The sequence below is a fragment of the Neovison vison genome, chromosome 2, assembly GCF_020171115.1.
Source record: "Neovison vison isolate M4711 chromosome 2, ASM_NN_V1, whole genome shotgun sequence".
In the NCBI taxonomy this organism is placed as follows: Eukaryota; Metazoa; Chordata; class Mammalia; order Carnivora; family Mustelidae; genus Neogale; species Neogale vison.
The window spans coordinates 208,055,837-208,299,629 of record NC_058092.1 but is presented as its reverse complement, the minus strand read 5'-3'; the positions used below and the strand labels follow the sequence as shown (position 1 = coordinate 208,299,629).

The following is a 243,793-nucleotide window of genomic DNA, read 5'->3' as shown; positions in this document are numbered from 1 at the left end:
GACTGCTCTACCTTCAGGGATGTTGGGAGCTAGGTGTTCCTGCTTACTGGCCCTGAGACCTTGGGTAAGCAGCTTCCCCTCTCTGATTCCTCTCCTATAACACTGAGGGGGTACTGGAGGAGGTCTGGATGGTATGCCCAGTAGCAGTTAGCTCTGAACTCAAAAAAGTACCCTTCTCTTCACTTGTATATTGCCCTGTTTTATTCTCATTATTCTGTTTCACTTTGCAGATGATTTTTTCACTTGCCTGTCTCCCTCACTAAAATGGAAGCCTAATGAAGGGACGCGTCCCTGTTTTTTGTTGTAACCCCAGGGACAAGCATTTGCCTCCCTGAATGTGTGCTGCATGCATGAATGAAATCTCAGAGCCCGAGTTCAAATCCTGGTTGCATTGTTTTCTGTGTGACCTTGAGCAAGCCACTTAAACCTCAACAGTTTTCCCACTTGAAAAATAGGGATTAGTGACAGTGCCTTCCTTATAAGGCTCTGAGGATAAAATGAGAAAATATCCAGGAAGCATTAAGCACATTGGTTGGTACAGAGAGTATAATTATGATAGTAGCAAACATTTATGTAGCAAAAAGGCCAGGCACTGATCTAAATGCTTTACATAGCTTAACTATGTTAATCTTCACTACATCCTACTACTTTTTAAAACAGATTTTATTTATTTGAGAGAGAGAGAGTGAGAGAACACAAGCACAGGGAGAGGGAGAGGGAGAAGCAGACTCTCCAGGGAGGTGGAGCGGAACTGGATCGCAGAACTCTGGGATCATGACCTGAGCCGAAGGCTGCCGCTTAACCGCCTAAACTACCCAGGTGCCCACTACAACCTACTATTGTACCATTTTACAGATGAGCAAACTGGGCACAGGGGTAAGTAATATATGCACTCCAGACACGTTAGCTGTTATTTTTGTGCCCTAGGTTCCTTCCCAGCTCCCCACGGGGGAGCCTTCTCAAGGACCAGAGGGCGCGCGGGGCCAGCCTAGGGCCCAGCCAGTGGCCTGCCAGGACAGAAAGGGTTACTGAAACCGCGCGCGCCTCGTCGCGGATCGGGCCCGCGCTCTCCGCTCACAATGCCGCGGGGCGGGGCGGCAGGGCGGTTCTTCGCCTCCCATTGGCGCACACGCCCCTTCCTGTCACGGCCGGACCGAGCACCGCCCCCTGGCACCGCCCACCTCCCGGGCGCTGCCGGAGTGGACGGTTCCAGACGCATGCTAATGAGGGGGCGGCCGCCGCAGCCCATTGGCCGGCAGCGGAGTGTCGGTGAAGTCAGCGCCGAGTCCCAGAAAAACAGAGCGGGGCCAACTGCAGCGTGTAGTGCGAGTGGGGCAGGACGCGCGCCGCCCGCCCGCCCGGAGACCCGCAAGGTAAGCCCGCGCCAGCCTCCACCTCGCTCGCCCGCGCTCTCCAGACCCGCGGCCGCGGCGCCGGGGGCGTGTGGCTGCCCGGCCCCCGCGGGCGGCGCCTTTGTTCCGCGCTCGGAGGAGGCGCGTTTAAAGGGCCAGCTGTTGGAGGGACTTGGGGGACGCCCTCCCCCAGAGCATCCCCGTGGTCACGGAGAAAGCCGTGGTCCCCCTCGGCCGGACCTTCCTTCCTGCTGGGTGGATCCCCGGTCTCTCTAGGAAAGTTCCCCAGGGTGCGGGGGTCCCCGGGATTCAGGTTTTATTTTATTTTTTGTGGGTGGGGGTACGTGCGATCATGGCCACTGCTAGGAGAGAATGTCCGCCTGCTTCAGGCTGGCTGCAATATGGGTGGGTGGAGGAGACATCAAAGCCCGGGTGGGTTGGTGCTGTAAAGTGAAACTACCGCGGAGGGGCTCCTCTGCAGCAGCCAGAGAAGAAGGAGGGAGCGAGCGGCAGGATGGAGGCATCGCAGGTGTGTTCATTCATCAGCATCCCCCGGGAGGAGAGGGCGGCGGGAGGGGCGCTAGGACGATCGGTCTGGCCTAGGACCCGCCTGAATGAGCGGGTACGTGTGTGGGTCCGGGAACACCGTGCGTGCCCATCCGCCCATGCTGCTTCATCCCCCCGGAGTGACTGGCAGCATCTTGCTGGGCAGCTCATCACCGACATGGACGGAAAGCAACTCCTTTCTCCGAATTCCCCGGGCATCCCTAGCTCCCACCTGGTTGCTTTCCGATGTGGCTTCCTTAATAAGCGATAGCGCCGTTCAAGGTAGAGGGGGAGAGAGGCCTGAAATCATTATGTACCTTTCATGGGGGGATGTGCTGTCGAATTCTGCATCCCCCCTGCATCCGCTGTCGTAAGATGGCTTTGAAATTCACCAGTGCATGCTTTCTTCGGGCAGGCAGAATTTATTACGCTGCTACATTGCTACATAAAAGCAGAAGGGATCCCACTGAGCCTGGCTCCTTTTATCCAGACCCTGTGTTTTCCCAGCATGTTCTGGCTGAACCTTTGGATTTTTATTTTAAACTGAGCGCTGGGATGCTCCTGTTGTCACAGGGCCGACCTGCTGAAATTGCCAGAATTGATTTCACTGTCAATAGGAGGGAGGTTCATTTAGAGACATCATGGAACCTATCTGGCAGTCAGGCCTCTGACATCACCCCCCCAACACACAACACGCCCCTTTTTCTTTCATAAGTGAAGGCCAGGGATGGCTTGTCTGTCTCCACTCTTCTTGGTTTTTGAGCTCCTCTTTTTAGATTCAGTTTTAGTTTTTGATGGAAGGGAAGCTTGGTGGTGGTTGAAGAGAAGGGGGTGGATTGAAAGTGGGGTGGGGAGCAGATGGGGGCAGCACCCTCAATGACAGAAAGCACATGCTGGACGTTTGGAGACTTCAGATCTACAGCCGTTAGAGACACAGGTGAGATAGATGGCTGTCTATCCACTGGGAGGGTGTGTGTGTGTGTGTGTGTGTGTGTGTGTGTGTTGGCTTGAGGGAGGGGTGGAGGAAGAGGATGCTGCCAGCAATTTTTCTGCCCCACCCTCTTGATGCTGCCTTAAATAGCTCCTTGCCAGCCAAGCTCTGCTGTCTCAGGCTCTTGGCCTGAGGGGATGGCAGAGAAGGGTGGGTCTATTGGCACCTTTGCCCTGCGCATTTACAGTGGACGGTTAGCAAAGGGGTAGCTCTCCTGGGGTTGCGGAGAGCTCATTTCTCAGCTGGAGGGCCCTGAGTTTAGCTGTTTTTGGTGATTTCCCTGCAGGGAATTAGCAACTGAAAAGAAATGCTTTCTACCCTGCAGGACCAAGAGGTGGGATTGTCATCTTCCCTTCAAGCCCATCCCCTGTTGGCCCGATCCTCCTCTTACCTGCTCTCTTTCCTGCTAGTTGGACAGTTTCTGTGAACTTTTCTGAAGGGATTGGGAATAATGGGGGGTGAGGTTGGAGTCCTGGGAGGGGACGAGCAGATGCTTCTTACTCGCAGAACAAAGAACTGTTCAGCGTTTTTCCTATTTTCCCTTTCCTAAAATAGAGTTCCATATAGATAGCAGACTCTGGGGTTTTCTTCATCGAGTATGAATGGGCAGGGTTCAGGAAAGAAGGCTTTTTATCAGGCAGCATTGGTAATCATCTGGTCATTCAAATTTAGGTCTGGACCCTTCCCTGGACGTGGAAATAGATTTGCTGTAGAGGGCACTCAGTGGTCATTTAGGATTTAATCCATCTCTGTAAAAGGAGATGGATGGTCCCAAAAAACTTTGGTGAAGGAGCTTGGGACCAGAGGCAGGACAGCTGGCTTTGATCCTGGCCAACGACCTGCTTTGGGCTTTGGGTTTGTGGCTTCCACGCTCTGGGCCTGTGTCCTTGTTGGAATAAAGAGCAGAAGACTTTGGAGCAGACTATTTTCCCGGATTCCTGACAGCATCACTGTTCTTAGATTCACAAGTCCAGTTTGTGAGGGCATTTTAGCATTTCTTTTTGTTTGCTAAACGATGTTAAAGTCATACTATTGCTCAATGGCATGAAAGAAGTATTCCAGGACTCAGGCCTCTGATGGCTTCAGATTCAACCTTTCCTCGATTAGTGTGATTGATGAGGATTTACTCTGTGTAAATAGTTCAGAGCTAGAATGGCCTGGAATGAGGGGCACAGACTCTCTGGAGGTTGAGTGGGTGACTTGAATTGGCAGAAAGCTCAGGAAAAGGAGTTTTTAGAATTCATTCCTCCTTCCTGTGTATGTTTAACTCTCTGCTTTATTTACAGTTATACAGGTGAATATTCAGGTGTTTAGAGCATGAGTGTTGGAAGAAAACTGACTGCCAGGTTTTGCCCCCCTCACCGAAGAATTTGAGGGATTGGGAAGGTTTGGTGATTTGTCCAAAGTCACACAGGTAGCAAGATGCAAAGCTGGGACAGGAACCCAGGTTTGGTGATTCGAGATCCCGTGTTCTATATGTAGCTCTTACTCCCTCCTTCTCTGAGATTCTAAAATGGGATGAAGAAAGTGAGGAGGAAACACGGTTGAAGAAGAGAGAGGTTGGAGGCAGGTCAGGTGGGGAAGGGGAAAACACCGGCCTCCAAGCTTGGAGGAGGGAGGGATGGAGCTGAAAGGGGGCCTCTACCAGCTGGGAGAGAGCAGATTTCTGCAGCCCTGGAGTGAGGGAACCAAGAAGAGGCTTGGTTTAGACAGGGGTGGGAGTGGGTGGACCTGCCTGGGCTTGGAGTGGCCGTGGAGTATCCTTGGGATCTCTCCTGTTGACCCTCAGCCTGCAGAGTGTGGTAGAGGCTGCTTTGCTGTAGGGTCAGCTGAGGCCTTTGGAGCCACTGGGCCACATGGAACTTGAACATGTGGGAAGTCAGGTGTGCTGGCTGTGAGGCCAGAGAGTGCTGAGGTGGGACCCAGTTCTGCTGAAGTCCCAGGTTTTTTTTACAATTCAAAACGAAAGAAAGTTCTCCAAAGAATCTCTTTTCAACTCAAGCAGCGTTTTCTCCTCAAACTTTCACCAGGGTTTTGTATGTTTTATGAGATAGTGTTTCACATACTCCCTTTTCAGAGGGCACGCTTGGAGCTGGCTGATTGACTGAACTGTAGCCCATGTGCAGGGAGCTTCTGGCCTGGGACCTGAGCTAAGCCTCCGAATGTTTCAATGAGCAATTAAAGAGCTGTGAATAGTGGTTAACCGGATCAGTAGTCGTTCAAAGGCAAGGATGAAAGGTGATAATACTTTGAAGTCTATAGCCCAAGCCAACAGCTGGCCTGTGTGGTGTAGTTTACTTTGGCTCCCTGGTCAGGCCTCGGAAGTGTCTCTAGATTCCTTGAGTTGTTCCCTCTTTTTGTGCAGGGATAGGCCTGTGTGTCTGTGTGTCTCACTGTCCTCTCTTGCTTTCCCACGTTTCCCTCCTCTATACATTTTTTTCTCTCTCCTCCTGCTGAATCTTTCTCTTTCTTCTTACCCTCTTCCCCATTCTTTCTTGACTGTCAATAATACAGCTTTGTAGTATATTTTAATACATTTACTGCTATTAAAATTTAATCTTCTCTGTTCTTAATTTACAGTCAGTTTAGTTCACTCTCTTTCCATGTGTGGGTATGTGTTTTATACACAAAACAAACAAACAAACCAAACCCAATTCAATTGCTTTTTACTTCTTTCTGTGTGGCCTTCCATTGATTTCCACCTCCCCTCCCGTCCCCCCTTTTCTTCTGTGGTCAGTAGTGGCTCTTTATAGAAAAAAAATTTCCGGGCTCACTGTCATGTGGATATTATTGTTTTTATAACAAAAACAGTTACAACAATAGAAAAAGTTTCCACCCCTGTATTGTGGACACAAGGGACACCCTCTCCCAAGAGATGTGCCCTATTTCTTGACTTCCTTCCATGGAAAGAGTGCAGTGTGTTCTCTGACAGAGGCCTATACTGTAAAGGCTGTGGGTGTTGATGTTGAAGCTGGGGCTCTTGTTTGTGATTCTCTTAATGCTTAGAGTCGGGGATGTGGGGGGACTTATGGCCAAGAGAATACATATAAGAATTCAGTGTGATGGTTTTTCTTTGTTTCCCTAAGCTGGGTTAACCCAACAGTCAGTGGCAAGACCCAGGCCCCTTTGGAAAAGAATGAGATGTTGCTCAGCTTTCTGATTCATGTTGATTAGGACCCAAAGGAAGCTAGGCACAAGGAGGATAGGCACCCACTGACAGGTTGCAGGTATGAAGGTCCTGGTGCTTTGATGGATGCTTGGTGTAGTGCTTTAAAATTTTCTTCTGACTCAGACCAATTACAAAGATTGAGTCTTGGTTCTCAGTGGTCAGCAGATAGTTTAGTGTCTAAAGCTGGCCTTGCAAGCAAGCAGTTGCCTTGAAATCTCTAGTTAATATGTTAAAAATTCACATGACTTTTGTACTCTATAATATGTCTGTGCTGGTTTTAGTATAAAGGTATTTAAAATGCTTTACTGTTGGGGTGCCTGGGTGGCTCAGTCAGTTAGGCATCTGACTTTGGCTCAGGTTGTGATCTTGGGGTTCTGGGATCGAACCCCACGCCCAGCTACCCACTTGGTGGGGAGACTGCTTCTCCTCTCCCTCTACCCCTTCCTCTGCTCCTTGTTCTCTCTTTCTTTTTCTCTCTCTCTTAAATGAATAAATAAAGTCTTTAAAAAAATATATGCTCTGCTATTGAGTACAACTAATGGTCCAGGAAAATATTGTGTGTATACGGGCCTTCACTTACCCATGTCCACTTGAATCATGCACAGCAGGTCCTGTGCCCAGCGGGAAAAGCCAGCAGTGCGGCAGCGCCAAGCCTGGTTGTGTGGAGAGCTGCCCCACGCCCCCGGCCTTCCCGCTGGCTCTGCCAGACCCACTGGATGTCCCAGTCACAAACACTTACACATGTCTCCAGAAACCAGGTTCTCCCTCCCTCCAGAGCTTGTCCCTCACGGAGGGCCTTTTCTCTTTGGCCTGGGTAACTCCTCCTCCTCCTTTCAGGCTCTCCTCACATCTGAAAGGTGCTTTTCTTCCTGTGTTCAGCAGTAGCTGGTTCCCCGTCTGTCTTTTCAACCAGATTGTGAGATCTGGCAAGACAGCATCTATGTTTCATCCCTTTTTACATGCAATTTTAATTTACATCAAAGTCATATTTTATTTATGTATATATGTGTATATGTGTGTGTATGTAATATACACACATGCTTTTTAAAAGTATGTGTTTGTGGGTGTGTATACTTTTTAAAGTCAAGTAACACTGCAAGGCTTATAAAGAAACGCTGTGTCACCCCTTCTCATTCCAGCAATTACTCCCCGGAGTCCGTCACTGAATGTGATTTTCTATTGCTGCAGTAACAAATTACCACCAACATAGTGGCTTGAAGCAACATAAATTCATATTATGGTTATGTAGGTTAGAAGTCTGAAAAGGTTCTCACTGGGCTAAAATAAAGGTGGTAGCAGGGCTGTATTCCCTTTTGGGAAGAATCTGTGTCTTTAGTTGCAGTCTTCTGGCTTCTGGAGGCTGCCTGCCTTCCCTGGCCCCTGGCCCCCTTCCTTTGCTGGAGCTGGCTGGCTGAGGCCCCTCCCACTGCATCACTCTGACTTCTCACAGAATCCCATCTTCCTCTGACTCCCTACACTTGGAGTACTTTGGGCTCGCCTGCGTAATCTAGCAATCTTATTTTAAGTGCCCTTGATCAGCAACCTTTATTCTGTTTGCAACCGTAATTCCCCTATGCCAGATAACATGTTTATAGGCTCGGGGATTCGGATATGGACACCATCTTTGAGGGGCCATTATTCTGCCTACTACAGTCACTTCCAACTCTATTAGCTATTTTTCCTGATAGTACTGTTATATTTGTGAATTGCCTGCTAACAGTTCTGTTTCCTGATTATTCAGTTTGGATATTATTCCTTGATGTCCTACCATGGATTAGAGGAGCCCTTAGTCCCCTCTTCTCCCCACATCCTCTGTTCACACTGTCTTCCCCATATGGTTATATCACAGTTTTGGGTTATATTAATATTCAATGCTTACATTAGCTTGGCTGTGTAAATAGTGTTCATGGCTGAACCTTATAGTTGTGCTATATTTCCTTTCTTGTACATCTTTTTTTTTAGTTGATCATTGATCATTCTTTTTTCTATTTTGTTTTCTATGTACTTATTACTAATTCTCAAAGTCTCTGAAAGAATTTTAAAACATCTATGTTTTATAACACATGTTCCTCTTTATTTTATTACCATTTTTCCCTTGGAGACCTCCCTTCCAGAGGCCTCCAACCCTTTCCTCTTTTCTGAGTTGATTGACCTATAGGCCTGTGACTTGACTCATCCTGGGAATTCCTTTACCTTGTCCTGGGCTGGATACTTTGTTTCCTCTTTCTTGGTTTATTTTCCTAGGAGGTTCTAAGAAAGGGTCTGTGGCGGTTCACTTCAAACTTGCACATCTGAAATATCCTTATTCAACATTTACACTTGATTGGTGGGTTTTTTTTTCTTTTTCAGGATTTTATTTATTTATTTGACAGAGAGAGAGAGCACAAGTAGGCAGAGCAGCAGGCAGAGGGAGAGGGAGAAGCAGGCTATCCGCGGAGCAGGGAGCTTGATGGTGGGATTCGATCCCAAGACCCTGGGATCATGACCTGAGGCGAAGGCAACAGCTTAACCAACTGAGCCACCCTGGTGTCCCTGATTGGTGGTTTAATTTGTCTAGAATTTTAGGTTGAAAGCCAAGGTCCCTTGGAATTTTGAAGGCATTGCTCCACTGTCTTCTAGGTTCCAATAATAATGGCAAAAATTCAGATGCCATTTGGATTCTTGATCACCTATGGGTAACCTGCTTTTTTCTCACTGCAAGTTTTAGGATCATCTCTCTTTCTCTGTAGTGGAAATTTTCTTGCTTTTAAAATTATTGTGCGAGGTCTTTTAGTGTACTGTTTTGATCTGAAGACTCAAGTTCTTCAGTTTTGGGAAATTTTCTTATATTTTTCCTTGGTAAGTTCCTTTTTTTCTTTTGTCTTTGGAACTCCTCTATTAGTTGGATGTTGGACTTTCTGGGTTGAGTTTATAATTTTTATTTTTATTTTATGTTTTTAAACATTTTATTATTTTTTTAAAGTAGTCTCTGAACCCAGTGTGGGGCTTGAGCTTACAACCCTGAGATCAAGAGTCACATCCTGTACCAACTGAGCCAACCAGACACCCCGAGTTTATAATTAAAAAATTTTTTATTTCTTGTTTTTCATTTTATTTTTGTTTTATTTGTGAGAGACCTCTTCAGGTTTATTCTTAACCCTTTTGAATTTTCAAATTTATGTTTTCATGGTTTTGCATGAAACATGCTTGCATGTTTACTTTCTGGAATACCTCATTCTCTGATGCTCACATTTTTTTTTTTTTTAAATAGTATTTTGTTCTTGTTTCATGGGTGCAATAAATTCACTTAGGTTAGGTTTTTGTTTTTGTTTCTGTTTTTGTTTTTCTGCTCTTTTCTGCTTTGTCTTTGTTTCCTCCAAGCCCCCTTTCCTGCTTGTTTCAGTTACTGGATTTCCCATTGGAACTGTTCTTCCACTGATCCTTGACTGTCCATTTATATTTTAAGATTGCTGATTGGGCATTTGTGTGACAAGGAAGGGGGCTTAACGTCATCATGGGCTCCAGAAGAGAGCCGGCTTTCGATGTCTGTGCCTATAGATCTTTTCTCAGGGGGATGTTGGGTTTTCCTGGAGAGAAATGTTGCCTGGGGTGAAATAGCCTGGATGTCTTGCATTGTGGGAACCCGGATGGGAAAGGAGGCTGCATACCCTGTTTGGTGTGCAGACTTTCCCTTACTCTGTTCTTTTTTGAAGGTTGCCCCCTTCTTTCCTTTCTTCTCTCAGCTGTGTACCTCAGCTATGTCTCTGGTGTAGTTTGCCTAAACAGTCAGTCTCTGCCTTCTTCTGCCTGAGAGACCAGACTGAGTAGATGGGAGAAGAGAAATCTCTGGGCTGGAGGTGCTCCTTTAACAAACTTTTAGCACACTCTCTTTTTTAGCCCCTTTCCCCTCCCCTTTTAATCCTTGGTGCCTCCAATTCCAGAGGACTCTTCTGTTTTTGTGGCGTAAGTCCCCACTTGCTTAGTGTTTCCCTTCCCTGCTTGCACTTAGCAGGGCAGAAACCTGAGCCCGCTACTGCATGGCGGTCAGCTCCCTGTCTTCCAGAATTCTGTTGCTATATCTTGTCTGTCATCGTCTTCTTTCCATCAAAAATCAGAATTTTCTACTGTCCTTTTAGTGGAGTTCTAGGAGAGAGTAGGGAAGAATATGGGTATTTCACCCTCCAGTTTAACCAGAAGTTTCATCTCTTTGTCCAAGCCCTTAAACTGGTACCTGCTAAAGGTAGCGTATAGTCTCAAGAAATGATTGAATGCGGATTGAATGCACTTTTTTTTTTTAAAAGATTTTATTTATTTGACAGAGATTGCAAGTAGGCAGAGAGGCAGGCAGAGAGAGAGAGGAAGGGAAGCAGGCTCCCCGCTGAGCAGAGAGCCCGACGCGGGGCTTGATCCCAGGACCCTGAGATCATGACCTGAGCCGAAGACAGAGGCTTTAACCCACTGAGCCACCCAGGCGCCCCTGAATGCACATTTCTAAGGTGGTGTGCATACAGTTAGTTATGAGATTTCAAGAGCGTCCCAAGCATGCTGTCTTACAAAAATAAATCCGTTGTTTATTCTGAGATAGACCTAGTAACAGGCAGCAGATCTGGCTTTCTCCCCGTGCCAGGTAGCTGAAGAAGCACAGTGAGCGGGCATTGTGGGCTGGTGGACTGGAGAGTGACAAGGTTCAGGTGTTATGTCCAGTCCCATCACTAACGACCTGGGGCACCTTGAAAAGTTACTTAGCTTGTCCGGGTCTTGGTTTCCCCCACGTTAAAATGAGCTGTTCATCAAGATTTGATTGAGTTCATGGCCGTAAATACCTGCTGTGTCAAGGCACAGTGCTAGCATCCTTCCGGGTATCTCTTCCAAGGCAGCCCAGTCAATATTTTGTAGATATGTCTGTGAGGACCTTGGTCACACTGAGTGACTGTGGCACATATGTCTTGTTCCTGATTGAAGTTCCATGCCTGAAACAGTCGGTCCACTGCAGGTTTGACCTACCCCTCGACGGCGGGCTCCTCGTGGAGGCTGCATCACAGTCATCTTTGTGTCTGACGTAGCCCTGGGTGCGTGGCCCTTGGTGCATGTTAGGCTTTTCCATTTAGAGTACATCAAGGAAATAGGAAAACAGGAGCTAATCTGCCAGAATGCCCAGACCCTGCTCAGAGAACAAGGCCTTGCTCCTTGTAAGTCCAGCTGCACGCTCCTTGGCACAGTTATGGAGCTTGGGACCCAAATCTCAAATGCATTGATGGGAAAGTCAGCAGTAATAGCTGTTCTGTACCGTAGCCCTGACACTGGGGGACCGTTTCCCCCAAACAGGTCACCGTCATGTATTTGTTTAATGGGCCTCACACTGTTACAAGGTAAGATCAGATTCATCTTAACTAAGAAAGTAAATTATAGCTATAATCCTGCGTTTATAGTGTTTACAGATGTTTAAGTGCTTTTTCATAATTTAGTTTGGTTTTCCTAAACCTATGAGTTAATGTGCCAGGACTAGTAAGTAGGAATTTCGGGGAGATAAATTTGGCTTCACAGAGGCACTTTTTATCCTGAGAGCTAGTCCCTGCTGTATTGCATTTGGGAGGCCCTGAGCTCCTTGCCAAGCCAAGGTTAGATGTCGATTAGCCAGAGAGCCTGGAAATCAATGCTGGGGTGGGAGAGGAAGCCTTATTAGAGCACCTGAAAAGTCCTTTGCTTTTGATTTGTTCAACAAATAATTACTGAGCACCAGCCGCACACCAGGGTCTGGGCTGGGCTCTGGCAATGTAGCGGTGACCAAAGAGAAGTGGCCTCTGCCCTCCTAGAATTCTAGACTAGAGCTGAGCTTTCCAGTGTGGTGGACACCAGCCATATTCATTTTAAGTTAATTAAAATAAAATACAGTTTGCCATTCAGTCCCTCGTTCCCACCAGTGCTCCTAGACACAAGTTCCTGTCATCTCAGGAAGTTCTCTCGGGCAGCCTGCACGGGGCTACAGAGAGAGCTCAGCTTCTGTTTCTAGAGCAGGCATCTGTGATCAGCCTTGTTTCACAGCAGAGGCAGCCGATACAGAGAGAAGCCATTTGTTCTAGGCCATGTCGCTGGATGGGCCTGAGCTGGGAACAGATCTCCTGGAGCTTGGCTCTTCTTGCTTGGAAGTGAGGGGCAAGCAGATGACGAACGAGGAGCGTGGTCGCTGTGCTGGTGCTGCCCAAGCCTGCTGCCTCCCGGAGCGAATGGCTCCTCTCTGCCTCAGGCTTTCCCCTGTCCAGTGGAGAAAATAAAGGTGCCTCCCTCCCAGGGTTATGGCTGACTCAGTGATGCAAGTCTAGCCTGTGCCTGACGCATGGTAGTGGTGGCTGCTATGCTGAGGAGAAGGAGACAAGTTATTGGTGGAGTCAAGGAAGCATTTTCAAACAGACCGCAGAGCAGAGAAAGAACGCTGGCAGGCGAGGCTGTGTTTGCAGAGCCGACTGACTGACTGGAGAAGGACCCAGAACTGAATGTGTCTAAGCTGGGGGCTGCTTTGGGCCTGAGACCTGATGTAAAAATGCCAGCAGTGAAGCTTGTCACTGACACTTGAACAAGGAACCCCTTTGGTGTCCCTTTCCTTCTGGTCTGCCTCTACCCATGGCCCTTTGTCTTGTCCCCAGACATTTCTCTCCCCATACTGTATTTCTGCCTTGGTGAGGGGTGGTTCTCAGACATTGGCCGTCAGCCCCGTGGAGCAGAGGGATGTGCCAGAGGTGTGTGGAGGAGAGATCCTGGGTGATCTGGCAGCTGGAGCCTAAGCTTCTCTTTGGGATTTTCGTCGCTTGGTGATTTGCTCAGTCTTGCAAGCAGGTCCACCTGGTGTGGCCTGGTGTGCTCAGGGTGCCCTGTTTTGGGGAGAAAGGGAGCTCTGATGTTCCAGGGCTGGGAGGGCGCCCCATCTGCTGGGCGAATCCCTGCTTGCACGCGGAACTTCAGTCAGAGAAGTGCTTTCATAGCCACAGGCTCATCTCATCCCTCGAACAGGCGTTGGTGAACGTGTAGAACAGGTGTCCATGAACATGTAGAACAGGTGTCGGTGAACAAGAGCATGGGGCTCTTGGCTTCCCTGCAGGCGTCCAGCAGTTTATTTCAGGTTTTGAGGCGGGAAGGTTTGGGTAGGACAGTGTGTGTGGGGCCGGGGGTGGTGGTGGCGCCCGGGACACCCCTGACCTATCCGGCATCTCGCCTCAGCCAGGTGGGGCATGCAGGGCAGGGGGCAGAACACGGCCAGGGACAGACCGTCAGACAGACAGACAGCCTCGGCCAGTTGAGGCACGCAGAGCAGGGGGCAGAACATGGCCAGGGATGGACGGTCAGACAGATGGACAGACAGTCAGGTGTCTGGTGATGGTGGACTCAGGACTGACCTGGGGGGAGACTGCTCCTGGCTACCTGGCTTCTCATGGGGCCACGCACGTGCTGCCTGGGGAGCTGTGGTCAGGATTGTTGAGTACTTGTGACCTCTACCTGGCTTTGCCAGGCTTGTTCTCCTTGCGGCCGTGACTTTCCAACATTCATGGATGATGTTCTAGCCCGGGGCAGCTGTGACAGGAATGGGTGCTTAGAAGATCCCGGAACTACCCACGTGTCAATGCGCAAACTCATTATTCATTTATAGAATGCCTGGTGCATCGATTATGAACATCAACCCACAGGCCGGCCTTTGAATTTGGTTTCCCAGTACGAAAGGTCACTGGGACATAACTGTTGAAATCCAAACAGTTTCCCTTGTTGCCGGAATTTGTGGGGGACCTGGCAGCGGTGCATTTTCCTAGTGTGAGCGGTTTCCTAGTGTGACCCGTAAGGAGCTCGCTCACATGCAGATTGCTCGTCTCCATATAGAGTTTGTCTGGCATCTGTCGGGGCAGCACCAGGGTCGAGTGACTGTTTCCTGTGAGCCCAGAATGATGGTCAGGGGGCGTAGCTGTTGATGCTGCGTGGAGGGGGACAACGGAAACATTCTCATGTCGTGTTGCTGTGTGGGCGTCTGTCCCACGCTGCTGCAACACACACACCGCTGACTCTTGTGTGTGCCTCTCCTCCTAGACCACACGCGCAGCAGGCCGGCGAGAGGAGAGGATCCCTCGGCCCGTGGGGCGAGGTGGGACGGGCCGGAGCTGCCGCTGGGAGATCTGTCACTGCCCCAGTGGCCTGGGCCGTGGGCTTGAGAGCAGGCCAGGGATCTGGATGGAAAAGCCAAGGCAACAGGAGGGACTGGGCTGCTTTAAGCAGGACAAAATGAATAGAGTCTCCAGAGAAAGAGAAACCCCAACAGGGATGGAAGATCGAGTAGCTAGAGAAAGCTGGACTCCGGAGGCCCGAGGGCCTAAGCAGGGGCGGGTGCCGGCTGCTGACAGATGGGTTGCCCGGCCCGTGAGCCTGGCCCAAGACAGTCGCAGGCCTTGGAGGACGGTTTTTGTGCTTGCTTTGTGGGGCCTTTCTTTGGGCATGGTGCGTTAGCGAGCCAGGCCTGGCAGGTGTGAGGGGGCGAGGCCCCCCAGGAGCTGGGAAATGTTAGTCATGCCTGAGCGCGGAGAGAAGCGAGGCTGCTCTTCAGAACAGCTGCTGCGGGAGGAGGCGCCCAGCCTGCCAGCCTACGGTACCGTCCACGGTCTCCGTCTGATCTTGAATGATGAAGGTCGTGGGCTGTTTCACTCACCTGAAGTGGGCTGTTTTCACTCACCTTTCACTCACCTGAAGCATCGTGGTGAATAATTTTCCCTTCCTGGGGTCACAGGGGCTCCAGTAGAGAAGGGGTTTTTGTGGCCGCAGTTCTGGATTCCCAGGTTGCTCTTGCGAGGAACGTCCCCCTGGGCAAGCAGGGAATCCAGAGGTTACCCTCCATGGCAGGGTGCACACCTCCTTGGGCTGCCTTGCTGGGTATTTGCACCGGGGGTTCCTTTCCATTGTAGTAGGGAAGAAACCGTGCTGTTAGAAGATGTAAAATATTTAATACTCTCTTTAAAAAATTAAACTGCCTAGGAGCCTTGGGTTGGTGGTGCCCATAGCAACAGGCCTGGTTTCCAGGAGTGTCTTCCTAGGAGTGTCTTCCTAAGCTTTTGAACTTCTCAGGAGGGGTGCAGGACCCCACTCCCGGCCGGCTGGGAAGCCTGGAGGAAACCCACCTGCCTGCTTGGCCCAGAGACCGGGCGGTATTGGGACTGAGCGACCCCTTCAGAGGTTGGAAGCTGGGTCTGTTTTGATAAGTTGGGGAGAGTAAAGGGAAGGGGAACTCACTATCCTTTTGGGGCTTGTTCATTCATTTTGTTTTATTGGCCTGTTAGTCCCTGACACTTACGCTTCTCTGTTCCAGCCTCTGGATTTTGCCTGTTTAGTTTCCTTAGCTGGGAGTGTTCTTTCTTCCCTTTACCTAGCCAACTCTGCTCGTCCTTCACATGGCACCTGCAGCAGCGTGTTCCTGGGGAAGCCTTCTCTGATCCCCTGGAGCAGTTTAAAACGCCTGTTTGAGACTCCATGATTCAGTGGTTCTGGACAGAACATTCATCCCAGCATCTGTCTCAGCTGCTTTGTTACATTTGTTGGGGAAATCATTGTTTGTCTGCCCACCCCAGCCATCTGTAGCTGGATCCATGATGGTCGTGGCCAGAGCTGGTTCTTAGCCATATTCTGTCCCCAGGGCCCAGCGTGTGCCTGGCCTACAGAAGGGGCTCACTAGCCATGAGCAAATTAATTCATTTACTAAATTTTGGGTTCTGTTGCAGATTCTGGGAATATAAAGAGAACAAAACACCCCAGCTGTCCTCACGCTGTTCCTAATCTAGAGCAGTGGGTGAGCTCTCAAGAGATCGATTGAGTGGCAGGAAGAAAACATCAGTGAAAGTTCTATTTATTCTTTAACTCAAACATAAGAAAGATGTATCTTTCCTATTTATAGTAGTACAGATTTTATAATTAACTTATAAGTAAATATGCTCAAAGCTATTTTACTAGCAGGAAGGTGTGATCAGAAAGTTGGGTGACCTGGTCTGAAGGGAGAAATAGGCACATGAAAAGGTTTTTGTGCCCAGGTGTTATAAACACTAAGGTAGGGCAAGTACCAGCTGCAGTGGGGGCTGCCATGGAGGTGGGAGGGGGCTAGAAAAGGACCAGAGGAGGGCATTCCTGATAAAAGTTGGGGGCACCAGCATGAACAAAGGTAGCGTGGCATGAGAAGGCTTAGTGGATTGGGATAGGTCAATACTTTTTTTTTTTTTTTAAGATTTTATTCATTTATTTGACAGACAGAGATCACAAGTAGGCAGAGAGGCAGGCAGAGAGAGAGGAGGAAGCAGGCTCCCTGCTGAGCAGAGAGCCCCATGCGGGGCTTGATCCCAGGACCCTGAGACCATGACCTGAGCCAAAGGCAGAGGCTTTAACCCACTGAGCCACCCAGGCGCCCCGGGAGGTCAATACTTTAATAAGGCCGGGAGTATAAGGATGGGGAAGGGCCTGCTAGATGCCCCTACTGGTCGGGGGGGAGGATTGAGAATTGGGAATACCAAGATGGCTGAAATAGGGCCCCTGCCTGCAGGATGAACATAGTCTGATTGGGGAGAGAATGGTGCATGCGTGCCCTAAGGGGAGAAGAGTGCAGTGAGTGCCTGGATTCAGAACAAAGCGGGTATTTGGGTTAGAGGGGGATCAGGCTGGTCATGTTTTCAGAATATACCATGCCCAGTCTCACAGCTTCATTGCATGAGGGGAAGAGGGAGGGCTGGTTACTGACTTCAAACTTCTTTCGAAGCCCATCTCAGGGTTAGGCTCTCCTAGAAGTTCTCCTTCATCTACTTCTACCCAGTAAGACTTTTTCACCTTAATGTGATTTAGACACCTCCATGGATTATATTTTCTGAGTTACAAAATGGTATATGAAGAGAAAAATGGCATCTGGCATGTAGAAATATGCATATTTGATGTGTTTACTTACCTGTGTAATCATACACACTCCTTTCTTTCTTTCTTTTTTTCCCTTAAGTCCCAAGGCTTGAAGTAATTATGTAATTAGAATCCACATAGAATGTGGTTAGATAAGGTGTAATTAAAGAGGAAAGCCTAATTTTGGAAGAACGATAAGAGGTCATTTGATTCAGTCTGGGCCCAAATCCAATCTTGGAAGAACAGTAAGAGGTCACTTGGATGTACGGGGAGCTTGGGGCCACCCAGGAGCCCAGGCTGGCCTGAGAACTGGGCAGATTCTGTTTCTTTCAGTTCACTGTGAAGCCTATTCATTGAACATCTTCTTGGTAAAGGGTATTGTAGGAGGCTCAGCTGTGGGTGAGGAGGAGAAGGTCTGCATCTAGGGAGGACATGGTGGTGGTGGAGAGATTGACTGGAGAACAACCGGGAGGTCCTAAGGTGGAGAGGTGAAGACTCCTTTGTGGGGGGGGTGTGGGAGTTGGGGAACAGGGAGGAGGTTCACAGAGCATGTGGCATTTAAGATTGCTTGAAGAGTAAGAAGGTTTCAAGAGCAAGGGCAGGGACTCTCTAGCCCATCGGACGCACTCAGATAATATTTATGGAATGAATGCCGGGCTGAGGTTGGAGGTGGGAAGAACATGGTCAAGTTGGTGGTTGGCCATTTGCAGTTTGGTGATGAGGTAACGTTCATATAGCTCAGGCAGTAGAGGGACAACATGAGGCCAGGAGAACACCAGGCTTAGGCCCTTAACTGCTAGTGGTGACTGCGTGCAGAAGAGTAGGAGACTACTGTGGGCTGTGGAGGTCTGGGAAGGTCCTCATGGGGGGACCAACAGGATAGGAGGAAGGGGAGGATGGAAGACCTGCCAGGGAGGGGAGTAATGTGGCCAGAGGTCTGAGAGGGAGCCAGGAGGTCATCCAGGAGAGAGAGGAGGGGGCACATAGGGAAGCAGGGCAAACCCAGGTGGGCTGGAGTGGGTGAGTGAGCTTCCTGGGTGTGTTGGGCAGGAGAGCTTTGATCCCGTGGGACAGACGAGCCATGGCAGGTTGTTGGACAGGAGAGTGGCATGGCAAAGGTATGTTGAAGGAAGAAGAATCTGGCCCTGTTGTGTAGAATGGGCTTCTGGGGAGCTCAGCCTGGGCTCCTTGTCATGAGATGATTGGAATGAGGCAGTGGGTTTGGGAGGGTGGGATTGGTGGTCTGCAGGCCGCTACTGGTCTTGGTGACAAGAGGATGAGAGAAACAGGGCAGGGGAAGAAGCCGCGGTGATTGCAAGCTTCGGAGCCTGGGAGAAGCCAATGGTACCAGAGACAGGAAGGGGGTGCAGCTGGTGAGAAAGAGGGAGTGGGCAGAGGCATGGCGAGTCTAGAGCCCAGAGACCCACGTTCTAACTCAGCCTTGGAACTGGCTGAGACCTTGGGCCTATTCCTTCCTCTCCTGTGGTCCAGTTTTTGGTTAGGAGGTGGTTTTATTGTAGGATTCAAGCCGACCGGAGGCCATGGAGTCCTTACAGTCCTAGGGTTTGGATAAAAGGAAGGGTCTGGCCTGGAGACTTGTGAGCCCTCCCATGGAGGGGAAAGAAACCACGTGGTCTTCTTCTTTGTCTTCCTGGAGTGATTGGGCAATGAGCTATGGGAGGGACTCTGGGGGACCGAGTTGCAGGGGAGGGGGTGCTATCCCAGCTCATCCTGCCCATCTCAGGGTGGTTATGGGATTCTGACCTAATGAGTGTACAAACTCAAAGTCTACACAGATGTTGTGGTCAGTGCTCCATTCCGGGGTGGAGCAGGGGAGGGGTTAATCTTCCGGAATTCACAGGAAGGAAATTCTCAGGGCAGGGAACTTCTTCCCCTCCTCCCTTTCCCTCCCCAAGCCAATCTTTGGGAAACTTCTGGCCTTGGACCTTTAGAAACAGAGTCCATGCAGAGAAGGCTTCCTGGCAGAGGAGGGCTTGGACAAGCCCTGGGAAAGGAGAGAAGGAAGGATTTTCCAGAGGAGGAGGATGACACAGAGTTATATTACCCCATATAAACTAGAGTCCAGGGGCGCCTGGGTGGCTCAGTGGGTTAAGCCGCTGCCTTCGGCTCAGGTCATGATCCCAGGGTCCTGGGATCGAGTCCCGCATCGAGCTCTCTGCTGAGCGGAGAGCCTGCTTTCCTCTCTCTCTCTCTCTCTCTCTCTCTGCCTACTTGTGATCTCTGTCTGTCAAATAAATAAATAAATAATCTTTAAAAAAAAAACAAAAAAAAAAAAACTAGAGTCCAGAAAGAAGGGATGTGTGTTCTGAATACCTAGTGTGTGCTTTCTTGATGTTTGTCTAATAATCTGTACATCATTTCTGCCTTTATTATTATCCCATTTTACAAATATAGTGACATTATTAATTTGCACGAGGTCTCAATGGTCTGGCAGGATTTCATTTTATTCAGATCTGACTCCCATGGCAAAAAATACCCACTTCTATATTTTGTAAATACTATATTTTGCTGGCTCTTGGGGAACGTAGGGAAAAAGAGGCGCATTTGTCTTTGTGACCCTTGTTCCCAGGTAAGCACTTACTTAAAATGGGGATCCAGCTGCTGTCCACACGTGGCATTCTGACGCAGTGTGGTGTCTTGGAGAGTAGTAATGCGGGGGGCACTCATTCACAGATTAGGAAACCGAGGCCCAGCAAGGAGAAGGGATATTGCCAGGGTCTGGGCAGAGTGGGGATGAGAACTAGAAGAGTCTGGAGGCTTGGAGACTTGTGGCTCTTTTAAGGCCTCCCTGTGGAAAAGTTTGTTTTTAGACAACAATGGAAACCTTTGTCTGGAGAGTTGGTCTGGGCAGGGTTGGATCTGAAAGGTTCTCTGTGTGTGTGCGCGCGCGCGTGTGTGTGTGTGTGTGTGTGTGTTTTCTTTCCTTCACTTTAACCTCAGATGCCTTTGAACCAGCAGGAAGGATTCCTTAAGACCAAAGGTTAAGACCAAAGGCATTTAACAGGTGGAAGGAGCATAGGAAGAAGGGGGAAGATCAGAAGCCACAGAAATAGAAGACTAAACGCTAGGCTTGACTAAAAGGAATTTTCCAGGCCCATAAATAATCCCTAAAGTTTATTGAATGTTAAATTCATTCACAGTGCCAGGCAATCATTACGTGCCATTTTATGTAACTGCCAGGGCCTCCCTATCAGGTGGGTGCTATTCATTGCTCCCATTTTAAAGACGAAGGAATGGGGCGCCTGGGTGGCTCAGTGGGTTAAGCCGCTGCCTTCAGCTCAGGTCATGATCTCAGGGTCCTGGGATCGAGTCCCGCATTGGGCTCTCTGCTCAGCAGGGAGCCTGCTTCCCTCTCTCTCTCTGCCTGCCTCTCCATCTACTTGTGATTTCTCTCTGTCAAATAAATAAATAAAATCTTTAAAAAAAAAAAAATAAAGACGAAGGAACTGAGGCTCAGCAAGGCTAAGTGACCTACCCATAGTCTTGGAGTTGATAAGACAGAGAGGAGGATTCTGACCCAGGTCCACCCAATCCAAAGTGCTATCTTCAAGGCCCAAGCTATTTTGTAGGACTAGGAGTTCTGGGTGCCTGAGTCTTTGGAGCTGTATGGAGTCGCTCATTTAGGGAGCTCACCCCTTGGCGGTGGTGCTCAGCTGAGGGCAGTTTTATCCCTACAGGACATTTGGCAATGTCTGGAGGAGACATTTTCAGTTGTGGTGACCTGTGGGGGTGCTGTGGCCTCTGATGGGTGGATGCTGTTGTGCGCCTAAAAGTCTGTGGCGCACAGGGCAGCCCACCACAGAGGGGTATTGTGTGCCCCGTGTTGGTGTGCTGAGATCGAGGGACCTGGGGGACCTGGCTCTGTTTTCACGTCAGAGCACAAGACTAGTGGAAGGCCGTTTGGAGAGCCCACCTGAAGAACTCAGGGTGTTCCCTTACCTGCAGGGACTTATGTTGTTTTACCTCGGTGGATGTTTGCAGATTGTGCCCCCCACAACCCTGACTGAACCCTGAGAGGCTGGCATGGTGGTCGTGGTGGGTAGAGGCCAGGAAGGAAAATTCCAACAAGGCCTGACAGGCCAGGGTGGCCCAGGGCCTCAGGTGAGAGGCAGGTGGGGCCCAGTCCGGCTGCTAAGAATGGGTTCAGCTATTTCTCTGTGGGACTGAATCACTCAGGTGCAGGGAGTTGTGTAATTCTGATGCCTTTATTAAATTACTGTGACTACTCACCAAGGGAAGGGTCTGAGAAAGGGGCATATGTGTTGTGCTTATAACTTGGATAGTGCTCTGCTGCCTGTCAGACTTCTTTGTTACTGGTTACTCTTTAACTCTGGTCAGCCCCTGTCACATAGGGCAGAATAGCAAACAAATTTGGGGAAGCCCCAGGACCCTTGGCCTTTATGTGAGCTTCTCTGAGCAGCTTCCGCTGAGCGTTTCTGGTGCCCGACAGGTCTAAGAGAACAGCCCCCTCTCCTGAGAGGGCACCGCTTTGGCAGTCCTGAGGAAAGGCTCCCTGCTTCACCCCTAGCTGCTCTGACTTCAGGCCCCTCTTCCAGGTCAACCATGGAAAAGGTGAGTCTGTGGCCTGGTCTCAGATGGTCACATCACCAGGTAAAATTTTCGCCTGACCCTGGTTTTAAGTGAGCCCGCCCTGGTCAAGCTTTCTACTACAGTGCCTTTCCCCCTGCCGGCCTTGCTAACAGGAATGATCCCCCACTACTTTCCATCCCCGGGGCCCTACCCCAAAGCTCTCTGGCCACTCCAGCCAGCAGGGTCACCTCTGTCGTCCAGATTTCCTCTGCTCCAGTGAGTCCTTTAGTCTTTATCCAGTCAGTAAATTCTAGGCTCCCTGTGTCACCTTTTAGTCGCTAACCAGCTGTGTGATCTCAATGAGTCACTTAACCTCTAGAGAAGCAGCATAGGATTGAACCAAGTCAGATGACTTCAGCTCACTTCCAGCATTAGTGTTGAGAGTCACAGCCCTAGGACCTGGGGTGTTTCTCTAAGGTCTTTGGCAAGTTGGGTTCCCCTTTGATCCCGTTACAGATTCATGGAGGACTCAGAACTGGTTGTTAAGGAACCATCTTTGGACCAACTAAGCAAGCTTTTTAAATTCTTTACTCAGCAAATGTTTGTTGAGTGCCAGCTATAATCAAGAGGGTGTGGTAGGTTCAGTAGGGCTGTAAGACGGGGTGTCTTGGGCTTTGTCCTCAAGGAGCTCATAGCCTTGTAGGGGCCAAATATGTCCACACCATAACATAATAGATTATCCAACATATCACCTTGTGTCCATCCTTAGTATCAGTTATCACAATTGAGATAACGACCCCCTGCCTATGAATTTAAAGTTCTGTAAGAGGTGGAATTTTTTTCAGTCTTATTCACTATGCACCTAACACAGAGTGAGCAGTCAGATGTTTGTTGAATGAGTGCAGTAAAAAATGATACCAGTTGACTTGGGTTTTGAAGGAAGGGTAGGAGTTAGACCTGCCTAGATGGGGGAGAGGGACATTATGGACTGACAGGGGATGAGGGTGGGGTGGAGACAGGAGGAGGAAATGTGTGAGCAAATGCACAGATGTAGGAAGGCCCAAGGCATGCTGGTTAACTTGCAAGTCCATTGTGACTGGACCCTGTGATAAGATCAGTATCAGAGCGGCACCTGGGTGGCTCAGTGGATTAAGCCTCTGCCTTTTTTTTTTTTAAAGATTTTTTTTAAAAATTTATTTATTTGACAGAGAGAGATCACAAGTAGGCAGAGAGGCAGGCAGAGAGAGAGAGAGGAGGAAGCAGGCCACCCAGGCGCCCAAGCCTCTGCCTTTGACTCGGGTCATGATCTCAGGGTCCTGGGATTGAGCCCCACATCAGGCTCTCTGCTCGGCAGGGAGCCTGCTTCTCCCCCCGCCCCCCTCTGCCTAGTTGTGATTTCTCTCTGTCAAATAAATAAATAAAATCTTAAAAAAAAAAAAAAAAAGATCAGTATCAGATAGACTAGAAAGGTAAAGTGGGGCCAGATGTGGAGAGTCCTGAATTCAAGCTGTGTTCAAGGGATTGGATTTATCCTACGGTAAGATGACCTTACATTCCAGTTTCCCAACAGCCTTTGGCTGTTGTCCCCTTGTGATTATTATTAGTGCCCTGACCCCTGTGGTCCCCCTCCCCCCCAGTACACAGGTGTCCCTGTTTGGGTGATAAATTGTATGACCCTGTAATCCTAAAGACTATGGGGTGCCCTAAAAGGATTCACGGTTGGACATGGTCACGCTGGCGAGGAGAAGGTCAGTGCCTAGTGGCTCCTGGAGACAGAAGACAAGACCTTCTCTGGTCCAGGTAGAGAAGGTCTGATCCCAAGAAGTAGTAGCGGCATCTGAAAGGATAGAGTCAAAAAGAGACTGAGGCCAAAGTGACACCACACATAGTCTCTAAGATGGCCCCAAAGTGGCTCTTCCCATGACAGATTTGTTGTAAGGTTCAGACCCACCGGGTATACGTTTCTCTAACTTGAAGTTATGACCGATAAGAAAGCATCTACATTGTGTCTGTTTCCTGAGCAATTAAAAGTCAAAGAAGCTTCTCCCCAGCCTCTAAAACGTTCTGGTGAAACACACTGGTATTCGCTCTCCTAAACCCCAGCATTGTTCCTTGGAATTTAAAATAGGTTATGAATGTGCTTGATGTCAGGAAAGATAAATCTGTGAGGAGGACTGTAGTCAATACATTTCCTTTTTAAGTAGAAACAATATAAAGAGCTTCATTCAGTCCTGAATCAATCTCACTTTGTTGCCATGATTGTGTAAAACCTGACCTGCTTTATGTCCGTCTCACACTGTTTATATTCCCCGCTGTTCCCCATCTTAGCTGGCCCTGCACAGAGTCAAAGCCTTTTTAGGCCATGTACCACGTACCGCTCCCTTCTCCTGGGGCTGGTTTATTGCCTGCTGCAAAAAGACTATGCTCTGAGCAGTCAGTTCATTCTTGTATCTGGGCTGCTCTTCTGGGCAGCTCTTCCGTGGGGCCCCTAAATGACCCTCCTTTGTCTTGGAGGTAGAAGCCCAAATTCCTTGGCTTTTGAGATTCCCGTTAAAAAGAGGACCACATTTTAAGATTTTATTTTTAAGTTATCCCTGTGCTCAATGTGGCTCTTGAACTTACAATCCTGAGAGCAAGTTACACGCTCCGCCGACTGAGTCAGCCAGGCGCTCCACAAAATGATAGCATTAAAAATAGTTGATACATACACATGGTTCAGACATCAAGATACTAAATGTATGCATTGAGAATTTTCTTTTTTTTTTTAAAAGACATTATTTATTTATTAGAGTGTGCATGAGGGAGGGGCACGGAGGGGGGCAGAGGGAGAGGGAGAAGCAGACTCCCCACTAAACAGGGAGCCTGATGTGGGGCTCCATCCCAGGACCCCAGGATCATGACCTTAGCTGAAGGCAAATGCTTAATTGACTGAGCCGCCCACGCTTAACTGACTGAACCCACCTGCATCGAGAATTTTCATTCTTACCCCTGTAAGGTATACATCACTCCCTCCTCCAACCTGGCCCCTATTAGGTGGGCTAAATGTAATGTTCCAGTTTACCTATCACAATCCTAGTTTGTGTTTTTCATCCCAGCGAATGTCCAGTAACACCTGCTTTCAACCTCAAAAATGTCCTAGTTTAGGTACTAAATGATATATACCTCTATAGACGGGTAATCATTTTTATTAGTTTCTTAGATTTCCTTCCAGAATTTCTATATTCAGATACATATGTAAGGGGAGGGAGTGACATACTCCCTTTGTTACTGAGTATACCTTGGAAAACTATCTATCTGTAGAACTAGGGTTCTTCATTCTGCTGAAGTATCTTTGTGTTTGTAGAGACTAGTAAGCAGTTAACTTTCCCTTGGTTTATCAGTTTAATTACTGTGTAGGAGTTGCTTCTGTTTACCTAGAGAGAAACAAAAGACTGTGGGAAATGAAGCCAGCTTCCTTCCCGTAGGAAAGCCAGTTCAGTAGTAAACTCATCCAGGAAGCTTTAAGGCACCAGCTTTCTGCCCAAGATGGTACTGGGCACTTTGGATGAAGTGGGTCCTGCCTTTATCTCCACTTGTCTAAGTGCTTCAAAATCTGGTTCAGATGCCTCAGCCCTGCAGGAAGCCTTCCCTGATTCCCTGGCTAGAATTCTTTGGCATTCCCATCCATCCACTCATCCTTCCCTTCACTCATCCATCCATCTACTCATCCATCCACTTATCCATTCATCTACTCTCCCTTCCTTCCTTCCACTCATCCATCCATCTACTCATCCATTCATCCGTCCATGCATCCACCCATTCATCCATCCACCCATCCATCCACTCATCCATCCATCTACTGATTCATCATCCACTCATCCATCCATCCACTCATTCATTCATCTATCCCGTCCATCTGTCACTTCAGGAACCAGCTTTGACTGAGCACATCCTTGTGCTAGGATCTGTGCTAGAGATGAACAGGTGAGGGGCCCCTTTCTGTAGGAGACAGAAAGATGGGTGTGTGAGTGGACAGTTACAATGCAGCACTCAGACTGCTTGAGGAAGCACAGAGTGAAGGGTGCCCGAATGCTGTTGAACAGGGGGAGAGCTAGGGAGGCTTTCTGAAGATGCTTCCCCTAATGGGACTTGCTTTTTCCTTTTTCTCTAAGTACTTGCCTTATCTTCACTGTTACACGGAGGTTCTTCATATTACCCTCAGCTCTGGCCCCTTCCCCTGTCACTGCATGTCTGGTGTGGTGCTCTGCATTTCATAGTCATTCAAATATTTGTTGAGTAAAAAAGTTCAGATTAGTTAAGTAGACCTAGCCTCAAGGATCTTCATATCAGAAAGAGCAGGTGAGATGTTCTTTGCTGCTTTTGGCCTTCATGGTTTATCTAGGCAACTGGTATCCTGCAAAAGCCCCTCTAAATTAGTGCCTGCCCTCCCTCCAGTCTCCTTCTCTCCATGTTAAGTGTTCCCCCTCCATCTGTGACCACCGTTGTGGTCAGGAGCCTCCTGACTCTGACGGATGCTGACAAGAAACAGCTGCATGAATGGGAACTTAAGTCCCACCCCCTGTTGGTTTGGTTTTTCCCCTGGAATGAAGAGGATAGGACCCCCAAGGACATTGCACATCTGCCATTTCAGAAACAATGATTTCAGGAGTCAGCTATGGCACAGCCAGCTCCTTTTTTTATCTCCTTCTCATAAATACAGCTTCCCCTGCACTTTCCTGGTGCCACAGTGGGTGATCGGTCCAGGATAAGAAATCTCCAGGCCAGGAAAATGGCCTTTTAATAAAATGGAAAGGGCTGCTGGGAAAGTGGGGCTGGCCACCGGACTGTGTGCTGTGTGCCATAGTCTGCATGGAGAGTCCCAGGTAATGACTCCAGCTGCAGCTGCTGGAGGAGGGAACAGAGTCAGGTTGTTCTGGAAGAGGGTTTTGGCCAAACATTAGCGGATGTTTTTCTGAAAGTGTGCAGAGCAGCCTTTTTTGGGACGAGGTGAGATTTGTTTGACAGCCCACACTCCCTTGCCTTCATCTGTTCTTTCTGCAGTAGCTTTACGCAGGGAATAGGACGGTGGGATGGTGTTTCTTTGGTCAGTCCGCTTTGGACCAATGGTTCGTGTTCACCGTGTGCCCGGCGCTGCCCTGGGTGTCTTCACATGCTATTGAAGAGCTGGTAAATGTTGGGGAGCATCAGAATTCACCTAGGATACTTGCTACAAATGCCTAGCACTCCCTGGTGGGGTCCAAGGATTTGAATTTTTAATGTGGTCCCTCTGTTAGGCAAGTTATATCCGGGGAGTGTCAGCTGCACAAAACAGACTCCAGCTCAGCTTGGCTAATAATAGCAAAACTCGTTTCTCAGACAGGAGGGGTATGTTGTGTAACTCCAAGACCCACCAGTCCTGTGGGGCTGTCTTGTCAATGGTGCCTCTTGGAGTTAGCAATGGGACATTCTGAATCTAGAGGTAGCGAGGACTCTGGGGTTGATGGTTTCAGGGTCTCACTGATGTCAGCAAGGCCCCAGGTTCTTCCCATCTCTGCCATCTTGGGTGTAAGCATCATCTGCAGAGAATAAGATGGCTGCAGCATTTCCAGACATCTTAGTGAGACAACCACAGCCAGGGGAAGAAGAGGGATCTAGGAAGCCAGGAGCCAGGAAGCTCCCTGAGGCCCCTCCAGCTCTCTCCCATGATGCCTCCTTGGCTGGAGCTTGGTCGCCCTGCTGTCCCTGAGGCAGTCACTGTTGACCGGAAGGTGATCACACTTCTGGAGCCATCTGGAAGAGAGGCAGGTATCTGGTGAAACGGAGGCTCTGTTAGGAAGGAAGGAGTAGGGACTAGCACGCTGTTGGGAAGGCCGTTTCCAGGGCACAGTGTGCAGGTGGTCCCAGCGGCCGGGCTGTTGGTAAGGTTATCTCTGTTGTGCAGATGAGGAAATGAGACTCCCTGAGCTTCAGTGACTTGTAGATAACACACTCGTAGGTTGTGGGGGTTGGGAGCTGAGGTGTTTGTGAGTCCTTTTTTAGCCCCAGGAGAGTAATCCTACTTTTGTTTTTTGTTTTTAGCCTTTCTGACGTGTCAGAGCGGCCTCCTCCTTTCTGATTTCTCTCCCATATCTGCAATCACTCATGGCAGGGGGCCTTCCTCTGTTTTTCCTGTGGAGGATTTCTCAAGGTGCGAGGAAAAGTCTACACTGTGCTTCCCCACCTCCACTTTGGTTGTACCTGAAAGCAGTTGAGATCAGGATGTCCACTCCAGTTTAGGGGGCAGGGGGCTGGCTAGCACATGAGCCTCTGTGCTATTGTAGTGCTCACGCTATCTTAAATCCTGGCAACAACCTATTAGGCTTTATTCTCCGTGTTTAATGGGTGGGGAAACTGAGTCGCAGGAAGGCGAAGCTGAGGGTGACAGGTCGCACAGCTGTGGGCGGTGGAGCCAAGCCTGGCGGCTTCAACTGCAGAGCCTCTCCCTGCTCTGTGCTGAGGCTTATCAGTGGCTGCCAGCCTTGTTTATGCCCCTGAGGGAAGGTTCTCCGGGAAAGGGGTTTTAGTGTCAAAAGAGCTCGTAAGGGGCCGAATGGTTCCCCTGGGAAAAATTCTCAGGGCACCAGGAAAAATATCCTGAGCATAAGACACACAAGAAAGAAACAGGAAATCTGGTGGGCTATAGAGCAGCTAAAATGCCACTAGGAAGACCCTCAGAAAGGCCTAACGGTTTGTTGGGTTTGAAAACAGCAGGCCCTGCTGGAGAGGGTAGGAAACGCCCCACGGGCGCAGGAGACGACTTGATGAAGGTGGGCGGTGTGGCAGCCCGCAGGAGTGCGGTGGAGCGTGAACACCCCACTTTCCCCCAGCTCTGCTGTGGGCCGTCTGCTCCCCCAAGTCACCCAGCCCCGCAGCACAGTGGTGACACGTGGGTCCTGCGGTCGAGGCTGGCGGGGCAGAGGGAGCCTCACCTGCCCTGCTGGGCCTCGCAAGGTGGAGGGGGCAGAGGGGGCGCCAGGGTGTAGGCCACACGGGCAAAGCTCCACGCAGCTCTACCTGCTTGTGAGCTGTGAGCTGCCCAGGGGTGCCTGTCACGTGTTGGAACAGGCGGGGGGCAGCCGTCTGGCTTTGGGCTCAATTCAAGGAGAAACCCACTTTGCCTGAAAAAGCCCCTTTTTAGCTCTGTCCACTCGGGTCCCTCCTTGGGCGCATTGCCCGGCCTACGTCTTGGGGAATGTTGCCCACGGATGACCATGGGGAGAGAACAGTAGCGCAGAGTGGGCTGAGATGAGTGTCCCATGCTCAGTGCAGAAGGTAGGGACCCTGGCTGCAGGGGAAGGGCCCCAGGGGCTCAGGAGGCGGGGGGACAAGCTGAGAGGAGGGATCGTGTGTGTGTGTGTGTGTGTGTGTGTGTGTGTGTGTGAGAGAGAGAGAGAGAGAGAGAGAGAGACAGACAGATGAGGCCCTTTCCAAGTGCCGCCACATGCTTCTCTGATTTATGGTGCTGCCGGAGGCACAGCAACCTGACTTCGCAGATATGAACAGAAGAAATAACAGGGAGTTCTCCCCCACTCCACCCAATGAAGCACGTCTGCAGCTTCGTCAGGTTTTCGCTCTGTAGTGGGAGATTTAGGAGCAGTTTCTCTCTCCCAGCCTTCCTACCCTTCCCACTGACATTGGGCAACTTCCGCATGGCAAGCCAAACCTGCTGCCGAGGTTTCAAAGACCAAAATCATGGCCCTTGAGGAGGAGTCTTGTCGATAAACGAGATCATTACAAAACCGTGTTAAGTGTTGACAGGTATGTACAGGTCCTCTGGGAGAAGCAGGAGGGAGCGCCAGGTTGGGTCAGGTGGGGGCAGGGACAGTTATTTCTCCGGGGAGGTGACACTGGAGCCGGGGCATGAACGCTGGGAGGGAAGTGTGCCAGGGGGACCAGCCTCTTGGAAGGGAATCTAGGTGGAGGGCGGTAATAGCTTTCACCTGACAATAAAAATAGTTCCTGAAAGCCTGCTGTGTGGCAGTGGTGAGGCCGAGGTGGGTGGGACCCAGACCTGGCCCTGCCGGCGCTCGCAGTCAGGGCTGAAGAGAAAATGACAGTGCAGGTGACAGTGGGTTTGGGCGTGTGGACAGAGTCTGTGGGGCCCTGCATAAGTCAGTTGTGCTAGTGGCTTATCAGCCTTCGTCCTACGGGGCCGCTTTGTAGGTCTTTTTGTTGGTGAGAGGCTCTGTTCAGGGAGCTCGCTCTCTGCTGTCCTGTGGTGGACTGTGGCCTTCTACAATTTGGGTTATTCTATCAAACATCTGTTCATACTTACGGGTTTCTTCCTTGTGGGGTCTGCACTGGGTTTAGGAAGTTGGACTTAGGCAAAACCCTTCCCTAGTCTGGGCTCCCCCATCATCTCGCCACTTATGGAAGAAAGGTTCTTGTTGGATCAGGTCAGTGTTTCTCAAATAGCAGTCTAGGGGCCAGCTACTTTATTTACTTATTTTTGTTTTTTTAAAGATTTTATGTATGTGTGCTTGTGTGTTTGTGTGTGTGTGTGTGTGTGTGTGAGAGAGAGAGAGAGAGAGAGAGAGAGCATGAGCGTGAGTGGGGTGAGAGGCAGAGGGAGAAGCAGATTCCCCACTGAGCAGGGAGCCTGACTTGGGATATGATCCTGGGACTCCAGGACCATGACCTGAGCTGAAGGCACACTTAACTGACTGAGCCACCCAGGGGCCTCAACCAGCTCCTTTAGAGTGTCAGGGGCGCTTGTGGAAATGCAGAGTTCTCGTGGGGTGGTACCTCCTCCGTGTTCATAAGACCTATGGGAGCGGGGACTGGGGTGTGGCATTTAATAGGCACTCCAGGTTATTCTTACACATCTTAGAGTTTGGGGACACCTAGGCCACATGATTGCAACCTCTAATCCTTTCAGGCCCTATCTCCTCAGCCTCCTATCTCCCAGTTTACAGGAACTGGGAAAAAAAAAAAACATTATCCTTCCTTGACATTTTATCCTTGCAGTGGATGCCTTCAGCAGACTCTCCGTAGTTGAGGTGTCCTATCTGGACCTAATCCAAAGGCTGGTTTTGCTCTTGTCTGAGGAAGAAAAGTCTTGTTAACACGCACCCGAATGCGACTGTCAGAATCTGTTTATGAATCATTACAATAAACAACTATCTTGGCTTTTCATCTTGGCTCTGGATGTCTGACCCATTTCCCTCTTCTGGGTCCTTTCCCCTCGGCCTCCTGCCTCCTGACGAGGTCATCTCCATTTTGATTCCCTTCCAGTCATCTTTGCGAGGTTATTAACAGAGGCTCACAATATTTTAATAGTGGCTGCATGTGTTCTCCTTTTTTGATATTGTGTCTGAAAACACAGTTGTTACTGTTCAAAGTAGATAAGGGCTATATATAGCTGCCTGGGAATCCTTCCCAGCTTCTTATCTGCTGCCTCACCGCACCAGGGTGACTTTGAGAAGCTGTTGCCTAAGACCACTCTCAGCCTGACGCCCTCCTTGTATTCAGGTGTGAATGAACCAGTCTTCAGTGAGAACCAGGCACAGCGTTGTAGGACACCTGGTATTCCAAACCTTACAAATTAAGAGCTTTCCTCGGTATCTTGGTTCAATTCTGGTTCTCTTATTCTGTGTTGTGGATTTCCTTGTCAAAGTCAATCCGTAAATGCAATTCTATGCTAGTCAATTCTGACGAATGTTTCAATGTTACCCAGGTGGGAGGAATCCAAAGCAGCCTTTAAACCATGAAAGTGGCAGATGTAGGGATGTGCGCAAGCAGACAGGGCTGGCGTGACGCTCCTCTGCCTTCCCTAAGGAGCCTGCCCAGTTCTCTGCCCACGGTGTGTGCCCAGTGTATAGCTGCTGGAAGGATGGATTTTTAAAGAATGATAGACCGGGGCGCCTGGGTGGCTCAGTGGGTTAAGCCGCTGCCTTCGGCTCAGGTCATGATCTCAGGGTCCTGGGATCGAGTCCCGCATCGGGCTCTCTGCTCAGCGGGGAGCCTGCTTCCCTTCCTCTCTCTCTGCCTGCCTCTCTGCCTACTTGTGATCTCTCTCTGTCAAATAAATAAATAAAATCTTAAAAAAAAAAAAAAAGAATGATAGACCGGTGATTAAATAGGTGAGGATAGGGTGTTCAGAGTATGACTTTGAATTTGCTCTTGGTTCTTAAGTTTAACTTTCATGGAAATATGTTAGATGCTAGATTAGTTGCCCTGTGGAATGGCAATGAAGGGACAGGGTAGATGTGGTATGCATGTTAAGTACTTTGGTGCATCTGTTAGTTGTTTCTTATTTGGTAGTCATTAGATAATCCCCAGAGACTGATCGACAAACATTTTCATGTTGTGTCCTGGGAAACTGAGGCACAGGATTGAAGTAATTAATGTAAAGATCCATAGCGAAGCTGTTGGCAGGCTCCTTGACCAATCAAGGAGGATTTGAAGTCCCTCCTCTCTACTGGGATCCACAAGAATTAAAATTTAGCTTTGTAAAGGCCGTTAGAGGGCAGGAGGTCACCTTGGGGTATGTGGTTGCTTTGTGACATTTCTGTCACCTAGCTGTTTAGCTTTTGCTGGTGTGTCTCCAAGGACAAGGAGCTCACTATTCACTGAGAGCATTCCTTTTATTTTTTAATGCTTGTCATTATTAGAATTGTTTAATATGAGCTATCATCAACTTGTCTGTTAATTTTGTACTTTAGGACACGTTTCTCACCATATTTTCACGCCATGATTCATTCATTCAAGTGTATGCGTTGCGCACCCGTTAGTTTTAGATTCAGGAGAAAAAGAGTAAACAAGATAGACAGAGTTCTTGCCTCCTGGAACTCGTGGTAGTGTAGTGGAAGGAGCATTGAACTAGATGTCAGAATATGAGGAAATTTAAAAAGAAGAAAGAAAGAAGCGAAGGTTTTGTACCACTTGCCACCTGTATGGACTTGGCTAAGACACTTCAGTTTCACTTCATTTTACAGAGGACGTGATCCCCTCGGACCTTCTAAGGCAGTGAGAACTCATTGGGTTGATGTATCTTAGAGTATTAATTGCGGATTATTACTAGGAGTAGTAGTAGCTGTTATTCTAGAGCAGTAGTTCTCAGATCGGGGGCAGGGGGTGCGTGCTCAAGGCCCGCAGCATCAGTGGCACCTGGGAGCCAGCTAGAAATGCAAATTCTGTAGCAGCACCCCAGACCTGCTGGCTCAGAGACTCACGGTGGGGATGGGGCCTACAGATTGTGTTTGCACGGGCTCCAGGTGATTCTGATGCTTGCCTAGTTGGAGGATCACTAGAGTGAACTTGGATTCACCTAGGAGCCGGGCTTTTCCGCCTCTGCCTGCTGTGCTCTGAGGAGTTAGTTCTGAAGGTGGAGCTGTGTAGATACCACCCAGGCTCTTCTCCTGCACAGCCAGGGCTGGAGGAAGCTGGAGGTTACGGGGTAAGGAGTGCAGACTGTGGAATTCCTTTGCTTTGGTTTGAATCCTGGTTCTGCTCATTATTAGCTCCATGGTTTTTGGCAAGAAGACTCTGACCTCAGTTTTCTTATCTGCATTACGAGGGTAAAAATGCCCACCCTTCAGGGTTGTCTTAAGAGAGTTGAGTGGGGCGATGTCTACGGGTCTCCCAGGATGTGTCCGGCATGCTGGTAAGGGAATGAGGACTGATGCTGCAGGTGGTAGCATGGGTCTTTGAAGTTGATGATGCTCGTCTTTTCTCCGCACTAAGCCTCTACTCTTCCTTCTGGGGCATAATTTCCTGCCCCCTCTTTTAGGAAACTTTGTTTTGTCCATGACTCTCTTTAAAGAGCAGTGTCCCATTTGACCATATCCATTACAATGACAAATGCACCTGCTTTTTATACTTGTAGTTCTAGTGCTCAGAACTGGTCCTATAGTTCTACCTGCAGAGGCCAGAAATGATGCTGTATGTTGATTTCTTACACAGTGGAGGCACAAAAGATTGGGATAACCTCAGTGTTCATCAGTCTAGAATCTCCATGCAGTTGAATCCTGCACAGCCCTGGGAAGAATGAGTCTGCTTGTCGGGTCCTGGCAGAGAACACTATAGGATCTATATTTTAGGTGAAAAAAGCAGAACGGCACATCTAGTGTGCTACCATTTGTGCAATAAAAGGGGTGGACAATACGTGTTTATTTCCTTGTATATGTATATAGTACCGGAAGGGAACAGAGAAACAGGTAACATTGTTTGTCTTCTGTGGAGGAGACTGGGTGGCCACGGCACAGGGTAGCATGGGGACTTTCCACTCTGACTGTGGGGTGCCTTTTAAATTGGGATTGTAACCCATTGTAAAGATCATTTAAAAAAGTGTACTGTCCCGAGCAAAATCCTCCACCTGTGGTCTGACTGCTATGCGGTACAGTAGGAGTGTCACCGTTCTCGTGATTTGAACAGTGTCCTGCTTTTGATGCCATTTAAGATTGCATTACTCTTGGCGCCGCGGGCTCCGATGGACCTTGTGGTCAGTGGCAGGACCCAGCTCTGTTTCACTGGAGTGCTTGCCAGGGCAGGTCTCTGGGACTGGAGGAAGTTTGGAACTGCCCCCAGCCTGTCCTTGCACACCCAGCTCCGTTTTGGGCTCAGGATGCAAGGCTGTTGGGATCATTTGAATCTCGATTCAGTCACCTGTCGCGTTAGCTCTTCCTCTCAGCTTTGGGCCCTCGAGGGGTTTGGGGAGCCTACCACCTGTGTCCGTCTTTAGTCAGGTTGTTGTCCAGAAGGGGTGTAGCCCAGGATTGAATACTGCTGTCAGCAACCTTTCTCTGGCTTGTCATCGAGCCATCAAAGAGGGCAGAGTGCCTGTTTACTCCCCAGATGTTAATGCATGCCCCTCTTATGGCAGGCACTGTGCTGGTGCTTGGGTACACAGGAAAAAGACCACTTCTTGCCTGAGAAGAGAGAATCATTTGGTACAGAGGCTAGAGAACTTTTCTTCTAAAGGGCCAGACTGTAAATATTTTTGGTTTGTGGGCCATAACAGTCTGTCATAAACACTTAACTGTCCTTGGAGCACCAGTATAGCTGTAGACAACATGGGAACCAACAGCATGGTTGTTCCAGTAAAATGTTCCAAAAACGGGGGCACCTGGGTGGCTCAGTGGGTCAAAGCCTCTGCCTTCAGCTCAGGTCGTGATCCCAGGGTCCTGGGACTGAGTCCCACATCGGGCTCTCTGCTGGGGAGCCAGCTTCCTCCTCTCTCTCTGCCTGCCTCTCTGCCTACTTGTGATCTCTGTCTGTCAAATAAATAAATAAAATATTTTTTAAAAAATGTTCCAAAAACTGTTGACTGGCTGGGGTTGGCCTGCGTGCTATGGTGCACTGACCCCTGGTCTAGTGGGAAGACAGACCTACAGCTCAGTCAAGTTTAGTAAGTGCTGTGAGAGGAGTCTGCACAAAGTCCAGTGGGACCCAAGACAGGAGGGAGTGATGTGTATTTTGTGGGGGTGGTTGTTTGATAGGCTCCATCGTCCTACACAACTATAAGCTGCTTAACTCTGTTTCCCTAACTTAAGTGACTCATGGGAGCTGGAGATGCTTTGTTGCCATCATGACCCATCATATCTCACATTTCACCTGCTCCACCAATTTGGTTATCACAACGAGAAAACACTGACTGCTTTTTGGCATGACTTGCTCATCTTGTACTCATATTCTTTTCTAAACGTCCTCAAATCATTCGTTGTGTACTTTTGCCAGGAAGCATTATTGGCTTGTCACTATGAGGGCTTAATTATTTGTGGGTGTTGAGGGATCACCCACTTTCCTACTAAAATGGGAACATTTGGCCATGTCTCCTGCCATCAGACCCGTTTCTCCTTTGTGTGATTTTTGAAGCCGATCAATTGCAGTTCTAAGAAACTTTTAGAGTCAGTTAAATATGCATGAAAGAAATTATGTATTGTGTAGAGAAAATTTGGAACCACATCAAAAAAGTAGAAGGAATGCTGAAATAAATCAGTCATGGCACACCACTCCGGCTTGGCCCCTGGTAACCTTTTGGTTCATTTCTGCCAACTATTTGAAAAATAAAGCTTACAACCAGACAGCTTCGGAAGGGTTTGGTTTGTAGGGGAGCCTGATATTTAAGCTGATTATTAAAACTGTAGAGTAGGATTAAGTGTGTTCAGAGGGGAGTGGAAGCACAGAGGAGAAAAAGGTCCGCTTCACCTGGTTGGGGAGATGGCTCCGGAAGGCTCCACTTGATAAGCAGAAGCCGTAGTCAGAGGAAGAGGAAACCGAATCGTATCTAAGCTGCAGTCACAACCATGTACTAGATATATAGTACTAGATATATAGGAAAAAAAAACCCAAAAACAAAACGACGGCAAAGAGATGTCGCAAAATAATACTGTGTTAGGAATGTTGGCGAATGTGGTTTTGTTTTCTCTGGTTTTCCAAATGGTGGTCTATTGCCTCTTGTTAGTATTTTTGTCAACACCGCACACATGTGCCCCAGTCCTCAGTGCGTCAGCATGGCTGACGGGCCAGGTAAGTAGGCTTCGTGTGGCCTTGTCGTTTTCTTTGGTGGCACCTGAGGATGCAGTCCAAACCCTGATCATGCCCTGGTAGCCCAGATCCCTTGGAGTCGTTCAGTATTAGCTTTGACATTTGCAAGTTCTAGGCAATTCTTGGATGTGGCTTGAGGAGAACGGTATCGGTTGTTCTTTGCAACCCAGCCCGACTGGGTCCGACCTTGCTTCTCTGAGCCGAAGCCGTTGACATACCAAGAGTTACTGTCGAAATGTTCAAGTGCAAAAGCTTGAGACAATGGTTTGGGAGGCAAGTGACGTTACTAGGACATAAGATGTTTACATGCAGATTTCGCTCTCCCTCCTTTATCCCCCACCTGGTGGTTGTCATGAAAACAACCCGCCAGGCCCCATGATACCTCTGGCACCTGGACTTCCGGTCTTCAGCCTTCATTCCGCCAGCCATGTCCGAAGGGCACCTGGAGCAGGCGCGGGCCTTGCATGAGTGCTGTACACACTGAGGCCCGTCTCCTCCCTCCCTTCCCCCACCGAGGAGGAGGAGGAGGGCTGTCAGGTTGCCCTGGGTGTGTATTCGGCTTTGCCCTCTCCTTGCTCTGTGACTCTAGGCAAGGTGTTTGCGTTCAGCCTTTTCTGTCCATTAAACTGGGGTGAGAAAATGGTCCTCACAGTTGGAAGGAGTGTAGGTGAGCCCTGGCCTATTGCTCGCTCTAGGAGCAGGTGCTCAGGACCTCCTGACGCTGTTATTCCTTATTACTATTGGGTTGTCAGCGCTGGCCTTGTAAAGCAGCTCGTGTGTGTCCCGGAGCTGGTTGTGCCGAAGGAGCTCTGGCCCTGAGTTCGTGATCCGCACTTTGCTCCAGTGATTCCAGATACTGACTGGAATATGCTGGGTGTGGGGTGCTGACCGGAGCTGTGGTCCACCTGTCTAAAACAGCGTTTGGCAGAGTCTCACTTGGAGAGATCGCGTTTCACGAAAGACTTCTTACAAGAGCCCCAAAGGGTGGGTGTCAGAAATGACCAGGTGCAAAGTCCAGGTGCATCATGTTGCGATAAAGTGGGAAACACGTGAATGTGAAGGCCTCAGGTATGTGTTGATGGACTAGAAAAACAAAGGGGGGAATAATCAGCAACAGGAGAGAAGGGAGAAAAAGGCCCTTCTGGGGTGGGTCTTGGGACCGTGTCAAACCTTCCTCACTCTTCCTGCCCTTCTCTGACCTGTAGCCACATGGGGAGCTGGCTCTGAGCTTTCTGAAGGCCTGGAAAATTTGTGTTCTTGAGGTTGGTGATGTGACCTCATACTCTGTCCAGGAAAGCCCCAGTTTTTACCTTTTTTTTGTTTCATTTTGTTTTGTTTTGTTTTACTGCTCAAAAGTCCAACCGAATCCCAGATTCAGTCTTGTGTGTGACCAGAAACAAGATGAAATTAGGAGAGAAAGTTCTGCCCTCGATCAGGAGGTCCCAAGGGTGGGAAGATTGTTTCGGAAGCCACCAGAGAAAGGATGCTGAAGAGGTCAATCAGTCCACGTGTGTCAGCTTTTTCAGATGGAAAAGTCGTCTCTCAGTAGGGCTGACCTGTTCCTCAGTTATGTGGCGCACTTCTGCCTTCTGATAAGTGCCAGCTGTATCTGAAGACATGGGACGACCTTCCATCCTTTTTCCTTAATGTGGCACGGTTGTTTGGGGACAGAGAGGACAAGGAGTCAGGCAAAGTGGGACCTTAGCTCTGAGGGCTGGCGCACAAGAGGGGTTTAATAAAGACTCTTCTGTTTCGGCATCAGGTGCAGGACCCATGTGTGGTAATTATGTTGAATTCAGGGCACGGTTAGAACTGGAACCATCCTGTGTGTCTTTTTTAAATATCTGCACAGTCAAGGAGATGTATTCAGAGGACTCAGGTCACTATATAAAGACCACTTTAAATATCTTCGTGGGAATGTCCACGTTCACACATTTTGTAGAAGGTAAAAATCTGTTGCTCCTAGTGTAATGACTCGTGACCCTTCTTGCTGGTGTGCGCACCCGTCACTTGGGACCTGACTGCTGAGCTCGGTTCCCGGTCTCGCTGCGGGTCTCCGCTGCCTCCCAGCATCTAATGCGCAATCCTGGCAGTTCTTTCCCCTTACGTTCTTTCAAATGTGCAAGCGAGGACACTTCATTTTTATATACCTTAACATTTTTACTTCATAAATGTTTATCATTCGGAGGGGGTGCCTAAGTATATTTAGGCGGTCAGAGCTTATTTCAGGAGCTAGAAAATGGCTTCACATTCTGTGTCCCATATCTGGGTGGCGGATCCACTCCCCATTCGTCCGTTTGCGGGAGATTGGGTGCTCACGCGGTGCAGTTGGTGTCAGGCCTGTTCTGTCTTTGATGTTTGATGTTTGGGGGGAATCGCACACCTCCCTCTGAGATGCAGTCTGGGTAAATAGGGCCAGGCAGCTCGGGGGGCTGGGGGTGGCACTGACTGGGTGCTGGGCTGCCCTTTATCCCTGTTCCCTGATTTTCCTTCTCTTCTCATTTGATTTCCCTTGTTTCTCGTGACTCGTGTGCCACTGAAGTATTTTGTGTATGTTACTAGATTTAATTTAGTACACTGAGGCTTGGCAAGAAGGGGGATGTTCTCCCCCCAACTCTGCCTTCGGCTGCTCCTCCAAGCTCAGGCTTTGTTTATATATTTTAAGGTATGTTTATTTTTTAGTAATCTCCCCACCCAAAACAGGGCTCGAACTTAATGACCCCGAGGTCAAGAGTGGCCTGCTCTTCCGACGGAGCCAGCCAGGTGCCCTGCTCCAGCTTTATTTTGATGACCATTTTACAAAATGGCTTTGGTCATTTCCCCATGTCTTGTTGTACATGTAAAAAAAAAAAAAAAAATGTCTGTATGGGTTTTGCAAAGGATGCGATGGCTCGGGGGTCAGCAACCTTCCCAAAAATGGATGTCTGTTCTTTGTGCCTCCTATTTTGGTGCTGGGGGTGACGGTGCTCCCCCTTGGCAGGGACTGGAAGGAGGTGGTGACTTGCGCAGGGGTTGGTGGCCAATGCCAGGCTCCTTGGCTCCCGCTGCGCCCATTGCTGACTGTGCTTTTCGGCTATTGTGTTCTGGCTTGTGCAGTGTCGTTTGTGTTGGCCATCAAGTCTGTGCGTTCCGCAGACTTTTCACCCTAGGAATTACACAACTTGAGCAATTTTGACCTTGTAAGGCTTGGTAGAGAGACTGTAAATCCCAGATCACTCTGCACAGCCATGCAGGGGCTGACACTGGAGAGAGATCCTTGCTTGAATGGATGGCCTCAGCCCCTGAAGGCTGCTCCTGCAGACGCCCTGGCTTTTATGTTGAACACGTCCCAGAGGGAGCTGGTGCTGTGTAGACAAGCCTTGGCTGGTAGGCAAGAGCCTGAGGGAAACTTGGGGATGGACACCTGCTTCTTTCCCAGTGAAGGATATTTTTTTCATTTTCCTGCTGCAGAAGTGAGGTTTGTTTTTCACAGAACATATGGTAAACTGAGCCTTTTCCCTTCCTGCGTATCCTTGGTTCATTCCAAGCCAGTTTTAGGGGGCCTACTGGAAAAGGCAGTGGCCTCTGTCCTTCCTTCCCTACCAGAAAGCACAGGGTGTTGGGCTTTGGCTGACCTCTACTTTGGGTGAGGGAGAGCTGAGCAGCGGCATGGTGGGATCTGGCCGGGAGCCTGACAGATGTGATTGGTTTTGACCGGCAGGCGCTTGTGTGTGCCCAGCAATATGGGGTCCCCTCTCGAGAGGGTTCATCTGGTTCTTTCTTTTGCGCTACTGGGGAGGAAGCCTCCCTGAGCTCCAGGGAGGTAAAATGACTTTCTCTGCGTCACATGATACCAGAGGACCCCAGACTAGAACTGCCTGCTCTCCACAGAGTGTTTCCACCATGACATTAGTTCACCAAGGCCTGTATGTCCTTCACGGGCTGGAAAACTTAGATGGCATCAGTGTGGGGCTAGGAGCTGAATATGGCCAAGAGGAAACATTTTACCATCTAATTTGGACTCCAGTTCTGGCTTTGCTCCTTCTGAATTTAGGATTGTGAGTGTGCTCCTAACCTCCCTGATTCTGTTTCCTCATCCCTAGGATGGCAGCCATCCCCCCACCTCACTGGGTCTGTGGGTCACCCCGGACTGATCCCTGGGACATGTAGATGATCATCACGTTGCCACTGGCAATAGCATTTTCCACGCCTTGCTTCAGAGTTCGGGCTGGGATGAGCGCAGAGTCTTTCCTCCTCTTTAACGGATATCGAGGTGGGGAGAACTGCAACAGATCCCAGCCCTGCCTGGCCTCTGCACCGTCTTTGTGCAGGGCGTGCCCTGTGGGCGGACGGGGGGACCTGCACCCATTGGAAGAAGACACCTGTGGGTTTCATAAACCTCCTCTCCTGGTTGAGTGATATGGCAGAAGCAGACTGATTTTCGAGGGGCAGGAAGAAGAGAGCTGCCTGCTTCTCTAGGTAATCCTGCGTCTCAGACTTCCGACTGCTGAGTTACCTGCACATGCATACAGCCAGCTGCCCGAAGCTGCCTGTCCTTGACCTGGCCCTACCCCGCTGGCCTGGTATGGTTCAGTCTCTGACTATCTGAGTCCCTGCTGTGTTCCAGGCGCGGGGCAGGACACACTGGCAAGCGCTGACCTCGGCCTTGATTCCATGGAGCTTATGGGGTTGTGGGGAAGACAGACATTAAGCCCATAAGAATAAAATTATTATAATTGTAAGGTTGTGAAGACGTACTTTGGGGCCCACACAAGAGAAATCTGACACAGTCTGGGAGGCCAAGGAAGGTTCCCAAAGAAGTCACAATTGAACTAAAGCTGGAGGAATACCAGAGGGGGGCGTTGGGGCTGACCAGCCGCACTCCTTCCTTTCCCTTGGTCTTTTCCGAAGCAGTCTGTCCTCCTCCGGTCAATCCTTTTGTAAGTTCAAATGTTGGCTCTGTGTGTGTGTGTGTGTGTGTGTGAACTGAATAGTTTTCAGGGCGAAAGTATAGTATGGCCGCTACTTTAGGAGTTCAACAAATGGCTATAGTTTACATTTTGTAATGTCTACTGTGTTGCAAGCACTGTACCTACAATGTAATTTTCCCAGCCACGCTGCGAAGTGAGGATTCTGATTTCTAGGTGAGAAAACCGAGGCTCAGGAAGGCGAAGGCACTTGCACTTGGTCTCATGTTGGTTCCTGATGGGAAAGTTGGGCTCTGATCCCTTTGGGCCACTGCCAAACCTACCTGTGCCTTCCGCCTCTCCCTCTTGCAGATGGAATTCTGTGGCTTGATCTGGGGATCCAACCACTATCACCCTGTTATGTCCATGGGGAACATGTCATCTGAGCTCCAGCCCTTCAACTTAGAAATGAACTTTTGGACCATGGCCCACTTGTCCATTGAGGATTGTTGTCTGTGTCAGGTCAGCATTGAGACTAAGTGGATCTGTCTCACAGTGGTTTTAAAATTGCATTAATGGAAGATGGTCTTAGAAATGGTCACTGCCAGCATTAATGGAAGATGGTCTTAGGAATGGTCACTTGAGGGGAGTAACAGTGGGCCAAATAGAAGGGCTGCCTCTTGGATGCCTGCTGCCCGCAGTCTCCCTGTGGGCTATGGGCAAAGAACTTGGTGTGGGCTGGTAATTTTTAATTACTTAGAGTTAGGTCTCTACCACTCTTCTGTGGCTTGTCAGTGAGTGGGCTCTGGATGGGGGTGACATGTATCAATCACTTCATCTCTCTGAGCCTCAGTCTCTTTACCTGTAAAATGGGATGGTGGGACGCCTGGGTGGCTCTGTTAGTTAAGCAGCTGCCTACAGCTCAGGTTATGATCCCAGGGTCCTGGGATCGAATCCCATGTCAGGCTCCTTGTTCCTCCTTTTCCTTCTGCTGTTCCCCCTGCTTGTGCTCTCTTTCTGGCAAATGAATAAGCAAAATCTTAAAAAAATAAGATAAAATGGGATGGTAATGCTGCTTTATCTCCTCAGCATTGCTGTGAGATTCAAATGAATTATAGGACCTTAGGACTAGAAGAGGGTATCCATGAGATAAGGTTTAAAAAATGTTTTGTAGGCCCATGTGAACGGATGCCACTCTTGCTGATTTACCGTTGTGGTTTGTATTACTAGCATAGCATGCCCCTTCTTAAACTTCAGCTGTATCAGAATCACCTGGAAGGCTCACTAAGCCACACATTGCTGGGTGACTCCTCCAGAATTTCTGATGTCGTAGCCCTAGAGTGGGGCCAGAGGATTTGTATTTCTCCCTTTTTTAAAAAAATTAAAACAATGTATTATTATTTGATAATAATTATAATTTAATAAAAATAAAGATTTATTTATTAGAGAGTGTGAGCGCGAGAGTGAGCAGGGGGAGGCGCAGAGAGAGACGGAGAGAATTCTCCAGTAGACTCCCCGCTGAGCACGGAGCCTGACACAGGGCTTGATTTCATGACCCTGAGATCACCACCTGAGCCGAAACCACAACTCGGAACTTTAATTGATTGCGCAACCCAGGCATCCCAGGATTTGTATTTCTAATACATTCTGTGTGATGCTGATGCTGTTGGGCTGGTGTGGCCACACTTTGAGAACCACTGACACACACCACTTAGATCTGGAGCCCCTTGGGCCTGCTGCTGCCTCAGGCCTAGAGAGTGCTAGGTGAAACCCATTGACTGTTGGAGGATAGTGCTTGTGGTGGTCCGTACAGGCCCATGTTGTAGCCACGTAGAGCCGAGTGGGCATTGGTGACCCTAGGTCAGTGGCCATGATGTCTGGAGTTGGGTGGGAGCAGCTCACTGTTTCTTTGAATCCCTTAGGACTTAGGATGGCTTTTGGTAGTCCCCACTATTCGGGGACAGAAGGTATCTCTTGCAGGTTGCTTTGGGCCAAACTTGGACAGTCCCCACTGCACTGGTGAACTCTTTCATTCTCTAGACCGGCCTAGACCCACCCAAACTGAAGCCCTCTTTGGTTCCAGTAAAGGAACCTTTTCTTATGATCTTCTGAGATTGTCGTGGAGAGAGAGTCTCCCTTTTGGGCTGGGGGACTCATCTTCATATTCCGTCTCTTACCTTAAGAGATGCCTCACTAATTGCTCAACCACTTTTCCTCCATCTCTCCATGACATGTGTGGTTTCTACTTGGATCTCTTTCCCAATTGAGATACCCAACCTTTCCTTTATGAGACGGACACGCTACCTACTGCGCTAACGAGGCACCTCCCAACCTTTCCTTTAATTAGTCCCATTTCAGCAGAAAGGCTGGAACAGGCTAGCAGCAGTTTTCACACTTCTGGGATCATATTGAGTGCCTTGCTTAAAAACACAAATTCCCTGGCTACTCCCTGAAGGACTTTGATTCCTCAGGGCTGGAGAGATTTTAGGGATCTGAGACCTAGACTTTGGGAGACAGTTAAAGAGAATTTGACTTGCTTCTCAGTCCTGCCAATGTGTGCAAGGCCTTTTACTCCAGTCATCCAGGAGACTGTCCTCCAAGTCTGTATTCCATACCTGAGAGAGACAAAGCTCTGGGGTTGAGGGGAGAGGTTTTGCTTAATGTTGGCTTTCTTATTTGGCCAACAGATGAATTGGCCATCAGTCTTCTGAGGGGAAGCAAGCTTCAGGGTTTCTGTTTTGGCCTTTAAAGAGATTGTTTACCTTCCGTCATATTCTCTTTACACAGACTATGCTTACCCCAAGGCCCTGTGCAAAGTCTGGATGACCTCTGTAGCCAACACTCGATCCATTCCTTCAACTTCTTGTGGCTGATAATGGTTTTTTAAAACATCTTTTCTTTTGCTTTATATGGCTGGCTGACTAGCTTTCACGGGGCAGATTTTTATCTCTGAATTTCTGTTGTAAGCATCATGGAATTTCTATTGTAAGCATCATGTCTACATGGTACCGGGCATATAGATAATTGAATCAGTGGTGGGATAGGTAGGTTTACTATGACCTTTCTGGGCTGGAATGACCACCACTTGATGCCTGACAGATCTCAAAACCATGGGAATAAGGGCTAGAACTGACTTGATTTCCAGTGTCTTAGATGGAAAGTCTTTTATGTGTATGCGTGTGTGTGCTTTTTAGTCTAGGCCCTTGAGGATTACTGTGAAATAGTACTTCCAAGGAGGGAGCTCCCGGCAAGTCTCGGCCCCAACTGAAGCTTGAGTTTTTAACCAAAAATAGACCAGCATCAGGAAGGGAGCTGGTCAGATAACTATTGCACTGCATCAGTGGTTGGCAGAGGCTGCTGGCTAGGACAGTTAGCTGGGCATCATCTGGGGCAGCGGATTACTCAGAAGGCTAGTTGAGTGTGTGTGTGTATGAGGAAGAAAGAGAAAGGAAAGGTCCTTACTTCAAATAGCATTCTTCCTGTGTCTCCCAAGGATATATTTTGTCCCTTTTAAATGTTTTTTTTCTTCTTCTTCTCTTTTTTCTACATAATAGTCAATGTTCAAGATTGTGGGGGAAAAAATTCAGGAAACAACCCAAAAACCCAATTTTCAAAAGAGCCTGGGCAAACCCTCAGCATTTTGTAAAAGGCCCTTTCTAGCCTGGATGCTTTCTGTGGTGGCCTGCCAGGTCCCTCTGGCAAGATTGCCGGCTGTTTTGCCCATTCTATGCTCTTGGTCTAAAGTAACTTCTCAGTTCATTCTAGTTCTTTTTAGTTTTCGTGGCTTCCTGCATTTGGGTAACAAAATTTAAAGGTAGAGCATGGAATCCATATAACACAACCACAGACCCCAAGACTGTTGGAGGGGCCAGAGTTCTCCCCGAATGGGCCTAGCTGGCCCGCAGAGATCCTGCAACTGCCTGGGGCCACAGCCCTCAGCCCAGGGGCCCCGCATCGGAATCGAATGCTCTCCTCCTGCTCAGGCTGCCATTGCAGAGATCCTGGTTCCCGCGACCCTGCCACTTGGCCCAACTCATGTGTGGCCTTGGAGAGCAGAGGGCTTCCAGGGCCAGTGGCCGATGGAACCACTTAAGTTCAAGGAGACTAATGAGGAAAGGAGTGTTGTTCAGATCGCATTTTAACATGGGTTGGGAATAACACTGGCTGTAAAAACACGATCAAAATCTGCAAAATCCACACTCTTTCTTCCTGGTAAACATGAAAGCCTGGCAGCTGCACCTCCCTCACACGTGTTTGGCCAACTGTCGTTCAGGACATTAGGCCTCCCGCGGTGGCGTCTGGGAGCCGACTGAAGCCAGAATTGGCATTCCGGCTCTTTGCTGGGTGGAACAAGGCGTTTCAGGGCTCTCCAGAGCTGTACCCATTTGGTTTGTCATTGAACTTAAACGGGAGCATGTACGATCCCATTTGGGGTCACATGGAAGCTTGGATACCGCTCCACATCCTGGGTCTGGCTTTGCCGAGTCAAGACCCAGTGCAGGTGGAGGAATGGATCTCAATTAGTCAGAGGTGATCGGTGGGTGATTTCTTTTCTGCCAGAATCCTCACCCTCTTAGTCACCCCTAACCTCTGTTATACAAGAGAATTTTGTTTATTTCGGAGAATCAGCCCACACACAGGTTTGAAGCGAGTCCAAAAGGAACACTTGCCACTGTATGAAAACGCGTCTCATCTTGCTGCTCTTTGATGAGAACTGGACCATCCCTTCTTCTCTCCCCTCCACACCCCTTCCCCCAGTGGCCTAAATCCTAGGTAGAAAACTAGCTATATGGGAATTTACTGGTTTCTTTCTTGAAATGGAAGGTGATGCCTGACTTTCTTAAGGAAAGCAGAATTGCTTTCTTTGCGCTCTCATTTTTCTTTTTCTTTTTCTTTTTTTTTTTTTTTCCCCCGGGAGTGCTCATGTATCTTCATAAAGAGATGGCTTAGGGACTGTTATGGAGAAGAATGCAGCAGTCATTAAGAACCAATATTAATTCCTGGAGTACAAGCCTGTCAAATAGATCCTATTCCTTTTTAGGCTCTGGGATGTGCAGGACACAGCACCGTGCGTGCTGGTCTCCAGGAGGCAGCTAACGGGCTGGAAGCCCATGAGGAGCCTGTAGCTAAGGTGGGAGGTGAGGGCTGGGTGATAAGGCTGTGGGAGAACTCCTGGCTGGCCAGTTACCCGAACAGGCGCGCACTCTCCATGTGGGAGACCACTGGCTGCAGACCTAGGACCATGCCTGGTTTCTATCCCGGTCCATATTTTTTTTCAGACACTTGGAACTGTGGAGGACGGCTATATGAAATGCACACATCTCTTAGGGCCCGGAGAGAGAGCTTACATTGCAAAAAGTAATCAGACCCCAAAAAAGCTCTTTTAAGATATGTCCAGCATCTGGGTTATAAAAAAAAGTCTCATATGTGTAGGATGGGGGTGACCTGATTTTAAGAGAACTCTTGTGGGGGAAAAAAGACTCATTTTGGAAGATCAGAAAAAGAGGCAGGTCCCTCTTAGAAGGATGGCAAGAGGAGTGGGTGGTTCTTTAGCTGGAGGCCCTGATAGGTTTAGGTTTCCTTCTGGAGTTGCTGCTCCCACCCCCCGGAGGTAAAGCTGGGCTGGGTACGTGCCCCTTCTGCCTGTAGGTGCCCCAGGTTCAGGGGGCGTTGGCTTTGATGTTAGTCCTCCTCTCCGGTCTCCCTGAGGAACCACCACCTTGCCCACACAGAGCCTTTGGCATGCCTGCACTGGCTTTTCCAGGCAGGGGTCTGAGCTCTTCTTATTTCTGAGGGTTTCCTCATCAGGCTCTAGGCCCTGGAGCTAACAGCTGCCTTTGTCTGTTAAAAAAAATCTGCAACATAGTCTGTGGAAAATGGATAAATGGAACGCTTTGTGTTCCTGTTTTAAACGTAAAGACAAATCTGTTCTGCCAGTGCAAAGAATAATTAGAGTATGAGTTCAGTTCCACGGTGCGTCAGGTTAAGTAAGGGTGGCAGGAGGAAGGTACAGGGGTGAGAGGGGAATAAAACAGGAAGGGGGGAAGCAGGGAGGGCAGCTAGTGGCAGGTGGGAGGGGAGAGAGAGCGGCAAAGAGACTTGCACAGGAACAAACAAGACACAGAGTCAGAAAACAGTACAGTATCAGGTGAAACCAATTTGTAGTCAGGCCTCTGTCCCATTGCTGCAATTTTATGTCTAGAAATTCTGGGGAGATCCCAACCACTATCAAAAAAGGGTTTGTTTTTTCTTTGTCATTGTACCAGGTAGCTAAAATAGGACAACGTGACCTGCCTGTCCTTACAGGAAGAAATTTTTATTGATGGTTTAAGAAGCTAAGGCCCAATTTAATTCTTTGGAAAATATTCCTTCTCCCTCTGAATAAAAGCCTTATGATCATTGGATGAATCCAAAGAGTTAATGAAAATTCTGTTTTTATTGATATACGCATATACATCTGAACAGATGTCAGAAGAAACTACCTCCAAACCATCCCGTGATTCTCTCTGGTTGGTGATAGTGATTTTTCCTTTTTTTCCTCCCTTTTTTGGAGGGGTATTATTTTCTTTTCCTTTTTCTTTTTTTCATTGAACAGTATCACTTTAATCAGGGAAAAAGTTATTAAAACATAATGCTCTGGAACATATGGAGAAATGATATCATAGACTTAAAGTGTTATTTCCCCTCCCCAACCTTAAAGTATTGTTTGTTGCCTTTTTTTTTTTTAAATAAAAACTCAAGTTGGAAAATAGATGTATCCAAAGTATCCTAGACCCTCTCCCCCTTCTTCCTTTTAAAATTTGTAGTTTTTACCAAAGTTACATGTGCGCATGGTTTCAAGAATCAAATAGTTCTATAGGACCACACAGTTTCCTGTCTCCTCACCTCCACCCCCATTCCCCAGTGGCACTCATTTAAAAATCTTAACGGATACTTCCAGCACTTACTTCCACATTTTTCAGTAACTTGTGTGTGTTGCTGCTTTTGGGCATTATCTTCTTCTGACTCCTTACCACACAAGATGAGCATTTAGCTCTCTTCTGCCTTCCCGTATACTGCCTCCTTTTGACTCTGGAGGAAGAAAAATCCTGTCCTCTCTAAAAGTCCTTTGTATCCTGCCTTATCCCAGAGGGACATAGATTCCTGATGTGGAGTGACATGCATGTCTTTGGGCTTTTTACGATCTTGCCAACAAGACTTTTAAAGTCTGTCCAAAATTCTAAGCACCTGGTTTGAATTGAGCCATGTATTGTTACTAGCTCCATGAACCAACCAAAACCAAGAGCCTGTTGGAACCTGGATTGAATTAGGGCATCTCCTAGATGTTGTTTTTTTGGACCAAATATCAACTCATTTAGTTATCCTTTGCTTTTCCATAAAAGTAGAGGGTAGAGAAAATCCACCATCCTAATTAATGGTGGGCCATTGTTTGCCAGCCTTGGGGTCATGGACACTCTCAAGGAGACAGCTTCTGTCTCCATTTGACTGGTGATATCCAAAGTTTGTGAGATGGGGGTAGAGATGCTTGTGTCGTGGGAACCCTGAGGAATTTATATGAAGTCCTAAAAGTGCCCTCTTTTCCAGAAAAGCTGTTGTTGTCCAGTCTCCGGGTAGAGCTCGCAGGCTCTACTCTGAGTCTCAAGAGTCTCACTTTGGTCCCAGAGCCACCCACAGACTCCTCTGAATTCTTTGTCTAATTCTAGAGGCCATTCCTCTGGCCTTACGGGGTTTTCTCCAGGCTTGTGAGTGACTCCTACCTCCTGTCCTTTGCCTTGATTTATGGCCCTTCTGAGTTCTGGAGAAGACATTGCTGGGCTCACAGCAGTGATCTTCCGGTCTTTCTCACTCATGAGGAATGAGGGAAGGCAACAAGGTAGGACTTCCATTATAAGAAATGAAGACTGAATCTTAAAGATTTGAGGGACCTTGGAAACCGCATGATTGGTTCAGCTCTTCTTACCTACTTCCCAGCAGTGAGGGGGCCACTCTTTCCAGAGGCCACCTCGTTCAGTGTTGGGTGGCCCATCTCATTGGAAAGTACTTCCCTATTGGACTGATGTCCTTGCCTGGGACTCCACTAAACAGGTAAGGGCAAACTTGAAGGTCCAGTGTGTTGAAACTAGTCAACAAATTATTATCCCCATTACTCTTGCACAAGCAGTATTAAAAGTGGTTTTAAGAGGCAGCTGTAAAAGATGCTGGTAAAAATTGATGTTTTCTAAGCACTGAGTGTGTTGCCAGAGAGGTTCAGTTTTGTTTTTCTTTTTCGTTATGATTTTGATTTATTTGAGTCTGATAGAATGGTATCAGTGACAGGAGGAATAATTACAGTATCTTTTGAAATTCTATCCTGGAACCCCACCAGGAACCGACCCAGATTCATGCCAAGGAACACATCATAGGTTTGGGGTTTTTTTAAAAATGTGTTTTTAAAAATGCTTGTTTGAAATGCTAGACTCTTTGATACTTAAAGTACATTGTTTTAGAGGGTGTAGTTCTTATTTGATCCTCTGAGTTTAAACTTCTTAGTTCGGGGGTGGCCGTAGTGATCAGTCCTGTATTGTAAGAGGCCTCTGAGAAGCAGACCTGCACACGTGTGTGCGTGTGTGTGTGTGCGCGCGCGTGCGTGTGTGCATATGCGCACCTTTCTTCTTTCATCAACGAGGTCTAAATTTTCCTTGATTCTTACTGCTTTTATGGATTCTTCAGAGATGCTTGTTATCTTAGGAAAACTGGGTATAATTACTCCTTAAATAAAGATGACTTGCCTTAAAGAGAGACTGGCAGCGATAAATCAACTATTAACGTTGGTAGTTAGATTATTGGGTTCCTTTGAGACTTCCTGTTTTTCCATTTCTATGATGAACGTATATTAATCTATATTAGAGAACATTCTGGGGAAGGGAGAAAGCATGGTTGCTTTCCAACTCCTAGTCTGCCAATGACGGGACAAGGTGGAGAATGCAGAAGGGAACATTGGGAACCTGCGCTGCCGTGGGAACGGTTGTCCCATCTTTTTATCATCAAAGATGCCTCTCTTTTGTTTTTACTTTAATACTTATTTGTTTTCCAAATGTCCCCGCTTTGAAAACTTTCATCTAACCCAACATTGTGTTTATTAAGAGGTGATTCCCCCAGAGCTGATGTGTCAAAGATAGACTAAGTGCCTGTAAGAGTTGCCTGGTGACTTTGTGGAGTTGACGCTGTTCCAGCCGGGGGTGGGGGGAGTGTAATGTTGGCCCCCCGTTAGGCACTCATCTGTATGCGACACCTTTCTTGCTGCCTGTTTGGGATTTTCCGAGCCGAGGACCCAAAGTAGGAGTTCTGCAGTTAGAGCTCTTCTGTGTTTTGGGCCCACGACGTGCATTCTCTCTAGTACTGCTATCTCCATAAACCTTCCTTGATTTTGTTTCTAATGCAACAACATCGAAACACCCCCAAACCGATAACACAGTAAGACTTCGTGACTACGCTAAACTTTCTCTGCCTGGTCGTTATCGTCATCATGGTAATAACAGTTGGCATCAGTTGAATGAGCACGTACTGAGTGCCAGATCCTGGGTTTGATGTCTACATAGATCTCGTTTGATCTTTACAACTCCTCTGGGAAGCAAAGACTGCTCATTAGCCCCCATTTTATTGATGGGGAAACAGGTTCCGAGAGGTTGAATAATTCGTCCAAGGTCATGAGGCCAAAGAACCGCAAAGCCAGAACTTAAATCGCTTATCTCTCACGCCTTCCATACCCTTTCTCTTTAATACCTTTCATCTTTGGTCGGCTCTTTGCAGACTAGGACCTCAGCTTTGGATCTTCCTCACATCCCCACACATCACCTGTGCGTGGGTCTGGAGTGTGGGGCTCTGTGTTCACGGGTCCTCAGCAGGAGGCACAGGGAAGGTGGCCAGACCCTGACAGTGGAGGCTCGGGGCTGTGGCTGCTGCCCTGCACCCTGATGGGCCAGGCTGGAGGGGGCTTATCCCTGAGTGTATAAAACTGGAGTTGGGGCCCGATCTCTCCTTCGAATTTCCCACTTTTAAGTGGGGCCCTAAAGGGTGCATGGAGGCATTCCCCAGCCACAGAAATGATGACTTCTGGCCTCAGTGCCTTTCATCAGAGTGCTTGTTTTCTAATTCCCTCCAGGAGTAAGGGACAGAGAAAGTCTCAGATCCTTCTGGAAGGGTGAGGAAGCTCGGGGAAGTAACTTCTCTGCTCCGTTCCATTCCATGGGGGGCTTGTGGAACAGGGATTCTTAATTTTTGTTGGGTTATGGACCCCTTTGAGAATCTGATGAAAAGTTTGGACTCCTCCCTAGAAAAATTAGAGTAAGGGGCGCCTGGGTGGCTCAGTGGGTTAAGCCGCTGCCTTCGGCTCAGGTCATGATCTCGGGGTCCCGGGATCGAGTCCCGCATCGGGCTCTCTGCTCGGCAGGGAGCCTGCTTCCCCCTCTCTCTCTCTCTGCCTGCCTCTCTGCCTACTTGTGATCTCTGTCTGTCAAATAAATAAATAAAATCTTAAAAAAAAAAAGAAAAATTAGAGTAAGAATAACTAACATTATGTTGTAAGCACTTAAAAGCACGTATCACCTCTTCCAATCCTCCAACCCAGTGAGGTTTAGATAGGTACTCTTGTTTTCCCTATTCTGCAGACAAGGAAATTGAGGCATTGGGATGTGACAGATGTCACATGTCTCTGCTGTCGACAGAGATCTGGGACATGGCTTGCCCTGCCCATGGACACACATTTGGAAAGTGGTAGGGCCTTTGCACATGCTATCACTTGGACCCCATGAGCTAGAGTACCTCAGTTCTAGAGTACAAGCCACCTCCTGCATTGCTTACAGTTGGGAATGCGTATGTGTAATAAGATAGCAAGTGGATGCCGCCCCCCCCCCCCCGCCCCGCCCCACAGCTGGTGCTCAACCTGCTGTCAAGGTGCTGGAGGAAGGAAAGGCTGCTCTTGGCTCCCCTTTGCAGAATCTTCCCCCATCCTCTTGGACCAGTTAGGTGCAACTGCGTGGGGTTTCTAAGTGTCCCAGCTTTGCGGGGATCCCACACAGTTATCTAATTGGCATTTAATGCTGGGTGGGGAGTCAGACAATCTGGGCTTCTCTCCTGGTTTTGCCCCTCCAAGCTGTGGGGCCTAGGGAGTCATTGAGACTCTTCTGAGCCTGTCTGCTCATCGGCAAATCAGAGCAGATAACTCTGGCCTTCGTTAGGATAAGGAAGGTGTCACCACTGTGGGAGGAAGGCAGTGCCCTTAAGCAAATGGCCTGCACCAAGCAGTGTGCACGTCGTTCTGTTAAGGTTAATGAACCCAGAGACTGAGCTGTAGCTGTTGACCATGCTTGACGATTGCAGCTTTAGAAGATACAGAGAGTATTTTCATGGAGTGGCAAGCAGTGAGCCTAATGGAGATTTTGGAATAGTTTGTACTCCATACTTGTCTACCCTTCTGCCTTTCTGTTCCCTACCTGTTTGTTCATGACCCCCATAGCAGGTTTCCCGCAAATCCTAGATACCTGGAATGTTAGTGCTGGAAAAGGAACTCAGATCACTTACGGTCAGCCTTCTCATTTTGCAAGAGTTGAAGTAGGTTCAGAGAGGTATAGGAACTTGCCCAGGAGCACACAGCTAATCCATGGCAGCGCCAGAACTTAGGTCAGCAATCTTTCAGTTGTGCCATATGGCTGTCCCTGTGTCACCCAGACACAATTCTGTACTAGTTTTTACTTTGTGTGGCCCTTACCGGCTCTGTGTGCTTCCTTGAAAGTAGAGGCTGGGTCATTCTTTTTTTTTTTTTTTTTAAGATTTTATTTATTTATTTGACAGAGAGAGATCACAAGTAGGCAGAGAGGCAGGCAGAGAGAGAGGAAGGGAAGCAGGCTCCCCGCTGAGCAGAGAGCCCGATGCGGGACTCAATCCCAGGACCCTGAGATCATGACCTGAGCCGAAGGCAGCGGCTTAACCCACTGAGCCACCCAGGCGCCCTGAGGCTGGGTCATTCTTTATTTTTTTATTATTATCTTTTTACAAAATTTTATTTGAGAGGGAAGGTGGGTGAAAGACAGAGTGAGAGCACAGGAGCAGGGAGAGGGAGAAGCAGACTCCCTGCCAAGCAGGAGCCTGATGTAGGGCTTGATCCCAGGACCCTGATACCGTGACCTGAGCCAAAGTTAGACACTTAACCAATGGAGCCACCCAGGTGCCCTGAAGCTGGGCCATTCTCCTCATAGTTTCTCCCTATTTCTCACTGCCTCTGTGCCTGGTAAACAAAGGAACCACACCATCTGTGTAGGCAGAGCCATCTCAGGAGACCTTTGTGGCACTAGGCCCACAGGCTCCACACATTCAGATCCGTGTAGCTCCTCCATGCACTGGGATGAATTTCTGCTGTCGACAGAGATCTGGGAGATCCCCACTCCGTATACTGCTTTATCCCCATTCATGTAATGGCGGGCATGCCCAGCGATGTGTTCCCGGAAGCTTTGGGAAGCCAGGCTTGGCTTGTGAATGGCTGTGCTGGCAGTCTCTATCCAGCCGGGGTCTAAGCTGGCTATCACGAGCATCTTTTCTGAAGCAGGGAGGCTGATCTCAGCCGTGACAAAGCACCACGGGGCATTTGCACTGCTGAGCTCACCCGGCTTCTTGCCACAGGCCACCGTGAATGTCCAGGGACTTTCTCTTCTCTTCGCTGAACAGCTCGCCTGGTTACCCTACATTGTTAGAATTTTATCTTGGTCATCTCAGTTCCTGGGCTGTTTTCAGCTAGAGTCCGGGCAACAAATAGCAAAGTTGGAGGACCAGGAGCTGGGGGGGGTAGGGGCGGAGTGCGGGCACACGCATGTGCACGTGCGAATAGGAGCTCTATTTGTGTATGAGAAGGCTCAGCGCCTGTGTGACGGAAGAAGACGTGCGGGAGAAGGGAAAGGACAGGGAGGGAGAAGTGTTTACGGGCCAGGGGTTGGGAAGAGTGGGGAGGAGGAGAGGAGTCAACTTGAAGGAATAGTTTCTGTCTGAGGGATGCAAGCAGTAGAGAGGGGGGAGGGGTTTTAAGGATGGTTCCTGGTGCAGTAAGACTTTCTTTCTCTCCCGTTGGCATTCAATAAGAGATGCAATAACATTTTGAATTTTTGTTATGTTTACACTGCAGTGTTGGCTGTCATGGCCACCAAGTCACCAAGACTGGGCCACATGGAGACCAGGTTATACTGACATCCCTCTGGTGTGTTCTGTCTGGGAACAGAGGCTGACTCTGAGGCAGGAGAGTGGGAGAGGCAGAGTCTAGAGTGTGGGTGATCCCGGGGGAAGTGGCTGGTGGTGGGGTGTAGCGTGCCGGAGTCAGCATTCAAGTTGTGTTCTCTTCTCTGGACAACTTCTAGATCATTTTCCTGCACTAAAAATAAAGAAATAGGCCTGAGTTCTCAGATTCAGTGCTTAATCACTTTGGACCCTGTTTTCAGAAAAAAAAAAAAAAAAAAAGACCATTTGGATGTAGTGGGGAGCGATGTGGCGATTCATGGAGATTGTATTTTTTCCACAGAAAGGAACTATGTCCTAAGAAAAAGCAAAAGGTTGAATTTCTTGGCTATGTTTTACTGACAGAACTCTTCTTGGAGAAGGATATTTAAATTTTTGTCCTCCAAGAAATTGCTCTCTCGAAATGGTTTGAGGTGGAGATGGCTTAGCACACAGGGTTTTTAAATCAAGGGAAGGAGCAGTGCCTAGTGTAGATAAAGAGAGTTCTTTCTTCTGTCAGCAGGCCCCTAGGGGCCCAGTTGATGTGTGTGCTCCGCCGGTCCTGCACGCACATCCGGTCAGAGGACTCCTGACTGCCCCTAAAGGCCCCCGGAGAGAGCGGGCTTTTGGACCCAGCAGGTCTGTGTGTGAAGGGTCTCTCTTTCCCTTTTCTGGGCTCTGAAGCAGGATAAAAGCCTTGGCCTGATGTTGAGAAAGTTCAGGCCTGCAGAGGTGCTTTTGGGAACGAGGCAAGGGCAGAAAGAGGACCTGCTCTGGTTCCTCTCATGGTGCCGGTGGGAGGACTCAGCCGCGTAGTTTTTGTTTTTGTTTTAGCTCAACTGCTGAGCTATTGGCCACCTTAAAATTATCTCTCTACATTTTCTGATCCTCTTAAGGGGGGCATTATGGGAGAGCAGGAAGTGTCACCTGCCTTCTGGTGTTTGAAGCAATGTCCAGGGCAGACGGTCATTTCCTACCTAGCTTTGAAAGCTGTCAGGAAGGTAGCACTCTGCCGGGGAAAGGCCCTACGCGGTTCCTGGCCTGTCCTTGGGCGGCACCTGCTTCGGCCAGCCTGGCCCAGCTCCCTGCGGGAAATCTCCGGGTGGCTCTGATCATGTCGGTCACAGTTCTGCGCTGTGTGTTTCTCAGAGGGACTCCTATCCCGCGGGCATCAGAATGTTCCATGGTTCTTGTAAGTAAGGCACATGCCAAGTGGACTGAGTTGGGGTGTCTGGGGGATGGGACCTTTCAGGTGATTCCTTCGTACCCTCGGGGTGGAGGACCACTGTGCCTTCTGCAGCCATTCTGTAGAAGTGGGCGTTGTGGTTGGTAAATTTGATGCCAAGAGATCCTGGGTTCAGATTTTAGGGCCTTAAGGAAGTCGGAGAAGGGAGGGAAGTGTGCAGGTGTTGAGTACCCGCTGTTGGGAGGTGACATGTTTTTTATTTACACTCAGCCCAGTGTACAGATGCCGGGTACAGGGGAGGAAACAGTGTCAGATTTGTAACTTGCTTAGGATGGCACAGTTGAGTTGGTAGGTGAAGACCAGGGCTGACCAAAGTCTTCATTTATTTTTCCATTATGGCTGGGATCCCCATTCTGGAATGTGGAGTGTCTCCTCGAGCATGGCTATGAAATAGAAGTATGATATGATCCACACATGTTAAGATTTTCTAGACGCCACATTGAAAATGTAAAAAGCAAGTGAAATTAATTTTAACTACATGTTTTCTTTAACCTAGTATAATTACAATATTTCAGTATTTAATCAGTATAAAAAATGTCAATTAGATATTTTACAGTCCTTATTTCCATGCCAAGTCTTCAAAATCCAATGTGTATGTCACCTCTCAAGTCCCACCAGCCACATTTCAAGGGCTTGGTGGCCATGTGTGACTATTGACTACCTTACTGGACAGCATAGCTCTGGCATCTCTGGACTGGAGAGGCGTGTCCTGCCCTGCTGGCCAGGGTAGCCAAGGGTTTCTAACTTACTGGTTTATAAAGGCCACAGGATGAATCAAGGCTGGGTGGTCTGCATGAGTGTCACTGGAAGAGGGGGGTAGTATAGGTCCTCCACTAGGGTCCCAGGTGATTCTTCTGTGTAACCTGATTGGAAACAACTGCACTCAGAGCAGTCACTGGGCAATTTCCCTGGGTTCTGTGGCTTTGCCCCACCCCCTTTTTAGGGACACTAGCATTCCAAGCACGTTCTCTGGGGGTGGGGTGGTGGTGTGATGGGAAAGGTGGGGGAATGTATGCCCCGAGGGCCCTTTTCCTCCCTTACTAAATAGAACTTCAGTTTCAATGGAAAAAAAGGACTGCTTATTTATCTGGATGTGATCTTGCATAAGGGGTGGGACCTTCCCTCTCTTGGTGGCTGAGAGCGGAATCCTGTGTTCTCAGGAAAGGTAAGATGAAAAGAATAAAAATATTTAGGGGAGAATGGGATACTGTGTATACTTAAGCTGTGTTCCTTTCCAGTGGTTTGGTTTTAAAATTTATTTGCTGACTTAGTGGAAGAAATCTGGTCCTGAAGAGTTACAGTCCCGGGGTCCAAACCTCAGATGCCTCCAGGGTCCAGCAGGTGACATGCAACGAAGGGCAGGAGATTCCAGCTCCAGTCCTAGGAATGTTCTTCACTTCCACAAAGATTGTGGTCTCCTTTTTTTCTGGAAATACAGGACCCTCTAGGTCTGTCATTTTCTTACCGTTAAGAGAGAACTATTTCTCTAAGAGAACAAAATCAGTGTAAGTAAGCAGTGTGATAAATGGCAGTGACACTCACTTGGTGTTTAGGGAGCTGGATCTGAGAGCCAGACCCCTCTAAGGGGGAGTAGCTAGCACCCAGCCCCATCCACTGCTGTCCCTGAGGCCAGCGTTACCAGAGCTTGTTATTTTAAGGAGAAGGCACACATCTAGAATATCTAAAATGTAATAGCGTGACCTTTTTTTTTTTTAAACTAAGAAATACAATTGAGGGGTGCCTGGATGGCTCAGTCGGTTAAGCATCTGCTGTTGGCTCAGGTCATGTTCCCAGGGTCCTGGGATCGAGCCCCAGTTCTGGTTTCCTGCTCAGCAGAGAGCCTGCTTCTCCCTCTGCCTGCTGCTCCCCTTGCTTGTGCTCTCTCGCTCTCTCTCTAACAAATAAATAAAATCTTAAAAAAAAAAAGGAATACAATTGAATCTTGAACAACACAGATTTGAACTACATGGGTTCACCTAACCCAGATTATTTACAGTACTATAAATGTATTTTTAATTCCTTAACTATCTTCTTAACATTTTCTTTTCTCTACCTTTACATATAACATAAAATATGTGTTAATTGGTTATGTTATCAGTAAAGCTTCTGGTCAACAAGGAGGCTATTAGTAGTTAAGTTTTGGGGGAGCCAAAAACTACATGTGAATTTTTGACTGAGCGGGAGGTAGGTGCCCCTAACCCCGTGTTAATCAAGGGTCAATTGTAGTTATAGATTCACAGGAAGTTGTTAAAAAAAAAAAAAGTCCAGGGATCCCTATACGTCCTTCTCCCAGCTTTGGCCAGTGGTAACCCCTTACATAATTACAGTACAGAATCAAAGCCAGGAAGCAGATACTGTTGCTGTCCGCACTCCTCACATGATTTCACTAGTTAAGCGTGTATGGGCATGCATTTGTGTGTGGGCACACATGTGTATGCTCTATGGAAGTTTATCAAGGGCAGATTTGTGTAGCCACCTCTACAGAGAAAGTGTCTGGCTTTTCAGCTCTGTAGATGCATCAAAAACTCTTTCAGTCTAAAGCATATGCCAGAGGCCCGGTGTGGCCTTGCCGAGCCTCCAGTTTTCAACCTCTGTTCTAGTCTTGCCCTTTCTCTCTCTTTTAATTCACATACAATTTGTGTAACAGAATTCACTCCTTTAACCCTTTTAAGGTATTTCATTCAGTGTTTTTTAGTATAGTCACCATGTTGTACAACTGTTACCACTACCTAATCCAGAACATTTTCATCACCCCCAAAGAAATCTGTACCCGTTAGCATTCGCTCTGTCCTTCCCTCCCCTTAGTCCCTGGCAACCGCGTATTTCCATTCTGCCTCGTGGATTTCTCTCTTCTGGACATTTCGTATCAATGGAATCCTGGTACTCTGTGTCCTGGTCTTCTGTGTCTGACTAGCCCTTTCATTTTACGTAGAATGAGGTGTGGAGCCAGAGGGGAAAGTGAGGTACCCACTAGTATACTGCTCGTGAGTGGCCAAGACGGAACTTGAACCCAGAACCAATACCTTTCTGCCTCTCACCATTCAGCTGTTTGTTTTGATAATATGAGGATAAAACTACTTGCTTTTAATAAACGTGCTAACAACAGAATGTATTCTGTTACTTGTGGTGAGTGTTAAGGTTCTTTAGGGAGTCACTGTGGAAAAACTGTCAAAGAGAAAATAAGATAATTCAGTTGAGTACGCTTTTGCTGGGTACTTGTTGTGTACTGGGTTCAGGACCAACAGGGCTGAGTTAGATGGGATTCTAACCATCAAGGGATAGTCCATTGAGGGAAACAAAAGAAAGAATTTCAGGATATTAGGGTGAATATCATGACTATGGGGTAGAGGGGAAGGGCACCAGGCCCAAAGCTAGAAGGGCTTTGAGAGATGAGAGGAAGGTGGCTCGTAATGAGGCAGCGGGAGAGGCCGCAGTAAAGGTTTCAACTTTAGGAACTGTAGGTGCACACATCTGAGCTGTGAGCTGATCAGTGGTGATGGGAATGGAAATGGGGGACTGGGGTATTGGCGATACAGCTGGAAGAGTGGGCTTGGGTCAGAGTCCTGCAGGTCAGCTGTGCATCCACCCTTGTGGATGTCCGAATTTCACAAGCTCAGGATGGCTGAATGGAAGCAGAGTAGGAAAAGCCAAACATGGGAATTGAGTCTCCAGGGGGAATACCCAAGTCCGAATAGCTGAAGTAGGGAGTGTGGTAGGCAGTGGTAGAACCAGTATCTAAGGATCAACAAGACTGAGAAGAATCAAGGCAATGGAAGCCAGGAGACTGTTCCAGAAAGCTGTGCCATGAGGAAGTCATGCTGTAAGACATGTTCGGAGGGCTCTCAGCTCTGTTTCCAATGGCCTGCTTCTACCTCCTCAATCTCCTGCTTAGCAGTGACTTACTGAGCCCTTGCTTTGTGCTGGGAACTATTATGGTGCTGGGTTTGCAGCAGTGAACAAGTCAGGCAAGATTCCTGCTGTCTGGAGGGAAGCATGGATAAGTAAGGTAATTACAGATTGTGATAGTCCTACTGAGAAGGTAGCCTTTGCTGGTGGGGCTAAGATTAGGCAGTCAGGGCTGGCCTAAGAGGTGATATTGGATCTGAGCTCCCCATGGTGAGAACAGCCCAGCCATGGCAAGAGACAGGCAAAGAGCTTCACAGGCAGAGAGAACTGCAAATGCCAAGACCCTGGAGAGAAAGAGCCTCTGGCCATCTGCAGGAGAGTACTCTGGGCTTTGTGAGACTTTCTTGGGGTGGGGTGGGAGGGTGTGCCCAAATTCGAACAGGTATTTTGTGGAGGTATGAACAGGTATTTTGTAGAGGTATTCTATCTCAGGAGTGGAGGGGGAGCTGGAAAGAATCTTTGTGAGGAAGAAAACCATATCCCAGTGGAAGAAAAGTATGAAGTCACTCATACTTAAATGATTCATTTAAAGTAGGCGTGCTTTTTTTTTTTTAAAGGGGAGCTAAAAATTATTTTGCTATTTTTCAACTAATTTGATTCTATTTTATGAGCTTTGTGTCGTTGACAGAACTTGGAACTCAGTGCTTCATTCTGCTTCCTACTGAATTTGAAGAAGGTGGGAAGGCTCTAAAAAGTTCCTCCAAACTCACATTCCTCTGCCAATGGGTGTAGAGGGAGGATAGCTGGGCAAGAGGACCAGAGGCGAGACCTGTTTGAGCTACCTTGGCATTGAGCACCTGGGGGTGGTCCCAGTGGGATTTGTTCTGGGAAATAGGGAAATGCTTTCTGGGGGAAAAAAAAAAAAAGGGGGAGTTGATATTAGAAAATCATCTTAAACAAAATAATACACAGTACACAAAAGAAGATAATTACTTTGATTTGATTCCTTCCCAAGTTGGTCAGCCTCAAAGCCAGTTGGGGATTTTCTCCACATCTAGACTAGCTTTCTGAGCAGAGTTCTTCTGAGCCCACTAAATTGGTGGGCTAGTTAGTGGGTGCCTAGATTTCAGAGGCTAGTGACAGGCCCGAGTAGTTGGGGAATGAGTTGGCTTGATCATCCTTCAGCTGGGGGGGATAAGAAATTTTAAGGTATATCTTGAGGGAACCTGGAGGATTGAAGGCTCTGTTTTGGCATACCGTGATCAGCTGGGCACACGACCAAAGACTCCTTAGAAGGTAAACGGTGAAAGAGGTGAGCATGAGTTGGTGCTTCATGCTATGAAGGAGGAGTACATAGTGCTCTGAGGACCTACAACCCTAGAGGTTCCCATCGGACTAGACCCGTTTGGATGGTCTAGATTGGTAGGATTGAAGGTGGCTAATGTGACTTTCACAACGTCTTGCACTGTTCTGTATTCTTGGGGTAGGGTAGAGAGGAGGATGTAAATGAGAGAGGTAATGGTTCCAGGTGTTTGGTGGTTGATTTCTTTTGGAGGGATGAGTCAAAGAAATGTCTTGTTTTACTCAAGGACATAATGGTACAGCAGGAAACAATGCATTGCCTAGAAATTGGTGACCCCCCAAAGGGGCAGATTAGTATCTTGAACTTTTACTACATTTCTTTTCCCATCTACACTCTTCCAAATTTGCATTATGGCTTGGGTGGAGGACCCTTAGGTTGATGGGGTATGTAACAGTGGCCTCCTTCTGGTGAAGGATACTGTGGATTGCTGCTCAGGAAGGCTGACGTTGGTCAGCTGTGAGATTCTGTGGTGCAGGACTATCTGACAGTCACTTGGTGGCATCTGATGATGTCAGGAAAGAGATCTTTTGGCTCATTCATGGAACCAGTTTACTCCTGTCTGTCATCTTTGTGGCACACAGCATTTACTTTGCCATTCTTGGCTGGAAATGGCTCAGGCCGTCAGTTAACCACAGAGTGGTTATATCTTGAGGGAAAGAGACGCGCTCAGCTGCTGTGGCAGATTTCTAGGCATTGCATTGATTTTCAGTGTCTTGCTCTTTGGTGGGCAGGAAGGACTTGGGGCAGAGTACTTTGTGCCTACGAGCTGTTCCTCGAAGGCCACCTTGGTGACTGGATGTTTCCAGACTCTTTGCCCTTCGGGGTGAGGCTGCATAGGTAGGAGGGCTCCGATCTGAGACCGGGCAACTCCAGTAATTCATCTGGAGGCAGTGGTGCTGGGTCACGCTGTACAGGGACTGTGGAAGGAGGGTCTGCTTTCACCGCCCTGTTGGCCTTCTATATTTATGTGATTAGAGTAAAACAAGTTAAGTGATGTTTCTCCTAGTGTGATGTAGGGAGTGGCAAACACTAAGAATGCACAACGGCCCCCAGAGCCCAGAACCTTGCATCCTGCCCGGAGGATGCCGAGTTATTGACCTTAAGGAGATTGTTCTGGAGCTCCTGAAGCCTCTAAAAAAGCTCCTGAAGATGCTTTTTTCCAAGTGGGTTGGAGTTTGGGTGTCAGAATACCCTGAACAATGCCTGGGCCTCCAAATCAGAGATTCTGATTTAATGAGTTGGAGGTCCGGGAATTATTTTTCTAAATCTTGGTGATTCTGTCAGCCAGATTTGGGAGCCTGCCCACCAGTGACAGATCCAGGAACCTCTTCCCACTCCTGAGGTGAATGTTGCCTCCTTGTTTGCTCCTCTTTGCCTCAAACCCCGAGCAACCCTAACTGTGCCCACATAATTGGTCTTCACTCCTCTTTATGTCCCTTTCCAAAATGTGTCTTTCGGGGTGCTGCCCCCTGGCTTTGCTTCAGCCTACATTGGGGCTGGTGGCTCATCCCTATGCCATCCCTGAAGAACAGGAGAACCTCACCTGGGGATTCTGATGGGCAGATATTTGGGGACATTTTTTCATAGAACTTCCTGCTTGAGGCTTGACTACATAGTAGATTCTGGCCATAGAAAATCCAGGCTCTGAGGTAGATCCAGGATGGTCTCATGACTGGCACAGGACAGAAAAACTATCAGCTGTCTTCTTAGAACCATGATGGACGTACTAAAAATACGGGAAGTGTCAGTATTTCTACTTCCACATTTCTTGGGCCCGGCAGACTCTGGGATAGCATTGGTGGCCCTGAGGGAGTTCTGGGCGGGCATCGCCAGGAATCATTGCTGATATGGTGGCACCCTTGATATGGGCACTTGGCAAGATAAATGTCCAAGAGTGTACATGACCTCTCAGCAGATGTTGGGTCAGGTGGCAGGGGCTTTTTTTTTTTTTTTAAGATTTATTTACTTATTTTAGAAAGAGAGTGTGAGCAAGGTGGAGGGTACTGGGAAGGAGGGAGAAGAGAGAGAAGGTCAAGCAGATTCCTCACGGAGCATGGAGCCTGCCGTGGGGCTTGATCTCACAATCTTGAGATTATGAACTGAGCTGAAACCAAGAGTTGAACACTTAACCTGCTGAGTCAGCCCAGTGCCCCCAGGTGGCGTGGTGATTTTTACCACCGGCAAGGTGACACGAAATGTGGATGAGACCAGATTGGAGGGGCTGTTCACTCCTTGCTTTTGCCATTGTTGCCCCATGGCCTGTAATTCCTACCTTCTCCTCTGTTCTCCCCCTGCCTGCTGCTTCACTCCCCTCCCTGCTTTAGGATGTCTTCAGCGTCTGTCCTTGCAGGAAGTGTCCATTCCCCCTCGGCTGCACCAGGAGCCCCTTGCTCTGTGCTCCTGGAACACCAGCACCTTCCCAGGTCTTTAGGGTTACCCGTCATGTTAGAACTCTTTTTGAGTGTCGGATCTTGACGGAGCAGCTTAAGGGCAGGGACTGGATCTGGTTCATTTCTGTGTTTCCATCACCTTGCACACTGTCTGGCATATAACTGGGTTCAGTAAATATCTGCATTCAGTAAATTCTGCATTCTTCAAGGGGCTGATAGAAATAACTCCTACCGAGATCTAGACCTTGTGGTTGAACATTGTTTATTATAGTCTAGTACCTCCATAGAAGCTTATTTGTAGCCTTGCGTATTAAAGAACATTTTTCTAGCATATAAAATGTATTTCAGACACTTTGGGACATTAACTGAGCACTTTTGAAGGAATAGATGCATGGTATTTATGAGATTTTTTTTGTACTTAAAGGAGAAACTTTTTTTTTTTTAAGATTTTATTTATTTGAGAGAGAGCCCTAGAGAGAGAGAGAGAGAGAGCAAGCCCATGTGGGAGGCAGAGGGAGAGGAGAAGCAGGCTCTCCATTGAGCCGGGAGCCCAATGCAGGGCTCGATCCCAGAACCCTGGGATCATGACCTGAGTCTAGGGCAGATGCTTAGCCGACTGAGCCACCCAGGCACCCAAGGATCAACATTCTTGAGAACGTCACATTAGTAAATGAACCCTTAGGGAACCTGTTGGAATTTACCTTCATTTGTCAAAGAATAGAAGAGTATGGCAAGCCTTTCAGTGGAGTGGCTTGTACTTAAACTCGATTTCCTTGATTTTAATATTAGCTTTGTATATATAAAATATTTTTTTGTTTTTTATATATAAAATAATTTTTGGTTTTACAATATAAGATCACCATGTGGTGGGGCAGAGAGGAAGAGTCCTGGATTGGCAGTCAAGAGACCTAGGTTCTAGAATTAGCTCTGCTTCTAACTGTGGGAGTAGGCAAGTCAGTTTCCTGCTTATACTTTTATAACATGGACGTGTTGTACTTGTTCAGAGATTTCACATGCCTGCCAGAGTGGAGGTACTAACTTAAGTTGCTGATGTGCTGTACCATTTTTTTTTTTCCTTTTGGAACTCTGCCCCTTTTTCTTTTATGTTCCCACTTTTGTTAGGTAGAGAGAATTATTTCTATAACACACACACACACACACACACCACCAAAAAACCCAGCAATACAAGGGCAGTGATAACCATAGCTCTCTCTGTGGTCAGACATTAGGGAGTGGTGGGGACTGTGGTATTCTGGAATAGCCAAGCCTGCCTATGAAGGGCAGCTACTTGGCACAGCTGATCACTTTTAGACATATGTGTGGGCCATGTTGACTGATTTTGTTGTTGTTTTAAGAGAACTTACAAGTCTGGGTTTTTATGTGACCTCTCTGATTTTTTTAAGTTTTGGCTCAAATTTTCTAAACCTATCCTGCAGATCGATTGTAAAACTGCTGTAGGCTAGATGTAACCCACTGGGCTTTCAGTCTGTGATCCCTGTTATAGATGATCTCTGAAGCTTCTTTCTGACCAAGGTCCACTGATTCTAATGGGGACCATTTCAACTGGTAAACTAAAGATTCTTGTTCTAGTTGGGGAAGTCAGGGTGAGAAGGGAGTGGGGCTGGAAGAGGAGGATGGGGGCTACAGCCTAAACAGGCTGCCTGCTGATTGGTATTTTGGCTGGCCTCCTTGGGCAGAGGCCGCAGAGTGCCTGATTCACGCCACATGTCTTGTATATTTGTCATTGCAGGAGCTGACATTTGTTGGAAGAGTTTGTGAAACCTTCTCTCTGCCCAGAGCTCAAGACCAATGCATCGCACCACCTTAAACCACTGGTAAATACGTACGTGTTTTGGTTTTTTTTCTTTAGCTTTTCTTTTCTTTCTTTCTTTCCTTTCTTTCTTCCATCCATCCATCCATCCATTCTTCCTTCCTTCCTTTCTTCCTCTATGAGAGAGAGTGAGTGCAAGCATGTGCAGAAGCAGGGGAGGGGCAGAAGGAGAGGGGGTGAAAAATCTTTAGAAGACTCCACGTGTAGTGTGGAGCCTGACACGGGGCTCGGTCCCATGACCCTGAGATCACGACCTGAACGGAAATCAAGAGTTGGATATTTAACTGACTGAGCCCCCCAGGTAACTCTGTTTTATTTCTTCTGCTGTAACAAAAGGAAATATTTTTGGTGGAGCACAGAATGTTATTTTCAGAGAACCACACTGTCCATACTGTTCTGGGAGGAAGAACACTGGGCTGGGCCGAGGCATATCTGGGTTCTGGTACTTACTTGGTTCTGCCACTTTTACTGTAGGAGATCAGGTGAATTGTTTGACCTCTCTGGGCCCCGGACAGAGAAATGAATCGTGCCCTGCCAAAAGCGATTATATACCTGAGAATGCTTCATACGGAATAAAGTGCTGGACAACTATAAAGTAATCCTGTTTAGCTTTCAGATGTAGAGCTGGGTAGTTCTAAGCTCACAAATGAAAATGTGAACACACATATATTGCAAACACGGATCTTAAATGCCCATTTTCTGAGTCTTCCAGAGTGGTCCTTCAAGCCCTTTGCATTTTTCTTTTCTCCCCATTTCTACCACGGCTGCAGCTGTCTTTTTCTTGAAATGTTGAATTAACTACATTTCCCAATTACCTTCATTTTTATTTGAGATCAGATCATTTCTGTTTACAGATGTTCTTTTTTCCAAAAGAAACTTAATTGCTCATCACAGCGGGTAAGCATCTTGCTTCTGCAGCAGTGGAAAGGGCAGAGATCTGTCCTTTACAGCAGTGTGTCAATGCTGAACCCAGGACTCTCTGGGGCACAGTGTCTAGTGATGTTGAAGGTCTCGCGTGAACTCCTTGAGGGGAAGGACCACCATGAGCCAAGGATGCAGTAGGACCTGTGTGTCTGGATTCCCACCACTCTTTGTTGAGAAAAGCCGTTTGTTTGCTGACTGGCTGGTCAGCTGTCACATTAAGGACCAGGTGCTCGTATGACCCAAGGAGACAAGTCCCAGTGGCATGGCCGTGTGGTGAGTGGCTCAGTGCTGGAGGTTGGTGCAGGACAGGCAGTTTGGACAGGCAGGCAGGCCGGCCCAGGGTTAGAGTCCCAACTCAGGTATGGGAGGCTGACCAGACACAGCAGTGTCTAAAGGAACACCATGGACATTCATGGTCCCACAACCAGAATCCCATATGGTGGGCAAGAAGAGCTCCATGGTGGAGGTCCTCAGAGAAGCAGATGGTCTCAGGTGGGTGGGACACTACCCATTCAAATACATATTAATGCTTACTGTGTGCCACGGTGTTGTTGCTTTGAGCAAATTTGTTGGAGCAGTCTCCAACAAACTGGAGATTCTGAGGTCTAAAGGCAGACTGTGTCACGTGTCTGGAGCTTAGAGTTAAGTAGGGTGGCAAATAATGTGAGCTCCACAAGGGCAAAGATCTTTGCTTTCTCGTTCACTGCTATCCCCAGCCCTTAGAATAGCACATGCAAACATAATGGGTGCGCACTAAAAATTATTTTATGAACAAAGTAAATCACTAAATAATAATTTTGGGTAGTAATAAGTGCCATGGGGGAGGGAAAAAATGAGGGGCTGGAAGGACTGTTTTTCAAAGAGTGGCCTGAGAATATTTCTGTGCCTGGTAGAGAGAGGGGGAGAAATTCTGTACAGAGATCAGAATGGAGCGAAGGAATCTTAGGGGAAGTGTGGAGGCAGAGGGAACAGCAAGCAGAAAGAAAAGCCTTTGACGTCAGCTGAGCTCAGCATGATGGAGGAACAGGAGGGCAGCCAGTTTGGCTGGCCTTGAGCTGGGAGGTAGGTATGGGGGCAGTGATATGAAATGAGATCAGTGGCACGTGGGAGCCAGATCTTGGAGGCCATGATAAAAGTGTGATTGGACACCACTGGAGAGTTGGAGCAGAACAGCAATCATCTTTGTGCTTCACAATTATTTTTCTGGGTCTTGAGTAGAGAGTAGATTCTGGGGCAAGAGTAGAATCAGTGTAACCTGAAGGGGTCCAAGCAGGAAATACGGGTGCGACTTGGATTAGGGTGGGGGTTCTAGAATGATGTGAGCTGGTCAAGCTCAGGATATATTTTGAAGGTCATGCCTGCTGGATTGAGTGTGGGCAGAAAGAGTCTAGTGTTTTTGGTTGGGTGAATGATGTTGCTGTTTACTGAGATGAGAACAGAGAGCAGGATGTGTGGTGTGGGACCCTGAGGGTTCAGTCTGAACATGTTAAATTTGAGGTGTGCATTTGGTATTTTCCTGGAGATCTAGAGTTGGCAGGGCCTGGAGGTGGTATCTTTGAGAGTCATCAGCACGTAGATGGTATTTAAAAGCTATGAGACTGAGATTACTTAGGTAGAGAAAGGAGGACTGAGTCGGACTTGGACAGAGAAAGAGGCAAAGGGTGGATTTTCCAGATAAAATCCCTATGAAATGAATAAAGACACGTGTGCTAATGAACATGGTGTGATTTCATGTCACAAGAATATAAATTATTCAAATGAAATGACATAAAAGTAGTAAAACCTCATCTTATATAAAAAAAAAACTTGTAATAACCAAATTAAGAGAATTAGTTTTAGAATTTCATAATTTTAAATCAGGTTGGCTGAGTGAATTATAAACTGCATTTATGCAATTGGCACATGGCTGTGCCTTTGGCTGGCAAGCAGAAGGTTCCAGCATCTTTTGCCATTAATAGTCTGTAAACTACACTGTTCTTTATCTGTATTGGAACTTCTGCAAGCCATTTTGATGACTGAGTGTAATTCACTGTTAATACATTTCAGGTTTTTCATCCTAAAATCGTACCATCCAAAAGTTCATTATTTATTTTATTTTATTTTTTTTAGAGAGGGAGGGCTTGCACAGGAGGGGAGAGAAAGAGTATCTTAAACAGTTTGAGCTCAGTGTGGGGCTTGATCCCACAACCCTGAGATCATGACCTGAGCTGACATCAAGAGTCGGACACTTAACTGACTGAGCCACCCAAGTGCCCCGGAAGAAGTTCATTAAATGAAGGCTCTCTAAAGTGACAAGCAGTGCATAAAAGCCATTAGTTGTGTAATCAAAGTTAGATATCATCACGTTCTATGAAAAAGGCCAAATGCCTTTTTTTTGGTTTGTAGAACCACAATGTAGGAAATATTAATCAAGGATAAATGTTGTAAGATTAAAAAGCAGCAAAAATAGACCATGATGGTTGTTGGAGAGAGATGCATTTCAGGGAGCACCCATATCCATCAACTGCCCTCGACTGACAGGAGGAAATCTGTTCTGAATCCTACACATTTTTATTTGTTTGTGGGCTTTGGGCACAAAATGCAGCCATTCCGTATTGGTTTTGTCCCTTTCTAAGAGAAATCACCCCATTGAGCTACCTGCACATTCTCATTGAGTTCCTCTATTTCCATTTTTGTGCTACCTGGTGAGTTTCTTCAGTCTTGTTATCTCCAGGCTCCATAGACATTTTTGCCACCTTCCTGAAGTCGCCACTCAAAGTCGGCCAGCCACCTCCCTGTCCCCCTAGACTTCATCTCTGACTGCCCTCGAGAGCCTCTCAGCTGAGCCCTCCCCAAAGGTTTTTCAGGATCTTTTCGGAATCCCTTCTTTGAGGACACTGTCACCTCTTCCCTAGGCCTGCTCTTTTCATTCCTTTTGTGGACATGACAAGAGGAAACCTGTGCAGCTGTTGAGGGCACTGTGATATGCAACCTTCTGGAATGTGCTGTTTCAAATCACTTGGGCAGGGACGCCTGGGTGGCTCAGTTGGTTAAGCAGCTGCCTTCGGCTCAGGTCATGATCCCAGCGTCCTGGGATCGAGTCCCGCATCGGGCTGCTTGCTCGGCAGGGAGCCTGCTTCTCCCTCTGCCTCTGCCTGCCTCTCTGTCTGCCTGTGCTCGCTCTCTCTCCCTCTCTCTCTGACAAATAAATAAAGAAAATCTTCAAATCACTTGGGCAATGGGCATCCCTAACTTGCATTTTTGTGTATTTCCAGGCCCTCGTATTTCACTGAAAATATTCTCAGTGGGACTTCTGGGGCATCTACTATGCACTGATTACATAACATTCTCTATCCATAACCAGTGGTTTATGGCAAAGTGGAGGTTTCAATGGAATGGTATTTGTGACGATTGACACCAACCTGGGTTTTAATTTGTCTTTTATCATAGAGTAGAACTTAAATATGCTTAAAAAGGATGAAATTTACTGATAATCAGCGGAGGAGGATTTCTCTTCTCTGATTCCTTCTTAGTAAGTGCTTTTAGGGATTAAAAAAACAAAACAAAATAAAACTAGTACCTTCTTATGTCCCCAGAGACTGAGTAGTCAGGCATTAAAAAAAAGTGGTGGTATTCTCCTTCAGTTGAAAAGCGAAACAGTGCCTCAGTGCTGGTACACATGTAGACCATCTCAGGAAAAGATGCTAGAGGGGAGTAGCATTTTGAGAAGGGCGATGGTACAGGAAGGATGCTTACATTCCATTCTATACCCTTTCATACTTTAGGGGAAAAAAAAAAAGGTCCAAAGTGGAGTGACTTGTGCTAAGGCCCGTGTCTGCAAACCAAGACTTAATACCTAGCCTACCTCTGTAAACTTCAACAGTCAATCTGTGATTGACAACAGCACTAGTGAGGAGGGAATCTGCCTGATAGGACCCGCCCCCACCACCCCTCCTGCCTTCCCCCAAAGGAAGGTGACCTTGCCTGGGACAGTCCCCTTTTTGCTAGAATAACTTCTTTGCCCCACCTCCTTCTGCCTTAAAAACGTCTTCCATTTTGTATAGCTCCTCAGAGCTCCTTTCTACTAGATGGGAGGCCACCCAATTCGTGACTCAGTGGATAAAACCAGTAAGATCTTTGAATATACTCCGTTGTTTTGTTTTTTAACAACTTCTAATTTCTTTTTGTATCACGTTTATGTGCTACCTTTAAAAAGCATGATAAGTATCCCTTTTCGCTCTTAATACATGATCTAGAAATAGAAAGCTTCGAGTTCTTCATTACTTGGTTCTCGGAGTGCTCCTGCTCGATGTACATTTTGAAGGGAGACTTTGCCTTCACTTGTTCCGGGGCTCCACGTTCTTCAGCAGGTTGGGACTAGGCTTCTTTAACTTGAATTTCAAATTTGTGCATATCTTTTGCATATATCAGTTAGTCCAATTGCTTTCTTTCCTCCTTCCTTCCCTTCTTTCAGAAAGGATTTAAGGCTGTTTCTGGCTGATATTTTTTTCTGCAGCTTCAGACAAAATGTGAATTTGAGGTGAGGTGGTGGGCTTGCCACGAGTTGAACCACAAATCGTTGCTGTCTCTACTGGACCTCTCTCTGCCGCCCTTTGAAGCAAAGGATTGTCGCATTGAGGAATAGGAGATAGAATTTGGAACGAAATGGTGGATGGTTTCTAACCCCAGAGCTCAGTCTAATTTAAAAGCAGCCCAAACTCATTTTCTTTAAGGATCTCAGCTACTGGAGGGAAATGCTGAAGGTGCAGTTTGTATGAGTTGTCACCTGTCTTGTAAGCGAAGGCTGGAAGTCAGGGTCTCAGACCAAGGCTGCAGGCTCCGGTACTGCTGTGGGGTGTATGCTGTGCAAGGCTGCCTGCGCAGGGGTCACTGTCTAAAAGTAACTCCCTGGGCTGGCTGTATTGGTTTGTGTCACCAACGTTTCATTCGGCCACTTCCCAGCCCAAGTTATCGCGTCCTGCAAAGACATGCTGTTCCTCTCTGGCAGCAGCAACATTTTTGAGGTGTTGGTATCTCTCCAGGAGATTTACACATTTGATTTTGTACTTTTCAAACAGGAAGTTTTATCACATTTGTCGGCCACGTGTAAAAACAAGATATTTTTCTCCTTTTCCATCCAGTGACCACAAATAGAGAGTGAGGAACCCCTTTAGCTTTTCTTTTTCCTCCCTGGCTTGGAGAAGTAAACATTAGATCGTACTTGTGGCCGTCACTAAAATGGGGAGCTCATCACCCTCTATCTCCCGTGATTACTGAACGTCATGGGAAGAAATCGTTCTCATCGCTCCACTGACTAATTTAGAAAAGGCACCATCTGATACCTACCTCCCAGCGCGGTGCCCTCATCCCGCAGTCTCCCTATCAATATGGAGATGACTCACTCTGTTTTCCTCACTCTGAGAGATTTTTCTCTGGTTTGCTGATCATGGCAGTGATTAAATAAAGAATGGTTCCTGCAGAGGTATGCTGGAAAAAATAACCACTTGTGCTTGAACTTGCACACTTGAACTTTACTATTATAATCAGTGAGGTATTATTTCTTAGAATTTTTGGGAGAGGGTTCAGGAACCCCTCTAAGGTCCATATGCACAAGCCCAGTACGCATATATAACGTGTTCGCATTTTTTGGTGGTGACGCTCCTCCCCCCAGTTGTCATGCCTTCTTGCTTAGTCACAAAAACCATTAGCCTGTCCTTATAAAAATGGCTCTGAGTGACAGGTTACCTGCTCTGCACAGCATTTCTGTTGGAGAAAGATTAGGGGAGCTACCTCTGTTCCAACAGCCTAACCTCAGTGAAATGTACAACTGCCAGAATTGTCCCAACGTGGACTCCAAAGCTGGAAATATTCTTCTATTTTAATTTTTTAAAAAAAGAGGAAAGAGGTGCCTTTACCTTTTTCGCTTTGCGGCAACTAATTTCATGTTTTTCTCAAGTTCCTTTATTCCCTCCTTCTGCCTCCCTGTTCCAGAGAAAAGTTATTGTAGAGGAATACAGGTTTGTTGTGTTTTTTGTTTTTTGTTTTTTTTTTGCTTTGCCTTTGTTGTTGTTGTTGAGAATAACATTTATTATTATTATTATTATTTTTGTAAACATATAATGTATTTTTATCCCCAGGGGTACAGGTCTGTGAATTGCCGGGAATACAGGTTTTCTTAAAAGTATATAGAGATCAGCCTTCATTTTCCAACAAACTTTGTGTTTCTAGGTGTTGCATTTGTTCCCAGAGTTAATTGTGTTTATGGCAGCCTGTCTGTTGTGGCAAGTTGCAAACTAGCTGCCCACAAAACACCAGTTTTAAGTTTTTTGAAGTAAGTGGCCAGAATTTCAAGTCAGGAGATTTCACATAGTTTGATTTCTAACTCCTCTTGACAGTTAGAATATGTTGCAGGATCGAGCCATGTTCTTGCATGGGAGCAGTGTGGACTAGAGTGAGAACCAGCTTTGTCCCCTCCGGGGGTGGCAAGGGGAAGCATTTAGGTCTCAGTTTGCTGTAGTCCCGACACCACCCACTTGTCACTTGCTTGGCCTTCTCAGGGTTTTGGTTTCATAACCCATGACTTAGAGTGTCTGTTTAAAAACCTTATCTGGAAAAATCAGGGGATCTTGAGGTTTAGCAAAACATCATGTTGGTATCCTCCTTTATAAATAATGGAAACCAAATTTAAAATGATAGGGAGAAAAATACTTGAAGCAGTGGAATAGTGGAAACAAATATTTTTTCCTTAAAGAGATCTGTGCATTTTTAAATGAGAGGAAGGAAAGAAAGCAGTAATGTAATTTTTGGAGCATTCTTTACAAATACCAAGTCATTTTATTAGTTTTGAAACATATCATGTACTCTGCATAATATGATTTGCTCATAAAATTACCATATTGGGAGCATTTATACAAATCTAATCATATTTTCTTTTAAATATTTCCCCCTTGTCCCCCCTTCTTTCAAACAGAACTGAACTACTGAACTTGAAGGAGCAGAACACTTTTTATGGTCCTCCCCCCCCATTTTACAATAAGACCAAAAACTAAAACTGAATGACAGAAGTCACCATTTTCATGAGACATGGTTCTTATTCTTCGAGCCCTTCCAAAGTAACTATAGGTTACGGGAAAAGAACTTCACAGGAATACGACCAAGCCAGCAAACCAACCTAAAACTTTAAGAAGCATGTGAATTTAATTGAAACCGTTCCCATTTTATGAGCTTTGTGATGGGCAGTTTGTGTCTTCTAATGATGCCTCTTTTCCTGTTAAAATTACTCTTGTAACCTTCTTGTAAACAAAATGCTAGCCAGAATGCAGACTCTGTCCTTCAGTTTCTGGGTTTAAGGCATAGCCAAACACCGGGGAGCCTGGTCTCCTCACCCTGGCCACCTGCAGGCCCTGACCTACCTTAGAACTGCCTCCCCCACCCTGGGCTTCATCTGTTTCTTGCATTAAATGAGGTCGTATCTGGGTTCTTCTCAAAGGCTAACTGTCTTGAACTCTCTGTCATATGTCACTCTGAGTCCTGGGCAGGAATTTTTGGGATGCCCTGGTGTACTGGCCACATAACCAGTTCCATTGAGTCAGAAGAGCTGAATCTCAGTGGAGAAGGTTCCAACTGTCATCAGGAATTCCTCATGCTTGTGTCTACTATGCAGAGAAGAACTAGGTATAATGAGATTTGTACTTGGTGACCTCGTGGCTCAACCCTGCGCTCCCCACCCTTGGAGAGAACTCCCTAGCTCCGCTTAATGGATGGGGCAAAAGTGAACTAGGAAGAGAGATTTTTACCTTGTTGGCATTCTGTAGACTATTTCTGATGCTGGGTGCTCCCAGGTCTATAAGTGGACTCCTCATCACTGGCCGGACAGTCTTCACACTTGAATTGTACAGTCCTGGTCACACTTCTCCTTTATGTTTCTGTGCCAGGTCTGACACCAGTTACAGACAGTCTTGTGGCAAAACTGTTGACTGTAACAAAAAGTGAATGGCAGACAGAGAGGCTTTCACAGAGTAAACAAGACATGTTCTATAACGTGATCAACACAGGATGGTGTCCTGCTGTGGGTGTTTTGTGCTGGGCCCATGTCCTTGGTTGGCTGAGGGTGCAATGCCCCACTTACTTTCCTTGTCTGACAGCTTATAATGGCACATAGGGCATGGAAAGAGAAATAGATATACATCCATACACATACAGTGTACCACATATACATTAAATGTACTCTGCATAATATGATTTGCTCATAAAATTACCATTTTGGGAACATTTATAATTTATGATTTATAATATAAAACATTTATTTTATATTAAATATATTGGCATACTTCAGGAAATCTATTTCAGAAATAAATGATGCTGCAATGATTCTGAGCTGCTTGGGTTGGCTGTGTGTGTTGGAGCCCAGCAGGCACCAGAGTCTAGGCTTGCAAGGGCCTTGGGATTGTTTTAAACGGCTCTTGGCAGATTCTAGGCTGCATCTTGGTTCACATGCCTGAAGATACTGTGGATTTTGCAACTCTTTAGATTGTCTCTTCAACATCAGATTCATTGATCTGTTGACTTATTTGTTCAGTTGACATCGATGGAGTAGCTAATACTTATGTAATGCCATTGACCTGTGGGGTGTATCCATGCCCCTTATCCCCCTTAGATGTGCTTGTTTCCGAGTCTGGCCAGGTAGTCTGCCTGTCTATAGGCAATAGCCTGCCTTGGTCGAGGCCTATGGTTTTTGTTTCTCAATAACGTCTTTTTACTTTCTTTTGTACTTGAGAACAGATATACCCACGGCGTGGCCTGGGCTATTTGGGAAGGAGCTTGGGATAGGTGGGCAGAAGGGTTGCTACGGGAGCTGGGTTTGCACAGTGATGCCCAGGAACAGAGGAGGTGGGAGTCCTCTCCTGAGCACGAGTGGGTGGGTGGGAGGTGCTTGTGGCTCTGAGGGAGATGGAAACTATTTGGAACAGCTGCCGTGGGCTGGGCAGTAGGGGCTGAGCAAGAGCTGAGAGCAAGGGCTGCCAGGTGCCTGGGCGGAAGTTCTCGTGGACAGCAGGTGTGGCCTGGCTGTGTGACTCGGGGGTGAAGGGAGAGGCTGGGGGGGACGGGCGGGTAGAGATTGGACGGTTGCTTGATGGTTGACCTAGTGTAGGCATACACCGACCCTGAGAGTGTGGCCATACAGGGAGCTGTTGAGATGGACAGTAGGGACATTGAGGGGGCCTGGGGGTGCTGGATGGCAGCTCTTCTTAGCATGGCTTTTAAGGCCCTTTAGCTCTGAACTCCTCCCGCTGTGCATGCCCCGTTGGGCCATTCCTGTGTGCTTTTATACATATTATTCCCTTCTCCAAATTCTTCCCTCTTCCAAGCTGTGGCCCAGACAGCACTGCTGGGAGACTGTTCCTGCTTGTACTCTGCTCCGTTCTCTGCTGGGTCAACTGACCCTGCGCCCCGTCCACATGTGTCTCCCGTGACACCGCAGACACTTATTTACAGGCTGCTGGCATCTGTGGATCATTGGGCGCATTGAGTACACGGCTGTCCTCATCCCTAGGCATACAGAACATGTTCAGTAAATGTTTGCTGAATGGAGGTCAAACTGCTGTGTTGCAATATTAGTTTATAACAGAATATTAGATCTGGAAGAAAACTACGAGATCAGCTGGCCCCAAAAGAACTATTCTATTTTTTTTCTATTTATTTCTATTTTTTTTAAGATTTTATTTATTTATTTGACAGAGAGATTACAAGTAGGCAGAGAGGCAGGCAGAGAGAGAGGAAGGAAAGCAGACTCCCCACTGAGCAGAGAGCCCGATGCAGGGCTCGATCCCAGAACACTGAGATCATGACCTGAGCCAAAGGCAGAGGTTTTAACCCACTGAGCCACCCAGGCACCCCAAAAAGAACTATTCTTTTTGTTGTTCATGGAGAACTGAAACTCAGAGAGGTTGAGGACCTGACCCGATGTCACACAGCATGCTCAAGGCAGAGCTAGGACTCCCATTCACCTTCTCTGAGTCCAGATGCCACGTTCTTTGCACTAGACCACAACAGCCTCCAACTGTGTCTGCGTGTGACTTGTACGTGTGTGAAGAGGGCGAGCGTCTGCCTCTGCCAAGTGCACACTTGCCGCCTCACGTCTCCGTTCGTAGGGGTGTGTTATCTCATTTTTCTCACAGGGAGGGAAACCGTGTCCCAACAACCCGAGGCCCTTTTCCTCTGCATTGTGCCAGGTTTACAACAGCCCTTACCTCACTGCTTCCCTTTCCCTTTCCGGGTTCGTCCCAGTTTATCTTTGGTCAGGGCGAGCATCAGCAACGGTTTCTAAGTAAATAGAGGAACTGCAGATTCAGGGTTGGCGCGTCCAGCGCTCAGTGCTTTGGGTGTCCGCCTGTCCCCCCCTTCTGGCTGCTGTCATTGCTACTCCCATCTCCAAACTGCCCTGATTTAGCATGTGTTCAAGACTGGTGGCGCGCAGTGGAAGTTTCCTTCTTGGAGCAAGCAGAAGAGCTGTCAGAGCCCTGAAAAAGGAAAGCCTTCAGGGAATGAGAGTGGGCACATGCCTGAACCATTCTGTACCAGTAAACAGATCTGTCGGTTTCCAGACCCATCCTTCAAGAACGGCATACATTTGGGGGTGTCTAGAAATGCTGGTTGTGTGTGTTTCCATCTCCAAAACTTGCCTCTGAGCTCTTAGATTGTATCCGATGTGTAGAATGTTCTGTCTAGGGTTAAAGTCTTTGTGTGACAGAGGGTGGGGTGTGGCCAGTTAGTTCCCTGACCGCCTTTTCACAGATGACGCAGTTTCGAGAGGTTGGTTCCACTTCCCTGCGGATCCTCTCAACTCCCTGCCCATCAGCCTTGGTCCGAAGTACCGCTGGGTCAGTTATAGAACTAGAAGGTCCACTTGTTGTGTGCTGGGGTGTGGGGTGACAGGTTTGAACCTTGGGGCTCCTCTGTTAATTGACCAAACAGTATATGGCAAAAAACCAAAACAAAACAAACCCACTTTGGTAAAAATGCTTTAGAGACCAGGATCTTCAGATTTTCTCTTTTATTTTAGGGAGCTCTGCAACACTGCTCTCCCTGAACTCTTCCATATTCCTCTTTTCTTTTTCTTTGCCATAGTTCTCTTTTTGTTTTCTTTTTCTTCTTCTTTTTCTCCTTCTCCTCCTTCTTCTTTCTTCTTTTTCTTTCTGTAAGATGATGTCCACTGCCCCCATTAGCTTAGAAATCCTGTGTCTTGGAACAAGTCCACTTGTCTTTGGTTTTACCGGGCTTCTGAAGCCACTTTGGACCTTCCTGGCTCCCAGCCACTTGGGAGCCTGTTTCTGATTCTCCCTGGACTGGTCTTGAGTTCCAGGTCTTGAGCTGGAAATACATCAGCCAAGGATTTGGATTGTATCAGGAAGTATTTTGATTTTCTATATTTTCTGCTTGGCATCTACTCATTTCCTTCGGGGACATCCCCTTCCTTGGGAAAAATAATTCCAAAGATGCTTGTCTGACCAATGAGCTAATAAGAAGTCACTCTCCAACCAGGCGCTTCCCTTTAGGGATCATGACTTGTCAGGCACAGGTCACTGGGTGAGATGGGGATCACCCAATGTCAAATGTTCCTGACAGCCACTCGTCCTTGACCCACCCTGCAGACAGTGGTCCTTATGTTGGCTAGTTTTGGGACAGAACCAGCTTGGACTATAGCAGATGTTAACCAGAATGTGTTTCTAAGGTGTCAGCTAGCCCACTGCCACTGTCTCCCCAAGTAGTGGCGTCTCCGAGCCCCAACCCTGAGCTGTCATCCAGGTGTGTGTAATCTTTCCTCGTGGTGCCATAACCTCTCTGTAGTCATGAATGGGAGCATTAGAAGGGGCTCTGCTGGGGCCCCAGAGCTGTGCTGGGATCTTAGCTAGAAGCTCCCTGAGGATCATTGTAAGGACTGCTAAACTTCACTGCTCTTTCCAGGAACCTGGTTTCTGTGAAGCAGGTGGTCAACTAGGGTACTGCCCCCTCCCCGGTTCCCCTCTACATAGGTAGACTTCACATGTGTTCGTCTCAGATTTTATCTTGTTAGATTTGATTCATCTTATGACCTGTGAGGAATGTTTGATATCCAGCTTTTGTCATCTCTCAAGGTGATGAGCCCTCCTTCATGTGTGTCATCTCTAGATGGGAGTCGTTGACCCAGATGTATGGGACAGGGCCAAGTCCATGTGTCTGCAGGCTGGTGGCTCATTTGTCTCAGTATAAATCTGCCTCTGTGCACCTGTTCATGTTCATGAGAATAGTCCTGAACTCTTAAAGCTTGGCTCAAGGGAAGTGACGCTCATCTAACTGTCTTATAAATCGAACCAAAAAGGGAATTGGTTAACCTGACTTACAGTGGTTTATGGTGAACCTCTGGTTTGTAGTGAACTGGTTTATAGGGAACTTCTGACAGTTTTTGGCGATTGTCACTTTCTTGGATATTATATTAATTTTAATTTGTTTAATTTTAATTTATTTAATACTCCAGGCTGGGGGCACCTGGGTGGCTCAGTTGGTTAAGCATCTGCCTTGGCTCAGGTTATGATCCCAGGGTCCTGGGATCAAGCCCCTTGCTCAGCAGGGAGTCTGCTTCTAACTCTCCTTCTGCTCCCCCTGCTCCTCCTCCCGCTCATGCTCTTGCTCTCTCTTTCCCAAATAAATAAAAAAAAATCTTTTTTAAAAGAATACTCCAGGCTAGAATATTGCTGGACTTGAATACCAAGCCTCTTGGCATATATTTCTAGAATCTTCCTTTTGTGAATTATTTAGTTCCATATCTTTGAACACCATTCCTTTCTTTGAAGTTTCTGTAGGACTCCTGACAGTGATTCATCTGTGGCACGTGTCTGTACTTTGTCTGTGGATGTGATTCATCTGAGCCTAGGAACCGGACTTAAAGCGGCTGTGGCTCTCCCAGCTGCACACCTGTCTTCCGGTCCAGTCGCTTCTTACCGGAGTTGCCTCTTCCAGCATGAAGAACGTTCCCTCAGCACAGGCGAGGAGCTCTGCTCTGCTCTCTCTACCATGACACTGGCTTTCCCATACAGGCCTGTACTTTGCTTCTCTTGTCACTCTGATCATAACTTTGCAAACAAATCAACAGAGACCTACCCCTGATGGTTATTCACATTTCTCACATGTTTTAACGTATCCCAGACATTAGCCTTTTGGATTTCCTTCTGACTGATAAATGCTACAGTCCTTTGCTTGGCCTCAACTCTGTTCCATCTTCCTGTGGCCCAGACAGGAAAATAGAGCATTCTGTACTAAGAGTCCTTTGCAGCCCTTTAAAGGACTTTCCAGGGCCTTCCTGGCTGTCCTCCCCACCCTTTTCGGACCACAGGAGTTTTTCTCCAAGCTCAACCTCTGCCTCCACTTGCCTTTCCAAAACTTAGTTTCTCACCATCGTGTTCTCTCTAATTTTAAGTAGTGACTGGTCCTCTGGGCTGCCCGGTGTAACCGTGCAGAGCTGAGTTGGTGACTCAGGACCGGATGAGCCATGTTGACCGCCCAGAACTTTTATTCCCACCCTGACTCCCCAGGAGACCAGCTCTGGAGAACTCCCACCCAGGGCAGGGCAGGGCTGGGTCCATAGATACCTCTGCCAGAGTTGAATTCTCAAGGAGCATCTGAGCCTCTCCCTGAGCTGAGGCACAAGACCAAGGCCGCCCAGCCCCTGGGTCAGAGAGCCAAAGGAAGGGAATAGGCCACGGATGAAACAACAGAGCAGACGGGCTGGCTGAGCTGGAAGCAGGACATCTGGGGGAGGCTGGAAGCTTTGCTTTCGATAACTCTAAGGACTGGAATCCAGGGGGCCCAGCCACAGGGTGTTCTGCTCTTTTACAAGAGGAACTCAGTACTGGGAGAGTGCCCTCTGAGTGGCCATCCTATTTTGGGATGAGTAAGTCAAGGAGGAGCTCTGTCCGGGCTCCTGGAAGTGCCTCACATTCCCTCATTTTAGACTTGCCATTCCTGTAGGGAAAAGCCTCTTAACTCCTTTACAGATTCTGGATCATAAGACTCAGGCTGGCTGGAATTTTATCTCTTAACTGTCTGTGGACAAAGATTTACTGAGAAAAATCTCAGTAAGTGATGTTGGTTCAGGGAAAGCTTTATAGAGGACCCACTTTAGGAATGTGCATTTGCATACAAACAATGAGAGTGCTAATTAAAATGATTCTCACATAGTCATTTTAGCAATGCAGGGACTGCTGCTTGGCAACACTTGGATAGTGGAAATGAGTGTACTTGGAAATAATAAAGTATTGCTCCTTTCATCCATCTAACCAACTAAGATGTATTGCGTGTCTTCTGTTTGCAAGGAAGTGGGCTGGAACCGAGGGGGTTGGGCATGAAAGGTCAAGAGTACAGAACCCGAAGTTTGCCCTCGAGGGCGACCGACCGAGGGGTTTCCTGGACGTGACACTACCCGGAAAGTCCAGGGAGAACCCTGGGGTGATTGGTGATCCTACCTCAGGAATTGAAAGAGTAGTAGGAATTAATCTACCTGAAGTGTTCTCCCTGTTAATGGAGACCACACCTGTTCACATTGTTTTAGAAGTTTTCTGTATTCTGCCCTTGGGTTCCCACCCCCGCCCCAAACGGAGTAGTCAGATTCCCTTTCGCAACCATATGCTAACATTGAAAATCTTTCTGTCCTCCTCATCGGCATCAGCTCTCACTGTGCACCTGCTGTGTGTAGGCCTCTGGTCTCTGCCCTGATTGAGCCTGGAGGGGCTATGAAAGCCTTCCCAGCTCCCGGTGGGACACCACCGCCAGCTCCTTGCCTTTTTAAAGAAGTGTTTTAGGGCATAGAAGGGCAGAATAAATATTTGTGGATCAAAGCTTATCAACTTGGCGGTTAAGCGTGCCCCGTCCGGAGTCACATGGACTTGGTTTCACATTCTTGCTGCCGTGGGCTCACTTCGTGATCTTGGCTTGCTTGTAACTTCACCTCTGAGCCTCGTGGTCCTCATTTGTGGAATTGGGATCAACACGAGTACCTGTATCAGAGGATTGTTACGAGGAAGACTTGGACACGAGTCCCAGAGTCTTCCAAGGTGATGAGGGTGAGTTAGTATGACAGCATTCCAGGCAGCTCCTGCCTGTGGTTTTGGCAAAGTAAAGCCATTGTTTGGGTCTCAGCTCTCAGTTAAAATTCTGATGTAATCTCAGGCCCATGTTTAACCCTGCCAGCCCTCATTTCCCCTTTCCTGATCTATATTCAGGTATATCTAAATGCCATGTATGCATGCTTATCTTAAAAAAAAAAAAGTACGGCTCCTACAGCACCTTGTGCCTGGCCTGTCGTGTTCCATAAATATTTGCAAAATTTTAAAAACTATAAAACTTATTTTATTTTGGTTATTCTAGAATTCTTGTGAGATTAGGTAGGGCAGGTCTTCCTCCCTTGTCAGCTGCCTCGTTATGTCTGAGGGGCACCGATGAGAAGCCGATGGGTTAAAATGGTTTGCTGAAGGGAACCTGGCTGGTAAATGTGGAAAGCGGGCCTAGAACCCATGGTATTTGCAAGGAAAGTTATGGGCATGCCTCTAAGCATTTGTCAAGGGCGAGTGGGGGTCACAGAAACATTAAGCATTGTTATGGTAAATCTGGTGACAAGTGAAGAGTGTATTTCCTTCCTCTATACCTACTGCCCTCACCCAAATGGGCCGTGATCCCCTGGCCTGTTGCTAACCGATCTCCTCGGTGAATTCTGGCATCGACCTTGTACCCTGCAGCTGGGTCTCTGAAGCTTATTAAGGTTGCCAGTTTAAACCTCATCCAGACCCTGACTCCCTCCTACCTGGCCGAACTCTGTTTGGAGACCAAAAGTTTCTACTGTGTTTATATATCTTGTATCCGAGCCCCTTCGAAGAGCCAAGGTTAAAGTCCTCTTTAACCCCCTCCCCCTGCCTTTATATTTGGTGTTGAAACACTTCATTTCTTATAAGAAACTTAGCTATGAAAGGGGTGTATCAGGGAACGTGAATATCGGTTTAAACCACTTGTGTTTGCCAGTCTCTCGTTGCTTAAACATCTAACTTAAGATTAAAATATGTTCGTGTTGGTTCATTAACACAGACACTTTTGAAAAACGCTGCAGCGTCAGGGGTTAAAATATAAAATTCTATATGCACAACGAAAGGTGGTTTAGTACTTAAGTCCTATTTTTGAGCTCTGGAATTCAATTCCTTCCTGTTACCAGCTGAACCTGGGACTGATGTATTAGATGAAAATATAGTCCTATCTTCAAACATGGACAACAGGACATTCTGTCCTCCAAATTTCAGCGTTTGAATCGGGTGTTGCAGGAAACTTGGCACCCTCTCTTTCTTTTCAAAATAATAAACAGAGATGATGTCGCCTCAGGTTTCATCTGATGGGGCTTAGATGCTATTGCCTCATAAAGGCTGATTCATAGACAAATGGGAACTAATTATAGTAACTTAAAAATAATGTCCCTGTTTAAATTTGGCAAGGCAAGATGCCTTGCATGTTTTGTAGGACATGAGAGACTCCGTTTCTTCAGTGGCACGGAGGTGACATGCCCATTGCTATTTTAGCCACACAGTGGCTGTGCTGGATTACTACCCTTTTTATTTGATTCTGTTGGGGATTTCTCATGCTTTCTCATGCACACTCCGTGCACAAACACTGAAACAACTCTTAATACCGTCTACACAGGGAATTCTTTCTTGCTAGTTATCCATTGCATTTTTTAAGAGGCAGGTGTCTGAGTGGAAGAAAGTAGATGGCATTTTTAATTTATTTTTTTAGTTTAAGTACTTCAGAATCACTGCTATGAAATATTATTTGGTGAAATGAATAGAGAATCATCACAGGGTGTTCTGGTCACTTCTTACCCTCCCCACTCAGAATTAAGTTGGAAGACATTCCACCATAATTTTCTTCAAATAATTTTTGTCTTTGAATTTTTTTTTAAAGTTTTTATTCATTTATTTATTTATTTGACAGATAGAGGTCACAAGTAGACAGGCAGGCAGAGAGAGAGGGGGAGAAGCAGGCTCCCTGCTGAGCAGAGGACCCTGGGATCATGACCCTAGCTGAAGGCAGAAGCTTTAACCCACTGAGCCACCCAAGTGCCCCTGAATTTGCTTTAAATAAGTAGGTGATACATGACCATGTTCAGAATTCAAAAATTAGAAAAATCTTTGTGATGGAAAGTAAATCTTTCATCTTTCATCTCTCTCTCTCTCTCTCTCCCTGTGAATTCCTGCCCCAGCCCTCTCTTCGGAAGCAGTGCTGGGCACCGGTTTCTTGTAAACTGTGCTCAAGATTTTCTCAGCATCTGTAAATCTGTATGTCTATTTTCTTCACACAAATGACTTCATGCTATCCGTGGTGTTTTGAACTTGGCTTTTCTATTTAACCATAATCTTAGAAATGATTCCTTTTCACATCTTGAGCTACCTCATGGTCTTTAAGAGTTTTGTTGAGTAGCTGCGTCAGAGCATAGAAAAAATAGTCTATGAGTGGTATTTAGGCTCTTTTCCCCTTCTGCTGCTGAAATCATGGCATACTGATAATCCCATACATCTGCTATGGGATGGGCGCTCCCTCTGGGTGGTTATCAGTGTGGGCTCAAGAGCCCAAGGGCCTGGGTTTAAGTCTTAGTTTCTTCGTTTACTACTGAACTCTGGGATCTTGGCCAGTTACTTATTCTTACTGGACCTCAGTTTCATCATTTCTAAGATAGTCTTTATCTTAGAAGCAGGACGTGGTGACTAAAAGCCTTGGTCTGTAGAAAGCTTATGCACAGTGCCAGTCACGTCGACAGGTCTGTACCTGTTCACGAGTGGTATCGTTTTGTGTGATGTGGAAATACCTGAACTTATCTCTGCATGTTTCTGAACCACTACTAGTAACACATAGGTTTTGAGTGTGTGGGTTCCAGCTCCTAAATTTACTGAAATGCCATGTTCCTCCTCCCCTCCCCCCTTTCCTTGCTGCTTCTGTGTACATCCTGGAGGAGGAAAGGGAACATTGGATTTCTGGTCACTCCACTCATGTGTCCAGACCCCTTCAAAGGTATCAAATACATTGCCCATGGTGATACTTTTTAACAAATGGCTCAAAAATTTCCCCCCTCTGTAACTAGCTTAGAACTTTATGATACTTAAATATGTTACGTTTAGGCAAATACGTTGTGTGCGTGTGCGCGTATGACTCAAATTTATTTAATGATTTCACCATGTTTGAAAGTATAAATCTTTGGAAAAGACCAGAGACTGTATTTACCCTGATTTAGTTAACTTCAGTGGAAGGTACAGGGACTTCTGTCACCTATGAATCTCACATCGTCGAAGACCACCACTTTTGGATTCAGACAAACCAAAGGTAAAGTCCCGGTGTTGGCATTTGCCTGGTGTTTGACCATACACTTACAGGGTGTTGTAAATGAAGACATCCACCCACCTTCTAGGACTTCAAGGCTGATGAGAGAGTAGATAAAGGACCAGCAGTGTATGGCACGTAGCAGGTGCTCGCGGACATCCGTTCCTTTACCCTTCCTGTCCTGCATCGCACTTCCTCCTGCCATCAGCACGGCCCTTGGACGTAACCTCTCCCACCCGGATCCCAGTGTTCTTCCTCCCCACCCTCCTCTTGACTTGCCCTACGGCTAACCTGTGTGCTTTTTCTGCTTCCGCTGGGAGAGCAGATGATGTCCGAGTGGTTGTCACTTGCATCTTCCCTGTTGTTAACCAGTTTTCAGTGAAACCGGCAAGTGAGTGAGTGAGAGTCAGACTTGCCCTTTCTCTACCCTAGTGAGGTCATTGCTGTTTCTTTGAAAGCAATAGCAAGTGACAGCCTTGCAAGATCGCACTTAGGGGCCACGGAGCGTTACACCAGCTCCTGAGGTGATCATAGAGAATGGTGTTTTCATTCTTGGCTATTCCTTTGGAGAAAATTTGCTATAGCCAACTTAACACTAATTATTTTCCCAGATAATTCTTTTTGTGGGGGGAGGTGGATGTGCGGGAGAGGTCTTGAAAATGTTGCACTTCATTGAAGCTCCATTAGAAGGCACTTGTAGGAGGCCTGCTCTGACCGTTTTACCCCCACTTCCCAAGAGAAGCATGAGCCAGCTGGCTTCCAGACTCGGTGGCCACCTTTGCTCGGCCCTTGGTTTAATGTCTTAGAGGTGGACCTCTGGGCACCCAGGGAGGGGAAGTGAAGCTACAGCTGGAAAGGGAGCAGGAAGACCTTTGCTAGATCTTCCATATCACTCCTTTGGACAGGAGCTACTCTATTTTGCATGAAGTGTTTTGCTATGAATTTTTGAAATAGCAGTCACACCCATATTCAAATGTAAGAACCAGGGTGCTCTCCAAAGACATGCACAGCCAGGTCCCTTCTATTCCGCAAACAAATATTTGGATAATAGGAACCATTGTTGCCACTTGGAATGCTCTTCCCAGTTATCCTCTTCCCTCCCCCCACTCAGCTTTCATATCCTTTCACATCTAGCGAATTCCCACTGTCTGGTTTTTGTAGTTTTTTTGACTCTGGACTGTTTGGCTATTAGGTAAACCCTTGTGTGTTGAACTGTTAGTTATTAACCCTGTTGTCATGTAGATTCATGTAGGCGTTTTCCTGTGTCAGTGCCTTGGCTTCCCGGTCAGGTCCTCACTCCTTAGGCAGGGACGCTGGGCTCCTGGGCCACTGTAGATGTGTGTAGGGCAGAAAGCGTGCTTCCTTCCCTCAGCAGCAGCAGTGCGCCAGCCCCCCAGGACTGTTGGAAATGCACAGCTGACCTGCTGAATGAGGCTGTCTGGGGCGGGGCTCAGCCGTCCGCGGTTTCAGGAGCACTCCTGGCCATCTGCTGTATGATGGAGTTAGAGACCCTCTGCTATGGTGAGAAGCACGAGGGGCTGGGGGCTGGGGGCGCGCGTGGTCTAGGACTGATGCCACTTCTGCTGTTTGCCAGTTGACCTTAGGGAAGGGAGTTTTTCTGTCTCTTCTCTCCCATTTGAGGGTTAGCTTGTATAAGTTTGTTCTGCAGGATGTTAATGGGTGCCCTAGAGGATCAGGTGGGAAAACCATTATGTGGGCAAATAAATGAAAGGAATGCAGCTGCCTTCGTGAATTTCAATAGGATTTCTTATGGCCAGACTTCTCAGATACCTAAATATGTCACTGAAGGTCACCGAGTGTCGCTGTGGAAAGAGGTAGCAAATTTGTTAGCTTCTAGAATGTCTTTGCTGTTGCCTGTTGGCTTTTCTGGCAACAATATTTTGTGGAACACCTTTTGGGAGATGCTGGACCAGGTGATGTGTGAGGGTCCTGTTAGCCTTCAATTTTTTTTTTTAAGATTTTATTTATTTATTAGAGAGACAGCAAGAAAGCTTAAGCAGGGGGAGCAGCAGAGAGAGAGGGAGAAGGAGGCCCCCCGCTGAGCAGAGGACCCCCCCCAACATGGGCCCAATCCCAGGACCCTGGGTTCATGTACTGAGCTGAAGGCAGACACTTCACGGACTGCGCCACCCAGGTGCCCCCAGCCTTGCGATTTCAAAGCCCTGTAAATGAGTCCAAAACTCTAAAACTTCAAACATAGGGTGAATCAGACATGATGCCAGGATTTATAATTTGGGTAAATCAGACTTACACAACAACTCGAGCATTGGAACAAAACGGAAGTAACTAAACACTGAAGAATAAAAGGTTACATATTTTTAAAGCAGCAAGTTTTTCTTAGGTAGAAAACGATGTACTACTACGGGAGAAGCAGGGAAGGCAAGATAAGGCAAATGTCACTTCCTAAGTGTATTCCTGGCAGGAATCCTATGGCACATTCAAATCAGGTAATTTTAGGAGATTTAAATAAAGGAACTATTTATAAAAGGTGTAGGCAGAGTTTGGGAAAAGCAACAATGGTTGACGCAGGACTTACTCCTCTGTATATGCAAGGTTTTCCATGTATCCTGTTCAGTCCTCATAATCACCCCAAAGATAGGTTTTATTATTTCATGCTTTGCAGAGAAGAAAGTGAAGTTCAAGGAGGCAGAGGAAGTTACCCTTCGATGCTAGCTGGGGAACAGAGGCACAGTCATGGCTCTGTTAGACTCACAACCGGCACTGTTCCCACGTGTTTCTTTAGAGGAACATCCTCTTTCCCCTCTGTCTTTCTCTGTGTGATGAGGCTGAAAACACTGCTCTCCAGAAGCTCATGCTCTGAGCCAGATGTGTTACTCTGAGCAATCTGTAGACAGGAGAAGATAGCACAGTAGGCAAATGCTTAAATTAACAGAAGTATGCAGCTTACATATATGGGGGAGAGAGAAAGGCGGGCAACAGGCAGTTCCCATGCCCAAGTGGGTTGAGGCTGTGGAAATCTGTCATCCATCCTTTTTTGGGGATTTGTCCCATTCTAGAAAATATTTTTGGATGCTATGGGAGCCATCGGAAGGGCGTGAATGAGGCCGCTTAGCTCGTTGGGGCTGGGACGAGGTAGAGCGGAACTTTGGAAACATATGGCGCAGCTCGGGAAGGCTTGCTGTGGGAGTAGCATGCGAGAGTGCCCTATTCCTAGGAGCCTCCGCCAAATGGAGATGGTGCTGGTGGTGGGAGGCGGGCAAGCAAGTGGGAGAAGGAAGAGGTCATGGTGGGACCCCCAGGTGCTTCTGACTCCAGTTTTTATGCTGGGGCTGCACTGGTCCAGTGAAGTCCCCTTAGCCTAAGACCTTTGTTAGAGGATGGTCAAGGTTGAGTTTTCTAAGATCTTCTTGATTTTTACCTCTGTCAGGAAGTTTTGGATATGAATGCTTCATTCCTTTTATACCCTGAGAAAACTGAAACGTCCTGTTTCAGAGGAGGTTACTTTCCCCATGTGATGTTAAGTTTGGGTTGGCTCTTACTGCTCCATTAGAATATATCTTATGGTCAAGTCCTCTTTATTCCAGAAACAAAAACGCCTCTCAAATACTGTGCACAAGCCCTGCCTTTGAAAACATCTGGTAGAAATAACAAGTCGCTTGGAAAACTGTGATTCTCAGATGCGACCCCTGCCTCTCTATTAGCAGGGAGTCACTGGAGTAAACCTTTATTTCCTGTTGCTTCCACACAGCGGTCCTTCACGGAAATATTTTGCGTGTTTCCTTAGGCAGCAGGGAACCTGCAGGGCAAACAGTGAGGAGGCCCCAGTTAGGAACAGAGATGCCGTCTTTGCCTGGTCGCACCTCAGAGGGGCTGGGAGAGCCCGCCTGGGCCCCCAAACTTTGAAGCTATGCCAGGCCTCTGCCCCAGACCGCTGAGCACTTTAGCTCTCCCCCAGGCACCAGCAAGGCCCGACCTGCCACACCTCCAGCTCTTTTTACAAGAGAGGTGTTTTAAAATAGTCTTAAATGTCAGACGTATTTTTTTTCCACAACATTCCTCAGACATCTCATAAATTATTCTGCAGTGAGACTTTAATAGGGACGCTTGGAGGATGAAGAGTTCTCGTCAATGGAGTTTTTGGTAACTTGGACAAGTATTAACCCCAGGCCCTCCTGCTTTCTCCACCTCAGAACTCTTTGAGGACAATCACGAACTAGAAAGAATTTCCCTGAAACCGTGCTTGAGACTGTCTTCGATGACAGAGCTCTTAGCTTCCCTCATAATGTTGTATGTTAATCGAAGTCCTGTGATGTTCCAATATTTGACTCTTTTTGGCTCTCAGGGCATTTGGTGTGGTTCAACCTGATAACAACAGTGAAGAAAGTTGAGGATTTTGAGCTTGGTGTTTTCTGGCTTCAGAATAGTATCATAGGAAAAAAAGGTTTTGTTTTTTTATATTTAAGAAGCCTGTGTTACACACTTTCCTTGCCATTTGGTTCCTAGGAAAATGGGCAAGTAAAGATTCTGGTTGTAGAATTGGCATTGCTGCTCACTCTGTCTGCTGTCCCACTGGCTCTATGCTGGGGGCTTCTACGAGTGTGCATCCCACCTACAGCCGCAGACCTCTTCAGGTCAGTGTGTGCTCCTGAAGGTGAGCACGTAAGCCTTCCTTTTGTGGGTTTTTAGTCTGTTTTGTCTTACAGTTGTATTTTACATACTGCTTACTGACTTGATTTATTTGGGGACGAGTTTCTGGAAACCAGACGAGTTCCAGTTTCTGGAAAACTGGGACTTAGATTATTGGTACGAAGAGTTAGGAAATTTGAATTTGGAGCCATCCTAATAGTGTTCAGTGTGTGGTACAAACGCAGAATCGTGGTCATTGATGCCCAGAGTGATGCTCTCTAGACGCCTTTTGGCTCAAAGATAAAGTGTAGTAAGGACGCTAGGATACTTCATTCCGTGGTATTTCTCTTTCTTCAACAACTGGATGTTGTAGTTAACCGGTGTTTTCGTCTTTTCAGGCCACTCTAATGTACTACCACCGACTGCGTGGTTTTAAAACAATGGAAATTTATGTCTCACAGTTTGGGGACATTCCAGGTCAAGGCACCAGCACAGTTGTGTTGTGCTGAGGCCTTGTCCATGCTGCAGACTTCTCGTCATAGTCTCACGTGGCAGAAGGGACGAGGGGTCACTCCGGGACCTCTTTTGTAAGGACACTAACCCCATTTATGAGGGCTCCACCCTTAAGACCTAATCATGTCCCAAAGACCCCACCTTCTAGTACCATCACCTTGGATATTAGGTTTTCAACATATGAATTTTGGGGGGGACATTGGCTGTTAGGCCAGGGCAACCATTTTGTCATCTGGGACGTTCCACTATTTTCTTTGTATATGGATATGGAATGTTAGTATCTAGAAGAATTTTCATAAAGTGTATTTTATAACATCATTTGCCTTTTTATGTAAAAGCAAATAAAAATATGTACTGCTCCTTTACTACATGTTCAAGGCACTATGTGAAAATTCAGAAAGAATATTTGTAACAAAGAATTTTGTTCCTCTTGAAATATGGTGTTAGCATGACATTCTCCTTACCAATTGGCCTGCAGAAAAAGAAGACAATATCCTTTGGGGGAAACAGTACTGAATTGGGAGTTAAAAGCCCTTGTTTTGTTCCCGTCCAGGTCACAAGCTCACTCCAACCATGTGGGCAGGCCTCTCCTTTCCCACATGGACTGCTTTCTCCTCTATACAGTGAAGATATCAAACTGGATTATTTCTAAGTTCCTTCATAACAAAATAAACCCAACCCTGATTTTTACTGAATACTTTCCACGTAAGTTACTGAGATAGTTCCCAGTAAGTGTAAGAGAGTCTCTTACTTCTGTGGGTTTTTAAAGGTACCTCAGAGCCAGATAAACAGAAACAAAACCCCCAAATACTTATTGACCATCCTCCAAGAGTCTGTCACTGCAAAGAGTAGAGTGAATGTGTAGAGTACTCAGCCACCCTTCAAAGAATTATTCCTGATTTACAGAAGAATGAATAGTATGAGAGCCGAAAAGGGACAAGGTGGGCTAGGCCGCCAGTGCCCCCAAGTTAAAGCTGTCCTTTGTCAAGCACGGCACTGTGCCCAGCTTTGTGCTGTGTTTGACCAGTGTTACCCCAAACCAAACCTTCACACGGGAGGAATGCTGTGATTCCTCCATTGTACCCATGTGGAAATGCACATTCACTTGCCCAAGATCACACAGTTGGTCACTGATGGAGCTGATAATTGATACTGAGCCCACATCCTTAATTGCCACATCTCTGCAGGAAGGTGAGGGCATGGGTGGAGAGAGGCAACAGGCCTCTCTTACTGAAGGAAAGCGTGGGTTTGCCAAGGGTTAGTGAGGGAAGGAGAAGGGGACATTCATGACCATGATCCACTGACACGGACCCATTTCCTTGGGTTCTCTCACCTACATCACCTTCACTGCCTTGCTGGGGCATGGGGAAAACTGCCTGTTTGTGAAGTCCGTGGCCCATGCGTGGCCAAAACCCTGCCTCCCAGCCTCCCCCCAGCACCTGTGCCAGAGCTAAAACGAGCTGCGTGTGTTTACTGGAACTTGGGATATCTTTGCCACTTGATTTGACGAGAGTCAGAGCAAGGGAGTAAACAGCCGGACTCAAACAACTACGTGGAACTGGAGAATGACCCTGACAGTAGAACTATGACAAGTTTTTAAAAAACATTTTCAGATTTTCCAAAACTCTGTCTTACTTCAAACTAACATTTCTCTTTTAACATCTCCGTTTGTAGAACCAAAAAATTCTAATTTTGGAATCTGCAGTGAACGGCTTATAGTCTTTCCCTAGTTCCCAGTTCATTCCATGGACCAAAGGGGTCCCTTGTGTCTGGTCACAGGTCTCCGTGCAAACTCCTGTTCTCTGTCACCCTCTCAGCAGCCAGCCATGGACCATGTCTAGTCATCATGTGGCTTTAACAAAACAAGGAGCACCATTATCTGGTCTTTAAGCACCCTCCACAGCTTGGCTTGTAGTCCTCTCGAGGGCAATGATGGCGTTGATCTCTGTAGCCAGCCTGGAGCAGTGTGTGGTGCTCAGCGGGCACTTGGTAAAGGCTGGGTGTGTCTGTGGAATGAGGTGTCACACTCATTCTCTTAACCACCAGGAAAAACAAATGCTGTTTATAAAATGAGTGGAGGGAATAGAAGGAAGGGAAATGCAATGTGAAGACAGTATGAGGTTGTCTTTACGAGCTTGGGAGTCCCTTCAGGTTTTACGTCATAATTCCACAGCCTGCTGGTCACGTGACCCCAAGGAAGACTTTGAATCATTGCCTCCTTTTTTCTCTTCTCTCTCTTCTGTCTTTTCTCTTTTCCTTTGAGAGAGAGAGTGTGTGAACATGGGGCTGCGGGGGGAGGAGCAGAGGGAGAGGGAAACTCAAGCAGACTCCATGCTGAGTGTAGAGCCTAATGCAGGGCTCAGTCTCATGACCCTGAGATCATGACCTGAGCCGAAACCAAGAGTCAGAGCCTCACCTGACTGAGCCACCCAGGCGCCCCAGTGGCCTCCTTTCTAAACTAGTAGCAGCAGTATACACATAATCTGCTTATTAGGTATATAACATGCTACATATAGTGCCTGTGCTTAAAAGGGGAGCTCTTGATGATAAAAATAATTGTATTTTATTTATTGCTAGGGGGACAAATCAGATTTGTCAACCTTCTGAAAGAAACGGGAAGCAGACTTGGATATATAGCTCCCCAGCTCTCCAAGTTAAAAAAGTTTGCAAACTGCAGAGTGGTATAATCCTGAATATTTTACCGTTACCTGGATTCAGAAACAAGCTCACCAGGGTGTGAGTTGTATTTGTGGAAGCTTGGTCCTGCAGGTGAGGAGGAGGCTGTGTTAGGGTGGCGACAGTATGGATCTTTTTCTTTAATTTTCAAATGTTAAATTTTGTGCTTATATTTCTTTTGCACTTTAAAAAACCTATTAGATGTAAAAAGAACTGCACTCCTGAGATGAAAAAGGGATTCTTCTAAAAAAGCGTTTGATACTTAATCACTTTGGAATTCTTTCAGTTTTAGCTGTTTTCCCTATTGCTCTCTCCCAGAAGCTATTTGCTGTTGCTGAGTAGTGAATGGAACCACCTAGTGGAAACATGTTGAGAAGTTAGGAGTTTGAGTTGGGTCAAATGTCGCCCTTATAATAATATGATAGGACAAAATATTTAATGGACTTTTAGAAAACAATGCCTGTTTAATTAAAAGAAAAGCTCTTTAGATGGCATCAACAGATGTATCAAAATATATCTTTTTTTTTTAAAGGGTATAGTCATTTTATGGGTTATGATATGAAACAGTCCTAAATTTGGAGTGAGTTTGATGTCTTGGCTTTCTCAATTATTCAGTTCAGGAATATTTAAGCTAATAGTTGAGTGCGCTCCTCGGAAGTCTCTCATTTGGAAGGCCCGTGCCAGACAGTGTGCAGATGGGGCAGCAGTCATGCCTGGCAGGCCCCCGAAAGTGGGATTGCATTTGCACATTGTCTTATGTGCTGCGAACATTTTGCAGGGAAAAAAGGAAAAACTCTCTCCCTGCTTAAATGAAATTCTGACACAATCAATGCAAATTATAAATTATATTTAATTTGATGCAACAAATTCATCATCATTTCCAACTTTGTGTCGAGTGCGGTGCTGGAGCTCTGGGCATTTGATACTTGGTGCTGTAGTAACTTGGTCACATGGACCAGTGTTTTTCAAAGTACGGCCTTAGACCCTGTCTGCCAGAAATGCAGATTCTAGGTTCCCCGTGGAACTTCTCCATATTCTCTCTATTCTCCGTATTCGTCCGGGGGCAGAGCCTTGTAATCTACATTTTAAACAAGGGCTTCCCCCATATGACCAAAGTACAGCAGCTTTTGCGACCCTCTGATACAGAGGGAACATTTTTGCAAGGATTATTTCAGTTGTGATCTGAACTGACAATATTTTTGAATCCAGACAACTCAAATTTATAATGAAAATTGAAGTACCAGTTAAAAATTTAGTTGGAGGACACACATACAAATAATTTTTTAAATGCTCCTTTTCAGAATCCTTGGTCATCGGAGTTGACTAAGAACAGCATTACAACTAGTACTTTAAGATAACTTCTTTGATATCCATAAGAAAACTTACATTTGGGGAAATCATTTATGATTAAGTCATTCATGAATTTATAAGAGGAAATTGCTAAGTTTGGAGGAAAAGGAATGAATAGAAAGACCTCCTATCCAGTGTTAAGACCAATATTTAATGTAATACATGTGATTTATTTGGGGGCAGAAGTAAAGCCAGCAGCCAGTTTTCCACAGAAAGACAGTGGCAGTTTCATTAGGCTCTTCCAACCACATAGTGGCATTTGTGGCTTTCAGAATAGTAACTTGGTCAGACTGGGTCTTGCCATGTTCCTTATTACAGATATGGCTTTTAAGGAGAAAAAATAATCAGGACATGAGAGGGGAAAAAAAAATACTTTATCTTGAAATTTCTTTGGCTTAAAAGTGATTTCATATGGGCGCCTGGGTGGCTCAGTGGGTTAAAGCCTCTGCCTTCGGCTCGGGTCATGATCTCAGGGTCCTGGGATCGAGTCCCTCATTGGGCTCTCTGCTCAGCAGGGAGCCTGCTTCCCTCTCTCTCTCTCCCTCTGCCTGCCTCTCTGCCTACTTGTGATCTTTCTCTGTCAAATAACTAAATAAAATCTTTAAAAAAAAAGTGATTTCTCATATGATCTCCCTGATATGAGGAAGTGGTGATGCAACATGGGGGCTTAAGTGGGTAGGAGAAGAATCCATGAAACAAGATGGGATAGGGAGGGAGACAAACCATAAGTGACTCTTAATCTCACAAAACAAACTGTGGGTTGCTGGGGGGAGGGGGGTTGGGAGAAGGGGGGTAGGGTTATGGACATTGGGGAGGGTATGTGCTTTTGGGTAAATTGGAAGGGGAGGTGAACCACGAGAGACTATGGACTCTGAAAAACAATCTGAGGGGTTTGAAGTGGCGGGGGAGGGGGTGGGAGGTTGGGGTACCAGGTGGTGGGTATTATAGAGGGCACGGCTTGCATGGAGCACTGGGTGTGGTGAAAAAATAATGAATACTGTTTTTCTGAAAATAAATAAATTGGAAAAAAAAGTGATTTCATATAACCTCTATATTTAAATATTTCTTAATGTTGGTATAGATTTCAATGATAGAAGAATAAGATTTAAATAAAATTTTCCCCTTCGGTGAAGGATCATATATGTATTTATCCATATAATTTTAATAATTGTTGTAAAGAATCAATAATTTTTGTTGAAATATTGTTTGAGTTGGTCTGCTAGTCATCAGCTCTGTTTTCCTGGTCTTTGGAGAACCCCTGCCCCTCTGTCTGTCTCTTTCTCCATCTGTTCTCTTTCCCTGATGACAATGGACCCAACTCGTTCTAAGAGAAACCACACTTTATTTCCAGCAGGAGCAGAGCAATACTCTAAGAATGATTTCCTTATCTTTCGCAGAAGGCCTGAAGTCGGCCTTCTTGTACTGTGATCTGGGAGCTCCCACGACCCAGGCATTCAATCTGTTTTCTTTGCTAGGAATTCCCAGAGCCATGGCTGGGTCACCCTTTGCCTTTTCTGGCAGCTGGTTTCACTCTGAATTTAATGAGGGAGCCGAGCCGAATGGCCAGAGGAGGGTTTCCCCGTCTGGCCCCTCACTGGAAGGACTGCTGCTTTTCCATGTTCAGTGAGTGAATGCCCAACTGCTGGGCAGTTCCCAGAAAGGGCCCTTCCAGCTGGTTCTTGTCTGGTCAGCGTCTGGGGCACCTTCCTGAGCCCTCCTGCTCCCCCCTCCCTTCTCCTTGGGCTTTGGTGTAACCAGCAGTGAAGCAGGAGCAGTGAGTATCTTAAATCACACCTAGATGTAAATTTTGGCGTCACTGAGATGTTCTGTCCTTATTCACTGGTCGGACATGACAATCTAGCCAGGCCTGTTGGCAGACTTCCTGTAGTCCTCCCGGATTTCTTGCTGCCTAAGCCCTCACCGCACCTGATTCTCTGTATTTATGTCTGCCAGGCCATTTTTAGAGCTGTGATATTAGCAGGTGGGAATTTGAAATGCTTCATCACCATGCTGAGAGTTCAAGCATTTTTCATGTCATTTTTAAGAATTTTAAGCTCATATTTTAGTCCCCTCCCTTATAACCTAGTGTATTTACTTAGGCTTTACATTTTTGCACAAGAAAAACCTTATTTTTGCGCTTTTATTATTAAACAGATAGGAAGAAAGTCTCTAATTATGTGCTTCTTACACTGGATTTTCTCCAAACTCCGCAAATACTGCAGCTCCCTGGAAGAAGATTGGGAACCAACCCAAGAGTTCTAAAGTTACATTTCTATGACAGATTTTTGTTGCATGCTTAAAGGGCAGGAGAGATTTTTGTGTGGGACCTTTATCTTTCCTCCATCTCTGCAGTCTTCTTAAAATGCCCTCTGTTAGAATCCTGGTGGATTGATTTCCAGCTATGCCCAACATACTATAAATTAAAATAGAAGAGCCACTATTCATTCCTCACATATAGTGAAGTTCTGTTGAACGAATTAATGGGCTCAGCAGTACCAAAGGGCATTTGATTGTGGACTTGCCTTAAATTAATGATTTTTTTTTTAAAATAGGAGAAAGACATTTGAACCTACTATAAGTTATGAAACCTTAGATTTTAATTTTCTACTGCTGCTTCCATCCCCCCCCCACCCTTGAGGAAAGAATGCCACAATGAAATTTTTAAAAGCCATTTAGAATCCTTTAGTGCTCTCAGGGCTTACAAATGCCCGTGATCATGGGATGCTTGTCTTCAGGGGCTTCTAGAAAGCACACAGGAACACAAGCCTAAGAGTTGTAACAACTCTTGCTGATGTGCTTGGCCTTCCCCCACTCCCCATCCTGGGGAAAGAGCCCATCAGGGTTGGGGGGGGTCCTTTCTGTTTCAGGGAGGATGTGTGTCTTGATTTGCTTTTTCATGTCAGTGGATTGGTCCGGACTTCATAACATTTGGAAACTGTGGTCCTTTCCAACCCTGATATATTATGATGCTCTCAGTCCTTTGACCACATGAGACCTTCTTAAAGATTGACCACATTGTATTTCTTTTCCTTTTTTTAATTTAATTGAACTCAATTACCGACCTTTTTGCAGACAGCCAAGGGCACTGCTATTCTAGAACCTGCAGAGTTCTGTACTGATGTTGGGTGCTTGTGGAGCTGCCCCAAGTGTGGTGTGTTCTCTGTCCATGGCAGAAAGCCTTCATTCCTGGCAGTGTGCCTGCCTCCTTCCATCAGGGTCCCAGTAAACTGTTGTTCTAGTAAAATAGTGACTAACCAGAGCCTTTTATTAACCAGCATTTCCACCCACATACTACTCTCATTTTTGGAGTCGGAACGAGGCTAATGGGAAATAAACCAATTTTGTCAACACCCGATGGTTTGTTGAGTTCTGACTGTGCAGCCACTGTGCTCCATGGGTACCACTGGGCCCATGAATCCCTACAGCAGCAGGGACCTTAGCGCTGTTTTAATCCCTGTTTTACAAGTGGGGAACTGAGTTTCATAGTGGTGGGATCACTGCCTTAAGACCTGGAACCATTTGCTGCTAGAGTTCAGTTTGAGCCATTTAATATTCTCGCAATCAGGATCTTCCTGTCATCCTCTCCCCCCACCCCCCAAAAATCCCACATTAACTGTAATTGAATACATAGTTCTCTTCTTCCAACATCTTTTGTCATATTTACGCAAGCGGTGAATTGTGAATACACGGTCATTTTGTATGGGAAGCTGTTCTCTTGAATGTTAGTTTGAAACTGATCCCTGACTCTGTCATCTTTTATCCTGTTTTAGTGGTGGTTGATTATAGTGTGTCTAGTTAGGTTCTTTGAGGTATAAAGGATTTTTGACATCTTTTATTTTCTGATAATTTTATGCCAGCCACCAAGGCAATTGGGAAAAAAAAAAAAAAAAAAAATTGGCCGTGGGCAAAAGTGGCAGGATGAGATTGAAGGAGTAAGCTCAAAAAATCAAATTCTCTCTGAGCAGCAGTTTTTGCTGCAAATAAGCAAGACAAGACAAATGTAGAAATTGTCAGCTGCGGTTGCTGTAATCAGCTTCTCTGTGGAGCTTCTCACAGCCAAGTGGGCAAAACAAGTTTGCCGGGAGCTGCTTTCCCGGGCAGAGAGCGTGTATGTGGTTGATGGAAATTGGAAGGGGGAGCTCTGATAAAAAAGATGTTGATGTCAGTGCCCCTGCCCTTTGGCCTGTTCTCAGCTCCCCTACTCTCCCTGTCCCTGTGCCCGCACCTCTGTAGTTCATCCTGCATGCCTTAGTCAGATTGATCTGGAATTAGGACGGGTCTAAAGATCTCATCGTGGGTTCTAGGGCCTGATAGAAGGAAGCACAGATGCTCTCACCTGGCATCTGAGGCCAGCCTGTGGCCTGTGCGCCCCGTCCACCCGATGTTATTTCCGTGTGCTCTTCAGTAGAAGTCCTTTCCATCCACCAGCTGGACTTGGATCTTTTCTGTGTACATTCCATGCTGTGGACCAAACATCACTGGCATAGAACCCACCTCGGAAAGCCCACCTCGGGCACTTCCATGAGAGCGACTCCTGACCCACAAAGGATGCGGAAGATAATAAATTTTATATGGGAGTTGAATGATAGCCAGTACCACCCATGCTGTACATGTGAAAGAGGAGACCAGTCACATGGTCTGTCTTTTCCCAGCCGCACAGTCCCTTCCCTGTTGTTGAGTATCTGCTCAGAGAAACCAGCTGAGGGCAAAGTGGTTTGGAGCCTCGCCATCAGATGCTAGTGAAGATGAGGACAATCAGCGGCAAACAGCGAACATTTATTGAGCACTTTCTAGTCCTGCTCGCTTTCGTCATTAATGCTCACTGTTAACACTGTGAGCCTGATGGCTGCTGGTATTCCCATTTTAGAGATGAGGAAACAGGCTTGCAAGCTTAACGGACGAACCTCAGATCAGGCCTCTAGTAAATGGCAGAGCAGCAACCAAAGTCGTCTATGTGGGTGATGGCGTGTTTGTGGGTGTCACTGATTCCTAAAGGCTGCTAGAAAATTCTGTGTGTCATCATTTTCAGTGTAGCCTCCCCCGTGAACGCTTCCTCTAGAGAAGTTAATAGAAGAGCTACAGGGTATTTTACACATTCACCAAAGGGTGCTTTGGTCAGCTTGGCCGGGTCTTTCCTAGTAAGTCTCGAAGCATCCTTCTCGCTGGCGTCTGCTACCGCAGAGGGTGGTCCCTAAGGGCTCTCCCATGCTGTCTTAAGTGATTCTCCGAGGTTTCAAGGCTCTCTGTCTTCTCTCTCCAAGTGGAATGTAAGGTCTCTGAGGGCAGGAACCATCTCTTGTTTTGGTTGATCAATTTGATTATTGCCACAGCTGGTTAAAAATGTTCCCTGCAAGTGTCATCGCTGTCTTTTAGGTCTGTGTGTTCTCTGAACAGCCTCATGTAGGAGGGTCGTTGTTCAGGCTGGAACTGTGCGGCGCCTCTTTGAGGCCACGTTGTGGACCGGGAGGAGTCTGGACGTGGGAGCCAGCGCCGGGATCTGCATTCCCCTTTCTGAGTGCTTCTGCAAGACTCTTCAGCTTTCGCTGAGGCTGAGTTTCTCCATTCGCCAAGTGTCTTTCATTGCCTGACTTTGCTTCGGAAGGCAGAGCCAGAGATGGATTTCTTGGTTCTTAGATTCACCTTCAGTTTATAAAGCTTAATGTTTTGTACAGGTAGGTGCTGTGAAAGCAGTAAACAAAGGGGGACACAGGGCTTGATCAGCACCTTCTTTGCTAGAACACTTTACCTTTTGCCACACAATTTACAAGGTTTCGTATGTATTTTTAGATTTAATCTTAGAAACACCTTATGAGGCGCTCGAGGGTGGCTCAGTGGGTTAAACCTCTGCCTTCGGCTCAGGTCATGATCTCAGGGTCCTGGGATCAAGGCCCACATCGAGCTCTCTGCTCAGTGGGGAGCCTGCTTCCCCGCCCCCCCGCCGCCCTGCCTGCCTCTCTGCCTACTTGTGATCTCTCCCTCTCCGTCAAATAAATAAATAAAATCTTAAAAAAAAAAAAATCAAAAACACCTTATGAAATTCGGTATTATCCATTTCCTTTTATAAGTGAGTAAACGGAGGCTGAGAAACTCAGGGACTTCCAAATTTGCACAGCCCTGGCAGGGTTTGAATTCAAACCCTGTTCTCACCCTGAATTTTTGTTGTTTTCTTGCAGCCACTAACCACATGTAGCAACTGGTAGCAGGTGTAATTTTCTCCATGCATTTGTTTTTGATCTGTATGTGTCTTTGTAGTCAAAATGGGTTTCTTAGAGATGACATATGGTTGGCTTTCATTTTTGTAATCCACTCTGACAATCTGTCTTTTAATTGGTACATTTAGACCATTTACATTTAAAGTGATGGTTGATATAGTTGGATGTACATAGAACAACTGAATTCAGAAATGTGTGTGTATATGCATATATATACTATTCTTATTTATATAAAAATATAGATGCCAGTCTATTTCCAAGTAGTCTGGTCTGAGAGTTGTGGTGTTTAAAAATATATACTTCTACTGAATGTTTGCCATCTATGAGCTAGCTGCTATATTTTAGTGATTTTAGTTTAGTTTGAAGAAAACCTATTCCAGAAATTTGCATTCTATTCTCAAATGCTTAGATGCAGATTTTGGACCTGATATATTGAAAAATTGCCTAAATAAGTACAAAATAAGATGAGGAGACTAGAGAAAAGTAGCTACAAAATAGTTCACTGATAATTCAGTGATTAATGGAAGTCAGGGTTTCCCGTTCATTACTGGAAGGGACCAGTGATCTGATGAAGTACTCAGCCTCCAAGGCCTGAGTTAAAGGATCATTGATTCTGGGCCTGGTCTATATGTGTTCTACCTCAGTTATTCAACAGATGCCCCAGAGAAGAGAGATTTTCCCAGAAAAGATACTGTTTTCTGTGTTTCGTGTTGGCTCTTTGCTAAGCTAATGTACTTTCAGTAAAATTTCAAAACTCCTTAAGGAAAACAAGCCATTCCTGAATAAGCCAGCATTATGAATTGAAGTATTTAAGTTATGTATTTGCAAAAGATCCGGAGTCTTTTTACTGAAGGGAACTTCTGTTCCCTCATTCCTGAGCATGGTATGGTCCTGGACCGCAGACGTCCATGTGATATACGATGTGAGGCATAGCCTGAGGAGTGTTGTGGCTCAAAAGCCAAGTTCAGAGGGAGCTGTGGATTGTCTCTAAGAGTGGACGCCTCTCCTGCTGTATGAAACCCACCCTTCTTTCCCGTTCTCAGGCTCCAACAGACCCCTTTTCAGCGTTTTAGGATTTTTCTTTCAGTCACACACAGTAACTTCTTAGTCTCCTTTTCCCGTCCTGTAGACTCTGGCCCAGCCTGGGCTCTTCTGAGGACTCAGAATGCCCGTGGCTATGCTTTCCCTACAGGTAGGCATCGTGTAGTGACAGCTGCCCGAGAAAGACCTCGTCTGTATCCCGGACTTGGAGGTTATGTGTTCATGATTGAAACGAGCTAAGATGTTTCCCTTTTATCTCATGAATTTGGGAATCTGCCCTTGTTTGAATTCTCTAGGTTGTCTGAGTGGAGAGTTCCAAATGTGCTGGATGCTGCAATTAGACATCTTTGTTTGGGTTCTGGAGACAGAGCCATATTTGGGAAACACAAATGGGCCAGTTTTCATATTTAAGACTTGTCTTGGTTAACAATGCGTGTTTAAGAAATTTCGTGTGCCCAGAGTTGTACATATAAAGAGTTTGAGAAGGAGCTCAGGGCTCTGGAATGCCATGAAGTCGGGTTAGGGGCTGGGAATTGGCCCCAAGCAGGCCTGGGGAGCAATGGGGTATCGTGTGTGTTGTCACCTGGCAGCCTCTGCTGACTATTTTAAGACTAAATGTTTTGGTGCAACTGCTTCTTAGGAAATCTGGTTGAACATTCTAGTCGTTTTACTGCCCCCCTTGTCCTCATAAGGAACTATGCGGGAGTAGTTTGGCTTCATTAAACAAAAGCAATCACTGGCGATTAATGTTGGAGTCCCACACTTAGGGAATTTGCTGTTAGTCCTGGGGAAGATTGCATCATGTGGGGCTATGTGCTAATGGACAAGATTGTTAGTGGTGTGTTTTTTAGCTTGTCACCTTAATTTTCTCCTGAAAGTTCTAAATATTACACAATTGCATTTCAAGTGCTAGGTATGATCTGAAAAAATGACTTTTCACTAAAAAAAGGGTGCGTGAGTGGCTCAGTTGGTTGGGTGACTGCCTTCAACTTGGGTCATGATCCTAGAGGTCCAGGATCAAGTCCTGCATGGGCCTCTGGGCTCAGCAGGGAGTCTGCTTCTCGCTCTGACCCTCCCCCCTCTCATGCTCACCCTCTCACAAACAAATAAAATCTTTTTTTAAAAATTTTAAATGTTAAATAAAATCTTTTTTTAAAAAGATTAAAAAATAAAAAGAAACATAAGCAATCTAGAAAATAGAAATGAAATTTAGAAGTTGACTATAATTCCATGCTACCAGATTATTTCTAGAATTTGGGCATGTTTCCTTTCAAATATATGGATATGTCTTTTGTTTGTTTTAAAGATTTCTTTATTTTATTTTATTTTTAAAAAATTTTTTAGATTTCTTTATTTTAGAGAGAGTGCGAGCAAGCATGGGAGTGGGGGCAGAGGTAAAGAGAGAGAGAAACTCTAAGCAGAAGCTTTGTGCTGAGCTTGGAGCCTGATGAGGGGCCTGACCTCACAGCTGTGAGATCACGATCTCAGCCAGAACTGAAAGTGTCAGAGGCTCAACCCAGGTGCCCCTGGCTATGTTCTGTTGTTTACATAACTATAAGCACAAATGTCACACAGACCTACACCCTGCTGTCCTCACTTACCCTTATAAGAAGTGTCTTCCCATGTTGTGTGTTCTACGTGGCTGTTATTTTTGTAACTGTTCAATAGTCCACTCGGGTGTGTGTGACCATGTAATTAATGGGTCCCCTGTCCCTGAACACCAGAGAGTGTTCAGGTTTTCACTATTATTAATAAAGCCACAAGAAACATCTCTGTGTAGCTTTGTTGTCATTTGGGGTTCTTTCTTTGGGCTAGATTCCCCAAAGCACAAAGAGATTGAGGTGTATAGCTCTTGATATGTTATGCTTAAAACAGGGATGATGGTTGTGTCACCGACCAGGTAGGAAAATGTCGATGCCTTTGCTTTTGTCCACACTGAGCGTTAGTGTTCTTAAATTTGTGGACTAATTAAGAAGTGGAAAAAATAGTCATTATTTGCGTCTTCTTTTTTTTTTTTTAATCAAGCTAAGTGAACATTTTCTCATGGGTTTGTTTGCAGTTTTCATCAGGGAATTATTTCTTCATGCCTTCTTAATTTTTTCATGACAGTAAGTATGAGCATACTGTAAGATCAGGATATTAACCCTCTCTATTATGTATGCTACAAACCATGCATTTTAATACATAGATAATATAACATATGATTACAAGTTATCATCCAAATTCTCTTATCTGAAGCTCAAATAATACTGCATTTATAAGACTTGAAACTATTTGGGGGCTGTATTTTGCTTATTGGCAATTGACAGAATCAACTTTGTATGTTTATTTAAAAGCTTCATTTAAGTATAAAAGGTAAAAACACAATTGCAGGCGTATTGGTAATGAGCTGTCCGGCTCTGGGTCTGATCTGTCTCTGGCAAGGGTCTGGGATGACAGTGTGATGACTTTAATGGGAGCTTGGACATCAGATTTCTGAATTCTGTGTTTGGAAATTGGTCTTATTAAAATGAGTTCCTTATCCGCATGACCTCTAGTGGGGATTAGAAACAAAACTAAACCCAAATAAAAACCCATAATTTTTGCTGGACCTGCATCTGGCAACTAGGGTTGGCGTGAACGGTTGGGGAGGTGAGGGAAAGGTTATCAGTGGGAAGAAACTGTGAGATGAAGGACTGGGAAAGGGGAACTCTTGTTCAGAGTGCAGCAGGAATGATGGTCTGGTACTGTGAGGTTTAGGGCTCGCTGAGTACATGGAGGAAGCAACATGAAAGGCTCACTGGGGCCTTATCTTACCTTACATGGCCTGCTGGTGTAGTCAGGAATCCGGACCTCAGTTTTTAGATCAGTGTTTCCCAAAGTGCGATATTGCGAAGTAAGCTGAGAAGTAGGTCACTGAACATTTGAAAATGTTAGCGTTCATTTCTTGATTTTCTGTCCCATGCAGAACTTACTCCTTTTCTTCCCGTGGTTCTGTAGCACATAGCTCCGATTGCTCACAGAAGGGCTGCCTATCGTATTGTATTTCAGTGGGACATGTCTGTCACCCTGCGGCTCTGTGGTGGCCTCAAAGACCGCAGCTGTGTGACTCATGCTGGTCTCTGGGCGAAGCGCTGTCCTGGGCGCATAGCAGCAGCGAGAGAAATACTGTTGGGATGGTGTCACCAGGCCTGTATCTTAGTTACCATGATTCTTTCCTAGGAGTTTGGTGCCTTTTTTTCCTTTTGCCCTGTACTTCCCAGCCAGCCCCTCTGAGCTCACATAGGCTCTGTGGATTGTTTTCCCCATGGAATTGGGACCCCCAGGCCCAATGGCTCAAGTCACAGTGTGGCCTTCCATGGCTATCTGGGGGGTTCTGAGACTTCTCCAGCCATGGTCATGGTCTAGGAGTGAGGTAGTAGGATATAGTGTGAGTGTGAGGTTGGGGGCCCAGAGGCGGCTGAAGCTCATGACTCCTGAATAAGAAAGAATTGACTAGACCAAACAGCTTGTCAGGTGCAGGGTGAGGGGAGTGACAAATGGGGGAGGAGAAGGCAGAGCACCCTGACTGGCATGTGCGAGCATCAATGATTCACTCCACCATTAATTGGCACTTGCCAGGCACCATCCCAGACACTGGGACGCAGAGATGAACAAGACCCAGTCTGGCCAGAGAGTGCTTACTGTCTACTGGGCTCAGTGCACGAGGCCTGATTGGAGGGACAGACAGACTGGAAGGCAAGGTGAGGGTGAGATGAGTATCAGACTCAACCATCTCTTGTCGCTGTTTATTGGGACTTGGTGTTCACTGAGTAATAGGATGATATTGGAAGGTCCTAAAAGGGGAAGTGGCACTGGCCAGTCTGTGCGTTGGCTGTGGAGGACTGATTCTGTATCCTTTGCCAAGATTCCCAAAGCTGCAGGTGACCTGAGGAGGAAGAAGAGGGAAAGAGGGCCTTAGTAGAAGGAGTAAAAAGCAAGACAAAGGGAAACTTTCTCTGAATCTAAGTTTTTGCACCTCAGTAAGGGTGTGGATTGGATTGCTGGTTTATGAGCCCCCCCTTTTTTTTTCTTGGTAGCCGCATAATCCAATCATCTAAGGAAAACTAAAGAAATATAAATGAATGAAATTAACAAAAGCACAGCTGTCCTGGTTGAAGTGGAAAGTGGAGAATAGGTGGGTGGATTGCCAGCTCTGTGGCATGAGGGGGCTCGTGGAACATCCTTCCAAAACAGGCAGAAAGCCAAGGAAATGGGCTAGGTAACCTACATGGATCCTTCTGGTTCTTGTATTCCTGATAAAATCCCCAAGGAAGTGAGCTTGAAGATAGAAAGGAATGAGGACCCAGTGTGGGATCCTCGAGGTCTTTAAACTCCTAGAAGAACTATGGGAGCCTTGATCCACGAAGACCATCGTCCTGGCCTGATGTGAACCAACCCACAGTGACACTTAGAAACCAGGACCAAAAAGTGTGGGGGAGGAAGAAGGAGTTAAGTGTTTTAAATTCAGTGGAAAAGGTCAGTGAGGCCCTGACCAGTGCAGAAGCCAGTGTTGGACTTGGCTGTGTCTGCACTGGAAATCTTTCTGAAGGCCATTTCAGATAATTGGTTAGAGCGGAAACCAGTTGGAGAGACTCCAGGAGGCAGTGAGAGGATGTGGGGGATGGCCTTTCCAATGTGTTTTCCTCTGGCTCCCTCTCCAGAAGCATCGGTCTTTTCACAAAACCCTTGTGCTTGTTGTGTTTTGACCCCACCCCCACCCCCGCTATGTCATGGGATTCCACACCTAAGTTAATGTCACGGTTAAGTTGATCCTATCTTCCTCCCTTGAAAGGGCAGTGCCAGCAGCTCAGTGTGTACCCTTTCTGGCTTTGTGGAGAACCTTCTGCACCCTCTTCAACAAGGTGGAGAGTGCATTTGGAGAGAAATGACCATTAATAGAGATTGAGAAGAGGATGAGCTGTTGAAAAATTAGAGAAATTTGACTTTGCCGTGTGGGTCAGCAAAGTATAAAAAGCAATAAGGCCAAGCATTTATTCTGGGCCTTTGTGAGCTGTCACTGTTCTTTTCAAGCCATTGGAAGGAAGTAGCTGCAAATATATCAAATCAAGTCCCAGACTGGATTTCAAAGCCAGAGTATAACCAGGGTTTGGTTGGAATGGGAAGCTAGCTTGTTTTTAGACAGCTATGTTGGATTTAAGGAGGGTCCTGGTTGTCTTGAAGAGAAGACTCCAAAATTAGGTTCTGAAGCCTAAATAGAGACAAGAACAGTGTTCATGACTGAGCACCCACTGAGTGCTTGGTCCTGAGGATGACCCAGTGTTTCTCCTATGGAAACTTAAAATTGTGTGTGTGTTTGTGTGTGTGTGTGTGTGTGTGTGTGTACACGCCCTTAGTATGTATGTGGGGAGAAACAATGGAAGCCAAACACCATAGGGCATAGAAGAAGCTGGACCACCTTTTGTGAAAGGTCAGTCTGAGTCTCCTTCTTTTCCAAGAATCTTTGCTGGACCTTGAGTTCCTTTTTACAGACAAACTTAATTCTTCCCTTGTCCTATCCTACATCCCTGAACTATCCATATAAGGAAGGACCTTCTTTCCTTCCCTAGTAAACAACCCATATTTAGTTATTGGATCCGATTTTGAGCTGGAAGCACGAGTATAACTTTTGCTTTTTAGTAATTATTCACTCTGTGTCATCAAGACTTATCTCAGAATTATAGGGTCGTGGAATTAGGGAGGGACCATGCAGAACCATTAATTATCCAGATGCATTCTTAACAAGTTTGGCTACTTTACATTTTGTTCTTCTGGCGGAATGTCTGTGTTGATGCTGTGGCCCTTTACCCAAGTACGGTAGGTCCTGACTGCCCAGGTTTGACCCTCGCTGGCCCACCCAAGCTGGGACTCTGAGGAGGTCCTGTGATTTACTGAGGGATAGCGGTGCACTTGGAACTGTATGGTTCTGCCACTAGATGGCGCAGTTTATCTTTTTGGCTTTTACCCAAAGGTGCTTGCCTCCTCTGGAGGCGACTTGTGGGAGAAATTCCAAAGACATGGCATCATGTTCTCAACCAAATCAAACCCTTTACAGCTTAGTTTTTAAGTAAATATTAAGTGTCCGGGGGTTTTATGTAAAATAAACTCTCACATTCTACATGTGATTTTAATAGCTTGCATTATCTCTGAATAAACCGCAGGGACTAGATGACGACTTTCAAGGCTTACAGCATGCGGTCAGACTCTCTTTGTGCAGCTTCCCAATCCCAGCCTCGCCGCCCTGACTCTGAGCTCTTGAGGTTGTAGAGAGAAAACCCTTTGCTGAGCCCCCTTGAGATTCAGATCTGGATGGCCTCACTTCAGGAGGAGAGAGGAATGAAGATTCTTCTCTTGGAATGAAACATCTGGGACTCCTTCCTCCCCCAACCTGGTGCCAGTCAAGATTCTTGGGTTGCAAATGACTGGAAACTGCCTCTTGGGAACTCAAATGGAAATGGGGTTTATTGGTAAAAGCTTGGGTAGTTCCGAATTTGTGGGAGGTTGGAGGATTGCCCTCCAAACAGAGGCAGGAAATCAAGGAGCCCGAGTTAGGTGGAATGAGAGCTGAAATCAGGTCCCGCGGGAGTTGGGATAGTCTGTACCTCCACTGGTGAGGACTGGACACCAGACTCCCTCCTTGGCACAGCCACCACTGCCGCTCTTGCTGGAGATCTTATTTTATTCTAAATCGTCCACTCCTCCTTTGTGTTACCCGCTGCTGATTCAGTCACCAAATGAGAGCATGCCACAGAACCCATGACCCAGAAAGTCTGGTTCCAGAGCGGTGCTAGCTTACCGGCGTGGGGTGGGTGTTACTCTTTATTGTCAAGCTAGTCCTTTATTAAAAGAGTGTCCTAGCACTCTGGGTCCAGCCTCCTTCCATCTTACAATCCAGGCACTAACTGGTTAACACCTGGCATGGGGGCCCTCCCAGAGAGTGCTGCAGCTGACCTCTACTGTTGGCTGCTGGGCACTTGTGGCCAAGTGGTGGTATGTGGGATACTCTCCCTGACCAGATGTACATTAGATCACTTTGCAAGCAAGAGTGGGGCTGACACTTAGAAATTACTAGTGTCTACATTGAAAAATACTACATGCACAAAGGGCTACCCAAGTATGATGGTGATATTCATCATGTGTGAGTTGAGGCATCTTTTTTGTTTGGTTCGTAGGACATTTCCATTCATCTCTTTCCTAGCCTAAGAATGTGTTTGGGCTATGTACTTATTTTTTAAATGAAGATGAATTAAACGGAACTGTCCAGAGGGAAGTTGTAAATGAATTATGGAGGGTTAATGCAATAAAATATTATATAGCCATTAAAATAATGGATATGATGACTGGGTAAAAATCCAGAAAGATGTGCATGAAATCTTTAATTTAAAAAGTAAAACACAAAGCTGGCCAGACATTTACGTTTGCAACCATATGTAAATGCTACTTCTGCAGATAGAGGTTAGAAAGAATTGTAAAGAAAGAAAATTCACGTTTTATTAAGATAGATTCATGCTTGAATCAAAAGCCCTTTTTTAATCAGTTTAAAGTTGAAGAAAACCTTAATGAAACTATTAAAATTGTTTTTAAAAATAAAAATGTTTGGATGCTATCGTAACAGCCCTTTTGGTCCTGAAGCCAAATTGGGGTGCCCTAAAACCAGGATTGGAAGCTATGAGGGCATACAGAATACAGCAGATTGTGTTCCTTCACTGAAAGAACAAATGTTTCCACAGGTCAGGGGCTGTTGAAGGTCACGGGTAGTCTCAGGTGTATTTGATGGAGACAAGCTACTGCTGATTTGGGCAGCAGAGGACTTGGAATGATTTCTTTCTTGCCCGTAGCATTCTATTCTGTTCCAAGGACAGTGAGCAAGGCAGCCACCCATGGAGGAAGCCAGTGCCTGGCTTCAGTGTGTTGAAAAGGAAACTAACGCATGTCTCCTTATGTAGATCCTCAGACCATACCTGGGCCTTCTTTTTTTTTTTTTTTTTTAAAGATTTTATTTATTTAATTGACAGATCACAAGTAGGCAGAGAGGCAGGCAGAGAGAGAGGGGGAAGTAGGCTCCCTGCTGAGCAGAGAACCCGATGTGGGGCTCGATCCCAGGACCCTGAGTTCATGACCTGAGCTGAAGGCAGAGGCTTAACCCACTGAGCCACCCAGGTGCCCCAATACCTGGGCCTTCTTATGGCATAATTCATGAACTAGGGAGTTGATTTCCTCTCCCTTATTGCTTCTCACATTTTATTTTATTTTATTTATTTCCCACATTTTTGAGTGCAGAGAAACCAGCTGGAGATCTTGTTAAAATGCAGATTCAGATTCAGTCCCCATAGGTTGAGTCTGAGTTTCTGCTCTCTTAGTAAGCATGCAGATGATGCCAGTGTTGCTGGTCTCTGGACCACACTTTAAATAGCAAGGTTCTACATATCCTGAAATCTTGTTTTTCAGATTGTCTTTCCAGTATGTTCACTTAGGCCTTTCTATTTAAAATATTGCAAGACCAGTGTTTTGGAAACTACAGAATATTGTGGAGAGAAATGAAAGACCTATGTAAGGGGACAGAGGGTCTATTCTTTGAAATTAGAAAATCCAATATTGGTAAAATGTTAATTTCCCTCCAGATTGATGTATAGATTCAACACGATCCCAGTCAAAAGTCCAGCACGCTTTTTGTTTCATTTTTGGTAGAAGTGGGTAGGGTTCTCAACTTTGTGAGAATGCAAAGGATCTAGAAGAGCCAAAAATGATTTTTGAATAAGAACAAAGTTGGGAGACTCACACTACCTGATTTCGAGGCTTAGTCTAAAACTGGAGTAATCAAGACAGTGAGTTAAATGGGTTCAAGTCAGAACCCATGGAGCAGAATAAAGTCCAGAAGTAGACCCCACACAACGGCCAACTGATAGGTGGTGGTGTGCTAAGTGAGAGAAGTCAGGTGTGAGAACGTACAGACGCCGTGCTGCCTGGGGTAACGTTCTAGGGGCAGGGTTAGACTCTGGTGAGAGAAAGCAGATCAGTGGTTCCTGCAGACTTGGGATAAGACCATACTAAATGAGGGGGTGGTCTTTGTGAATCAAGAGAGTGCCTTCCCCCCTCACCCCCTCAGGCCAGTAGGATGCAGAACCTGATGGCCTGGGCCTTCGAGTCTGTCTGTCTGGGTCCCTATACCAAGCTGTGCCTGCCTCTGTACCTCGGTCTGCTTATCCATGTAAATTAATACACAGTGTCAGTGCTTTACTCTGTAGGGCCATTGGGAGGATCAAATGAATGTATTTAAAGCATCTAGAACATTTCCATTTGTATAATTATATGTATATAAACTTATTATCCTCTGATAATCATTTTGTGTTGTGATTTTTACCTCTTTCTCTTACAGTTTGGTTCTCTCTTGCCTTTACCCTCTCCTTGACCTATGTGGACTCATGGAACTTAAGGTTTTTAATAGAATCTTAGAAGTGGAAGAGATCTTGCTTAGTATCTAAACCAAGTACAGGTGTCAAAATTGAGGCCAAGGAGGTTGAGTGCTGTGCCCAAAGTCAGGGTCATGTTTATAGGCAGCCAACCAAGAAGTAGGAGCCTGGCCAGGTGACTCCTGGTTATGTGTGGTGTCTGCATTTTTCATGCACACGGTGGGGGGACTTCCTGTGAAGCTGCCATTCATCAGCTGTGTTGTGTTGTCTGTTTTCCTGCAGAGCATTTCGGAGCCCCAGTAGCAGAAGACTTGTCCTGTTACCACCATGAGCTCTGGTAAGCCATTTAAAATCATGTCTTTCTCTTCTGGACCGGTCTACAAGACTGGGTAGTTTACCCAGATTTCCCACTTTTTCTTAAGGCCCCAGTTGCATTTCATTTTTTATTTTTTAAGACCTGGGCAAGCAAGCGCCAAAGCCCTGTCGTAAGTTGTCATTGCTACTATCGCCTTCATTATGAATGATTTAATGAGTGCCTACTATGTGTTAAGCACTAAGCTTAACATGCACCATATCCTAATCTTTATAATATCTCCCCTTTTCTCTTTTTAAACAACTTTATTGAGATAGAAATGACATACCTTGAACTGCAGATATTTTCAGTATCCTGGGTGATAAATGTTGACATATGTGTACACACACCTCAGTGGCGTTGTTTAATCCTGGTGACGGCTGCAGAAGGAAACAAATTGACCGTAATTGCCCCAGGGTGCGAGCTAATCTAACACTCCTTCCATCGGTGCTGGATGAGCTGTTGTTCATATTCTTGCTATGCCTTTGGTAGTAAAAAATCAAGATAGAAAGAAATGACCAGTTTTGCGTATTTTTAGTTTAGAGCTAGGGTAGAAAGCGTGGGCTAATGAGGTCAGAGAAGTGAATAGGTCCCTACTCATTATGCAGCCAAGAGCTGTCAGCTGTCCAGCCCAGAATTCAAGGCAGAGAAGTTTCCATCTAGAGATTAAGGCCCACCTTGGCTCTGTGTGTGCCCTGGAGCCTCCCGAGGCCTGCAGGCTGTGGGGTATGGGACAGGCGACCAAGTAGCAGCTCATTCAGGGATCTCCTAATTCTGTATTACGTTTGGAGTATCATTAGAGATCTCTGCAGATTAAAAACAATCCTTTCCATGTACAACATACAGTGTCCTCTTAGCCAAATCCTAAATTGTGCAGGACGGTATGTGCTTAGGACTGAGGCGGGCTCCAGGTGGAACAGCGCAGGGCCTCAAGTTGGCTTCCTCCCAGACCAGCTGTGTGGCCTCTGGCCTGCAGGGGCTCCTCCTCTGTGAAACAGCATGAAAACACCAGCTCACTGGGACTCCTTGAGGAATAAGTGACAACTTACCTCCCATGTGCAATGCCCAACGTGTGGCCAGTGTTCCGTCCTAGGTTATCAGCTCACATCTCCTCCTTGCAAGGAGGGGGACTTGGCTTGTTCTGAGCCCTTCCGATGCACGTGAAGAAGAAATACACCTTTTCCTCCCTTCAAGTAGACTTGGGTACTGCCAGGAGCTCCTGCTTTGTAATTCATTTTTCTTTTTGTTTGCTTGGCTTTTTGGTTTTGTGGTCATTTAAAACAGGCTGGGAAGTACCTTTTTTTTTTCTTTTCTTTTTCTTTCTTTCTTTCTTTTTTTTTTTTTTTTAATTTAAAACCTCTGGGGACGCCTGGGTGGCTCAGTTGGTTGGGCAGCTGCCTTCGGCTCAGGTCATGGTCCCAGCGTCCTGGGATCGAGTCCCGCATCGGGCTCCTTGCTCAGCGGGGAGTCTGCTTCTCCCTCTGCCTCTGCCTGCCATTCTGTCTGCCTGTGCTCACTCTCTATCCCTCTCTCTCTCTCTCTGACAAATAAATAAATAAAATTTAAAAAAAAAATTTAAAACCTCTGCCCTACAGCTAAAGTTTCTGGGTCTTCTACCAGGATGAGCCTAAGCAGGCATTGTGGCTCCCGGCCTAAGTGCAGGAGGAAGATGGGAGGGCATGGCAGGAGGGTAGGGTGTGGCCAGGCCTGGGGAACTTCTCCCAGGTTCACTCTCAGGCGGGGTGCTAGGAGGGCATTTTATAGAAAGAGTCCAAAAAATCCAGACCCTCTGACCTGATAATCCAACTCTTGGGAATTCCCCTCTTAATACAGAGGAAACAAAAACATCACCTACATGAAAGTGGGGAATGAGTAGTTCATTATGTGTATTTACTTGGTAGAATATTGTGCTACTATTAAAAGTGATCATTAGGAAGAAAGCAGCTATGTAGAAAACATTTGTGATAACCTTTGGTGGAATGAGAGGTATGAAAATGATGCTTTATTTATTTATTTATGTAATTTTTTAAATTGTGCTAGTCACCATACAGTACATCACTAGTTTTTATGTAGTGTTCTATGATTCATTGTTTGTGTATAATACCCAGTGCTCCATGCGATCTGTGCTTCTTAATACCCATCACTGGGCTCACCCATCCCCCCACCCCCTTCCCCTCTAAAACCCTCCATCCATAGGCTCTTAATGGTTCATTTTCCCCTCTGATTCCCCTGCTCTTTATTTTCCCCTTCCTTCTCCTAATGTCCTGCATGCTATTCCTTATGTTCCACAAGTAAGTGAAACCATGGATCTTTCTCTGTGTGACTTATTTCACTGGGCATAATCTCCTCCAGTCCCATCCATGTTGATGCAAATGGTGGGTATTCATCCTTTCTGATGGCTGAGTAATACCCCATTATTATTATTATGGACCAATCTTCTTCCATTCATCTTTTGAAGGGCATCTTGGTGCCTTCCACAGTTTGGCTATTGTGGACATTGCTGCTATGAACATTGGGGTGCATGTGCCCCTTTTCACTACATCTGTATCTTTGGGGTAAATATCCACACTTCTCCAAAGAAGACATACAAATGGTTAACAGACGCATGAAAAAGTGCTCATCATCATTAGCTATCGGGGAAATCAAATCAAAACCACATTGAGATACCACCTTACATCAGTTAGAATGGCAAAAATGAACAAGGCAGTTGGAGAGGTTGTGGAGAAAGGGGAGCCCTCCTACACTGTTGGTAGGAATGCAAGTTGGTGCAGCCACTTTGGAAAACAGTGTGAAGGTTCCTTAGAAAGTTAAAAATAGAGCTACCCTATGACCCTGCAATTGCACTGCTGGGTATTTACCCCAAAGATCCTGAGCATTCATTTTATTCCAAGTTTGGACTGGACTGCCAGTCACCAGGGAAGGGGCTTTGGTTTGTTCTTTCACTGCATTCTTCTGGCAGACCCGCAAAGGGGAGCATGGTTTACCTCATCCTATTCTGTACATGGGGCATCTGAGGCTCGGAGAGGAGGAGGATTTGCCTGGCATAACCAGCCGGTGTGTGGTAGAGCTTAGGCAAAGCCAGGCTGCACCAGCACACTGGGCTGCAGAGGTCGGAATCGGAGGTGCTGGCACAATTTTGCAAATTTTCTTCCAAGTTTTGCTATGTTTCATGAAAAGAAAGCAAGGAAAGGACAGAAGTGCATGGGGCTGGGCCTGGTAGCAGCTGAGAGGCTGCCCCAGTGCTGGCGTTGGGGGTGCCCAAAGCAAGGCCTGCAGTTCCAGAGAGGAGATAGTGAAGAAGAACTCCAGCAGATGCAGGGAGAAGAGAGAGTGACAGAAAGAGCAGATGGGGTGATGGAACCTGCGATATTTCTTTTACTTGGATTTCTGGCCAACACCCTCCTTCCATCCATCCAAAGAATGTAGGTGCGAGGGAGATATTGACATCTGGGAGAATTAGGCTTCATCTGGAGGTGGATGGGGCAGCAAGCAGGACAGAACCTATGGGGCCAGTGTCGGGAGGTCCAGGATGCTCTTCGGGAGGGGTAGTAGCCCTGCTCGTGTCTGGATCCAGGAGTATCCGGGCGGGCCTGGCAATGTGGGCCATGTCAGAGAGGCTGACAGGAGAGCCTAGGTGGGTAACCTAGTCTCAGCCAGAGGATCTCCAGCATTTGGGGAGATCATATATAAGCTCTTTCATAAAGAAGGTGTTTAGTTTGTATTTATAGACTATACAGGAGCCATTTTGAATTTTAAATATATATATATATATATATATATATATATATATATTTATTTATTTTAAAAGGGTTTTTTTATTAATTTTTTTGACGGAGAGAGACACAGCAAGAGAGGGAACAGAAGCAGGGGGAGTGGGAGAGGGAGAAAGAGGCTTCCCACCGAGCAGGGAGCCCAACACGGGGCTTGATCCAGGACCCCGGGATCATGACCCAAGCCGAAGGCAGACGCTCAATGAGTGAGCCACCCAGGCGTCCCGCAATTTTTTATTTAAAAAATAAAGAAAATCCTTCTTCCTGTTGGAGGCGAGAGGATGCCCTGGGAGATGGAGCAGACCAGAATTCAGACCCCAGCATAGTGATCTTAGGCAGGCCTGGCGTCCTCTCTACGCTGCAAATTTCTTATCTGTGAAATAGGAGTTTCTGTCTCACAGCTCCAGGGGACTGGGTCTGAAGGATAAAAATGAGATGCTACTTATGGAATGTTAGCGTGGATCCTCAGATCCAGGCAAACAGATGTTTGAGAAACCATAGGTGTTGTAATTGTATTTGTGGCTTGGTTGGCTCTTGGCTGGTGGGGATGGGGGTGAGGTCACTCCAAGCCACATAGGAGGGGCGAGGCTGCTCCCAGTGCCTTCAGCTGCACAGACTCAGGAAGGTCTCCGTTGACCTAGAGAAGGTGACATTCCCGGGAAGCAAGGCGCAAGGAGACGCAGGATTTCCCCCAATGTAAGAAAAGGGGAGGAGGCATTCCAGGCGTGGGTCTTGCAGGAACCAAGCCTGAATGTCTGGAAGTATCGGACAAGCTCCAGGGTTGTGAGGAGATGGGTTTGGCAGGCAGGGGAGGAGGGAAACGCAACAGAAAAAGGCTGTAGGACCAATGGTTACAAGAACCCAGAATCCCGTATAAATTGCCCAGACTTTGTCCTTGAGGTAGCTGCTGGCCCCGGGGGGCTTGTTTGTTTGCTTGTTTTTAATTATCAGGGAGATCAGTTCATTTAAATATAGCCAGGTATGCGAAGATATAAGTCATCCAACTTACTAAAAAATTGTATTCCAAACAATCATTTGTACATTTTGGAGAACTCAGAATACATTTTTCCTCATAGAAATGATATGCATGATTGAATTCCCAACTAAACCCCAATATTTTTATTCTCAAAATAGAGGTAAAATACCATCTACTTAAAGTAGAGTTGTTGTAGAAGGTCCTATTGCGTTGTTCTGTTTCATTGTCCTGAGTCCTGCACCCAGGGGCTTTGTAACCCAGGGAGGACCATGGTTGGATCCGGAGCTAGAAAGTGCTGTCTGGAGGCCAACTGACTGGGGGTGGAGAAGGGACAGAACAGAGGCAGGGGGCCTGGTGGGGGAAACCAGGTCATCTCTGGGACAGTAACTGAAGAGCCTCAGTGGAGGCAGTGTGGGTGGGGGGGACGAGGTGCAATGTCCAGAGACATTTCAGGGGACAGATAGCATGCCTCTGATGATGGGGGGTGTGGGTGGGGTGAAGGAGGGTGTCAGAGAGCCTGAGGTCTCTGTCCTCTGACAGCTCCCACTCTGGAAGCTCAGGGATGCACCTGAGCCGGCCTTCCAGGGAGTAGGTAAGCCTTTGTCATTCAGGAGATGCCATTCTGAGGGAATGAAGCAGATTTTTAAAAAATGTCAGCAATGAAGCCATAGCAAGGAGGCAGGAGAATTTACATCACCTACCACATACTTCCCATCCCCAAACAGCTTTTGCGTTCTCTTCTGGTTCAGGCCACACAGCATTCTCAGAATTCTCCCATGGCGCCCAAGGGGGCCCTCTCCAGGCCTGAGAAAGCCAGCCTGTCCCCAGCATGCCACACACACACACACAGGACTCAATAAATGTTGGGGAGAGATGATCACAAGCCTTGTGCTCTTTGTCTCTCTTTCAGAATGTGACGTTGGTGCTTCTAAAGCTGTGGTCAATGGGCTGGCGCCAGGCAGCAATGGGCAGGACAAAGGTAAGCACTTGCAGGAAGCCCGGCTGGCTATTATGAAGCAGTTCTAGACGGCACGGAGTGTGTGGGGCCTGGGCCGCTCCCCGTACAAGCAGTGACTGGCTGCACTGGGCTGTGAACCGGAGACCTGTCTCTCATGCCAACCTTGAGAGTGGGAGCACTTTCTTGCCTCTCATGGGTCCGAGGCCGCTCTTTCCCACTGTGAGGTCACATGGTAAAACCTGTCCCTCATTCACAGGATGTGGATAACAACAGGTGAAGTACACCAAGTGAGGACTTCGCCTGGTGCAAATGGCCTTTATCAGCCTGGAGTCTCCCTTACCTGGCATTTTATCTTCAGTGGCTGTAAATAGTGACCCGATCCCAGCCTTGACCCAGAGGCAAGAACCTCTGAGTGCTGAAATCAGTTACTTCTGTGGCATTAGTTTCATGTGTGTCCTCGGTTTTCAGTTTTTTAAAAATTTTAGGACAAAAGATTTAAGTGGGAAGTGAGTGACAGGTAAGATGACCATTGAGGCCCCATGTGCCTTGTGCTCTCTCCTCCTCAGCCTCTCAGCACGGCTGCCCAAGTAGCCAGGGCTCCCATGTCACTTCTGCAGGGCAGCCTGGGCCGAGTGATGAGGTATGGGCTCGTGTCCCAGTTCTGCTCACGGATGGACATCTCGGGAGGTCCATTGTCTTTATGCATGTGCGTCCCCTTAGCTAGAAAATGAGGACCTGAGATGTTCTGCGATGTTTTATTCCTGCTTCAGATGCCGGGTTTTACTGATTCCATCCTTGCTCGTGCTTCTAAATTTTATGGTCTCAAAGAGAGGGGGCAAAGGTCCTGTTATTGGGCAGTCAGGTCAGAAAGCACCATCTCTCACAGAGTAATTTCAGAATGTGACCTGTTTGGCCTTTGTAACTTCCATCTGGTTCAGCCAAGTATTCCTCTTGAGACAGGGCCAAGTGTGAAGTCGGGGGCAGGGGCAGCTGGGAAGGGAAGGTGCGGAGCCCGGCAGGAGCTGGGGGATGGGGGCCCAGGTAGTTTCGGGGTCGGTTCCTCTGTGGCAGGAGGTGTCCAGCTGCTGCTGTGTGCCCCTTGCCTCCTTGCTTCCCTTCCCGACCCCCCCTTCTCCACTCCTAGTATGGGACACGTCCTCAAGGACTTGGGCGATCTTGGCTAAGTTACACTGAGGGGGTGTTAGAGGGCATCAGCCGCCATCAGCCCCGGCCCTGTGGCTGACGGTCTCCCTGGAGCAGACTTCAGGGCTGTGGGAGAGGGCGGCAGGTGGGCATGGCGTCTACTCTCCACTCAGTAAGATGCAACCCTCATAGGGAAAGGAGGCAGCACATGTCACCTGAAGGTCATCGTGGTGGCCTGGGGAAGTCACTGAGCCATGGGCCAGGACAGCTGAGTTCCAGCCTCTTCCCCGAGGAGCTGGATGACTCTGAGTAGCACCAGCCCTCTTGCTTCTTCCTCTGAGAGAGGTAGCAGAAGTCTCCCACCAGCCAGTCTCCCACGTGGTCATAAGGAGCAGACGGTGGGCTGGCCATGCAAGCGGGTTTGTATCTCCGTATGTGCAGCACGCTTGTTACTGCCTACTTAGTTACCAGTGGCCGTGTGCTGTGTGACTGACTGCCTTACGAGGCAGCAGCGTGAGGGACTGGAAGGTGAGCGCTCTGTGGCTGAGGGGACTGCCTCCCCTCCTGTCCCCTGACTGGCTCACCAGTGTGATACTGACACACTAGTGATGGTCTTGCTTCCCCAGCAGCCCTTATCCCCCAGTTATTACATAGATATGGGGCCAGAAGATGTCTGAGTGGGCTCATTGGGGTGACCCTGGCACCCTAGGGCCAGAGCTCCATCTCTGCTTGCTCCCACTGGAGAGGCGGGGGGAGGGGAGGCTCCCGTGCACGTGGTACGAAGAGGAGTTTGGGGATGTGCCACCTCTGAGGTTCCAGGATCTGGGGGTGGGGGGGCGGGCTGGGGAAGACTTCAGAGGGAGAAGCAGGGGAGCCCAGCACATGAGGACAGCTGCCCTGGCCACGTCCTGGGCTGTTCTGCTAGCTCTCCGATGGCCTGCCTGGGGGTCAGCATCCTGGGCTGCGGATGTGGGTGCTGCCCGGAGTCTTGAGTGTGCAGCCTCCTGTCCAGGACAGCCTGGGTTTAAGCAAGACCCTCTGCTGCCCAACTGATGGAGGTTCTGATTTGTTCAGGGACAGGGGCCCATGGTGGTCAGAACAGGCACAGGAAGGACCCCAGAAGCTGTGACGGCGGGGAGGCAGCTCACCAGCATGTTCCCTTTCCTCCTGCACTCATCAGGGGCCCAAGCAGGAGCTCTCCTCCTCACAGCCCTGCCTCCAGCACAGACACCCCGGCATTCTCCCAGGGGCCCCTCGGACCCTAAGTGCTCTCCCCTTCTGCTGTGTGCTAGGACATTGGCGTGTCGGAAACCTCTTTGTCTGGAGCCTTGGCACGTTCCTGGTGTGGCAGGAGGTGCAGACAAGCACTGACCAACTGTGTATAGGGGACGGGGGGGACGGGGGAGGGGCTCTGCCATCTTGGCAGGGACTCCAGAGAGAGAAGGCAGGCTGTTTGAGAAGACCACATCTACTGCTCTTCCCATTGTTCTTCTCGTGTGGGCGACTTCCTCCTGTTGTCCCTGCCCAGTTCCTCAGCTGCCTGAGTGTTTCCCAAATGTCCTTTCTGGATGCACCATTTACCCTTTTGTGTTTTCAGCAACTGCCGACCCTTTACGTGCGCGCTCTGTTTCTGCTGTTAAAATAATTCCTGTGAAGACAGTGAAAAGCTCTTCAGGCCTGGTATTCCCTCCAGGTATCTCTCCTTGGGTTGGTTTCTTTTTTCTTTTTTTAATTATTAGCAGATCCTGCATGGTTTTCCTTCCTTTCCTTCTAACAAAGACTTGGAGGCTTAACTCTTGCATGTTTAGGGGCTCTTCCCTCTCACGTCCTTAGCTGGTTTCCTTTCTTATTGTGCGTGCATGTGTGTGTGTGTGTGTGTGTGTGTGTGTGTGTGTTTCTCCTGGGAGCTAGTAAGTCTGGAGAAGTACTGGCAGATGCCTTGCTCATCCTCTCTTTAGGAGAAGGGTCAGTCCAGAGGCACGGGGCTCTGGTACATGGGGTACGTGATACGTGGAGGTGCACGTAGTACCTGGCTCTCCCTGGGGGCTTTCAGCTCCCAGTACTTTATTTAAAACTTCAGTCTCCCTGAGAATTAATGTACCTACACAGGGAGCCTGTGAGTTGGGCTGAACTTGAAGCAGGTGCTTTAGATGCCAATCCTAGATGCTCTGCTGTGTTCTCCAGCCCCCGAGTTCATTTCCTGCCATTGCTCTCTGACCAAGGGTGCTGGTCAGGTGCCGGCTTGGACACATGGCTTCCTTCTGTGTGGAATGGCACAAGTGAGGCCCCGGCGGTACTTTGCCCCAATGGCACGCTCTGGCCTTGGGACAATCTGGCTGGGCCTCCAGGAGCCTGGGACAGGCTGGATCTGTCATTTTGCAGCTTCTCCCTTCTGAAAGGACCGTGAATCCGTTTTCCCAGTGCTTTTGTGATATCGGTCACTTGTCCTTTTGGTAGGGTTGGACAAGTCACATGCCCATCAAGTCACCGGCTGCCCTGCCGTACGTTGTCTTATTGTGCTTTGCATTCGATGGGAAGAGGTGCTGATGGGGCAGATGTGTTCTCCTCTGTAACACCAGTGGTCATTCCGTGCAAGTTGCTGGAGAGGCTGCTGGACTGGAAAGGAGGAGAGAGGAGGCCGTACCTCTCGCTGTCCTGGTGTGGGAATGAGGAGGAGGGGACATCTGCGCCTCCATCCTGCCCATCGCCCGCCTGAAGTCTTACCCCATAATCCCAGTCTTGACAATTCTAGGTCAGAGATCCAGGCTGTGCTCTGAGCAATTTGAAAAACTGTACTGTGGCATTCAGTTCAGCTGAGCTGAATGGAAGGAAACCTGTGCCTTCTAGAACTGTGTGATCTACGTCAGTTTCTTGACTCCTCATCCCTGGTTTTTCTAGAGGATGAGCGTCCAGATCTTTGGAGTCCTTTTTTGAAGTCCTTCTCAATGGAATTCAGAAAGATGCCCCCGAGGGTGCTTTTAGGCCATTGTGAACTGTAGGAAAGATCGGGGCCCAGAGAAGACTCAGTGGGGGGCACAGTGAACACTGTTCACTGAAGGATTGGGTGTTTCTTGTCATTTTCTTTGGTGTGAATTTTCTTCATTAAGTTTGGAATGTGAAGCTCTCGCCCATGATCTTTCGCTCCAGGCAGCATATCCCGTCGGCATTTTAAGGGTCTTGCCTTGTGGTTAGAAGATTTTCTTTTCCTTTTTCCACTGGAGAACTGCAGGGAGGGTGATTCTTCCTCAGAACAACTTGATTCTTCCCTGGAACAACTGATGTTTCCAGCTTGCTCTTTCATAAGAAGGATGGTCTGGAAGCTCGAGAAATCTCTCATCAACTCTTTCTTGAATTGTTCCTCACTAATTGGTCAGAAGTCTACTCACCAACCTAAGCCTCGTCTAATGAAAGGAATTAACCTGCTTTCATTTTGAAATGTTTTCAGCTGATCATTATAACTTACACAGAACTTATTGTTGCCTCCATTCTCCCTGAACCTCATGATGCGTGGTAAACCTCCGGAAATGGGATTCGTCTCTCTCCTCCACCCACAAATTAATTCTCATTGACCATCACATTGACCATAAGACTTCGCGTGGCTGTAAGCAGGTTCATCTCATTCCCTGGCTGTCATGAGTTGCTAACTGACTGTTGCTTTAATCCTGCAAGAGCCATGGATTGAGGTTTCTCTTTTGCATCTTTCCTTTTCAGACATGGATCCTACAAAAATCTGCACAGGGAAGGGAGCGGTGACTCTCCGGGCCTCGTCTTCCTACAGGGAAATCCCGAGCAGTGGCCCCACAAGCCCTCAGGAAACCCCGCAGCATGAGAGCAAGCCAGGTGTGTGACCCCGGTGCCTAGGGGAGGGGTTCAGAGTCCCTTTGGGAGGGAGAGAGGCCCTCATGCTTCTGCTCGGGAGGGCGTGCATTCACCAGCTGTCTCCGAGTCTCCCCCAGGTCCCTGGAGCAGTCAGCAGCTTGTTGCGTCTGGGCTGTGCCCTGAGCTAACACGTGATCACTTGTTTCAGGCAGGGGCGAGGCAGTGGGCCCCACTTGGTTAGCTGGTGACCAGGGAGATGAGGAGAAACCTCATTACAGAGCCCGGTGGCCCTGCAGACCACATTCTTGAGGACAGAGGCTGCATGGGAGGGGAGTGCTGAGATGGGCTAGAGGTTAGTTTTCTCAGAGACCATCCCGAGATGGCTGTAAGTGGCCAAGCATGGCTGGGGCGGTGGAGGCAGGGAGAAGCCAGGGGAGCTTGAGAAATGCAGGTGCTTGACTGACCTGGCTCCCAGAAAGAGGGGAGGGGCAGGGCTGAGGTCTGGGGAAGCCACCTGGCAGCTGAAGCAGCAGGATCAGAAGAGCCATCCCAAGGCCACTGCACCCTGGGAGCACCAGGATCCCGACGAAGAAGCCCATCTGCAGCCCATCTCCCATCCGGCTCCACCGTTCGGGGGGTCTAGAGAGTGGCGTTGAGACCTGGGACTTCGGAACCCGGTAGATCTGTGTTCGTATCTGTGGCCGTGTAGCTGTGGACAGGACATTCTCTGTCCCGGCTCTAGTGGTGTCCTCTCGAGAAAGGGCTTGATAGTTGCACCCGCCGCATAGCATTACTGTGAGCGTGGAGTGGGTGAAGGTGTTGCACCTGCCTAGCGGCATGGAATGAGCCGTTAGAGGTCAGCCGCTATTAGTAGGTTATGACTGTGATTACTGTGACCTCTCTAGAGAGGGTTTTCCAGAGCTCCCCAAGTGTTCTGGGAGTTGAGAAACACTGAGGTTTCCCAGGGACAGCTAGCTGAGGGTGGGGCAGCCCCGGCCCCCCATCCCCCATCCACTCCACAGGGCGCTGGTTCTCACACCTGAGCTGCATCAGAATCACCTGGAGTGAAAGGCCAGGATGCTGGGCCCCAGGCTGGGGCTTTAGGATTTATGGTTATTCCCACTGACAGGTCTGAAGTAGAGTCTGAGGGTCTGTATTTCTGACAAATTCCCGGTCATGCTGAGATGCTGCAGGTCCAGGGATCACATCTGAGCTATTGCTAGAGGGAAGGGGACTTTCCTTTCCATCTTAAAGGAAATGGAGGAAGAAAAGAAGTGAGGTGAAGACCACTTCCTTGGGACTGAAGATAAAAGGAGGTGAGGCACACAGACTCCTGGGTGCAGTGGGGAGCATCCCTCCCCCACATTGTGATGAGACGGAAATCTGAAGGAAGGGGCCGGTAAGTGGCCAGGCATCTTGGAAACTGACTTCTGTCCCAGCTGCCTAGAACTAGCGCCAAGGCAGATGCCTGAGGACAAAGCCAGGCTAGGGTTTAAGCACGAGCCTCATTCTGGTAATGTCGTGCCTTGTGGAGAGCTGCTTTCTCCCTGGTCTCAGGGAAGGCATAAGTGGCCTCCAGCACTATAGGCTGAAAGTTGCTTCTTGGCCCTATGTTCCTCAACCCATACCGGCCTTTGCCCCCCTGCAGTCTGCCACTCTAGCCTCCTGGAAAGGTGAGGCCGAGGAGTGAAAGCATAATGCATTTCTTCCTAAGGCTAGCTTCATCCAGCCTCTCCTGGCCTACCTGAGAAGATCCAGCTCCCAAGGATGTTTGGGGAAGAGAGAATCTTCAGGGATAATTGAAAGAAAAAGACCGTACCTACAGCCCATGGCTCAATAAAATGACCTTAATCAAGTGCAGGGCCCTTCCGCTGGGGGAATTAGCAGGGCGAGTGGGAGGAGAGGGTCCTGGAGCTCCCCCTCCTGGTTGTGGGGTGGCATTAACACACAGCACTGACTGTCCCCTTCCCTGGCAATCTGTGGGCTTGGATTTACAGGACCTTACAGTGATTTGAGCACTTTTAGGAAGCTCTCTCTTCTCCAAATAATTCTACATCTTATAAATTCTGACAGCTAATTTGGGTGAGGGAATATCTTGTGTTAAAATGCGAATACACTGAAGAATTAAGGGAGAGCTATTGGTCATCCATACCTCTACAGTAAATCGATCTTAGATTATTTTCCTCCTGGTAAGTGGAGATCCTTGACTCCCAAGTCGGCAAACATTCATTTAGCATCATCTGTGTGCAGGGCACTGAGTAGTCCGTGGGAACTGTGGTGAGAAATAGCGAGAAGGGAAGGAAAAGCAGCATAATTCTGGGTGCTTCAGATGAGGACAGAAGTCTGTTTACTGTAAGAGAAGAGTCAGGCGTGGGCTGCTAGTCCACTGTCGTGCTTTCCGAGGTAAAGTATGAAGGACCTGGGCAAGATGGTATTGAATTCCAACATGCTCTGGGACCTTGGGAACTTTGGGAATTAACCTGACACAAACAGAATCCCATTCACCAAGGACAGATTCAAGATTACATCCCAGGGCGGTTTAGGTGAAAGGCACAAGCTGGGTTTGGGTAGAGGGAAGAGTACCAAAGAGGCTGGAATGAGTTAACGCTGCAGTTAACTTGAAGAAGGATGGGGCTCTAGAGATGGGACCTTCCAGCTGGAGATCCTGTCCTTTTACCGTACTGCTCACTGACCAGCGTCCTGCTGGCGCCTGTCTGTGTCCGCGTGGTTCCCAGCCCTCTTCTCAGCCCTCTCAGCTCCCTGCACCTGAGCCTCGGGATGGCAACTTGCTTCCTCACGCTGCCCCCCCCACCCCGCCCCAGTCTTCAGTTTTGTCCCAGAGCCTGGGAGTCCATGCGCCTCGACAGGCAGCCACGTCCAGCCCAGACCCGGAGCCCAAATATGAGGCAGCAGGTGTCTCCTCCGTGCTTCCTCCTCCCAGACAGCTGATGTCAGGTAGCGTCCAGTTCTCTCCCTTATCACTGGGGCCAGCGTCTGTCCCTGAGCTGCCCTGTCTGCCTCCTCAATGCCTCGCTCCCTGGCTTCACCGCCACCTTCCCTCCCTGCAGGCCCACAGGTTGCTGAGCAGTTGCCCAGACTGGAAGCTCCAGGTTTGTATTACTGCCCAGCACCTTCTTTGCTTACGTGACCCCTTGACACCCCCATTTCAGACGCGTCTCCCGTTCCTTGTCCTTGCTCCACCTCCCTCGTTCTGTGAGACACGATCTAGTTTCGCAGTGACACAGCCCTCTGTCAAGGCCCAGCTTCGCCACTTACCATCTTTGTGATGTGGGCGACTCGTTCAACCTCGGCGAGTGTCAGTTTCCTCATCTGTGACATGGAAGGACCTCGGTAGAGGTGCTGGGGTCCAGTGAGCTCCTTCACCCCAAGATTCAGCACCCGGCCGGGCACACTGCCGGTGTTCTTTGATGGCAGCTCCGATGGCAGTTGTGCATGTCCGGAGGCCTGGGAAAGCCTTCCTGTAATTTCAGCTAGAGGCCGTGAGCGCAGTGGGAACAAGGAACGGGGGCCAGGGTGGACGTGCGTTTGGAAGAGCGAAGGGGCAGGACCCCGTGTGGTATGTGTGAGGAGCACGGAGAGGTGGGATTCCCTGCTGCCTCCCCTGTGTGACCAGGAGAGTGGCTGTGGTGTTTGTGGAGACAGTGGCTTATGAAGGGAGAGAAAGGGATGTTGAATTCCATTGTTTGCCACACTGAGTTTCGGGGCAAGGGCAGGACTTCTAGGGGGAAGTTTTTAACAGATATTTGGAAATTTGGAGTTCGGGGTGTAGATTTGGGAGCCACGTGCATCCAGATGAACGCTCGGAGGATGGAGGTCCTTTCTGAGATGGAGTGAGATCGAGCCTGTTGACAAGCCCTTGGACTTGCCTCCTCCAGACTCCGGCCCTCAAGTGGTAGCTTAACTCTGGATCCCTAGCCACGGCTTCCTGACCAGCCTCCTAAACTCTGAATGTGGACCTTGGTTTTTGGATCAGAAGCATCTGGAAAGAACTGCAGTAATCTTACTGCTGACTCCCATTACCTTATCCCTGCTTCTTGATATCATTTGCCTGGCCAGGTGTGGGTATTGGCTCTTTTGGCTCAGGGTGACATGTCTCCAGGTCAGGTGTTAGTTACTCTGGAAGAGACAGGGAGCCCAGTGCACTGCTGGGTGTGACGTGGAGCTTCCTGTCTAGTATAGCCCGAAGACCATCAATCCCTGTGTTCTGACCCACAAGCCAAAATCCAGTTCACCCCTTCCCTTTGTGTTAATTCTGTGCAGTTTGCTTCAGTGCTTCCTGCCTGGTCCTTGACCACATTGTTAGCTTTGGGACTGTACCAGTACATTTTCCCTGGTTTGACTCTCAGGTTTGCACTCTAGAAATGGCAGTAGCAAAAACTTATCATGAGAAAATTGACATGGGACCAGTTAAAGACTCTCTCTACCCCCAGTAACTCAGAATCCTCCTTACGAATGCCTGTGCAAGAATGACTGCCAAAGTAAGAAGTTGGAAGGAAAAGTCTCCATAAGAAAACACCCTCACTTTTTTTTTTTAAGATTTTTTTTTTTTTAATGAGGGAGGGAAGGGCAGAAGGAGAGGATGAGAGAGAATCCCAAGCAGATTCCTTGCTGAACGTGGAGCCCAACATGGGGCCCAGTCTCACAGCCCTGAGGTCATGACCTGAGCTGAAATCAAGAGTCACATGCTTAACCAACTGAGCCACCCAGGAGCCCTGAGGATACCCTCACTTCCCTTTTTTTGTTTCTTATTTCATATTTTATTGGACTGATATACATTTCACCATTTCTGAGACATAAAGCTAACATAGGACTAAGAATGTAGAATGGGAAAGGGTGGGAAGCCATCCACAAATTTGGCCAAACTAGAAACGTACATAAACTTTTGGGTTGGAATCAAGGGAAAAACCTTTTTGGAGCTGAAGGAAGGTCTTTGGTTTCTATCAAGAGTCTCTTAAGGGCTCTGTTAGTACAAGGGTCAGCTTATGGATAACTCCCAAATTCTACAAAACCCCATTAGGCAGGAGAAATGGGCAGGCCAGAAGGACAGAAGGACTTGGGTTGTGGGGGCAGCTGGTCTGCGGGAGGGACGGCTGGGCTGGCAGCCACAGCTTGGGCCCAGGACTTGGAGGTAGGAGGCTGGAAGTCTAGAGGCAGAGGCAGAGGTTAGTGCCTTCACCTGAAGCCTGGGCTTCCCAGTCGGTCTCTAGGTTGCAGATGCTCCCCTCAGACAAGGAACACCCTCACTTCTGACACCAAATATTAGGTGAGGGGATTCTCAAAACTACCCTTGGGTTTCGTGATTTGCTAGGACTCCAAGAACTCATTGAAAGCTATTATACTCATGGTTGTACTCATGGTTGTGGTTTATTACAGGGAGAGGATACAGATTAGTATCAGCCAAGAGAAGAAGCCCAGCGTGGGCTCTAGGGAAGAACCAAGCATGGGGCCTTTTATTGACCTCTCTAGGGAGTCAGGATGCATTAGTTCCCAGCACTGAGGTATGACAGTATGTTCCAAGTATTGTCAAAATTTTTATCCATTGCTCCCATGGTTGATCCTCACTCTCCAGTCCATTAGGAGGCTGAGGTCTTGATGGCTCAGAGCCCACCCCCCCCCCAAATCACGTTATTGATCTGGCACAAAGACCTCATTGGGATGACATTCCAACGGTTTATAGAGATTAACTACCAGAAGTCAGAAAGCAAAGTCAGACCTCTTTTGGGGCAAGGTTGTTCTTTATCCCACAACTGGAATAAAAGAAATAAACACAAATGAGATTTGGGACACTATTAGGCCCACTTTGAACACATCCTCTAATTCTTGGATACTCTGCTGGACCATGTGGAACCTGACCCAGTTGTCCTGAGATCCCAAAAAGGACTGATCAGCAGCACAACTTTAAAGTTGACCAAAATGAAATTAGCACAGAATAAGATAAAAGAACATATCAGGAGGCTGTGGCCACAGGCCACAAAAGGTTGTGTGTAAAGAAGAGATAGAGGAAAAGATAAAAGAAATTATACTTGTCCTGGAAAGGCTGAGTCTCTTCAGGGCTGCAAAACCTATCTAGAATCCAACTTTCCTAGCCCTTCCTCCCCTTCCAGGAGCGCTGAGGTAACGCTTTGTGAAAGAAGCATTTTTGACAGCCTCCTCAGCCAAGAGTTAATAATTGAAGATTATGTACATCAGGTCTCACCTGCTGCACTCAGGTCCAAATGGCTGTGAGCCACTGCGCACCTTGAAGGTTCAGAAGACGAGGTAATAGGATGATGATGTTGGGAATTCAGGCCTCCTTTGGTAAAGAAGAGAGGAATGCCCAGAGAGGTCCTGGGAATTGCCTTTTCTGCCCAGAAAAGGGGAACAGTTTTAATGACTTGGAATAAGACAAAAAAGAGGGTTGATCCCAAGGATACTATGTTCTCAAAGCTATTTCTCGAATAGCAGCTGTCAACAGCTCTGACTTATTTCTCTGTGTGGGGAACCTTTTCTTCCTTATGCTTTGGAGTCCAAGTTGACTAAAGCACTTGCTTCACGCCACATATTCCCATTTGGTCCTCATGACTCAAAAGAAGCAGACAAGCCCTCCTTTCCTAAGCAAGACTGTCCTTCGCTGCAGGACGTGCAGTTAGCAAGGACTTGGACTGGGCCGTCTGATGCCAGAATGGCAGTCTCTTCACAACCAGTGCTGTGGAGGGACAGACATCTGTTTCTCGGCGCCACCAGAATAGACGGAAACCAACCAAAACCCAAAGAGCACGCAAAACAATGTGCCGCCACATCCACGTAGAACGCCCACATCCTTCACGAGGTAACCCCTCGCTCCGAACCATTGAGGTTCAGTGTGTGTGTCGATGTAACACATTGGATGGAATGACTTGGCAGTGGTGGACAAGAAAGAACTTAGAAAGGAAGACAAAGCAAAAGTTGATGGATACGGGGGGTGGGGACCACTGTCACATTGTGTCACCTAGTGGTTGAGGGCCTGCCATGTGGAAGGCAATCCCTGGGCCAGGAATCTGGATGGATGCTACAGTGAGTGTTAAAAATGGTCATTTTTAGGATCCTCCACATGCCTGATCTCTGGATCTTCAGCAAGCCTGTGAGGTGTCCATGGGTAAAGATCTTACTTCATAGATGAGAAAAAGGAAATGCACAGTGGTTGGCAGCCTGCCTCCAGTCGAAGGAGCCAGTACGTTGCAGTAATGTGCATGGAACTCAAGTCCTGTAGAGTCCCCAGCTATGTGATTGGAAAGAGGAGACAACCTGTGGATTGTGCGTACAGGGGTGGCAGAAATGTGAGCTGCAGCCTGCTGAAGGGGAACACAACCGAAACGTGCTGTAAAAACTGTTTTAGAGTGGAAAGGAAGCGACAATGGATACTTGAGTAGTTAGAAAGTTAATAGAAAACAGTTCTCTAGAAAAAAGATGGTGTTTGTTATTTTTTTAAAGATTTTATTTATTTATCTGACAGAGAGAGACAGCGAGAGAGGGGGAGTGGGAGAGGGAAAAGCAGGCTTCCCTCCAAGCAGGGAGCCGAATGCAGGGCTTGATCCCAGGGATCATGATCTGAGCCAAAGGCAGACGCTTAATGACTGAGCCATCTAGGCATCCCAGATGTTCTTTGGGTATTCCTTTTATCATGGTTTTTTAAAGTGTGGACTACGGACCAGCAGCCTTAGCATCACCGGGGAAACGTGTTAGAAATGTCAAGTCCCAGGCTTTACCTCCCATTTATGGAGTGGGGAATGCCGGCGGCGGCGGCAGGATAATCCGTTCTAGTGGGCACTCCGCGGATTCTGATGCAGCCAGACTGCTTTACCGGGATACGGATCGCCCGAAACCTTGACCTCTGCCCTTGCCTCCTGTTCCACCACCTTTTGGCTCCCAGCACTTCCCTGGAATGTGGCTGATGGTGGCTGGTGGTGGGGTTGGTGGCTGACAGTGGTGGGCAGATGCTGCCCTGGATTCCGGAGACCCAGACTGATTACTTTGTGTTTCCTGGCTGTGTGATTTTGGGCAAGTCCCTTGTCCTCTGTTTCTTCATCCATGAGGTAGAAGGATCATCTCCCCCGCAGACCTGTTGGGTGATGAAATCAAATACGAAATAGGTACAAAAGTGACTAACAGCGTCTGGCACTTAGGTTGGTGGTCCGTGACATTGATCAATCTCAGCTTGACACCTGGAAAGCCCACCTCTTGAGGGAGCCCCATGGAGATGGGGCTGGGGCTGTGAGAGTGGCTGTGTCCATCTCTCTTGGAAGGTAAAAGTAGGTAGGGCACAAAGAAGGAAGTTAAGAGATGGGCTAGTTCAGGAGTTGGCAAACCGGCCTGTGGGCTAAACCCGGCCCATGCCTATCTTTGTACAGCCTATGAACTAAGAATAGTTCTTGGGAAAAAATGGATAAAAGGAAAATCACAAGAGGAATGGTATTAGATGCCTATGTTAATTACATGAAATTCAGAATTCAGGGCCCATAAATAAAAATTCTTTGGAACACGGCCACACTCATTCATGTACCTATGATCTGCGGCTGCTTTTGTGCTAGGACAGCAAGGTTGAATAGTTGCGACTGAGACCACATGGCCCACAGTGCTGAAAATACTCCCTGTCTGGCCTTTTGCAGAAAGAGTGTGCTGACCTCTGGGCTAGATGGAGGAGAGAGCATAGACAGGAGATGGTGCAGAAGATGATAGCAAACACTGAGCTCTGGCAGGCCCCATGCTAAGCATTTCTCATGCATTCTGTCATTAATCCTTAGAACAGCACTCAGGAAGCCGGGGTAACATTAACCCCACTTTTCAGATGGGAAAATAAGCTTGGAATTTGCTCAGGGTCACAGAGCCCATTGGCAGTGCATCCACGATTTGAGCTGAGGTCCAGCTGCTTTCCCGGCCAAGCTGGTAACCCCCGTGCTCTGCTACCTCTTGGTGTGAGGGGGCTCTCAGAGGTGCCTGGCTTGGCTGGGAGGACTGGGTGGTACCTGGCTACAGGGATACAAGGGTGCCTTGTAGCATGATGAAAACTCAGGGTGATTCGATTTTAAATTGTTTATGTGGCTCATTTAAGTGGAAAGAAGAAAAGCAGACAGGGAGGGGGAAAAAAAAGTCCTTATCACAGCGAATACCTCTGGGCTTAAATCATGCTGTCCCCCTAGCCCAGCGCCAGTCACCACCGAAAAACTGCTTATCTTCCTTGACCGTGTCCAGGAGCCCAGCCTGCTAATGAGGAGAGGTCATTCCGAGCCCACAGCAGGACTGGAGAAGGGGAATGGGAGTTACTAGCGACCGGGCAGGAGAGAGTTCTGTTGCCTTTTTGTCCGTAAAATAAGAATGTCAAGGAACAATTGTTTCTTCATTACTGTGAATGTGAGCCTTGTGTTCTCAAAGGTCAGCGCCTGTGAGCACATCATGGGTTAGAGTGGGTTCCTATGGTAATTAGGCTGTCGTGACTGAGGGCATTTTGTGTCTGGCAACGGGGTGCTGGAGTTTCCTGTCTCTCTGCAGTACATGCTTGTTTCCTGCAAGTGTAACCATTTCTGTTTGCCCCCTTTTCTCTTTGTTTTCCTCCTTTCTGCACCACACGTAGTTCTGGACTCAGAGACTCCCTCAGCAGGTAGGACTTCTCTCGCATTCTTTCTGCTCCACCTTCGGCCCGGGACTTTGGTTAGAGGGGAGCAGGGAGTGTTCCTCTGAGTGAGGGGTTTCTTTCTTTCCCCCCCCCCATCTCTCAGATGAGTGGAGGCTTTCTTCCAATGCGGATGCCAATGGAAACGCCCAGCCCTCCTCACTTGCTGCCAAGGGCTACAGAAGTGTGCATCCCAACCTTCCTTCCGACAAGCCCCAGGTAGGCATGTGCCCAAGGGGGGGGCGGGGTTGGGACGGGTGAGTGGCACCTGTGCTTGTGTCTACACTTCGGACTTCCTGTTTGCCCGGCTAAGGAATGGGCTGGGTTCTGAGTCGCACTTTTGGCCAGCTCTGGAAAAGCTCTGTGAGAACCAGAGTGAGTGAAAAGTGGGGGGGTCAGGGGTCACAGACGCATAGGATGAAGATGCTCTTTCTATACCGGGGACAGGAAATGTAAGCCCAGTGTTTTCTAGGTCTGAAAGGCACATGGAGATGTTCTGAAAGAAGGACTCTGTTTAGCCCTGAGTAAGGGAGAGAAGGTCTGGGCCTGTGTGTTAAAAACTCTGGAATAGGATAGTCAAGGAAGAGTATGCTCTTGGGTTTATTCCATTAATTTCCTGTAAGAGTTCCAGCAACTCGAGCCTTTCGGATGATGGTCAGGTAGTTGCGGTCAGCCCCGACCAGCAGCCCCGAGCAGGCAGACAGAAGCCCCAGCCTCCTCCGCTTCACCCGAGCCTGCGGAGGAAAACCCCCTGAGGTTGGACAGCTTGGAGGAGGGATAATTTTGCTCAAGTCTTTCCCTAAGCTGTTTCCCTGATCTTTCTTCCTTCCTCTCCCTGTGGCTACTCTTGCCATTTTGGTGGTAGAATAGACCCTGTTTTAATTCAGGTGATATGTGAAGAGTGTTTTTGGTTTTTGTGGGTTTTGTTTGTTTGTTTGTTTAACATAGGATTGTTACACAATCTTTCCGAATTCAGAAAGATTTGTGGTTTGTTTATGGTCTCATATCAACATGCTCCATGGAACGGAGCAGTCCTTTCTTTTTTTTTTGAAGATTTTATTTATTTATTTGACAGACAGAGATCACAAGTAGGCAGAGAGAGAGGAGGAAGCAGGCTCCCGAGCAGAGAGCCCGATGCGGGGCTCTATCCCAGGACCCTGGGATCATGACCCAAGCCGAAGGCAGAGGCTTTAACCCCCTAAGCCACCCAAGCGCCCCCAGAGCAGTACTTTCTTTTAAAGCAAGCTGTGCTGCTCAAACAAATGTGGTGGGACCATGTTCCTTGTGGGGTCCACTCTCCCCTGGGCCTGTCTCCTGTGAAGGTGTTCCCAGACCTTACAAGGAGCCTGGGAATTCCAAATGCCAGCCTGGTTCCCACCCCGCTCCTCAGTGATCCTCTGGCCCCTGTTCCGGAGGGCATAGAATTGCACCCACTCCTGAAATGTTAACCAGTCAGAGGTGACGTCTTCCTTCCTCTCTGCAGACCCTATCTTTCTAGGCCTTGAGGTGTCTCTGAGCAGCCCCGCTAAGCCTTCCACCCCTGCCTTGCTTGACTCCCCTTGGCATAGCCCTGTGCGTGCCAGGCCAGAGCTGCCAGCATGCCTGGCCTCCTGAGGCCCTCATGGGACACAGCTATCCAGTAAATGACTTGTCATAGTTGTTCCGTTTCCGAGATCTGCCATGGTGTGTAAGTGTGCTGTCCGTGGCAGACGGGCTCCTGTCTCTGCGGTCTCAGGATGGATACAGTTGGCTCCTACCCGGGTTAGGAAATGGTGCTAATTAATTCAAGGCAGATTTGGAAGCACATCCTCCTTCCCAATCAGTGACTTAGCCCAAAGCCTTGTTCACTGGCTCCTTTTAGCTTCTTAGCTCTTCTAAAGAGATAATTTTAAAAGCATGTGAAGTAAATAAAAATTCCCCTTAAATACATTTATTTACTGTAGGTTTATTGAGCATTCATTGTGTTCAGATCAGGATGTTAACCATTGCCTTTAAGGAGTTGGTGAGGGTGAGCCTTATCATAAGGGCAAACCTCCTGTAGTATCACCTATAGATAATTCCTTTTCTTTTTTTTAATTTATTTGAGAGAGAGAGTGGGGGGAGGGGCAGAGGGAGAAGGAGAGAATCCCAAGCAGACTCCCCACTGAGCGTGGAACCCCATGCGGGGCTTGATCTCACGACCCTGAGATCACAACCTGAGCTGAAATCAAGAGTTGGATATGCAATGGCACCCCTACAGATAGTGTATTTTTTTGTCTGTCACTATCCAAAAAAAAAATTTTTTTACTGTTTTTTTATTTTGTTTTGTTTTGTGTTTTTTTTTTGTTTGTTTGTTTTAAATCTGAGAGAGAGTGAGAGAGAGTATGAGAGGGGAGAAGGTCAGAGGGAGAAGCAGACTCCCCGTGGAGTTGGGAGCCTGATGCGGGACTCAATCCCGGGACTCCAGAATCATGACCCAAGCAGAAGGCAGTCGCTTTACCACCTGAGCTACCCAGGCGAACACTGGGGTGTTTTAAAGGGAGCCTGGCAAATTACCGATGCAAAGGTTTTTATTCTGTATATTCCGTGTAAAAATTGGCTCCCCAACTTTCAAGAATTTTAGGTAATACATTATTTCTTGGATTTGTTTTCTGAATATAAACATGGCTTCTTGTCCCAGTAGCCATTGGCAGAGCTGTAAGTAGACACCGGCTTGGACGGGACTGGCTGAGCTGGGATGGTGACTGGCTTGGCTCAGCTTCAGATGAGGACAATTCTCAGAGCCCCAGAGGCCTACTGTCTCCTTATAAGGAATGAGCTGGGGTCCTGGAGACCTGGGGGTCAGAGGGAAGTCCTGTCTCCCAGTGCTCCCATCTGCTCCCTTTCCCCCCGCTAGCCTGGACCTGTTGCCCAGCTCTCCTCCCTTCCAGGAATGGGAAACCAGGGCTTCCTGCTCTCTGACGGCATCATCCTGGGGGTCTCCAGTGAAGGCAGAGTTTCTGGTACTTGGTAGTTTGGTAGTTTCTGGAACTATATCACTAGGAACATACCTGATTCTTTAAGGAGCCCCATTTCTTCTCTTCCCTCACCTTCTACAAAGATAAATGGAATTGTATTGGGAACAAGTCAGGGAGGAGTGGAAACAGCCTATGTAGACCTACAATGTTTACAGTAGATCAGAAAGTAGTTCCTTATAAAATGATGGTGCCTGTCCCGCTTTGGGACATACTTTGGAACAGGATGGCCTTTGGCTCTGAGTGCCTTGTCAACACTCTAGGGAGGCATCCTGTCTACAGGGTCAAAGCCCTGGGAAGCCTTATGCCTGACGTGATGCAACCCCAGGCCCTTATAGGGCCATAACCAAATTAAGTTACAAACTTCCTGAAACTGATTTCTATCTTTGGACAAGAAGGAATCACATGTGGGACACTCGAGCTCAAAGTAAAAGTAAATCTGAGCCAAAGTCAGAATAGTCTTTTGCTTACCTCCCTGACAGCCCTCAGCAGCTCAGCCCAGAAGTCCCTTTGCTGTGTGCTGCTAGTTTGAGTGTTTTGTTTCTGGAGATCATCCTTCAGTCTGAAACATGCCCCAGCCTCCAGTGTTAAGTTCCTGGAAACCTCAAAAGTCCCAGCTGGAAGGTTTTACCCCTGCAACCTACTGGAGAGGGGCCGTTTATTTTGTGTCTTCGGCAAGCACATGTAGCCTTGTTCTGCTGGCACCGACCTGGGTCCCCTGTGGAAAGGGTCGGCATCTAGTTAACCTGGGTCATCCAGATCACTTCTTCTCGATATAGGACAGGTTGCTTATTGTTTCTAAGGCTGATAATCTAATCCAAACTCAAAAACCTTGATTTCTCACCTATTTACCCTTGCCCCTTTCTACCTGCGCTCCACAAAAAGAATAGAATAAACAACCCCCAAACAGACCCATACCCTTGCACTCTCCCAGTTTCGGGTTATAATCCATTCACCAGGTTGTGGCCAAACTCTTACCACACCTCACCCATGCCGTTGAGAGAACGTTCTGGTTTTCCTCTAGCACTGGGCTGTCTTTAAAGACAGGAACCAGTGAGGAACATCTAGGTGCCTTAGCTTAGGCTGCTATAAGCAAATACCATAAACAGATGTCTTAAACAATAGACATTTATTTCTCAGAGTTCTGGAGGCTGGGAAGTCCAAAATCAAGGTTCCTGGTAGGGCACTCTTCCAGGCATGTGGACAGCCACCTTCTCATTGTGTCCTCACCTGGTGGAAAGAGGGAGCCCTGACCTCTCTTTTTATAAAGGCACTAATCACATCATTGGGCCCCACCTTCATAACCCCATTGCACCCTAATTATCACCTACAGGCTCCACCTCTAGACACCATCTTGGGGCCAGGGGTTCAATATATGAACTTTGGGGGACATGCACATTTAATCCGTAGCACTAGGAAAAGAAACTTCTCATTTTATGGTCTCATTTCCAATTGAGCTACTGGCTGACAGATGGTTCTCATTGAAATGAGGATCGTTCTGGAGATTTACCCCATTTCTTCTGCCCCACTGGGACCCAAGGAGGAGCTGGGAGCTGTGGGGTGGGAGAGGGAATGAGATGTGGCCTAATAATTAGTTCCGTCAAGTTGTTTCCTCTGAGAGAAGAGCACATGTGGATTCTAAGTCCTTAGCATTCTTTTCTTGGTGAGCTTCAATTTGTTATGCTTACGGAATTGAGTGCTAAATCTCAGTGATACAATTAAGACATCTGTCTCCTGTGAACACAAATAAGGACGATTCTTCCAATTCTCTATTTCCCAAGGGAAGAGAATGAAAGACATCCAAGCATTTCAGTAAACTTAAACTTTGAGCATGAAGGGCATGGACAGAAATATTTGAGGAAAAGAGTGTGAGAAAACTGGGGGGCTCTGGGTCCCCTTGCTCCAGCGTTGAGTCCTTGGGTACCCATCAGTCTAGAGGGCTAACAAAGGGTGCAGGTCACCAAGGATCGCTGTCAGACTGGCTTCTCCGGGGCTGAGATGTGAGCGGGTCAGGCTGGCCTCTCCAGGTGAGTGTGATTCAGCCCTTGGCTTCACCCAGAGGAGAAGTGTCGGGACCTCAAGGAGTCCAGGATTGGCTTAAAAACATGTCAAGAACTTGTTTTTCTTCAGATCATGTTATGCTGTTATTTCTAATGGTCGTGCTTCTTTCCATTTCCCTCCTCTTTGTTTTTTCTCCCATTTTGATACTGTCTCTTGAAAATAACACTAAAGGTTCTCTCTCCCCCTCGGCCTCCTCTCCCTAAAGAAGACCGCTTTGCATGGCAGCGTCCCACCAGCCACAGTACCCCCAAGGACTCCCTCTACCTGAGCTCACCAAAGCCTTATGTGCCCCCCAGCACCCCCAGCCAGCAGAGGCCCTCACGACCCCAGGCCGGCCCTGAAGGTGTGCGGTGTTCCGGGCCCTCGCTTCCAGGTCCCACGGTCCCTGGTGCTTCCTCCCAACCCCGGCACCGCCGTGTGGCCACAAGAACAGTTTATAGGGAGAATGTGAGCTCTAACCCACGTCACGAGGCAGATGGGAATAAAAAGGTCAGCAGCTTATATGTCCCGTGTTTATCCAAGAACATCTGCCGGGTGGCCGCGGAAAGCGCCTCTCACGTTGCACGTGACCCAGCCACGGGCACGCCCTTGGAAGCTGCAGGCGCTCGCGCACCGGCTCCCAGCATTGTCCCCCGCACAGCCAGCACGGGAAGGCCACCCTCTGCTCCTCCTGACCCTCCCCAGCCATTCTTTGACATCCGTAAAGATGCCGCTAAGGGTGCTCGGCCTCCGTTCCCGGACGCGGCGAGACCACCTGTGCTAGGCCCCCAGCTTTCCTCTGCTCCCGAACACCGGAAGAGAAAAGAACCTTACCTTTTGCAGCCGTGTTATCCAGCCAAGGCAAGGAACTAGGAATGTTTGTGTGTCTTCTACACTGTCTCTCTCGAAGCTCATGCGGGCAGCTCAGTGGTTCTCTGGGCTGCCTCCCCTCCCTCTCCTTGTCAACCTTGCCACAGCTTGAGTCCCAGATTCTGCTCTCTAAACACCTTGGCACGGCCCTCTCTGTCCCCCGCCCTTTCCTGGTAGTATGTAAGTATGCCGGAGTGTGGGATCCGGAGACTAATAATAGGGTGAGTTACGGGGTGTCGATGTTTGATCACAAGGGGCCAGAGAAATTCTATTTGCTCCCAAGCTTTCGGGCTCTGCAAGCTGTTCGGGGGCTAAACGCAGCCTGCCTGCCTGTTCTGTTGTTCTCTCTCTCTCTCTCTCTCAAGTGTTAAAAGGACTCAAAAATAGAAGGATGGCAAGTCGACTTGGACGGGGCTCCCTATGTGTCATGGAGCGTCAGGAGGCCAGCTGGCCAGCACCGACTGTCTCATGTACTCTGAGGAATGGGCACCAATTAAATAGCTCTCAGAGTACATCACTGCATGTCCAGTCTCAACCGTTTAAATAAGGAATTCCTTCTTCCCTGCCGTGCGCCTTTACGTAACAACCCCCTTATTTCCTACAGGGTGCCACTTCCTCCAGTTCAGCCCAGCCTGAGGTAATAGTTGTGCCTCTCTACCTGGTTAATACTGACAGAGGGCAAGAAGGTACAGCCAGACCTCCAGCATCTCTGGGGCCCCTTGGCCCCCCAGGCCCGGCGACCACCCCTGCCGGCTCACCTCTGACCTTCCCGACTCTAGATGATTTCATTCCCCCTCGTCTGCAGAGGCGGCCCCACCACAGCCAGCCAGCCGGCGCTGCTGACCCCCACCCCCCCGTTAGCCAGACACCACCATCCTTCTCACCACCTCCTCCGCTGCTCCCTCCGGCCCCGGAGGGCCTCCTCAGAGCCTCGGAGCCTGACCTCACGGGAGCCGTTTCAAGTACCGTAAGCTTGCTGGAATCCCCTCCTCACAGCTGTCCTGAATGTCTGCTCCTGGCGGTGAAAACCCCTCTCACTGAAGTACTAAGCCGCGAGGGACGTGTCCGCTGCCACTGTGCTCGTGTGGCCACCGGACCCGTGTGTGCTTCCCCAGAGTGCATGCCTCCCGCGCGCGCTCCTGCAGCCGCTCACGAGCCCCTCACGTCCCTCGTCCTGTCTGTCCTGTTCGGAATGCACACCTTCCTGAAAGAACTCCGTTTTCCCTCTGAGAGCCTCCGGGGCCTTGCCTTTGGCTCGTGATGCTCTTGAGAGGCCAAGCAGATGTGGTGGTGAGAGCCAAGGGAAGCCGAAGAGCCGTGAGGGGACGCCAGCGGCCGTCTCTCCGCCAGGGAGCAGTGAGGCGCCAGGGCAGGAAGAGATTGCCTCTTCTGTTGAGTTAGCAAGTAAACGCTGTTACGTACACAGGAGGCAGAGTGTAGGGGGTTTTTTTGAAAAAAAAAAAAAAAAAACGAGAGAGTTGAGTTTAATTGAGTAAATGGATCAAAAAGCCTTGGGCAGATGTTAGGGCTGTTTTCTCCAAAGACAGAAAATTGCCGGGGCCCCTGACTAGTGGCTCCCGGGGCTCTGTGGCAAAATGTTGAATGAAGGTCGAGGCCCATGACACCTCAGGTCCTGTCCCATGACGGCCGAGTCCCCATGGTAGGTGGGAGGGTCCCCAAGTGCTTGAGAGGAAAAGCTGAATCAGGGTACCTAGTCATTTTTCACCTCTTTTTCCACCCTGGGAGTCAGAGGATCTGAGACCGTCAGAGTGAACTGTAAAATGGGAATGGGTGGGTTTACCCATAGGCCTGTGGGTTGCAGTGGGACCGAGTATGTTCGAGTTCCTAGGATAGTGGAGAGAGTGCTCAGTGACCATTAGCTACGTTGTCGAGGACTTGCCCTTGCAAATGGGGGCGAGAGTCCCTCAAAAATAAATCATTGGCTAATTAGCAATTAATGAGCTCCTACCATGTTCCGGGCATTCTACTAGATTCTGTAGGTACAACTATGAACAAGGCACAGCCCTTGCTTTCATAGGGTTTTTGTAGGTACCGTATGGGCCCTCAAGCTTTGGGTACCTGGGATTACCTGAGAGGCATGGAAGCTCATTTAAGTTGTCAACTCCTGGTTATATGCCCGGAGTCCTGATTGGGCGGGTCTGCAGAGGGGCCTGGGGCTCTGATTTGCTAACACACATCCTGGGGATTCTGGTCCTCAGGGGCCTCAGACCACATTTTGAGATACAGTGGGTCATATAATTGGCTGATGCAGCTAAATGTCCATAATGTCCCCTTGTGTAAAGGTGGGTGCCTACAAAACTGGCTCTAGAGGTTTGTTAAACCAAAGCCAATCCTGCACAAAAACAGGTTTTCTCCTACAATTGTAGGAGAATATTTAGCCAGATACCAGGCCCAGCAAAGCTGGGGACAGCTTCATTCTGGTCTAGGTCCTCCTTTCAGATCTCTAGATGTGACACAGTGCAGTTAGGTCAGGCCTCTTTGGTTATCCTTCTAGCTTTAAGCTTTGCAGCTCAACCCTGTTGGAGGAAAATGCTAGATTGTTTCTAATGCCCTCCCCTCCCCCCAGCAGCTTATAGATGAATTGAGAAACTGCTTCTGCTTTGAAGGGTCTCTTCTTCCCTTGGGCACAGAGTATTTCTCTAGAGCAGCACGTAAAGCAAGATATGTTTAGTGCCCTCGTTTATTTTACGATTGTGAGTGGTTTTGTTGTATACTCTATAATGTATCATCTGTAATGATTATCAGATGGAAATCTGATCTAGATTTTCCTACTGAGTTTTGTTACACGTGATCCAGAACAGGTTAGTTAGGACAGTGTCCTCAGTTTCTCAGACCTGACTGATCAGCCTGGTGTAGACTTCTAGGGGTTCCTCAGCTGGCCTGGTAACTTCTGGTTGGGCCCCAGATAACAGTGAGGTGAGGATGGGCACTGCTTGGGGTCTTGCACTCAATGAGAACGCTCAAGAAGAACCCCCAGGGAAGGTGGTCAAGCCACAAGCTGAGATTTGCTCTACCTGCGGCTAGTTGAGAGGAAGAGGGAAAAAGAAAATTCATGTGAATTGAATGGGTTCTTTTAGTCAGTATCCATTTTTGTGATGTTCCAGAAATAAGACTTGTGCCACCGAATGAAATTTTGTGGAATACTTCCTGTTCACATGATCCATCCAGACACCACAGGAGACACTTCTACCTTAAGGAGCCACATGCCCAATTTGTGTGTGTGTGCTTCTTGGGTGCATTCTGGCAGAGTTTTCAGAGATCGATCATTTATCTTTATTAAATCACTTAGGAAGTAAATTAAGACAAGTATAATTTTTTTCTACTTTACAAATGAAAAAGTGGAGATGAATACTTTTGAATAAGATCATATTATGCCTCTCGAGCCTCAGGGAAGGATTTTAGTCACTAAATTGAGCTGTTGCCCGTAACTAGGAGCTGCAACATTAGGACACTTTCAGAATTGGACTGAAGCCCTACTGTGTGTTAGGAACTGTCCCTGGTCCTGATACGTTCTCTCTCTCATGGGCATGTATTTTCTTACTGCAGAGGTTGTTCAGGTACCTTTGCAAATAGACGGCAGCAGTCATTCAGGTGGTGTTTATTTATGAAGCACCTGCTGTTTGCAGGATGTTGTGCTAGGTGCAAGGGTCAAAAGGAGGAAGGGGGCATAGCTTTTGTCCTACAGGTACTTAGAAGCTGATCTCTGGAGCAAACTAATTGCTTTGAGCCATACTTTCATCTGGAGAGTAACGATCAAAGTCTTGCCTTTCAGACTCCTTAAGAATGACATGTCGGCTGGAGGTCTATAAATTCCAAGATAGAAACTTTATAAGATTTATAGGCATGATAGAGGAAACTGTATACCCATCCTTACTACATATTGAGGTCTTATTTTCCTGTCTTCAAAGAAGACTGCCATCATACACATCATGCAAATTATAATTTTGATAGTAATGATTCTATTGGATTTTATAGCCAAAACCTCAGGTTTCTGAAGTCAGGATCTTCATAAGTCTTTACCACTTCAGAGATCTTTGTCACTCCATACTGGAGTGAAAAAAAAAATGTCAGTTAGAACCAGATAACAGAAGCAAGTGCTAGTAAGGCTGAGGAGTGATGCAGATAACAAGAGTGGCTTTCCGGGAGGACCAGTACTTAACTCTTCACTCTTTACATCAATGGCTTCTTGTCCTCACATTGTCTAATGTTTCTTTAGACAAGTGTACTAAACCTTCCTGATTTTTCCTTTAAACCAGCTCTTGTTCTCGGATCACATTTGGAATTGCATGAGTCTTGCATGTTCTACTTTGTTCTGAATTTCCTTTTTTAGTAACCGGAGTGACCCACAGTTGTTACCAGGTGAAAATAATGATGTTGCTGAGACTTCCAGTAACACTCACCCTTGCTCTCTACCCTTACTAACACCAACAAAGAGACTATGCATTCCAGATTAAGCTTCTAACTGGAATTCGTGATGTCTCATTGGTTACATTTCTTTTCATAATTAAGGTTCTTGTAAAACTGTAAATTTCTTCTTTTTAAAAAGCATTAACGTTAGGTTTCATGTAACTTACAGTTGGTCACAGTGTGTGTTCACTTTTCAGGATTCAGGTCCTCTACTAAATGAAGTTTCTTCATCCCACGTGGGAACCGATCCCCAGAGCTCTGCGCCAGCTAGCAAGCCGTCTTCTGCCTACCCCTCTACAACAATTGTCAATCCTACTATTGTACTCTTGCAACACAACCGAGGTAAGGGACCTTCACAGAGCGCCCCCAGTTCATTGGCATTCACTTAGCTGTGCTGCGACTTCCAGGGCAGGACTTCAAACATTCCACAGAAATTTTTACAAACCGGGTCTTTCCCTGAGGTTGTCTGCCCCCGTTTACTCACTCCCATGACCCACAGAGTAGACCACAGCAGGGGGACAGGTTCCTGATTTAGGATGATGTCGGATATCTGTGTAAGGAAGCTGGTGGAGCATGTATTGCACGCCTGGGGCTTTCACAACTCTCTTCAGATGGCAGCACCAAAAAGAAAGAAAGAGAAGACAGAAGGGAAAAAGTCTATGTACCTAAACTCCTCTCATCATGAGCACTCGAAGCAGAGTTTTGGCTGGAAAATCTAGGTACAGTAATACCTCTTTTAATAAGTCAGGTGGTTCTTTGACATCATGAATTTTCTAGAAAGCAAAATTTCGATTACCAAATTTTTTTTTAAAAAGCAAGCATAATAGGTGGAAACCTTTATAAACTGTCAAATGTGTTTTTGTGCCTCTGAAGCAGCCACTGGACTTTTCTCTTGGTAACTCACTGGCCTTGACTCTTGCCAGCAGTTATCACACTGGGCTGTCACTCAGTGCACCCTCTGGGGATATGAGGCTCACATGGTTGTTTGTCCCTTACGCTGTGCGACCCTGTACAGCTCTGCTGAGGGTTTCCATGTTTCTTTTCTGTTGCTTCTCTTACTGCTTCTGGTTGGTTCTTCCCCTTCTCTGAAGGGGCATCTTAGGCAAAGCAGAAGCACTTTGAAGTAATAGTTGTATCTGTTGACCCTTCTGCTTTAAAATTTTAGAAGATGATTCTAAGTCCCAAGTTTTTACTAGTTGGAGTTCAACAGAGAGAGAAACTTTCCCTTCATAAAAATCCTTTTCAATGTGAAGTGTAAAGTTGTCAAGCTGTTTCCTAGAGCAGAAAGAGCTTTTTAGTCAGAGTTTCAAAAAAGCTGGGCACCAAACCTCTCCTTTTCTTGACTTGCTGCTCGCCTACTGCGCAGTTCTCCCAGACTCCCCCCTCCCCTACATTAACTTGGACGAGAATGGAACTGGAGTCTATTTTTAATTGTTTTCCATATTAAATGGAGTTTTCTGTTTCCTGCTTCTAACTTGTAAAACAGATGAATGAAACATTTCCTCTCACTTAAAAATCCTCCCCCTCAAATCTTAAATAGTTATTTTTGTAATTTTATTTTTTTTTTCATTATGTATGGCCTCCATATTAACCGTCCTCCGTGAATCTGTGTTCTTCCAAAGATGGTAGGGGTCCCAACCCCCTCCCTAAACTATAGAAGACCCCATTCTCAGTAAGGGCCGTATCCCTTACTGGCAATAGCTTTCTCTGCCCAGTGTCCACAGTGCAGGACAAAGTGAAATTTTCGTTCTCTATGAACATCTTTATGACTCATCTCTTAAAAAGAAAAAAAAAAGTCCAAAGAGAAGCAAGTTAGTTCCCAGAAGGAAAAGCAGTTTCTCTAAAAATGGGATTTATTCCCAAGGCAACTCAGTTTTTGGGAAATGCCAAGTGTAATGTCAGCGGCTTCCACCAAGTCCCTCAGATGACAGCGAGACATCTTTGGGCACAGAAATGCCTGTAGTTCTTTTTTGTTTCTTCTCTGAGCAAATGGATTCCTCTTATTTGCCCAAAAGCTTTTGGTTCTTGCCTTTCTCTTTTGTGCTGTCCTGCACTTTGGATTTAAAGATCAGAATCACATTGCCTGAATCACACATCCTTCAGTGAAGGATACAAGTACATTCGTTTTTTTGGAATTAAAAGTAGCTTCTCCTAAAGAGCAAACCATATGTTCCCTAAGGGGGCGGAGCAGGAAGAGTGGAGGAAAATGGAGGCGCCCAGCTACCTAGCCTTGGATCACTAATTGTCAGTGGGGTTTAGGTCGTGTGTTTTGGCCTTGCTTTGGAATTGACTCAGCCTGGCAGCAGTGCTCATAGAAAGTACCCATAGAAACAATTTCTTAACTATTGCAAAGTCTCCTGAGGGAGTAATAACTTTACTCTACTTCTGGAATTCTAGTTTAGTCATCCTAAAAAACGTCCCCCCCCCCTTTCTTTTTCCTTGCCTCAGTGGCCCCGGTGCACAGTGTAACAATAACCTTCTCTCTGCAAGCCAGTCCCCACCCTCTGCTGTAGACGCAGGAGGGGGCACCACACGTCTGTCCTGGCCCACACTGCATAGCTCCTCGTCCCTCTCCTTGACATTTATACCACGGGTCTGAGGGCAGGGCACTTATGATCAGTCTGAAAGGAGGATCGGAACCAGGAAACTCAGGTATGACGAGGTGCCTGGGTCCCCTCGCTCAGAGCACCTCAGTCTTTAATGTGCATGGTCTGGGGAGTACAGTCTAACAGATTTGCATGTAGGAGGTCTGGGGCAGGGCTGAGAGCCTGCATTTTTTTCAGCAACTCACAGGATACATTGGTGGTTCCTGTCTCTAGACCACACTGGGGACCAAATGTTCAGTGGCCCCCAGACTCTGGATCTCATGGTCACGGGAAGCAGCCTGGGGACTACCCCAGGGTTGCTCATTTCTAAATATAGTAAATAGCACCCCTGAAAAACAACTGCTCTTATCCATGTCATTCTGTGACATCCATGTCATTCTGTGAAAGAAAGGCCATTTCATATCCCAGAAGGAGGAGCAACCTAGCCTTTGAAGTTGAATAGATTTGCTGTTGTCTGGTGAGGAAGCCCTTGCCTCCAGTTGGCAGACTGGAGTTTGGGACCATAGGTCGGGTGGGCACTTTGATCGGACAGATGAGGAAACCAAGAGCAGAGTTTATGCGATTGGTCAACATCGCTAGCAAGTCGCTGGCAGAGCCAAGCCTAGTGCTCAGCCAGGCTCCTGCCGTCCAGCTGGTGTGAACTGGGTCCGCGTCCAGAGGCAGACAGGCTGTTCCACTGGCTGTAGGTGCCCCTGCTGCTCTGTTTACTTCTCGCCCATGTGGCTTCTGGAGGGAGGGTGGGGCTGCCGCCAAGGGGGTTGGTGACAGCTCCCAGGGGCTGGCAAGTGCTCTATTTTTATTTATGTGGCTGCTTTATATTTAGCAGCTGTGGAAGGTAAAGGTCATTTTTGTGCCTATCCCGAAGCACGTACACACAGAACTCTGAGAGGGAGATCTTGGGCTCTCCTCCGCGAGTGCCCGGGAGGGTGAGCAAGTGAGAGACTGTCTGTTGGGGAGCAGTAGTGGCCTGGTGGTCAGGGCTGGAAGGCAGGCCGCACTCAGAATCTGGAAGCCAGGTTCTAGGCCCTCCTCTGATGTTCAGTGTCACCGTGGGTACTGTGTGCTGCTTATCTGAGGTGTCTCAACCTGCCTGCCCTACCTGCTCGGGTTGTTGCATAGATTCAAAGTGTTAACGTGCAAAAGCTCTTAAAACAATGTCTGGTGTTTGACAGAGCTCTCGGGAGCTGGGAGCTGGCATGGTGACAGTCACAATTCTGTTTCCTTCTGAACATACTGAGACTGGGGTCGTCATAGGGTCCTGGTCCCTTGGAGCCAGGGGAGTTGGGAGGGTCTTCTTCCATGTCAGATCACCTTGAAACCACATGGAAACAACCAGCAAACAGTGACCATTTCCTGAATCTTGGGGCAGATGTGGGGGGCTGGTCCTTAGAGACACCACACCCGGATAACTGAAGCCACAGTAATGCCCCGGCCCTCAGCTGGGTGTGGTGGCCACGCCACAGTCCACCATCTGAGCCCAAGGGGCAGTCAGGATGCCAGCTTGGGGACACTCACAACTTCTGGCAGGACTTCCTGGTCTTACCGTGTCTGTGTAAATCTCACGATGTATATCTTTTTTTTTTTTTTATCACAGAACAGCAAAAACGACTCAGTAGCCTTTCAGGTAGGTGCCAAATATTTCTCTACATGCTAACACCTCAGATGTGTGAGCAGCACAGTCTGATGAGCTCCTCTGATGTGCTGGGGACTCTCTTTGTTGCTGGGCCACATGGATGGTGAAAGCAGGCGCCGTCCCGCCTCCTCCTTGCAGCCTGAGGGGCAGAGGAGGCACCCCACACCAGTGACCCCAGCTCATACACAGGCCCTGGGCAGCCGTGATCAGCTCCTGGATGGGTCGGAATAGGGTCCTGTGTATAAAAAAGAACAAAAGGCTATGCCTCAGGTGGAGTGTTCGTGATAGGCTTCACTGAAGAAGTCCCCTTTCTGTCGCTTCTAATCCCTCTCCTAGGATGTGACGAGTCAGGGTTAGGGAATGTACGCAGCTTCTTTTCTTACCGGGTGGCAAGCCCAGATGCCAGTCAGTGGTGCGTGACGGGCCTGGGTGAGAGCCTCCAGACCAGCAGGGCCTGGAAGTGGGGGTGGGGCGTGAGCAGCTGTCAGAGTCTCCAGGAGAGCTGGTCCAAAACCCAGATACCCAGGCCATAGCTCCAGAGATTTGGATGTCGCATGTATGGGTGAGCACCCGTGTGTCTAACCGGGTCCGCAGGGATGCTGAGGTTGCGCGTGCACTGAGCAGGCTTGGGGGCAAGTCTCGTCAGGAACTGGCAGTGGTGGGCTTGGGTCTGCTAGATCCTCAGGTGTCGGGGCTCCCTCCCTGATGAAGCGCAGCCACGTGTAGGCAGAACCAGGAGGAAGCCCAGGAATGGGCAGCTTTCACCATGTCCTTAGGGCTCTCTGTAGCCATTCTGCCTTGAGTGCTTGAGTGAGTCCCGGTCCTCCTGCTTCCCCGTGGGGCAGCTTAGGCAGGCTGCTAATGCTCTAAACCACAGGTCAGCTTTCTGACCTGCCAAATGGGGAACGTAGTAGTGCCACGTAGGTCCTGCGTATGAGCAGCCCAGCACTGAGCCTTGGCACTCATTAGGTGCTCAGTAGACATGTGTTTCTGTGGTCAGCAGACACCACTGTTAATTCGGTCCTCATTTTATTGAGTGCTTACTTTGGATCTCACCCTGGGCCGGGCTGTGTGGCAGTATCTGGGAACTGTGCTGCCCTCCAGCAGCCCATGGTGTGGTATGATGGTTCATAACTTTTTTTGGTGATGGACTCATTTGGAGAATCTAATAAAGGCGGTAGATTCACCTCTAGAAGAAACCACACGTGTCAGATGGGCACTTGGTGGGTATTATAGATACGTGTAAATCAGGGGCAGGAATCCCTGATCTCGTGGATACACAAAGCCACTGTTTTCTGAGCAGCTGCTTCACGATTTCTGTTACTTCCTGCTACTGCTGCCCTCGGGATTCGTGGAGAGCCCAGTGCGGGGAACACGGGGTTCTCACACCCTCTCCGCTTTATTGGGACTTGGCCCCAGGACCAGGACAGGCTGTGGCTGAGCACAAGGTGCCCTTCGCTGCCCGCTCCTGACTCTGCCACACCAGCCCACTTCAGCGCCTGGCCCCCGCCCAGGTTGGCTGAGAGCTGAGTGGCTCTGAAACGAAGGGAGCTCCTGGGAACACGTTCCTGCCTTTGGGATTTGGGAAGGAGCAGTGGAATGGATGAAACAGCTGCCTAAACACAGGTTAGGAGGCCCAGTGTTTGCTCCTGGCTCTTTTTATTGACATCTTTTTTGCCCGGGTAAGTGACTTTACCTCTCTGCAGCATAGCTTCCTCCAAAGAGGTGCAAGGCTCGTGTGCGACAGGAAGGGGGGGTGTGCTCTGCCCACCAGAAAGCGCTACACAGTGTTAGGGCTTCTCCACCAGGCTGGCAGGCTCGGGCCACTTCCTCGGCTCCAAAATAAGCTTCATGTTTCCATCTTCCTTGAGTTTGAGGGGCAGAACCACTAAAGGTGTTTGATAAAGTGGGGCATAAAGTAAGCGCTCACTTAATGTTAGTTTTTGTTGACGAAGCAGCGGCACGATTTTGTTCTGAAGGAGAGCGGCCCAGCTGGGCTAACTCCAGTCTGCTCCCCAGCATAAGTACCTCGGGTGGTGGCACTTGAAGCCTTAATGGGGCTTCATGTTCAATGGCATTCATTCGGGACAGAAACCTACATGGCGTTTGGCCATCAAGCCCATGGCTCTCTCGGGGAGGTGCGCACAGAAGCAGGTCAGGGCTAGGGCCGAAGGTCGGGCACGTTTTCCTCAGGGAGGTGTCGGCACTGCTGTGGTCCTCGATCACAGAGTTTTGGGTGTGAAGGGAAGGAAAGCTGTCCACAAACACAGAGGCCGTGTCCCAGGTTGTCAGCATTGTCACTTACTGAGTGGCCCTTTCCAGCAACTTCCTTTTAATAACTCTTAATTTTGAAAACTTAATTAAACTTCTTACAAGATAAAAAAAAAAAAAAAAAAAAAAAAAGTTCAGTTTAAAACTGGACGGAGATGCTGCAGGAGGTCTTGCTGAGGGAATCAGTATTTGCCTCCTGAGAAACAGCAGCCGCCCCCTTTGTCCCGTGGATGTCACTGGGTGGTCCTGTCACCTGCCTGGTACAAGAAAGTGTCACGTTAGGTTTTCACTACGTAACAACAACAACAAAATTTTTTTCTTTGAGGCTGCCGTTCGTCTTTCTGTGCCCCAAAATCCACTCAGTCATGAAGCCCGTGATCACAAGCTTCCAAAGTATAATAATTCAGGGCACATTTTTCTAGAGCCAAAGACCTCTGACTGCTTTGGAACGAATCACTGGACTGTCCCCCCAGTTTTGCAGTTAGGTGATTCTTGTTGGGGCCACCTGCCTAACAATGAAAAAAATGTCTCTGGGTCTGGAATCTCTGAGAACGCCGAGTCCGTGCAAAGAGAGGACGTGGGAGTGAGGAATGTGAGCGCCTCCAAGCACTAGGTGAGATCGCTTGGAGTCAGCCCCACTGCTGCTTCCGTGGCACTTAGGAAGGCCTTTCCAGGCAGAAAGAAAATGATCAGCAAAGCCACAGTAAGGGTAGACTTGGGTGACTTGAAATCACCCTGCACTTCCCGGCCTCCTGCCAAATCTGTGGCCTCCTGTTGGCACTGCTGGGGGCATGAGAACTCATCCCATGAGTCCAGTCTGGCCTCACCATCCTGTGAAGCGCATGGCGTGACGCTGGGGGTCGGGTTGTCTGAAGCGTACGCTGAGCTGGGTCTTGGGCAGAATGTTTAGAAACCCTCTATGGTCGCAGAATGAGTACTTGTTTCAGGAGTTGGTTTGAAACCCCAGCCGGGTCACCGCCCCCTCCACTCCGGGTGGGCAGGCTTTGAAGGTCATAGCGTCTGAGCTGTGTGTCCCCACTTCCCCGGCCCCTCCTTCACACGGGGACATCTCTAACTTGGGCAAAACCTCGCATGCACCGTCGGGCCCCTCCTTTCTGCTGGAGTTTACTCTCTAAACAGCCCTCTGCACTCCTGCCTTTCCCAGGGGTGAGAAGTGCTCCCTCAGTCGGTGACCAGATCCTGATTGAGCACCACCGCCTGGATGCCAGGCTGTCCCGAGCTCCCCTTCAGTCTCACTGCCAGGGCGTTGCTGCTAGGACTTAGCCTCCCCCAGCTCAGACCTTTTTGACCCCCAAACTCTTGGCCTCTCTGGTTGCCACCTGCCATAGTCTTCCTTGTGTGCTGACCGCCTCCCTACTTCCTTCCCTGCCTCCTGCTCCCAGGTTCGTCCCTTTCTCTGCAGTCTGGCACCCACCCCACTGCCCTCAGAAACTCGCTCCCTTGCCAGTGATCCCGTGACTCTTGCCTAATTGAATGCCCCATCCTCCTGGTGTTCCTTTTTCGTCCTTCCTTCCTTTCATGGGTTGAATCATCCGCTTCTTGGAATTCTCTTCTCTGGCTTCAGTGATGCCGCACTGTTTCTCTCTGGTTCGCCTCCTTTCCCTCTGATAACTCATGTGTCCTTTGGGGGATCCCTTTTGCTCCACAGCCTGTCCCTGCGACATCCTTTAGCTCATGACAGCCCTTGACTCTGCCCTCATGTACTGCTCCATGACCTCTTCCGTTGCATTACTGCTGATGGCTTGGGAATGGCACTCCCGCCAGGGCCCCTTACCGGGGCTCTGCTCCCCCTTTCTTCGAGGGCATTTCTGATGTCTCACTGTCAAGGTTACTGTGTCTGAATGAAGGCAGCCATCTCTCCCTGCCTTCCCCACCCCAGTCCCTTTACTAATTTCTGTTTGGATCAGGCCAGGCTTGGAGCCTTGGTGCTGTCTTGGAAGGCGGTACGACAGGACATGGTTCAGAGAGACCCGCTGGGGTCAGGTGTCCCTAATCCACATCCTAGCTTGGCCCCGTGGCAGCTGTGTGACCTCGGGCAGGGCATGTTAATGTCTCTGCCTTGGTGCCCCAAATGTTTTTTTTGTTTGTTTTTGTTTTTAGTGAATGGATAATAGTTTCTTCCTCATAGCGTTGTTGGGAGGATGAACTGAGATCATGGATATGAAGAATTGAGCACAGTGCATGGCCCCTGTGTAGCTCAGAGTAGTTCAGAGGCTCCTTGCATTTGCTGCTGCTGTTCCCCCTGCCAGGGGCACCCTTCACTTCGTGTTTGACTCCCTCCAAGATGGCAGCCCTGAACTTAAATTCTTCAGCTAAGTTGGATGCGGGCTCCTTCCGCCCTGGCCATCCTGCACGCTCACCGCCGGCTCTCTCGCCCTTTCTGCCCACTGGCCGTCAGCTCCTTGCAGGCCAGGGAGAGGTCCATGCCCCATGGCTGCAGGACGTGCCGTGCGGAGCCATGACGCCTTCCCGTAGTAAGGGACGTGACTGGGAATACCAGAGTGTACGAGCTAAACACCTGGTCTGTTTATTCACTCTGTAACCTCCAGTCCTGAACCCGATCAACTCTAATGTGCACTCAGCGATGGAAAGGGTGACCTAGGTACTACTCTGCTTGGCCACGATGACTTGAAAGCATCCATAAGTAATATGTAAACAAATGGGTGTGGCTGTGTCCTGAGAAAACTTGACCACGAACACAGGCGAACAGGCCCTCATTGGCCAACCGTGCTCTCGGTGAGACTCATGCCTGTTGGGAATTAGCAAACACACTTGCCCCAGCTGGATTCTTTGGGAAATTTCTGCTTCGGAGCCACAAGGAAAGCTGCTGTAGCTAATGACTGTTCTCACTTCCAGATCCTGTCTCAGAAAGAAGAGTGGGAGAGCAGGACTTGGCACCAACACAGGCGAAGCCCACCTCCCCTGGAAGGGCTACTGAGAAAAAGGCGAAGGATGACAGTAGACGGGTGGCCAGGAGCGCTCAGGACCTGAGCGATGTTTCCATGGATGATGTGGGCATCCCACTCCGGGTACGAATATGGACCCCAAGTCCTACTTAAGCTTCCTCTTACACCGGTGACACATGTACACCTGAGTACCTGACCCTACTTGTGGCTAACAAAGGCCTCACATGGAAATCCTCGCCACTGCCTACTCTCCAGACCCGCGGAGGGCTGCAGAGCTTCCCAGAGCTGTGCTCTGGCCTCCCGTCCTTCCCTGATCCTGAGCTCAGAGGGCAGCAGCTTTCCTTAAAGCATGTTAGATGGTCTAAGTCTCATGAGAAAAGGGTCCGGGGTTCCAGGACTGTGGGGGAAAAGCAGGGTGGAGCACAGAGCCATTTCTCTGCAGTAGAACTTCTGAGAATCTTCAGGCCGGTACCTGTTCTAGGGGAGGATGTCGTGGTCAGCGTCTCCCAGTCTCCCTTTTGTGTCCTGCAGAGCACGCTCAGAAATTGCAGGTTCAGGATTACAGAACCCTGGGGAGAGCGTGGGGCTCAGGGTCCCTGTTGATGTGTTCAGGAAGAAGTTCCTCTGGCTGGGAGAGACCCTGTCACACGTGGTGAGCAAGAAGCTCTAAGGGAGCCACAGAATGGGTTCAGCTGCCCAGTAGTCCCCCTCTGCACAGGCGCGGCAGCCTCCTGCAGGCCCCCTGGAATTCAAGGGGAGCCTGCCTTTGAAAGTGGATTAGGGTGAACCCCCTTTTGTTCCAGTAACTCCTCAGAACACTAGCTACAGTGTATCTCTCTATGGTCTCCATGTAATGAGTGGACCGTTTCTGGTGTCCCTTTGGAGGAGGAGTAGAAACAACCATGGGCTGAGCCTTGGAAGAACTGTTGTCTGGTCCTAAGTAACTAAGCATATAAGAACAGTCATTCGCAGGAAGGGAGTTGTGCTGGACGGTCATTGCCACCGCCGCCCGCGGACTGCGCGATCTCAGCATTCACTCTGCAAGGTGAATGCAGATAGAATTCCCGCTTCATAGATAAGGAAGCAGGGACTCAAGATGATTACAGTCCTTACCCAGAATGGCACAACCTGCCAAACCCACACCACACACTCTGACTCCCAAACCCACACCCCTAACCGTCACGTGAGGTGGCCTTCCCACTTGCCCCCACGCCAGCTCTGTGACCTTGGGCATCATTTTGACTTTGTTCCTCATCTCTAAAGTGAGAGTGAAAATGCATGATCTAATCACCCATCTCTACCCATCCTTGTTTTATTTTGCTCTTAAAACAAAAACAGCTTAGCTTTGGGATGAAGGTGAAACTCTCTGGCCCTCTTCAAGGCGACTGTGCTTCTGCAGAAAAAGCTGATATGGGTGGGGGCATGCAGATATTCTTTGCCTCATGTTTCTAGGAGGCTTTCCTTCTGCTTAGTTGTCTCTCTAAAAAATGAAATCATATGAATGAACACACTTCAAGTGGATCTTCATTTATTTTTTTCAAAATCTGCATCCTTTTTTGGCCAATTATTACTTTGTAGATTCAGGTCTGAATCTCTTGGTCTGGCTATTTTTTTTTTAAGATTTTATTTATTTTATTTTAGAGGGTGTGTTTGAGCGGGGGAAGGGGCAGAGGGAAAAGGAGAGAAGCTGAGTGTGGAGCCCAACACGGGACTCGATCTCATGACCCCGAGATCATGATCTGAGCCAAAATCAAGAGCCGGATGTTCAACCAACTGAGCCACCCAGGCACCCCTTGGTTTGGCCGCTGTTTCTCAGATGTTTTGCATTTTTATTTTTATTTATTTTATTTTTTTATTAATTTTATTTTTCTGTTTTGCATTTTTAATAACGACTTTAATGTGGGGTCACCATGATGTATAGAGTAACGTAAGTTTTGGCTTCAGATATTGTCACTTTCAGAAGCTGTGATTTCATGATCATAGAAGTTCTGAAATGTGCTAACCTTTCCGTTTTATTTTACTCTTTGCCTTTGTTTTTCTCTAGAACACCGAGAGATCCAAAGACTGGTACAAGACCATGTTTAAACAGATCCACAAACTAAACAGAGGTACTGATTTTCATTTGTAGAAGCTATGCTGTGTTCATACGTTGACTGTTGTGGTGAGGATTTAAACTTGCTTTGCTAGGATGTCAGAAGGCTGGGCCCTGTGCTCAAATCACTGAGCACCCTGCCTGAGCCCAGCCATATGCCTGCAGACTTGAGAGCAGGGAGGGACCGCTTGTGCTCTTCCTCACATGTGGGCTTTGAGGTCAGCTCTCAAGTCCTCCCTCCCAGATGTTGTGGGATGTAGCAGGTTGAGCCCAGTACTCCGCCTATGCTCCAGCGTCTGCCTGCCTGGGGATGTGAGCAGCTCTGATTCCCACCTGCTTCCGGCTTTAGGTGCAGCTCCCCCATCCATGACTTGTCAGCCCATGACTGCCTTGTGGGCAGAGCAAGTTGAGAAGGCACTGAACTGGGAGTAGAAAGAACTGGTCTGACCTGGCTTCAGTCCCCTAAGCACTGGGCCAGTCACCTACCTCTCCACATTCAGCCCTCTTCCCTTCCTCCAAGGGATGTCGCAGGGTCCAGATGAGAGCAAATTCTGCCTTAGGAAGTAGCATGCATGGTGCACCTGTAAGGTGGTATTAAAATGAAAAATAATCTTCCCCAGCTGGGAACCAGCACTTGGCAGGTAGCCCTGGGAGCCAGTCAAGAGCTGACACAGCAAAGCCCGCTCAGGCTCGAAGAGAAGCGCTTCGGGATCAGGGTTCCGCTGCGCTTGTCAGCAGGTGATCCCGCATGGTGGGAAAACCCCAGGCCGGTGCTCGGGCAGCTCATGACCCCAGCAGCTCCCATCCGCCTGCGCTGCCCGTCAGCTGGTGGGCAGGGATGCAGCTGCCCCGTGGGAAGGGCACCACTCCTCCCAGGGGCAGTGCATCCTGTTGTTCCCTGGGGCCAAATCCAGTCTGGCCGCCTGGCACAGAGGACACGTGAAGGCAAAAGGAAAGCGTTCTGGTTGGTGTCGGCCTAAGCCGCAAGTAACCGATCTCTCTGATTAGCTGCAGATGTCCGCTAACTTCACTGGTGCTGAGCTCCTACAGTGTTCACAATGAGCCTGGCTGTGCCTCTCTTCCAACTCTTTCAGAATACCGAGATGTTCAGTGGTTAGTGTTTCTAAACCAAGAGCAAATCCACTGTGGTTGGGTGGATGAGCTCAGTCATGGCAGGGACGCCAAAGGCCGGGTCTCTGACTGGGTGATGTCCATTCTCTTGGTCATTTCCTCAAGCCAGTGTCCAGCTCCCCCAGCACTCTGTGTCTCTTTCACCTTGAGTCCTGGCTTTTGCAGCCCAAATGCCAAGCCACAGGAGCATATGTGAACAGTCTGTTACTCTGTCCCACGGGCAACATCACTTCTCTCTTGGGAGGGATTAACTAAACCCAAATTACAGTTTCTAAATGAAACCAGCTGCCCTAATGGTAGGCAGAGATGTGCAAAAATTTAAGAATCCACTTGTTTGGAAACTTGAAGCTTTGTGCTAAATCCTTTTTGCTTACTAGAGCCTGTGTATATGTAATTCTTTGTCCAAGAGGAAAAACGATATTGTCCCTTTAGATGTGTCTCAGTAATTCAGGCAAAAGGACTGGATTTTTTAAAAGCAATTTGAATTTATTTCATATCACTACTGAAGCATAGTATGTTCCAGAATTCAAGGAGCCTTAACTGTGTGCAGATCCCTATTCGTTCATTCTCTCCGTTTGTATCTTCCTCTATTCTCTCTCCCAAACCTGTTCCTCTGCCAGACACTCCTGAAGAAAACCCTTATTTCCCTACGTACCAATTCCCTGAACTTCCTGAAATCCAGCAAAATTCTGAAGGTACCATAAACTTAGACAGTGTATCTGTTGTCCTAGCCTTAAATTAATTCTTATAGTTCCATTCTACGAATAAGATTTGGCTTTTAGATTTTGTTTTTATAGTCCTTTTTGGTTGGTGAAAATTTTATTTCACTTATTTGCATGATGTGCTATATTAAAATGACTAAGGCCTTCCTAATTCATTAATCTTGTGTTCAGTGTGATGCCGTGTGCTTTAATAACACTAAAGTAGGTAATCATTCAAAAGAGTCAGTTGCGGGATTTGTGAGCTCCTCCACTTCATGGTGGGTAGTTTCAAAATCCACTGCTTTTCTCTGCTACAGAGGACAATCCTTACACTCCTACCTACCAGTTTCCAGCATCTACTCCTAGTCCTAAATCAGAAGGTAATTAAAGGAAACTCACGTGCCTCTCTTTGTGCTGGTGCTGTTACTTTCTTCTTCACCTTGGGTTTTTTTCTGGTGGCTAACGGGCTGTCTCCCAATCGTTTGCTTCCCCCAACCTTGTGTTTTGTTGGTTTAGTCTCACTCCTTGCTGCCTATATGACCCGAGTCTGTCTGGATGGATTTTAATCCTGTTCCCTTGGAGTTTCCATGATCAATGGGGTAACCAATGTAGCTTAGTTATAATGCTTTGAACATGTGGGGCTCTGGGGCCAGTATTTGGGGTGGTCACATGGTGCTGGTGGCTTAGCAGTGACATGGGGAGCCAGTCATCATGCTGCCAACAACAGAAGTCACCCAGTTCCCATATGTGCTACAGCCCATCACTGGGCCCCTCTTGTCATAGATTTTCAGGGTGTATCTCCTTGGTAGGGAATTCCCAAAGGGGTGTCCAGGTAAGAGATTCCTTCATGGTGGGAGATGATGTCCCTTGAAAATAAGGGTTTTGGCCACGTTAGAAAATGTTTCATGAAATTGCTGGCTAGGAATTTGGACCTGCTGGGAAGGATTGCCACACACGTATCTAAGAGCAAAAAGTCTAGGTGTCCAAAAAGGTTTTAAAGGTAAGTTAAAGACACCATTCTTAGGGACGCCTGGGTGGCTCAGTTGGTTAAGCAGCTGCCTTCGGCTCAGGTCATGATCCCAGCATCCTGGGATCGAGTCCCACATCGGGCTCCTTGCTCAGCAGGGAGCCTGCTTCTCCCTCTGCCTCTGCCTGCCATTCTGCCTGCCTGTGCTTGCTCTCTCTCTCTCTCTGACAAATAAATAAAATCTTAAAAAAAAAAAAAAAAAAAGACACCATCCTTAGAATTACCCTCATCCCAGGGATTTTCTGACCTTTGGGTGAGTGACGTAGAAAGAGGGATGTGAAAAGGGGCATACAAGAGGAAGTTCCATTAAATGCTCTTCTAGGATGAGATGTTGATCTCTCTTGACTGATTTGATTAATACTGAGCGTTAGTAACAACACATTGTCCTTGGAACTGAAAATAGTGCCGTGGATAAGACATGTCCCGTGTTCTCAAAGGTGCACATCCAGCAGTGAGTTAGACAAGGCCCCTTCCTCGCACCATGTCCAGAGTGGGGGCAGCTGCAAGGGCATGTGTTCAGAAGGCCAGAGGAAAGCTTGCTGGTGCGAAGGAGATCCTCAGTATATACCTGAGAATGTTGATGAGCGAGGCTTTGGACCATGGTACCATAATTCTTTCTTAGAGATGCAGCCCTATCGTGCCCCCTCAGTATTTCTCTGCTCTCATTAGCTCAACAGACTATCCTCCACAGCCCTTTTGGTCATGGGTTAGGTCGTGCGTTCACTCATTCACCAAACTCTCACTGATTACCTCTCACATACAGAAGAATGCCTGTTTTAGTTAAAATACCGGATTCCATTTTTGTTCTCCCTTTGATGTGCTCATCCGTGGTTTCCAACTATTTCATGCCTGATTTGGAAGAAAAAAAAGTCTCCCAAACAAACCCAGGCTTGCAGCTCGATGCTGATGATTTCATCACAACCAGTGACCTCCTCACTTCCAACAAGAATCTATTTGCTGTGCGATAAGCTAGTCTTTTTATCCTGGAGTGCAGATTCTAGCCAGAAGCATTGCTTAAGAAACAATTGACTGAGCCAAGAGAGGGAGACAGTTTTGTTCTGTTTTTAGGGTGATTTTGACTAAATGCGATTTTCAATTGGTGCTTCATTTGGACTTGAGGTCCCAGCACCCTCCTTCTGGGCTCCCTTTTGGGGAAGATGACAAGTGCATGGCAAGCCTGAAGGCGTAGTGTCCCATAGGCAGTGGAAGGCTACCTGGAGGAGTCCTGTGGACAAACACAGAGACTACGTGAGTCCAGAAGAGTGCCATAGGCCTGCCGCAGGCAGTGCCAGCAACTTCCACGGTCAGGCTGGCTGTTGGTCTGAAGACGGGTTTCGTGGCCACACGCACAGCTGCCACGGTCCTCAGCTGCCACACCTAGCACCCTGGCTAACAATGACGTCAGCTTTTTGCTACAGGTCAAGTCAGGCACTAGAGGGAATTGGGGTTATTTGGCCTTGAGGCAGAAACAGTAAGGGATGATATGGTAACTTGTCACCTATAATGTAGGAAGCAGACCTTAATATTTCTTGTTTTGAAAGACCAAAGAGGATGAAATTGTGAAGGATTAAAAAGGGGGGAAAATTAGGTTGAACATAAAAGATTAATAATAACCAAGATGATTAGGCTTTACCACAAGTGTCTAAGAAGTCTTCTTCCCTGGAAAGATTTTAAAAATAGGGTGGATTTCATTGCCCCTGCTCCTGATAAAGATGACTGAGCCAGACATAGACCACACATATATTCAATCACTTGAAGGCTTTTTACAAATGAAGATGTTTGAGCTAGATCACATTAAAGAATTGGGGTTTTTTGTTTCCTTTTTTTTCTTTTTCTTTTTCTTTTTTTTTTTTAAGTAATCAGAGATTCTCTGGCTTGTGGTTGTGACATCTGTAAGCTTTGGTAGGTCGCCTTCAGCTCTGTGTTCCTGACAGGTGGCCCTGGGCTCTGCACACCCTTCTTAATGTGGGAAATATTTACGCCTTTCAAAGAAAGGTGTTGAGGACAAATTAGCACCTAGCCAGGGTTCTACCCATAGGATTTAATGAGCATTAAAAAATAGCCCATTTTACTGAGAAATGTGAGCTGCCATTCCAGGGTCTGTCCTCTGCAAGGAGAACGTCGTTGCTGCAGGTTTTTTGGTTTCGCTTGTCCTCAGAATTTAAAACTAGAATTGTTGGCAATAAACCTATCACAGCCTAGCCTAAGGGCCGCTGCCTCTGTCTCTGTCTGAAATCCTAGTTGTTTATCCAGTATAAAAGAAGATATTTCTAAGTGTCTGAAAGCTGATTCTCCTGACTAGTAAAAGACTCCAGGAAAGTTTGTGTATGCCGGCGTAACAACATTTCCCCCGCTCTCCAACTATAAAGAAAAAGCAAACTTGTCCAGACTTTCAGAAGATAAATAGAGTTATCACACCTTAATCCGTGAAGTTTAAAATGTACTTGAAAAGAAACCTGTAAACTCCCAACAGGGAGCAGTCCCTTCTACTCTACTCCTTTTGTGATCTTTGAGACCAGGCTGTGGGACAGGAGCAGTTTGCTCTTTGTTTCCTGAGGTAGTTGGGAGAGACTGGGGGGCTAGGGACCCGAGCAAGAGCAGAATGAATTCAGGAGATTGACTTCTTGAAACTTCACTATGTACCCCGGTCCCTAGAAAGCTTATCAAAAATAACTTCCCAGAAACCTTTTGGGAATAACTTTAAGTAAGGTTAAGCAAATGAGTTTTACTTTCTTTTTTTTTTCTAACCTTCACTTGACCCACCCTCCCCTCTCCATCATTCCTTCCTCTGTGACCCAGAGCTGCTTGTCTGTGAATTCCATTCCGTTCTCTCTCCTGCAGGCAGAGAGATGTCCTTCTGTAGCCTCTGTGATGTCTGATCAGAAAGATGGGGGTGGGGGCGCCTGGGTGGCTCAGTGGTTTAAGCCTCTGCCTTCAGCTCAGGTCATGATCTCAGGGTCCTGGGATCAAGCCCCACATCGGGCTTTCTGCTCAGTGGGGAGCCTGCTTCCCCCTCTCTCTCTGCCTGCCTCTCTGCCTACTTGTCATCTCTCTCTGTCTATCAAATAAATAAATAAAAATCTTAAAAAAAAAAAAAGAAAGAAAGAAAGAAAGTTGGGGGTGGGGGGCGGGGAGAAGGGGCTGTTGAAGTGACCGGAGCCAGCCCCACCCACTGCCACACCCGGATGTCGAGGGGTTGCTAGGTGGGTCTTCAGACCCCCTGCCCGTGGTTTCCTCCTGGGGAGGAAGCGAGAGGGGGCAGGCTGTGGAGGAAAGGCCTCAGACATGCCGCTGCAGCCTCGCCCCTGCCTCCCACTTTAGGAAACAGCCGTGTGGTGGCTCGGACCTCAGCAGCTCACAGGCGTAATGCTATCAATAATAATAATAACAACAACAACAGCATAACCACAACTGTGCCTGCCGCGACCACCATTTATTGAGCCCTTACTGGATACACAGCCTCACGTGCTAAATGCATGACAGCTATTAGCTTGCTTCATCCCCGTGGGGATGAAATGATAAGTCCTCATTTCATCAGTGAAGGTTGGAAGACTCGGGAAGGCTAAGTAATCTGTGCAAGATCACCCAGCAGTAGCAGGACCAGGTTTTCAATGCGGATCTCTAGGGCCCTTCCTACTCTGTTCTACAGCACTGCTGATTCCTTTCCCTCTCCTGCTGCACTCTGTGTTCTCGGCTGACCCTCTCTGACCCCTAAGCCCAGGCGCCAGCGTCTCCCAGGATGGTGTCTGGGGTGGGGGGGGAGAACGTGTAGTTAAGAAATGTCCCCAAGTGATTTGACGCCAGTACTGAGAGCCACCAGAATGGAGGGGACCGCCCTTTCCACCCTCCAAGGAGAAGCTACTCTCCAGTGCAATCCAGGGAATTCAGATATAGAATTTGAGGGGGGCTGCGGGTTCAAAAGAACCAGCCTTCCTACTCTGAACATGCCCAAATGATGTTGGCTCTCTTGACGGGCTTTGTGTCCACAAAACGGCCAAGCTTTTCAAATGATGCCTCCACATCAGCACAAAACCAAGTCTCTGGTGTGTTACTCCACGGTGCATGGCCTGTTAGAATACTTCAGGCCATGTCAGGGCAGAGGGCTGTCCTATCAGCCAAAGGGGGACGTCCCAGAGACCAGCTTTCCCTCTTGCTTTTGGATGCTGCTTCCTCCACTGTCCGGCTGACAGTGACCACTGCCCCCTCCTGGTGAAGTGTCTCAATGCGTCCCCAGGGTGTGGTGACATACCATGCCACAGTGGTCTGTCTCATGGACCTTTCTCCTCATTCCTAGATGAGGATGCGCCAGGACAAAGATTTAGGAGGCCAGTTTCTCCCAGGCACGTCTGTATTTGAGTTAAAGTAATCCTCCACTGGCCTTACAGAATTTCTAAGAATAGCCTTACCTTGCTGGAGTTCAAGCAAATAGATCTATTGTGAAGCTGCCTGGCTGGGCAATGTGTGCCTCCTGCCCCCCGCTCCAGCTCGCGCTGCCCAGGGGAGGCGGGGCCGAGCTGGCGGGGCCGGTCACCTTTGCTCTCCTGAGGACAGCCAGGCAGGAGGGTTCCGCCCGGCCAGTGCAGCCTTAGACTGGACCGCAGGATAGCCGAGAGCTCCAGTTACTCCCTCTCCACCTCCTCCACGGGCTGGGAATGCCGCTGGAGATGAGGACGGTGAGTCTCGTTCCAGCCCTCGGGTCCTCCGCACGTCTTCCTCTTACTTCTTTCCTTCTCTGTCTCATTCTCTTCTCCTTCAGTTCTTTTTTTTTTTCCCTTTTCCTGTTTGTTTTCTATAGCTACTCTGTACCCTTTGTTGGTCTTTTTTTTCTTCTTCCTAATCCCTTAAAATTTGCCTTTAACTGAACCGAAGCAGCTTTGGGAATTTCTCCCTGGGCTCTTTGGACTAATCCTGACCACCCTTGTCCCATTTCTCCTTTTGCTGATTCTTCTCTCCGATCCCACCCAGACTTTGTCCCCACTTCTGCGTATGTCTTTTTCTTTGGCTATTTTTATTTGTGGGGTGAGTGTATCTATCTTGACCCCTTTGTCTTTTGTCTTCCAAAGTGTATGGAACGAAGCAGAAGGAATTAATTCGAACGGTAGAAAAAGATTGTGTCAAAAATGAGCCCCTGATGTTACAAAAATAATCTTAAGTTTAAATGCCTAAGAAATGTATAAAATTAAAATTTAATTGATAAAGGCAAGTGATTGTGTAAATACTGGTTTTTGTGCATCTCATTTTAGTCACTTTTTTTTTTTTATAAAATAATCATTCTCGACCAGCACTTGTTCCAGTGTTTTTAAGATTGTTATAAATTCTCAAGAAAGAAACCCCCAAGTCCAGGAAAAGCCTTTTTTAGAAGTTCATTTAAAGTTGCTGTGGTTTAAAAAGAAATTAAGTGCTTCCCGGCAGTTTTAGGAGAGTAGCCGTCCCCAAATCGAGCCTCCGAGGATAGACTGCCAAAGCCTAGAGGACAGTCACTTGTGTGTAAAATTCAGAGCCCAGCAGGGGCCTTTGGGTTCCAGAAGTGGATTGTTCACCCTGAGTAAATGCTGCTGAGCCTAAGGGCTTCCTGGAAGTCGCTGGCACCGGAAGTTCTGGGTGTCGCTGCCAAGGCTCAGAGGGGCACTCTCAGCATGTGGCTCCACCAGGAGCGGCAATCACAAGATCCCAGCTCAGCTGAGCCCCCTAAGGCGCCGCTTTAAGAACCCTTGGAGAAACTGTAATGGCAGGATTTCAGACACAGACAATGCCTGTGCTCACAAACGGCTTGAAAAAACATTTCATTTACTGCCTCTTAACTGTGCTTAAAAACGTACACTCCGTTTGGCTAACTCCAGTGTGCAGAAACGCAGAAGGGTGATCCTGGTGCCCAGTTTTCCCATTCATCGGTATTTTTAACTTCATATCCATCTACCCCAGCGTGGGCTTGGCCTGCCAGGAGAAGGGAACTAGAGGAACAGCAAGTAGATGACGTAGCAAGAGTGACTCAGTTTTACCCACTGTCTCTAGAAACCAGCAAAGAACTAGAAGTCGGTAACTCAGAAAACTTGCATAAGGGCCGCCTAGGTGGCGTAGTTGTTAAGCGTCTGCCTTTGACTCAGGTCATGATTGGGATCGAGCTGTGTCTGGGTCCCTGTTGCGTGGGGAGCCTGCTTAACTCTTAACTTTCTCCCTCTGTCTCCTCCCTGCCCCCGCTTGTGCTCTCTCTCTATTGCTCTCTCGCTCTCTTTCTGGCAAATCGATAAATACATACGTACATACATACATACATACAATCTTTACAAGGAAAAGAAAGAAAATTTGCTTAAGCATCAAGAAGGAGGGGGTGATGCAGAAAGATAGCAAAGGCTTCAAGGTCTAGAAGTCAGTCTGGCCAACACCATAGTGCGTGACTGGAATTTCAAAACAACAGCCTCTCCTGCCTCTTCCATAATAAAAATTATACCAGAAGAGCCACAGTTTTTCCCAGGATTGGGTAGATGAGGCCGGGGTGAGGAGCAGAACAAAGCCCTGATTCCTGTCACAGGGAAGTGGAGTCAGAAAGACCTTGAGTCTATTCCTGCTTTGTCTTTCTCTCACTGTGTGGCTAAGGGCAAATTCTCTAAACCTCCCCGGGCCTCCTTTTCTTGTCTGTGAGATGAGAGATGTCCTTACCTCCAGTTTTCGTGATGGTTGAGTGAGATGAGGTTAGTAAATTAGCAGCCACTATTTGGCACTTAATGGGAGCTGCTCTTGTTTTTATTCACAAGCAGAGGTAGAATTTTCTTATGTTAGATTTCTTTTCTTTCTTTCTTTTTTTTTTTTTTTTTTTTAGTATTTATTTGACAGAGAGAGGGATCCCAAGTAGGCAGAGAGGCACCCTGCTGATCAGGGAGCCCGATGTGAGGCTCGATCCCAGGACTGTGAGATCATGACCTGAGCCAAAGACAGGCTTAACCCACTGAGCCACCCAGGTGCCCCTTATGTTAGATTTCTAAGACAAACATCAATTAAAGTAAATTTTATGTCCCCTGGGACCTGCCCGGATTCCTCGTGTTTGGTCGAATCTGTGGAACTTCAGTCTGCTGTCTTCGAAGGTGAGCTGAAATCCACATGTTGGACTCGGTCCCACGGACACAGAGAAACGAAAAGCTTGCTTCCCTAGAGGAGCTCCTGCCCTCCGTTGGCTTAGCCGGGTGACACTGCTTTCTCCACCTCTAACAAATAAGAAATGGCTTTAAGAGTGTTCAGTCATTCTGATGTCTATTGCCTTCTCCCCCATTTTTTTCTCCTCCTACTTTTCAAAATACATAAATTATTTAACTCCCCAAGCTGTTCTATTTTTTTTTCCATCTTATAAGAACTATTTCTCATTTCCTTCTAACGAATCTTCCAGATTTCTATGTAAGGAGGCTCTGGGAAGAAAAAATTGTTTCAAGAACATGGACTTTAAACGTTTTTTGAATATTTAAATGCCATGTGTCCCTCATGAAAACGTTGCTTCTTACCCCAAGAACCAGGTAATAGTTACAAACTAACCCTGATCTTCCTCACCGTCTACTGTTAGGCTGTCAGTCCATGATTCAGAGATACAGGGTTTTGAGCTAAAATGCGAGGCTAGATTTTAAGTGGTACATACATTGGTTCCTAAGTAAGCTAATTTCTCATTTGGCAGCCAGTGTTTTTCAGATCTCTGCAGTCAGAGCTGATTTTTTGCTTTCTTTGACATCATGGCATTTTTAGCAGGGTAATCAGAAGTTCTGTTAAAAAACAAAAACAGGCAAGACAAAATTCTTCAGAACGGTACTCCAAAAATACATTTCTGGATCTCATTTTACCTCTTCCGCCCTATTTTCAAAAGTTAACGTAAATCAGCTTGCACATTTCATGTATAGCAGGGCAAGTCTTGTTCAACTTTGGTAACAACTAGTTCTTATCCTTGAGTGGATGGAGGAAGGGAGGGAAAGATAACTTGGTACCTGATGCCTTTCCTTTATTTGGGCTGGGAGGAGACCTGGGGCAGATGAAAAGAGGAGAGGCTGGAACGAGAAGGGCTCCAGGAGGCACCTGGGTGGCTCAGTCTGTTGAGTGGCTGCCTTCATCTCAGGTCATGATCCCAAGGTCCCGGGATCGAGTCCCACATCAAGTTCCCTGCTCAGCAGGGAGTCTGCTTTTCCTTCTCCCTCTGCCATTCCCCCTGCTTGTGCGCGCCTCTCCGTCAAATAAATAAATAAAATGCTTTTTAAAAGAGGGGCTGCCAGAGAAGTCGTCTTTGAATAATACTGAAAATAATAGCAGTGTTCGTTTTATTTCTACTTCACAAAATACCCCAGCCTTTCCTGCTCTAAGACTTAGATGTGCAGAGAAACAGGACTTGATTAACACTTAGCCAACATGTGACAGTGGGTTCTTTGGCTCGTGTTTGAAAAATCCGTTTCAGTAAATGTCCGTGGGCTCTCGTTTTGAGTTCAGGGCGGCTGCTTCGGCGAGGGGCTCAGCTCTGGTCTTGGTTCTGCAAATGTCCGTGTCCTGGGGTTCTCTGTTGAGGGGCGAGTGTCTCACCCTTGCAGAGCAGTCCTACAAGACCGTGTGAGTTCGGTCCATTCTGGAATCACTGTTCAGACCCTGACCCTCTGAGGACCCTCGCAGGGCAGCCCTGCCAGCATGTGCTGTGTCATGAGGAAAGCAAGCTGCTTGAGGAACTAGGCTGAGGTGGAATCAAAGCAAGGGACCAGAAGGTCCCTCTCAGCCTGTTTCCTTAGCTGCAGCCCCTTTGGTCAATGGTATTGTGCATGGAACTGCCCCAGGTAGAACAGGTCCCAGCCGTGGTGGGCTGCTGAAGCCGTCTCCCGGGCCTCCCTCGGCCCATCCAGTAGTGGGACCGGCAGACTCTGGGGAACTCAGCAGGCTAGACCGGAGACATTCAGGGACCTCTCTCTGCCCCTCTTTCCTGTCCAGGCTGGGGACCCTGTGTTCTCGATTTGCTCGTGGAAGTTGTCTTGAGGAGGCTATTTGTCCCCATGCTTCCTTAGCGTCAGGTGGCAGTCAACCCCCAGGTGTCACGAGTGGACCTTCCGGCCTGCAGGTTGGCCGGCCCTGTTTGGTTGGGTGGGCTCTCAGATGGGGTCTGGGGGTGTGTAGCTTCCGGCCCTGGGCCGTCTCTCTGTTGGGCTTCCGGTGTGGCCGGACACCGGCGCAGAACGGGGCAAGTGGGGGGACATGTCACCTGGTTTTCTTACCTTAGCCGGCTTGCTCCTGATTATGTTTTGTTTTGTTCACTAGATGATGATTCAGATCTGTACTCACCTCGGTACTCCTTTTCTGAAGACAGTAAGTGATGTAGAATTTTCTGCTTGCGGGGGAGGAACAGAGGGTGGTGGGTGAGGAAAGACATCTTCCTGTCTTTGATTTTCCTCAGTTTTTGCAAGTCTTTCGTACCCACTTTTCTTCTCCAGCAAAATCTCCCCTTTCTGTGCCTCGCTCAAAAAGTGAGATGAGCTACATCGACGGCGAGAAGGTGGTTAAGAGGTCGGCCACGCTTCCCCTCCCAGCCCGCTCTTCCTCACTAAAATCAAGCCCAGAGAGGTAAGTGCCTCCCACCCACAATCAGCTCTGAGGGTTAGGGCTTCCATCCCCAAGCTACCAGGGAAGTGTCCTGTCTCTGCTGGGCCAGGCAGCTGTAGAGGCAAGAGTCGTGCAAACCTGATTTTGAATCCCTGTGACTTATTCTGAGTCTCAGTGTCCTCATCTGTTAAATGGGGTTGCATTTTACATTCATAGGGATGCTGCAAGGATAAAACAAGGTAATGCATCTAACGTTTCCAGTAGTTTCTGGCTCCCCATATGGGCTTAATGAACACTGGCTGTAATTATCATGACTAAGAGGAATCTTAACTGTAAAATTTGTCATGTGTTTTCATACTCTTTGTGCATTCTGACAGGTCCATACCAGAGAATATAATTTTAAAATGACGCCACTTATGTTTTTTGAAGACTTTATATATTTGAGAGAGAGAGAGAGAAAGAGAACACACATGTGTGTGTGCAGGCACACTCTCATGAGTGAGTGGGGGAGGGGCAGAGCGGGAGAGAATCTCAGGCCGACTCTACGCTGAGCACAGAGCCCGATATGGGGCTTGAGCTCAAAAACCATCCTCAGATCATGACCCGAGCCGAAATCAAGAGTCCCATGGACGCCTAACTCACTGAGCTGCCCGGGCACCCCAAAGCCACGCCTTTTGATGCTTATCGTGGAAAGATAAGGCTTGAAGTGGTTCTGATGATGGTGTCGATCATCTCCTCGTGGCTGTGCTGAATGACCAGTTTTTCTTCACTGAGTTCTTATTCCCGACGGAGCAACCTTTGTATGCCATCTGGAGGGGTGTCCCACGCATCTCCGGGTTCCCTCTTTCACCACTTCCCAACAAGGCTCTGCGCACACTGCAGAATTTTTTCCCCTCTACGTACACACTCCGTTTCACACCTCCGTAACTTTTCCATCTTCACAGACAAATGAGTGGCTGAGTCCCACACATACATGACAGCATCTGCCTGAGGATTTTGATAATTAATTTGAAAGGAAGGCTGGGTATATACCCTTAAGTCCTTGCGGGTACACACTCAGGTGCATTCATCAAACATCTGCTGGGTTCATTCTGTGCGTGGATTGAACCAGATGCTGTGGGGGGATGGAAGCATATACAAACCACGGTCCCTGCCTTTGAGAAGCTGATAACTTTGCGGGGGAAAAGGGAATTATACTCACAGTGCAAAATGCAATACTGTCCGTGCCTTAAAAAGGTGTCAGCAGGGATGCCTGGGTGGCTCAGTTGGTTAAGCTACTGCCTTCAGCTCAGGTCATGATCCCTGGGTCCTGGGATCGAGTCCCACATAGGGCTCCTTACTCAGTGGGGAGCCTGCTTCTCTCTCTGCCTCTGCCTGCCACTTTGCCTGCTTGTGCTCTCTCTTTCTGACAAATAAATAAATAAAATCTTAAAAAAAAAAAAAAGTGTCAGCAACTTCCAAGGGTTCATGTATCCTCTAGAACCCATTGCTGGCTCAGGTTAGGTATCTGGGGCAGGGTGTGGATTAGGGACGAACGTGGTTATCAGTCGCAAATCACATTTATTCAGTGCTTACACGGTGGGCCTGCTGCTCTGCCAAGTGATTTGCATGCACTGTCTCATTTAATCCCTTCGCTATTCCCATTTTTCAGATGAGGAAACCAAAGTAGCCATGGGTGAGGTGCTTGGCTCAGCTCACCAGCTAGTGAGTGCAGTAGCAGGGACTGGAACCACAGCTGATGAGCTCTGGGACCTTCGTTCTCTCCCACCACACTAGTGGGAGTGGGAAGAACAAGCACGTTCCAGGAATGATGAGCCCGAGAAGAGAGCAGGCTTTGCCGCTGCCGCTTCCCAACCTTCTCCTCATTCTCTGCACGGTTGGTGCCCAGCTTTGAGCCGGGGACGCCTCAAGCCCTCTTGTGAAGCCAACGCAGAGATGTAACTGGTTATTTTGAGAAGGAAACCAGCGCCACTAAATGCTTCGCACAGAGACCGATTTCATGCTTCAGATACAAAAACTCCTTGATTAGACTGTAGTCAGCCAAAGTCAGACCCTGTCGGATGCCAGTTTTCATGAAAATAGCTCTAATAGGATTTTTTTTTCCTCCAGAAACGACTGGGAGCCCCCAGATAAGAAAGTGGATACAAGGAAATACCGCGCAGAGCCCAAAAGCATTTACGACTACCAGCCGGGCAAGTCTTCTGTTCTGACCAACGAAAAGATGGTAATGTGTATATTAAAGTTCTTTTGTCTCCCCTGCTGTGTTCTTTAATCCGGATGCCTTGGGCGCTTGGATTACATTCTCTTCCCCCTGAGACAGACTTTTGCTATGTTTTGAAGACAAATGAAGAAATGAAGTATTTTTACCCTTTTCATTTCTGCAGGTGTTGATAAAATAAGTCCTGAGAGTCTGCTTTGGAAGAAGCCGTATTGTGTTTTGTTGTTCTTTTTGTGCATGATTTGAACTAATTTAAAATGTTCTACTAATGTAAAGATTGATTTTGCTCCTGTCTTTTTAAAAATGTCTAACTGTTAATTTATCAGGCTTATTACTAACCTGGACTAGACTCAGATTATTTTTTAATAGGTGACTCTTATTTGAACATGCATACATTTTGTAGAAGTTATGAGTACATCATAAAAAATTGCTAAATAATTAATATGATATTGTGACTTGGGAAGAAAGACCCAGACCCTGTTAGAATATGTCTTGTAGATCTTCCTTTGCTGACAAGTGCACTATGGAGGACGCATTTCCTATTCAGTCTGGTTTCTAATTCTCTATATGTGTTCACATCACCAAGCAATTTTGAGTGGGGGAAAGGGCCTACCTGAGCATTGAAGACCACCCTGGAAAAGCAGCTTCTTCTGTGAAACAGGAAAGAATTTTTACAAACTGATTAGTTTCTTATCTGCCACCCACGCTCCCTTTTATTCACCCTTCGTTGGGATAGCTGGTTCAGAATTCTGATCATGGTTACAGGGATTCTCCAAAGCTCTATAAATATTGCAGCCCTCCAGCTGTGCCAGCAGGATGGATTGTCACGCTGGGGATCGGTTTTTATTAAAATGCGGTAACCACACTGAGAGAGATTAAGTAGGCCTCTGAAAGTCAGGTTCAAGTTATTTTCCCTCCACCTCTTCTGCTCTACATGTTTTAAGTAATAATTGATTTGACTTTTACTAAAATAAAAATGTGACATCTTTAAAAGCTCAAAGGGAGAAAGTAATTTTAATTAGGAAGAAAGGTCAACAGTTCACAGAAATGCTTTAGAGTTGTCATTCTTTAGCATTTACTGTGCACCACAGTTATTTTAAGCAAAAAGTTGAGAAAGGAGCCAAGAACTTTGTCTCTGTCTGCACCCTGCCCTGGGGGTTCTCTCCCTGTTAGAAGATCACACGCACCGAAGTTACCTTCCACGCGCAGGTGTGCCCAGAGAGACAGTCATGTGCTTTGGGAACATTCCTGATAACAAGTCAGGGACACACTGTCACGGATCCACACACTTCTATGACTTCAGAGACTCCATTGCCCTTTGGGTGCTTTTGTTTGGGCGATAGTGTTATTCCTGGGTGGTCTTTGCTTTAATGAAGGGCTTGCCCCTTTCTTTGATTTCCCCCTCCTTTCCTTGGTTCCCAGTAATTTGACCACTATTCAGCATTTAAAAAAAAAAAGAAAAAGAAAAAAAAGACATAGTTTTGTTTTTCCTGTTGATACCACAATGGTTACAACCCATGGAAAGTGATAGAGGTGCCCATTGGGGGCCTCTGGACAGTTGTGGCAACCGTGCCTATGGTGTTCAGGCCCCTGGGCCAGCCCAGTGACAGGAGGAGAAGGCCCCAAGCGGGCCACGGAGGAGCACTGTGGCCAGCCACGTAATTCAGTGGCCAGCCACGTAATTCAGTGCCTTCGCTCTTCAGCGCTGTTCTTCTTTTTTTTTTTTTAGAAATTTCAGCCAGGTCTGCGTTTCACAGTCTACTCTTCCCAGTAGTTGAATTAGTCCTTTCTTTTTTGATTTTTTTTTTCCCCCTTCTGTTTTGCCACATGAACAGAAAAGTTGGAATGTGTCCGTGTCTCTTGCCTTTTGGCATCCAATATCCGGTTTGCCAGAATTTGAGGACACCTCCCACCCCCGCCCCAACCACCACATGCACACACACACTTTTGCCTTGTTAACTCTGGATAAGTATGCTAACTAGTGACCGATATAGAATCTAAATTTGCTCTTGGAAGTGCACAACTCCTTTCGAGGGGAAAAATGTTTTGTTTTTCCAATTTGTTCCTGTCCACTTCAACCTGCCAACTTCAATGTTGACCTCACAGGCACACGTGCCTGTTGTTTGCAGGAAGGTTGGTAGTAGACTGTAAGGGCTTCTGAAGAGCTTGTCTTATCCCTGGGGCAAACCCAAACCATCGCAAGCAGAGGAAACCCTGTGCAGCCTTCAGAATCCCCCACGACAGGCTTACTGCCTGACGTCTCCAGCCGTGTGGCAGACTCCTGTGATGGTCTTCATAACTCCCGAGCCCCCGGTCATCCTAGTCTGAGCCCATCATCTTGTTCTCCCACCTCGGGATTAGAGATCTAGTGGTCAGGCCCTGCTTTGTCAGAAATGGCCTCTTTCAGGCTTTGTCCCTTTTACTTTCCTCCAAAGTCCCTTCCAGAACTTTAGCTCAATTCAACAGATATATATAGACTCACTTTTAGGTGCCAAGCCTGGGTTAGAGGTTGGGTTCCCTGCTGATCCCACAGGAGCATATTGGGAAGGACAAACATTAAGATAGTAACTACAGATACAGGGTACAGATTCAGGTATATAAAACAAGGGGGTTTCTTCCCAGTACACGGTCACTTTGAGTTCCTTCCTGGCTTTTTAAGTTTGTCACTTCCCCCTATTTTAGCTTTGGGTCCTCTGCCAACACACAGAGGGTCTGCCTTCTTCTCAGGATTATGAGAAGGGGGATGTTATATACTGGACAGAGCACTGGACTGGGAATTGGAAGATCTGAGTTCAAATCCTGACTCTGCCTTCAGCTCTCTTGGGACAAGTCCTTTAACTTTTCAGAGCCTTAGTGTTTTCATCTGTAAAACAGAAGTATTGCTTGGCCTGCCAACATTACCAAAGTCCTGAGTATTGAAGTGAGTCCTGAGGAAGATTGCAGACTCCCCGAAATATCCAATGAGAGGGCCAGGTGCGGTAAAATGTCCAAGAGAACTACATGAACGTCATCGAAGTTTGTGCAAACGAACGTACCACATTCAGATTGTTTAGTTCAAAATTGAAGCCAGTCTCTGGCTCCCATCCAAGAAGCAAGACGATCCTTGAGGAGAATGAGGCATTCTTCTGGCAGGTCACCTGCCTTTTCCCAGGATTTGGCCGAGCTGGGGAAAAGAGCCCACGGTAGCAGAGAACTCAGCCTGGCGTTGTGGAATCTGCCCTCCCTGCCAGGACAAGAGCCCGCTCTGCGTCTGGAAGGACATTTCCTATTTGTCTGTTCCATAATCGGATCTGCCTCCAAGTTATAAATGGCAGAATCACATCCAGGCATTCGTGCCGTGTGCTGCTACCGCTTTCACACACTCTCCAGGCGGCCGCTCTGGGCCTCAGCAGTTGACACGCCTCCCGACTCTGTTCTCCACATGGTGTTAGCCTTCACGGGAAAAGCAATCTGCAAGCAACCTTTGGCAATAAAATGGGCTGATTCTTTCAGGACTGAGTACCAAGACATTCAGGCTATTTCCTGAAAGAGTTGGTACATTTTATTTAAAACAACAACAACAAAAACGTAGCCTATTCCCATGGAGCGGTTATAAATAGTGTTCAAAAATAATCAACATGAAATGGGTTTCACGAAACTCCCATCATATGGGGATCTAGCATCTCCCAGGGTCTGAACTGTCCCTTCGGAATAGTGTCCTAGGGCTTGTGCCTCATTTCACTGAATAAATTAAGATCCCATTTGGAATTCCTTATTGTACACCCTTTCAGAATCTGGTGAGAAGGAGCCCACCTTCTCCTTTGAGATTTAGGCCCCTAGGTCCCTAAAGACAGCTGGGGGAGGTTTTAATCTGGATGCAAGAGAGCAGACTCTGTTTCAGTAGACATCTCCCTCGGAGTCCCGCTCACTTTTATTTAGTGCATTTCAGTTAAATTTCTCTGCCGTATCTTCCTCCTTTTAAAACAAAAGTAGAAATAACAGTGAAGACCCTTTGAAGGATTTTAGAAGAAGGGATGGGTCAGGGTCCCAAAGAAAGTGGAAAGCCATTCCTACAAACGGCAAAAGGTCTGTGAACAGAATGTAGAGAGAAACGTGTCCCCAAGAAGCTGCTCTGTGACGCCGTGGCTTGGAAAACGTGGCCACGGGACTTTGCCGTTTCCTCTCCATGTCGTTGCCCTGAGGAAGTAACATTTCTTAGATACTGTTTTCAGTCTCGGTACAAAATAGACCTTTTCTATTTCATATTGTTGTCCGAAAAATCACCATCTCTCTCTCATGTAGTGACTGCCAAGGTATTTTGAAATATATCTATGTAGACGAATTTCATGATACCATGAGCCCCTCATGCTTTTGCCTGCTCTGAACTTGCATGTCCAGTGTTTGAAGGGGCAACCTGATATGCTTTCCAGGCATTCATTTTCCAGCCAAACCTCTCCAGAAACACATGCTATTCCACAGAGTGAGGTGTTAAGACTGTATAAAGTTCTGGCTCGATATGAAATGGTCAGTCTGTGTGAACTGCCTCTTAGAGTTGTATGAAGTTGAGATATCTGACTTATTTTTGCAACATAACCCAGAAGTTTTCTCCCCCCTGTTCTGTTGTCTGTCTTGTTCCACTTCTCCCTCATTTTATTTTTCCCACTTCTTTAACATTTATTTGTGAAAACACAAAGTATATTCTGTCTGTATTCCTCCCCCATAGATGCTCGTTTAAAATGTTTTTTGCACTTGTGTCCTCTGTTTTTTACTTACACCATCTCTCACTGTACTGTGTATGGGACATGATTTCTCACCTACTCATGTGCCATTAAAGATGCAGTATTAACCATGTGGCTTTTTTAAAGTGTTGGTATTTACATTTATTTTGAAGATCCTTAAGGCAGCTTTGCAAATAAGTACTAAAACCATACTAGCCCATAAAAGTGATTTACTCTACTCATACGGCATAGATGGCTAAGTGTTTGGTGTGCTCACCAGGTTATTTGTTCCTCACTAACAGTTCTTTATAAAGAGGAAGTACGGGCTTTCTCTTACCATCCCCCCCCCCCAGTACGGTTATTGAGGAATATGCCCAAATTCCGATCTGTCGTGGAAGGCTGCAGTGTGGCGCAGAGCTCCCCCTCCGTGGCCCACGTGCCTTCTGCCTCAGGGCTGAGAGTGATTCACTCACTGCTCCTGCCTCCGTTTCTCCATTTTTATGAACCCATCCTCTCTTACCTGTTGTAGCTCCTTGTTTTTGCTGATGTCCGTAAAATGGATGATTGCTGCTGTTGGACACAGTTGCTGTGTATCCCCGGAAACCACTGCATCTCTACTGGCCTGTTCCTATGTAATCTCTGCATAATGTTATCCTTCTCTCTCTTCCATTTCCCTATCACCAACCCCTATAGAGTCGGGATATAAGCCCAGAAGAGATAGATTTAAAGAATGAACCTTGGTATAAATTCTTTTCGGAATTGGAGTTTGGGAAACCGGTAAGTTTAATAGCTTCAGTGGTTCTAGACGCCTTTTTAAATAATGCTGTTGATGCATTGTTGCTGCTAAACAATCAGATATATTTGGAAGGAATGCAGGAGGTGGGGAGCAGCGATTTCAGTGGGCAGTTGTGGGATTGTCTCTTCTCCCTACAACCTGTAAGCTTTCCCTCACTTTACTTCACCAAGAAAGCAGTGAGCCCTGGAATTATTTCTTGCCAGAAAAAATAATAGAGAAACAAGACTAAATCATTGCATTAGAAACAAATATCCCACGCCTTGTAGATGGCATTATTTGGGCCATTGGTTCAATTACTTAACCAGGGTCTTTATGGCAAACTGAAAATAAGCAGGAAAATGCATTACACACAGAGAGGGGCAGCTTGTTACCGCTTTAAAAAGATTTAAGTACATAGGCAATGGCAGTGCCCCAGAGAGCCTCTGTATGTAGATGTGATCCATGAGTGGATCCCTGTTACAGGTGGCTTGGGAGAACGATTTCTAGGAGTTGGTGTAGTATTTCCCAAAACTTGAAATGGGAGTTGGGCTGAACGCTGTATTTGCTAGAATTTCCCTGTGATGTGCCAAGGGTGGCCTTGGCACAAACTGATTTTTGGCACTGACAGGAGGATTTTCTTAGCCCTGCCCCCAAAGGTGTATCACACAGAAGGGAGAGCTGAGTTCATTTTTCCACTGGAGAGGACTAGAAACTGACTTTAAACCTCTCGTTGCATTAAAGTCTTATTACAGCTGTAAAAAAAAAAAAAAAGAATTTACAGGTGGAAGAAGTCAGTGTATAAAGATAAGACATTTTGTTAGATGTTCATGTGAAACTTTAACCATTGAAACCTTGAAACCAGCATGGGAATCACTGCGGTTTGGAATGATAGTTTTATTTGCAGACAGGGGTTTTTATAGTTAAGTGTTAAATTCCACGGTGTATATTTTTCATTAAGATGAAGACAAAGACAAATGAAGCGGGTGCCTTGGAAATGCTAGTTTGATTCAGTGAGGCTGAGCTCTGATAGAAATTTGAGGCGCCTTCTGGTTTAGGAGCCCCTGACCTACAAACTTCCTGCTGGTGGTTGTTTTCCTGCTGCCTCCTCTTCTGCTAGACGTGGGCGGGGAGGGCACGTGTAGCCCCTGAGCTGTTCTAAATGAACAGCGCCACCTAGTGACCAGTGTAGAGGGAAGTGTCTGATGGGCAGTTGGCACTGTCTTCTCTCCCCAGAGCTGTGTGGTGCATACCATTATTTCTCGGTTCTCTCCCTTTTTCCTATTCACCATTCAGACATCAAAGAAGTCTACTTCAGGCAACCTTCTCCACACTCAAATATTGAACAGTATCTTAACCCTTCTCTTTGCCCTAAAACTTGCTCAATTAACTCACACATTGAATTGTGTGGTCCCCTCCCCTCTCTGCCAAACAAACAAAGACCATGATTAGTATATGTAATAATAGTGCTATCCTTTCATCAGGGAAAGCAAAAGCTGTCAGCTTTAAGTTATGTACGATAGTCTGTGCCATTGACTTTGCAAAGCCCTCTCGGAATCCACACATTTCTGGCCATTCCTCCTTTGCCAAATAACTAACATTAGTTTCATCTGAAATATTAACATTTAGAGAAAGATCTGAAACAATCTTATGTGATCCATTTGTTTTACTGAATCTGTTATTGCAAATAATTCCATTTTTGTTAAAAAAGGACAGTATTTAAGTCCCAGCATACATTAGGTTGGCTCTGTGGATAGCCTGGTAGAGGAACACTGTTTCTACTGGAAACCATGGTCTGAGCACCCCACAACCAATGCACACAAATGTCGAGAACACAGTCCGTTTGTATAGTGGGAACTTCCTAGAATGTGTGTCCCTACTCTGTTGTTCTAACTGCTTCTTAATTATTTAAAGACTTAATGATGCTTTTCCAAAATGCCATTTCCTCTGAAGCCATGATGTTCCTTGCAGAGACCTTAGAGTCCTTAAATGGGACTACTTGACTGAGTCTTTTAAAGTACTAAAAGATAATACTGTGGAAGACTTGCCAAAACAACCTAATCAGTGCCCATATCCTGAGGAATAGCGTCCAAGATGAATGGTTCATCGTGGTTGGGAACATCTGAAGGGTGGGATTATCATCCGGTTGAAACAACTGGATGACTGGCTCTTACTCCCCGGGTGGCGGAAGGTGTGATAGGGAGAAATTTTTTCTTCACTTCTGTCCTACCTTCGTCACTCTGGGCTATAATAAAAGTAAGAGAGAGAAATCAAAGTGGCATAAACCACAGAAGTTGTTTTGTAAGGTTTTTCAGTCATTCAGAGGCAGAATGAAATTGAAACTCCTATGAAATCATGTGGATCATCATTTCTACTTGTTTTTTATCCCCTACCAACTCAGGACCAATTTTCCCCAAGTGAAGCCTGCCAGAACTTAAACACTAGACATTTACCCTGAACTCCTTTCTTCCTCAACTATTGTGCTTAAAGCCCACTACCCAGAATGAGCTGAAATTTTAGCAAGATCCTGGCTGGAGTACCTTTTAGCTCTGATACGTTGTTGTAGAATAGCAAATAATTCAAGACTCCCAGGATTTTTTTGGAAGGATTTTAAACCAATTTAATTTGTAAGCACTGCCTTTTTTTTTTTTCCAGTAAAGATGGAAATGAGTATGTACCCTAAGTGACTTTAAAAAGTCTACTTCTCCAGGTGAACAGTGCAAGTGCAGCAAGTGTTTAAAATGAATGGGAATTGTTAATAGCACTTACTTTACAAATTGCAGAGTATACATATACAGAGACGGCATTACTGACCCATCACTGTCAGTGATGAAAGTCCCTTCGATTCAGATTACTTTTCACTTGCAGATTCATTACTAAGAGTCTGGATGTTAGGTTTTTCTTTTTCTTTTTCCCCCCTCTAATTTCTGCAGAAATCCGTGTAATTTCTAGAAGTAAGGTTGAGGCAAAATGTCACAGTGTAAACCAATTTGAATGCTTGCATAGAGGTACAGTGATATTTGCACAAAATTCCAGGAGTTACTAATGATCTCATCTTTTTCAGGGGTCATTGTATAAGACATTTCAGGTCTAAATAGGCAGAACAAGAAGGTCTGGTTGGTGGGGGAGAGGTTGGAGAATTACAGGAGCCTTGTAACTTTCAGATGTCCTACCCTCCCAACCCTTCCCTCATTAAACTCAGTTCTCCTGGCAGTTTTGTTTTGGGAATGCAGCTCTCATTCAAACCTAAAGAGTTAAAAGAGAAAACAAACATAACCCCACAGTCTGCTTTTCAAATTCAAATTATGAACTGTTCTCTAAGGCAGATGGAAGGGATGGCTGTAGCACCAGCAGTATTATCAAAGTCTGGTTAAGCCGCGGAAGGAGATTGTAAGTGTTGCCTAGTGGAATTATCTAGTTAGTGCATTTATTGAATACCCATTTTGTACCTGGATTTCATTTTCACAAACCACAGAAAACATATTTGGTTCAATTTACCTTCCCCTGGCCAAATCTCCACAAAGTCCCACATTTATTAAACATGATGAATTTGGAGACTGCTTCAAAGACGGCTTCAAAAACACAGACTCTCGGTGTCAAGGTTAGTTTGAAAACAACAGTGAGGATGTCTATCAACAATACTTCAATTTAAAAAAAAGAGAACAATGAGAAATTTTAAAGTTTTGATTTTTGTTCAAATTGGTGTTAACGCTTTTTTTGCTTCTGATTTTGCTTTTGTTTTTGTTTTTGTTTAATGTTTTCAATGTTTAGAATCCAACAATGACTTACTCTTGAGATGTAGACATAGAAACTTCCCAGTTAATGTTTCTAGCTCCTAAATTCTGTAGAATCCCTCCCTGGGCAGCCTCCTCAGGAGGCCAGGTGCCTGCCCCCTGTGCTTTGAGTTCACTTTTCTGTGTTGATACGGTTCTCCTAGCGTGCCCCTCTTTGTTTGAGCCAGTCTCCATGTTTGTCTTTATGTCTTTATGCTCATTTCTTCATTTCCTCCTCTGCTTCCCATCAGCCTCCCAAAAAGATATGGGATTATACTCCTGGAGACTGCTCTATCCTTCCTAGAGAGGATAGAAAGGTAATTCTGCTGTGCCTCCTCCGTGGGCTGTGTGCGTGTTCTTTAGCCTGGTTAGTGTGAGTGTGTCGTGGGTTTTTTTCTTTTTTTCTTTTATTTTCTTAAATCATTTTTTTTTAACTCGATAACTTTTTTTTCTTTTGGCTTGGTGATAAAACGATTTAACAAAGTCTCTACGACTTCTACTACTAATGCTGAGAGGTTTTTAAAGCAATGCCTTATTCTCCTGACATATCCTATTTGTCACAGTCACTATACTCTGAAAAGAGAAAAAATAGGTCTCTCGCGAAAGGTAGGTTTCCGCGGTATTTGTAGTTCTCTCTAGCAAGTAGAATAGACTTTTGAAGCTCTGATGACTTCAGGATTTATATTTTCCCTGCCTAATGTTGCATTCTCTGTTTTCACGTCTTCACCTGATTTCTAGTGAGCTCTTGTGTTCGGTCATGCCATCTTTGCCTTATTAAAGCATAGCACTAAACAAATTCATTTTTCAAACTTAACCTTCCATTCTTTCTACCTGTCCTCTAAACTAAAACATTCTTTCCCATCTTTTCTCTCTTCAACCAGACTAATCTAGAAAAAGATCTCAACCTCTGCCCAGCAGAGTTAGAGGCACATTTAGAAAACACGGAGACGCTTAATAAAGCACCCAGTGCAAACCTGTCCCAGGTATTTCCTAGTTTTTCTTCATGCTGTCGGTTCCTCTTCCAGCTTGGTTTTGTTTTCTTCTCTGCTTTCTCGTTTAATGTAGTCAAGGCAATGAATGCTTATGCTGGGTCTTTAGAAACTGCATGGCTTTCAGACCCCTGTTTTTGATTCCTCCTCCCTCCCCCTGCCAACCTAATTTTTGCTTGAATTTCTTTTGAGCTTGGCATCTTCCTTAAAGGGAGTTTTTCAAATATTTTCAGGGTGGCTGGTGATTTAAACGACATCACTTCCTTGTCATTCTCTTTCTCTGCTCTTGGGAGGTGACCCTTATAACTTTCCATCCTTTGCCCCCGTATATCTTCTCCAGATTTTCTGGGAGCCATTTTTGGGGGAGATTCACTTGTCTCTCTCTCTCTCTTTTTTTTTTTTAAATCCCTGGGAGATACCAACCTCAGAGATCATTTTCAGAAACACAGTGGTGTTGATTTGAGTGCCTGTTATGTGCATGGCACTGGCAGAGTAATTGTATTTGTCATTTGGAAGATCAGAAAGTTCTCAATGAAAAAACGCACTCCAGAGACCAGACAGCCTGGCCACAAACAAGCATTTGAAACTCAACCTGTATTGACATTTTTAAAGGGGCCTATGTCAAAATGTGGTTTATTGAGGACTATGTCATAGAGTCCAAAGAAAACAGGTTCCCAATGGGAAGAAAAATACCAAGTATTTGGAGAACTGCCCCCAAGGCTCCCTGACAAAACATAAAAGGCTCTTAGAAGGAAACGGTATCTTTACAGAAAATAAAGAAGGCGGGCAGGCACTGCTGAAGAGGCTAGGAAGGTCCACAGACTGTGGCAGGAGGAGTGGAAAATACTATAGATTGTGTTCTATTTAAGCAGAACAAGACAAGGAGGGTCAAACCGCCAGCATGAGTGACTCAGGTTCTGAAAACTCTTGGATGCTGGACCCTTAAGCCAAGGAAGGAGTGAAGAACCCAGGGGGTTATGGCAGCAGCCAGGGTGGGCTAAGATAAAGTCAGACACTTAGGAACTGCAGGCAGATGAGGAAAGTTGGGGTTTGAGAATCCAGGCCCCTCTTCAGAACTTGGGGGAGGTAAAAAGGTGAGCTACAGTGCCCACAGTCAAGGCAGATAGGTCATGGGGCAGGGAAAAGGGGTGCTCATTTTCAACCAAGGTGGAGACTGGAACCAGCTGTAGCCCCTGTGGGATAGAAGGTCTGAGCTAGTTCAAGAGTGAGAACTAACTGCACCTAAGTCCTAACATGTTCCAGAGCAGGACAGGAGCACTAGGATTACAGGTCACAAAATGAATCAGAGGTTCCTTTTCAAAGTAGTCTAATAGCAGCTTTGTAACACATGCAAAGATGGAAGGCAGCTGGAGAATTACTGAACTCACTGAGGCTTCCCTGAGGTTAGAGACAGTTTCCAGTACCTGGACTTCTGCCCAGGGCAAAGTGAGCACAAAGAAGGGTCTGATGCATGAATGAGTCATTTTCACATTGGTTCAATTACATGTTCCCCATTAGTCGCTAATAGGTATGGGATACGCTGAGAGGGGCTCTAAATCAGCACAAAAAAACAATGAACTTTTCCTTCAGGAACATGACCGTTTAGGCACACTCCTAAATAAAGGATCTGCAGCAATACACAGCAGTGCCTGCAAAGAGCTAAAAGAATGGCATGGGTTCTGAGTGCTAGGCAGAAGAGTGATCTTGTGGAAAAGTAGGGACAATTTCTCAGGGGGTTGGCTGGGACCTTAAAGGATGGGTGCAATGTGGTAGAAATAGTGATAGAGATGGGGACATCCATGTGAGGCATGTAAAGAGCAGAGAAGTGATCGTGTTTAGCATGTATTCAAGGAGTAAAGTAGAATCAGCTATAATAGAAAATTGGGGGTGGTAGTTGGGAAAGAGGGTTGATCCTGGATTATAGAGGCTCAGAACACACAGTTAAGAGATGATTTTGTCCACAGCCTAATGATGTAATTCAAGTGTTGTTTTAGGGAGGTTGGTGTCCTCACTCTAGAGAGGCTGAGTTGAAGGGAGAACCTCCCATTGGAAGTGCAGAGGGCACGGAGCCTACTGTGGTGGTCCAGGCATGGAGTGATGAGAGCCCACACTCCAGTGGCATCAGCATGAAGTGGGGGAGAGGGGTGGCTGTGAGTGCTTACAGAGGAAATTGGAATGGAACATTTTAACTAATTGGTGTGAAGAATAAAGATTTGGGGGATGGAATGGAGACAAAAACAACTCTAGGGTTTGGGCCACGAAGCTGGAAGAATTGGGGACATCAGTCTGTCATGTAAGAAAGATGGGGAGAAAATCCATGCAGAGGTAAGATGGAATTAGTTTTAGGTGATTCATTCTTGAAGTGTTGGCTGGGTATCACCAAGGGCATATCTGGTAGGCAGCTGGAAATACAAGACTAGGTCTCCTAAGAGAGGAAGGGCCTACAATGTCAGTTAGAGTCACTTGTGGAGAAGAGATGGCTGAAGCCCTGGGAGCAGTTGGAAGATTGAAGGACAGGAAGGACGAGAGCAGCAACTACCCTATGGGATGTTGGATGACATGGAACAGAAGAAAGGGAGGATCAGGGGGTGAACAGATCAGAGAGGTAGGAGGTAGGGTGAACAGGTCAGAGTGGTAGAACAAGAAGAGAAAGTATGACAACTACCCTGTGCTCCAGAGAGGTCCCCAAAAGTAGACTCCAAGGAAAGGTCAGTGGGTTTGATAACCAAGAGGTTTCTAAAAACCTTCGAGGTTGCTGGGTGAGGAGTTGCCGGGAGCTAGAGTGGGGAAGCACCTGGGGATCCCCTAGGGGTACAGCACTGTTGAAAACATGTAATTGTGGAAGGAAGGGAGGGAGGGGGGTATTCCCAAAGGACTCTGCAGGGTCACACAAAAGTTTTCCAAGATGAAGACCCAGATGAGGACAGGTCCCTAAGGTAGGAGATGGGCAGGAGACACCAGTGCAGGCAAGAGGCTGCCTTCTCTGAGGAATAATGGTAGGTAACTGGGGGTGGGGGAGGGTAGAGTCCTCATCCTGGGGCAGGGGCACCCTCCAAAGTGAGAGGACCGAGCAGGTTGAGGGTAGGTGGTTCAGCAGGTTGAGGATCAGGTGCGTGAGCCCAGATAAAGATTGCTTCCCCTCCCGTCCTTTCCTCCCTCTTGGACAATCTTCCTTTCTTTCTCCCACTGTTTCTGTCTGTTCCCCCAGTATCTCCTCCACATAGCGTCTTTTCCTTGAAGTGATTATTATTAGTGATAGGAGTATCTTTAAAAGTTAACTTACTCATTGACTGATTCAACTACCACATTATTTTTAAAACAATATATTGAGCACTTCGCCTTTTTTTTTTTTCCTCCAAGACAAAACAGATACTTTAGACTACTTAATTATGTTGCCTTTTCTCGCATGTAGCTCTTGGTGGTTTTCTTTCTTTTGCATAATTGCCTGTCATTTTATAAAGTGCTCCCCTACTGCATTTCCCCATTTCCGCATCCCAAATCTTCAGGGGTGAACAAATGATCTAAATACAGTATGCTCTTTTCAAATGCATTTTTATATTTTCTGTACCTAAAGTGTCGGGTGACCCTCTCTCCTGATGTGGCATCTGGGGTGCATGACGGAGTCTCTGGTGGGCTTACCAGGGGCTCCAAGGACTGGGGATGAGCTGATGAAGGCGGTGTTGTTCATGTCATTAATGCATGTTGGCCAGATGGTGGGCTCTCCACTCATGGATCTATATTTATATGAAAGATAAGTCTAAGCTAGGGGCCATCTTCCACTGCACCCAGAGAGCACCTGCTGGCCCAGAAATCCTCCAGCACAGACCCCTTACCAGCTAAGGGCCCATCTCCCAAAGGTCCTTGGCTACATCAGGAAAGGAAAGGGGCTGCTCTCTTTCCCCCTTGACTAGGAACACCTGATGCAAAATAAATGATCTACATTCTTTTCTTTTCTTTCTTTTTTTTGGCATTTACAGAGCTCGGCAGTCAGCCCCAGCCCGGATATTTCTGCGGAGGCTCCTGGATAGTAAGTTCCTGCCCCATCCGTGGCCTGATGTATTAATGTCAGAGATGGAAAGAGGCTTGTGTTTTGGATCCGAGTGTGTTTTACTTGTGTCAATCTCGTGGCTTCGGTGATAAGTATCAGTTTAATCATCATCTTCAAATTATTTTTCTTCTGTTTTCTCCTCCTCCATATTCATTTTGCCATGATTCCTATTACCTTTGAGAAGATTTTCCGTGTGTTGGCATCTTTCCCTTTAGAATGTGAGTTTGAGTTGGGAGTCCAAACCCACCTCGTGGGCTGGTTCTTGGATGGGATTTGTGACTGACACACGCTGTGCTGGGTGTAAAGGTCGGGGGATGGTGGGGTTGGGTCCTCAGTCAGTACCTGTCCCAGGGGAAGATGAGGCCAGGAGGGGGCTAACTTGACTGATGCTGAAAGGTGTGGATTTATTTCCTCGTAACAATCAGGATTCTGCCTGGGTGATATGTGCACACTCTGCTTACTTCATGGAGTAACCGCCAGCCTCTTTCCCCCTCTCCAGACCATCCAGAGCCCTACGCCAGATGACTTTTCTCAGTATTTTGCCATGCAGCCATTATCCCAGCTGAAATATCTCCATGCGGTCCCCTGCCCCTTACCTACGCAGTACATAGCGAGCACTGAACTCCTATAAGTAGGCCCTGAGCCTCCCTGTACCCAATTTAATATCTTATTCTTAGAAGTACAATGAGGAGGAAAGGCACAAGTGTTTCCTCTTCCATTGGGATTGGGTAAACCCACAACAAGCAATTTTCACCTCTTCAAATAGAAGCCTAGCTTTACTGGAATGCTGAGTTTATGGAATTTTTGGCAAATGTTGTGGTCCTTTGGGAATGTCCTATGTACCTTGCCAAAGAATGCGTTCAGCAGGAGGAGTTTCATTTGAAAGTCAGCTGGGATTAGGATATTTCAGTGGAAAATTGGAAAAATCTTAATTCATTTAGCACAGTGACCAAATCTCTAGCTAGATCCACTCTGTTCATTTTTTTTTTAAGATTTTATTTATTTATTTGACAGAGAGATAGCAGAAGTAAGCAGAGCAGCAGGCAGAGGGAGAGAGAGAAGCAGGCTCTGTGCTGAGCAGGAAGCCCGATGTGGGGCTCGATCCCAGGTCCCTGGAACCATGGCCTGAGCCGAAGGCAACTGCTTAACCAACTGAGCCACGCAGGCACCCCTGTTCATTTTTTTTTTCTATAAATATGTGTGTTAATGATTATGATCAATTTATCCCAGCATAAGAAGAAATTGAGAAGATATATGAGAACAACAGCTAGAAGGGAAATTACCTGCCTGAGAGGACAGTCCATCTTGGGACAAATCCAGGCGTTAAGTCTTGTGACTGCTGTCGGGTCAGTCATCAGGCCAGCAGTGTGACAAACATCAAAGCTCAGATCTAGCATCTGGACCCCTTCCCGATCTCCCTCCACTCTGGGCTCGGAGGCTCACTGTAAGGAGCTAGTTGAACTGTGCCTTCAGCTGCAAGGACGATAAGTCACAGGTCCTCTAGGTCCCCAGAGATGTGCTTTCAGAAGTGAAGTGCAGCAGATGCCCTTAGGCTACCTGCAGACAAAGGCCGCAGCTCCCTGCAAACTCTCCTTGTCCCCCGAGGCCAGCTGTTTGTCACCTGGACAGTTCTGACTGCCCACTGATCGCTCCAGGTCTCTCCCTGCTCCTATAATCCTGTTTTCAGGATGGCCCAATGTTAATCCCTCTGCCTGGTCTCCCCCCCAACCCCCTTTCCTTTCCCCATCTCCCCAGAGTGCGTGGGACAGGAAAGGCAGCTGCTGGTAGCTGGTTGAGTGAATTCCTTAGTCAGTTCCCTTAGTGGGTTCTTACTGGATCCGGGGCACTATGCTCAGTATTATCACACGGTATCATTCCTTACTAGTTTGGGCAGCAAATCACACATCCCCAAAAATGTTGCTAAATAAGAAGGCAAGGTGGTGAATGAAGGACACTAAGGATTGAAAGTATTCCTGGTTTGGGCCCTCGGGGTGTAATTAGTCACTATGATAAGTTAATAAATAAATAAGAAAATCGTAAATGTATTCCAAAGAGAAAGCCGTGTCCACAGGCTGTCAAAGTTAGGAGCGCAGGTCTTGAATGAAATAATCCTAGTGATTTACTGGACGTTTACGATGCGCCAGGCCCTGTGGTTGGCGTCGTAGCTACGTTCCCTCTTTTAGTCCTTCCACCATTCCAGGACGGAGCATTGTGTTTGGTCCCCATCTTACAGGTGAGGAAACGAAACATAAAGGCAGCATGTGATGCCTGTGATTCCCCCAGCTGACGCCTGATAAAGCCGTAATTGAAGGAGGAACAATGAAGTTCTAGGCCAGGGGACGGTGTTAGTGATAAGCTCTCGTTTGCACCATCCTGATTCAGAATGGGGCAGGAAATTCACAGAAAACATGCCACAGTTGACTGGTCTTGAGTGCTTAAAAGAAAAAAACAACGTCAGTAACTGTGTAATACTGTGTTAGCAGGGTCGAAGGACCTGAGGCGAACTGCTTCAAAGAGCAAATTGCTTTCAGAGAATTCTAAGTATTTGTGGACCTGAAGATATTTGCTGGGTTAATTTATCAAGTGCTCTTATTTGTGTCATTGAAATAGGTCTCCAAAGACCTCTGTTTCAGCCATAGCCTGGCTCTCATGAACTACTTGGCAGGAATAAATGAGTTTTATCCTCCTGCTAGTCTTCCACTTGGGGAATTTTCACTAAGGCAGGTGGGGTTTTCTTCCATTTTGTTCAAATGAGGAAGTAAGGTTTTTTTCCTTGTTTAGAATTGGTGGGAAGCCTGACACCCAGGGAGGTGCACAGTAAATGTTTGTGGAATCAATGAATGTGCTTGTGAGTCTTAATTAACTAGCATCCAACGCACTCAGCACTGAAGGCTGCAGTTGCAGCCTGGATTTGGCCCCTCTCGCCGGATGGTTGGGGAGGATGTGTTGAAAGAAACATTGGCCAGACTGGACTTACCCCAAGGACTGAAGGAGAAGGCACAGGATGCCCCACATTCAAAAACATTGGGACTAAAAAAAAAAAAAAAGTGGTCACTGAAGAAGTTGTGTTCATATCTTGGACAGAATTGCAGTTTTGGAATTTTATTAATTAGCATGATTCATTATCACTGTGTTAAAAGAATATGGGTATAGAGAGGAAGAAATCTACCCATAGTCCCCAATATCCCAGTAGAACTACCAGTCCATATTCTCAAAAATTATTTTTTTAATGCTTGCAATAACAGTGTTCAATTTTGTATGTTATTTCCCTAGAGTTATCAGATCTTAAATCAGTCCTGAAGACTACTCATTCTCATCGTTGGCATTTCAGCATGGAGTACCACTCAGATATTTTTTTTCCTAACCAAAGAGCTTTCCTCTATTTGGCCAGCAGGTGGTGCTCAAGAACAAGCTTAAAAAAAACAAAAAAACAAACAAAAAAAACACCCAGAAACAAAAAACCCAAAACCAACCCTTTCTCTTAACCTAAGATCAAAACACAAATCATTACCTGAAGAACTAAATGAAACATTAGAGAGACTCCCTTGGGCCTTGAAAATGTGATTTTCATTTCTCAGAAATCTACATGCGAGCGTTTCACTTTATAGAATCATTTATTCTATTATTTAGTGAAAAGCAGTGGTAGGCACCAGGCGTGCAAAGATTGGTAACGTAAACCGCCTGCCCTCAAGAGGCTCAGAGTGTAATGGGGACACAGACTTGTAAATCACAGATAGAAGCCATTGTGGTAAACGCCGCGACAGGACACAGGAGAGAGGGAACGACAATCACATATATAAATCTAAAAGATCATTTTCTTCCTGCAGTACAAAGGAGAGGAAACTGCCCTCCCCAGATTTCCTAGACTCCTTTCCCCCAAAGCCACAGTTTAAAGCAGTTACTTTTTTTTTTTTTTTCCTTGCTGAAATCAACAAATGGTTTTGGACAGTGAATTCCACGGGGCTGGAATTTTTTGTCTATTGTATTCCCTGTTGAAGCTCTACATAGGAGAGTGATTCACATTTAATAGGTAGCTCAATAAATATTGGAGTGACTAAAATGAGCAGTGGAATGACCCCATGAGATCTTTTGTAGAAATTATCACTGGCAGTGATTTGCAGAGATGACTGGAGGGAGTCAGGGCTGAAGAGGCAGGAGTGAGGGTGTGCTTACTACAGAGGCGTAGGTGAGCAGTGGTGGGGTGGTGGCCAGGGAGGTCGAGGGAAGGGGCTGATGTGCGCTGTGTCAGGACAGGGAGTAAGCCGTACTTGGTGACTGGTTAGGTTTGGGGAGCAAGGAGGGGGAGAAAGGGGTTGATTCCGTGGGCTTTCTGGCTTGGGCCATGGGAGACAGGAACAGAACTGGGTTTGGTTTGGGGCATATGGGGTTTAAGATGCCTGGGGAATATACCCACGGGGAGGTGCCTAGAAGGCAGCTGAATGCACAACTCTGGAGCACAGGAGGAAGGCACAAATGATAACAGATTTGAAGGTGGATTTGTTGGACGGTCTTACCATGCCTGTTGGTTTTACAGATGAAAGAACCTGAGAAACAGACTGTTTCCAAGTTTTCTAACAGAGTGGGTTTTCCTTAGCTGACACTCGTTGCTTGTTGGAGTCAGGCTGGAGTCCCCCTGAGCCTACCTGGTCACAGGCTTGCAAACTGTTGGCCCTAAGAGGATCACTCCATTCTCTCACTTTAATTCTCCAGCAAGTATGTTTTTGCTGAATCCCCTTGAAACTCAGCCCCCTTTGCATCTTAGCCAGAGGATGAGTTGTCCGGCCTGCTGTCTTTGAAGTGGAAACTGGCTCGCCCAGGCTGCTGACAGCTGAACTTGGCTGTTCTGTGATGGGATCGGTAGCTGCCAATGCTGATTGGGCCTTGCTCATCAGCCCCGCTGCTTTTCCCATCTCATTTGATCTATTTGGGCACAGCAGAGACCAGCAACTGTGAGACCTTTGGCACTTGCCTTCAACACTCAGGCCCTCAGTTTCCCCTTGGTACAACAGGACAAATGTTGTATGTCTTTCCAACGCTAGAAGATGTGATGGCGAGGATACATTTGAAAACGTTGTTCCAGAATTTGTAGATGTGTTTTTAACCAAGGAGGGCCCCAGTTGGGAAGTGTTGCCCATCTGGAAAAAGCATATTGGCTTCGGTATCAGAAAGAAAACAATTAGCTATAGCAAATCCATTCTGAGGGGTTTCCTGAGTTGCTGGTTTGTCGTTCTGGTGGGGAAGCAGGACGAATGGTGATAAGGGATGGAATAAAGCCAGAAAGTGGAGTGGCTGAGGGCAGGAGGGGATTTCTGACGAGGGGTGAGGTCGGGGAGGTGTGAAGTCTGGCAGCTGGGTACCACGAGAGTCAGGACCAAATGAAGTTAGGCAGAACCAGAGAAGACCAGCGTGGACATTCTGACCAAGGCTGAAGCAATTCAAAGGACAGCAGGATAGAAGCCTCTGGCAGCCCCTCCCCCATGCTGAGGGAGGTCTGGTGACCACAAACCAAGCCGAGCAGGGCCCAAGAGACTGTCCCCTCACGACAACTGTTGGCAAGGCTAAAGGACACCTGTATGTGGTCTTTTAGAGGTTGAGATTGTATAAAAAGGAGCAATGGAGTTAAATTGAACGACAAAACCAGAAAATGGAACCAAAGCAGGAGAAGGCTCTGAAAGAGAAACTGAGATAAGGAGCAGATTTATTTTTAATTAAAAACTTTGAAGTTAGTCAGTTTAGAGGCGCTTAGATTGATGGAAGTTGGCATATAGTGCCAGAACCTTGCAAGTCACCTTTAAGGGTCTTCCTGCCCTCTGGATGGAGTTGATGCCTTTATCGATCAGATGGTTGGGGGGACACCTTCAAGCACCCCTGTAGGTAGAAGCAGGAGAGCAAAAGCTGTGCAGGTGACAGCCATTGTCCTGAGGCCTCTGTGCCTGGCAAAGCCTCGCCTCTGTCCCCAGGGTGGGAGTGGACACCCCTGGTCAGGAGCCAGGGCCCCAATAAGGCCAACCAGACTAGGCCGGGGCCATGCTAAGTCCTTGCAGTCTCACTGTGTCCACTGTTCTGAGGGTTCTAGAGTCACCGACATGAGGAGCCTAAGTGAATGTGATGAAATTCTTGTGGAAGAATTTCTACCAAAAAAAAAAAAAAAAAAAAGAATTTCTAAACACGTTTCACGAATCAAAGAATTTCCTTAATCAGATCATGTGTGCCCGTTTTACTTTCAGAAAATGTGACCTCCTATTCATTCAACAAATATTTATTGGGTGTACGCGTGGGCCCTCTGGTGGGCCCCTGCAAATGAGGGCACGGCCTGGGGGAAAGAGTCTTGCCCCATCATGCCGCCTCTTCCAGAGGGTTCTCCCCTCTGAGACACACCCTGGAGGCTGCTCTGCAGACTCCCTTCATTCACACGCTTTTGTGGTCTCAGCTTTGAGAGTAGGTTTTCTTTCTCCCTAAGTTTTCAGTCATGTTCTTCTGTCTAGGCTGAGAAGAGGAGAAAAGCATTTGATCCTCTGACATCAGCCAGAGAGAATGAGGAGAAGGGACCTGGGGGAACCCTGAGCCCCCAGGCAGTCAGTCCCCTGAAGTAGAGCATGCAAAGCCCTGGGAGGCCGTGGCAGCTGTGGGAAGGGGTTAGGGAGCAGTGCTGTTACTCGGGGGACGTTCCTATCCTGGGGTGGACCCACTGCCCGTTCTACCACAGGCTCCTCCTCTCCATTCCTGACTCCTGGGCTCTGGGGCCTCTTGTCCCCCAGAGTACGTTCACTGCAGGGGATGCCCGGCAGTGACCTTTGGAGCTCCAGCATCCTCGGGCCTCCTGCGATGTGCAGGCCTGGGCTCTGGGAAGGCACTGCCACCTCATTTGTGGGGAGGTGTTCAGCCAAGGGTGCCTTGCAGGGCCGGGCTCTGCCGCTGCACAGACAGTGCCTGCTTCAGCAAGGGTCTGGATCTCTCGGTGCCTCCTTCCCTCGACCAAAAATGGGGCAAGTAGGATTGTTTGTGAGGATTAAAGACAGAAGGATCGCCCAGCCTCCCTCATAGGATATCTCAGCCGGTTGTGTAAAATTGTTGTTGCCATTGTCTGTGACTGTGGGGACGGAGAGGCTGTGTGAAATGGGGGAATAATCCCATCATTGAAGGATGGGGAGAGGGAGAGAAATGGATAGATGGAGCATGCCGCAAAAGCAGCCCCATGTTCTGTGTCGAAACTGGGGGCCCAGAATATGTGGGGGTTCACTGTTACAATTAAGTTTTTCTGTACACTTGATAAAATACACATCATAAAATATTGGGGTAGAGAAATTCTGTCAAGCTGTTTGCATCTCCAGAGCTAAAAAAAAAAAAAAAAAAAAAAGTCCTCATTGATACCAGTAAACCAAATTCAGTAGGACTGAAAAGCAGAGGCCTGAGTACTTCCGTGGGAAGGAGGTCGGTTGTTGGGAAGGAGGTCGGTTGTTCATGTACCTGAGTGTGTGTCTCCGTGTGCCGGTAGGTGAGGGCCTAGAAAACTGGGATTAGGGAAAGGGAGGGGCTCAGTGAGTAAGTGCTCTTAATTTTTTCTGTGCCCCACCTCATTCCTAAAAGGATTTGTGGTAACTTGCAAAAATACCTAGAATTTCAACAAGATAAAAATAAATGAAAGGTAAAGGAGTCATAGTTTATACTCCAATTCCTATTATCGGGTTCTGACTACAAATTTGAAAGAAGCTGGTGTAACCTGTGGCCGGGATGGTAACAGCGTATAGAATCCCAGGTTCCACTTTCACTTAGGGGCTGATTTTCCTGGAGACCCAGGAAAATGGTTGACTTCCGTGCTCCGTCAGCCAAAGTGCTTGTGAAGAATAACCCAGAAAAATAATCCAGGTGGTGACCTTGAAGTCGCCAACTCTGGCTGGCGACCTGTCGGGCTCCCCTCGTGTCCTCTGCTGCACCATCTCGTGTGCACCCGCCGGGCCCCCAGCAGCAACCCCCCCCCACCCTCCCCAAGAACCCTCCTCCCCACCCCCCACCCCCGGCAGAGTTTCTCAGAGGTCCTCTTTTAAAGCACAAATGCGGTCTTCTCAGCACTTCTGCTGTTGGGGCAGATTCCGGAGCATTTGGGGCCACCCTTGGGCTTGTCTTGTCCAAAGAACTCCAACTAAACAAGAACACCCTTTAGAAAGGACAGTGCTTGTCTAGGATCCCAAAAAGGGTGTTGTTTGTCCTCGGGTGGTAATGTGCTTTCGAGAAAAATGTCAAACGTTCTAAGTCCCATTCTTTCTTGTTCTCTCTTCCCTCTTTTAACATCACATTGTCTTCAGTATCTATTCTTCCAACTTCCACGCAGTGAAGAGGGAATCAGATGGAGCTCCTGGGGATCTCGCTAGCTTGGAGAATGAGAGGCAGATTTATAAGAGCGTCTTGGAAGGTGGAGACATCCCTCTCCAGGGCCTGAGTGGGCTCAAGCGACCCTCCAGCTCAGCCTCCACTAAAGGTAACTGGGTGAAGCCTACGGGACTGTGACCCGGCCACACGGTCATCCAGATGCCTCTCGCCCATCCAGGCCCAGTGTCGGGGTGTCGGCAGCGGGTGACTTCCAGCTCCTGGGATATCCTTTGCCTTGTGCAGGTCTATCTCCAGGCCTCCGAGCCGTCTGAGCCCCCTCCCCCAGTTTTTCACTGGCCATTTTTCTTTCTGGTATTAGTTTCCCTTCCTTCGAACCCTGACCTTGCTCTCCGTAAAGCATCTCTCTCTCTTTTTCGTTCTGATTCCCTCCTCTTAGAACGTAGCTGAGCCTCAGCCTTCCGTAACTCACAGCAGGGTGGCCATTTTTTGTTGCATCTTTGCACCTGCTTTGCAGCACAGATTATTTTGCTTCCGGACATCAACTGGAAATTAAAATACAAAACAAAACAAAACCCTTAAGACAAATGAGCATGTAACCTCTCCCTTTTATTTTTATTTCATTTTTTTTAAAGCAGCTTTCAGCTTTAACCTAATGGGTCTGTTTATTTTATTCTGCATGCTTTCCAGTGGATCGTAAAGGTGGGAATGCTCACATGATTTCTTCATCTTCAGTTCCTAGCCGAACGGTTAGCTCTAGCAATGCATTAGGCCCCATGTGTAAGCACAAGAAACCCCTGTCCGCTGCAAAGGCCTGCATTTCGGAAATCCTTCCCTCCAAATTCAAACCCAGGCTCTCCGCTCCCAGCGCTCTCTTACAGGAACAGAAGAGTGTCTTATTGCCGGCAGAAAAGGCTCAGAGCTGTGAGAACCTTTGTGTTTCACTGTCTCTGAATGATTCCAAAAGAGGTCTCCCCCTCCGAGTTGGGGGGAGCATCGAGAACCTGCTCACGCGCTCCCGGCGAGAGTGGGACAGCAAGTCGAGCAGCACCGTGAGCCTCCAGGAATACGGCACTGGCACCAGGAGGCCCTGCCCTCTCTCCAGAAAGGCCGGGATGCAGTTCACCATGTTATACCGGGACATGCACCACATCAACCGAGCTGGTCTCTTCCTGGGCTCCATCTCCTCCTCAAGCGTGCGAGACCTTGCCTCCCACTTCGAAAGGAATAGCCTGGCGTTGGCCAGGGGCGAGCTGGGCTCTAGCCAGGAGGGCTCAGAACACATCCCCAAGCACACCGTCTCCTCCCGCATCACGGCATTTGAGCAGCTGATTCAGCGGTCGAGGTCCATGCCGTCCCTGGATCTGTCCGGGAGGCTAAGCAAGTCCCCCACGCCTGTGCTGTCCCGGAGTGGCCTGACCTCAGCCCGCTCGGCTGAGTCCCTCCTGGAGTCGACCAAGCTGCGACCCCGGGAGATGGACAGGATGAACCCGGGGGGGCTCTATGCCACCCCAACATGCAGCAACATGGTCGAGCCCCCCTTGGGCTTCAGGGGCCTTGCGCCTTCTGAGCCCCTCTCTGCCTGCTCCGACGAGCTCGACCACTGTTCAAACATCTCCAGCGACAGCAGAGAGGGGAGCAGCAGCAGTGTCCACGGAGACTTTCCCAAGCACCGCCTCACCAAGTGCAAGGGCACTTGCCCTGCCTCCTACACCCGCTTCACCACCATCCGAAAGCACGAGCAGCAGCAGACGTCCAGACAGTCTGACTGGCGCCCAGATCTCAGGGGGGACAGGAGCACACTCCTCAGGAACATCTACCTAATGAGCCCCCTCCCTTTCCGATTGAAAAAGCCCCTCCAGTCCCACCCTAGGCAGCCTCCCCCTGGTGACTTCTCAGCTCCTCAGGCTGGCCAGAAGCCAGACCTCCCCAGCCAGCCCCAGCAGGACGAGACCCCCTCCGGGGGGAAGCCCTCGGTTCCCAAACGCCTGTCTTCCCGACACACCATGGCGAGGCTGGGCCGGATCTCGGAGCCCCCTCAGGGGAGACCCGCAGTCCCAGATGACTGCCTGAGGGCCTTTCATAATGGCAACTCCGTGCCGTACTCAGACCCCGGCCTGGACAGGAACAACAACCCACACAGTGAACTGGGAACATCCCTCGGAGGTGGCATTTGTGTATTTGCCCGGTTTCACCTCACCCGTCTCTCCACCTTGCTTGCTCTGTCCCCTCTTCCCGTGTGCCCTTGGTGCTCATTTTCTGGTCTGTCCTTTGTTTTCTGTTTGTTTTGCTTGGCAATTAATCATGGCTCGTAGTGGCTGCACTTCTTTAAAAACAAAGCCCCCCATGTCATTTAGACTAACCACCAAACTCTGTTTCGAAAGAAAAATTGGCCGTTTAGCTCAGCTGAGAAATTCGCTCATGTGAACTCTCGAACCCCTTGGAGTTCACGCCAATCCTCAGTTACCCCGTGGTTTTTTGAGAGGCAGCCTCTCCCAGTGGCCCTGTGTGTGTGTGCGTGTATGGTGTGTCCCTGTGAGATCCTGCACGCCTCTTAGGAGGGACACTTTTCACAGAAGGTCCTCTCTCCGCTCACCTGTTGCCTTCTGATTAGTTTTCTTTGTATTAAACTGGCTTACAAGTAAATCCAAAAGGTGTTGCAGGGGGGAGGATTTGGTTCTTCTTCAGAATTTGAGTGTCGGTCTATAATCCACGACTGTGAATGTAAGGATAATGGCTGAAGGGTGAAATCTTAATCCCAATCTGGTTTCCTGCTCAATCCTGGCGTGTTTTAATTCTACTTTGTTGTTTTGAAGATTCGGAGTCACCAAGGCATTTTATACCTGCTGATTATTTGGAATCCACGGAAGAATTTATTCGGAGGCGTCATGATGATAAAGAGGTAAATGACATCTTGAAAATCTCTTAGCTCTTAGGCAGATTTAAAAAAAAGAAAGGAAGCCAACATTCTAGACATCTGTCAGGGAGATGACGTGACCTAGCAATGGGAAGCAAAGATTGGTGTCTTCACAAATGGCTTTTTATGTGGCGTCAGCTCTCTAGGACCGATTTCCCCACAGGCAATAGTTTCTAAGTGCCAAGTCCCACTAGCGTCCCTGCAGGAGGGTTCGCCACTGCCTTCAGCTATGTGCAGGGGGACCCAGAGTTGGTGCCACTTGCTCTCCCCTTCCCCATCCCTGCCTTCTTACTCTCTAGGGAAACCCACCCACATATTTCCCCAGTCCTGCCCACCCCTCTGTTGGCACAAAGCACAATTCCTTTTGGGGAGTATGCAGCAGGAGAAAGGAAACTAAAAAATAATACATAATGACCACCATAATACATTTTATAAAACAATTTGAAGAAGTTGCCTTCAACTTAGAAGAAGAGCTACCCCCATCGATCCTGGGAAACCCCCACCAGAACTTCAGGGAACGCACCTCTTCTAGCCACGGCTGAAATGTCCACACAGCAATGGAATGCCTGGGCAAGGAGTGTGTTCTCTTGGGATTTCAGAAGAGGCCATTGTGCTTATCAGCTAAATCACCAGCTTCTGTTGTGATATAGTGGTGTTTTGAGGCATGCTTTCTGGACTTTGCATTCCTAGCAGGAAGGGTCCTATAGATCAAACCAGCTCCAGTGACCATTTTCCCGTATCAAGTTAGGAGGTGGAACAGTTGTTTTGACCATGTATACACAGCTCTGTCCCTTTCCCCATAAAGTCTGAAGCCCCTTTCCTACGTTCTGTATTGTTGAAAGGTTTCCAAGTTGAGGTGGATTTTCCTTAAGGATTTAGGGTAAGGCTGACCTTGAATGGGGCTGGATGATAATAGTTATGGCTGCCGAGACGAAAAGACCGTAGCTCTGCCCCCATGCAGGCATAAGACAGACAGTATTCATTAAAACTGTATCTATCCAGGTAAAGAAGGAAGGAAGCGTGAGATGTGCAGACTTATTTATAAGAACAGGTGACAAACACAGTGAGTGTCCATCAGGCCACAGACCATTTCATTTCTAGTCGCCGTCCCTAGGATACAACTTTCCCACCTATGTAAGGTGGAGGAAGATGACATTCATGTTATTAGTACAAACACTAGTATCCAGCAAGGAAGGCGCTGTGCTAGAATCCTGCCTACCCCACAGGAGGCAGATTTACTTAGTTGGCTTAGCAGTTGCTATATTACAAGGTGCGTTCAGAAGGGGAGCAGCTTGTTCCCTGAATAACACTGGCTCCCAGATCCTTAAAAATGTTGTGTCTTTATCCATGGCTTTTGGCTTCTCTCGTCAGACTGTGGGGACGGTGGATTTGCTGAGGTCGGATCCAGGCACTGGGTCCACTTCCTTCACTGTCCACTTCCACTGATCTGATGTAACAGTGGCCCAAGCACAGGGGGCCACAGGAGCCTCCAACAGCAGTCCCTCCCCCACTGCTGCAGAAACAGCTCACAGTTCCAGCTAATGGAGGGTCAGTCCTGGCAGCTTTCTTTGCAAAACTTATGAATTACTTATGATCGTGGCATTTCAGAAAATGAGAATATGTCAGTTCTGGAAGGGACATTAGTAGCCAAGCCCATTGTGTAAGCCAGGAAAGGACTCCGGGGGTAGTGTCTTGCCGGAGGTGACACAGCAAATTAACACACCCTCTGGTGTCAGCTAGAAACAGCTAGAAATTAGGACTCCACATTCCTGGGCCAGTGCCCTTTCAGCGGCGTTGGGCTTTGCGAAGCGCCGTCTCATGTCTTTCCTGAGGTAGTCTTTATGACAGCTTGCCTGAGCTGACATCCACAGCCATTTGAGAAGTGGTTTCTTGATTATTATTCATAGTCCCTGGTGAAAGATGGGAAAATCAGGCCCACCATCCTTTGGGGCTGGGTGTCACATGAGGCATTAAATTGCCTGCTGGAAGAAGACAAATGCCTTATTGAAAATACTAAGAATTACCAGTCCTCATTACTGCTTTTCTACAAGGAATGGTAACCCCAGGAATGTAATGATCAGTATAGAATAAGAAAACACATTAAAATTCTGTTCCATAGGGTCACTTTAATAGGACATAGGGACATTTGGTAAAATGCAACATTGTTTAATTATTTGAAACAGCCTTTAAAATAGAAGGAGAAAAAGAAGTCTTTAAGAATAGGAGTAGATGACTATTTCCTTAACTTAGGAGAGCATAATTCTTCTAAACTGAGGTGTTTCTATTCCTAGTTCATCTTTTATATTTCTATTCTACATCACTCCTTTATACTCAGCCTCATTTCACCTAATGAGATAGTTGTGTAAAAGGTACAGTAAGCAAGTAATTGATGATGTCTGCCAGTCACGTAAGTAGCCTTTGGCCTTAGGTGCCAAGGCCCCCTAAACATTGTACTCAGGGGAGGGGTTGGCCTGCCTAGGAGAAAGAGTGCATAGTTTCTGAAATGGGCGGCTCTGCTCTGGAGCATATCAGAGTAACAGACCTCGGAAGTACAAAAAAATGACCTAGTTCCATAGCTCTGGCATAGAGCCCAGATCTGGGTGGGAGGAATCAGCCATCCCTGGTCCCACCATGGAAAGACACTGGGGAATCCCCACCGCCTAAGTGAGGTGAGGGGAGCTCTCCCAGCCCCCCGCGTCCAGCCCAGCAGGCTTGTAGACGCTCCAGATTATGGCTCCCCACCCCCACTGGCTGCCGCCTGGGAGGGCCTGGATTTTGGGGCCATGTACTGGGATCAGGAGGCTCTTGGCTGAGCCGGGAGATAATTTTCTGGACAGTGTAACTGTCTGGAATTCATCCTTCCCCCGTGGCCCAGGGGTCCCCTGGGGTCCCCTGCGTGGTGTGGTCTCCGTCCTCCGCAGAGCGTGTGGGGTGTGGCTGCAGGGGGACGCAGGAGTTGTGGCCATGAAGCCCCTCCCACGCCGACCCCCCGTGTGTCCCCACTATTCACCCAGCCCCTTGCTTCTTAGTTGTTGCGTTGGCAGTTTTCCAACACCCTGCACTGGATGATTTACTGCCCCTTTTATGCGATTTCATGGCAGAAACTTTTAGCGGACCAGAGACGACTTAAGCGTGAGCAAGAAGAGGCCGATATCGCAGCTCGTCGCCACACGGGCGTCATCCCGACGCACCATCAGTTTATCACTAATGAGCGCTTTGGGGACCTCCTCAATATAGACGATACGGCCAAAAGGAAATCTGGGTCAGAGGTCTGTTTTGGTTGCCTCCGTCTGCTGCTTGACCCAAAGCAATGCCCGCGCCTCCCCTCAGCACGGCCCTCCATAGGCCGAGTTAGTTCTCCAGATGGCATCTGTCACCCCGGCTTCCGTAGGCTCGCTTCGGCTCCCCTGTGGCTGGTCACGGACGCGAGTCCCATCATGTCCTGTGCTCTGTATGTTCAAGCATGCCTGGCTGTGGGCCCGGGATCTGCTGGCGTATCCCCCACCCCATGCATGCCTAGAGCATCGGCTGCCGTCCTGACTCCAGCCCCCCACATCCTGCATTGTACGGTGACACTGTGCTGCCTGTGCCCGCCTAGAAGCCTTGCACCCCAGTCCGTGCGTGTTAGTAGCTGTCCCACGAGCGATTAGAAGTTTCTTCTTTAAAGAGGCGGTTTCATGAAGCTTGTTATAAAAGTTAGCGAGCAATGTATTGTTTACGCCATTTACCCACGTCCCCAAATACCAGAGAATATTATTGCCGTCCGGTATCAAATGATGAATTAATTGAATAAGGTGTTTATCAGTGCTGAGACTCACTGAAGACTTTTGAAACCCAAGGAGTTTTGGGGTTAGGATAAGCCCATGGAGGGTAAGAGGCTCTCTGAGAGACGTTTCATTTGTTCCCTTAATTTTGACATTTCTCAGCTGAGATTACAAAGCTTAATATTATAAAAGGCAGGAAGAAAGCACAGATCTTTGAAGTGATTTTATCCAGGCCTTGGCCTCCTGCATGAAGGTTGACATGTTGAAATTCTTACCCCGGCCAGATGCTGCTGTTTGCCTCACAATGTGTTTTGCCGTGTGGCCCCCGGGGTCCCCTAAGGACTAGCTCCTTTTGGGGAAGTGTGTGTGTGTCTGAGGCTTCAGAGGAAGCTAAGGGAGTGACATGAAAGCATGGACAGGTTTATAAATCTTTCAGTGTAACAGATTAATATTCATGTTTCCACGTCTGAGTGACAGAGACACTGGCTATTCTCATCAAATGGTTTTTTGTTTTGTTTTTAAAGAAATGGAAGCTTTCTGTGACAGAGAGGAAAGAGGACCAGAATGAAAGAAAGCAGGGACAGGGAAGAACACTCTAAGGTGGTGGAGAGAAAGGAAAACGTGATGAGAAGAGGCAGAAGTTAGCAGGTGCTGATTCAGATGCAAGGCAAAGGCAGACCCAGCCCTCAGCCCTCGGCTCCTCAGAAGCCCCCTACTCTGAAGGCTCTGTTGATGGATTCTCCTCATTCGCAGGCCTACCCGCTTGCTAGTGATGGGGAAGAGGGGAACACATGAGGCACAGGGCTACACAGATACATGGATGAGTAATACGCGTGCACAGAAATGCAGCTGGGACAGAACAGCCTTGGAGAGAGGCAGGCAAACTGCCTAACCCACCTCGTCTCCCTTCCCGAGAGTGATTCTCGAACTCAAGCGGTCATCACAATGTCCCGGGGGCTTGTTAAAATACAGATTGCTGGGCTGCATCCACAGATCTTCTAATTGTGGGGTGGGGCCCGAGGATGGCCTTTCTAACCAGTTCCCAGGTGACGTTGATGATGCCCGTTTAGAGACCCCACTTTGAGAATCACTGCCCCGGACATTGACTGATAGGTGTGGGAGAACAGAGACTAGCAAGTCCCAGGTGCACAGGGGTGTGGAGATGTACTGCAGCCTCACTGAGTAGAATGTGGGTGACTGCTAGCTCTGGGCGAGGCCCCATATGGAAATGGAAACAGGACCCAGACTGTGCCCTTGGGCAGCTGGGATTCTGGGGGGGGGGGCACCCACATGACTGTCGTCTCTGCTATGACAGGTGACACAGTCCTATGGGAGTCGGGGGAGGGGTAGACAGATGGGGTCTCAGGGAGGCAGAGGCAGGTAAAGAGGGAGCTGCTGCTTTGCATAAGCAATGAAGATTCCTAATATGTCTTAACAGCCCCATGGAATCAGTGTTTTTCTGAACGTTGAGTAACATATGGCTTCTGTTTAGTGGAAATAAATTTGTTTTCACTAATCCCCAGTATTGGCCTAAGCCAATTTACAGATTAAGTAGTTAATTACACACTTGTAAAACTTAATTAATATAACGGATAGGTGATATCCCTCTGCCTAAACTCAGTTGCCACTCAAAGTGTGAATCTGGTGCTGTTTGGTATACGTTTCTTAAAGTTCCCACAGCTCTACAGCTGACTATCCTTGGGTAATGACCATCTTTTTTTTTCTTTTTTAATTGGAATCAAATTTTCATCTTACAATGTTGGTTATCTGTCCTTCTCTCGTAAACTTGTCATTTATCGTTAAGTCAACAGCCGTTCTTTTCTTATTCCCTTACAACTACTAAACTGTGCTCTCTGGTCACAGACGCAAATGCAGGCATTGAAATTGGGTGGCATGGATTGTAAAGTAGACATTCAGTTGGCCTCTAATATATATGTGAACAGATAGATAGAGGCAAAACATCAACGTGAAAATGCAAAAAGAAATTCCTGTGGGACATTCACCATCCTTAAGAAAATCCCTACAAGATCCCAGCTTAAGGAGCCTGCAAATAGGAGACATATCACTGATGGGTTTAGGACCTAAAACTAAGCTTGAGAGAGTATTTAAATACCAGGGTTTTTTCTCACCAAGTCTCACATTTTTCCTCTCCAGTTTGTCCTTGAATATTGAAGAGAAAGTATGTGGAATTGGGGAGAAATTACCCAAAACCCTAAACACTTATCAGGAATTCAGATTTGATCCGAGGGATACTTGAGCACTTCAGCCGACTTCAAAGCAATGAAGTGATGGACAGAAGAATTTGAGGAATGTTATTTGTGCTCCTGAGTGACAGTAGATGAAAGTAAAGAGGACACAAAGTTAAAGGAAGCTTTGTGAGTGTAGGAGCTAGAGGTCAGACCTGAGTGCGTTTGTGGAAGGTTCTGGAGGGAGGGTTGGTGTGACTGAGTGACAGACCTGAGGAACTGGAGTGTGCGGAGAACTTCCAGGCCTGGAGTCTGGAAGGAGATGGCTACCCAAAAGGAAGGGAAGCTTTGGAGAAAGAGCATGAACTCAGGGCTTGCTTTGTCTGGTTTTGGGGATGATCTCACAGGCCGTGAGAAATCTATGGAGTCAAAGATGACATCATGTGAGAGGGGAACGGGGGTTTCGTCCATTTGCCAATCATAATTTAAGTCAGGCGAATAGAAGATGTCCCCCAAAGAGTAGGAATGTCTGGGACTTCTGGCCGACTGGTGTGTGTGTTGTTTTTAATAGCCATGGTCAGCTTTGGGGAAACAGCGCTGCAGCTTTGGGACTTTTCAAAGCATCTCTTCCCCAAATCTGGCTTCCTTAGGGAGATTCTCATGCATGACATAGTTGATCAAACATTCATCTAGTGTTCTGCTGAGGTCAGATAAGTGGAATTTTGCCCAGATTTCTACACCAGAATGAACTAGTTAGAGTGACTTTTTCTGCTTTGCTTTCTGGAAACTTTTTTGAAAATGTGTCCATTTCATTGTTCATAAATTGTGATTTTAAATTCTCACTGTTTCTTGTGTTTAGATGAGACCTGCCAGAGCCAAATTTGACTTTAAAGCTCAGACCCTCAAGTAAGTACCACCAATGTGTTTTTATAACTGCCTCTATTGAAACACAGCTCACTTGTAAAGAGATGGAGAAAAACAATGATGATTAAAAACAGTAATTTATAGAGTTTCCTACGTGCCAAGCGCCATTCACGTTTCTTACATATGGTAACTGATTCAGTGGTTACCAGAACCCTCTGGGGCTGGTGCTATTGTTATCCCCATTACACTGATAGGGAGACAGAGAGGCTGTGAGGTTAAGGAGCTTCCCGAAGCTGGTCAGTGATAGATGCAGGGGATTCAAACCTGGGCAGCCTAGTGCCAGAGCCTGAGCTTCTACCACTGGGGCACCAGCCACCTCTTATCCAGGGACTCCATTTGCTTGATGAAGTGGTGGCTCGATCTGACCCACTCTTTCTATGGGAGGAACCAGAACCAGTGTCTAGGGTGATAACTTTATTAGTTTCGCTATGACGTCTGATGACATTCAAAGATTGTGGGAACACACAGGAGAGCAGTATGTTCCCCCAAAGGGCTAGCTCTGTAAAATATTTCTTAAAAATTGTCTTCTATCCTAGAAATGAGTCTTGGAACCACTGCACACTATGTCTATACCTCCCACACCTCCTTCTTCCCAGAGAGACTTTGCTATTGGCATAGTAATGGCTCTAGAAGGCTTTCAATGAAGAAACCTGATTAGCTTATTTTACCCAGTGTTACCTAAATTTGGATGACCAGGAAGCCTTTCTATTCCATGGAATGGAATTTGGAAAATGCTACCAAAGACTGGGTTCTACAAGGAACCTACTCATCTCCTTTCTAATTATGGATTAAAATGGGCCATGAGTTTCCATTGGCAGCAATAACCAGCAGTCATCCCATTGTCTTGCTGATGTGAGGCCTCCCACATCTCCATTCTTGGTGATGAGAGGAAAAGCTCTTCATCACTGGACACTGAGTAACGCCGTGGAGAAGACTACTTAGCCAGGATTTTGATCTCCTCCAACACAAAATGAGTGACCAGGCCAAAGTCTCTAGACCTAGGCACAAATCTGGTGTGTTGGGTTTGTTTGTAATTACTCTAGTCCTTTAGCTCATTAGCTAATTAGAAGTGGCAGTCTAGTGTACTGGAGAGATGGGCTCTAGAGTCAGGAAGCCCTGTGTTTGAATCATGACTGTGCCCCTTGCTGTCTCTGTGACTCTGAGCAAGTCACCAACCTCCACCTCAAATTTTCTCATTTATAAAATGGACATAGTGGGACCTGGGTGGCTCAGTCCATTAAGCGTCTGTCTTCAGCGCAGGTCATGATCCAAGGGTCCTGGAATCAAGCCCCACATCAGGCTCCCTGCTCAGCAGGAAGCCTACTTCTCCTTCTTCCACTCTCCCTGTTTGTGTTCCTTCTCTCCCTGTGTCTCTCTCTCTGTCAAATAAATAAAGTATTTTTAATAAATAAAATAAAATGGAAAAAAAAAGCCACTCTTGCAGGGCAGTTGAGGTAATACTTAGAAAACATTTTGCACCACATAACAAAAGTCAGCATCTCCCTCTGTCCCTTCTTTTTAACCAAAGAGAAGATAACAGAGTTATACAAATTAATATTACCTTTTCCCCTTTTTCCTTTGGAATGAGAGAGGTACATGTAGTCATTGAATGGTATTGTAATGATAATCATATTTATGAAGGTTTCATCAAAAAGTCTGAACAATTTTTTCCTTAGAGCATCTTTGTCCAATAGAAGAGGGAAGGCTGACTGAGATGGAATTGTCACCATTTATCAATAATGCTAATGCTGGGGGCATCTGGGTGGCTCAGTCAGTTAAGTGTCTGACTCTTGATTTCAGTTCTGGTCATGATCTCAGGGTTGTGGGATCGAGCCCCACGTTGGGCTCTGCACTGGGCGTGGAGTCTGCTTAAGATTCTCTGTCCCTCTCCCACTGCCCCTCCCCACCCTGCGCACACACACTCTCTCTAAAAAAAGAATTAAAATGGTGCTAATATTGGAGAGAGGAGTCCTTCCTCCTGGCTCGGTGCTGTTATTGCTCCCTCCCAGAAAAGTTAATAAAACTTTTTTTTTTTTTTTAAGAGTAAATGATAGATCCATTGACTTGGGTCTTCTAAACGTCTTTAATCACGGGGTTCTACTTTTCTCCATAGTAGGTTACTCAAAAAAGTGTTCTGTAGGAGCACTCGAGTCCACAAAATTAAACAGGGTTCTTATCTGCAGGACTTATCCGAGCCTCTACTGTGCTGAGAATATACATGGGGACACTCCAGAAAAGATCTGAAGTATATCGTATTATTGTTTCTCAAACCTTGTTACCACCAGACCTTGCGGTGAGGTTCTGCGGGAGATAGGCATGAGGCCCACAGTGCAGGAAGGCTGACTGCAGACCTCTCAGCCCCACAGGAGCTGTCCTCCTCCTTGCTCACTGGGGGGCCATGACACTCTCACCCGTCTCCACAGCTGCGAGTCACTGAGGGCAGGAGAGCAGGGAACGTCTCCAGCAGGAGTATGCTGAGGGTCCAGCACAGCCATGTGTCCATGGTTGGGAGGTAAAGAGAGGAGGGAATTCAAACACGCCCAGGGAGAGTTACAGCAAAAAACTGGCCCCATATATTCTCTCTTACAGAGACAAATGTCCCAGATCTCCTTCACGGGCCTCCTCAGGGTTAGAATCTGGTCTACCAGTGCGAGATCCACAAAGGCTGCCTTGTTCTTGCACTCAGCACAGTGCTGACTTTGTGTAAAGTCTTCCAGATGTGCCCCCATTGTTTAGCCAGCATCCCTCGCAGAACCGTGGGACTTCCTGGCACACAGCAGAGGACACAGGCCTGCCCCCTCCAAATTGTACTCAGAGCCTTTCTTTCCATTGCTGTTGGTTTGATGCAAATGGAAAAGATCTAGGTCATTTTTTTTTTTTAACTCAAAAAACTTTTCAAGCTGTAATTGGTACAATTGTTATCCTCATTTGGGTTTTTATTTTTAAAAAATAAAAAAGGAAGGTCCACAGCCTTCCTGCACTGTGGACCTCATGCCTATCTCCCGCATTTATCTTTTTCTTTTTTTTTTTTTAAGAAGGAACCCTGATTAGAGGTTAACAGCATCATTATTAAGGCCAGCAAAGGGATGGATGGAGATAGAAAAGTTGCACAAATACATGACGAACATTTTAAGGAAAATCCACTTTTCTTTCGAGGGTTTCTTCCCATGTCAAAAAGGAAGTAGCGACTTCCCATTTCCCGAGCTAGCTCTGTAACAGGCACCGTGCTGGGCATCTTACTTTGAGTCTGTTGCTACATCTTTCCAACGACTCTGACTTAGCTCCTATTTTCAGATAAAGTATCTCTGAGAGATTCCGTATCTTGCCCCAGGTCTCCGAGCTAGTAAATGGTGTAACTGGGTTTTAAACCTGGATCTGGCTAATTTCAGAGCCTTTCTACTGCATGATGATAGACAGATGGGGGAGGGTGACGTGGCTGGCTGGCTGGGCTGGCTGGGCCGGCCGGCCGGAACGACACGAGGATGTCAGCCTCTCACAAGTAACTTGATGATCATTTCCAGCAATGAAAGCATGCCTTGCTTGGGCATGGAAGGGTAGTAAAGACAATGAAAGCATCCACAGGGAGACTTTTGTCACTTACTGGACATCAGTTGAGACTGCTGGGCGCATTGTTCCGTGTTGCGTAAACACTCTGAGTGTAAGACCAGCATTCACAAAAAATACCTTGAGAAAACCCACAAACACGTAAGGCCTGTGAGCACTTTGGAGTGGGGAGCCGGTTTGAAGGTCAACGTCCATCCCACAGAAGACTGAGAAGTGGCCCAAAGAGAGATAACCTCCTAAAGAGCGGGGTTCTCCCTTCCGAATATGGAGCCCCCTCTTCTGTAATTTGTCCCCTTTGACCTCAGTCAGAGTCTTCTTTCGCTAACATGTGGAGTGTCCTCACCTCACACACTTGGAACCGTCTGCTGACGTGCTCTGACCTCTGCTGACAGGGAGCTTCCTCTGCAGAAGGGGGACATCGTGTACATCTACAAGCAGATCGACCAGAACTGGTACGAAGGAGAGCACCACGGCCGGGTGGGCATCTTCCCGCGCTCCTACATCGAGGTACAGTCACCTCTTCTCTTTCCCCAGGACAGCCCAGTTTTGCCCCCAGCACCACGCACTTACCAAGAACTTGTATTTTTTTTTTTTGTTTCCTCCCTTCCTCTTGTCCCCTCGCTTTCTTCTCTTTTCCTTCTCCTCTGCCTCTTTTCCCTTCTCAGCTTCTTCCTCCTGCTGAGAAGGCTCAGCCCAAGAAGTTGGCGCCGGTGCAGGTTTTGGAATACGGAGAAGCTGTTGCCAAGTTCAACTTCAATGGTGATACGCAAGTAGAAATGTCCTTCAGGAAGGTAAGCACCCTCTCTTCTCGGCCCTGGGGCTGTTTGGATGGCCCTATTCCCATGGGGGAAGGGGCGTGACGGTGATGTACTCGTCTCGTGGTACCGTCCCTGTGCCCGAGAGCTGTGCCCCGTCCAGGACTACTTGAAGGGAAGATAGAGAATTTTCTGAGGTGAGGGATTTAAAAAATAAACCCTAGGCTTTCTCAGTTTAGTCACAGGAGTTCACTGATTAAAGACGGTGTTTCTGGAGTCTTAGACCTCTTGAGCACCCCATGATGTGGAAAGTGGTCGTGACTAGGTTTACGACATATTCCGATGGCCCAGTGGAGAGGAACAAGTCCTCTGAAGCCAAAAGTCAGCCTCGCCTCTGGGAAGTTAAAGACTTTTTCCAAGCTTCCCTTTGCTCACAGGTGAAATGAAGACAAATGACCCTATCCTAGAGCTGTTTTAAGAAGGTTCAAGGAAACCACCTCTGTGAAGCCCTCAGCATAAAGCATGGCATCTGGTTGGTGCCCTCAAGGACTCGGCTGCTTGCCTGGCACACGAGTGAGCTGTGCAGTGATACCTTTCTTGCCAGCAAGCAGACACTGTCTCCCCATGTCAAAACTCTCTGGCTTGCTGAAGTTATTAGTTACTAATTTTAGTGAGGATTTAGGGAAGTGAACATGTGCCTTAGAAAAAGATGAACTCAAAAAAAAAAAAAAAGAAAGAAAGAAAGAAAAAGATGAACTACCTTATGGGAAAGAGAAGCCCCCTCCATGCCCAGTATTAGGAGACCAATAATTAAGTCATTACATGTGTGTGTCACAGAAAAGCCTGCGGTGGGCTCTTCCACTATTGCTACCATAGCGTTAAAACCATAGAATTCTATTTCTTGATAAAGGAGGAGGTTCAACTCTGTGTTGTAAAGGATGAAAAAGAAGGCTGGAAAGTGAAATATAGTGCTTGCTCAATTTTCATAAGAAAAATATGTTGCAAGTCTAATTCACATGCACAGAATTAAATCTGGGAAATACATATATCAAAATATTAACTGTGGTTACCCAAGTGATAATCTGAGTAATACTTATTTTCCACTTAATGTATGATTTTATTACTTTTCTATAATGGTACAGAGGAAAACAAAGTTCTAAAAGGGAAGGAAAAAAGATAACCCTCCCAAACCTTTGCTTTTGGAGACAACCGGATATCGATTCTGTGATAAGTGAGGCAGAACCCCTCCATCCGGCTGTTAGCTGGGGGATGACTCTGACCTTCTCCTTTGCTGCAGTGTTTGAAAACTGAGCTTGACTTCCCAGCCTCCAGGTAGCTCTCCTGCTGTCAGCACCTCATCTCTGCGATACGGATTTTATCCGAGTCTAGCCAGGAAGGCTTTTCTGAACAAAGGATGTGATGAACAGTGAAGGATGGCGCAGGGTGCAGGCAGGGGCCTCAGACCTGCCTAGGCGTGGTGGCCCAAGGACCTGTCCTTGCCGTGTCTTGCAGGGCGAGAGGATCACGCTGCTCCGACAGGTGGACGAGAATTGGTACGAAGGGAGGATCCCGGGGACGTCCCGGCAGGGCATCTTCCCCATCACCTACGTGGACGTGATCAAGCGGCCCCTGGTGAAAAACCCCGTGGATTACATCGACCTGCCTTTCTCCTCCTCCCCAAGTCGCAGTGGCACCGCGAGCCCGCAGGTACCTAGCCTTCTCGTCCTTGGTCTTCACGCTCCTCACGACCCGTCCCCGGTGCTGAGGGCACGCAGGCCCTCTGGGGTGGCTCTGCAGCACTGTGATTAGGAACTCCCTGCAGTCATGCAGAGGCTACACACCAGGGTTTGTTTTCATGGGTACAAATGACATGTTTCGAGAACTTGGAGGGACAACTATTATGTTGGGGAAAAGAAGAGCTTAAGGTGATGTCTCTGGGGAGAACATGCTTAGGGCCAGAGAAATGAGAGACTTTAGCAGTTGGTCCAAAACTAGGAGCATCCTATCCTGCGTGAAGCTGGTTGTCTGAGGACCACTGCTGTCCAATACATCCCGTGACCCAGGCCGATTCTCTTCAGCATCTTACTGGTCAAGGCCCGCCTGCAGAAGGCAGAGATTGAAAGAGAGAATCTCACACTCTCACCCTCAGACAGATAGACCAGATCCAGAGTATTGTTTGCAAGCAGGAACTAGGCTGGGAAAGGAACAGACAGCATCCCTGTTTACGCTGGGCCAAAAGGAAGTGGTTTTACAGGCATAGTAAGATGTTTGCATCCCTAAACGTTTATTATAAATGGACTTGTTTTATAAAATATATAAATTATTCCCAACCCACCCCCACTTCCCCAAGAATTAGGACCTTGGGTTCAGAAGAGGCATGGTGGGGTGACTTCCTGTGAAGGCCACTGACCGTACCCCCGTGGTAAGGTGTAGGGAGAATGGCCAGCAGTGTGAGAGCGGGACCCGGACCTGGACCCAGGATGACACTTGGATGGTGCTTCTTTTCTGTCATCCTCTCCTTACTTCCTTCCACCTGCCCATCCCTGACCCCAGGGATGGTTCTTGGCAGAAGGCATTAGACGGGCTGACCCAGGGCTTCCTGCACAGCGAGCTCCATCTCCTGTGATCTCACGGGGAGGGGGCATGGAGTCAGTGCAGGCCATTCTGCTTCGTAGTAATTAGAGGAACTCAGCGAGATTTTTCACTTCACTGTAGCCAAGCACAACTATAAAACAAAATGTCTCCACTGCTCATATCCATCTCTGGAAGGCTCTTTGCTGGGAACTCTAGAGAGAATAAAAGCCCAAAGAAGGGGCAGGACTGTGGCAGGGCACCTTTTTCCCTTCGTGGTGTGGGTCAAGGCTCTTCAGTGGCAGCAGGGGTGGGGTGGGGTGTGGCGGGGTGGGCGGCTTCCAGTGTGTCCCTCTGAAAGTCCGATTCCACAGACCGTGCCAGGGCCGTCTGTAACCACCCCGATGGACCCCTTTCTCCTGTCTCCATACCCCTCGCTTCCCCCCCTTCCTCCACCTGCACACACCGTGCACACACGTGCACACACGTGCACACAGCCACATCCCACTTTCTCTCCAACCTAACCGAACGATTTCATTATTTGGACACCAGAGTGTCCTCGTCCTCTGCATTTCATTCCTCTTTGTATATCCCTTGTGATTATTTTCCTCCTCTCTCCTTTATGCTGACTCTTGTACCTTTTTGCTTCTTTCCTTTGTTTTCCTCTCTCTCCTTTTCTTTTTAAGTTTGCCAGTCACAGCAAGCTCATCGTGCCGGCCCCCTCATCCCTGCCCCACCCCCACCGAGCCCTGTCCCCTGAGATGCACGCTGTCACCTCTGAGTGGATCTCCCTGACTGTTGGGGTCCCAGGCAGGCGGCCTCTGGCCCTGACCCCACCCCTGCCTCCTCTTCCAGAAACTTCTGTCTATAACACGGACCCCCTCTCCTCGTGGGCGAGACCAGGTTCCTCTCTCTCTCTCAGCCTTCCCCATTCGAGCTGGTCCGATCGATCCGCCCCACGCTCGCTGGCTTCCCCGCTGGCCCTTCCTCCCTCCCACAAGGCTGCCTCCTTGGCACCCGGAGCTCCCACCTTCCTTCACGTCAACGGGGACAGTGGTGTCCACGTGCCACCCCCAGGTGTCCACCAAGATAGCTTCCCGCAGCTGCTGCCGGGGAGCTCTGACAGGGTCATCTCGGAGCTCAGCAACGCCTTTAGCAGCCAGGGTAAGCGGCAGCTGAGGCGAGAAGAGCGCGGACAGTGTGAGAGGAGAGCAGAGCGGGAGGCAGGTGAGAGATACCCCGGAGCACCCAGGATCTCTAAGAAGAGCTGCTTGAGACCTTCAGACGTGGTCAGGTGCCTGAGCGCGGACCAGAGACTCTCAGACCTCCGTGCGCCCGAGGAGAGCCGGCCCGGCAAGCCCCCGGGTAGCCCTTTTCCGGGAACGGAGGCTGAGCAGACAGAGCTGCATAGAGGTGGCGAGCAGGCCCAGAGGAGGGCCGCTCGGAGTGCTGGGAGCCAGGTAGGCCTGCAGCATGACCGCGGGTGCCTTGGCATCTCAGTTGGCAGGGTGGGCTGGACGTCTCACCCGTGGCCCGTCTTCTGTGGCCCCATGGATGCCAATGAGAGCCCTTCGCTTGCCTTGGGGGCAGAAATAGGACCCAGGAGGGAATGGAGGGGCCACTGATTAAAGTGCCAGGCTGGGGACACTTGGAGGTAAAGGACAGTCCGCACTGGCCTCTTGAGGGGATTCAGAAGTCACTCCCCCTTTGGCTGCCTCCTGGCCCAGTGCCAAAGCTCCATGAGAAGGAAAGCCTTCCTCTCATCCATTCACGCCTTGGAGACTTTCCTCTGTTTGTTCTAACACAGCTGAGAACACCAGGCTTCAGTTTGGCTCCGTGTGGTTTGGTTTTGTGTGAGCTGCACTTTGTCTCCGTAACCCCTGGCGCACTGCTGGCGCCCAGCTCTGTCAGGTCTTCGTCCTGTCTCGTGTCCGTGTGGGAGCACAGGGCTTTTGTTCGTTGACGAACAAATGCATTTGGGTCCTGAGGAGATGTATGCAGGCCCAGCACTGGGACCCCAGCGGAGACAGGGTCCTTGAATGGACACACCAGGATTTTAGGTGACTGTCCCATTTTCTCTCTGGGTCAGCTACAACGATTTCAAGGACCAAAGTGGCTTTAGGGTGTTTTGAGGGCTAAAAAATTAGGGATGGGTATGAGGGTGAACTTGGCAGTTAGATCATGATTCCAGAGCTACTTCTGGAACTGAGAGCATTCTAGAATGCCTTCAGTAGCAGATGGAATTCTTGAAGACGCCTCGTTTGTTGTTTACTGCATATAATACCCCCAGTACACTATGCTTGACCCTCAGACCTAAAACTGTGAAGTTTCATTTAGTCACTCAACAAATATTTATTTGAGGCCTGTAGACACCAAGATCACATTCTGTGGGAAAGCGGGATCTATCTGTGGGATAGTGTTAAATAATCAGGCTAGCCAGCCACAGTTTTCTACATGCAAAGTAGAAGTAAAAGTGGTCTCTTCTTCATAGGATCTTCATAGGGCAGTTGTAAGGACTAAATGAGCTAAGCACGGTGCCCGGCCTGTGGGAGGGCTCCCGTAAGTGGATTGTTTCTCCCACACTGAGCGAAATGAGGACCATTTCTCCTATTCCCACTCTGATCTTTTCCCTGGCCCAGGGAAAAGAGCAGAACCTGGGACAGGCCTTGCCTGGTCCCAGAGAAGGTACTCCTGGAATGTGTGTTCCAGGAGGAAGAAAAGGGTGCGTCCCACCAAGCAAAGAGCAGTTGGTTGGGGAGAGATGGCGAAGGGGCTTGCTGAGAAGAATTCAGTGTCTCTGACGGGAACAGTTCTGTAAACATCCCAAGTCAGCCCACGGTGCCTGGAGACCTGGTTTACTGTCGGCTGTGAGTCAGCACAGCCCGATCCAGGGGCCAGCCTGTACAGGAAGTGTGCATAGTGCGGGAACTCTGGGCCAGTCGGGGGGTATGTACTTCCCGCTTCCTAACGGAGGATGGGAGAGGGCAGGGGTGGGGTGGGTAGCTGGCAACATGGAAAGATGGACCTGTTGAAAATGGTTTTCCTTTCTTGGTGGGCCTCCAGAACCCAAGTGTACCACTTCCTGTCCCCACCCTTCCCCGTCCTCTTCCAGCGCCAGCCCCTTCTCTGTGGGTGTGTCCAGCCCTGACCCCAGCCTGGCTCCCTGCTGAGAGCTGGAAGATTGTGTGAGAGGGGCCCCTGCCCCCAAACCTCCCACCCGGCCCCTCTACTTTAGCCTCCTGTGACTGGGAACCGGAGCCAACCACTCACAAAATGGGGACCAGCAGAAGCTCCCTGCCCCTTGAGGCCCTCTTGGGATGATAGAGCTAAAGATGGAAAGGACTTCAGGGACAACTGTTCCTTGGTGGCCTGTCAGCTTGCTAGGGCCTCGGGCTGTGTCACTTCTTTGTATAAATGCATTCCAGACCAGCGTGCATGATCCGGAAAATCGCCAGTCACTGTTCTCCTTGCTGTGGGGAACTGAACCAAAGTTCAATTTTATGATAGTTGTTAGGAAGCTAGGTTGAACATCTGACCAGTAAGTGGAGGGAATTCAGCGGAGTACCTTAAATGAAAGGACATTCAGAAATGTTACGACCCTTTCTTCTTTCATTGCTAATATATTAAAGGCCTCATGTGATCTGACCATTTAGACAGCAAGCCGGCTTTACCTTCCACAACCTCCCTGCTGGTTTGCCTGGATAATCCCCAGCTGCCCTTCACTTCTCCCCTTAGATGTTACTTCTTCCCGAAGCCTTTCCTGAGAGCTTCCCCCTGCCCCTGCAAGACTGGATTAAGTGCCCCGATTTTGTGTGTCCCCAGCTCCAGCACCTGATTTGGGGTATCTCAGTTTTGTTGTCTTCTTACCTTCACTGGTCTGTGTCACCATTAGAGTGCTAGTGCCCTAAGGTCAGGGACCATGACACCTGACATATAGAAGGTGCTCAATAAATACAAGTACTTGTTGAGTGAAAGAAAAGATAAAAAAGTGATGGACCCAGTTAAAGCTATGTATGATCTCCATTGTGGGGAAGGGGAGGATAAGATAATTCTCTCAAGGGCTCCTGGGTGGCTCAGTGGGCTAAAGTCTCTGCCTTTGGCTCAGGTCATAGTCCCAGGGTCCTGGGATCGAGCCCCACATCGGGCTCTCTGCTTGGCAGGGAGCCTGCTTCCCCACCTCCCCCACTCTTTCTCTCTCTGCCTGCCTCTCTGCCTACTTGTGATCTCTGTCTGTCAAATGAGTAAATGAAATCTTTAAAAAAAAAAAAAAAAGATAATGCTCACAAATCATTATAATGCAGACAGGGAAGGAGAGTCAGGTAGTTCACCCTGAATGTTCAGGATAAGGAGAAATAATAAGCAAGAGGAGGGAGAAGGTAGAAGTCTGGTAGACTTTGGAGAGAAAAGTGGCATTTGACATTGGACTTCAAGGATAGGGACGTTTATAAGCAAATACCAAGAGGGTGTCATTTAAGGCAAGCAAATAACCCAGCCAAGACAGGTGGGAACCTGAAAGGGGGTGTGCGAGATTTGAGCTTTGGGTGAGGCTTAGGGTGTCCACAGGCGGATGGAAGGGGGGCGTCCAAGGAAGGGGCTGGGAGCAGAGCTGGAAAGCACGTAGACACCCATTGGCAACATCTAGTCACCTTCCTCACGGTCACGTGCCTCCTGTGAATCCGATGTCAGACTTCCCTGTTTGGTGCTAAGTCCCTGCATGGCTGCTTCCTTCCCCCTTCGTCACCTCTCCAGTCCAGCCCCACCCCTGCCACCCCCAGCTCTGGGGGTGGATGAACATTTGTGAAAGCTTTGGCTTTTCACGCCTTTGTAGACTCCCAAACTGAAATCACATTGGGTCAGTTGCTCACGTTTTTAGGTGTGTGTCCTTTGGACAGCGGAAGCTATGAATAAAGGGCAGGGGGTGTTTCGGGGAACCACGGTGTAGTGGGGAGAGCACTGTGTCGGAAGTCGGGAACCCTGGGCTCTGGCCCAGTGCTGCCGGTGGCCTGCTGTGTGTCTTTGGATGAATCACTTCCCTTCTCTGGAAGCTTCCTCATCCATAAACAAAAGATTTAGACGAGAGAACTGAAGGTCTTTTTAGCATTGTTGTTTTATGATTAGCTAAAAATCCTGTGTGACTGAAAGGGGGAGAAAAGAACAAATTCAAAATTTTAAGTAAGGAGCTTATTGTAGACCTTCACAACTGAAAAATGAAGTTTTCCCCTTCATTTGGGGGGTGTACTAGGACAAAAATATGCATATAGACAAAACGCCCAAGAGTTCAGAATTATCCACCAAATTCTTGGATTCTGTTGGGTGTCATTTTGGCCAAGAAGATTTAGGATGATCAAGACCATGAAGGGGAAGATCATCTTATAAATCTTCAGTCATTAGAATCATCAGCTATTTGCTGAACTTTCCTCAGAGAGAGGCACCGTTTGCTGACTGGCATCCAGCCTTGGTTTTTAAGAGTTCCTACAATGAGCTTGAGAGATCCTCATAGAATTTCTGAATTAAAAAGAATTATTTCAGATCCTCTACTCCAGTGACTCAGACTTTTCTGGGTCACAGAACCTTTGAGAATGTGAGGTGAGCTGTGGACTGTGGGCCAGTAGTCTGGGGACGACGAGGGGCGTGCACACACAATTCTGCATCAAGTTTCAGGAGATCCACCCCGAGTCCATCCGAGTTTCCTGGGAGTCTGTGCCCCCCAAGTCAAGAGCCCCTAGTCTATTCTACTTTTATTGTGAGATGAGAAAAGTGACAAAATTTTCACGATATTCGTTTGGGTCCCAAAGGGAAGGAAGCCAGTCAACGACAGAAATCAGTATTTGGGAAAGCCGTGTGTCCTCAAAGCAGCTGAGAAGCACAGATAAACTACTTCACAGCCTCGGAGAAAGGCGAGCAGAGAATGCCGCTCAGGTGATGACAGAAACAGGCTTTGGCGGATTCAGAGGGGATGCCCCTTACTATGTGGTAGCCAGCTTTGTTCCCAGAAAGATAAGAACAGAGACATAGGCCTGCTTTGAGCATGGAAATTAAGGAAATCAGAAGTGGCAAGATACCCAGCTGAAAATGGGAAGCATTCTCCGTTGCCTCACCTGGAAGGGAAATCTTTAAATGTGTTCGGACGGTGGTTAACTGAAGAGTGGGATGGAGAGGGGCGCTGGCTGCAGTTCCAAAAATAACCAGCAGGTGTTCTCTCAACACCTGAGGTCGGGGACTAAGACCTAAAGTACTAAGTGTCCACCCCTCCAAAAGTGTTAGGAGCCATGGCAGATATCGATAGCAACCGTCATGCCCGCTACGGAGGACCTCCTGAGCTGACCTCCTGGTCCGTGACCTCTCCGGCTACTCTGATGGGTCCCTCAGGCAGAGCACAAGCACAGAGCATCAGGGTGGAGTGGGGTGTACAGGACCCGGGGTCTGAGAGCTCGGGGTTCACATCCGGGCTCCTCAGTTCCCAGCTCACACATGTAGTTTCGTAGGGTGAGGTAACTATGGACCACCCTGCTGAGTTACAAGGAGAAATGAGAGGCAGTGGAGACTAACACCTGGCACAGAGCCTGTCCCTGGGACTCTGTAAATACCCGTTACGTGATATCAAGGTAACAGGGAAAAGAAGAGAAGCAGCGTGCTGTCTCCTCCTTACCCCATTCCACCCAAGAGAGGAAGATGGCGGGGCAGGGAGGAGGAGAAAGTAGAAGATGGAAGAATCCTCCCACTCTGTGCTCCACAAATCCAGAATTTAGAAGACGTAAAATTTGCATTCTGTAACTTAGTGCTTCTCCCTGTTCTCTCTCACCTTGGGTATCAAGGTGTCCTCTTGGAAAGCTTTTGCTTCTTCATCTTTGAATACACATTTGCCATTTCTCCTCTGATTGCTTTAGGAGGGAAAGAGACCACACACTGTAGACCATGACAAGAAGGCTGAGCGTTTGCGTTCGGTGTTGTCATCAGATTCGAGTGATGACAAAGGGATGTGTTCTGTGTGGAGCAAGGAGACTGTATCTAGGTGGGGAACAGTTGGACCAATTGGTTGTAATTTTGTTTTATGTTTAAGCTGGGATCTTTTTCTTAATGAGCTCAAGGAGAACTTGGTCCTGTTGTGAGGGTCCTGTGGAAGTGTTCTAGAAAGCCAGGACCCTGAATCAGTCAGGCCTCTGGCTCCTCTGGCCAAGTTTACCTGTGGTGTTTCCAGGGCTGCGAATCAGCCACCATGCAGGGCAACCCCTCACCCCCACACTGCCAGAGGAAGCCCTCCATCCACATCTGGAGGCTGCGTCAGAAGCCCTCTACCCGGTCCTCAGAGGGCTGTGTGAGGTGCCTCTGTCCTTAAGCTTGGTCAGACCCCCACTCCCAGACCCTAGCTCTCAGTTCATAGGATGCATGCCCTTTGACCTTTATGTGAGAACCTCAGAGCCAAAAGGATATTTATGTAAATCATGTCCAATCCTCTTATTTTACTAAGAATTTGAAATCCAGAGAAATTCAACATTTTGCTCCAAAGACTATGAATTAGTGTGGTAGCCTGGCCTGGAACCCAGATTTCCTTGTACCCAGTTTGGTCTCCCCTGAGAGGCCAGTGTGGGTCACCAGAAAGAGAGGTGGGGTGGGGTCTGAGCAGATGACAGGGTAGGTGTGTACAGTGGGTTGAGGAATGTCGTCTCTGAGTGACTGGGACTAGGGGCCAGGGGGTGGGGAGGCGGATGGAGGAACAGGAGCACGGAAGGGACCTGTGATGCTTCCAGGGACTTGGACCACTCTGAGGCTGACATCCTTAGTCTTGTTCACATCTCCAGGACTTCCTGCTGTTTTTTATCCTATGGAGAGTTTATTTGGGATTTCAAGGCTTTGGCACACACCCAAAGCTGGACAAGAACCTTGCTAACTCCTTGTGAGCACCAGGTATTTGTGGATCCAGAAGGATTAATAGCTCAAGGGAGGCTGGGGTCAGACTCCTGGGGGTCTTCTGTGAACAGCAGATAGAAAGGTAACTGAGCAAGGCTTCCTGCAGGACTGCTCACTTGGGGAGAATAAAACCAGCAGTCCAGGCCGGGGCGGGGAGCAGTTTGTGAATGTGTGTGCAAATACAGTTTCCAGATCAACAACTAACCCTGCTTGCTGTCGGAGGGGTTGGGGGGGCTGGAGTGCAGCTTTTGTGTTTTGGGGGTGGGGGGCTGATGGCTGTTTTTCTAAACATGTGGGGGGGGGGACAAAAACCTCGAATGTATCTCCAAGAGTTTGAAATGTGCTTGGCATAGGATAATGCTCTCTTTATTCTTAATCTTGGCTGAGGTCGTAATTAGAATTTTGTCTACTTTTTTTTAGGCTTATGTACAGGCAGGGGAGGGTTCAGAGCCTCACTATCCAGTAAGAATATAATGTGAATCATGTATGTAATTTAAAGTTTCCTGGTAGTAAAATGGAGTAAGTGAAATTAATTTTAACAATGTATTTCATTTAGCCCAACATAGCTACTGTAGTATTTAAACTATTAATGTAATTATATAGTAGTATATAATCTAATTATTAGTAATATAGTTTACAGTCTACATTTTGTGCTAAGTTTTTGAAATCCAGTTTATATTTTTACACTTGCAGCACATTTCATACTGGCCACATCTCAAGTGTTATTGACTACCATTTTAGCGTAGGTTCAGAGGAAAAGATCTATAAAGCTGTACACAGTTAGAAATGGGGGCGGGGGCGGTACACCTGGGTGGCTCAGTTGGTTAAGTGTCTGCCTTCGGCTCAGGTCATGACCCTGGGGTCCTGGGATCAAACCCCGCTTCGGGCTCTGGAGCCTGCTTCTCCCTCTACCTCTGTTGCTCCCCCTGCTCATGCTCACTCTCTCTCGAAAATGAAATAAAATAAAATAAGATAAAATAAAATAAAATAGAAAATGGGGCCAGGGAAAGAAAAATAAATACCTAAAGAAAAAAATCTGAAAGTAAATGGCCTTCAAAGTGAAGGGCAAATCCCTGCCTTGGATATCAGTGGTCTCCATCTCTCCTGAGGGTCCACATTGCCACACACACCCCCGATCAAAAACTGGTTTCTATCCCAACTACATGATATGTTTGATTTAAATGTAAGGAATGTATTTCAAACAGGGAGAAGTTGAACCTTAGGTAATAGGATAAATGTTTATCTTGCTCTTGTCCTTTCTTCCACAAACTGTGGGTAAGGAGTCCAATCATCCTTACCTCTCGGGGATGACTGAAGTTTGTACTAGATGTCCACTTTGTCTAGATGTGAAGGCAATGATAGTGGTTATCCTCTGATTTGCATATGACTTGAAACCAAGGAAGGTATTAGCTGGGTCAGTATCCCTTCCAGTACTGTGCATCCTTAAGTTAAGGACTGGACCGTATCTGTTACCACACACTGTACCTTTTACATAAAGAAAAAGTATTCAGGAAGAGAAGTGACCTATTGTCACAAAGGGCAGAAGCTAGGTGCTGCTACTGTCTTAGCTGTACCAGCGGGACTCAAGAAGAAAGTGGTGTATGTCACTTAGACACCGAGCACTCAGTATTCAGTGGCTTTGTCCCCTTGTGCAAACTTCATGCTTCCTTGAGCCTTAAAAGTCCTTTTCCACCTTCTCTAAGTCAAAGGGTTAATATAAAAGTCAGATGAGGTCATGGACCTCTATGTGCTTTGAAAGCTGGGGGGGGTGTGTTTGTTTTTAAGTGCTTTGCAAAAAAGGGCTAGTAAAATATTCGGGTCCTTTTTAACATACCTGATGTACCAAACCTCTCTGAAGCACCAAATATTTGCTTGATGATCAAGTCTAGTCACTCCTTGGAGATTAAGTTCACTGAAAGATGCTACAGGGCTTCTGTAAGCTTTGACCACCGTGTGTAGAGATGGCCCACATCCTCTTTCTGTTCTGCATTTGACCTGAGGTCATTAGGCCACAGACAGAGTTTGGAAATATTTTGGTTATTATGAGAACTTTCATTTTCATGAGGTGTGACCCACATCCAACAGTCTTAGCACATTCTAGCCAAAGAATCTCAGTGAAGGATAATTAAGGTCCCCTACAGCCTTACTCTCCCAGATTGATCTGTGGACCAGCATCAGAGGCATCATCAGCAGAAATGTAAGAGTCTTGAGGGCATGTGCTGGAATGACATGGGGTGTGATATAACCGATGAATCATGACCTCTACCTCTGAAACTAATAATACACTCTATGTTAATTAGTTGAATTTAAATAAAACTAAAATAAAAATATTAAAATGTAGTCTCAGGATGTACCCCAGGTGTGTCCACTCAGACTCTGCCTGTTAACAGGGCTCCAAGCTGATAGCAGCACACACAAAGGGTTGAGAAGCTGTCCCCCCCACAGCATCCCATCGAGTGATAGCACAGTGGCTGGGATGGGCTGCTGCCTTCCTCTCCGGGCAGCCCTTCTACTGGACAGCTCGAACTTCTAGAGTTTTCCCTCCTGTTAAAATCCTCCTGTCAGAGTACATTTCCTTCTTCCGCCCCGCTAAAGCCCGCATAGCAAGGGCTTAGAAATACTGTTACTTTAGCGATGACCTGAGATCAAGGAAGGGATTACACAGAAGCCTTGATCCAGAGGCTGGATGGGTGGTGATTGAGGCCACACAAGGTCACCTGGCAAAGACGAGCAGGTCCTGAGATGTTAGAGAAGGACCCTGAAAAGGCCTCTGGCAGGTTTGGCTCCTCCTTTACTCCTGCCAGAGTCCAGGGTTTAAAGGATTGGCGTCTTGAAGAAGTTCAGAGAACTTGAAGAGGTTTCCCAAAAGGATGGGAATACAGAAGTGATGTCTGGGGTGGCATTCGGTCCTGTGAGACATGCTAAAGGATGAGGCCATTTACAGCGGAATTAAACATGAGGGGATGGTGTAGTGCACACGAGGGCCAGCCCAGCAGCTTGACCTCTTGCTAGCTGTACGGCACTGGGGCATGCCCCAAACTCCCCCTCCCCCAGCATCAGCTTCCTGGGTTTTAAAATCAAACAGAATGATAAACCCTGTTCTGCTGATCTCCAGGGATTCTGTGGGACTCATGGAAAATAATACCCGTGAGCACTCTTAATGACGTGAGAAATGGTCTAAGGATGAAAGATCCAGTGGGACAGTAGATGGATCCAGAAGACAGATCTACCACTGACTTGCTGTGTGACCTCAGGGGAGGCCCTGGGCCTCTCTGTGAATCTATATAGAAGATCTGAGTGTCCTCCTAGAATACCCCAAGTTACCAGAGCTTGTTGCTATTGGTACACGTTACCTAGAGGGTTTTTCCAAGAAGCATGGCTCTTCAAATACCTATTTAGGGAGATTTCTTAGAGCTTGGAATTGAATCCTTTCTCAGGGAGATGATTCCAGACACTCTTCCTGGCCTATCCTGTGGGAGACCCACTTTAAAAATGGGTCTGCCTGGCCATAATCGCACCTGCGTTTCCATGTCAGCAGGTGGTAGCTGAGCCGGTGGGTGAAGAGTGATGGTTTCATTTCTGCAGCTGTGTCAGGACACCCAGTCCTATTTCTGGAAGCAAGCTCTGCCCTGTGAGATATCTGAACTCCTACCTGGCTGGAGGGTGTCCTGTGCAGACTTCTCCAGGGCAACAGTCTTGCCTGATACTTCAGATATCACCAAGGAGTTTATCAGAAGCATTTCTGATTGTTTTCATAAGTACGCAGATGTGGCATACCTGTTAGTTTTATGAGCCTGCGTTGCCAGCGGAGGCTTCCAGTCAGCAAGATAACTGAAACTGGCTTGGGTGCAGCGGCCCCTCCGCAGATGCTTGCCAGTTGAGAGCAAAAGGACCAGTGTGTGTGTCTGTGGAGGCTCATCACTGTTCCCTAAGGCAGCCCTTCTGTGTCTCTCTCCTGCCGGTCTGGGGACCCTGTGTTCATGCTCAGCTCACTGTGCTCATATTCCTAACCTCCCATTCCAGTTCCTGGATGCTTGCTTCTAATTCCGTACATTGCATTTTCTCCTGTGCGCCCACCGTGTTGTCATGGAAACTCGATGGCCGTAGGCCATGAGTCTCCTGCGTCATCGAGTGTGATGGTGTGGTACGTGTATTTGCTCACACTTTTATTTTGAATCCGTTCCAATGTGACATCTGCTAAAATGTCTCCCTTATAATTTGCTTGGTGATCACAGCCTTCTCATCATTCATTGAGAGCAGGACCTGATCTCACAGAATCTGAAAAGAGCTATGTGGTAAGATGCCTGTTGAATAAGACCGTAGCTTTCCTAAAGAGAATCCTTACTGACTTCTAGAGTCTCAGCTGGAGTCATGCCTGGCTAACTCACAGAGCCATTATTTGCGAGAGTTATATGGCTCTTGTCCCAGAGGGAAATGTTAGGCCCACCCCTTCCCTCTCAGAGAGCAGAGGAATTTAGAGACAATATCTGTACTCTGCCTACATGTGGGATGAAAGTAACGGTTAGTGCATGATCGGGGAATCCATACTTGCATTTCTATCCTGAAGTTATTCCATTTGTGACAGTTGCTCACTAATTATAGGCTTTTATGCTGCTGCCTTTTTTTTAATATTCATACTAAATTCCAAATTCTTCTGTATCTTACCTGTTTTTTCCATGCTTTACACCTGGATCCCTCCTGCACTCCACTACTGGAATATCTATTTTTTTTAACCTGGATCTTCAACTCTGTTGTTTCCCTGGACTTATGTGCTTCGTCTGGAATGTTACATCTCTTCCTCTCTCTTTTTTTTTTTTTTGTTTTTTGTTTTTTGTCCCCATGTTGACTGTTTATGGGGGTTTCTGGATATCGGGGCCACTCACAGGAAGCAGTTTGCAATGAGATCATAAACATTGCCGAAAAATCTGTTCATTACTGCAGCACTGTCTCTCATCCCCTTGACTTTCATCACAAGGTATCCCCTTCTGACAATAAATCATCTTTAATCATTTCTCAGCAACCTCAAGCCCAGCAGCGAAGAGTCACCCCAGATAGGAGTCAAACCTCACAAGATTTGTAAGTACGCCTAAACTTCCTTTCTCATGTTTTTAGTAGACTGTTGGCTTTAAAGAATGGGTCACTGACCAAGTATGGGGCAGCTATCTGGGGGAATGAACGAGTCACCCCAAGCTTTTCTGAGGATTTCTAGTTGAGGCCATGTTTCCCATCAGCCAACACGAAACAGGTGCTGGGCTAGTAACTAAAGGAGGTCACATACTGCTGAAAGATAGAGACCAGGAAAGAATGAACTGCCATCCAGGGGCAAATGAGGGCAATGGTGACTGACTTCAGTCCTAGTATTGTGGGAATATAGAGGAAAGAGTTATTCGTTCTGCCTAAAGGAATAGAGTTGATCTACTCATTAAAAAAAAAAAAAATCATGGAGTATCTCCTGTGCTGTAAGCATATAAGGGTCAACTCCATTCCCAGAAGAAGAGAGATTTGGAATGAGCATTGAAAGACACATTGAAGGAGCCCCTGGCTGGCTCAGTCAGTAGAGCATGCAACTTAATTTCAGGGTCGTGAGTTCAAGCCCCATGTGGATGTAGAGCTTACAGAAAGAAAGAGAAAGGGGTGGGGGAGGAAAGAAAAGAAGACAAACTGGATTTGAGAGCTGGAACAGGGAGGTTAAAGGTTTTCCCAGATGAGGAAACCATACATGCAAAGACCCAGGGTAGGTGGTGTATTTGGGGAACTCGGAGAAGGGCCGTATGGGGAAAGGACTCAACAGAACAGCACCCTAAGCATCATGAGGCCCATCCAAAATTAGAGCTGATTGGGGAACCCAAGCAGTGACGTTGTGGGACCTTGGCCCACCTGTCTCTGCTATGTGGGAGTGAGGATAGAGAAGCAGGTATCCAGCGTCAGCTCCCAGAGCTGAGGTTAGCAAGGCAGCCGTCATGGAAGTAGAAGGGGAAGATGAGGCGTTCTGAGGAGTCCAAGTTGGATGGACACAGCAGGCAAGTATGGAAACATCAAAAATGTATTCACTTTCCAACTGAAAGCTACCTGCAACTCTTCATGCCTCGTTGCAGACCTTCTTTCTGGTAGACAGAGGCATCTACTGATTATCAATACACTTGGATAAATGTATAAAATTAAATGGTCCCTTTGTTTTAGCAGAGGAAAAAGAACCTCTCCTTCCCGGGGACTGGCTCCTCTTCCTCGTTTCTAGTCTCATTTGTTCACTCACTGGAATTCGCTGGCATCTACTGGAAATGGTAGCTGGTTGGCTCATTTGCAGAGTTTTGCCCAGTACTGTTGTGTTTCAGAATAGTAAATACACAGAATCGTGAAGATACTTCTTAAGGAATAAATGAAAACAAACTTTTCCATGTCAGATTTCATCACAAGTAGGGCCAGCATCCTCCAGTGAGCTGTTGTCAGGACAGACAGAACAACACAGACCAGATTGCCTTAAGCCAACTAACAAGTGAATAAAAATCTTACTCCCAGACATCACTGGGATAGAAAGAAAGCATAAAGCTTTCAAGAATTTTGGGAAAGGGACATCACATTTAAAAACGATTAACAAGGGGCACCTGGCTGGCTCAGTCAGAAGAGAGTTCAGCTCTTGATCTCGGGGCCAAGGGTATAGAGATTACTAAAATGAATAAATAAAAACTTTTAGGGGCACCTGGTGGCCTGGACAGTTAAGTGTCTGGCATGATCCCAGGGTCCTGGGATCCAGCCCCGCATCAGACCTCCTGCTCAGCAGGAAGCCTGCTTCTCCCTCTCCCATTCCCCCTGCTTGTGTTTGTTCCCTCTCTCATTATCTCTCTCTGTCAAGTAAATTTTTAAAAAAATCTTAAAAACTTTAAAAAAGGGGCACCTGGGTGGCTCGTGGGTTAAAGCTTCTGCCTTGGGCTCAGGTCGTGATCTCGGGGCCCTGGACTCGAGCCCCACATCAGGCTCTCTGCTCAGCGGGGAGCCTGCTTCCTCCTCTCTCTCTGCCTGCTTGTGATCTCTGTCTATCAAATAAATAAAATCTTAAAAAAAAAAAACTTAAAAAAAATAAAAACAATGAAATATGTATTAGCATATTAAGAAACTCAAGGTAAGCAATTAGAATGTACTTTTTATATCTTTATATCAATACACCTATATATATACATATATATGTATATATAGAGAAAAAATTTTTTTATGCTCTCCAATGTTTATAACCAGAATATTGTGTCTATCTCTGGACCTAAGTTACTTCTTCTTCTCTCTCTTTTTTTTAAACTTCTGATTGTCCCTGATAATCTACATGCATTCTCCTATGTTAAGAAAAAGAAAAAACTTTGGTTAACTTTAAAGAGGGGGCATCTGTGGTGAGTGGGTGGCTCAGTGGGTTAAACCCTCTGCTTTTGGCTCAGGTCATGATCCCAGCCTGCATCTAGCTCTCTGCCCACCCCGCTGCCTGCCTCTCTGCCTATTTGTGATCTCTGTCCAGTAAATAAATAAAATCATATTAAAAAAAAAAATAGAGGGGGAATCTATTGGACACCTGAGTGGCTCAGTGGGTTAAGCCTCTGCCTTTGGCTCAAGTCATGGTCTCAGGGTCCTGGGATCAAGCCTCTGCTCAGCAGGAAGCCTGCTTCCTCCCCCACCCCCACCCACCTTTCTGCCTGCTTGTGATCTCTGTCAAATAAATAAAATCTTAAAAAAAAAAAAAAAGTGGCAGGATCTAAACAAAATGTTTAGCTCTGGTAACTAAAGGAAACTCAATAAAAGGACTTGTCATAATCTTACTCATCAGAGGCTCCCCATCCCTAGCAATCTTCATTTCCTTATTCTATGCTGAGTGGATCTCCCCAAAGTCTACCCTGCCAGGGAAGTAGCCAGTAAAATACTTCCATCCCCACTGATGAGTATGAAACACTACCCATGTGTTGGTTTAACTGAATTGGGCTTTAAAAATTCATTATTTGATCCTGTCAATGTTTGAATTAATGTCTCTCATTTTTAGGTTTAGCTACCAAGCATTGTATAGCTATATACCCCAGAATGATGATGAATTGGAACTCCGAGATGGAGATATTGTTGATGTCATGGAAAAATGTGATGATGGATGGTTCGTTGGTAAGTGATCTCCTCGTGCTTTCCTTACTAGCTGTGTATTGAGGGAGTAACTAGGAGTGACAAGCAGTCCTCGCTGCACAGAAAACAGAGCCTTCTCTGATCAGGGTCTGCTGTTGGGCGTACTGGGTCACCTACGTTATGCTTGCTCTGAAGACCATGTGGGTGACAGTCATGGTACCAGACCCAAAATCCAAGCATGCCAATGCAGCTGCACAGGAGGGCAGTTGTCAGATTACTGGAGTTCTGTTTGTATTTCTGTTGCGCATTTTATCTGTTCTACATTTGAAATTTTTATTTATTTTATACTCTTAGGAAACAACACAAGAGAATTTGAGCGTAGGTCTCAACCGTGAAATTCAAGCGTATGTGTAGACATTCCAAAGACCTTATTTACTTATTTCCAGGCTTCCCATAACTTTAATCAAAGCAACCTGCTTAATTAAAACAAAAGATTCACCATTAGAGAACAGGAGAAAGATCAATATTTTTTGAGATTTTACTACAAAGCAGTTACTTGCTCAATATACTTTGTTATTGAAGTTCTCGATAAATAGCCTGGGACACAAGAATTATCTTCAGTTCACAGACTCAAAAACTGAAGCCCAAAGTGGTGACATAAGTATCCCGGGTCACCCAGGTAGCCCGTCGTGGGTCCAATACTCAGATTCAGGAGTATCTGTCCCCAGGTTTCTGTTCTCTCTCCTCAGGCACAGATATGCTCTTGGGAGCCACTGACTCACTTTTTGCCTCTGTTTTCCCCTTGTACAATGGCTTTACCTTTATCTACTTTCTAAGACCAGTTCCTTCCTGATCTCTCTGGAAAATCCTTGTTAACGTGTAGTCCTCTCAGGGCTGGGGTAGTGAGAATGGCAAGGCCACAGCAGACATGGGAAGCCAGAAAGATTTGCCTGGGACTCACCGGCCTCTTAGAAAGCTGCCCCATCCTCCCCAGACTCCCAGAAGCCTGTGGCCGCTCAGCATCCTCAAACTGCTCCAGTCAGAAGGAAGTCAGGTCTGCGAAGTCGGCAACACTCCAGTGGAGTGTTGTCAAGCCGTGAATGGAATTTAAAATTTTCTGGAAGCCACCTTGGAAGAAGTAAAATGAAACCCAGGAAACTAATTGTAGGGATATAGTTTATTAACACCATTGGATTCAAAATATTGTCATTTGAATGCGGAATCGGTATAAAAAAATTGTTAGTATGAAAAGAAGAATGTGGGGCGCCTGGGTGGCTCAGTGGGTTAAAGCCTCTGCCTTCAGCTCAGGTCATGATCCCAGGGTCCTGGGATCGAGCCCCACATCGGGCTCTCTGCTCAGTGGGGAGCCTGCTTCCCTCTCTCTCTCTCTGCCTGCCTCTCTGCCTACTTGCGATCTCTGTCAGTCAAATAAACAAAATCTTTTAAAAAAGAAAGAAAGAAAAGAAAAAAGAAAAGGAGAATGTAAACGGTCTTCCTCAGCCTTGGAATTCTGATGTGTATTTTGCAGATTGGGCGTAGCTGTTCAGACTGGGCAGGTTTCCAGTGCCCGGTCGCCGCCCGTGCCAGACGTAGGAGAGCACAGCTCTGGTGTAGATTCACTGTTAAACCCCTCCAGGACTATTTACTTTTTTTTAAAAGACTTTATTTATTTATTTGACAGAGATCACAAGTAGGCAAAGAGGCAGGCAGAGAAAGGAGGAAGCAGGCTCCCCGCTGAGCAGAGAGCCCAATGCGGGGGCTCAATCCCGGGACCCTGCGATCATGACCTGGGCCGAAGGCAGAGGCTTTAACCCACTGAGCCACCCAGGCGCCCCCTATTTACATTTTTTATGAGAACATGGGGTGGGGTGAGGAGGATGCCTCAATCCCTCAAATACTTCAGAATGGAGCCTAGTGCTCAGAGGAGAATCAAGTAACCCAGCAGAGCTCATTCTTCCTGTCCATAAGGGAAGGTGCGAATCAGCTATAGGAGCACATCTCTGGCCCTTATCATCTCAGTTCTCTGCAGCCTCCTCGGGGGTCCTCCCTCAGGGGTCAACCAGTTCTTTCAGATATCTTTAGGTTGACACTTTCTTTTAGCTTTGGGCAACAGCTCCAGCCTGCTGGTAGCAGTTGCTTGGAATGCTGTGGTCCCTGGGGTCGTGGAGCTGTATCCACGCCAACTGGAAAAAGGATGCAATTGTCCCAATTGTGCTGTTGGCCAGTGAGTGCGGACCAGGGACATGGCCTGGATCTGCCACCACCCCCACCCCCAGCTTTAGAGAGTCAGTCCCAAGGGAAGGAGCCAGGTTAGGGATCCGGCAGTTCGGGATGTGGAACAGTGCAGGAAGGCATTGTACCCCCATAGCTCAGTGTTCCTGCCTCAGCAGGAGCCTTGGCGAGGTGGGCAGTAGAGGCAGGTATCAGTCCAGGGCTCAGGCATGGGCTTCTGAGAGGAATTTCCTTTTGATGTGTGCCCCTATCCAGGAGACTTTCAGAAATCCTACAGTTTAGAAGTTCTAAATCCCTGGTATCTTGTGTTGAAAAATAGGTTCATCTTTTTCCAAAAAGGAGAAGTATTGGAAAGAGCAGTGGGCTGGAAGTCAGGCGTCCTGGGTTCCGAGCCTGCTTCTGATGCTTGCTAAACTGTGGGACTTAAGCTCTCTGGGCTTCCCATTCCTCATCTGGAAAGGGGGCTGGGGGTAGTCCCAAGAGTGCCTGCCTGGCTTACCACCCAGCCTTGTTTTGCCGCGTAAAAGAGATAAGACAGGGAAAAGTGCTTTGGAAACCACATGCTGTCCTTCACGCTGCAAAGTTATCAAAGGGCTCTGTCCAGGGCTGCCTGCTTGGCTCAGTCCGTCAAGCGTCAGACTCTTGGTTTCCTCAGGTCATGGTCTCAGGGTTGTGAGATCGAGCCCCAAGTTAGGCCCCATGCTTGATGGGGAGTCTGCTTGGAATTCTCTCTCCCTCTGCCCCTCCCCCCTCTCATGTGTGTGCACTCTCGCTCTCTCAAATAAATTAATTTAAAAAACAACAACAACAACAGAGGGCTCTCTCTGAACTCATGGGTGAGCTTTCTTATTTTGCTTATGTTCTGTTTGTTTTTCTATAGGTACTTCAAGAAGGACAAGGCAATTTGGTACTTTTCCAGGCAACTATGTAAAGCCTTTGTATCTATAAGAAGATTGAAAACCGGAGATTATTTTTTCTTGGAGGATGAAGCATAACTCATGAACTGGTCTCTTTATTTAAATGTTGAGTCGGTAGGAAAACTAATGCAGTGGATAAAGTAAGAAGCAAAAGAGAGGGACAGAGAAGTGTTGTGTCTAAAGCCCGAGTCTGTCTATGCTGACAGCATATCAGGCAAGCCGGACTGAGGAAAAAGGAATGAGGCAAGTCTGTATTTACTTAGCTGCTTCTGGGAGCCACTCCAAGCCTTCCCCGCCTCTCCCCTTCTTGGGTAATCTGACCTGTAACACAGTCCAGGATCAGTGAGGTCAGAAATGCCTCTTGCTGCCCTGGCCTTGACCAGCTCTGGCTCGACGTGGCCATTTAGCCAGAAGCAGCCCTCGGGACACCAGGCAGATCCCTAGCCATTCTCCAAAGGCTCCGTACCCCAGCCACCCCAGAGCCCACTGGTTTCCCAACGTTGCTGGAAATCTGCTTAGGCAGCCGAGGCCTCCCCTGGACAGTGGTGGAGGCTACCAGGCTCTCCAAGACCATGTGCCTCGTTCCCGGGGAACATGGGGCAATGGAGGGAGCGTAGAGGTGCCCTGTGCACTGAGCCTGCACGCACCATGGCCCTCGACGCCCCTGGTGTTCAGACTGAAAAGCACATGAGGTTTGCTGGTGGAAGTGGGGTGCCCAGGTCAGGTAGTTAAAGTTGTGTTTCCAAGTGATGACGTTAGGAAGTTCTGTAGCTATCAAGGTCGCTTGCGACGTGACCCTTTCCCATATCACTGACTTTTGTAAATGGTCACCTTTGGCACAATTTCATTTACCAGAATGCCAGTGCTAACCTTTCTTTTCTGGATTGTTTTTGGTCAGGGCATTTTGAGGTGGCTAGGCCTGTTCTCTCAGAGAACCAGGGATGGCATTCAGTGAATCGTTGAACAGACACCATCGCACGCTGGACGCTGGTGCCACCAAGGAGCAGGACATGCCCCACGCCCTAGACTCACTTTGTCCTCATTTGTACTCCCTGAAGCAGGTTCAGGAACCGCCCATGAGGTAGTCACCTAGTATCCTCACCCTGTGAGGCTTCTCTTCAGAGCAGAAAGCACAGAGGCTGTGGCCCTATGTGTGAGGCCCTATGTGTGAGATAGTGATTCTGCCGCTCCCGGGAGGTCTGTCCTCTGTGGGGCCATGTGGGAGGAAGGAGGCCCCTATAACACCCGGGTGCTCGGTCACAACTCCATCCATCTTAAGGATGTTGGTCAGCCTCCCTGTTAGGTCCCTTGAAGAAATAGGGACTGGCCCACCTGCCTGTCGGGTACTCACAGGTGACGAGAGAGGCAGACACACAAAACTACTGGGTCAAGAGAGACCGTGATATGTGCTGAGAAGGGTATGAGAGAGAGGAGGAGGTTATCCATCCCTGGAGAGACTCTAGAAAGCATTGTCGTGTTTCTCTCTCCATGAGCCCACTCTTGAACAACTAGGCTGCTGAAAGAACCTTTGTCTGAGGGTAGTTTATGGCCAGAAATTCTTGGAACTGTTTCCAGAGCCTTCAGACTCTCATCCTCCCCACAAATACACATCCAAGGTCACAAATAAGAACAGCATTTCTAGGTAGGTGGACTGTGTACAGAAATCCTGGCTCTCTGCATATAGCTCAGAATTGCCCCCCAACCATTGTCCCAGAGTTTGGAGTCCTTACAAGGAGGCAGAGTCTGTCTTCAGTGCCTCTGCCTCACCTTCTGTCTCTGCCACTCACCTGCCACCCATCAGTTCTGCACCCCTGTGCCCCCATCAGACAGCCTCATTCTCTCCCTGTCCTCCTTTTAAGTCCCCGTCTCAGGAAAGAAAATGCTGCTGACTCCTTCACACTAGAGTGTAAATGACTGAAAAGAGGAATGTGTTAACTTCTTCCTGGAGACATTTGTTTTTAACTAGGACAGAGAAGAGCCTTAACCCCAAGGGATGAGGCTTTGGAACTAATGGTGGGGGTAGGGGTGCCGGTGGTGGGGGAGGAGCTTCCTGGGTAGAAGGAGCCTCTCTGAGTCTTTGAATCAGACTCCCTGCTTTGGAAGGTCCACTTCCCCCAGGGGTGCTGTCTGACTCTCTCTGAGGGAATACAGTGCAAGTGCATATGCACGTGCGTTTTGCACGACAGCATTTCACTCATTTTTGGAATGTAACTCCTATATTGGCTAACGTGTTTCCTGGTCTGTCATAGATGCAAACCATTAATAATAATCTTAATCTAATAGTTCTGTTTTTTTTTTTTGAGGGGTGCTTCTTGATTCAGTAGGTAATTTTGAACACCTCTTTAAATACAGCTAGAAAATAAAACCAATTTGTAAAGCCACATTCGCGTATGATGCCAGCCTCACGCATTTGTAGATCTCCAGAAACCCAGGTATGCCTCACCGATTTGCCAGTCTTTAACAAAATCATGTCAAAATTTGCATTAAACTTCAGCTTCCTATGTATGATGAAACAAGGAACCAAGGTTTCCAATTGCTCTTTTGTCCTCAGACATTTAGTAATATAAAATACTTATTTTTGTGCGAGATATTTATACAGGTTTATTAATAGCAAGCGCAACTAACTGGCACCATGCCTTGCAACACATTTTGATATATTCGCCATGCTTCTGGGTAAAGGCAAGCCCCAACTACTTATCTTTTGCAGTCTCTCTCGGATCAGTAAAAAAAAAAAATCATATGCGTAAGAAGTAGGACTGTAAATATGTATATTTAACTTTGTATAGCCCATGTACCTACTTTGTATAGAAAAATAATTTTAAAAATTTGAACTGAAGGGGGGTAAAATAAGGAAGTCATGAAGTTTTTTGCATTTTTATTTAAATGAAGGAATTCCAAATAATTCACCTACAGATTTTTAGCACAAAAATAGCCATTGTAAAGTGTTAAAATTTCAAATAATCATTCTTTCTGGGAGAGAAGGTAATTGTTATCTCAGTTATAGGTTTTTTTTGTTTTTTTTATTTTGTTTTTGATTTATTTTTTGCAGTCCTATTTATCTATAGTAGGTATAAGTTCTTTTGCTAGAATAGGTCACTACAGAGAAGATTATATTCTGAGAGAAAAATAACTGACATTATACATAACCAATTAATTTAAAGTGTTGCCATTTTAATCACACACGGAGAGCATGTACTATGCCGAAACAGATTGTTCTCTTCATTTATTTTTCTTTATTGCCGTGGATCGATTTGATAAATGGGTGTGTTGAGATACTACATTTGCTGTACGTATTATTTAATAAACTTTATTCAGAATTGCGTGGCATATGTTTGTTCTTACCATTCATTGTTTCTTTCCTTCCTTCGCCAAATTTCTCAAGGGAGGCTTATATTCACGGCTTCAACATCACATCCTCTGTTTTTCCCTTCTTAATCACATACCATCTGGCTTTGCTCCTGGAAGACTGCACTTCTTACCTTACTCCTTTCTCAATAAGCTAACTCTGTGACCTTCTCTGAATTGGCCACTGTTGACCATCCCACCGTGCTTTCCATTCTGATTACAAAATAATGTGTCTTTAAGAGCAAAAGTAAAACCTTATAGGGGCGCCTGGGTGGCTCAGCTCAGGTCATGATCTCAGTCCTGGGATCAAGCCCCACATGGGGCTCTCTGCTCAGCGGAGAGCCTGCTTCCTCCTCTCTCTCTCTCTGCCTGCCTCTCTGCCTACTTGTGATCTCTGTCTGTCAGATAGATAGATAGATAGATAAATAATCTTTTTTTTAAAAAAAGGTAAAACCTTATAAAATGTGTGCAGCGGGTCTTGATTTGCTCCGCAAGACATGGGTATGGAAATGATATGGCATTTGGTTTTTCTAAATGGAGTTAAATCGACTATGAGCCTTCTCTTGCTTTGGTGGGCGAAAATGCAGCCTGTCCCCTCGCAAACCAAGTGTGTGAAGACGGCGGCATAGGCATCCAGCATCCCCTGGCATCCCGTGGCTAGAACCGCTCCCATCTCTTTGGGGCGGGGGCTGCTGTGCACAAAACCAAACCTCCCCCTTCCCATGGTTCTGTCCTTCTCCACCTCTGTCAGCTAAGCACTGCCACCTCTTGGGGGTGACTCTGTGGCATCCCTCTTCGTGGGCTTAGACATCTAACAGGGGAGAAGCGCTGTCGTCCAGGGGTCTGACAGCCTCAGGACTGAGCCTGGGGCCACAGGCACTACTTCCAGGCCGCTCATCCCTTCCAGCAAATCCATCAGCTGTACTTCCAGGGGACGTTTAGAACCCAAGCTTGTCAAGCCGTTGGCACTAGAGTCCAAGCCATTTTCTCTCTGGGTCCTTGTAGTCACTTTCTAACTCGCCTTCCTGCTTCTGCCCTTGCTGCCTCTACTCTGGTCTTAAGAGCAACCAGAATGATCATTTTAAAGTCTATCCAAAACCCTCTAGGGGCTTCTCACATCACTGAGGGGTACCATGGCCTCAGGTCCATTGGTACACAGTCCCACCCCCTCCCTTACCTCTGGCTTCAATTCTTCTTCTTCCTTATGGGCTCAGGCTCATCAAGCACCCTTCAAGTTCAGGATCTTCCATCTGTCTTCTGTGCCTGGAAGACCCTTGCTGCTGGAGCTGCATGGCTTTCTTCCTCCCTCTCTTTACATCTTTATGTTGCCTTCTCAACAAGGCTTTCTCTGACCACTTTGTGTATAGGAGGACCCTACTGTTTCCACCCAGCATCCTCTCCCCCTTTTCTTCCTCTGTGCTTCATAACTCATCAGCATCTGATCATTTGTTTCACAATCCTGTAAAATCCTTGAGGTTATTGATTCCATTTGGCTTTTATGTGCCCAGCACCAAGAAGAGTGCCTAATAGAGTTGGCACTCAGTCACTTGATCAAGTATGGATCAAATGGATAAGTAAATGAACCCCTAGGGCCACAGATCTTAGAACTCACAATACTAATAAGGAAGGAAGGGATGTGTGATCAGTCCTTTTTCTTATAGCAGCAGACATAGAACAGCAATCAATCTCAAACTATTCTAGACTTGTATAAACAACAGGTGAGAATTTTCTGTAATTACAGTCACCTCCCCACCAAGATTACTGAAGTTGACTACCCTTTGTATGGTCCTCTGCGCTCTCTTTGCACAGTACACACACACACACACACACACAAACACACGTCTATAAACAAAAGCTTTGCATAGTCTTATACACTCCCCCCTCCTTAACAATAGAGCTTGGACATGTTTCCATAATTTACTTGACCTATCCCTATTGATGCAAACATTGCCAGCTTCCCCCCCACAATAAACAATGCTGCATTGAATACAATTATTGGCTCAAAGAGCAAGAACCTTTCAAATCTTGAGATACTGCCAAATTGCCTTCCAAAGTGTATCACATCGGTTTATACGCCCTCCAGGCCCATGGGAGTGTCTGTTTCCCCACCACCCAGTCATCTGCTTCCATGGAAAGCTGTTTCTTGGTTCCTCTGCCTTTTTGCTGGTCAGCCCTCTTTCTAGATCTTTACTTGCATTCCCAGCTGTCTTATTTTCTCTTAACACATGCTCCTTCAGGGAGTAGATCCCTCACAATGTAGTTTGGCGGAAAGAGTCAGTTGTCTGAGGGCTGCCGTCAATGATTAGTGATAGAAACCTAACACCACTGGCCATTCTTGGGTCAAGTCACTGGAAAGAAGGGAGTTGGAACCAGCCTCGGGCAGGAGTGAATCCAGATTCTCAAACTCTCGTATTTGTCTTGCTCTTGGCACTGTTGACTTCTTTGGCTCCATTTTCACCTACCGACTGCTGCAGTAGGAAACATGAGCTGTAGGCAGCTCTGGGCTCATTCTCACAGGTCTCTGACTCCCTTTTCTAGGGAAAAAGGCCTTCCCGTTGTGCTTCCCTGAAAACAAATTCCAGACCCTGCCAGCTCCAACTTGGATGGTCATCCTTCCTTTGACTAATCGCTGGCCAAAACGGGTGTAGTATGAGTGATAGCCTCACCGACATCATGTGGACTGGGGGAGGGGAGGAAGCCAGGAGAGGGGTGTGCTGCTCTAAGAAGGAAGAAGGCATCTAGATTGATAACTCAATGTTCCCCTGTGCAAGCAAGTCTCCGAGCGTTACTGTGACAAGCTTTAGAAAATGGAATACCATTGCCTTCTCAATACAAATGCCCATGAGCTGATGCAGGCTGTGTGCTGAAGCTCTTTAGGCCAAAGTCTTGAGAAGAACATGGTGGGGAGCACAAGATGGCCCCCCAGACAAGGGGTTTGATGTGACCCTGAGGGCATGGCACAACTGTATCCCATGCTAAAAATACTAGGACTCCTCTAAAGGAAAAAGGATTAGTGTCTCAAAAGACATGAAGAATGTTTGCATGAGTTCTACCTAGGTGTTTTTGCCAGGTCTTGGCATGTGGCGATCAAGCCTGTCTTGGGAACACTTGGCTGAGGCCCTTCAGACAAATGAAAGGAGTTACTGCTTGATGTAAGTCATCTGTGGCATGGATTAGCCAGGCGGGAGGTTCGGATTGAACATACTCAAGAAAACTGAAGATGAACCCATAGATGGAAGAGCCCATGATGAGCCACCAAATGGCCACGTGACGCTGCTGTCTGTCCTGGAGGACGAGTTCTCTGCTCCTCTAGCACTTTCACCCTGACGTCAGCAGAGGCAAAATACTGGGTACATTAAGAGTCTCTGGCCCCTCTGGCTTACTGGTTTTTTTTTTTTTTTTAAAGATTTTATTTATTTATTTGACAGAGAGAGATCACAAGTAGGCAGAGAGAGAGGAGGAAGCAGGCTCCCTGCTGAGCAGAAAGCCCGATGCGGGACTCGATCCCAGGACCCTGAGATCATGACCTGAGCCAAAGGCAGTGGCTTAACCCACTGAGCCACCCAGGCGCCCCCTGGCTTACTGGTTTTTAAAGTGAGATCAAAAGGGATGCTTGCCTGGCTCAGTCAGTGGACCAGGCGACTCTTGATCTCATGGTCATGAGCTCGAGCCCCATGTTGGGCATGGAGATTCCTTTTTTAAAAAATGAAACTGATGAACTTAAATGAATCTGTAAAAAAGAAGGAGAGGTGAGAATCGTCTTCTAGATAGTAGCCTAAATCACATAGATTGATAGGAGTTTGTATCATCAAGGTCACTGGATCTCCAAATGTGTCCCGTGGGCCTGTTGGAGTCCCTGGGCCCTTTCAGCAGATGTATAAAGCCAAAACTGTCTTCATAATGCCAAGATGCTCATGGTAGCCAGCTTCCACGAATACCTCTGGTGATCCCTACCTCCCAGTATTCACACCCTTCTGCACTCTGCCAAGGCTGGTCTGGGGAACCTGTAGATTATGGCACAAGAAATGGCATGTCACTTCCAAGACTAGGTCATACAAACCCTTGTAGCAGCTGTCTCTTGTTCATGGGGAGAAGGAGACCGTGCTTTAGAAGTTCTAAGACTGGGGTGCCTGGGTGGCTCAGTTGGTTAAGCATCTGCCTCAACTCAGGTCTACTCAGGTCCCGGGATTGAGCCCCACATCAGGCTCTCTGCTCAGGGGGAGTCTGCTTCTCCCTCTCCCTCTGCCATCACCTGCCCACTCTCTCTTGATTTTCTCATTCTGCCTTTCAAATAAATAAATAAAATGTTTTTTTAAAAAGAAGTTCTAAGACCTAGTTGTCATATTGGATAAATGTGCTAATTCTTCCCAAAGGGAGAGCTATTACAACACTGGCCTGGGAGTCAGAAGACCTCAGTTCCTGTGCTGCTTCAGGTGCTTCGGTTGTGAGACCTCAGAAACACCACTCCAGTTCTCTGGGCTGGGGTTTCCTCACCGGCGAAGGGGAGACACCTGGACCAACATGGTTTCTGTTACAAAGGAGGAAAAGGACATGATGTTTGAAAGGCAACCTGCAGTGCCCAACCAGAGGATTCCTGTTCCTCCAGTGTCTACTCTGTCCCAGCATTTTTCATGCATTTTCTCATTTACTTCTCATACCAACCCTGATCTCCACTAACAGGTGAGACATCTGAGACAGAGGAGTTCAGCTCAAGGATATCCAGCATGTAACAGGTTTCGGTCTGACTCCAAAGCCAGTGTATTTTCCACTGATCGCACCCTGCTGCCTCCAAGCCAGGACAGACAGCCGGGACAGACAGCTGGAATGAGTCTGTAGACCAGTATACCTCAGAACATCGAAACTTCACCTAGAGATCATAACATCTCCAAGAATGCCCTCACGGAATAATGCTAACAGTGATAACCATTGGATGAGCACCGACTATGTGCTTAAACATTAAAAGTTCAAAAACAGGTCGATTTCCTCAGTCTTCTGCCAGAGCCAAGATAGCAGCAAAGACATGGAAGAAAAATTCAGGTGCCCCCACCGATTCCATGTCATCTTGTCTTCTACCACTCACGAGCCTCTCCAAAGTTTGCTCCAGCCTCGGTACTCAGACTTTATCCCCACACCCACCCTTTGTCACCTGCACTGCAGCTCCCCTATGTAGTGTTACAGATCTGCCAAGCTCAAAGGCCCCCGCCTAAGAATTTGTACTCCAGATTATCTATCGGTTAAGAATGTCTTGAATTACAATAACAGATGGCCCCCAAATGGGACAGCTTATGTGACAAATGTGTCTCATTATCTCACAGAAAAGAAGATGGGCTCTAGTTAGTCTGTCTAACTCTCCTGGCCTTTCTCTCATGATGCCAAGCTGGGTGGCACGGCAGCTCCAGGCATCTCGTCCTCACAACTGCTTTTGAAGGCAGGAAACAAGGAGCAACAGAGGACAGGTTTTCTCTGCACATGCTTTCCTTAAGGAAGGAACATCTTTTCCAAAAGCCCCCCACCAGACATTTTCCCACATCTCATTGGCTGGAGCTGATCCCATGACTACTCCTTGCTGTAAAGAAACTGCCCATCGGTGGTGGGCATGATGGAAGAGAGCTGGGGTGACTTTGGGTCACTAACCAGCAGCCATTCCTGGGTGCTCACTAGTTCTTTGGCTCCCATCTTGGCTCCCCAGGGCTTTCTGCCTTTCCCCTGACTGGATCTTCAAATTCTTTCCTGGCTCTTCTCCTCTCTTCATTCCTTCAGGTTGGATGTTCCCCAAGCTGCTCTCTGTAATCTGTTGCCCCGGCAATCTTCTCTCTTCTCCTAACTTGAATATTACCCACTTTTTCTACGTTACTTTTATTGTACTTTTTAAATTAAACAATACAAAGTTATGGAAACAAAACAGAACTCACGTAATCAATACCACTGAGATATAGTCTCTTTTGTGTTTACACGTCTCTGTGTGTAACTTGCTCTTTTCACTTATCATCAACACCTTTCCTGACAAGACATGTTCACCTCTACATCTTTATTTAATGATTACATGGTATTCCACGGTATAAATGTGCCAGATACACCTGTTGTTGACACATGGGCTGTATCCAATATTTTGCAATTATGGACAATCTATGGTGAACCTTTTACATGCTCTTAGTACCCAAAATGCCTACTTCTTTTCTAGAAAAATTGCTAGAAATGGAACAACTAGATCAAAGGGCATCCCATGTTTAAGGCTTTTAACACCCACATATTGTCATTCAACTGTTGACAAGACCTGTCTGTTCTTCCTTGACACTTCTCTTGGATTTGTCTTTACGTCTTTGTCGCTAAGAATTCATCCTCCAACACCCTCCCTTGGCTGATACCACTCCCCAAAACCTCTTTGTGCTTTAAACCCACAAAATGATTATGGGGTTAGTGGTGCCCTCAGCACCTGAACTCGGGACTCCAACTGTAGATGAATGGTCTCGAGTATTTGTGAAAAGTTTCCAAAGAAGGAAAATGGGGCTCCTTAACATGGAGCACTGGGGGCAAGACAGGTGGCCGTCATGCAGGGGGTGTGCCACAGCAGGTGGCCTGGAACTAGGGAACACTTCCTAGGGCGAAACAGGCCAGAGGACATGGGGAGGGGGCTCCAGGAAGAGAGACCAGAGCTTTCAAGGATTGCTGCATAAAGGAATGTGACAGAGGAAGCTGACCCTTCATCCAGGGGGCATGAGAGGGTCGGCCCAGAGCAGGGGCAGCCCAGGGAGAGAATAAGAGAAACAGTAGTGTCTGTTTACCTAAAAACAATGAGGTTCCTTATAAACAGCAACCTTTCTGTGGCCCTTTCCAGTTAAGGAAAACCTCTCCTGATCTGTTCCTCCTCCAGCGACTACCTCATTTCTCTCCTTCCCTTCCGGCGAAATGCCTCTGACGGCAGTGTGCACCTGCCGTGTCTGGCTCTCCTGCTCTGTGGCTCTTGAAGCCACTCCAATTAGGATTTTGCCCCCACCCTACCAAAGATCTTCAGTGAGGACCCTTGATGACTTTAACAGCATTAATCCCATGGGCAGTTCTCAATTCTCAACTCCTTGGACTTCTCTGACACACCTGAAGACTCCCTCTTCTTGAAACCCTCTTCCCTTGGCTCCAGGAACCACTGCCTCTCAGTCCAGGTCCCGCCTCATCACTGGCTGCTTTGACAGCGCATCCCCATCCCCCAGGCCCAATCCCTGGTCCCCTTCTTGTCCCACTCCCTGGTGCCCTCATCCATTCCTGGGTCTAAACCTCCCCCCACCATGTGCCCAGCTCCTGCCTGAGTTTCTCCCAGGCACCCCAGGAACCCCAGACTCCTACGTACAACGAACTGCTTGTTCCTCCTCTCCAGAGGACTGCCTGCCTGGCCCCTGACACTTAAATACGTCCAGAACCAAATTCCTCAGCATACCCCCAAAGCTGCTTCTCCCACAGGTTTCCCCGTTTCAGTTAATGGCCATTCCACCCTTGCAGCTGCTGCATGGCCAGAACACGAGTCATCCTTGACTCCCCTCTCCTGTACTGCACTTCCCATCCAGCAGCAAAGGCTTTAAAATAGAGCCAGGATCCCAGCACTGCTCACAGACTCCTCTGCTCCTACCCTGGGTCCCTGCCAATAATCACCTCTCGCCTGGATTATTGCAACAACCCACTTACTGCTCCCCTGCTGCTGCTCTTGCCTCCTCTTCCGTTTGTTTCAACCCAGCGAACAGAGTGTTGGAAACAAAAGGCAGATCATGGGAAGCCACAGCGCAAAGCCTTCAGACCTTCCTCTTGCTCCCGGCGGTTCTCAGACACGCCACACAGGAGGTGCTGTCCAGCGAGGTGCCCGTGTTTGTCTGACCTCACCTCTCACTCCATGCACTCTGCTCCAGTGCCCCCTCCCACCACCTTGCTGAGGAAGGTGTCAGACTGGTTCCCTTCTTGCTAGTTCCTCCGCCTGGAATGCACTTCCCCCAGAGAGCTACATACTCACTCACCTGTTCCGGGCTTGACTCAGACGGCTTTCCTGAAGAAGTCCTCCCTTATCACTTTTATTAACATTTGCAACACATGTTTACTTTTCTCCACAGAAAGTAACACTACCTGTCACTCTATATGGTTTCCTTTTAAAGAAAACATTTTATCTGGAGATCAGTTCAAGATCACAGAGAAGTTTGGGGCACCTGGGTGGTTCAGTGGGGTAAGCTGCTGCCTTCGGCTCAGGTCATGGTCTCAGGGTCCTGGGATTTTTGAGCCCCACATCCCCCGAATCCAGCTCTCTGCTCCGCGGGGAGCCTGCTTCCCGCTCTCTCTCTGCCTGCTGCTCTGCCTACTTGTGATCTCTCTCTCTCTCTCTCTGTCAAATAAATAAAATCTTTTTAAAAATTCTTTTTAAAAGATCACAAAAAAGCTCTAAGCATAAGGACAATACAAAGAACATCCATACATCCTTCACGCTGATTTACCTGTTGTTAATATTTTATCCCATTTGTACCCTTCCTCCCTTCACACACACACACGCACACACACACACACACACACACACAGGCACGCATTCACACACACATAATTTTTCCTGAACCTTTTGAGAACAAGTTGCATACCTTTACCCCTTAAAGCTTCAGAGTGCGTTTCCTAAAGGTAGGCTATTCTGTTACATAACCATAATCTACTTCTCCATCCGTGAATTGAACATTGATAAGCTCCCACCCACATTAATTTTTCTCCTCTAGTACAGGGGAGCGTCCTCCCAGATACACTGCATTGGGATAGTCTGACTCTTCGTTCTCCTTTAATCTGGAATAGTTCTATAAACTTTGCCTTCTACGACATTACCATTTTTGAAGAACATAGTCCCTCCCCCATCTCTTTAGATTTCAAAAGGGGTGGTCTGAGGTTTCCTGGTGATTAGTCAGGTGACTCTTCTCTGGCCAGCACATTTCATAAGCAATATTGTGTCCTTCTCGGGGTTCTATATTTCAGCCTCACCAGTGATGTTAATTTTGCCTTCTGGCAAGGTAGTTTTCGATTTTGCCACATATTGTTATTTGTTCCTTTGCATCTGATGAGCAGTCTGTGGGAAGCCACCTGGGTGGCTCAGTCCATTAAACGTTTGACTCTTGGTTTCAGCTCAGATCATGATCTCAGGGTCGTGGGATCGAGCCCCGTGTTGGGCAACATGCTCAGCGCAGAATCTGCTTGCAAGACTCTCCCTCCTTCCCCCTCCATCCCCCTCTGGCCCTTCCTCCCCTCCCATGCTTTCTCTTTGTCTCTCAAAGGAATACATGAATCTTAAAAAAAAAAAAAAATCGTACAAACATCTCATCGTACTCTCACTCTCGATTTTGCCTTCAACAATGACTCGTGCCCAAATTAATCTTTACTACGATAGCTGCAAAATGATGGTTTTCAAACTCTGGTACTCCTTCTACATTTACTAGATGGGAATCAAAGTTCTACTGTAAGCAAGAACCTTTCCTTCCCCTTCCTTCCTTCCTTCCTGACTGCCTGCCTCTGTCCGTCTGTCTAATCTCTCTACCTAGCCATCTGTTTACTGTGTGGACTTTTAGATTCTTATTTTTCCCAATAGACTAGAATTCCTTATTATTTTAATAAATCGCTCCCAGATTTGGCCAAGGAGAGCCCTTTTCACTGGCTTCTGTGCCTGCCACCTTCTCAAGCCCTTTCTTACTTTTCTACATAACAAGCTATCCCAGGCTAATCTTGTAGCTATCCTGCTGTAGCTCTAGAACTTCTTTGGAAGTCCTGGATTCCTTTTGTGGTCTTTAGAAACCCAGATCAGGATACCAGGTGTACTCATCGCTCTGAAGTATCTTTGCTTGTGGGGGCTTTTGGCCAGAAAACATATGCATGCCAATACACAGACACATACAAATACTTATTTAAATATGTGCACACCTATCTAAACATACCTACACGAAGCAGACCACATAGTTTACTTATTTTATTTGTCCCTTACACTAAAATGTAAGCTTCCCAAGGGAGAAAATCTGTGGCTGTTTGGTTTGCTGTTGATCTTCTAGCGCATAGAATAGTGTGGGAAGCGTTTGATAAATAGCTGTTGACTGAAAGAGAAGAAAGAAACTATGGGGCCACATGACTTGCCAAATCGTTACAGCTGACACATGGCAGAATCCTCTTTTCGTGGTGCTTTCGGGACCCAAAGTAGGAGCTAAACGTCTGGCTAGGAGAGCAGCTATTTTCATTTTCTCACCTTAATTTTTTCCTGAACTCTTTTACCTCCAGACCTCTGTAGGTTGTATCTGCCCTCCATGCACTCTGGGATTTATAACCTCAGGAGGTCAGCAGGTGAGAGGTGAAGGCAGAGGCTAGGTGGTCCGGTTTGGGAGTAGAAGACCTCTAGGTCACTGCACCCAGTGGTGACGGCTGGGACCTCTCCTCAGCCTGCAATGTGGCCTAACACAGGGAGTAGAGGGACGGAAGGTGACATTATCATTGCTCGCTGGCCCCCTGCTCTGCTCTCACGCAGCACCACCCCTGAGGCTTCCCAGAGAATGAACACGTGGAAGTAGAAAGTCAGAGGTTATGGAAGAGGAGGTGGACACAGAGGGGGCGGTGGGGACCCAGCAGGGAGGAAGCCACCAGCTAGGAGCCCTGGCGTCATGGAAACTGGCCCTACCACCCCGTCTGTCCTCAAATGCTATAAATAGTTAGTTTCAGTATCAGCCACTGCCAGAGCAGGCCACAGCACAGGCCAGTCCCAAGAGGAAATGGATTTGGGGGAGGATATCACACACGCAGAGAGAGAGAGAGAATGGTTGGAATGAGATGAGTCTAAGGCAATGCCTTGGCCTGTCCCCAGTGCACATCACATCACATCACTGGCATTCAGAGCCCTCCCCACAGAATTTTCCAGCCGGCCTCTCATCCAGTAATGTCACTCCAGCACACCATCTCCCGCCCCTCCTACTATGTCATCCCAAGGCTACCACTTGGTATGGCCTCTGGGCTTCCATATGTACTCATATTTTTTTTTTAAGATTTTGTCTATTCATTTGCTAGAGAGAGAGGAGGGTGAGAGCACAAGCAGGGGAAGTGGCAGGCAGAGGGAGAGGCAGGCTCCCTGCTGAGCAAGAAGCCTGATGCGGGACTCGATCCCAAGGCCCTGGAATCATGACCTGAGCAGAAGGCAGCGGCTTAACTGACTGAGCCATCCAGGTGTCCCTCTGCTCATACTTCTAAAGCTTGTTGCAGATTTCGCTTCCTCCAAGGAGGAAATCCAAAAACTCATTCCTGAGGGATCTGGCCTAGTTGAGCTGCACCCAGGCTATGGGTGTCCTTGCCAGTAAAGCAGGAAGATCTGTCCCGTGGAGACTCCATGAATTCTGGGTCTGAGGGGTCTTTCTGTGATTCTAGGAACCTCTGGCTAATCTCATGCCCCTCCCTCTTCCATCACAAAGCCCTGCAGACCCTACCACTGCTTACCTCTGCTTCCCCAGCCCAGACTCTGCCCTGTTACTTTGTTTCTGAGTGACTTTAGAAGTCTCTCTCTCTCGCTCTCTCTCTCTTTTTTTTTTTTTTTTAAGATTTTGTTTATTTATTTGACAGAGATCACAAGTAGACAGAGGCAGGTAGAGAGAGAGAGGAAAGCAGGCTCCCCACTGAGCAGAGAGCCTGATGCGGGGCTCCATCCCAGGACCCTGGGATCATGACCTGAGCCTAAGGCAGAGGCTTTAACCCACTGAGCCACCCAGGTGCCCCTTTAGGAAAGTCTCTTAACCTCTCTGGGCCTATTGCAGGCTGGGTTCCCTGGTCCCAGGGACAGAATGCAGTGTGCAGGATGTTTCTCAAGAAGGGCGCTTGGGCTCAGTATCTGTGCAAGGGAGTGGAGGCGAAACCAGGGTGAGCAAGGGTGTAGGAGCTGCCGTATAGACCTGACAGGCTCGATCTATTCCACAGGGAGCTCTGGGGCCAAAATGATCCATCAGCCCAGATCCAATGTTCCACCTTGGGCCAAAATGTCACTTCAAAATGACACAGGCGGCCTGCGGCTGGGCATGCCCTTGGACAAGGCTGCTCTTCGCAGGGGAGGAAGTCCTTGAAGGGGCTGGAAGCCTAAGGCTGTCCGCCTCTCAAAGCCGAAATGACAAATCCTTCCCTGAAGGGGATCCAGGCGGTGGCTCATTGCTTCTGCTTCCTCCCCTAGTAACTGCATCGTGACGTTTCACTGGGCTCTGGTCCTGATGAAATGCAACGATGTTTATCAAGTTCTAGCACACACTCTGACTCACAGTCACTGTGTAGTAATGAGGACAATGCTTACTGTCTGGGTGTTGGGCTAGGGTCCATTGGGTAACTCTGACTCCCAGCCACCTTTCATCCTCTTTGTGGGAGGGGGCTGAGGGGTGGCTCCGGGGGAGCTAAAAGACCCAAATTAAGACTTTTGACATTTCTCTAGATGAGGTTACATGTAAAGCCACAGAAATACAATAGCAGCAATGAAATATGTTTATCACGCAACTTTAAATTCAGGTCCCATTAACAGATAAATTACGTTGTTTATTAATCCATTCATTATCTGGTCTTTTTGCCAACTTCTTCAATATAAACGGTGAATATGAATCCCCATCTGTGATCCAGTTTTGGAATTTCCTCTTCTTTTAATATGCAGAGATGCTTGAGAAATGGTAGCATTCCAGGCCTCTCTCTGCCTTTGGTAACTTTTGTGCTCCCTCTCAAGCGAGCGGGGAGGCAGGTATACAATGTAGCTGCTTATCTGCTCTGCGCGGGGCCAACCTGGACAGGTACTCAGCGCGCCTGTCCACACCCTCACCAGCCCGCAGGGGGCTGCGCCAAGAGCCAATGCTTAGGTGTCCTTCTGGCCCCGGGCGCCACGGAGCATGCTCTGTGCAGCGCAGACGTCGAGAGGCGCCCAATCCCAAGCGGCCACTTCAGGATTTCCTTCGGGGCTGGAGCAGGAAGTGGGAGAAAAGCTAGAATTAGGAGCCCGTTTGCAGTCCGGTCCCTGGCACGGTCGCAGCCACCTCCCCTGGGCCGGTTCCGCTCTGTCCTGGAGCTCCGCGGGGACGAGTGGTGCGTGGGATCCTAGTAAAGAGCCCGCTGACCCGCAGAGCAGGGCTGGGGATTAAAAGGGACTGCACTGGTGGGACAGGGACAGATGCCTTTGTTTTTCAAGCCCGTGAGCATGGGTTTCGGTTCTTTTTAAAGAAAAGAGAAGCAAGTCGCTGGGATGTGATTTGAATAGGGCGCCCCCAGGCTGTTGCGCCCCTGTTTGGGGACCTGGGAGCCCCAGTGTCCCCACGCGTCTGGCCTGGGCGACATCAGAGCTTCGGCTCTCTCTTGCCCCAGGGCAGAGCCGGCCTCAGATCTCCGCGTAGGCGTGGTGTCTGGGATCGCCCACTCGCCTCTCCGCTCTCCTTTGGCAAGAAACACTCAGCCCCGGGGGAGGGGTCAAGGCGGAGATCTCCAGGAAGGGGGGCCTTGCAGTCCCCTGGCCAAGTACAGAACGTGTCCTGAAGATTAAATAAGACCTATGTCAAGCCTCACACAGTCCTGGACTCCCAGTCCTTAAAAAAAAACCGGAGCTGTTCCAGGAAGCCCAGAGTCCCCAGATAGCGGCTCTCGAGGGTCTTAGTGGTGGCGCCCTGGCTGGGGGTTGCTAGGTCGGCAGAAGCCAGCCTGGGGGAACCCACAAGCAGTTGCTTCCTAACCTTTCCACATTGTGAAATGGAAAACTGGGAAGGCCCACTGTCCCTCCTGATACCCTGGACCACTCTTTCCTACCCCCCTTGCTTCCATTTCTCCTGAATTCTCCTGCAACGCCCCCTCCCCCGCCCCCCACCACTCCCTTCCCATATTTGATGGAGGCTGTTTTGGTCAACAAACTTTTACCGATTACACAATAATAATAATAACAACAACAAGGCAACTGAATTTCAGAGAGATTGCTTAAGGCCATTCACCTAGGACTGGGCAGGAGTCTGCGGGTCTGAGGAAACTGGAGAATACAGATAAATAAGTAATAGTGTTTAAGATAAGACAAGGTTGCTTGTGTTTGGGGTCAGAGCTGTCAGTCCGTCAGGGGGCCATTTTCCGAATACAAGCTGTGTGCCCAGCTCAGAGCTCCTTCCGCAGGACAGGAAGAGAGATCAAAAAGATAGAAGATGAGGTCCCTAGCCCTCACAACAAAGACTAGCATTTAGTCTCCATCTAAGGACTTTGATTTTTATTTTGAAAACTACATCATCATTAGAGGAAGTGATCTTTTAAACATTTCCCCAGTTCCATTCTCCAGTACAAGTTAGTTTTTACTTTCTCCTAAGTTTTAACAACAGGTGGATGTGTTTTTTATTTTTTAAGATAACATTTACCAATAATTTTGTTTATACATCTTAATATTGGGTTTACACAGAATTTCGCAGACTCTTTTTTTACGTATTCTTTTTTTTTAAATATTTTATTTATTTATTTGACAGACAGAGATCACAAATAGGCAGAGCGGCAGGCAGAGAGAGAGGGAGAAGCAGGCTCCCCGCCAAGCAGAAAGCCTGATGCAGGGCTCGATCCCAGGACCCTGGGATCTTGACCTGAGCCAAAAGCAGATGCTTTAACTCACTGAGCCACCCAGTGGCTTTTTTTTAAAAGATTTTATTTTATTTATTTGACAGACAGAAATCACAAGTAGGCAGAGAGGCAGGCAGAGAGAGAAGGGGAAGCAGACTCCCCACTGAGCAGAGAGCCTGGTGCAGGCCTGATCCCAGCACCCTGGGATCATGACCTGAGCCTAAGGCAGGGGCTTTAACCCACTGAGCCACCCAGGTGCCCTTATTTTACATATTTTGAAAGCACATTTCCCTGCCTGCTCCTAGTCTTCGCTGTTCTCATTTTCGTGCTGTATACTATTTCCTCGTGGCCACACCATATTTAGCCACTTTCCTGTTATTACTCGATTCCAGTTTTTTGTCATTATA

The 243,793-nt window shown here is 47.5% G+C and overlaps 1 protein-coding gene across 50 annotated transcripts; it reads left to right on the top strand.

Moving 5' to 3' along the window:
- The first annotated feature begins 1,282 nt into the window (after positions 1–1,282).
- Positions 1,283–228,796, top strand: SORBS1 (sorbin and SH3 domain containing 1). Of its 50 annotated transcripts, none has more exons than XM_044240147.1 (35): positions 1,283–1,373; positions 64,707–64,791; positions 110,185–110,239; positions 115,911–115,979; positions 118,699–118,794; positions 120,813–120,941; positions 130,528–130,554; positions 130,673–130,785; positions 135,792–136,460; positions 137,074–137,436; positions 141,095–141,239; positions 145,098–145,127; positions 150,285–150,457; positions 152,379–152,442; positions 154,178–154,252; positions 154,576–154,638; positions 164,550–164,597; positions 164,723–164,852; positions 166,941–167,055; positions 172,440–172,523; positions 176,543–176,608; positions 177,173–177,274; positions 181,258–181,307; positions 189,632–189,804; positions 190,344–191,819; positions 192,470–192,555; positions 195,672–195,839; positions 199,380–199,426; positions 203,401–203,515; positions 203,674–203,799; positions 205,276–205,470; positions 207,021–207,794; positions 219,128–219,318; positions 222,257–222,369; positions 225,440–228,796. In XM_044240147.1, the coding sequence occupies exons 3-35, from the start codon at positions 110,230–110,232 to the stop codon at positions 225,505–225,507; spliced, it is 6,153 nt and encodes a 2,050-aa protein (XP_044096082.1). In that variant the 5' UTR covers positions 1,283–1,373; positions 64,707–64,791; positions 110,185–110,229; the 3' UTR covers positions 225,508–228,796. The 50 variants fall into 50 exon arrangements, with proteins under 50 accessions (XP_044096082.1, XP_044096098.1, XP_044096090.1 ...); XM_044240163.1 differs by lacking the exon at positions 207,021–207,794 and adding an exon at positions 218,478–218,537 and having other exon boundaries at positions 64,707–64,799; positions 219,260–219,318; XM_044240155.1 differs by having other exon boundaries at positions 64,707–64,799; positions 219,260–219,318.
- The last annotated feature ends 14,997 nt before the right edge of the window (positions 228,797–243,793 follow it).

Coding starts and splice junctions, on each gene's coding strand:
- SORBS1 (XM_044240147.1), top strand. Junction 191,820..192,469: donor ACTGGGAACATCCCTCGGAG/GTGGCATTTGTG, acceptor GTTGTTTTGAAG/ATTCGGAGTCACCAAGGCAT. Junction 203,516..203,673: donor TCCCGCGCTCCTACATCGAG/GTACAGTCACCT, acceptor TTCCCTTCTCAG/CTTCTTCCTCCTGCTGAGAA.